The sequence below is a fragment of the Natrix helvetica genome (genome assembly GCF_964273705.1).
Source record: "Natrix helvetica genome assembly, chromosome: 15".
Classification (NCBI taxonomy): domain Eukaryota; kingdom Metazoa; phylum Chordata; class Lepidosauria; order Squamata; family Natricidae; genus Natrix; species Natrix helvetica.
In genome coordinates this window covers 7,890,287-8,146,803 of record NC_138565.1, presented here as the reverse complement: position 1 = coordinate 8,146,803, position 256,517 = coordinate 7,890,287, and the positions used below count along the sequence as shown (strand labels likewise).

The following is a 256,517-nucleotide window of genomic DNA, read 5'->3' as shown; positions in this document are numbered from 1 at the left end:
GAATGAAGCTTCCCTTGACACAGGCAGTCTACATACAAAAATCTGCCTTTTGTGAGAAATGGGGAATTTCAGTGATTGATTTGGTCACCTCCTGCACACAATTTCTTGACATTGGTGTACTTGTAAAAGGTGGAGCAGGTGACCTTTGGTAGGATGCCAAGGGAGGCCTGTCATCTCTTAGAGAATTCTGAGGCTTCATGACCTCATCCATGCAGGCTAAACTGCCAGGTATCAGAGTGAAGATGCCCTCCAAGAGGTTAGTCAGACTTCAGAAGGGCTCTGGGAAATCTCCAAGAGGTAGGTTGGTGTCCGAAGGGCTCCTGGACTCTGGGAAATCTTCCCTCTATTTGCAGCCAATTTATCAGGGTGCCCATTTGGCCCCTTCTGAGGAAAGGGAAGCAGGGAGAAAATGAGAACACCCAGCTGGTTGATCATTTTAAATCAAGTCTAAATCTCCAAACTCAGGCATAAATTTTGGTGTGGAGATGAAAAGAACGTGATTACCTGAATTTGAGAGACTTTCAGAGAAGCAAGAGAGCTTCTTTGTCCACCTGAAAACACAGATAATCAAGTAATAATTTGAACGTATGTTTATTGTTCTTTTAGGTCCATCTTTCTTTAAGGGGGGTCAGCATGTCAAGACTGACTAGCACTGTCACCTATATTCTGCTTCACTCCCACCTGGGTAAAGAAGGGGGGGCAGTGGCATCCAAGCATTGTTACTTCCCGTGAGAAATTACTCCCACCGCAAGGACATCCCAACCAGATTTCCCAGCATGGCTGCTTTCTTCCCATAACAAAATGAACAAAAGTTGTTGATGGACATAATGGACCGTGGGTGGCCCATGGGGAAAGGGGGAATGCACTATGCCAAAAGTAGGGCTACACTTTTACCAAATAATCTCAATTTACTGTGAAATCGGTTGAAACTGATCCAGAGCATAAATTTTGATTTGTGAGTAAACTTTCTTTTAATCGAAAGAAATTAAAATGGCAGGGAGAAAATGACTGCATGCAGCCTGCGTTGATTTTGAATCGACATTTGATTCCATTTTGAAGAAAGCAATATGAGGAACTTGGAAAATACAGTACAAAGGGTGTTTCTCATTCAGCAATTTTATGAAACGTGCTAACCATCTTTTTCAGAAAAGTCTCCCAGGGCTATATTTTGACCTCCACCTTCTTTAAGGAGCACCTGCACAGGACCATCTCCTACATACACCTGCCTCAATCTGCACAATCCCCAATGTACTTCTCCTCCTATATGCTGAGAATATGGCTAGTATCTCCCAAAGCTTTGTTGGTTTTAGTAGTGCCAACTCAGAAAGCGATAGGTTGTTGTTTTCAGGCGTCGCTTGCTTACGTCTAATGTCTAATGCTGAAACGTAAAAGATGACCCTCAATCCATTCCCTCCCCGTTTCTTTCCCAAGAAGGAAATTCAAAGTACAAGATAGGCAGGAAAACGGTTATAAAGTGAGGCATGTACCCAGGCCTCCCCACAAACCAGAACGGCAGTGTCCGATAGGGATCTATGGGACCTGGCAGAGAGTCCCTTGTAGCGGTTTCTACTGGAAGACAAGGGGACCATTCAGGGAATCCAACTGACAAGAGTTTCAGATGTCTGGGGAGGGTCTTACATGGTACCCACCTTTGGAAAACCCACATAGATTTTATCAAACAATGACAGGGAGGGGCATTTTCACACCAGGAACAAGGAAGGCCAAATTAGATGTCAGGTCCTCCCATCTGGAGTGGGCACTGGGGAAGTGGACAAATGGACAATACAATTGTGTGGGCGTGATGGGAAATAAGGAGGGGGAGGATTCCTCCCTCCTGGATCCTTTGGGGACTCCAGAGACTTCTGAAGACCTGTTCACCCTCCAGGTATTTCTTCTGTTTCTATCCTCAATGCATCATTTGATGTCTATAAAAGTTGCTCCTCTGACTGAAGCTCTTTCCACACTCCAGGCATTTATGAGGTTTTTCTCCTGTGTGGATCCTTTGATGTTTATAGAGGCTGCTCCTCTGACTGAAGCTCTTTCCACACTCCAGGCATTTATGAGGTTTTTCTCCTGTGTGGATCCTTTGATGTTTATAGAGGCTGCTCCTCTGACTGAAGCTCTTTCCACACTCCAGGCATTTATGAAGTTTTTCTCCTGTGTGGATCCTTTGATGTCTATAAAGGTTGCTCCTCTGACTGAAGCTCTTTCCACACTCCAGGCATTTATGAGGTTTTTCTCCTGTGTGGATACTTTGATGTTTATAAAGGTTGCTCCTCTGACTGAAGCTCTTTCCACACTCCAGACATTTATGAGGTTTTTCTCCTGTGTGGATACTTTGATGTTTATAAAGGTTGCTCCTCTGACTGAAGATCTTTCCACACTCCAGACATTTATGAGGTTTTTCTCCTGTGTGGATCCTTTGATGTTTATAAAGTCTGCTCCTCTTGCTGAAGATCTTTCCACACTCCAGGCATTTATGAGGTTTTTCTCCTGTGTGGATCCCTTGATGTCTATAAAGGCTGCTCCTCCAACTGAAGCTCTTTCCACACTCCAGGCATTTATGAAGTTTTTCTCCTGTGTGGATCCCTTGATGTCTATAAAGGCTGCTCCTCTGACTGAAGCTCTTTCCACACTCCTGGCATTTATAAAGTTTTTCTCCTGTGTGGATCCCTTGATGTCTATAAAGGCTGCTCCTCTGACTGAAGATCTTTCCACACTCCAGGCATTTATGAGGTTTTTCTCCTGTGTGGATCCTTTGATGTGTATAAAGGCTGCTCCTCCGACTGAAGCTCTTTCCACACTCCAGGCATTTATGAAGTTTTTCTCCTGTGTGGATCCCTTGATGTGTATAAAGGTTGCTCCTCCGACTGAAGCTCTTTCCACACTCCAGGCATTTATGAAGTTTTTCTCCTGTGTGGATCCTTTGATGTGTATAAAGGTTGCTCCTCCGACTGAAGCTCTTTCCACACTCCAGGCATTTATGAAGTTTTTCTCCTGTGTGGATCCTTTGATGTGTATAAAGGTTGCTCCTCTGACTGAAGCTCTTTTCACACTCCAGGCATTTATGAGGTTTTTCTCCCCTGTGGATCCTTTGGTGTCTTTGAAGATTTCCATTTCTCTTGAAGGATTTTTCACATTCTAGGCACTGATATTCCCTTCCTTCCTCCTGGATCCTTTGGGGATTCCAGCGTCTTCCGAAGGACCCTCCGCCCTCCAGGACCATCTCAGAGTCTCCGCCCGTTTCCTGTTCCCCGCATCGCCCTCCAGGCAGCCGCCTTTTCTGGGATCCCCCTGGGCTCATCCCTCCTGCAGCCCTGGAGCCTCCCTGCCTTTCCACGCCGTCTCCCGGGGAAGCCGCACAGGGATCCCCTGCTCTCGGGCGGCGCTTCCTTCGTCTTCCTGCAGGGGAGAGAGAGAGAGAGGCGGATCACGGCTGTGTCCCGTTCCCTGCAGGGGAGGCCCAGGCCGAAGCCTCCGCCTCCCACGGGTCTCCCGCCCAGCGTCTCCCCGTCAGACCAGACCTCGGGCGCCCGTCCTCTCCTTGCTCACAGGTCTCCCTTCTCCAGGGGAACTTTCTGGACTGCAACTCCCGGCGTCCCCTGCGCCCTACCTGCATCAGTTCGCCTGCGCACTTCCTTCCCCCTCCGGATCCTTCCGTCCTCCTGCAGGGGGGGAGAGAGAGAGAGAGAGAGAGAGAGGCGGGTGACGGCTACCTCCCCTTTCCCGCAGCCTCCACTTCCGGAAAAGACGCTCCCAGACTGCGACTCCCAGCATCCCCTGCGTTATCCGGGCTCCTCTGTCGCCAATTCGTGAAGCTCCCTAGTTGCCCGTTTTGCATCCGGAAGTGGAGGCTTCATGCCCTTTCTTCCCCAGAAGTTCCGCCTGTTCCTTTGCAGAGACCGGTCCCAAGCAGTCCTCCTGCCAATCGCCACCCTCCCCTGAGCGACCAATGGGCGCCCGCCTTCCTTTAACAAGCCAGATGGCGCCTGCGCGGTGTTGATGGTTGCTATGGTTCCCCTTGGAGGTGGGGGCGGAGGGCTCCCTTTGATCTTTGGGGTACTTCTCCCCCCCTCTTTGCCCCCTATTGAGGCCGGGGGAGGTCAGGGTCTCTTCTGGGGGCGGAGACCTTGTAGCCGCCTATAAAGGGAAGCCAGAGAGTCCAGTGATGGAGGCACAGGGGGAAAAAGCAAGATCCAGCCCACCTCACAGGGTTGTTGTTGGGGGAAGAGAGGAGGGAGGGGTCCCCGTGGCTGGAAGGGGGAGGGGCACAGAGGGCTCCAAAGACCCCTCAGTACAACCCTGAGCTCCAAATAGTCTCTTTTCTTCCACATCTTCTTCTCCGCCTCATTTGCAGAAATAACAAAGGCAGAATCCAAAGAAATAAACTCTCCATATGTACTCAAGTGTGTTTTTAAATAGCAACGACATGGCCTCTATTTGATGCAGGGAAATTCTTCTTTCTAGATAGAAGAATGTGGAATTCTTGCACAAAAGGAGACCGTCTCCACTTAAAGAGGACCTAAGGAGGAGAATCTCCTGCCAATGTTTCCTGCTAGTGAATTTCCTCTCATTCTAATCCATTATTGTAGGGAAAAGGAAACAGGAAATCAATCCATTTCAACATGACCCAAGTTGATTTCTTTCTGGGTCCCTTTAACTGCTGGACTCCTCAACATTTGGAATTGGACCAGAAGAGGGTCGTGTGCCTTGGAGGGTTCAGCTTCATTAAGCTATGCAGTATTTGGTTGTGGAAGAAGTTGTTCAAGAAAGAGAGGGTTTTTTTCTGTCCTGGTTTGCCTGATTACTTTGGGATGCAGGAGACAGTGTCTCACCTAAGCAGAAATAATGGAGGGAGCTCACCTGGGATGATGGAAGAAAACACAAAAGAGCATGTCAAAAGAAAGGGAATGCGATGGGAAGTTCTTCCAGAGCTACATTAATAGTGGAGCTTCCCTTGACGGAGGCAGTCTACATACAAAAATCTGCCTTTTGTGAGAAATGGGCAACTTTATTTATTTATTTTTATTAAAAGAGTTTTGTACAAACAGATTTTCCCCCTTTTCACCCCCCCCCCCCGCCATACAATGTAAATTGAAATGGGCAACTTTATTGATTGCTTTTTTCACCTCCTAAAACATTCGCTTGATATTGGTATATGTATAAAAGGTGGAGCAGGTGACCTTTGGTAGGATGCCACGGGAGGCCTGTCATCACTTACAGAATTCTGGTGGCTTTATGATCTCATCCATGCAGGCTAAACTGACAGTTACTGTCAGTTATCACAGTAAAGATGCCTTCTAATGAGCCAGAGGGCGCCTGCATGGCACTGAGGCTTGTTAAAAGGGTTGTTAAAAGATTGGCGTCAATCCATGCCAATTTCTCTTTGTCTGATCTCCCAGCGCCTGGAGAAAAGCCAGGTGTTTAAGACTAAAAGGATAGAGGTCCTTTGAGAATATGGCTGGTATCTCACAAACCTTTGTTGGCCTTAGAGAGGGTTTCTGCTGGAAGACAAGGGGACCATTGAGGGAATCCAACTGACAAAGAGTTTCAGGTATCTGGAGGTGGTCTTACACCGTATGGACATTTGCAAAACCCACATAGAAAAGATGGTATCAAACAATGACAGGGAGAAGCTCTTTCACACCCACAACAATAAAGGCCAAATTAGCCTTAGATCCAACCAGGGAACACTTGCTTCAATTAGGATCTGAGTGGGATGATTATTTAAAGGCAATTTATTACAGGATTGTAGCAAAGAGATTTCCATCAATGAAAAGAGGGAATCCCGGAGACAAAACTGGGTTTCATTTTATACTCCCTAAAGTAGAAAAAATAGAAAAAGAGAGTTGACCATTCAGGGAATCCAACTGACAAGAGTTTCAGGTATCTGGAGTTGGTATTACATGGTATGGACATTTGCAAAACCCACATTTGGGGGGCGCAGGGGGGTCGTGTGTGGGCATGCCGCACCCATAATGCAATGCGTGACCCCCCCCCAGTGTGCATGCGCGCACTACTGGCGCACCTCAATTTTTTGCATGCTTTTTTCACCCTCCCCAGGCTCCAGAGGCTTTATAGGAGCCTGGGGAGGGCGAAAACAGCCTCCCCCACATCCCCAGAAGCCCTCCGGAGGCTTCAGGGACCTTCAGAACGCTTCTCTGAAGCCTCCGGAGCAGTCAAAATGAACCTCCAAGCAAACCGGAAGTTAGTTCCGGAATTTCTGGTTTGCCTGTAGGGCTGTTTTTTTGAGCTCCCGAGGCTTCAGGAAAGCTCATGAAGCCTCCGGAAGGCCTCTGGGGGGGCAGGGGGGATCTTTTCGCCCTTCCCAGGCTCCTATAAAGCCTCTGGTGCCTGGGTAAGGCGAAAAAATGGCTTTAAAAAATGGTGAAAGTCACCTTGCCTGCATGCGCATGTGCGCTGGTCAGCTCAAAGGGCAGCGCCTTGCGTGCCCTGAAAAATGGCTCCACGTGTCACCTGTGGCACAGGTGCCATAGGTTCGCCATCACTGGAATAGATTGTATCAAACAATAATAGGGAGAAGCTCTTTCACACCCACAAGAATAAAGGCCAAATTAGCCTTAGATTCAACCAGGGAACACTTGCTTCAATCAGGATCTGAGTGGGATGATTATTTAAAGGCAATTTATTAGAGGATTGTAGCAAAGAGATTTCCATCAATGAAAATAGGGAATCCAGGAGAAAAAATTGGGTTTCATTTCATACTCCATACAGTAGAAAAAGAGAGTTGATTGCATGGAAGAAATCTTCCTGCTAAGTTGCATTTACACCAAAGACATGGACAGTAACATCTCATAATATTAAGCATGACAACTGAAATGAGCATTGCATTAAAAGAACATTCACATGGGAAACGGCATCATGAGTGAACCTAAGTCTGTTCTGAAAAAGTACAATTTCAGGAGGTTGAAACAGCATGTACAATTGAAAACCTTCTTTGTTATTCAGCCTGACAGTCCCGTATTTGGCAGTTATTATTTACCCTTCTTAATATCTTCTTTACTCACCCACCCCCCAATTGGAATTATTACAATTATTATCATGAATGTCCTTATTCTGTTGCTTTGTAGGTACACTGAGAGCTTGTGCACTCGAGAGAAATTCCTAGCCTGTCTATTCACACTTGGCCAAATCGAATATGCGATTGAATTCAATGCGTTAAATACAGACTGTGACTGAAGATCCTCTCACACTCAGGCATGTTTATCATTTTTCTCCCACGTGAATTCTTTGGTGTCGATGGAGCTTTCTATGCTCAGTATACACTATATAGCCAAAAGTATTCGCTCACCCATCCAAATAATCAGAATCAGGAGGTGTTCCAATCGCTTCCATGGCCACAGGTGTATAAAATCAAGTACCTTGGCATACAGACTGTTTTTACAAACATTGTGAAAGAATGGGTCGCTTTCAGGAGCTCAGTGAATTCCAGCGTGGAACTGTGAATGGATGCCACCTGTGCAACAAATGCAGTCGTGAAATTTCCTCGCTCCTAAATATTCCACAGTCAACATTCAGCTGTATTATAAGAACATGGAAATGTTTGGGAATGACAGAAACTCAACCACGAAATGGTAGCCCACGTAAACTCGTCCAACATCAGTGTGTGACCTCACAAATGCGCTTCTGGAAGAATGGTCAAAAATTCCCATAAACACATTCCTGAACCTAGTGGAGAACCTTCCCAGAAGAGTTGAAGCTGTTATAGCTGCCAAGGGTGGACCAACGTCATATTGAACCCTATGGATTAGGAATGGGACGTCATAGTAAGTTCATATGCGAGTAAAGGCACGTGAGTGAATACTTTTGGCAACAGAGTAGCATTTATGTGGTTTTTCTCCTGTGTGAATGAGGTCCATACAGACTTCCTCTACTACTGAAACATGTTCCACACTCAAGGCATTTATTTGGTTTTTCTCCTGTGTGGATTCTTTGATGTTGACAGAGGTGTGAAGTACTAGTGAAGCTCTTTCCACACTGAAGACATTCATATGGTTTTTCTCCTATGTGAATTCTTTGATGAATATCTAGACTTCCACTTTGACTGAAGCTCTTTCCCCACTCCACATATTTATGCGGTTTTTCTCCTGTGTGGATCCTTTGATGTTTATAGAGACTGCTCCTCTGATTGAAGCTCTTTCCACAATCCAGGCATTTATGAGGTTTTTCTTCTGTGTGGATTGTTAGACGTTTTTGAAGATGTCCATTAGTTTTGTAAGATTTTTCACATTCCGGGCACTGATATTTCTCTTCTCCCCCCTGGATCCTTTTGGGAAATGCAGGGTCTCCCCAAGGACCCTCCGTCCTCCAGGCATATATTCGGTTTCTCTCTCCAGTGGATCCTTTGATGTCTATAAAGGTGGCTCCTCCGACTGAAGCTGTTTCCACACTCCAGGCATTTATGAGGTTTTTCTCCTGTGTGGATCCTTTGATGTGTATAAAGACTGCTCCTCTGATTGAAGCTCTTTCCACACTCCAGGTATTTATGAGGTTTTTCTCCTGTGTGGATCCTTTGATGTCTAAAAAGGCTGCTCCTCCGACTGAAGCTCTTTCCACACTCCAGGCATTTATGAGGTTTTTCTCCTGTGTGGATCGTTTTATGTTTATAGAGGCTGCTCCGCTCCCTGAAGCTCTTTCCACACTCCAGGCATTTATGCGGTTTTTCTCCTGTGTGGATCCTTTGATGTTTATAAAGGTCGCTGCTAGAACTGAAGCTCTTTCCACACTCCAGGCATTTATGAGGTTTTTCTCCTGTGTGGATCCTTTGATGTGTATAAAGACTGCTCCTCTGATTGAAGCTCTTTCCACACTCCAGGCATTTATGAGGTTTTTCTCCTGTGTGGATCCTTTGATGTTTATAAAGGCTGCTCCTCCGACTGAAGCTCTTTCCACACTCCAGGCATTTATGAGGTTTTTCTCCTGTGTGGATCCTTTGATGTGTATAAAGGCTGCTCCTCCGACTGAAGCTCTTTCCACACTCCAGGCATTTATGAGGTTTTTCTCCTGTGTGGATCCTTTGATGTGTATAAAGGCTGCTCCTCTGACTGAAGCTCTTTCCACATTCCAGGCATTTATGAGGTTTTTCTCCTGTGTGGATCCTTTGATGTTTATAAAGGTCGCTGCTAGAAGTGAAGCTCTTTCCACATTCCAGGCATTTATGAGGTTTTTCTCCTGTGTGGATCCTTTGATGTGAATAAAGGTGGCTCCTCTGATTGAAGCTCTTTCCACACTCCAGGCATTTATGAGGTTTTTCTGTGTGGATCCTTTGATGTGTAAAAAGGTGGCTCCTCTGACTGAAGATCTTTCCACATTCCAGACATTTATGAGGTTTTTCTCCTATGTGGATCCTTTGATGTTTATAAAGGTAGCTCCTCTGATTGAAGCTCTTTCCACACTCCAGGCATTTATGAGGTTTTTCTCCTGTGTGGATCCTTTGATGTGTATAAAGGCTGCTCCTCTGACTGAAGATCTTTCCACACTCCAGGCATTTATGAGGTTTTTCTCCTGTGTGGATCCTTTTATGTTTATAGAGGCTGCTCCGCTCCCTGAAGCTCTTTCCACACTCCAGGCATTTATGAGGTTTTTCTCCTGTGTGGATCCTTTGGTGTATATAAAGGCTGCTCCTCCGACTGAAGCTCTTTCCACACTCCAGACATTTATGAGGTTTTTCTCCTGTGTGGATCCTTTGGTGTCTATAAAGGCTGCTCCTCCGACTGAAGCTCTTTCCGCATTCCAGGCATTTATGAGGTTTTTCTCCTGTGTGGATCCTGTGATGTGTATAAAGGTCGCTCCTGTCACTGAAGCTCTTTGCACATTCAAAGCATTTATGAGGTTTTTCTCCTGTGTGGATTCTTTGATGTTTATCAAGGCTGCTCCTCTGACTGAAGCTCTTTTCACACTCCAGGCATTCATGAGGTTTTTCTCCCGTGTGGATCCTTTGGTGTCTTTGAAGATTTCCATTACTCTTGAAGGATTTTTCACATTCTGGGCACTGATATTCCCTTCCTTCCTCCTGGATCCTTTGGGGATTCCGGGGTGTTCCGAAGGACCCTCCGCCCTCCAGGACCATCTCAGAGTCTCCGCCCGTTTCCTGGTCCCCGCATCGCCCTCCAGGCAGCCGCCTTTTCTGGGATCCCCCTGGGCTCATCCCTCCTGCAGCCCTGGAGCCTCCCTGCCTTTCCATGCCGTCTCCCGGGGAAGCCACACAGGGATCCCCTGCTCTCAGGCGGCGCTTCCTTCCTTCCCCCGACAGGCTCCTTCGTCTTCCTGCAGGGGGGAGAGAGAGAGAGCGGATCACGGCTGTGCCCCGTTACCTGCAGGGGAGGCCCAGGTCGAAGCCTCCGCCTCCCACGGGTCTCTCGCCCAGCGTCTCCCCGTCAGACCAGACCTCGGGCGCCCGGCCTCTCCTTGCTCACAGGTCTCCCTTCTCCCGGGGAACTTCCTGGACTGCAACACCCGGCGTCCCCTGCGTCCTACCTGCACCAGTACGCATGCGCACTTCCTTCCCCCTGCGGATCCTTCCGTCCTCCTGCAGGGGGGAGAGAGAGAGAGAGAGAGAGGCGGGTTACGGCTGCGTCCTATTTCCCGCAGCCTCCACTTCCGAAAAAGACGCTCCCGGACTGCGACTCCCAGCTTCCCCTGCGTCATCCGGGCTCCTCTGTTGCCGATTCATGAAGCTCCCTCGTTGCCCGTTTAGTTTCCGGAAGTGGAGGCTTCACGCCCTTTCTTCCCCTGAAGTTCCGCCTGTTCCTTTGCAGAGACCGGTCCCAAGCAGTCCTCCTGCCAATCGCCGCCCTCCCCTGAGCGACCAATGGGCGCCCGCCTTCCTTCAACAAGCCAAATGGCGCCTGCGCGGTGTCGATGGTTGCTATGGTTCCCCGCGGAGGTGGGGGCGGAGGGCTCACACTGATCTCTGGGGTCCTTCCCCCCCTCTTTCCTCCCTATTGTGGCCGGGGGAGGTTGGGGGCTCTTCTGGGGCGTAGACCTTATAGCCTCCTATAAAGGGAAGCCAGAGGGCTCCTATGATGGAGGCACAGCAGGAGAAAGCAAGGGACGCTCTTTCGGTGCAGCCCACCTTACAGGGTTGTTGTTGGGGGAAGAGAGGAGGGAGGGGTCCCCGTGGCTGGAAGGGGGAGGGTCTCAGAGTGCTCCAAAGACCCCTCAGTCCAACCCTGAGCTCCAAATAGTCTCCTTCCTTTTCTTCCACATCTTCACTGTCTCATTTGCAGAAATAACAAAGGCAGAATCCAAAGAAATAAATAAACTCTCCATATGTACTCAAGTGTGTTTTTAAATAGCAACGACATGGCTTCTATTTGATGCAGGGAAAGTCTTCTTGGTCTAGATAGAAGAATGTGGAATTCTTGCACAAAAGGAGACCGTCTCCACTTAAAGAGGACCTAAGGAGGAGAATCTCCTGCCAATGGTTCCTGCTAGTGAATTTCCTCTCATTCCAATCCATTATTGTGGGGAAAAGGAAACAGGAAATCAAGCCATTTCAATATGACCCAAGTTGATTTCTTTCTGGGTCCCTTTAACGGCTGGACTCCTCAACATTTGGAATTGGACCAGAAGAGGGTCGTGTGCCTTGGGGGGTTCAGCTTCACTAAGCTATGCAGTATTTGGTTGTGGAAGAAGTTCTTCAAGGAAGAGAGTTTTTTTTCTGTCCTGGTTTGCCGGATTACTTTGGGATGCAGGAGACAGTGTCTCACCTAAGCAGAAATCATGGACGGAGATAACCTGGGATGATGGAACAAAACACAAAAGAGCATGGCAAAAGAAAGGGTATGCGATGGGAAGTTCATCCAGAGCTACATTGATAGTGGAGCTTCCCTTGACAGAGGCAGTCTACATACAAAAATCTGCCTTTTGTGAGAAATGGGGAAATTCAGTGATTGATTTGGTCACCTCCTGCACACAATTTCTTGACATTGGTGTACTTGTAAAAGGTGGAGCAGGTGACCTTTGGTAGGATGCCACGGGAGGCCTGTTACCACTTACAGAATTCTGGTGGCTTTATGATCTCATCCCTGCAGGCGAAACCGACAAGTTACTGTCAGTTATCACAGTAAAGATGCCTTGTAATGAGCCAGAGGGCGCCTGCATGGCACTGAGACTTGTTAAAAGATTGGCGTCAATCCATCCAACTTCTCTTTGTCTGATCTCCCAGCACCTGGAGAAAAGCCAGGTGTTTAAGGCTAAAAAGATACAGGCCCTTTGAGAATATGGCTGGTATCTCACAAACCTTTGTTGGCCTTAGAGAGGGTTTCTGCTGGAAGACAAGGGGACCATTGAGGGAATCCAACTGACAAAGAGTTTCAGGTATCTGGAGGTGGTCTTACACCGTATGGACATTTGCAAAACCCACAAAAAATAGATGGTATCAAACAATGACAGGGAGCAGCTCTTTCACACCCACAACAATAATGGCCAAATTAGCCTTAGATTCAACCACGGAACACTTACTTCAATTAGGATTTGAGAGGGACTCAAAAATGAAGAATATAAGGCCCAAGCCTATGCCGATGACTTAGTATTTGTTGTAGAGGACTCATTAGAATCCAGACTGAAATTAATTCAAAAATTAGTAGAATATGGCAAAGTGGCAGGACTAAAGATCAATAAAAACAAAGCAAAAATGATAACCAAGAACATGACAAAAAAACAAGAAGAGGAACGGGAAGTAATAACTAGAATGCAAATAACTAAGAAAGTGAAATACTTGGGGATCTGGGTGTCGGCAAAATGTTCCACAATTAATGATGATAATTATAATAAATTAGTGATACAAATAAAGAAAGATTTAGAAAATTGGAAAAATATTCAACTATCACTCATGGGATGTATAGCGACAATTAAAATGAATATTTTACCAAGAATCTTATTCCTGTTGCAAGCCGCACCTTTTAATCCTGGTAAAAAATTCTTTCAAGAATTAAACAAAATAACCGCTAGGTTTATTTGGCAGGGACGAAAACCAAGGATTAAACTAAAGTCAATGCAAGACAGCAAGGAGAGGGGAGGTTTAGCATTACCAAATTGGGATCTATGCGCATCAGCAGTGTCAATAACATGGGTGAAGGATTGGATAGAGCTAAAGAATAAAAGAATTTTGACCTTGGAAGGCCATGATTTGCAACCAGGCTGGCATACATTCCTATGGGATGATAAAAATAAAACACACAAATACTTTCAAAATCATTTAATTAGAAGAGCATTATTGCAAAAATGGCTCCAAATTAAAAAAAAACGCTATGTGAAAATTCCAAATTGGCTATCACCGACAGAAAGGATGACCTGTCCAAATTTTATAGATTTGAACAAAATGCTAAGATATAGAGACTTAATTGATAGATAGGGAAACTTAAAAACAATTGAAGAATTGGCAGAACAGAACATGAAAGTTGACTGGCTAACTTACCGTCAAATCAAAACTAAATACAATAAAGATACTAAATTATATGATATCGAAACAGAACCACACAAATTGGATAAAATTATTCGAACCTCAGACAGAAAGATGATAGGGAGAATATATAAAATGGAAGATGAAATTGTGAAAGAACAAATGATAAAATGGGAGCAGAACTTTGGAAATAATATTGAATTAGACAAATGGGAAAAATTTTGGGGAACAAACTTAAAAATGACACTCTCAGTTGCATACAAGGAAAACCAATACAAAATGTTTTATAGATGGCGCCTGGCACCAACAAGGTTAGCTAAAATATCAACAAATACCTCCCCAAAATGTTGGAAATGCGAATCGATACACGGAACATATTACCATTTATGGTGGACCTGTGATGAGGCTAAAAAAATTTGGAAAAAGATCAAAAATTGGCTGGAGGCAATAACGGGGGTTAAAATAGAATGGAAACCTGAAATTTTTTTATTAGGAATAATGTCTGCGAAATACAAAAAAGAAATTCAGTATTTAATACTACATATAATTACGGCAGCAAGGATTGCCTTTGCCCAGAAATGGAAAAACAAACTAACTCCAAGTGAAGATGAAATAATAAGAAAGGTTATGGACTGTGCTGAAATGGGCAAACTAACTAAAGAATTCAGGGAAAAGAAGAATCAGAATTCTACCAGATATGGGATAAATGGTATAGGTGGATGGAGGAAAGAAACAAGAATCAATGAAGGAATGTAACAAAACTCAAAAATAATAGTTATGAGTAAAATAAGAAAGTTAAGAATGGTGAAACTCAAATGAAATACAATTGAATGGAAATATAATAAGGTGAGCGCTATCGATTGATAATTGCTATTAGAAAGAAGAGGAAGCTCCTGTTTGTATTGCATTGTGTAAATGTGTTCTACGTCTAAGTTTTATGTGTGTGTATTTTATATGTTTGTTAATAAAATTGAAAAAAAAAGAAAGGTAAAAGTCTCCCAAAGTGGAGGAAATTCATCTCTTTTCAGCTCCGCACCAAACTGGGAGCGCCTGGCTTTAGAAGCAACAATCCCATATGATTAAAAACGATCAAGGACTAATTAAAAGGAAGAAGGAAGGGAGCTGGGTGTTCTCTGGAGCACATCTTCACCCACCTCCCCTTTCCTGAGAGCAGAAATTGAGTTGAAGATTTGGAATACAACTCTGATAAATGGGCTACAAATAGAGGGAAGCTTCCCCAGAGCCCAGGAGCCCCTCTGAAGACTGACCAACCTCTTGGGTGGCATCTTCACTCTGACAACTGAGAGTAACTGGCAGCTTAGGCTGCATGGATGATGTCATAAAGCCATCAGAATTCGAAAGGAGATGACAGGTGCCTATCAAACCTCCCCTGCTCCACCTTTTCTACCTGCAACAATGTGAGGCAAAATGTCTGTAGGAGGCAAGGAGACAAATCGCTCAAGCTGCCCATTTCTCATAGAAGACATTGTTGCATGTAGACTGCCCCTTTCTAGGGAGGCTCCACTAAGACTCATTTATACATCCTCGGGTCAACCTCCCATTGAATTCCTTTTCGGTTGCCATGTTGTGTTTTGTTCCATCATCCCAGGTGAGCTCCCTCCATTATTTCTGCCTGGGGCTGAAGCCTCCTTCACCCAAAGGCCTCCAGAGAAAGGATGGTGAGACGTTTGAGGAGGCAGAAATTCTCTCCCCGAGTTTTGAACTTCTGGCCTCATTTCTCCTCCAGAGATCCAGTCCAGGAAAAGGAATTCCAGCCTGCCTGGAACAGATTCTGCCACAACAAAACACTGCAGAGCTTAATGGAAAGGGGGGGGGGGGTAGGAAGAGCTGCGGAGGGTGGAAGGGAGCGGATGGGAAGAGCCAGGAATGCAGGGGAGGAGCCAAATGGGGGCGGAGCCAAATGGGGGGAGGAGCCCAGAAACTAAGTAAGGAGCGAGGGGAGGAGTCACAATGCGGGCTCCTCCGTCCTCCCGCAGGGGTGAGAGAGAGAGAGAGAGAGAGAGAGAGAGAGGGAGGGAGGGAGGGAGGGGGAGGGAGGGGGGGAGAGGCGTCCGTCCTTTTCCCCACAGGGAGACCCAGGCTGAAGCCTCCCTCGAGCCTCCCCTCCCTCACAGGCCTCCCTTCTGAGGAGGACCCTCCCGGACTGCGACTCCCGACGTCCCCTGCGCCCTACCTGCACGAGGCCGCATGCGCAATCGAATCGGCAAAAATTCTGTCGCTTATCGGATTCCAAGTGAGGGCCAGACTGGCCTCCGTCCCGTTTTCGGACAAGCTCCTCCTCTTCCTCTCCTGGCACCGCCCCCTGCAGCTCAGCTGTCTCGCTCCAATTGAGGAAGTGGGGAAGAAAGGGCTTTCCCTGCAGGGACGCGTCATTTGAATCGGAGCAGCTTCTACGCCATCCCATTGGCGGGCAGGCGGGGGACCACGCCCCCTGTTCGACTCTGCAGCTGCCGCCTTCCTGGGTTTCCTCCCGTCTGGGTCCTTCCCCTCGCTTAGCTCCTCCCTAGCCCCGCCCCTCTGCCCCCACCACTCCGCCCAGCTAGGCGAAATTGGGGCGGGGGCATGGGGGATTCCCATAGGGGCTGCAATCAATGGGAAGGGTCGGAGGTTTCCTTCGCTGGCCTCGTCTTTCGTCTGCCTCCCCGGAGCGGGTCCCTCCCCCCCCCATTAAGCCTGCAGCAGCCCCGTGGGCATCTCCGGGTGGCCCCCTTTCCTTCTGGGGGGAGAAGGGGGGTTGCAGCTGCACCTCCCCCACCAGCACCCCCAGTCCAGGTGCTCTTGGCCGCCTGGCACAAAGACCCTCTTCCTCTCCCCGCTGGAAGGAAGGAAGGGCGGGCGAGGTCGCGATGGCTATTGCCAGCCTGAAGGAAGCATTGAATGTAGCCATCCTTCCATCTATTATAATAAATACTATTTAAATTTCCTGGCCACCTGATCCCCGGAGACTCCTGGCAGTTTGCAAATGTTAAAACACATATTTGTTGCTGTTGTTTTGCCAACATTTGGGGGGGGGGGGTTGAGGGGACAAATCATTAAGGAAAGAAGATAAAAGTGATTTCAGAATAATCATGTATTTCCCCCCATTTTGTAGTTTAGGAACCTCTGTGTATTTTCTCTCCTTGCCTTATTTTCCTTTTGTGGAATACTCTTCGTGACACCTAAGCTCAATCATAATTTAGTCCACCTTCCTGGGTGCTTCCCTGGGCCTTCCTCACTTCTCATTCTGGACCCTTGGACTCTCTTGCAATTGTTTTCTGAATCATTGGGCTTCCACAGAAGGAAACAACTTGCCTGTCAGAAACCACTTAGCCAGGATGTTGAATGCAAGAATAGCTCCCTTACAAGGAAACCCCCAAAACAACATAGCTAGAATATGAAACTAGAAGCTTTGAAAGATACCTGTGACCTGGGGTAGGCAACAGGTGGCTACAGATTTAGCTATTTAGCATAACAATCGTAAAAGCTTTGGGGGGGGGCTTTAACTCAGGTAACCAATAAATATTATAGGCATAATTAGTGGGAGGGCAAGGGGGTGTGTGAGACTCACCTTGGAGTATAAAAATTGAGTGTAAAACTGTAATCGGGGACTTGGAGGCTTTCAAAGCCTGGGTCCTTCTATCTTGGTACCGAAATAAAAGTATATTCTGGTCTCATACCTTGTGTTTGGTGATCAATTTTTCTTTGACACTAAGCGAAGGCCCAGATTGGGGACAACACAAGGTCCCTTCCAGCTCTGTTCTCTTCCCTTCCATTCTTCATCCTATCCTTATCCTTTTTATCTCCCCTTGTTTATTCAATATGTCTTTATATATAACCATTTTTTCCATGTTAATTAAATTTGGGTGTATATATGCTTCCATCGTGGATAGCCAAATAGGCATTTCAATACAGTGGTCATGTTTAAATTTATTCCAAACTAATATCAGGGACTGTCTAACGTAGTGTCTATGAAAATACTTAATTGCCCATCCTTTTTCACACCATAGGAAGGCATGCCATCCAGCTTGGAGGTCATGACCTTCCAATGTGAGTAATCTTTTGTTTCTTAACATTATCCATTCCTTTATCCATGTGAGAATAGCCACGGTATAGTAAAGTTCCCAATCCAGAACGCCAAATCCTCCGGTTTCCTTGGTGCCTTGCATAGCTTTGAGTTTTATTCTTGATTTTGTTCCCCTGCCATATAAATTTAGAGGCCAATTGATTCAAATTCTTTAAATAGCCTTTTTATAATTTGATGGGAATGTTCTGAAAGAAGAAAATAAATTATGGTAGTACATTCATCTTTATGACCGCAATCAATTGTAATCAGGGACAATTGTAAATTTTTCCACCTTCCTAAATCTTGCTTAGTTTTATTAATCAAATTAATATGATTGTCTTCTTCATCGAAGACACACTGTTAAATGTATACCTAGATATTTCACTTTTTTAACGATTTGAATACACAATTTCTTCATTAAATCCTCTTTCAAGTCAGGTGTCATATTTTTAACCAACATTTTAGCCCTTGTCCTATTTATTTTCAGACCCGCTAATTTCCCATATAGTCTCTCAATTCTTCAATAAGCCTCAGAGGTCCGGAATATCTTCCCCTCTTACAGCATGCAAAGGGGAGGGGGTGGGAATGTGGTTTGAAACACTGGAACATGATCCTTGAGAATTTCTGCTTGATATGTGGCCGACTTCCTGGCTTTCCTCCCATCTGGGTCCCTCCCCTCGCTTGGCTCCTCCCTTGTGCCGCTAGCTTTGCGCCCGCCCCTCCCGCACACTGGACAAAATTAGGGGGGGGATTGGGGGATTCCCAAAGGGGCTGCAATGGACGGGAATAGGCATAGGTTTCCCTCACCAGTCTTGCCTTTCGTGTGCCAGAACATTTCTGCATCCTCGGAACTGCTCCCTACCCCAGCCCATTAAGTCTGCAGCCCCATCGGCATCTCCAGGTGGTCACCTTTCCTCCTGGGGGAAGTGGGAAAACAACTGGGTCAAGATGCTCCTAGAGCCTGGCATGAAGACCTGCTTTCTCTCCCTGCTGGAAGGAAGGGTGAGCAAGGTCGCTATCTTTACCATTCACTAAGGGTGACTTACTATTAGTCTTCTCATTGTTCCTATCACCCATCTCCTGCCATTTATGACTGGAGGACTGTAACTTTGTGGCTTGTATCCTTATGATTTATACTATTGTTTCCTGATTGCTTATTTATACCCTATGACTATCATGGAGTGTTGTACCTCATGATTCTTGACCTTTTATGTACATCTGCACCAAAGACAAATTCCTTGTGTGTCCAATCATACTTGGCCAATAAAGAATTTTATCTGTTCTATTTATTGCCAGCCTGAACGAAGCCTTGAATACAGCGATCCTGCCTTGTATTATAATGATTATGAATTAAATTTCATGGCCACCTGATCCCCGGAGTTTGCAAATGTTAAAACATGTATCTGCACTTATGCATTGTGGGAGGGGGAGAGGGGACAAATCATTAAGGAAAGAAGACAAAAGTGATTTCAGAATACTGTTTTTTTTTTTCATTTTGTGGTTCAGGAACTTCTGTGTAGTTTCTCTCCTTGCCATATTTTGTGGAATACTCTTTGTGACACCTGAGCTTAATCATAATTTAGTCCACCTTCCTGGGTGCTTACCTGGGCCTTCCTCACTTCTCATTCTGGACCCTTGGACTCTCTGGCAATTGTTTTTTGAACCAACCAATCTCCACAGAAGCAAACAACTTACCTGTCAGAAACCATTTAGCCAGGATGTCGAATCCACGAATAGTTCGCTTACAAGAAAAACCAGAAAGCTACATAGCTAGAACATGACAATAGAAATTTTGCAAGATACCTGTGACCTGGGGTAGGTAACAGGTGGCCTGAGATTTAGCTATTTTGCATAGCAAACATAAAAGCTTTTTTGGGGGGGTTGGGGGGGCTGTAGTCCAGATAACCAATCAATATTATGTGCATTAATAGGGGTGCTGTTCCTACAATTTCAGCCAATTGAAACATCTCACATGTACGATTGAAAAAGTCCTTTATTAATCAGCATGGGAAAGTCTTTCTTAAAATCTTCTTTACTCAACTCTCTTATTGGAACTAAAATTATCATAAATATCATAATTCTGTTTGTTTGTAAGAACACGGAAAGCTTGAGCACTAGGGACAAATTGCTAAGGTGTCTATTTACAGTTGGCCAATTTGAATACGCAATTCAATTCGATTCTTGAGATACACTCTGTGACTTCTCACACTCCCTTGTGAATTCTTTGGTATCGGTTGAGTCCTCTAGCCTCAGTATAGTTATACCTTCAAGGCATTTGTAGAGTTTCTCTCCAGTGTGGATTGTTTGGTGCTTAAGAAGCTTTCCCCTTTGATGGAAGCTCTTTTCACACTCCAGGAATTTATAAGGTTTTTCTCCTGAATGGATCCTTAGATGATTCTGAAGACATTGATTTGTTCTGACAGATTTTTCATATTCTGGACCTTGATATTTCCTTTCTATCTCCTTGATCCTTTGGGGATTCCCAGATGAAGGATCCTCTGCCCTCCTGCCATTCATATGATTTCTCTCAGCAATGGATCCTTTCATGTTAATAAACGTTTCCCCCCAGATTAAAGATCTTTCCACACCAGGTATTTATGAGTTATTTCTCCTCTGTGGATCCTTTGATGTCTACAAAGGTTACTTCTCCAACCGAAGCTCTTTCCACACACCATTCATTTATAAGGTTTTTCTCCTGAATGGATCGTTAAATGATTCTGAAGACATTGATTTGTTCTGAAGGATTTTTCACATTCCAGGCACTGATTTTCCTTCCATCCCTCCTGGATTCTTTCGGGACTCCAAGGTCTTCCGAAGGACCCACTGCTTACCTGGCATTTCTTCGGTTCCTCTCCCCAATGGATCCTTTGATGTGTATAAAGGGTGCTCCTCTGACTGAAGCTCTTTCCACACTACAGGCATTTATGAGGTTTTTCTCCTGAGTGGATCCTTTGATGTGTATAAAGGGTGCTCCTCTGACTGAAGCTCTTTCCACACTCCGGGCATTTATGAGGTTTCTCTCCTGTGTGGATCCTTTGATGTTGATAAAGGTTGCCCCTCTGACTGAAGCTCTTTCCACACTCCAGGCATTTATGAGGTTTCTCTCCTGTGTGGATCCTTTGATGTTCATAAAGGCTGCTCCTGCGACTGAAGCTCTTTCCACACTCCAGGCATTTATGAGTTTTTTCTCCTGTGTGGATCCTTTGGTGTTTATCAAGGTTGCTCCTCTGACTGAAGCTCTTTCCACACTCCAGGCATTCATGCGATTTCTCTCCTGAGTGGATCCTTTGATGTTTATCAAGGTTGCCCCCCTCACTGAAGCTCTTTCCACACTCCGGGCATTTATGAGGTTTTTCTCCTGTGTGGATCCTTTGATGTTTATCAAGGTTGCTCCTCTGACTGAAGCTCTTTCCACACTCCAGGCATTTATGAGGTTTTTGTCCTGTGTGGATCCTTTGATGTCTATAAAGGTGGCTCCTCCGACTGAAGCTCTTTCCACACTCCAGGCATTCATGCGATTTCTCTCCTGAGTGGATCCTTTGATGTTTATCAAGGTTGCCCCTCTCACTGAAGCTCTTTCCACACTCCGGGCATTTATGAGGTTTTTCTCCTGTGTGGATCCTCTGATGTGTATAAAGGTGGCTCCTCTGACTGAAGCTCTTTCCACACTCCAGGCATTTATGAGGTTTTTCTCCTGTGTGGATCCTTTGATGTATATAAAGGCTGCTCCTCCAACTGAAGATCTTTCCACACTCCAGGCATTTATGAGGTTTTTCTCCTGTGTGGATCCTTTGATGTTTATAAAGGTGGCTCCTCCAACTGAAGCTCTTTCCACACTCCAGGCATATATGAGGTTTCTCTCCTGTGTGGATCCTTTGATGTCTATAAAGACTACTCCACACACTGAAGCTCTTTCCACACTCCAGGCATTTATGCGTTTTTTCTCCTGTGTGGATCCTTTGATGTGTATAAAGGTGGCTCCTCTGACTGAAGCTCTTTCCACATTCCAGGCATTTATGAGGTTTTTCTCCTGAGTGGATCCTTTGATGCTTATAAAGGTTGCTCCTCTGACTGAAGCTCTTTCCACACTCCAGGCATTTATGAGGTTTTTCTCCTGTGTGGATCCTTTGATGTTTATAAAGGCTGCTCCTCCAACTGAAGCTCTTTCCACACTCCAGGCATTTATGAGGTTTTTCTCCTGTGTGGATCCTTTGATGTGAATAAAGGTGGCTCCTCCGACTGAAGCTCTTTCCACATTCCATGCATTTATGAGGTTTTTCTCTGGTGTGTATCCTTTGATGTCTATAAAGGGTGCCCGTCTGACTGAAGCTCTTTACACACTCCAGGCACTTATGAGGTTTTTCTCCTGTGTGGATCCTTTGATGTGTATAAAGGCTGCTCCTCCAACTGAAGCTCTTTCCACACTCCATACATTTATGAGGTTTCTCTCCTGTGTGGATTCTTAGATGGTTTTCAAGATGGCCGTTTCTATTGTAGGATTTCTCGCATTGATATTTCCTTTCTTCCTCCTGGATTCTTTGGGGCTTCCGGGGTCTTCCAAAGGACCCTCCACACTCCAGGACTGTCTCGGTGTCTCCAGCTGTTTCCTCCTCACCGCATTGCGCTCCAGGCAGCCGCTTTTCCTGGGGTCCACGTGGGCTCATCCCTACTGCAGCCCCGGAGCCTCCCGACCTTTCGCCATCTCCCAGGGCTGCTCCGCGGGGCCCCCTCTCCTCCTCATGCTGGGCGGCGCTCCCTTCTTTTCCCCACCGGGCTCCTCCATCCTCCTGCAGGGGAGAGAGAGAGGCGGATCACGGCTGTGTCCCTTTCCCCTCAGGGGAGGCCCGGGCTGAAGCCTCCGCCTCTCCCTGTCCTCTCTCCCAGCGTCCCCCCGCCAGACGAAGCCAGGGGCGCCCCGGCCTCTCCTCCCTCACAGGCCTCCCTTGTGGGGAGGACCCTCCCGGACTGCAACTCCCGGCGTCCCCTGCACCCTACCTGCATCAGGCCGCATGCGCAGTCAAATAGGCAGAAAATCTTTCCGTTGCTTCTCGGATTCCGGAAGTGAGGGCCAGACCGTCCTCCGTCCAGTTTTCAGACAAGCTCCGCAAGGAAAACGAAAGCCCTTTTCCTGCCAGGACGCGTCATTTGCATCGGGGAAACTTCTACGGCATCCTATTGGCGGCCGGCCGCACAACCACGCCTCCTCTCGACTCTATAGCTGCCGCCTTCCTGGTTTTCATCCCCTCTGGGTCCCTCCCCTCACTTGGCTCCTCCCTTGCACCGCTGGCTCCACCCCTCCGCCCCCTCCCCTCCGCCCGCCTTGGCGAAATTGGGACGGGAGGCATTTGGGGGATTCCCCAAGGTTTCTGCAATGGACGGAACGGACGGGGGTTTCCCTCGCCGGCCTCGGCTTTCCTGTGACGGAACCTTTTCTGCCTCCCCGGAGCTGCTCCCTTCTCCGCCCCATTAAGCCTGCAGCAGCCCCGTGGGCATCTCCGGGTGGCCCCCTTTCCTCCTGGGGTTAGAAGGGGGGGTTGCAGCTGGGTCTTCCCCACCAGCACCCCCAGTCCAGGTGCTCTTGGCCGCCTGGCACAAAGACCCTCTTCCTCTCCCCGCTGGAAGGAAGGGCGGGTGAGGTTGCCAGCCTGAAGGAAGCCTTGAATGTAGCCATCCTTCCGTCTATTATAATAAATACTATTTAAATTTCCTGGCCACCTGATCCCCGGAGACGCCTGGCAATTTGCAAATGTTAAAACACATATTTGTTGCTGTTGTTTTGCCAACATTTGGGGGGGGGGGTTGAGGGGACAAATCATTAAGGAAAGAAGATAAAAGTGATTTCAGAATAATCATGTATTTCCCCCCATTTTGTAGTTCAGGAACTTCTGTGTAGTTTATCTCCTTGCCTTATTTTCCTTTTGTGGAATACTCTTCGTGACATCTGAGCGTAATCATAATTTAGTCCACCTCCTGGGTGCTTCCCTGGGCCTTCCTCGCTTCTCATTCTGGACCCTTGGACTCTCTTGCAATTGTTTTCTGAATCATTGGGCTTCCAGAGAAGGCAACAACTTGCCTGTCAGAAACCTCTTAGCCAGGATGTTGAATGCAAGAATAGCTCACTTACAAGGAAACCACTAAAACCACATAGCTAGAACATGAAACTGGAAACTTTGCAAGATACCCGTGACCTGGGGTAGGCAACAGGTGGCCTGAGATTTAGCTATTTAGCATAACAATCATAAAAGCTTTGGGGGGGGGGGCTTTAACTCAGGTAACCAATAAATATTATAGGCATTATTAGTGGGAGGGCAAGGGGGGGTGTGAGACTCACCTTGGAGTATAAAAAATGAGTGTAAAACTGTAATTGGGGACTTGGAAGCTTTCAAAGCCTGGGTTACTCAATTAGAAGTATATTCTGGTCTCACACCTGGTGTTTGCCTTTGACACTAACTGACCGCCCAGGTCCCTTCCAGCTCCGTTCTGTTCCTTCCCCATTTATCTAGTTAATGCTATTTAGTATTCCTAAGGAAAGAGCATTGGGCCCTTGGGAGAACCTTGGGATACCCCACTGCCTACTTCCCTGCATGTGGAAGGGAAGTTCCATTAAGGCAGGGCTGTGGCTCATAAGTCCTTCCAAATATGATCTCCAGAATCCCAATAGAGGAGGATGTTTGAAGAGAGCAGCTGCTTTGGCCCTCAGCTTCCCTATAGAGTGGAAGCCCTGGAGTGCGGTCCACGAAGTGGCTGCCATTTTGGAGTGGGAAAAATCATTGCAGCTACTCTCAGAATGGTGCCCGCTTTCAGGACAGCAGCGTAAATCCTCTTGTCACAAAGGCCATGCATTGGAGCAGCTCTTTCCTGAAGAGATCTACTCAAAAGATTTGGTCTAGGGGTTAACGGACAGGGCTGGAAAACAAGAGATGCAGAGTTGTATTTTTTTATTTAATTTTTATTGAATTTTTAATCTTTAAAAACAGTAAAAAAGACACAACAAGGAAAAAAACACAATAAAAGAAAAAACAAAACACGGAACATACATAAGAATATAGAGTAATTCTACAGCTTTCAATATCGGCTTTCCTGCCTAGCTTTTATAATTCTCCCTTCTGCATTGCCTTCCTGTTACTATGGCCTTGTCCTATGATGTAACAAGCATAATATAAACACTTATCGTAATATTCATTACTGGTATCTCCATCTGTTTGTATTCTCTATTTCCTGTTTTGGCTTCTGATTTCTAGCCACTTGTATATTTTATTCCAAACATTATAGAAGTCCGATTCTTCTCTTTCTTTTAGTTCTATTGTCATTTTGTCCATTTCTGCACACTCCAGTATTTTCCTGATTGTAGTTTCATCTAAGGGTGTATTAATTTTTTTCCAATTTTGTGCAAAGGCAATCCTGGCTGCCGTGAATATGTGTATGATTATGTATTGAGACTGTTTGTCCATTTTTTGATCCAGTAGTCCTAATAAGAATGCTTCTGGTTTGAATTCTATTTTTTGCTCAGTAATTTCTTCTAACCACTTTCGAATTTTGCACCAGTACTTCCTTGTGATGGGGCACCTCCACCACATGTGATAAAATGTTCCAGGCTTGTGATTGTATCTCCAACAATTAGGGGATAAATTTGGGTACATTTTGGCCAATGTCGCTGGAGGCAAATGCCACCTATAAAACATTTTATAGAGATTTTCTTTGTAAGTTGCTGCCTTCGTAAATTTATCATTTCTTTCCCACAGTTTATCCCATTTTTCTAACTCTATATTGTGGCCAAAATTTCTTCCCCAGCTAATCATTGTCTCCTTTACCGTCTCTTCCTCCATTTTATATTTTAAAAGAAAATTATATAATCTAGTGATCATTTTCCCTCCTGTTCCTAGTAACATTTTATCTAATTCCACTTGTGATTCCTATATTCCGTATTGTTCCCGATCTTTTTTAAATCTTGTTTTAATTTGTAGGTATAGCCACCATTCCATATTTATTCCCTGTGCTTTCAGATCTTGTACTGATTTTAGTTCTCCTTTTTCATCTAAGAGGTCTGCATATCTTACCATTTTACTAAGGTCTATAGTAAATGGATATGTCATTGCCTCCATGGTTGATAACCAGCTTGGGATTTTCAGGTAGTGGGTTTTTTTTATTTTTTCCAGACCCTAAACAAAGCATCCCTTATTATATGTCTCTGAAAGTAGGAGTGGGATTTAGTCTTTCCCTCCCAGAGGAAGCCATGCCAGCCTAGTTGGAGATCGTGTCCTTCTAGGATAAGGATTCTTTTATTTTTTAATTGGATCCAGTCTTTTAACCATGTTAGGGCTGCCGCCTGGTAATATAGCTCCCAATCTGGCAGTCCAAAACCGCCCCTGTTTCTACTATCTTGTAGAAGTTTGCATTTGATACACGGTTTTTTCCCTGACCAATCTTGCATTTCTCATAGAGGAGCCCCTAGAAACTGGACTAAAACTATTACAGGATATAAACCAATTCGGTAAAGTGGCAGGGCTTAAAATAAATAAAGAAAAAACTAAAATATTAACTAAGAATTTAACCAAAAGACAAAATGAAGAAATGGAGGAGAAACTGGGAATTTCGAGGGCCAAGAAAATTAAATACTTGGGAATATGGCTATCGGCAAAATGTATTACAATAAAAGAAGATAATTACAACAAACTGCTAAGACAGATAAAAAAGATTTGGACAATTGGACTAAACTACAGATATCACTACTTGGCAGAATCTCAACAATCAAAATGAATATACTACCCAAATTACTCTATCTTTTTCAAACAATACCAATTAAATTAGAGAAATTTTTTTTGAAGAACTAAATAAAATGATATCCAAATTTATTTGGTCAAGAGATGCAGAGCTCTTATACACCTTGGGCATGGAACACAGATGACCAAAACCAGCCACCCCATCTCAGCCCAACTGACGTTATAGGGTCCTTGCGGGGAAATGAGGAAAAAAATGTGTTGGATATATCCACCGCCTTGCAAAAATAATAAAGGTGGGATATAAATAAATAAAAGTGAGCAATGACCGGCAGATGGGGATAAGGCCATGGGACCCCAGGAGGACAGGAAAGCAGGCCCAATACCTTTGGGGAACGAGTGGGGCTGCCAGCAGTGCCCAGGGGGTCTCAGGGTGGGGGAGGTCTGTGGAAGGCCACATGTGGGCTGGGGAGGTGCTGCAGTGTGGGCCCTATTTGAGCCTTTAGGTTATGTTAGCTACCTTTTCAAACGGGACATCTGACACTAAGTGGACCATTTGACAAGTTAAAGAGTTTCAAATAACGGGGGATGGTTTTGCAGAGCACCAACATTCAGAAAACCCATATGAGTTATTTATTTTGTATGGCGTAGTAAAAGGCAGCATTAGCGTAAAAACAAAAATAAAAAAATATATACAAAATGTGTATCAAAATGTAAAACATCAGAACTATTGTTTTAAAAACACACAATATGAATGAATACAGTTATGAATAAAATGGCGTCTTGAGCGTTTATTGGAGTGGCTCAACCTATGGCCGGATATCTAGATCATTTAGCCTTTGGACAGAAGTACTCTCAAGATGCGATTGTTCTGGCAGAGATCCTGGGAATCTTCTGAGGGAGCTGTCAGATCCCTAAAAGTGATACCGCCATTCAATTGGGAGGAGGGGGGGGCCTTGAAGTCAATTTATTAGCAGTGCCTGTGACAAACTGATATTTTGTAACTGGTCTCTTGGCACAAAGGTGACTTGAGATGCCCTCATGTTTTGGGGGAAATGTTTATGATGGCCATGTGGGAGGTTTCACTTTAAAGTCTAAGGGAAGAGAGCCATGGGAATATGTATGTTTATTCGGTTCTCAGAGCAGTTGGTAAAGGAAACATCTTCACACTTTTGTATTGGCTAAAATCTGCATTCTAACTAATGGGAGGGGTCTCTACTGCTTTCATTCTACTTGTATTGCCTAAGGGGATTCAGACGTTGCTTTGAACTTAATGGCTTTCCATTCTACTTAAAGGTTCCTTTTGAAATACTCCGTTTCAAGAGTCTTCACTTTCCTAAGTTAGGAGAGGAACCCTTACAGGAGCAGTCGGTCACAATATGTGAACTTTGTGGGTCTTTCCCAAGTCACAGTTAATATGATCGATCAGCTCCCATTTGTGTTTCCAATATTGGCATCTGGAGCAACCTTGCTTCTGCCCAGTTTAGAAGATCAAAGCCAGAGGACCATTGTATTGGGTGAGACACTAAACTAAACAGACCTGAGTTAAAAGTTGTCCATTCCTGGTACCATGCTTTCTCAATTTCAAAGTCTTCTCAAATTGCTGTCCAAGTGGGTTCAGGGTAGACAAACCTCCTTATAGTGCACCTCAAGCAACATGATTTTGTCATGGCTGTGCATTGCGCCACTGAGCCTCACAAGAATCTCCCAGCAAGAAGCAGCAGCAGGAAAGCCAAAAATACTTTGTATAATACTGAGAAGCAGCTCTTTCGTGCCTGTCAAGGAATGTAATTCTGCAGCATTTAGCTTCTTTAAGCCACGGTGGTGCAGTGGTCAGAATGTAGTATGGCAGGCTAATTCTGCTCAGTGCCATCAGTTCGACAATTCAATTCTCATGGGCTCAGGCCTTCCGTCCTTGCGAGGTCAACAAAACGAGGACCCAGATTGTTGAGGGCAATATGCTGACTCTGTAAACCGTTTAGAAAAAGCTGTAAAGCGGCATATAAGTTGAACTGCAATTGTTAACATGACAAAAGTAATTACCTGTGCATTTTTTAAAAGCACATCCATGTTGTTCAAATCAATGATTGAGTAAATTTTCTCTTAGTGCATGAGGGGTAAATACAACATTGTGGCCATTACTGAAACCTGGTGGGATGAAACCCAGAAGTATTTAAAATTTTCAAAACAGACGTAATAGAAGAGGAGGTGAAGTTCCATTTAAACAGTTAACCCTTTTTAGAATTGCAAAAAAACCCCAACAACCCCCAAACCCCTCATTAAATGCACTTGGGTTATTATGGAAGGAAAAAAGAATGTGGTTACCATTGATGTAAACTCCGGATTATCCAATCAGAGGAACTAGAAGAACCTTTTGCTAATCATTTAGCTGATTAACAGGAAGCATAGAAACTTTAACGATCCTGACAACTGGGAAACACCCAATCACTGCACCTAGTGGGAGATCGAAGAGGTGAGATACCTGAGATAGGAGAATATGACTCGTATCTCACAGAGCTTTGTTGGCCTTAGAGAGTCCCTTGTTGCGGTTTCTGCTGGAAGACAAGAGGACCATTCAGGGAATCCAACTGACAAGAGTGTCAGATGTCTGGGGATGGTCTTACATGGTGCGGACATTTGGAAAACCCATGTAGATTATATCAAATAATGACAGGGAGAAGCTCCTTCACACCCACAACAATAAGGGCCAAAATAGCTCAAAATTCAGCCACAGCACACTTGCTCCAATTACCGTAAGCACCGAGTGGGATGTCCATTTAAAGTCAATTTATTAGAATATTGTAGAGATTTCCTTCAACAAAACAAGAAACAGAATCAGGTTTCATTTTATAATCAATACAGTAGAAAAAGTAGAGAAGAAAAATTGATTGCATGGAAGAAATAAGATTTTTTTAAAAAAAGTAGAAAACATTTTTAAAATATAAATCAGATTTTTTTTTATTAAAAGAGTTTTGTACAAACAAATTTTCCCCCTTTTCACCCCCCCTCCACACAATATAAATCTCATACAAATGCTATACCCCCCCAACCCCCCCAAAAAAATTCACATTCAAATATTATTAGAGTATTGTAGCAAAGAGATTTCCTTCAACAAAACAGGAAACAGAATCGGGTTTCATTTTATAATCAATACAGTAGAAAAAGTAGAGAAGAAAAATTGATTGCATGGAAGAAATAAGATTTAAAAAAAAAATAGAAACATTTTTAAAATATAAATCAGATTTTTTTTAACGCATGGAAAAAATCATCCTGCTCAGATACAGTTACATCAGAGACATGGACAGTAATATCCCACTATATTATGCACAAGCATTGAAATGAGCATTGCTTTAAAAAGAGAAGGTTCACATGGGAAATGGCATCATGAGTCGCCTAAGTCTCTTGGGAAAAGGTACAATTTCACACAGTTGAAACATCTCACATGTACAATTGAAAAAGGCATTTATTAATTTATTATTAACTCCCTCATTTGGTAAACTATTTACTTTTCTTAATGTCTTCTTTACTCAACTCTCTTATTGGAATTATAATTATCATGGATATCATTATTCTGTTTCTTTGTAAGGACACTGAGTGGTTTGTGCACTTGGGACAAATTCGTAGCGTGTCTATTCAGAATTGGCCAAATTGAATACATAATTCAATTCCTGAGATACATTCTGTAACTGAAGATCTTCTCACACTCAGGCATGCTTATCATTTTTCTCCCAGGTGAATTATTTGGTGTCGATGGGAGGCCTCGACACTCAGTATAGCTCTTTCCAAACTCAAGGCATTTCTAGTTTCTCTCTAGTGTGGATTATATGATGCTTAATAAGCTTTCCCTTTTGACTGAAGCTCTACACACTCCAGAATTCTGAGGTTTTTCTCCTGAGTGGATGCTTTGATGTCTATCAAGGTGGCTCCTCTGACTGAAGCTCTTTCCACACACCAGACATTTATGAGGTTTTTCTCCTGAGTGGATCCTTTGATGTCTATAAAGGCTGCTCCTCCGACTGAAGCTCTTTCCACACTCCAGGCATTTATGAGGTTTTTCTCCTGAGTGGGTCTTTTGATGTTTATCAAGGTCGCTCCTCTGACTGAAGCTCTTTCCACACTCCAGGCATTTTTGAGGTTTCTCTCCTGAGTGGGTCCTTTGATGTATATAAAGGTGGCTTCTGTGACTGAAGCTCTTTCCACACTCCAGGCATTTATGAGGTTTTTCTCCTGAGTGGATCCTTTGATGTCTATAAAGGCTGCTCCTCTGACTGAAGCTCTTTCCACACTCCAGGCATTTATGAGGTTTTTCTCCTGAGTGGGTCCTTTGATGTATATAAAGGTGGCTTCTGTGACTGAAGCTCTTTCCACACTCCAGGCATTTATGAGGTTTTTCTCCTGAGTGGATCCTTTGATGTCTATAAAGGCTGCTCCTCTGACTGAAGCTCTTTCCACACTCCAGGCATTTTTGAGGTTTCTCTCCTGAGTGGATCCTTTGATGTGTATAAAGGCTGCTCCTCCAACTGAAGCTCTTTCCACATTCCAGGCATTTATGAGGTTTTTCTCCTGTGTGGATCCTTTGATGTGTATAAAGGTGGCTGCTCTGACTGAAGCTCTTTCCACACTCCAGGCATGTATGAGATTTTTCTCCTGTGTGGATCCTTTGATGTTGATAAAGTTTCCTCCTCTGACTGAAACTCATTCCACACTCCAGACATTTATGAGGTTTTTCTTCTGTGTGGATTCTTTGATGTGTATAAAGGGAGCTACTACGACTGAAGGTCTTTCCACACTCCAGGCATCTATGAGGTTTTTCTCCTCTGTGGATTCTTTGATGTACATAAAGGTTGCTCCTCTGATTGAAGCTCTTTCCACACTCCAGGCATCTATGAGGTTTTTCTCCTGTGTGGATCCTTTGATGTATATAAAGGCTGCTCCTCCGACTGAAGCTCTTTCCACATTCCAGGCATTTGTGAGGTTTTTCTCCTGTGTGGATCCTTTGATGTTTAGAAAGACTGCTACTATCACTGAAGTTCTTTCCACGCTCCAGGCATTTATGAGGTTTCTCTCCTGTGTGGATCCTTTGATGTAAAGAAAGGCTACTCCTCTGACTGAAGCTCTTTCCACATGCCAGGCATTCATGAGGTTTTTCTCCTGTGTGGATCCTTTGATGTAAAGAAAGGCTGATCCTCTGACTGAAGCTCTTTCCACACTCCAGGCATTTATGAGGTTTTTCTCCTGTGTGGATCCTTTGATGTGTATAAAGGTTGCCCCTCTGACTGAAGCTCTTTCCACACTCCAAGCATTTATGAGGTTTCTCTCCTGTGTGGATCCTTTGATGTGTATAAAGGTTGCTGCTATGACTGAAGCTCTTTCCACACTCCAAGCATTTATGAGGCTTTTCTCCTGTTTGGATCCTTTGATGTCTATAAAGGCTGCTCCTCTGAGTGAAGCTCTTTCCACACTCCAAGCATTTATGAGGTTTCTCTCCTGTGTGGATCCTTAGATGGCTCTGAAGATGTCCTTTATTTTTGCAGGGTTTTTCATATTCTGGACATTCGTATTTCTTTTCTCCCTCCTGGATTCTTTGGGGATTCCGGGGTCTTCCGAACGACCCTCCAGTCTCCAGGACCGTCTCGGGGTCTCCGCCCGTTTCCTCTTCCCCGCATCGCCCTCCATGCAACCGCCTTTTCCGGGTTCTCCCTGGGCTCATCCTTCCTGCAGCCCCGGAGGTTCCCGCCCTCCCCCCACCCCCGTCTGCCGGGGAAGCCGCGCCTGGACTGGGTAGGGCTGCTCCACGGGCTCCGCTCTTCTCCTTCGCCTCCTCTCGGGCGGCGCTTCCTTCCTTCCCCCGCCGGGCTCCCTCGTCCTCCTGCAGGGGAGAGAGAGAGGCGGGTGACGGCTGAGTCTCCTTTCCCGCAAGGGAGGCCCAAGGCCGAAGCCTCCGCCTCCCACGGGACTCCCTCCCAGGACTTTCTTGTCCGCAGAGCCTCTCAGCCTGCGAGACCCAGCATTCCCCGCGCCCTACCTGCAAACAGTAACTTCCGTCGCCAAACCACAGACCTTCTTCCGTCGCTCCCGTATGTTTCTCCGATTACGTAACCTGGGAAGAAAACTTTCTCTTCAGGCCGGGTGCCTATTTGCATGCGGCGCCTTCTACGCCATCCCATTGGCGGTGCCCGCTTTGTGACTCCGCCCCTCGTTCCTTACAGACGGTGCCGCTCTAGCCGCTCGGCCTCTGTGACCTCTGGTCCGCTCCTCAACTTCCTGCTCTTTCCATCCGCTCCCTTCGCCCGCCGCTGCTCTTCCGGTGCGGCCTGTCCGCTCTTCCTGCCTCAGTTCGCCCCTTCCCCCAACCTGCTCCCTTTTGGAGGCGGGGGGGGGGGTCCTATGATTGCGGGGGAGAGCAGCGTTTCCTCCGCAGGCCTACCTCGCAGGGTTGTTCGGAGGGGATACCTAAATGGTGGGGGAGTCAGACTTACCCCCGCAAAGCGCCTAAAGAGGGGAGGGGGCAGAACGGCGATGGTGGGGAATGGGAGTCGTCTGTCTTGCCCCTCCTCTGGTGCCCCTCGCCCCCTCTTTCTCCTCCTTCTCCTGCCGCCCTGCTCTTCTTTCCCTCCCCTCCCCCTCCCTTTCCTTCTCCCCACCCCCCTCTTCTGGTGCCCAACCCCTTTCCATTAAGCTCTGCAGTCTTTTGTTGTGGCAGAATCTGTTCCAGGGAGGCTGGAATTCCTTTTCCTGGCCTGGATCTCTGGAGGAGAAATGAGGCCTGAAGTTCAAAACTCGGGGAGAGAATTTCTGCCTCCTCAAACGTCTCACCATCCTTTCTCTGGAGGCCTTTGGGTGAAAGAGGCTTCAGCCCCCAGGCAGAAATAATGGAGGGAGCTCACCTGGGATGATGGGACGAAACACAACATGGCAACCGAAAAGGAATTCAATGGGAGGTTGACCCGAGGATGTATAAATGAGTCTTAGTGGAGCCTCCCTAGAAAGGGGCAGTCTACATGCAACATTGTCTTTTGTGAAAAATTGGCAGCTTGAGCGATTTGTCTCCTTGCCTCCTACAGATATTTTGCCTCACATTGTTGCAGGTAGAAAAGGTGGAGCAGGGGAGGTTTGATAGGCACCTGTCATCTCCTTGGGAATTCTGATGGCTTTATGACCTCATCCATGCAGCCTAAGCCAGTTACTCTCAGTTGCCAAAGTGAAGATGTAACCCAAGAGGTTGGTCAGTCTTCAGAGGGACTCCTGGGCTCTGGGGAAGCTTCCCTCTATTTGTAGCCAATTTATCAGAGTTGTATTCCAAAACTTCAACTCAATTTCTGTTCTCAGGAAAGGGGAGGTGGGTGAAGATGCGCTCCAGAGAACACCCAGCTCCCTTCCTTCTTCCTTTTAATTTGTCCTTGATCATTTTTAATCATATGGGAGTGTTGCTTCTAAAGCCAGGCGCTCCCAGTTTGGTCTGGAGCTGAAAAGAGATGAATTTCCTCCACTTTGGGAGACTTTTACCTTTGAAAATGGGCTTCTTTGCTCACCTGAACATATAGAGGCTGCTAAACGGACTTAAAAGAATTAATTAAATTAATAATTAATAAATTAATTAAAGAACATAATTTTGTTTCTACTTGGAAACCACTTTTGGACTTTTTGTTTAAGGTGGGAAAAAACTTTGATTTTGGGTTTTGTAAATTCGATTTGATGCTACAGAAGCTATGTATTATATAAAAATAAAAAGTTGAATGCTATGTTATTTATTCTACTGCATTAAAGGAGTCGAGGAAATTAATGCTTTCCCCTCTACCATACTCTTTTCTCTCTTCCTCCACTATTTTACCCTAAACTTGTATTTTTCTTTATGTTTTGTATTTTATGCTATGATAAACTAATAAAAATTGAAAACAAACAATAAAGGGCACTGATTGCTTGTGACCTTTGAACATCAGAAAACATTGATTCCAGATAAAAGTTCACACGTGACAAATTTATGTCTTAATCTTTCCCAGCTGGGTTTGTCCCTTTCTTGAAAGTTGCAGATGTATTCAGACACTCAGAATACTCTGTGGTGTAGTGGCTGAAAAAGCAACTTCTCACATATTAAAATAAAGAGCCTTGGTCAGGAAGGGGAAAACATGCATTCTTAAACTTAAAAAAGAGGCGCAGATTCCCATGTTAAAAGAGCTAATATGTCATTTGAAATTCGTGATGAAGCCTAAAATGTGAAGCTAAAGGATGACACACTTTCTTTAACTTGCTGTGAATAAAACCCATATATGGCTGGAAACTGTGATAACACAACATATAGACCTAAAACCAGAGATATTCTTGTTGGGCATGCTACCAGGAAATTACAATAAAGGCAATATACTGTAATTCTACATATTGTAATAGCAGCTAGGATTGTATACGCACAATACTGGAAAAATGAAGAAACCTCCAGAGATGAGAATATAATTTAAAAAATATTGGAATGTGCTGAAATGGATAGGTTAAGGTTAAAAATGAAAGAAAAAGACAACACAGGAGTTGTTTTACAAATGGTTAGTCCACAAAAATAGGTTAGATGGTTGGAAATATGAGAAAAAGTGGATTACATGAGAAAGATTTAAAGTGGATTAGTAAATACTTTGTTGGTTATCCACTTGATGTCAATAGGGAAGATATTACTTTTTACAATAATGATTGATATTATCTACTATATGTTTGTATATCAATATAATTGCAATGATTGTCATGATTTTTATAGTTTAACACCTTTGTACCTAGACAATAGAGGGTTCAATATAGAAATGGAATGTTTGATATAAAAACAATAAACGGGGAAAAAGAATGGACAGGCACTTGTCTGGAATGGTCTAGGGTCTCCTGCTTTAGTAGGGGGTTGGAGTAGAAGGCCTCCAAGGTCCATCCACTGCTGTTATTCTGTTATCATTATTTTGTGACTTTGCGTGTACATAGAGAGATTCTGCACCGGAAGCAAATTCCTTGTATGTCTAATCACACTTGACTAAACAAATTATTCAGGTGAATTACTCAGACATATATCTGACTGAAGCTCTTTCCTCACTGCAGACATCTTTGTGGTTTTTCTCCTGAGTGGACTCTTTGATGTGAATCAAGGTTTCTTTTTGCAGAGAAAGCCTTGCCACAATCCAGGCATTGGTATGGTTTGTCTCTTGAGTGGATTCTATGGTGTTTGTAAAGGCTCCCCATCCGATTGAAGCTCTTTCCACACTCGGGACATTCATGTGGTTTTTCTCCTGTGTGAATCCTTTCATGTCTCTGCAGGTCTCTTCTCGTACTGAAGCTGTTGCCACATTCGGGGCATCTATAGGGCTTCTCTCCAGTATGGATTTTGTGATGATGATGATGGAGGCCTGAAGCCTCAGTGAAGCTCTTTCCACACTCCAGGCATTTCAATGGTTTCTGTTCTGCGTGGATCCTGAGATGCCTTTGGAGGTGGCAATTTCTTTTGAAGGATTTTTCACATTCCCCACATTGATATTCCTCTTCTCCTGAGTGGATCCTTTGGGGATTCCGGGCTCTTCAGAAGGACCCTCCGCCCCCCAGGACCGTCCCGGGGTCTCCATTTCCTCCTCCCCGCATCGCCTTTTCCTGGGGTCCCCCTGGGTTCAACCCTCCTGCAGCCCCAGAGCCTCCGGGCCTTTCCCCACAGTCTCCCAGGGCTGCCCGCTTTTCTCCTCCTCCTCTCATGCGGCGCTTGCTTCCTTTCCGTTCTTTCCGTTCTTTCCTTCCTTCCCTCCCTCCCTCCCTTCCTTCCTTCCTTTCCTCCTCCCTTCCCTCCCTCCCTCCCTTCCTTCCTGTGCCTAGGCCTATAATAGAGTTGATGCAAGTGACTTTAGGCAAACAAAACGTACACTTGGCCAGGAAGCCGCGGTGGGACCGGGCAGGGCTGCTACGCGGGGCCGGCTCTCCTCATCCTCCTCTCGTCGGCGCTTCCTTCCTTCCCCCGCCGGGCTCCCCTGTCCTCCTTCAGGAGAGAGAGAGAGGCGGGTCACGGCTGCATCCCCTTCCCTGCAGGGGAGGCCCAGGCCGAAGCCTCCCACGAAGCGGACCCGAAAAAGACCCTCCCGGACTACGACTCCCAGCATCCACTGCGCCACACTTGCATCATCCGGGCTCCTCCGTCGCCGATTCAGGCAGTTCCCTCGTTGCCCGTTCTTTTCCGGAAGTGCCCTTTTTTCTCTAAAAGTTCCGCCTTTTCCATTGGAGGGACCGCCCTTAAGCAGTCCTCCTGCCAATCGCCGCCCTCCCCAAAGCGACCAATCGGTGTCCGACTTCCTTCAACCAGCCAAATTGCGCCTGCGCAGTTTAGATGGTTGCTATGGCTCCCCCCGGGGGGGCCGGGGGGCTCCCTTTGATTTTTGGGGTCCTTCTTCCCCTCTTTCGCCCCCCCATTGAGGCTGGTGGAGCTCAGGGCTCTTCTGGGGCGGAGGCCTTATAGCCGCCTTTAAAGTGGAGCCAGTGGGAACCAGTGATGAAGGAATGGGGGGGAGAAGCAAGAGACCCTGAATTCAAGTGTGGGGCAGCCGCTCTTTCGGTCCAGCCCACCTCACAGGGTTGTTGTTGGGGGAAGAGAGGAGGGAGGGGTCCCCGTGGCTGGAAGGGGGAGGGGCTCAGAGGGCTCCAAAGACCCCTCAGTCCAACCCTGAGCTCCAAATAGTCTCCTTTCTTTTATTCCACATTTTCTTCTCTGCCTCATTTGCAGAAATAACAAAGGCAGAATCCAAAGAAATAAATAAACTCTCCATATGTACTCAAGTGTGTTTTTAAATAGCAACGACATGGCTTCTATTTGATGCAGGGAAAGTCTTCTTTCTAGATAGAAGAATGTGGAATTCTTGCACAAAAGGAGACCGTCTCCACTTAAAGAGGACCTAAGGAGGAGAATCTCCTGCCAATGGTTCCTGCTAGTGAATTTCCTCTCATTCTAATCCATTATTGTGGGGAAAAGGAAACAGGAAATCAAGCCATTTCAATATGACCCAACTTGATTTCTTTCTGGGTTGGAATTGGACCATAAGAGGGTCGTGTGCCTTGGGGGGTTCAGCTTCACTAAGCTATGCAATATTTGCTTGTGGAAGAAGTTCTTCAAGAAAGAGAGGGTTTTTTTCTGTCCTGGTTTGCTGGATTCCTTTGGGATGCAGGAGACAGTGTCTCACCTAAGCAGAAATCATGGAGGGAGCTCACCTGGGATGATGGAAGAAAACACAAAAGAGCATGGCAAAAGAAAGGGAATGCGATAGGAAGTTCATCCAGAGCTACATTAATAGTGGAGCTTCCCTTGACAGAGGCAGTCTACATACAAAAATCTGCCTTTTGTGAGAAATGGGCAACTTTATTGTTTTTTTCACCTCCTAAGACATTCGCTTGACATTGGTGTATGTGTAAAAGGTGGAGTAGGTGATCTTTGGTAGGATGCCACAGGAGGCCTGTCATCGCTTACAGAATTCTGGTGGCTTTATGACCTCATCCATGCAGGCTAAACTGACAAGTTACTGTCAGTTATCACAGTAAAGATGCCTTCTAATGAGCCAGAGGGCGCCTGCATGGCACTGAGGCTTGTTAAAAGATTGGCGTCAATCCATGCCAACTTCTCATTGTCTGATCTCCCAGCGCCTGGAGAAAAGCCAGGTGTTTAAGACTAAAAGGATAGAGGCCCTTTGAGAATATGGCTGGTATCTCCCAAACCTTTGTTGGCCTTAGAGAGGGTTTCTGCTGGAAGACAAGGGGACCATTGAGGGAATCCAACTGACAAAAGAGTTTCAGGTATCTGGAGGTGGTCTTACACCGTATGGACATTTGCAAAACCCACATAGAATAGATGGTATCAAACAATGACAGGGAGCAGCTCTTTCACACCCACAACAATAAAGGCCAAATTAGCCTTAGATTCAACCACGGAACACTTACCGTATTTATTCGAGTATAACGCGCAAAATTTTGTACCAAAAAAAGGAATCAAAGTGTGGGTGCGCGTTATAAACGAGGGCTGGGGTGGGGTGGCAGTTGTGGCTGGAGAAAATTTACTTGGCATGGTAGCCCCTGAAGCATTCGATCCTGCCGACTGGAGGAAGAACAGCGGCGGCAATACTCGCAACTCAACTATAGGCGGCAAGGCCAGGGTCGGCTTGCAGGAGTCCACGGCCTCCCCTTTGCTCCCGACTGAGGCTCCTTGGCACATGGCGGCTGCGGGGGGGGGGGTCCCGTCTTTTTGTCCTGCGGTTCGACCGAGACGCTGTAGATGTTGCTGCCGCCACCGCGGCCGCCTCCGCTCTCCGACGAAGCCCCCTTGGCCATGGTGCCTGGGGAGGTTTCCCGAGTCCCGGTCGCCCCCTTCCAGACGGATCGAGATCCTGCCGACTGGAGGAAGAGGGTGAGAGGCGGGTCCTGTGAACGGCGGCAGCAGCGGCGGCAATACTCGCAACTCAGCTGCCTGCCGCCTTTCCCCTCCGGCGGGCCGTCCCGGCTGGGAGACAAAGGAGGGGAAAGGCGGCAGGCAGCTGAGTTGCGAGTATTGCCGCCGCTGCTGCCGCCGTTCACAGGACCCGCCTCTCACCCTCTTCCTCCAGTCGGCAGGATCTCGATCCGTCTGGAAGGGGGCGACCGGGACTCAGGAATCCCCCCAGGCACCATGGCCAAGGGGGCTTCGTCGGAGAGCGGAGGCGGCGGCGGCAGCAGCATCTACAGCGTCTCGGTCGAACCGCAGGACAAAAAGACGGGACCCCCGCAGCCGCCATGTGCCAAGGAGCCTCAGTCGGGAGAAAAGGGGAGGCCGTGGACTCCTGCAAGCCGACCCTGGCCTTGCCGCCCCGCGAGAGAGAGACTTGGACCCGGCAGATGGATTTCATCATGTCCTGCGTGGGCTTCGCCGTGGGGCTAGGCAACGTGTGGCGCTTTCCCTACCTGTGTTACAAGAACGGGGGAGGTGAGCAACCAGCGGGCGTGAGGGCTGGGTGGAAGGGACGGCGTGGGGGGTGGGGTCTCCAGGATTTTTGTCAATTACAATGCTTGGTGTGAAACAAAATTTTATACCGATTTTTAATCAAAAATTAGGGGGTGCGCGTTATACACGTGTGCGCGTTATACTCGAATAAATACGGTACTTGAATTAGGATCTGAGTGGGATGATTATTTAAAGGCAATTTATTAGAGGATTGTAGCAAAGAGATTTCCATCAATGAAAAGAGGGAATCCCGGAGACAAAACTGGGTTTCATTTTATACTCCCTACAGTAGAAAAAGTAGAAAAAGAGAGTTGACCATTGAGGGAATCCAACTGACAAGAGTTTCAGGTATCTGGAGGTGGTCTTACATGGTATGGACATTTGCAAAACCCACATAGAATAGATCAGCGATGGCGTACCTTTTTTGGCTCGCGTGCCATAAGTGGGTGGAGCACAGCGGGTTGTGTGCTGGGGTGCCACACCCATAATGCGATGCGTTGACCCCCCCAGTGCGCATGCACGCACTACAGGCGCACCCCCAATTTTTTGCATGCTTTTTTCGCCATCCCCAGACTCCAGAGGCTTTATAGGAGCCCCGGGAGGGCGAAAACAGCCTCCCCCACACCCCCGGAAGCCCTCCAGAGGCTTCAGGGACCTTCAGGAGGCTTCCCTGAAGCCTCCGAAGCAGCCAAAACGACCCTCTGAGCAAACCAGAAGTCACTTCCGGTTTGCTCGGAGTGTCGTTTTGAGCACCCCAAAGTTCTTCAGGGACCTTCTGGACGCTTCTCTGAAGCCTCCGGAGCAGTCAAAATGAACCTCCAAGCAAACCGGAAGTTAGTTCCTGAATTTCCGGTTTGCCTGTAGGGCTGTTTTTTTTCCCCGTACGGAGGCTTCAGGAAAGCTCATGAAGCCTCCGGAGGGCCTGTGGGGGGGGGGGATCTTTTCGCCCTTACCAGGCACCTATAAAGCTTCTGGTGCCTGGGTAGGGTGAAAAATGGCTTTAAAAAATGATGAAAGTCAGGTTGTCAGCGTGCGTATGTGCGCTGGTCAGCTCAAAGGGCAGCGCCTCACGTGCCCTGAAAAATGGCTCCACGTGTCACCTGTGGCACGCGTGCCATAGGTTCACCATCACTGGAATAGATTGTATCAAACAATGATAGGGAGAAGCTCTTTCACACCCACAACAATAAAGGCCAAATTAGCCTTAGATTCAACCAGGGAACACTTGCTTCAATTAGGATCTGAGTGGGATGATTATTTAAAGGCAATTTATTAGAGGATTGTAGCAAAGAGATTTCCATCAATGAAAAGAGGGAATCCAGGTCACAAAATTGGGTTTCATTTCATACTCCCTACAGTAGAAAAAGAGAGTTGATTGCATGGAAGAAATCATACTGCTAATTTGCATTTACATCAAAGACATGGACAGTAACATCTCATAATATTAAGCATGACAACTGAAATGAGCATTGCATTAAAAGAACATTCACATGGGAAACGGCATCATGAGTGAACCTAAGTCTGTTCTGAAAAAGTACAATTTCAGGAGGTTGAAACAGCATGTACAATTGAAAACCTTCTTTGTTATTCAGCCTGACAGTCCCGTATTTGGCAGTTATTATTTACCCTTCTTAATATCTTCTTTACTCACCCACCCTCCAATTGGAATTATTACAATTATTATCATGAATGTCCTTATTCTGTTGCTTTGTAGGTACACTGAGAGCTTGTACACTCGAGAGAAATTCGTAGCCTGTGTATTCACACTTGGCCAAATCGAATATGCGATTGAATTCAATGCGTTAAATACACACTGTGACTGAAGATCCTCTCACACTCAGGCATGTTTATCATTTTTCTCCCACGTGAATTCTTTGGTGTCGATGGAGCTTTCTATGCTCAGTATACACTATATAGCCAAAAGTATTCGCTCACCCATCCAAATAATCAGAATCAGGAGGTGTTCCAATCGCTTCCATGGCCACAGGTGTATAAAATCAAGTACCTTGGCATACAGACTGTTTTTACAAACATTGTGAAAGAATGGGTCGCTTTCAGGAGCTCAGTGAATTCCAGCGTGGAACTGTGAATGGATGCCACCTGTGCAACAAATGCAGTCGTGAAATTTCCTCGCTCCTAAATATTCCACAGTCAACATTCAGCTGTATTATAAGAACATGGAAATGTTTGGGAATGACAGAAACTCAACCACGAAATGGTAGCCCACGTAAACTCGTCCAACATCAGTGTGTGACCTCACAAATGCGCTTCTGGAAGAATGGTCAAAAATTCCCATAAACACATTCCTGAACCTAGTGGAGAACCTTCCCAGAAGGAGTTGAAGCTGTTATAGCTGCCAAGGGTGGACCAACGTCATATTGAACCCTATGGATTAGGAATGGGACGTCATAGTAAGTTCATATGCGAGTAAAGGCAGGTGAGTGAATACTTTTGGAAACAGAGTAGCATTTATGTGGTTTTTCTCCTGTGTGAATGAGGTCCATACAGACTTCCTCTACTACTGAAACATGTTCCACATTCAAGGCATTTATGTGGTTTTTCTCCTGTGTGGATTCTTTGATGTTGACAGAGGTGTGAAGTACTAGTGAAGCTCTTTCCACACTGAAGACATTCATATGGTTTTTCTCCTATGTGAATTCTTTGATGAATATCTAGACTTCCACTTTGACTGAAGCTCTTTCCCCACTCCACATATTTATGTGGTTTTTCTCCTGTGTGGATCCTTTGATGTTTATAGAGACTGATCCTCTGATTGAAGCTCTTTCCACAATCCAGGCATTTATGAGGTTTTTCTTCTGTGTGGATTGTTAGACGTCTTTGAAGATGTCCATTAGTTTTGTAAGATTTTTCACATTCTGGGCACTGATATTTCTCTTCTCCCCCCTGGATCCTTTTGGGAAATGCAGGGTCGTCCCAAGGACCCTCCGTCCTCCAGGCATATATTCGGTTTCTCTCTCCAGTGGATCCTTTGATGTCTATAAAAGTGGCTCCTCCAACTGAAGCTCTTTCCACACTCCAGGCATTTATGAGGTTTTTCTCCTGTGTGGATCCTTTGGTGTGTATAAAGGGTGCTCCTCTGACTGAAGCTCTTTTCACACTCCAGGCATTTATGAGGTTTTTCTCCTGAGTGGATCTTTTGATGTATACAAAGGTTGCTCCTGTCTCTGAAGCTCTTTCCACACTCCAGGCATTTATGAGCTTTCTCTCCTGTGTGGATCTTTTGATGTTTATAAAGGTTACCCCTCTGACTGAAGCTCTTTCCACACTCCAGGCATTTATGAGGTTTTTCTCCTGTGTGGATCCTTTGATGTTTATACAGGCTGCTCTGCTCACTGAAGCTCTTTGCACACTCCAGGCATTTATGAGGTTTTTCTCCTGAGTGGATCTTTTGATGTATACAAAGGTTGCTCCTTTCACTGAAGCTCTTTCCACACTCCAGGCATTTATGAGCTTTCTCTCCTGTGTGGATCTTTTGATGTTTATAAAGGTTACCCCTCTGACTGAAGCTCTTTCCACACTCTAGGCATTTATGAGGTTTTTCTCCTGTGTGGATCCTTTGATGTTTATAAAGGCTGCTCTGCTCACTGAAGCTCTTTGCACACTCCAGGCATTTATGAGGTTTTTCTCCTGAGTGGATCTTTTGATGTATACAAAGGTTGCTCCTTTCACTGAAGCTCTTTCCACACTCCAGGCATTTATGAGCTTTCTCTCCTGTGTGGATCTTTTGATGTTTATAAAGGTTACCCCTCTGACTGAAGCTCTTTCCACACTCCAGGCATTTATGAGGTTTCTCTCCTGTGTGGATCCTTTGATGTTTATAAAGGCTGCTCTGCTCACTGAAGCTCTTTGCACACTTCAGGCATTTATGAGGTTTTTCTCCTGAGTGGATCCTTTGATGTGTATAAAGGTTGCCCCTCTGACTGAAGCTCTTTCCACACTCCAGGCATTTATGAGGTTTCTCTCCTGAGTGGATCCTTTGATGTCTATAAAGGTCGCTCCTCCGACTGAAGCTCTTTCCACACTCCAGGCATTTATGAGATTTTTCTCCTGTGTGGACCCTTTGATGTGAATAAAGGTTGCTCCTCTGACTAAAGATCTTTCCACATTCCAGGCATTTATGAGGTTTTTCTCCTGTGTGGATCCTTTGATGTGTATAAAGGTTGCTCCTCCGACTGAAGCTCTTTCCACACTCCAGGCATTTATGAGGTTTTTCTCCTGTGTGGATCCTTTGATGTCTATAAAGGTCGCTCCTCCGACTGAAGCTCTTTCCACACTCCAGGCATTTATGAGATTTTTCTCCTGTGTGGATCCTTTGATGTGAATAAAGGTTGCTCCTCTGACTAAAGATCTTTCCACATTCCAGACATTTATGAGGTTTTTCTCCTATGTGGATCCTTTGATGTTTATAAAGGCGGCTCCTCTGACTGAAGCTCTTTCCACACTCCAGGCATTTATGAGGTTTTTCTCCTGTGTGGATCCTTTGATGTTTATAAAGGCGGCTCCTGTGACTGAAGCTCTTTCCACACTCCAGGCATTTATGAGGTTTTTCTCCTGTGTGGATCCTTTGATGTTGATAAAGGCCGCTCCTCTGACTGAAGCTCTTTCCACACTCCATGCATTTATCAGGTTTTTCTCCTGTGTGGATCCTTTGGTGTCTATAAAGGCTGCTCCTCCGACTGAAGCTCTTTCCACACTCCAGACATTTATGAGGTTTTTCTCCTGTGTGGATCCTTTGGTGTCTATAAAGGCTGCTCCTCCGACTGAAGCTCTTTCCACACTCCAGACATTTATGAGGTTTTTCTCCTGTGTGGCTCCTTTGATGTCTATAAAGGTCGCTCCTGTCACTGAAGCTCTTTGCACATTCAAAGCATTTATGAGGTTTTTCTCCTGTGTGGATCCTTTGATGTTTATAAAGGTGGCTCCTCCAACTGAAGCTCTTTTCACACTCCAGGCATTCATGAGGTTTTTCTCCCGTGTGGATCCTTTGGTGTCTTTGAAGATTTCCATTACACTTGAAGGATTTTTCACATTCTGGGCACTGATATTTCCTTCCTTCCTCCTGGATCCTTTGGGGATTCCATCGTCTTTCGAAGGACGCTCCGCCCTCCAGGACCATCTCAGAGTCTCCGCCCGTTTCCTGGTCCCCGCATCGCCCTCCAGGCAGCCGCCTTTTCCGGGATCCCCCTGGGCTCATCCCTCCTGCAGCCCTGGAGCCTCCCTGCCTTTCCACGCCGTCTCCCGGGGAAGCCGCACAGGGATCCCCTGCTCTCAGGCGGCGCTTCCTTCCTTCCTCCGACAGGCTCCTTCGTCCTCCTGCAGGGGAGAGAGAGAGAGAGAGGCGGATCACAGCTGTGTCCCGTTCCCTGCAGGGGAGGCCCAGGCCGAAGCCTCTGCCTCCCACGGGTATCTCGCCCAGCGTCTCCCCGTCAGACCAGACCTCGGGCGCCCGGCCTCTCCTTGCTCACAGGTCTCCCTTCTCCAGGGGAACTTTCTGGACTGCAACTCCCGACGTCCCCTGCGCCCTACCTGCATCAGTCCACATGCGCACTTCTTTCCCCCTCCGGATCCTTCAGTCCTCCTGCAGGGGGGGGAGAGAGAGAGAGAGAGAGGCAGGTGACGGCTGCGTCCCTTTTCCCGCAGCCTCCACTTCCGAAAAAGACCTTCCCGGACTGCGACTCCCAGCATCCCCTGCGTTATCCGGGCTCCTCTGTCGCCAATTCATGAAGCTCGCTAGTTGCCCATTTTGTTTCCGGAAGTGGAGGCTTCACGCCCTTTCTTCCCAAGAAGTTCCGTCTCTTCCTTTGCAGAGACCAGTCCCAAGCAGTCTTCCTGCCAATCGCCACCCTCCCCTGAGCGACCAATGGGCTTCCTTCAACAAGCCAGATGGCGCCTGCGCGGTGTCGATGGTTGCTATGGTTTCTCGCGGAGGTGGGGGCGGAGGGCTCCCTTTGATCTTTGGGATACTTCTCCTCCCCTCTTTGCCCCCTATTGAGGCCGGGGGAGGTCAGGGGCTCTTCTGGGGCGGAGACCTTATAGCCGCCTATAAGGGGAGCCAGAGGGGTCCAGTGATGGAGGCACAGGGGGAGAAAGCAAGAGACGCTCTTTCGGTCCAGCTCACCTCACAGGGTTGTTGTTGGGGGAAGAGAGGAGGGAGGGGTCCCCGTGGCTGGAAGGGGGAGGGGCTCAGAGGGCTCCAAAGACCCCTCAGTCCAACCCTGAGCTCCAAATAGTCTCCTTCCTTTTCATCCACATCTCTGCCTCATTTGCAGAAATAACAAAGGCAGAATCCAAAGAAATAAATAAACTCTCAATATGTACTCAAGTGTGTTTTTAAATAGCAACGACATGGCCTCTATTTGATGCAGGGAAAGTCTTCTTTCTAGATAGAAGAATGTGGAATTCTTGCACAAAAGGAGACCGTCTCCAACAATTAGGGGATAAATTTGGGTACATTTTGGCCAATGTCGCTGGAGGCAAATGCCACCTATAAAACATTTTATAGAGATTTTCTTTGTAAGTTGCTGCCTTCGTAAATTTATCATTTCTTTCCCACAGTTTATCCCATTTTTCTAACTCTATATTGTGGCCAAAATTTCTTCCCCAGCTAATCATTGTCTCCTTTACCGTCTCTTCCTCCATTTTATATTTTAAAAGAAAATTATGTAATCTAGTGATCATTTTCCCTCCTGTTCCTAGTAATATTTTATCTAATTCCACTTGTGATTCCTATATTCCGTATTGTTCCCGATCTTTTTTAAATCTTGTTTTAATTTGTAGGTATAGCCACCATTCCATATTTATTCCCTGTGCTTTCAGATCTTGTACTGATTTTAGTTCTCCTTTTTCATCTAAGAGGTCTGCATATCTTACCATTTTACTAAGGTCTATAGTAAATGGATATGTCATTGCCTCCATGGTTGATAACCAGCTTGGGATTTTCAGGTAGTGGGTTTTTTTTATTTTTTCCAGACCCTAAACAAAGCATCCCTTATTATATGTCTCTGAAAGTAGGAGTGGGATTTAGTCTTTCCCTCCCAGAGGAAGCCATGCCAGCCTAGTTGGAGATCGTGTCCTTCTAGGATAAGGATTCTTTTATTTTTTGATTGGATCCAGTCTTTTAACCATGTTAGGGCTGCCGCCTGGTAATATAGCTCCCAATCTGGCAGTCCAAAACCGCCTCTGTTTCTACTATCTTGTAGAAGTTTGTATTTGATACACGGTTTTTTCCCTGACCAATCTTGCATTTCTCATAGAGGAACCCCTAGAAAGTGGACTAAAACTATTACAGGATATAAACCAATTCGGTAAAGTGGCAGGGCTTAAAATAAATAAAGAAAAAACTAAAATATTAACTAAGAATTTAACCAAAAGACAAAATGAAGAAATGGAGGAGAAACTGGGAATTTCGAGGGCCAAGAAAAGTAAATACTTGGGAATATGGCTATCGGCAAAATGTATTACAATAAAAGAAGATAATTACAACAAACTGCTAAGACAGATAAAAAAGATTTGGACAATTGGACAAAACTACAGATATCACTACTTGGCAGAATCTCAACCATCAAAATGAATATACTACCCAAATTACTCTATCTTTTTCAAACAATACCAATTAAATTAGAGAACATTTTTTTTGAAGAACTAAATAAAATGATATCCAAATTTATTTGGTCAAGAGATGCAGAGCTCTTATACACCTTGGGCATGGAAGAAAGATGACCAAAACCAGCCACCCCATCTCAGCCCAACTGACGTTATAGGGTCCTTGCGGGGAAATGAGGAAAAAAATGTGTTGGATATATCCACCGCCTTGCAAAAATAATAAAGGTGGGATATAAATAAATAAAAGTGAGCAATGACCGGCAGATGGGGAGGAGGCCATGGGACCCCAGGAGGACAGGAAAGCAGGCCCAATACCTTTGGGGAACGAGTGGGGCTGCCAGCAGTGCCCAGGGGGTCTCAGGGTGGGGGAGGTCTGTGGAAGGCCACATGTGGGCTGGGGAGGTGCTGCAGTGTGGGCCCTATTTGAGCCTTTAGGTTATGTTAGCTACCTTTTCAAACGGGACATCTGACACTAAGTGGACCATTTGACAAGTTAAAGAGTTTCAAATAACGGGGGATGGTTTTGCAGAGCACCAACATTCAGAAAACCCATATGAGTTATTTATTTTGTATGGCGTAGTAAAAGGCAGCATTAGCGTAAAAACAAAAATAAAAAAATATATACAAAATGTGTATCAAAATGTAAAACATCAGAACTATTGTTTTAAAAACACACAATATGAATGAATACAGTTATGAATAAAATGGCGTCTTGAGCGTTTATTGGAGTGGCTCAACCTATGGCCGGATATCTAGATCATTTAGCCTTTGGACAGAAGTACTCTCAAGATGCGATTGTTCTGGCAGAGATCCTGGGAATCTTCTGAGGGAGCTGTCAGATCCCTAAAAGTGATACCGCCATTCAATTGGGAGGAGGGGGGGGGGGCTTGAAGTCAATTTATTAGCAGTGCCTGTGACAAACTGATATTTTGTAACTGGTCTCTTGGCACAAACGTGACTTGAGATGCCCTCATGTTTTGGGGGAAATGTTTATGATGGCCATGTGGGAGGTTTCACTTTAAAGTCTAAGGGAAGAGAGCCATGGGAATATGTATGTTTATTCGGTTCTCAGAGCAGTTGGTAAAGGAAACATCTTCACACTTTTGTATTGGCTAAAATCTGCATTCTAACTAATGGGAGGGGTCTCTACTGCTTTCATTCTACTTGCATTGCCTAAGGGGATTCAGACGTTGGTTTGAACTTAATGGCTTTCCATTCTACTTAAAGGTTCCTTTTGAAATACTCCGTTTCAAGAGTCTTCACTTTCCTAAGTTAGGAGAGGAACCCTTACAGGAGCAGTCGGTCACAATATGTGAACTTTGTGGGTCTTTCCCAAGTCACAGTTAATATGATCGATCAGCTCCCATTTGTGTTTCCACTATTGGCATCTGGAGCAACCTTGCTTCTGCCCAGTTTAGAAGATCAAAGCCAGAGGACCATTGTATTGGGTGAGACACTAAACTAAACAGACCTGAGTTAAAAGTTGTCCATTCCTAGTACCATGCTTTCTCAATTTCAAAGTCTTCTCAAATTGCTGTCCAAGTGGGTTCAGGGTAGACAAACCTCCTTATAGTGCACCTCAAGCAACATGATTTTGTCATGGCTGTGCATTGCGCCACTGAGCCTCACAAGAATCTCCCAGCAAGAAGCAGCAGCAGGAAAGCCAAAAATACTTTGTATAATACTGAGAAGCAGCTCTTTCGTGCCTGTCAAGGAATGTAATTCTGCAGCATTTAGCTTCTTTCAGCCACGGTGGTGCAGTGGTCAGAATGTAGTATTGCAGGCTAATTCTGCTCACTGCCATCAGTTCGACAATTCAATTCTCATGGGCTCAGGCCTTCCGTCCTTGCGAGGTCAACAAAACGAGGACCCAGATTGTTGAGGGCAATATGCTGACTCTGTAAACCGTTTAGAAAAAGCTGTAAAGCGGCATATAAGTTGAACTGCAATTGTTAACATGACAAAAGTAATTACCTGTGCATTTTTTAAAAGCACATCCATGTTGTTCAAATCAATGATTGAGTAAATTTTCTCTTAGTGCATGAGAGTAAATACATTGTGGCCATTACTGAAACCTGGTGGGATGAAACCCAGAAGTATTTAAAATTTTCAAAACAGACGTAATAAAAGAGGAGGTGAAGTTCCATTTAAACAGCTAACCCTTTTTAGAATTGCAAAAAACCAAAACAAAACCCCAAAACCCCTCACTAAATGCACTTGGGTTATTATGAAAGGGAAAACGGAATGTGGTTACCATTGGTGTAAACTCCGGATTATCCAATCAGAGGAACTAGAAGAACCTTTTGCTAATCATTTAGCTGATTAACAGGAAGCATAGAAACTTTAACGATCCTGACAACTGGGAAACACCCAATCACTGCACCTAGTGGGAGATCGAAGAGGTGAGATACCTGAGATAGGTGAATATGACTCGTATCTCACAGAGCTTTGTTGGCCTTAGAGAGTCCCTTGTTGCGGTTTCTGCTGGAAGACAAGAGGACCATTCAGGGAATCCAACTGACAAGAGTGTCAGATGTCTGGAGATGGTCTTACATGGTGCGGACATTTGGAAAACCCATATAGATTATATCAAATAATGACAGGGAGAAGCTCCTTCACACCCACAACAATAAAGGCCAAAATAACTCAAAATTCAGCCACAGCACACTTGCTCCAATTACCGTAAGCACCGAGTGGGATGTCCGTTTAAAGTCAATTTATTAGAGTATTGTAGCAAAGAGATTTCCTTCAACAAAACAGGAAACAGAATCGGGTTTCATTTTATAATCAATACAGTAGAATAAGTAGAGAAGAAAAATTGATTGCATGGAAGAAATAAGATTTAAAAAAAAAATAGAAACATTTTTAAAATCTAAATCAGATTTTTTTTAACGCAGGGAAAAAATCATCCTGCTCAGATACAGTTACATCAGAGACATGGACAGTAATATCCCACTATATTATGCACAAGCATTGAAATGAGCATTGCTTTAAAAAGAGAAGGTTCACATGGGAAATGGCATCATGAGTCGCCTAAGTCTCTTGGGAAAAGGTACAATTTCAAACAGTTGAAACATCTCACATGTACAATTGAAAAAGGCATTTATTAATTTATTATTAACTCCCTCATTTGGTAAACTATTTACTTTTCTTAATGTCTTCTTTACTCAACTCTCTTACTGGAATTATAATTATCATGGATATCATTATTCTGTTTCTTTGTAAGGACACTGAGTGGTTTGTGCACTTGGGACAAATTCATAGCGTGTCTATTCAGAATTGGCCAAATTGAATACATAATTCAATTCCTGAGATACATTCTGTAACTGAAGATCTTCTCACACTCAGGCATGCTTATCATTTTTCTCCCAGGTGAATTATTTGGTGTCGATGGGAGGCCTCGACAATCAGTATTATAGCTCTTTCCAAACTCAAGGCATTTCTAGTTTCTCTCTAGTGTGGATTATATGATGCTTAATAAGCTTTCCCTTTTGACTGAAGCTCTACACACTCCAGAATTCTGAGGTTTTTCTCCTGAGTGGATCCTTTGATGTCTATAAAGGTGGCTCCTCCAACTGAAGCTCTTTCCACACTCCAGGCACTTATGAGGTTTTTCTCCTGTGTGGATCCTTTGATGTCTATGAAGGTTGCTGCTATTTCTGAAGGTCTTTCCACACTCCAGGCACTTATGAGGTTTTTCTCCTGTGTGGATACTTTGATGTCTATAAAGGTGGCTCCTCCGACTGAAGCTCTTTCCACACTCCAGGCACTTATGAGGTTTTTCTCCTATGTGGATCCTTTGATGTTTATCAAGGTTGCTCCTCTGACTGAAGCTCTTTCCACACTCCAGGCACTTATGAGGTTTTTCTCCTATGTGGATCCTTTGATGTTTATCAAGGTTGCTCCTCTGACTGAAGCTCTTTCCACACTCCAGGCACTTATGAGGTTTTTCTCCTGTGTGGATCCTTTGATGTTGATAAAGGTTGCTCCTCTGACTGAAGCTCTTTCCACACTCCAAGCATTTATGAAGTTTTTCTCCTGTGTGGATCCTTTGATGTTGATAAAGGTTGCTCCTCTGACTGAAGCTCTTTCCACACTCCAGGCACTTATGAGGTTTTTCTCCTGTGTGGATCCTTTGATGTTTATCAAGGTTGCTCCTCTGACTGAAGCTCTTTCCACACTCCAAGCATTTATGAAGTTTTTCTCCTGTGTGGATCCTTTGATGTTTATAAAGGCTGCTCCTCTGACTGAAGCTCCTTCCACACTCCAGGCATTTATGAGGTTTTTCTCCTCTGTGGATCCTTTGATGTTTATAAAGGCTGCTCCTCTGACTGAAGCTCCTTCCACACTCCAGGCATTTATGTGGTTTTTCTCCTGAGTGGATCCTTTGATGTGTATAAAGGTTGCTCCTCTGACTGAAGCTCTTTCCACACTCCAGGCATTTATGAGGTTTTTCTCCTCTGTGGATCCTTTGATGTTTATAAAGGCTGCTCCTCTGACTGAAGCTCCTTCCACACTCCAAGCATTTATGAAGTTTTTCTCCTGTGTGGATCCTTTGATGTTTATAAAGGCTGCTCCTCTGACTGAAGCTCCTTCCACACTCCAGGCATTTATGAGGTTTTTCTCCTGAGTGGATCCTTTGATGTGTATAAAGGTTGCTCCTCTGACTGAAGCTCTTTCCACACTCCAGGCATTTTTGAGGTTTCTCTCCTGAGTGGATCCTTTGATGTGTATAAAGGTTGCTGCTGTGACTGAAGGTCTTTCCACACTCCAGGCATTTATGAGGTTTCTCTCCTGAGTGGATCCTTTGATGTCTATGAAGGTTGCTGCTATTTCTGAAGCTCTTTCCACATTCCAGGCACTTATGAGGTTTTTCTCCTGTGTGGATCCTTTGATGTGTATAAAGGTCGCTCCTCTGACTGAAGCTCTTTCCACACTCCAGGCATTTATGAGGTTTTTCTCCTGTGTGGATCCTTTGATGTGTATAAAGGCTGCTCCTCCAACTGAAGCTCTTTCCACACTCCATACATTTATGAGGTTTCTCTCCTGTGTGGATATTTAGATGGTTTTCAAGATGGCCGTTTCTATTGTAGGATTTCTCGCATTGATATTTCCTTTCTTCCTCCTGGATTCTTTGGGGCTTCCGGGGTCTTCCAAAGGACCCTCCACACTCCAGGACTGTCTCGGTGTCTCCAGCTGTTTCCTCCTCACCGCATTGCGCTCCAGGCAGCCGCTTTTCCTGGGGTCCACGTGGGCTCATCCCTACTGCAGCCCCGGAGCCTCCCGACCTTTCCCCGCCGTCTCCTAGGGCTGCTCCGCGGGGCCCTCTCTCCTCCTCATGCTGTGCGGCGCTCCCTTCTTTCCCCCACCGGGCTCCTCCGTCCTCCTGCAGGGGAGAGAGAGAGGCGGATCACGGCTGTGTCCCTTTCCCCTCAGGGGAGGCCCGGGCTGAAGCCTCCGCCTCTCCCTGTCCTCCCTCCCAGCGTCCCCCCGCCAGACAAAGCCAGGGGCGCCACGGCCTCTCCTCCCTCACAGGCCTCCCTTGTGGGGAGGACCCTCCCGGACTGCAACTCCCGGCGTCCCCTGCGCCCTACCTGCATCGGGCCGCATGCGCAGTCAAATAGGCAGAAAATCTTTCCGTTGCTTCTCGGATTCCGGAAGTGAGGGCCAGACCGTCCTCCGTCCAGTTTTCAGACAAGCTCCGCAAGGAAAACGAAAGCCCTTTTCCTGCCAGGACGCGTCATTTGCATCGGGGAAACTTCTACGGCATCCTATTGGCGGGCGGCCTCAGAACCACGCCTCCTCTCGACTCTATAGCTGCCGCCTTCCTGGTTTTCATCCCCTCTGGGTCCCTCCCCTCACTTGGCTCCTCCCTTTCGCCGCTGGCTCCACCCCTCCGCCTCCTCCCCTCCGCCCGCCTTGGCAAAATTAAGACGGGAGGCGATTGGGGGATTCCCAAAGGTTTCTGCAATGGACGGGAACGGACGGGGGTTTCCCTCTCTGGCCTCGGCTTTCCTGTGACGGAACCTTTTCTGCCTCCCCGGAGCTGCTCCCTTCTCCGCCCCATTAAGCCTGCAGCAGCCCCGTGGGCATCTCCGGGTGGCCCCCTTTCCTCCTGGGGTTAGAAGGGGGGTTGCAGCTGGGTCTCCCCCACCAGCACCCCCAGTCCAGGTGCTCATGGCCGCCTGGCATCCAGACTCGCTTCCTCTCCCCGCTGGAAGGAAGGAAGGGGAGGTCGCGATGGCTATTGCCAGCCTGAAGGAAGTATTGAATGTAGCCATCCTTCCATCTATTATAATAAATACTATTTAAATTTGCTGGCCACCTGATCTCCAGAGACGCCTGGCAATTTGCAAATGTTAAAACACATATTTGTTGTTGTTGTTTTGCCAACATTTGGGGGGGGTTGAGGGGACAAATCATTAAGGAAAGAAGATAAAAGTGATTTCAGAATAATCATGTATTTCCCCCCATTTGGTAGTTTAGGAACCTCTGTGTATTTTCTCTCCTTATTTTCCTTTTGTGGAATACTCTTCGTGACACCTGAGCGTAATCATAATTTAGTCCACCTTCCTGGGTGCTTCCCTGGGCCTTCCTCGCTTCTCATTCTGGACCCTTGGACTCTCTTGCAATTGTTTTCTGAATCATTGGGCTTCCACAGAAGGCAACAACTTGCCTGTCAGAAACCTCTTAGCCAGGATGTTGAATGCAAGAATAGCTCCCTTACAAGGAAACCCCCCAAACTACATAGCTAGAATATGAAACTAGAAGCTTTGAAAGATACCTGTGACCTGGGGTAGGCAACAGGTGGCCTGTGATTTAGCTATTTAGCATAACAATCGTAAAAGCTTTGGGGGGGGGGAGCTTTAACTCAGGTAACAAATATTATAGGCATTATTAGTGGGGGGGGCAAGGATGTGTGTGTGACTCACCTTGGAGTATAAAAAATGAGTGTAAAACTGTAATCGGGGACTTGGAGGCTTTCAAAGCCTGGGTCCTTCTATCTGGGTACCGAAATAAAAGTATATTCTGGTCTCACACCTTGTGTTTGCTGGATTAATTGGCTTTGACACTAACTGACCACCCAGGTCCCTTCCAGCTCCATTCTGTTCCTTCCCCATTTATCTAGTTAACTCTAATTAGTATTCCTAAGTATTGTGCCCCTGGGAGAACCCCACTGCCTACTTCCCTGCATGTGGAAGGGAAGTTCCATTAAGGCAGGGGTGTGGATCATAAGTCCTTCCAAATATGATCTCCAGAATCCGAATAGAGGAGGATGTTTGAAGACAGCAGCTGCTTTGGCCCTCAGCTTCCCTATAGAGTGGAAGCCCTGGAGTGCGGTCCACGAAGTGGCTGCCATTTTGGAGTGGGAAAAATCATTGCAGTTGCTCTCAGAATGGTGCCCACTTTCAGGACAGCAGCGTAAATCCTCTTGTCACGAAGGCCATGCATTGGAGCGGCTCTTTCCTGAAGAGATCTACTCAAAAGATTTGGTCTAGGGGTTAAGGGACAGGGCGGGAAAACAAGAGATGCAGAGCTCTTATACACCTTGGGCATGGAAGAAAGATGACCAAAACCAGCCACCCCATCTCAGCCCAACTCACCTTATACGTCCTTGCGGGGAAATGAGGAAAAAAATGTGTTGGATATATCCACCGCCTTGCAAAAATAATAAAGGTGGGATATAAATAAATAAAAGTGAGCAATGACCGGCAGATGTGGAGGAGGCCATGGGACCCCAGGAGGACAGGAAAGCAGGCCCAATACCTTTGGGGACGGAGTGGGGCTGCCAGCAGTGCCCAGGGGGTCTCAGGGTGGGGGAGGTCTGTGGAAGGCCACATGTGGGCTGGGGAGGTGCTGCAGTGTGGGCCCTATTTGAGCCTTTAGGTTATGTTAGCTACCTTTTCAAACGGGACATCTGACACTAAGTGGACCATTTGACAAGTTAGAGTTTCAAATAATGGGGGATGGTTTTGCATAGCACCAACATTCAGAAAACCCATATAAGTTATTTATTTATTTTGTATGGCGTAGTAAAAGGGCAGCATTAGTGCAAAAAGAAAAAGAAAAAAATATATACAAAATGTGTATCAAAATATAAAACATCAGAACAATTGTTTTAAAAACACACAATATGAATGAATACAGTTATGAATAAAATGAGGTCTTGAGCGCTTATTGGTACCATGCTTTCTCAATATCAAAGTCTTCTCCGATTGCTGTCCAAGTGGGTTCAGGGTAGACAAACCTCCTTATAGTGCACCTCAAGCAACATGATTTTATCGCGATTGTACATTGCGCCCACTGAGCCTCACAAGAATCTCCCAGCAAGAAGCAGCAGCAGGAAAGCCAAAAATGCAGGATATAATAATGAGAAAGAGCTCTTTCGTGCCTGTCAAGGAATGTAATTCTGCAGCATATAGCTTCTTTCAGCCACGGTGGTGCAGTGGTCAGAATGTAGTATTGCAGGCTAATTCTGCCCACTGCCGTCAGTTCAACAATTCAATTCTCATTGGCTCAGCCTTCCATCCTTACGAGGTCGGCAAAACGAGGACCCAGGTTGTTGAGAGCAATATGCTGACTCTGTAAACCGCTTAGAGAAGGCTGTAAAGCGGTATATAAGTTGAACTGCAATTGTTACTAAGACAAAAGTAATTACCTGTGCATTTTTTTAAAGAACATCCATGTTGTTCAAATCAATGATTGAGTAAATTTTCTCTTAGTGCATGAGGGGTAAATACAACATTGTGGCCATTACTGAAACCTGGTGGGATGAAACCCAGAAGTATTTAAAATTTTCAAAACAGACGTAATAGAAGAGGAGGTGAAGTTCCATTTAAACAGTTAACCCTTTTTAGAATTGCAAAAAAAACCCAACAACCCCAAAACCCCTCATTAAATGCACTTGGGTTATTATGAAAGGGAAAACGGAATGTGGTTACCATTGGTGTAAACTCCGGATTATCCAATCAGAGGAACTAGAAGAACCTTTTGCTAATCATTTAGCTGATTAACAGGAAGCATAGAAACTTTAACGATCCTGACAACTGGGAAACACCCAATCACTGCACCTAGTGGGAGATCGAAGAGGTGAGATACCTGAGATAGGAGAATATGACTCGTATCTCACAGAGCTTTGTTGGCCTTAGAGAGTCCCTTGTTGCGGTTTCTGCTGGAAGACAAGAGGACCATTCAGGGAATCCAACTGACAAGAGTGTCAGATGTCTGGGGATGGTCTTACATGGTGCGGACATTTGGAAAACCCATGTAGATTATATCAAATAATGACAGGGAGAAGCTCCTTCACACCCACAACAATGAAGGCCAAAATAGCTCAAAATTCAGCCACAGCACACTTGCTCCAATTACCGTAAGCACCGAGTGGGATGTCCGTTTAAAGTCAATTTATTAGAGTATTGTAGCAAAGAGATTTCCTTCAACAAAACAGGAAACAGAATCGGGTTTCATTTTATAATCAATACAGTAGAAAAAGTAGAGAAGAAAAATTGATTGCATGGAAGAAATAAGATTTAAAAAAAAAATAGAAACATTTTTAAAATATAAATCAGATTTTTTTTAACGCAGGGAAAAAATCATCCTGCTCAGATACAGTTACATCAGAGACATGGACAGTAATATCCCACTATATTATGCACAAGCATTGAAATGAGCATTGCTTTAAAAAGAGAAGGTTCACATGGGAAATGGCATCATGAGTCGCCTAAGTCTCTTGGGAAAAGGTACAATTTCAAACAGTTGAAACATCTCACATGTACAATTGAAAAAGGCATTTATTAATTTATTATTAACTCCCTCATTTGGTAAACTATTTACTTTTCTTAATGTCTTCTTTACTCAACTCTCTTACTGGAATTATAATTATCATGGATATCATTATTCTGTTTCTTTGTAAGGACACTGAGTGGTTTGTGCACTTGGGACAAATTCATAGCGTGTCTATTCAGAATTGGCCAAATTGAATACATAATTCAATTCCTGAGATATACTCTGTAACTGAAGATCTTCTCACACTCAGGCATGCTTATCATTTTTCTCCCAGGTGAATTATTTGGTGTCGATGGCGGCCTCGACACTCAGTATAGCTCTTTCCAAACTCAAGGCATTTCTAGTTTCCCTCTAGTGTGGATTATATGATGCTTAATAAGCTTTCCCTTTTGACTGAAGCTCTACACACTCCAGAATTCTGAGGTATTTCTCCTGAGTGGATCCTTTGATGTCTATAAAGGCTGCTCCTCTGACTGAAGCTCTTTCCACACTCCAGACATTTATGAGGTTTCTCTCCTGAGTGGATCCTTTGATGTGTATAAAGGTGGCACCTCCAACTGAAGTTCTTTCCACACTCCAGGCATTTATGCGGTTTTTCTCCTGTGTGGATCCTTTGATGTTGATAAAGGTCGCTCCTCTGACTGAAGCTCTTTCCACACTCCAGGCATTTATGAGGTTTTTCTCCTGTGTGGATCCTTTGATGTTTATAAAGGTTGCTCCTCTGACTGAAGCTCTTTCCACACTCCAGGCATTTATGAGGTTTTTCTCCTGTGTGGATCCTTTGATGTTTATAAAGGTTGCTCCTCTGACTGAAGCTCTTTCCACACTCCAGGCATTTATGAGGTTTCTCTCCTGAGTGGATCCTTTGATGTGTACAAAGGCTGCTCCTCCGACTGAAGCTCTTTCCACACTCCAAGCATTTATGAGGTTTTTCTCCTGTGTGGATCCTTTGATGTCTATAAAGGCTGCTCCTCCAACTGAAGTTCTTTCCACACTCCAGGCATTTATGAGGTTTCTCTCCTGAGTGGATCCTTTGATGTGTATAAAGGTGGCACCTCCAACTTAAGTTCTTTCCACACTCCAGGCATTTATGCGGTTTTTCTCCTGTGTGGATCCTTTGATGTTGATAAAGGTCGCTCCTCTGACTGAAGCTCTTTCCACACTCCAAGCATTTATGAGGTTTCTCTCCTGAGTGGATCCTTTGATGTCTATAAAGGTGGCTGCTGTGACTGAAGCTCTTTCCACACTAGGCATTTATGAGGTTTCTCTCCTGAGTTTTATTTATTTTATTTTATTTTCTTCGAATTTCTAGACCGCCCCCTCTCCCGAAAAGGACTTGGGGCGGTGTACAGTCCACACAACAAATAATAAGTATCAAATACAAATATAAATACAGATATAAATACACATAAGGAGGAGGTGAAAAATTTAAAAAGAACTGTACGGAAGAATATAAATCTGGTTCTAAAAACCCTAAAATCAGTTACATTTAAAACCGCACCCTATAAATAACCAGGTAACAATATGTTTCCAGGAGGTAACAGTTGTCACAATTATAATTATGCCAGGCCAGCTAATCAAAACAGGTGAGTCTTCAATTTTTGTCGGAAGGAGCGGAAGTCTGTGGTGGTTCTGATATCGGGGGGGGGGGGGGGGAGGTCATTCCAGAGGGTTGGGCCCACCACAGAGAAGGCCCTACTCCTTGGCGTTGCCCGCTGGCATCGCCTAGTGGACGGCACCTGGAGAAGCCCCTTCCTGTGAGAGCAGATTGGCAGGGATGTATGTGGGAGGATGCGATCCCGCAAGTAACTAGGTCCTGTGCCATGGAGCGCTTTAAAGATGGTAATCAGGACCTTGAAACGCACCCGAAAAACTACAGGTAGCCAGTGCAGCTCGCGCAGGAGAGGTGTTACATGGGAGTATCTAGAGCTCCCCATGACAACCCGCGCGGCCGCGTTCTGGACTAGCTGAGTGGATCCTTTGATGTCTATAAAGGTGGCTCCTCCGACTGAAGCTCTTTCCACACTCCAGGCATTTATGAGGTTTCTCTCCTGAGTGGATCCTTTGATGTTTATCAAGGCTGCTCCTCTGACTGAAGCTCTTTCCACACTCCAAGCATTTATGAGGTTTTTCTCCTGTGTGGATCCTTTGATGTTTAGCAAGGTCGCTCCTCCAACTGAAGCTCTTTCCACACTCCAGGCATCTATGAGGTTTTTCTCCTGTGTGGATCCTTTGATGTTGATAAAGGTAGCTCCTCCAACTGAAGCTCTTTCCACACTCCAGGCATTTATGAGGTTTTTCTCCTGAGTGGATCCTTTCATGTTTATCAAGGCTGCTCCTCTGACTGAAGCTCTTTCCACACTCCAGGCACTTATGAGGTTTTTCTCCTGTGTGGATCCTTTGATGTTTATCAAGGCTGCTCCTCCAACTGAAGCTCCTTCCACACTCCAGGCATTTATGAGGTTTTTCTCCTGAGTGGATCCTTTGATGTTTATCAAGGTCGCTCCTCTGACTGAAGCTCTTTCCACACTCCAGGCATTTATGAGGTTTTTCTCCTGAGTGGATCCTTTGATGTTTATCAAGGTCGCTCCTCTGACTGAAGCTCTTTCCACACTCCAGGCATTTATGAGGTTTTTCTCCTGTGTGGATACTTTGATGTTTATAAAGGCTGCTCCTCTGACTGAAGCTCTTTCCACACTCCAGGCATCTATGAGGTTTTTCTCCTGTGTGGATACTTTGATGTTTATAAAGGTTGCTCCTCCGACTGAAGCTCTTTCCACACTCCAGGCATCTATGAGGTTTTTCTCCTGTGTGGATGCTTTGATGTTGATAAAGGTTGCTCCTCTGACTGAAGCTCTTTCCACACTCCAGGCATTTATGAGGTTTTTCTCCTGTGTGGATTCTTAGATGGTTTTCAAGATGGCCGTTTCTATTGTAGGATTTCTCGCATTGATATTTCCTTTCTTCCTCCTGGATTCTTTGGGGATTCCGGGGTCTTCCGAAGGACCCGCCACACTCCAGGACCCGCTCGGGATCTCCGCCCGTTTTCTCCTCCCTGAATCGCCCTCCAGGCAGCCGCTTTTCCTGGGGTCCACCTGGGCTCATCCCTACTGCAGCCCCGGAGCCTCCCGGCCTTTCCCCGCCGTCTCCCACGGCTGCTCCGCGGGGCCCGCTCTCCTCCTCATGCTGGGCAGCGCTCCCTTCTTTCCCCCAACGGGCTCCTCCGTCCTCCTGCAGGGGAGAGAGAGAGGCAGATCACGGCTGCGTCCCTTACACCTCAGGGGAGGCCCGGGCTGAAGCCTCCGCCTCTCCCTGTCCTCCCTCCCAGCGTCCCCCCGCCAGACGAAGCCAGGGGCGCCACGGCCTCTCCTCCCTCACAGGCCTCCCTTGTGGGGAGGACCCTCCCGGACTGCAACTCCCGGCGTCCCCTGCGCCCTACCTGCATCGGCCGCATGCGCAGTCAAATAGGCAGAAAATCTTTCCGTTGCTTCTCGGATTCCGGAAGTGAGGGCCAGACCGTCCTCCGTCCAGTTTTCAGACAAGCTCCGCAAGGAAAACGAAAGCCCTTTTCCTGCCAGGACGCGTCATTTGCATCGGGGAAACTTCTACGGCATCCTATTGGCGGGCGGCCGCAGAACCACGCCTCCTCTCGACTCTATAGCTGCCGCCTTCCTGGTTTTCATCCCCTCTGGGTCCCTCCCCTCACTTGGCTCCTCCCTTGCGCCGCTGGCTCCACCCCTCCGCCCCCTCCCCTCCGCCCGCCATGGCGAAATTGGGACGGGAGGCGATTGGGGGATTCCCAAAGGTTTCTGCAATGGACGGGAACGGACGGGGGTTTCCCTCGCCGGCCTCGGCTTTCCTGTGACGGAACCTTTTCTGCCTCCCCGGAGCTGCTCCCTTCTCCGCCCCATTAAGCCTGTAGCAGCCCCGTGGGCATCTCCGGGTGGCCCCCTTTCCTCCTGGGGTTAGAAGGGGGGTTGCAGCTGGGTCTACCCCACCAGCACCCCCAGTCCAGGTGCTCTTGGCCGCCTGGCACAAAGACCCTCTTCCTCTCCCGGCTGGAAGGAAGGAAGGGCGAGCGAGGTCGCGATGGCTATTGCCAGCCTGAAGGAAGCCTTGAATGTAGCCGTCCTTCCATCTATTATAATAAATACTATTTAAATTTCCTGGCCACCTGATCCCCGGAGACGCCTGGCAATTCGCAAATGTTAAAACACATATTTGTTGCTGTTGTTTTGCCAACATTTGGGGGGGGGGGGGTTGAGGGGACAAATCATTAAGGAAAGAAGATAAAAGTGATTTCAGAATAATCATGTATTTCCCCCCATTTTGTAGTTCAGGAACTTCTGTGTAGTTTCCATCCTTGCCTTATTTTCCTTTTGTGGAATACTCTTCGTGACACCTGAGTGTAATCATAATTTAGTCCACCTTCCTGGGTGCTTCCCTGGGCCTTCCTCGCTTCTCATTCTGGACCCTTGGACTCTCTTGCAATTGATTTCTGAATCATTGGGCTTCCACAGAAGGAAACAACTTGCCTGTCAGAAACCTCTTAGCCAGGATGTTGAATGCAAGAATAGCTCCCTTACAAGGAAACCACTAAAACCACATAGCTAGAACATGAAACTAGAAACTTTGCAAGATACCCGTGACCTTGGGTAGGCAACAGGTGGCTACAGATTTAGCTATTTAGCATAACAATCGTAAAAGCTTTGGGGGGGGGCTTTAACTCAGGTAACCAATAAACATTATAGGCATTATTAGTGGGAGGGCAAGGGGGTGTGTGAGACTCACCTTGGAGTATAAAAAATGAGTGTAAAACTGTAATTGGGGACTTGGAGGCTTTCAAAGCCTGGGTTACTCAATTAGAAGTATATTCTGGTCTCACACCTGGTGTTTGCCTTTGACACTAACTGACCGCCCAGGTCCCTTCCAGCTCCGTTCTGTTCCTTCCCCATTTATCTAGTTAATGCTATTTAGTATTCCTAAGGAAAGAGCATTGGGCCCTTGGGAGAACCTTGGGGTACCCCACTGCTTACTTCCCTGCATGTGGAAGGGAAGTTCCATTAAGGCAGGGCTGTGGCTCATAAGTCCTTCCAAATATGATCTCCAGAATCCCAATAGAGGAGGATGTTTGAAGAGAGCAGCTGCTTTGGCCCTCAGCTTCCCTATAGAGTGGAAGCCCTGGAGTGCTGTCCACAAAGTGGCTGCCATTTTGGAGTGGGAAAAATCATTGCAGCTGCTCTCAGAATGGTGCCCGCTTTCAGGACAGCAGCGTAAATCCTCTTGTCACGAAGGCCATGCATTGGAGCGGCTCTTTTCTGAAGAGATCTAATTAAATTAGAGAAATTTTTTTTGAAGAACTAAATAAAATGATATCCAAATTTATTTGGTCAAGAGATGCAGAGCTCTTATACACCTTGGGCATGGAAGAAAGATGACCAAAACCAGCCATCCCATCTCAGCCCAACTGACCTTATAGGTCCTTGTGGGGAAATGAGGAAAAAAATGTGTTGGATATATCCACCGCCTTGCAAAAATAATAAAGGTGGGATATGAATAAATAAAAGTGAGCAATGACCGGCAGATGGGGATGAGGCCATGGGACCCCAGGAGGACAGGAAAGCAGGCCCAATACCTTTGGGGACCGAGTGGGGCTGTCAGCAGTGCCCAGGGGGTCTCAGGGTGGGGGAGGTCTGTGGAAGGCCACATGTGGGCTGGGGAGGTGCTGCAGTGTGGGCCCTATTTGAGACTTTAGGTTATGTTAGCTACCTTTTCAAACGGGACATCTGACAATAAGTGGACCATTTGACAAGTTAAAGAGTTTCAAATAACGGGGGATGGTTTTGCAGAGCACCAACATTCAGAAAACCCATATGAGTTATTTATTTTGTATGGCGTAGTAAAAGGCAGCATTAGCGTAAAAACAAAAATAAAAAAATATATACAAAATGTGTATCAAAATGTAAAACATCAGAACTATTGTTTTAAAAACACACAATATGAATGAATACAGTTATGAATAAAATGGCGTCTTGAGCGTTTATTGGAGTGGCTCAACCTATGGCCGGATATCTAGATCATTTAGCCTTTGGACAGAAGTACTCTCAAGATGCGATTGTTCTGGCAGAGATCCTGGGAATCTTCTGAGGGAGCTGTCAGATCCCTAAAAGTGATACCGCCATTCAATTGGGAGGAGGGGGGGGCCTTGAAGTCAATTTATTAGCAGTCCCTGTGACAACTGATATTTTGTAACTGGTCTCCTGGCACCAAAATGACTTGAGATCCCCTCATGTTTTGGGGGAAATGTTTATGATGGCCATGTGGGAGGTTTCACTTTAAAGTCTAAGGGAAGAGAGCCATGGGAATATGTATGTTTATTCGGTTCTCAGAGCAGTTGGTAAAGGAAACATCTTCACACTTGTGTATTGGCTAAAATCTGCATTCTAACTAATGGGAGGGGTCTCTACAGCTTTCATTCTACTTGCATTGCCTAAGGGGATTCAGACATTGCTTTGAACTTAATGGTTTCCCATTCTACTTAAAGAAAGGTTCCTTTTGAAATACTCCATTTCAAGAGTCTTCACTTTCCTAAATTAGGAGAGGAACCCTTACAGGAGCAGTCTGTCACAATATGTGAACTTTGTGGGTCTTTCCCAAGTCACAGTTAATATGATCGATCAGCTCCCATTTGTATTTCCACTATTGGCACCTGGAGCAACCTTGCTTCTGTCCAGTTTTGAACATCAAAGATAAAAAAATTTAGTCGAGGAAATTAATGTTTTCCCCTCTACCGTACTTTTTCCTCTCTTCCTCCACTATTTTACCCTAAAGTTGTATTTTTCTTTATGTTTTGTATTTTGGGCTATGATAAACTAATTAAAAAATTGAAAACAAATAATTAAGTGCACTGATTGCTTGTGAAGTTTGAAAAGCAGAAAACATTGATTCCAGATAAAATTCACACGTGACAAATTTATGTCTTAGTCTTTCCCAGCTGGGTTTGTGTCTCTCTTGAAAGTTGCAGGTGTATTCAGACACTCAGAATACTCTGTGGTGTAGTGGCTGAAAAAGCAACTTCTCACATATTAAAATAAAGAGCCTTGGTCAGGAAGGGGAAAACACACAATCTTAAAACTTTAAAAAGAGGCGAAGATTCCCATGTTAAAAGAGCTAATATGTCATTTCAAATTCGTGATGAAGCCTTAAATGTGAAGCTAAAGGATGAAACACTTTGTTTAACTTGCTGTGACTCAATTTGCTTTCTTAGACTTTGCCTCAGCCTCCTCCTCCTCTCTTCTGGGCCTTTTCTCAAGGGGTTTCTTGCTGGGGAAATACTTGGTTGTGTAAACAGAGGCATAGAATCAACATCAGGTGAACTATTTCCACCACCTTATTAAACCTTAGTAAGGCCACACTTGAATACTACATTCAATTTCGGTCACATCATTAAAAAACGTTGTTGAGACGTTGAAAAAAGTGCAAAGAAGAGCAACTGGGATGATGAAGGGCCTGGAGACTAAAGGATATGAAGACCTGGATAAGGCTAGTCTAGAGATAAGAAGGACTAGGGATGATATGATAGCACTGTTCCAATATATGACAATTAACCAGTGGAACAGCTTCCCTGCAGAAGTTATGGGTTATTCATCCCTAGATGTTTTTTACAATAGTCTGAACAGCCACTTGTTTCAAATTAAAAGGATATATAATTATTAAGTATTAAATTAATGATATAATTAAATCGCCCTCCAGGCAGCGGCCTTTCCCGGGGTCCCCCTGGGCTCAACCCTCCTGCAGCCCCGCCGTCTCCCAGGGCTGCCCGCTCTCCTCCTCCTCCTCTCACGCGGCGCTTCCTTCCTTCCTTCCCCCGCCGGGCTCCTCCGTCCTCCTGCAGGGGAAAAGGAGAAGCGGGTCACGGCTGCGTCCCCTTCCCCGCAGGGAGGCCCAGGCCGAAGCCTCCGCCTCTCACGGTCCTTCGGGGCATGCTGGAGGCGGACACAGCCTCCCTCCCAGCCTCCCGTCTCCCTCCCTGGCAACCCCCTTTCTCCGAGAAAGACCCTCCCATCAGCTCCCTAGTTGCCCGTTATTTTCCGGAAGTGGAGGCTTCATGCCCTTTTTCCTCCAGAAGTTCCGCCTGTTCCTTTGGAGGCTCCGCCTCAAAAGGTCCTCCTGCCAATCGCCGGACTCTCCAGACTGACCAATCGGCTTCCGCCTTCTTTCATCTAGGAAGATGACGCCTGCGTGGTGTTGATGGTTGCTATGGTTCCCGGCGAAGGTGGGGGCGGAGGGCTCACATTGATCTCTGGGGTCCTTCCCCCCCTCCTTCCCCCTATTGAGGCCGGGGGAGTTCAGGGGCTCTTCTGGGGCGGATACCTTATAGCCGCCTCTAAAGGGAAGCCAGTGGGGTCCAGTGATGGAGGCACAGGGGGAGAAAGCAAGGGACGCTCTTTCGGTCCAGCCCACCTCACAGGGTTGTTGTTGGGGGAAGAGAGGAGGGAGGGGTCCCCGTGGCTGGAAGGGGGAGGGGCTCAGAGGGCTCCAAAGACCCCTCAGTCCAACCCTGAGCTCCAAATAGTCTCTTTTCTTCCACATCTCCTTCTCCGCCTCATTTGCAGAAATAATAAAGACAGGATCCAAAGGAATAAATAAACTCTACATATGTGACTCACTCAAGTGTGTTTTTAAATTGCAACTACATGGATACATTTTCTTCCTGGATATAAGAATTCGGAATTCTTGCACAAAAGGAGACCGTCTCCATTTAAAGAGGACCTAAGGAGGAGAATCTCCTGCCAAAGGATCCTTCTAGTGAATTTCCTCTTAGAAATCAATACCTCATTGTTGGAAAAAGGAAACAGGAAACCATGGAATGTTGATATGATCCAAGTTGGATTCTTTCTGGGTCTCTTTAACTGCTGGATCCCTTAAAATTTGGAACTTGGTTAAAAGAGGGTCATTAAGCTATGCAGTATTTTCTTTTGGCAGAAATTCTCCAAGGGGACAGGATTTTTCCCCTCTCTACTGGATTGCTGTATTATTTTCGGAGTCACAAAAAAGTTTCTCACCTAAGGAGAAATCATGGAAGGAGCTCACCTGGGATGATGGAACAAAACACAAAAGAGCATGGCAAAAGAAAGGGAATGCTATGGGAAGCTCAACCAGAGCTACATTAATGAGTGGAGCTTCCCTTGACAGAGGCAGTCTACATACAAAAATCTGCCTTTTGTGAGAAATGGGGAAATTCAGTGATTGATTTGGTCACCTCCTGCACACAATTTCTTGACATTGGTGTACTTGTAAAAGGTGGAGCAGGTGACCTTTGGTAGGATGCCAAGGGAGGCCTGTCATCTCTTAGAGAATTCTGAGGCTTCATGACCTGATCCATGGAGGCTAAACTGCCAGTTATCAGAGTGAAGATGCCCTCCAAGAGGTTAGTCAGTCTTCAGAAGGGCTCTGGGAAATCTCTAAGAGGTAGGTTGGTGTCCGAAGGGCTCCTGGACTCTGGGAAATCTTCCCTCTATTTGCAGCCAATTTATCAGGGTGCCCATTTGGCCCCTTCCGAGGAAAGGGAAGCAGGGAGAAAATGAGAACACCCAGCTGGTTGATCATTTTAAATCAAGTCTAAATCTCCAAACTCAGGCATCAATTTTGTTGTGGAGATGAAAAGAACTTGATTACCTGAATTTGAGAGACTTTGAAAGAAGCAAAGGAACTTCTTTGTCCACCTGAAAACACAGATAATCAAGTAATAATTTGAACGTATGTTTATTGTTGTTTTAGGTCCATCTTTCTTGAGGGGGGGTCAGCATGTCAAGACTGACTAGCACTGTCACCTATATTCTGCTTCACTCCCACCTGGGTAAAGAAGGGGGGGCAGTGGCATCCAAGCATTGTTACTTCCCGTGAGAAATTACTCCCACCGCAAGGACATCCCAACCAGATTTCCCAGCATGGCTGCTTTCTTCCCATAACAAAATGAACAAAAGTTGTTGATGGACATAATGGACCGTGGGTGGCCCATGGGGAAAGGGGGAATGAACTATGGCAAAAGTAGGGCTACCCTTATACCACATAATCTCAATTTACTGTGAAATCGGTTGAAACTGATCCAGAGCTTAAATTTTGATTTTCGAGTAAACTTTCTTTTAACCAAAAGAAATTAAAATGGCAGGGAGAGAATGACTGCATGCAGCCTGTGTTGATTTTCAATGACATTTGATTCCATTTTGAGAGATATCATTATGAGGAACTTGGAAATTACAGTACAAAGGGTGTTTCTCATTCAGCAATTGGATGAAACGTGCTAACCATCTTTTTCAGAAAAGTCTCCCAGGGCTGTATTTTGACCTCCACCTTCTTTAAGGAGCACCTGCACAGGACCATCTCCTACATACACCTGCCTCAATCTGTCCAATCCCCAATGTACTTCTCCTCCTATATGCTGAGAATATGGCTAGTATCTCCCAAAGCTTTGTTGGCCTTAGTAGTGCCAACTCAGAAAGCGATAGGTTGCTGTTTTCAGGCGTCACTTGCTTACGTCTAATGTCTAATGCTGAAACGTAAAAGATGACCCTCAATCCATTCCCTCCCCCCTTTCTTTCCCAAGAAGGAAATTCAAAGTACAAGATAGGCAGGAAAACGGTTATAAAGTGAGGCATGTACCCAGGCCTCCCCCGAAACCAGAACGGCAGTGTCTGATAGGGATCTATGGGACCTGGCAGAGAGTCCCTTGTAGCGGTTTCTACTGGAAGACAAGGGGACCATTCAGAGAATCCAACTGACAAGAGTTTCAGATGTCTGGGGAGGGTCTTACATGGTACCCACCTTTGGAAAACCCACATAGATTTTATCAAACAATGACAGGGAGGGGCATTTTCACACCTGGAACAAGGAAGGCTAAATTAAATGTCAGGTCCTCCTATCTGGAGTGGGCACTGGGGAGGTGAACAAATGGACAATACAATTGTGTGGGCGTGATGAGAAATAAGGAGGGGGAGGATTCCTCCCTCCTGGATCCTTTGGGGACTCCAGGGACTTCTGAAGACCTGTTCACCCTCCAGGTATTTCTTCTGTTTCTATCCTCAATGGATCATTTCATGTTTATAAAGGCTGCTGCTCTGACTGAAGCTCTTTCCAAAGTCCAGACATTTATGAGGTTTTTCTCCTGTGTGGATCCTTTGATGTATATAAAGGTCGCTCCTCCTACTGAAGCTCTTTCCACACTCCAGGCATTTGTGAGGTTTTTCTCCTGTGTGGATCCTTTGATGTGAATAAAGGCTGCTCCTCAGACTGAAGCTCTTTCCACACTCCAGGCATTTATGACGTTTTTCTCCTGTGTGGATCCTCTGATGTGTACAAAGGTGGCTCCTCTGACTGAAGCTCTTTCCACACTCCAGGCATTTATGAGATTTTTCTCCTGTGTGGATCCTCTGATGTCTACAAAGGTGGCTCCTCTGACAGAAGCTCTTTCCACACTCCAGGCATTTATGAGGTTTTTCTCCTGTGTGGATCCTTTGATGTATATAAAGCCTGCTCCTCAGACTGAAGCTCTTTCCACACTCCAGGCATTTATGAGGTTTTTCTCCTGTGTGGATCCTTTGATGTATATAAAGGCTGCTCCTCTGACTGAAGCTCTTTCCACACTCCATGCATTTATGAGGTTTTTCTCCTGTGTGGATCCTTTGGTGTCTATCAAGGCTGCTCCTCCGACTGAAGCTCTTTCCACACTCCAGGCATTTATGAGGTTTTTCTCCTGTGTGGATCCTTTGATGTATATAAAGGCTGCTCCTCCGACTGAAGCTCTTTCCACACTCCAGGCATTTATGAGGTTTTTCTCCTGTGTGGCTCCTTTGATGTCTATAAAGGTCGCTCCTGTCACTGAAGCTCTTTGCACATTCAAAGCATTTATGAGGTTTTTCTCCTGTGTGGATCCTTTGATGTTTATAAAGGTGGCTCCTCCAACTGAAGCTCTTTTCACACTCCATGCATTTATGAGGTTTTTCTCCGGTGTGGATACTTTGATGTGTATAAAGGGTGCTCCTCCGACTGAAGCTCTTTCCACATTCCATGCATTTATGAGGTTTTTCACCTGTGTGGATCCTTTGATGTTTATAAAGGTGGCTCCTCTGACTGAAGCTCTTTCCACACTCCAGGCATTTATGAGGTTTTTCACCTGTGTGGATCCTTTGATGTTGATAAAGGTGGTTCCTCTGACTGAAGCTCTTTCCACACTCCAGGCATTTATGAGGTTTTTCTCCTGTGTGGATTCTTTGATGTTTATCAAGGCTGCTCCTCTGACTGAAGCTCTTTCCACATTCCAGGCATTTATGAGGTTTTTCTCCCGTGTGGATCCTTTGGTGTCTTTGAAGATTTCCATTACTCTTGAAGGATTTTTCACATTCTGGGCACTGATATTTCCTTCCTTCCTCCTGGATCCTTTGGGGATTCCGGGGTCTTCCGAAGGACCCTCCGCCCTTCAGGACCGTCTCAGAGTCTCCGCCCGTTTCCTGGTCCCCGCATCGCCCTCCAGGCAGCCGCCTTTTCCGGGATCCCCCTGAGCTCATCCCTCTTGGAGCCTCCCTTGCCTTTCCACGCCGTCTGCCGGGGAAGCCGCACAGGGATCCCCTGCAATCAGGCGGCGCTTCCTTCCTTCCTTCCCCGCCGAGCTCCTCCGTCCACCTGCAGGGGAGACAGAGAGATAGGCGGATCACAGCTGTGTCCCGTTCCCTGCAGGGGAGGCCCAGGCCGAAGCCTCCGCCTCCCACGGGTCTCTCGCCCAGCGTCTCCCCGTCAGACCAGACCTCGGGCGCCCGGCCTCTACCTGCTCATAGGTCTCCCTTCTCCAGGGGAACTTTCTGGACTGCAACTCCCGACGTCCCCTGCGCCCTACCTGCATCAGTCCACATGCGCACTTCCTTCCCCCTCCGGATCCTTCCGTCCTCCTGCAGGGGGGGAGAGAGAGAGAGAGACGGGTGACGGCTGCGTCCCTTTTCCCGCAGCCTCCACTTCCGAAAAACACCTTCCCGGACTGCGACTCCCAACATCCCCTGCGTCATCCGGGCTCCTCTTTCGCCGATTCATGAAGCTCGCTAGTTGCCCATTTTGCTTCCGGAAGTGGAGGCTTCACGCCCTTTCTTCCCAAGAAGTTCCGCCTGTTCCTTTGCAGAGACCGGTCCCAAGCAGTCCTCCTGCCAATCGCCACCCTCCCCTGAGCGACCAATGGGCGTCCGTCTTCCTTTAACAAGCCAGATGGCGCCTGCGCGCTGTCGATGGTTGCTATGGTTCCCCGCGGGGGTGGGGGCGGAGGGCTCCCTTTGATCTTTGGGATACTTCTCCTCCCCTCTTTGCCCCCTATTGTGGCCGGGGGAGGTCAGGGTCTCTTCTGGGGCAGAGACCTTATAGCTGCCTATAAAGGGAAGCCAGAGGGGTCCAGTGATGGAGGCACAGGGGGAGAAAGCAAGGGACGCTCTTTCGGTCCAGCCCACCTCACAGGGTTGTTGTTGGGGGAAGAGAGGAGGGAGGGGTCCCCGTGGCTGGAAGGGGGAGGGGCTCAGAGGGCTCCAAAGACCCCTCAGTCCAACCCTGAGCTCCAAATAGTCTCCTTCCTTTTCTTCCACATCTTCTTCTCTGCCTCATTTGCAGAAAAAACAAAGGCAGAATCCAAAGAAATAAATAAACTCTCCATATGTACTCAAGTGTGTTTTTAAATAGCAACGACATGGCCTCTATTTGATGCAGGGAAAGTCTTTCTAGATAGAAGAATGTGGACTTCTTGCACAAAAGGAGACCGTCTCCACTTAAAGAGGACCTAAGGAGCAGAATCTCCTGCCAATGGTTCCTGCTAGTGAATTTCCTCTCATTCTAATCAATTATTGTGGGGAAAAGGAAACAGGAAATCAAGCCATTTCAATATGACACAAGTTGATTTCTTTCTGGGTCCCTTTAACTGCTGGACTCCTCAACATTTGGAATTGGACCAGAAGAGGGTCGTGTGCCTTGGGGGGTTCAGCTTCACTAAGCTATGCAATATTTGGTTGTGGAAGAAGTTGTTCAAGGAAGAGAGGGTTTTTTTCTGTCCTGGTTTGCCGGATTACTTTGGGATGCAGGAGACAGTGTCTCACCTAAGCAGAAATCATGGAGGGAGCTCACCTGGGATGATGGAACAAAACACAAAAGAGCATGGCAAAAGAAAGAGAATGCAATGGGAAGTTCATCCAGAGCTACATTAATAGTGGAGCTTCCCTTGACAGAGGCAGTCTACATACAAAAATCTGCCTTTTGTGAGAAATGGGCAACTTTATTGTTTTTTTCACCTCCTAAAACATTCGCTTGATATTGGTATATGTGTAAAAGGTGGAGCAGGTGACCTTTGGTAGGATGCCACGGGAGGCCTGTCATCACTTACAGAATTCTGGTGGCTTTATGATCTCATCCATGCAGGCTAAACTGACAGTTACTGTCAGTTATCACAGTAAAGATGGCTTCTAATGAGCCAGAGGGTGCCTGCATGGCACTGAGGCTTGTTAAAAGATTGGCATGAATCCATGCCAATTTCTCATTGTCTGATCTCCCAGCGCCTGGAGAAAAGCCAGGTGTTTAAGACTAAAAGGAGAGACGCCCTTTGAGAATATGGCTGGTATCTCACAAACCTTTGTTGGCCTTAGAGAGGGTTTCTGCTGGAAGACAAGGGGACCATTGAGGGAATCCAACTGACAAAGAGTTGCAAAACCCACATAGAATAGATGGTATCAAACAATGAGAGGGAGCAGCTCTTTCACACCCACAACAATAATGGCCAAATTAGCCTTAGATTCAACCACGGAACACTTACTTCAATTAGGATTTGAGAGGGACTCAAAAATGAAGAATATAAGGCCCAAGCCTATGCCAATGACTTAGTATTTGTTGTAGAGGCCTCATTAGAATCCATACTGAAATTAATTCAAAAATTAGTGGAATATGGCAAAGTGGCAGGACTAAAGATCAATAAAAACAAAGCAAAAATGATAACCAAGAACATGACAAAAAAAACAAGAAGAGGAATGGGAAGTACTAACTAGAATGCAAATAACTAAGAAAGTGAAATACTTGGGGATCTGGGTGTCGGCAAAATGTTCCACAATTAAAGATGATAATTATAATAAATTAGTGATACAAATAAAGAAAGATTTAGAAAATTGGAAAAATATTCAACTATCACTCATGGGACGTATAGCGACAATTAAAATGAATATTTTACCAAGAATCTTATTCCTGTTGCAAGCCGCACCTTTTAATCCTGGTAAAAAATTCTTTCAAGAATTAAACAAAATAACCGCTAGGTTTATTTGGCAGGGACGAAAAGCAAGGATTAAACTAAAGTCAATGCAAGACAGCAAGGAGAGGGGAGGTTTAGCATTACCAAATTGGGATCTATGCGCATCAGCAGTATCAATAACATGGGTGAAGGATTGGATAGAGCTAAAGAATAAAAGAATTTTGACCTTGGAAGGCCATGATTTGCAACCAGGCTGGCATACATTCCTATGGGATGATAAAAATAAAAGGCACAAATACTTTCAAAATCATTTAATTAGAAGAGCGTTGTTGCAAAAATGGCTCAAAAAAAAACAACGCTATGTGAAAATTCCAAATTGGCTATCACCGACAGAAAGGTCGACCCGTCCAAATTTTATAGATTTGAACAAAATGCTAAGATATAGAGACTTAATTGATAGACAGGGAAACGTAAAAACAATTGAAGAATTGGCAGAACAGAACATGAAAGTTGACTGGCTAACTTACCTTCAAATCAAAACTAAATACAATAAAGATACCAAATTATATGATATCGAAACAGAACCACACAAATTGGATAAAATTATTCAAACCTCAGATAGAAAGATGATAGGGAGAATATATAAAATGGAAGAGGAAATTGTGAAAGAACAAATGATAAAATGGGCACAGAACTTTGGATATAATATTGAATTAGACAAATGGGAAAATTTTGGGGAACAAACTTAAAAATGACACTCTCAGTTGCATACAAGGAAAACCAATACAAAATGTTTTATAGATGGCGCCTGGCACCAACAAGGTTAGCTAAAATATCGTCAAATACTTCCCCAAAATGTTGGAAATGCGAATCGATACACGGAACATATTACCATTTATGGTGGACCTGTGATGAGGCTAAAAAAATTTGGAAAAAGATCAAAAATTGGTTGGAGGCAATAACGGGGGTTAAAATAGAATGGAAACCTGAAATTTTTTTATTAGGAATAATGTCTGCGAAATACAAAAAAGAAATTCAGTATTTAATACTACATATAATTACGGCAGCAAGGATTGCCTTTGCCCAGAAATGGAAAAACAAACTAACTCCAAGTGAAGATGAAATAATAAGAAAGGTTATGGACTGTGCTGAAATGGGCAAACTAACTAAAGAATTCAGGGAAAAGAAGAATCAGAATTCTACCAGATATGGGATAAATGGTATAGGTGGATGGAGGAAAGAAACAAGAATCAATGAAGGAATGTAACAAAACTCAAAAAAATAGTTATGAGTAAAATAAGAAAGTTAAGAATGGTGAAACTCAAATGAAATACAATTGAATGGAAATATAATAAGGTGAGCGCTATCGATTGATAATTGCTATTAGAAAGAAGAGGAAGCTCCTGTTTGTATTGCATTGTGTAAATGTGTTCTATGTCTAAGTTTTATGTGTGTGTATTTTATATGTTTGTTAATAAAATTGAAAAAAAAAGAAAGGTAAAAGTCTCCCAAAGTGGAGGAAATTCATCTCTTTTCAGCTCCGCACCAAACTGGGAGCGCCTGGCTTTAGAAGCAACAATCCCACATGATTAAAAACGATCAAGGACTAATTAAAAGGAAGAAGGAAGGGAGCTGGGTGTTCTCTGGAGCACATCTTCACCCACCTCCCCTTTCCTGAGAGCAGAAATTGAGTTGAAGATTTGGAATACAACTCTGATAAATGGGCTACAAATAGAGGGAAGCTTCCCCAGAGCCCAGGAGCCCCTCTGAAGACTGACCAACCTCTTGGGTGGCATCTTCACTCTGACAACTGAGAGTAACTGGCAGCTTAGGCTGCATGGATGATGTCATAAAGCCATCAGAATTCGAAAGGAGATGACAGCTGCCTATCAAACCTCCCCTGCTCCACCTTTTCTACCTGCAACAATGTGAGGCAAAATGTCTGTAGGAGGCAAGGAGACAAATCGCTCAAGCTGCCCATTTCTCATAGAAGACATTGTTGCATGTAGACTGCCCCTTTCTAGGGAGGCTCCACTAAGACTCATTTATACATCCTTGGGTCAACCTCCCATTGAATTCCTTTTCGGTTGCCATGTTGTGTTTTGTTCCATCATCCCAGGTGAGCTCCCTCCATTATTTCTGCCTAGGGGCTGAAGCTTCTTTCACCCAAAGGCCTCCAGAGAAAGGATGGTGAGACGTTTGAGGAGGCAGAAATTCTCTTCCCGAGTTTTGAACTTCTGGCCTCATTTCTCCTCCAGAGATCCAGGCCAGGAAAAGGAATTCCAGCCTCCCTGGAACAGATTCTGCCACAACAAAAGACTGCAGAGCTTAATGGAAAGGGGGGGGGGGGGTTAGGAAGATCTGCGGAGGGTGGAAGGGAGCGGATGGGAAGAGCCAGGAACGCAGGGGAGGAGCCAAATGGGGGAGGAGCCAAATGGGGGAGGAGCCCAAAAACTAAGTAGGGAGCGAGGGGAGGAGTCTCAATGCGGGCTCCTCCGTCCTCCCGCAGGGGTGAGAGAGAGAGAGAGATGGGGAGAGGCGTCCGTCCTTTTCCCCAAAGGGAGGCCCAGGCTGAAGCCTCCCTCGAGCCTCCCTATCAGCGTCCACCCCCGACAGACCAGGCCTCGGGCGCCCCCCTCCCCTCCCTCACAGGCCTCCCTTCTGAGGAGGACCCTCCCGGACTGCGACTCCCGACGTCCCCTGCGCCCTAACTGCACGAGGCCGCATGCGCAATCGAATCGGGAAAAATTCTGTCGCTTATCGGATTCCGAAAGTGAGGGCCAGACTGGCCTCCTCCCGTTTTCGGACAAGCTCCTCCTCTTCCTCTCCTGGCACCGCCCCCTGCAGCTCAGCTGCCTTGCTCCAATTGAGGAAGTGGGGAAGAAAGGGCTTTCCCTGCAGGGACGCGTCATTTGAATCGGGGCAGCTTCTACGCCATCCCATTGGCGGGCAGGCGGGGGACCACGCCCCCTGCTCGCCTGCAGCTGCCGCCTTCCTGGCTTTCCTCCCGTCTGGGTCCCTCCCCTCGCTTAGCTCCTCCCTAGCCCCGCCCCTCTGCCCCCACCACTCCGCCCAGCTAGGCGAAATTGGGGCGGGGGCATGGGGGATTCCCATAGGGGCTGCAATCAATGGGAAGGGTCGGAGGTTTCCTTTGCTGGCCTCGGCTTTCGTCTGCCTCCCCGGAGCGGGTCCCTTCCCCGCCCCATTAAGCCTGCAGCAGCCCCGTGGGCATCTCCGGGTGGCCCCCTTTCCTCCTGGGGTTAGAAGGGGGGTTGCAGCTGCACCTCCCCCACCAGCACCCCCAGTCCAGTTGCTCTTGGCCGCCTGGCACAAAGACCCTCTTCCTCTCCCCGCTGGAAGGAAGGAAGGAAGGGCGAGGTCGCGATGGCTATTGCCAGCCTGAAGGAAGCATTGAATGTAGCCATCCTTCCGTCTATTATAATAAATACTATTTAAATTTCCTGGCCACCTGATCCCCGGAGACGCCTGGCAATTCGCAAATGTTAAAACACATATTTGTTGCTGTTGTTTTGCCAACATTTGGGGGGGGGGTTGAGGGGACAAATCATTAAGGAAAGAAGATAAAAGTGATTTCAGAATAATCATGTATTTCCCCCCATTTTGTAGTTCAGGAACTTCTGTGTAGTTTCCATCCTTGCCTTATTTTCCTTTTGTGGAATACTCTTCGTGACACCTGAGTGTAATCATAATTTAGTCCACCTTCCTGGGTGCTTCCCTGGGCCTTCCTCGCTTCTCATTCTGGACCCTTGGACTCTCTTGCAATTGTTTTCTGAATCATTGGGCTTCCAGAGAAGGAAACAACTTGCCTGTCAGAAACCTCTTAGCCAGGATGTTGAATGCAAGAATAGCTCCCTTACAAGGAAACCCCCAAAACAACATAGCTAGAACATGAAACTAGAAGCTTTGAAAGATACCTGTGACCTTGGGTAGGCAACAGACAGCCACAGATTTAGCTATTTAGCATAACAATCGTAAAAGCTTTGGGGGGGGGCTTTACCTCAGGTAGTCAATAAATATTATAGGCATAATTAGTGGGAGGGCAAAGGTCTGTATGTGACTCACCTTGGAGTATAAAAATTGAGTGTAAAACTGTAATCGGGGACTTGGAGGCTTTCAAAGCCTGGGTCCTTCTATCTTGGTACCGAAATAAAAGTATATTCTGGTCTCATACCTTGTGTTTGGTGATCAATTTTTCTTTGACACTAAGCGAAGGCCCAGATTGGGGACAACACAAGGTCCCTTCCAGCTCTGTTCTCTTCCCTTCCATTCTTCATCCTATCCTTATCCTTTTTATCTCCCCCTGTTTATTCAATATGTCTTTATATATAACCATTTTTTCCATGTTAATTAAATTTGGGTGTATATATGCTTCCATCGTGGATAGCCAAATAGGCATTTCAATACAGTGGTCATGTTTAAATTTATTCCAAACTAATATCAGGGACTGTCTAACGTAGTGTCTATGAAAATACTTAATTGCCCATCCTTTTTCACACCATAGGAAGGCATGCCATCCAGCTTGGAGGTCATGACCTTCCAATGTGAGTAATCTTTTGTTTCTTAACATTATCCATTCCTTTATCCATGTAATAATAATAATAATAATATAATAATATATTTATTTCTTAGCCGCACCCTCTCCCGAAGGACTCGGGGCGGCGTACAATGAAACATATGAAATAAATATGTGGACAAAACAAACATATAACAGAGACATATACTGAGACACACACAAGGAGGAGGTTGGCTGATAAATAAAAACAATTAAAATACAGTATTTAAAACCCCTAGAAATTAAATATAATTAAAATACCCAGTTAAAAACCCGTCAGGAGCGATATGGTTAGATCAAAGTTGAGCCAGGCCAGCTGCTTGGAATAGGTGGGTCTTAAGCTTAATACGAAAGGAGCGGAGGTCAGAGGTATTCCTAATATCCGGAGGGAGGTCATTCCACAGGGCTGGGCCCGCCACAGAGAAGGCTATACTCCTAGGCGCCGCCCCACGACACTGTCTAGTGGACGGCACCTGGAGGAGGCCCTCTCTGTGCGAGCGAATTGGTCACAAGGCCGTCTCCGTGCTGTGACCGGGGCGGAAGCCGGACTGGCGCGGGTCTAGATAATCATTTTCCTCCAGATGTCGTGGAAACTGGTAGGCCACCACACTCTCTACAACCTTCGCCAGAAAAGGAAGGTTGGAGACAGGACGATAATTGGCCAGCTCCAAAGGGTCCAGGGAAGGCTTCTTGAGCAAGGGTCTCACCACCGCCTCTTTCAAGGCGGCCGGGAGAGACCCCTCGCCCAGCGAAGCATTCACTAGGCCCAGGAGCCAGTCTCGTGTAACCTCCCAGGATGCCAGTACAAGCCAGGAGGGACACGGGTCCAATAAACATGTGGTGGGTCGCAGTCGTCCACGCAATCTGTCCAAATCCTCGATGGCAACCAAATCAAACTCCTCCCAGATCGATTCCTCAAGACTCGCCATGGGCGTCTCCATTGGATCACTGACAGGAACCCAATCTCTCCGGATTTGAGCGATTTTATCCTGCAGATATTTACCAAATTCCTCTGCCCTGCCCTGTAGGGGGGCCTCCCGCGGCCTCTGAAACAAGAGGGAGCGGGACACCCGAAACAGGGCGGCAGGGCGGTTCTCCGGTATAGTAAAGTTCCCAATCCAGAACGCCAAATCCTCCGGTTTCCTTGGTGCCTTGCATAGCTTTGAGTTTTATTCTTGATTTTTTTCCCCTGCCATATAAATTTAGAGGCCAATTGATTCAAATTTTTAAAAAAGCCTTTTTTATAATTTGATGGGAATGTTCTGAAAGAAGAAAATAAATTATGGTAGTACATTCATCTTTATGACCGCAATCAATTGTCATCAGGGACAATTGTAAATTTTGCCACCTTTCTAAATCTTGCTTAGTTTTATTAATCAAATTAATATGATTGTCTTCTTTGATGGACACACACCTCGCTGTTAAATGTATACCTAGATATTTCACTTTTTTAATGAAAGGCAAGACCGGTGAGGGAAACCTATGTCTATTCCCGTCCATTGCAGCCCCTTTGGGAATCCCCCAATCCCCCCCCTAATTTTGTCCAGTGTGCGGGAGGGGCATGCAAAGGGGAGGGGGTGGGAATGTGGTTTGAAACACTGGAACATGATCCTTGAGAATTTCTGCTTGATATGTGGCCGACTTCCTGGCTTTCCTCCCATCTGGGTCCCTCCCCTCGCTTGGCTCCTCCCTTGTGCCGCTAGCTTTGCGCCCGCCCCTCCCGCACACTGGACAAAATTAGGGGGGGGATTGGGGGATTCCCAAAGGGGCTGCAATGGACGGGAATAGACATAGGTTTCCCTCACCAGTCTTGCCTTTCGTGTGCCAGAACATTTCTGCATCTTCGGAACTGCTCCCTACCCCAACCCATTAAGTCTGCAGCCCCGTCAGCATCTCCAGGTGGTCACCTTTCCTCCTGGGGGAAGGGGGGAATGCAGCTGGGTCCAGATGTTCCTAGACACCTGGCATGAAGACCTGCTTTCTCTCCCTGCTGGAAGGAAGGGCGAACAAGGTCGCTATCTTTACCATTCAATAAGGGTGCATTACTATTAGTCTTCTCATTGTTCCTATCACCCATCTCCTGCCATTTATGACTGGAGGACTGTAACTTTGTGGCTTGTATCCTTATGATTTATACTATTGTTTCCTGATCGCTTGTTTATACCCTATGACTATCATGAAGTGTTGTACCTCATGATTGACCTTTTATGTACACTGAGAACATCTGCACCAAAGACAAATTCCTTGTGTGTCCAATCATACTTGGCCAATAAAGAATTTTATCTCTTCTATTTATTGCCAGCCTGAACGAAGCCTTGAATACAGCGATCCTGCCTTGTATTATAATGATTATGAATTAAATTTCATGGCCACCTGATCCCCGGAGTTTGCAAATGTTAAAACACGTATCTGCACTTATGCATTGTGGGAGGGGGAGAGGGGACAAATCATTAAGGAAAGAAGACAAAAGTGATTTCAGAATACTGTTTTTTTTTTTCCATTTTGTGGTTCAGGAACTTCTGTGTAGTTTCTCTCCTTGCCATATTTTGTGGAATACGCTTCATGATACCTGAGCGTAATCATAATTTAGTCCACCTTCCTGGGTGCTTCCCTGGGCCTTCCTCGCTTCTCATTCTGGACCCTTGGACTCTCTGGCAATTGTTTTCTGAACCAACCAATCTCCACAGAAGCAAACAACTTACCTGTCAGAAACCACTTAGCCAGGATGTCGAATCCACGAATAGTTCGCTTACAAAAAAAAACCAGAAAGCTACATAACTAGTACATGACACTAGAAATTTTGCAAGATACCTGTGACCTGGGGTAGGTAACAGGTCGCCTGAGATTTAGCTATTTTGCATAGCAAACATAAAAGCTTTGGGGGGCTTGGGGGGGCTGTAATCCAGATAACCAATCAATATTAGGTGCATTATTGGGGGTGCTGTTCCTACAATTTCAGCCAATTGAAACATCTCACATGTACAATTGAAAAAGTCCTTTATTAATCAGCATGGGAAAGTCTTTCTTAAAATCTTCTTTACTCAACCCTCTTATTGGAACTATAATTATCATGAATATCATAATTCTGTTTGTTTGTAAGGACACTGAAAGCTTGTGCACTAGGGAGAAATTGCTAAGGTGTCTATTTACAGTTGGCCAATTTGAATACGCAATTCAATTCGATTCTTGAGATACACTCTGTGACTTCTCACACTCCCTTGTGAATTCTTTGGTATCGGTTGAGTCCTCTAGCCTCAGTATAGTTATACCTTCAAGGCATTTGTAGAGTTTCTCTCCAGTGTGGATTGTTTGGTGCTTAAGAAGCTTTCCCCTTTGATGGAAGCTCTTTTCACACTCCAGGAATTTATAAGGTTTTTCTCCTGAATGGATCCTTAGATGATTCTGAAGACATTGATTTGTTCTGACAGATTTTTCATATTCTGGACCTTGATATTTCCTTTCTATCTCCTTGATCCTTTGGGGATTCCCAGATGAAGGATCCTCTGCCCTCCTGCCATTCATATGATTTCTCTCAGCAATGGATCCTGTCATGTTAATAAACGTTTCCCCCCAGATTAAAGATCTTTCCACACCAGGTATTTATGAGGTATTTCTCCTCTGTGGATCCTTTGATGTCTATAAAGGTTACTTCTCCAACCGAAGCTTTTTCCACACACCATTCATTTATAAGGTTTTTCTCCTGAACGGATCCTTAGATGATTCTGAAGACATTGATTTGTTCTGACAGATTTTTCATATTCTGGACGTTGATATTTCCTTTCTATCTCCTTGATCCTTTGGGGATTCCCAGATGAAGGATCCTCTGCCCTCCTGCCATTCATATGATTTCTCTCCCCAATGGATCCTTTGATGTCTATAAAGGGTGCTCCTCTGACTGAAGCTCTTTCCACACTCCAGACATTTATGAGGTTTCTCTCCTGTGTGAATCCTTTGATGCGTATAAAGGTTGCCCCTCTGGCTGAAGCTCTTTCCACACTCCAAGCATTTGTGAGGTTTTTCTCCTGAATGGGCCCTTAGATGGTTCTGAAGACATTGATATGTTGTGAAAGATTTTTCGCATTCCGGGCACTGATATTCCTTCCATCCCTCCTGGATCGTTTCGGGACTCCAAGGTCTTCCGAAGAACCCACTGCTTACCTGGTATTTCTTCTGTTTCTCTCCCCAATGGATCCTTTGATGTGTATAAAGGTGGCTCCTCTGACTGAAGCTCTTTCCACTCTCCAGGCACTTATGAGGTTTTTCTCCTGAGTGGATCCTTTGATGTATATAAAGGTTGCTCCTCCGAGTGAAGCTCTTTCCACACACCATGCATTTATGAGGTTTTTCTCCTGTGTGGATCCTTTGATGTGTATAAAGGCTGCTGCTCTGACTGAAGCTCTTTCCACACTCCGGGCATTTATGAGGTTTCTCTCCTGTGTGGATCCTTTGATGTTGATAAAGGTTGCTCCTCTGACTGAAGCACTTTCCACACTCCAGGCACTTATGAGGTTTTTCTCCTGTGTGGATCCTTTGATGTCTATAAAGGTCGTTCCTCTGACTGAAGCTCTTTCCACACTCCAGGCACTTATGAGGTTTTTCTCCTGTGTGGATCCTTTGATGTTTATCAAGTTTGCTCCTCTGACTGAAGCTCTTTCCACACTCCAAGCATTTATGAAGTTTTTCTCCTGTGTGGATCCTTTGATGTTTATAAAGGCTGCTCCTCTGACTGAAGCTCCTTCCACACTCCAGGCATTTATGAGGTTTTTCTCCTGTGTGGATCCTTTGATGTTTATAAAGGTTGCTCCTCTGACTGAAGCTCCTTCCACACTCCAGACATTTATGAGGTTTTTCTCCTGTGTGGATCCTTTGATGTTTATCAAGGTTGCTCCTCTGACTGAAGCTCCTTCCACACTCCAAGCATTTATGAAGTTTTTCTCCTGTGTGGATCCTTTGATGTTTATAAAGGTTGCTCCTCTGACTGAAGCTCCTTCCACACTCCAGGCATTTATGAGGTTTTTCTCCTGTGTGGATCCTTTGATGTCTATAAAGGTTGCTCCTCAGACTGAAGCTCTTTCCACACTCCAGGCACTTATGAGGTTTTTCTCCTGTGTGGATCCTTTGATGTGTATAAAGGCTGCTCCTCTGACTGAAGCTCTTTCCACACTCCAGGCACTTATGAGGTTTTTCTCCTGTGTGGATCCTTTGATGTGTATAAAGGTGGCTCCTCCGACTGAAGCTCTTTCCACACTCCATACATTTATGAGATTTCTCTCCTGTGTGGATATTTAGATGGTTTTCAAGATGGCCGTTTCTATTGTAGGATTTCTTGCATTGATATTTCCTTTCTTCCTCCTGGATTCTTTGGGGCTTCCGGGGGCTTCCAAAGGACCCTCCACACTCCAGGACTGTCTCGGTGTCTCCAGCAGTTTCCTCCTCACCGCATTGCGCTCCAGGCAGCCGCTTTTCCAGGGGTCGACGTGGGCTCATCCCTACTGCAGCCCCGGAGCCTCCCGACCTTTCCCCGCCATCTCCCAGGGCTGCTCCGCGGGGCCCTCTCTCCTCCTGATGCTGGGCGGCGCTCCCTTCTTTCCCCCACCGGACTCCTCCGTCCTCCTGCAGGGGAGAGAGGGAGGCGGATCACGGCTGTGTCCCTTACACCTCAGGGGAGGCCCGGGCTGAAGCCTCCGCCTCTCCCTGTCCTCCCTCCCAGCGTCCCCCCGCCAGACGAAGCCAGGGGCGCCCCGGCCTCTCCTCCCTCACAGGGCTCCCTTGTGGAGGGGACCCTCCCGGACTGCAACTCCCGGCATCCCCTGCGCCCTACCTGCATCGGGCCGCATGCGCAGTCAAATAGGCAGAAAATCTTTCCGTTGCTTCTCGGATTCCGGAAGTGAGGGCCAGACCGTCCTCCGTCCAGTTTTCAGACAAGCTCCGCAAGGAAAACGAAAGCCCTTTTCCTGCCAGGACGCGTCATTTGCATCGGGAAACCTCTACGGCATCCTATTGGCGGGAGAGCGCGGGACCACGCCTCCTCTCGACTCTATAGCTGCCGCCTTCCTGGTTTTCATCCCCTCTGGGTCCCTCCCCTCACTTGGCTCCTCCCTTGCGCCGCTGGCTCCACCCCTCCGCCCCCTCCCCTCCGCCCGCCTTGGCGAAATTGGGACGGGAGGCGATTGGGGGATTCCCCAAGGTTTCTGCAATGGACGGGAACGGACGGGGGTTTCCCTCGCCGGCCTCGGCTTTCCTGTGACGGAACCTTTTCTGCCTCCCCGGAGCTGCTCCCTTCTCCGCCCCATTAAGCCTGCAGCAGCCCCGTGGGCATCTCCGGGTGGCCCCCTTTCCCCCTGGGGTTAGAAGGGGGGTTGCAGCTGGGTCTCCCCCACCAACACCCCCAGTCCAGGTGCTCTTGGCCGCCTGGCACAAAGACCCTCTTCCTCTCCCGGCTGGAAGGAAGGAAGGAAGGGGAGGTCGCGATGGCTATTGCCAGCCTGAAGGAAGTATTGAATGTAGCCATCCTTCCGTCTATTATAATAAATACTATTTAAATTTCCCGGCCACCTGATCCCCGGAGACGCCTGGCAATTTGCAAATGTTAAAACACATATTTGTTGCTGTTGTTTTGCCAACATTTGGGGGGGGGGGTTTGAGGGGACAAATCATTAAGGAAAGAAGATAAAAGTGATTTCAGAATAATCATGTATTTCCCCCCATTTTGTAGTTCAGGAACTTCTGTGTAGTTTCCATCCTTGCCTTATTTTCCTTTTGTGGAATACTCTTCGTTTACACCTGAGCGTAATCATAATTTAGTCCACCTTCCTGGGTGCTTCCCTGGGCCTTCCTCGCTTCTCATTCTGGACCCTTGGACTCTCTTGCAATTGTTTTCTGAATCATTGGGCTTCCACAGAAGGAAACAACTTGCCTGTCAGAAACCTCTTAGCCAGGATGTTGAATGCAAGAATAGCTCCCTTACAAGGAAACCCCCAAAACAACATAGCTAGAACATGAAACTGGAAACTTTGCAAGATACCCGTGACCTGGGGTAGGCAACAGGTGGCCACAGATTTAGCTATTTAGCATAACAATCGTAAAAGCTTTGGGGGGGGGCTTCAACTCAGGTAACCAATAAACATTATAGGCATTATTAGTGAGAGGGCAAGGGGTTGTGTGAGACTCACCCTGGAGTATAAAAATTGAGTGTAAAACTGTAATTGGGGACTTGGAGGCTTTCAAAGCCTGGGTTACTCAATTAGAAGTATATTCTGGTCTCACACCTGGTGTTTGCCTTTGACACTAACTGACCGCCCAGGTCCCTTCCAGCTCCGTTCTGTTCCTTCCCCATTTATCTAGTTAATGCTATTTAGTATTCCTAAGGAAAGAGCATTGGGCCCTTGGGAGAACCTTGGGATACCCCACTGCCTACTTCCCTGCATGTGGAAGGGAAGTTCCATTAAGGCAGGGCTGTGGCTCATAAGTCCTTCCAAATATGATCTCCAGAATCCCAATAGAGGAGGATGTTTGAAGAGAGCAGCTGCTTTGGCCTTCAGCTTCCCTATAGAGTGGAAGCCCTGGAGTGCGGTCCACGAAGTGGCTGCCATTTTGGAGTGGGAAAAATCATTGCAGTTGCTCTCAGAATGGTGCCCGCTTTCAGGACAGCAGCGTAAATCCTCTTGTCACGAAGGGCATGCATTGGAGCGGCTCTTTTCTGAAGAGATCTACTCAAAAGATTTGGTCTAGGGGTTAACGGACAGGGCTGGAAAACAAGAGATGCAGAGTTGTATTTTTTTAATTAATTTTTATTGAATTTTTAATCTTTAAAAACAGTAAAAAAGACACAAGGAAAAAAAACACAATAAAGGAAAACAAAACAAAACACGGAACATACATAAGAATATAGAGTAATTCTACAGCTTTCAATATCGGCTTTCCTGCCTAGCTTTTATAATTCTCCCTTCTGCATTGCCTACCTGTTACTATGGCCTTGTCCTATGATGTAACAAGCATAATATAAACACTTATCGTAATATTCATTACTGGTATCTCCATCTGTTTGTATTCTCTATTTCCTGTTTTGGCTTCTGATTTCTAGCCACTTGTATATTTTATTCCAAACATTATAGAAGTCCGATTCTTCTCTTTCTTTTAGTTCTATTGTCATTTTGTCCATTTCTGCACACTCCAGTATTTTCCTGATTGTAGTTTCATCTAAGGGTGTATTAATTTTTTTCCAATTTTGTGCAAAGGCAATCCTGGCTGCCGTGAATATGTGTATGATTATGTATTGAGACTCTTTGTCCATTTTTTGATCCAGTAGTCCTAATAAGAATGCTTCTGGTTTGAATTCTATTTTTTGCTCAGTAATTTCTTCCAACCACTTTCGAATTTTGCACCAGTACTTCCTTGTGATGGGGCACCTCCACCACATGTGATAAAATGTTCCAGGCTTGTGATTGCATCTCCAACAATTAGGGGATAAATTTGGGTACATTTTGGCCAATCTCGCTGGAGGCAAATGCCACCTTTAAAACATTTTATAGAGATTTTCTTTGTAAGTTGCTGCCTTCGTGAATTTATCATTTCTTTCCCACAGTTTATCCCATTTTTCTAACTCTATATTGTGGCCAAAATTTCTTCCCCAGCTAATCATTGTCTCCTTTACCGTCTCTTCCTCCATTTTATATTTTAAAAGAAAATTATATAATCTAGTGATCATTTTCCCTCCTGTTCCTAGTAACATTTTATCTAATTCCAATTGTGATTCCTATATTCCGTATTGTTCCCGATCTTTTTTAAATCTTGTTTTAATTTGTAGGTATGGCCACCATTCCATATTTATTCCCTGTGCTTTCAGATCTTGTACTGATTTTAGTTCTCCTTTTTCATCTAAGAGGTCTGCATATCTTATCATTTTACTAAGGTCTATAGTAAATGGATATGTCATTGCCTCCATGGTTGATAACCAGCTTGGGATTTTCAGGTAGTGAGTTTTTTTTATTTTTTCCCAGACCCTAAACAAAGCATCCCTTATTATATGTCTCTGAAAGTAGGAGTGGGATTTAGTCTTTCCCTCCCAGAGGAAGCCATGCCAGCCTAGTTGGAGATCGTGTCCTTCTAGGATAAGGATTCTTTTATTTTTTAATTGGATCCAGTCTTTTAACCATGTTAGGGCTGCCGCCTGGTAATATAGCTCCCAATCTGGCAGTCCAAAACCGCCCCTGTTTCTACTATCTTGTAGAAGTTTGCATTTGATACACGGTTTTTTCCCTGACCAATCTTGCATTTCTCATAGAGGAGCCCCTAGAAACTGGACTAAAACTATTACAGGATATAAACCAATTCGGTAAAGTGGCAGGGCTTAAAATAAATAAAGAAAAAACTAAAATATTAACTAAGAATTTAACCAAAAGACAAAATGAAGAAATGGAGGAGAAACTGGGAATTTCGAGGGCCAAGAAAATTAAATACTTGGGAATATGGCTATCGGCAAAATGTATTACAATAAAAGAAGATAATTACAACAAACTGCTAAGACAGATAAAAAAGATTTGGACAATTGGACTAAACTACAGATATCACTACTTGGCAGAATCTCAACAATCAAAATGAATATACTACCCAAATTACTCTATCTTTTTCAAACAATACCAATTAAATTAGAGAATTTTTTTTTGAAGAACTAAATAAAATGATATCCAAATTTATTTGGTCAAGAGATGCAGAGCTCTTATACACCTTGGGCATGGAACACAGATGACCAAAACCAGCCACCCCATCTCAGCCCAACTGACGTTATAGGGTCCTTGCGGGGAAATGAGGAAAAAAATGTGTTGGATATATCCACCGCCTTGCAAAAATAATAAAGGTGGGATATAAATAAATAAAAGTGAGCAATGACCGGCAGATGGGGATAAGGCCATGGGACCCCAGGAGGACAGGAAAGCAGGCCCAATACCTTTGGGGAACGAGTGGGGCTGCCAGCAGTGCCCAGGGGGTCTCAGGGTGGGGGAGGTCTGTGGAAGGCCACATGTGGGCTGGGGAGGTGCTGCAGTGTGGGCCCTATTTGAGCCTTTAGGTTATGTTAGCTACCTTTTCAAACGGGACATCTGACACTAAGTGGACCATTTGACAAGTTAAAGAGTTTCAAATAACGGGGGATGGTTTTGCAGAGCACCAACATTCAGAAAACCCATATGAGTTATTTATTTTGTATGGCGTAGTAAAAGGCAGCATTAGCGTAAAAACAAAAATAAAAATATATATACAAAATGTGTATCAAAATGTAAAACATCAGAACTATTGTTTTAAAAACACACAATATGAATGAATACAGTTATGAATAAAATGGCGTCTTGAGCGTTTATTGGAGTGGCTCAACCTATGGCCGGATATCTAGATCATTTAGCCTTTGGACAGAAGTACTCTCAAGATGCGATTGTTCTGGCAGAGATCCTGGGAATCTTCTGAGGGAGCTGTCAGATCCCTAAAAGTGATACCGCCATTCAATTGGGAGGGGGGGGGGCCTTGAAGTCAATTTATTAGCAGTGCCTGTGACAAACTGATATTTTGTAACTGGTCTCTTGGCACAAAGGTGACTTGAGATGCCCTCATGTTTTGGGGGAAATGTTTATGATGGCCATGTGGGAGGTTTCACTTTAAAGTCTAAGGGAAGAGAGCCATGGGAATATGTATGTTTATTCGGTTCTCAGAGCAGTTGGTAAAGGAAACATCTTCACACTTGTGTATTGGCTAAAATCTGCATTCTAACTAATGGGAGGGGTCTCTACTGCTTTCATTCTACTTGCATTGCCTAAGGGGATTCAGACGTTGCTTTGAACTTAATGGCTTTCCATTCTACTTAAAGAAAGGTTCCTTTTGAAATACTCCGTTTCAAGAGTCTTCACTTTCCTAAGTTAGGAGAGGAACCCTTACAGGGGCAGTCTGTCACAATATGTGAACTTTGTGGGTCTTTCCCAAGTCACAGTTAATATGATCGATCAGCTCCCATTTGTGTTTCCACTATTGGCATCTGGAGCAACCTTGCTTCTGCCCAGTTTAGAAGATCAAAGCCAGAGGACCATTGTATTAGGTGAGACACTAAACTAAACAGACCTGAGTTAAAAGTTGTCCATTCCTGGTACCATGCTTTCTCAATTTCAAAGTCTTCTCAAATTGCTGTCCAAGTGGGTTCAGGGTAGAGAAACCTCCTTATAGTGCACCTCAAGCAACATGATTTTGTCATGGCTGTGCATTGCGCCACTGAGCCTCACAAGAATCTCCCAGCAAGAAGCAGCAGCAGGAAAGCCAAAAATACTTTGAATAATACTAAGAAGCAGCTCTTTCGTGCCTGTCAAGGAATGTAATTCTGCAGCATTTAGCTTCTTTAAGCCACGGTGGTGCAGTGGTCAGAATGTAGTATTGCAGGCTAATTCTGCCCACTGCCATCAGTTCAACAATTCAATTCTCATTGGCTCAGCCTTCCATCCTTACGAGGTCGGCAAAACGAGGACCCAGGTTGTTGAGGGCAATATGCTGACTCTGTAAATCGCTTAGAGAAGGCTGTAAAGCGGCATATAAGTTGAACTGCAATTGTTACTAAGACAAAAGTTATTTCCTGTGCATTTTTTTAAAGCACATCCATGTTGTTCAAATCAATGATTGAGTAAATTTTCTCTTAGTGCATGAGAGTAAATACAACTTTGCTGCTATTACTGAAACCTGGTGGGATGAAACCCAGAAGTATTTAAAATTTTCAAAACAGACGTAATAGAAGAGGAGGTGAAGTTCCATTTAAACAGCTAACCCTTTTTAGAATTGCAAAAAAACAAAACAAAACCCCAAAACCCCTCACTAAATACACTTGGGTTATTATGAAAGGGAAAACGGAATGTGGTTACCATTGGTGTAAACTCCGGATTATCCAATCAGAGGAACTAGAAGAATCTTTTGATAATCATTTAGCTGATTAACAGGAAGCATAGAAACTTTAACGATCCTGACAACTGGGAAACACCCAATCACTGCACCTAGTGGGAGATCGAAGAGGTGAGATACCTGAGATAGGAGAATATGACTCGTATCTCACAGAGCTTTGTTGGCCTTAGAGAGTCCCTTGTTGCGGTTTCTGCTGGAAGACAAGAGGACCATTCAGGGAATCCAACTGACAAGAGTGTCAGATGTCTGGGGATGGTCTTACATGGTGCGGACATTTGGAAAACCCATGTAGATTATATCAAATAATGACAGGGAGAAGCTCCTTCATACGCACAACAATGAAGGCCAAAATAGCTCAAAATTCAGCCACAGCACACTTGCTCCAATTACCGTAAGCACCGAGTGGGATGTCCATTTAAAGTCAATTTATTAGAGTATTGTAGCAAAGAGATTTCCTTCAACAAAACAGGAAACAGAATCGGGTTTCATTTTATAATCAATACAGTAGAAAAAGTAGAGAAGAAAAATTGATTGCATGGAAGAAATAAGATTTAAAAAAAAATAGAAACATTTTTAAAATATAAATCAGATTTTTTTTAACGCATGGATTGGTTTTCCTTGTATGCAACTGAGAGTGTCATTTTTAAGTTTGTTCCCCCAAATTTTTCCCATTTGTCTAATTCAATATTATATCCAAAGTTCTGTGCCAATTTTATCATTTGTTCTTTCACAATTTCCCCTTCCATTTTATATATTCTCCCTATCATCTTTCTATCTGAGGTTTGAATAATTTTATCCAATTCGTGTGGTTCTGTTTCGATATCATATAATTTAGTATCTTTATTGTATTTAGTTTTGATTTGAAGGTAAGTTAGCCAGTCAACTTTCATGTTCTGTTCTGCCAATTCTTCAATTGTTTTTACGTTTCCCTGTCTATCAATTAAGTCTCTATATCTTAGCATTTTGTTCAAATCTATAAAATTTGGAAGGGTCGTCCTTTCTGTCGGTGATAGCCAATTTGGAATTTTCAGATAGCGGGTTTTTTTTTTAAATTTGGAGCCATTTTTGCAATAACGCTCTTCTAATTAAATGATTTTGAAAGTATTTGTGCCTTTTATTTTTATCATCCCATAGGAATGTATGCCAGCCTGGTTGCAAATCATGGCCTTCCAAGGTCAAAATTCTTTTATTCTTTAGCTCTATCCAATCCTTCACCCATGTTATTGATACTGCTAATGCCCATAGATCCCAATTTGGTAATGCTAAACCTCTCCTCTCCTTGCTGTCTTGCATTGACTTTAGTTTAATCCTCGCTTTTCGTCCCTGCCAAATAAACCTAGCGGTTATTTTGTTTAATTCTTGAAATAATTTTTTACCCGGATTAATAGGTGCGGCTTGCAACAGGAATAAGGTTCTTGGTAAAATATTCATTTTAATTGTCGCTATACGTCCCATGAGTGATAGTTGAATATTTTTCCAATTTTCTAAATCTTTCTTTATTTGTATCACTAATTTATTATAATTATCATCTTTACTTGTGGAACATTTTGCCGACACCCAGATCCCCAAGTATTTCACTTTCTTAGTTATTTGCATTCTAGTTATTACTTCCCGTTCCTCTTCTTGCTTTTTTGTCATGTTCTTGGTTATCATTTTTGCTTTGTTTTTATTGATCTTTAGTCCTGCCCCTTTGCCATATTCTTTGAATTTTTGAATTAATTTCAGTATGGATTCTAATGAGGCCTCTACAACAAATACTAAGTCATCGGCATAGGCTTGGGCCTTATATTCTTCATTTTTGAGTCCCTCTCAAATCCTAATTGAAGTAAGTGTTCCGTGGTTGAATCTAAGGCTAATTTGGCCTTTATTGTTGTGTGTGTGAAAGAGCTTCTCCTTGTCATTGTTTGATACCATCTATTCTATGTGGGTTTTGCAAATGTCCATACGGTGTAAGACCACCTCCAGATACCTGAAACTCTTTGTCAGTTGGATTCCCTCAATGGTCCCCTTGTCTTCCAGCAGAAACCCTCTCTAAGGCCAACAAAGGTTTGTGAGATACCAGCCATATTCTCAAAGGGCCTCTATCCTTTTAGCCTTAAACACCTGGCTTTTCTCCAGGCGCTGGGAGATCAGACAATGAGAAGTTGGCATGGATTGACGCCAATCTTTTAACAAGCCTCAGTGCCATGCAGGCGCCCTCTGGCTCATTAGAAGGCATCTTTACTGTGATAACTGACAGTAACTGTCAGTTTAGCCTGCGTGGATGAGATCATAAAGCCACCAGAATTCTGTAAGTGATGACAGGCCTCCCGTGGAATCCTACCAAAGGTCACCTGCTCCGCCTTTTATACATACACCAATGTCAAGCAAAGGTTTTAGGAGGTGAAAAAAAGAATAAAGTTGCCCATTTCTCACAAAAGGCAGATTTTTTTATGTAGACTGCTTCTGTCAAGGGAAGCTCCACTATTAATGTAGCTCTGGATGAACTTCCCATCATGTTCCCTTTCTTTTGCCATGCTCTTTTGTGTTTTGTTCCATCATCCCAGGTGAGCTCCCTCCATGATTTCTGCTTAGGTGAGACACTGTCTCCTGCATCCCAAAGTAATCCGGCAAACCAGGACAGAAAAAAAACCTCTCTTCCTTGAACAACTTCTTCCACAACCAAATATTGCATAGCTTAGTGAAGCTGAACCCTCCAAGGCACACGACCCTCTTCTGGTCCAATTCCAAATGTTGAGGAGTCCAGCCGTTAAAGGGACCCAGAAAGAAATCAACTTGGGTCATATTGAAATGGCTTGATTTCCTGTTTCCTTTTCCCCACAATAATGGATTAGAATGAGAGGAAATTCACTAGCAGGAACCATTGGCAGGAGATTCTCCTCCTTAGGTCCTGTTTAAGTGGAGACGGTCTCCTTTTGTGCAAGAATTCCACATTCTTCTATCTAGAAAGAAGAACTTTCCTGCATCAAATAGAAGCCATATCGTTGCTATTTAAAAACACACTTGAGTACATATGGAGAGTTTATTTATTTCTTTGGATTCTGCCTTTGTTATTTCTGCAAATGAGGCAGAGAAGATGTGGAAGAAAAGGAAGGAGACTATTTGGAGCTCAGGGTTGGACTGAGGGGTCTTTGGAGCCCTCTGAGCCCCTCCCCCTTCCAGCCACGGGGACCCCTCCCTCCTCTCTTCCCCCAACAACAACCCTGTGAGGTGGGCTGGACCGAAAGAGCGTCCCTTGCTTTCTCCCCCTGTGCCTCCATCATAGGAGCCCTCTGGCTTCCCTTTATAGGCGGCTATAAGGTCTCTGCCCCAGAAGAGACCCTGACCTCCCCCGAGCCTCAATAGGGAGGAAAGAGGGGGGGAGAAGGACCCACAATATCAAAGGGAGCCCTCCGCCCCCATCTCTGCGGGGAACCATAGCAACCATCAACACCGGAGGCGTCTTCTGGCTGGTTGAAGGAAGGCGGGCGCCCATTGGTCGCTCAGGGGAGGGCGGCGATTGGCAGGAGGACTGCTTGGGACCGGTCTCTGCAAAGGAACAGGCGTAACTTCTGGGGAAGAAATGGCGTGAAGCCTCCACTTCCGGAAACAAAACGGGCAACTAGGGAGCTTCATGGCGACAGAGGAGCCCGGATGACGCAGGGGATACTGGGAGTCGTAGTCCTGAATCGTCTTTTTTGGAAGTGGAGGCTGCGGGAAAGGGGACTCAGCCATCACCCGCCTCTCTCTCACCCCACCCCGGCAGGAGGAGGGAGGAACCCGGAGGGGGAAGGAAGGAAGAGCCGCCCTAGAGCACGAAGTCCCTTCGCGGGGTCCCCGGGAGACGGCGGGGAAAGGCCGGGAGGCTCCGGGGCTGCAGGAGGGATGAGCGTAGAAGTTTCCCTTATGCAAATGACACGATCTGGTAGGAAAAACTCTTTCTTCTCGACTTCCGCAATCAGACCAAGAGAGCTGCAGGGGGCGGTGCCAGGAGAGGAAGAGGCGGAGCTTGACCGACAACCGGACGGAGGCTGGTCTGGCCCTCATTTTCAGATACAGAGAAGAGACGGGAAGAATTTTTCCGATTCGGGTGCGCATGCGGCCTGAGGCAGGTAGGGCGTATGGGACGTCGGGAGTTGCAGTCCAGAAAGTTCCCCTGGGGAAGGGAGACCTGTGAGCAGGGAGAGGCCGGGCGCCCGAGGTCTGGTCTGACGGGGCGACGCTGAGCAGGAGACCCGTGGGAGGGGGAGGCTTCGGCCTGGGCCTCCCCTGCAGGGAACGGGACACAGCCGTGATCTGCCTCCCTCTCTCCCCTGCAGGAGGACGAAGGAGCCCGTCGGGGGAAGGAAGGAAGCGCCGCCCGAGAGCAGGGGATCCCTGTGCGGCTTCCCCGGGAGACGGCGTGGAAAGGCAGGGACGCTCCGGCGCTTCAGGAGGGATGAGCCCAGGGGGATCCCGGAAAAGGCGGCTGCCTGGAGTGCGATGCGGGGACCAGGAAACGGGCGGAGACTCTGAGACGGTTCTGGAGGGCGGAGAGTCCTTCGGAACACCCCGGAATCCCCAAAGGATCCAGGAGGAAGGAAGGGAATATCAGTGCCTAGAATGTGAAAAATCCTTCAAGAGAAATGGAGATCTTCAAAGACATCAAAGGATCCACACAGGAGAGAAACCTCACGAATGCCTGGAGTGTGGAAAGAGCTTCAGTCAGAGTAGCGACCTTTATAAACACCAAAGGATCCACACAGGAGAAAAACCTTATAAATGCCTGGAGTGTGGAAAGAGCTTCAGTCTGAGGAGCAACCTTTATAAACACCAAAGGATCCACACAGGAGAAAAACCTTATAAATGCCTGGAGTGTGGAAAGAGCTTCAGTCAGAAGGGCAACCTTTATACGCATCAAAGGAGCCACACAGGAGAAAAACCTTATAAATGCCTGGAGTGTGGAAAGAGCTTCAGTCAGAGTAGCGACCTTTATACACATCAAAGGATCCACACAGGAGAAAAACCTCATGAATGTCTGGAGTGTGGAAAGAGCTTCAGTCAGAAGGGCAACCTTTATACGCATCAAAGGAGCCACACAGGAGAAAAACCTTATAAATGCCTGGAGTGTGGAAAGAGCTTCAGTCAGAGTAGCGACCTTTATACACATCAAAGGATCCACACAGGAGAAAAACCTCATGAATGTCTGGAGTGTGGAAAGAGCTTCAGACATATCAGCAAACTTTATATACATCAAAGGATCCACACAGGAGAAAAACCTTATAAATGCCTGGAGTGTGGAAAGAGCTTCAGTGAGCGGAGCAGCCTCTATAAACATCAAAGGATCCACACAGGAGAAAAACCTTATAAATGCCTGGAGTGTGGAAAGAGCTTCAGTGAGTGGAGCAGCCTCTATAAACATCAAAGGATCCACACAGGAGAAAAACCTTATAAATGCCTGGAGTGTGGAAAGAGCTTCAGTCAGAGGAGCAGCCTTTATAGACATCAAAGGATCCACACAGGAGAAAAACCTCATAAATGCCTGGAGTGTGGAAAGAGCTTCAGTCGGAGGAGCAGCCTTTATAAACATCAAAGGATCCATTGAGGATAGCAACAGAAGAAATACCTGCAGGGTGAACAGGTCTTCAGAAGTCTCCGGAGTCCCCAAACGATCCAGGAGGGAGGAATCCTCCCCCTCCTTATTTCTCATCACGCCCACACAAGTGTATCGTCCATTTGTCCACCTCCCCAGTGTCCACTCCAGATAGGAGGACCTGACATCTAATTTGGCCTTCCTTGTTCCTGGTGTGAAAATGCTCCTCCCTGTCATTGTTTGATAAAATCTATGTGGGTTTTCCAGAGGTGGGTACCATGTAAGACCCTCCCCAGACATCTGAAACTCTTGTCAGTTGGATTCCCTGAATGGTCCCCTTGTCTTCCAGTAGAAACCGCTACAAGGGACTCTCTGCCAGGTCCCATAGATCCCTATCGGACACTGCCGTTCTGGTTTGGGGGGAGGCCTGGGCACGTTCCTCACTTTATAACCGTTTTCCTGCCTATCTTGTACTTTGAATTTCCTTCTTGGGAAAGAAAGGGGGGAGGGAATGGATTGAGGGTCATCTTTTACGTTTCAGCATTAGACATTAGACGTAAGCAAGCGACGCCTGAAAACAGCAACCTATCGCTTTCTGAGTTCGCACTACTAAGGCCAACAAAGCTTTGGGAGATACTAGCCATATTCTCAGCATATAGGAGGAGAAGTACATTGGGGATTGGGCAGATTGAGGCAGGTGTATGTAGGAGATGGTCCTGTGCAGGTGCTCCTTAAAGAAGGTGGAGGTCAAAATACAGCCCTGGGAGACTTTTCTGAAATGGATGGTTAGCACGTTTCATCCAATTGCTGAATGAGAAACACCCTTTGTACTGTATTTTCCAAGTTCCTCATATTGCTTTCTTCAAAATGGAATCAAATGTCGATTGAAAATCAACACAGGCTGCATGCAGTCATTCTCTCCCTGCCATTTTAATTTCTTTCGATTAAAAGAAAGTTTACTCACAAATCAAAATTTATGCTCTGGATCAGTTTCAACCGATTTCACAGTAAATTGAGATTATGTGGTAAAAGTGTAGCCCTACTTTTGGCATAGTTCATTCCCCCTTTCCCTATGGGCCACCCACGGTCCATTATGTCCATCAACAACTTTTGTTCATTTTGTTATGGGAAGAAAGCAGCCATGCTGGGAAATCTGGTTGGGATGCCCTTGCGGTGGGAGTAATTTCTCATGGGAAGTAAAAATGCTTGGATGCCACTGCCCCCCTTCTTTACCCAGGTGGGAGTGAAGCAGAATATAGGTGACAGTTCTAGTCAGTCTTGACATGCTGACCCCCCCTCAAGAAAGATGGACCTAAAACAACAATAAACTTATGTTCAAATTATTACTTGATTATCTGTGTTTTCAGGTGGACAAAGAAGCTCCCTTGCTTCTTTCAAAGTCTCTCAAATTCAGGTAATCAAGTTCTTTTCATCTCCACAACAAAATTGAGGCCTGAGTTTGGAGATTTAGACTTGATTTAAAATGATCAACCAGCTGCGTGTTCTCATTTTCTCCCTGCTTCCCTTTCCTCAGAAGGGGCCAAATGGGCACCCTGATAAATTGGCTGCAAATAGAGGGAAGATTTCCCAGAGTCCAGGAGCCCTTCGGACACCAACCTACCTCTTGGAGATTTCCCAGAGCCCTTCTGAAGTCTGACTAACCTCTTGGAGGGCATCTTCACTCTGATACCTGGCAGTTTAGCCTGCATGGATGAGGTCATGAAGCCTCAGAATTCTCTAAGAGATGACAGGCCTCCCTTGGCATCCTACCAAAGGTCACCTGCTCCACCTTTTACAAGTACACCAATGTCAAGAAATTGTGTGCAGGAGGTGACCAAATCAATCACTGAATTTCCCCATTTCTCACAAAAGGCAGATTTTTGTATGTAGACTGCCTCTGTCAAGGGAAGCTTCATTCATTAATGTAGCTCTGGATGAGCTTCCCATAGCATTCCCTTTCTTTTGCCATGCTCTTTTGTGTTTTGTTCCATCATCCCAGGTGAGCTCCTTCCATGATTTCTCCTTAGGTGAGAAACCTTTTTGTGATTCCCAAAATAATACAGCAATCCAGTAGAGAGGGAAAAAATCCTGTCCCCTTGGAGAATTTCTGCCAAAAGAAAATACTGCATAGCTTAATGACCCTCTTTTACCCAAGGTCCAAATTTTAAGGGATCCAAGAGACCCAGAAAGAATCCAACTTGGATTATATCAACATTCCATGGTTTCCTGTTTCCTTTTTCCACCAATGAGGTATTGTTTTCTATGAGAAAATTCACCAGCAGGAACCATTGGCAGGAGATTCTCCTCCTTAGGTCCTCTTTAACTGGAGAAGGTCTCCTTTTGTGCAAGAATTCGGAATTCTTATATCCAGGAAGAAAATGTATCCATGTAGTTGCAATTTAAAAAAAGACTTGAGTCACATGTGGAGAGTTTCTTTATTCCTTTGGATCCTAACTTTATTATTTCTGCAAATGAGGCGGAGAAGAAGATGTGGAAGAAAAGAGACTATTTGGAGCTCAGGGTTGGATTGAGGGGTCTTTGGAGCTCTCTGAGCCCCTCCCCCTTCCAGCCACGGTGACCCCTCCCTCCTCTCTTCCCCCAACAACAACCCTGTGAGGTGGGCTGGACCGAAAAAGCGGCTGCCCCACACTTGAATTCAGGGTCCCTTGCTTTCTCCCACTGTGCCTCCATCATAGGAGCCCTCCGGCTCCACTTTATCGGCGGCTATAACGTCTCCGCTCCTGAAGAGCCCCTGAGCTCCCCCGGCCTCAATCGGGGGGGGGGGGAAGAGGGGGGGAAGGACACCAGAGATCAATGTGAGCCCTCCGCTCCCACCTTCGTCGGGAACCATAGCAACCATCGATACCGTAAAGGCGCCATCTTGTTAGATGAAAGAAGGCGGAAGCCGATTGGTCAGTCTGGAGAGTCCGGCGATTGGCAGGAGGACCTTTTGAGGCGGAGCCTCCAAAGGAACAGGCGGAACTTCCGGAGAAAAAAGGGCGTGAAGCCTCCACTTCCGGAAAAGAACGTGCAACCAGGGAGCTGCTCGGAGGGTCTTTCTCGGAGAAAGGGGGCTGCCAGGGAGGGAGACGGGAGGCTGGGAGGGAGGCCGTGTCCGCCTCCAGCAAGGCCGGAAGGACCGTGAGAGGCGGAGGCTTCGGCCTGGGCCTCCCTGCAGGGAAGGGGACGCAGCCGTGACCCGCTTCTCCTTTTCCCCTGCAGGAGGACGGAGGAGCCCGGCGGGGGAAGGAAGGAAGGAAGCGCCGCGTGAGAGGAGGAGGAGGAGGAGAGCGGGCAGCCCTGGGAGACGGCGGGGAAAGGCCGGGAGGCTCCGGGGCTGCAGGAGGGTTGAGCCCAGGGGGACCCCGGGAAAGGCCGCTGCCTGGAGGGCGATTTAATTATATCATTAATTTAATACTTAATAATTATATATCCTTTTAATTTGAAACAAGTGGCTGTTCAGTCTATTGTAAAAAACATCTAGGGATGAAGCACCCACAACTTCTGCAGGGAAGCTGTTCCACTGGTTAATTGTCATATATTGGAACAATGCCATCATATCATCCCTAGTCCTTCTTATCTCTAGACTAGCCTTATCCAGGTCTTCATATCCTTTAGTCCCCAGGCCCTTCATCATCCCAGTTGCTCTTCTTTGCACTTTTTTCCAATGTCTCAACAACGTTTTTTAATGATGTGACCGAAATTGAATGTAGTATTCAAGTGTGGCCTTACTAAGGTTTAATAAGGTGGTGGAAATAGTTCACCTGATGTTGATTCTATGCCTCTGTTTACACAACCAAGTATTTCCCCAGCAAGAAACCCCTTGAGAAAGGGCCCAGAAGAGAGGAGGAGAAGGCTGAGGCAAAGTCTAAGAAAGCAAGTTGAGTCACAGCAAGTTAAACAAAGTGTGTCATCCTTTAGCTTCACATTTTAAGCTTCCTCACGAATCTGAAATGACATATTAGCTCTTTTGAACATGGGAATCTTCGCCTCTTTTTAAAGTTTTAAGATTGTGTGTTTTCCCCTTCCTGACCAAGGCTCTTTATTTTAATATGTGAGAAGTTGCTTTTTCAGCCACTACACCACAGAGTATTCTGAGTGTCTGAATACACCTGCAACTTTCAAGAAAGGCACAAACCCAGCTGGGAAAGACTAAGACATCAATTTCTCACGTGTGAATTTTATCTGGAATCAATGTTTTCTGCTTTTCAAACTTCACAAGCAATCAGTGCACTTAATTATTTGTTTTCAATTTTTTAATTAGTTTATCATAGCCCAAAATACAAAACATAAAGAAAAATACAACTTTAGGGTAAAATAGTGGAGGAAGACAGGAAAAAGTACGGTAGAGGGGAAAACATTAATTTCCTCGACTAAAATTTTTTATCTTTGATCTTCTAAACTGGACAGAAGCAAGGTTGCTCCAGGTGCCAATAGTGGAAACACAAATGGGAGCTGATCGATCATATTAACTCTGACTTGGGAAAGACCCACAAAGTTCACATATTGTGACCGACTGCCCCTGTAAGGGTTCCTCTCCTAACTTAGGAAAGTGAAGACTCTTGAAACGGAGTATTTCAAAAGGAACCTTTCTTTAAGTAGAATGGAAAGCCATTAAGTTCAAAGCAACGTCTGAATCCCCTTAGGCAATGCAAGTAGAATGAAAGCAGTAGAGACCCCTCCCATTAGTTAGAATGCAGATTTTAGCCAATACACAAGTGTGAAGATGTTTCCTTTACCAACTGCTCTGAGAACCGAATAAACATACATATTCCCATGGCTCTCTTCCCTTAGACTTTAAAGTGAAACGTCCCACATGGCCATCATAAACATTTTCCCCAAAACATGAGGGGATCTCAAGTCACTTTGGTGCCAGGAGACCAGTTACAAAATATCAGTTGTCACAGGCACTGCTAATAAATTGACTTCAAGGCCCCCCCCCTCCTCCCAATTGAATGGCGGTATCACTTTTAGGGATCTGACAGCTCCCTCAGAAGATTCCCAGGATCTCTGCCAGAACAATTGCATCTTGAGAGTACTTCTGTCCAAAGGCTAAATGATCTAGATATCCGGCCATAGGTTGAGCCACTCCAATAAACACTCAAGACGCCATTTTATTCATAACTATATTCATTCATTTTGTGTGTTTTTAAAACAATAGTTCTGATGTTTTACATTTTGATACACATTTTGTATATTTTTTTTATTTTTGTTTTTACGCTAATGCTGCCTTTTACTACGCCATACAAAATAAATAACTCATATGGGTTTTCTGAATGTTGGTGCTATGCAAAACCATCCCCAGTTATTTGATGCGGTGATCCCAGGGGGCCCCACTAGCTGTGGCGACCTGAGGGATTTTGGCCCGGTTCAAGGCTGCCTCTCACACCGGGGGGGGGCGAGACCCATGAAAAGAAGGCTCTGAACAAAAAATGGTTCAGAGCTTGGCCACTCCAAAATGGCAGCCGCTTCATGGACATCACTCCAGGGCTTCCACTCTATAGGGAAGCTGAGGGTGAAAGCAGCGGCTGTCTTCAATCATCCTCCTTTATTGGGATTCTGGAGATCATATTTGGAAGGACTTATGATCCACACCCCTGCCTTAATGGAACTTCCCTTCCACATGCAGGGAAGTAGGCAGTGGGGTACCCCAAGGTTCTCCCAAGGGTCCAATGCTCTTTCCTTAGGAATACTAAATAGCGTTAACTAGGTAAATGGGGAAGGAACAGAATGGAGCTGGAAGGGACCTGGGTGGTCATTTATTGTCAAAGAAAAATTGATCACCAAACACAAGGTATGAGACCAGAATATACTTTTATTTCGGTACCAAGATAGAAGGACCCAGGCTTTGAAAGCCTCCAAGTCCCCGATTACAGTTTTACACTCGGTTTTTATACTCCAAGGTGAGTCACACACACCCGCTTGCCCTCCCCTAATCATGCCTATAGTATTTATTGGTTATCTGAGTTAAAGCCCCCCCCCCCAAGCTTTTACGATTGTTATGCTAAATAGCTAGATCTCAGGCCACCTGTTGCCTACCCCAGGTCACAGATATCTTTCAAAGCTTCTAGTTTCATATTCTAGCTATGTGGTTTTTGGGGTTTCCTTGCAAGGGAGCTATTCTTGCATTCAACATCCTGGCTAAGTGGTTTTTGACAGGCAAGTTGTTGCCTTCTGTGGAAGCCCAATGATTGGCTTTAGACAGTCCCTTGCAGCTGTTTCTGCTGGAAAACAAGGGGACCATTCAGGGAATCCAACTGACAGTGTTTCAGATGTCTGGGGATGGTCTTACATGGTTCTGACATTTGGAAAACCCACATAGATTACATCTAATAATGACAGGGAGAAGCACTTTCACATCTGGAACAATAAAGGCCAAATTAGCCCTAGATTCAGCCACAGCACACTTGCTCCAATTAGGCACTGGGTGCCTAATTAGGCACTTAGGATGGCTGTTTAAAGGCAGATTCTTAAGAGTATTGTAGCAAAGAGATTTCCATCAATGAAAAGAGGGAATCCAGGACACAGAATCAGATTTCATTTTATACTTCATATAGTAGAAAAAGTAGAAAAGAGTTGATGGCATGGAAGAAATCATCCTGCTCAGTTACAGTTACATCAGATACATGGACAGTAACATCCCATAAAATACTGTATTTTTCGGAGTATAAGACGCACCAAGGTTTTAAAGAAGCAAATTAAAAAAAAGTGTTTGCACTCTGCAAAACTCCCCAAAACGGCCCATTTTCCCTCCCAAAAAAGGCATGAATAGCCTTTAGGCGGCTTGCAGAGTGCTTCTGTGGGGTGCCCCCTCCCAAAACAAGCAAAAATGGCTCTCTGAAAGCCTTCTACAGGCTCTGCATGGCCATTTGGCGAAGGGGGCAGGTTTTTTTTTGGGGGGGGGGAATGTATTCAGTGTATAAGATGCACCCAGATTTTCAGCCTCTTTTTTGAGGGAAAAAGGTGCATCTTATACTCCGAAAAATACAGCCTGGGAAAGGTCCCTTTTTTGGCATTTATTATTTACCCTTATCTTCTTTACTCCACCCTCATACGTATTAGAATTATTACAATTATTATCATGATTATCATTATGTTGCTTTGTATGTTGACTGAGAACTTGTGCACTCAAGACAAATTCCTTGTGTGCCTATTCACACTTGGCCAAATTAAATAGGCAATTCAATTCAATTCCTGATACACACTCTGGGACTGAAGATCTTCTCACACTCAGGCATGTTCATCATTTTTCTCCCACATGAATTTTTTGGTGTCGGTAGAGGCCTCTACGCTCAGTATAGCTCTTTCCGCACTCCAGACATATATGTGGTTTTTCACCTGAGTGGATTGTTTGATGTCTACGGAGGTTTCCAATCACAGTAAAACTCTTTCCACATTCCAGACATATATGTGGTTTTTCACCTGTGTGAATTCTTTGATGGTTATTAAGACTGCTCCTTTCACTGAAGCTCTTTCCACACTCCAGACATTTATGTGGTTTTTCACCTGTGTGAATTCTTTGATGGTTATTAAAACTGCTCCTTTCACTGAAGCTCTTTCCACACTCCAGACATTTATGTGGTTTTTCACCTGTGTGAATTCTTTGATGGTTATTAAAACTGCTCCTCCAACTGAAGCTCTTTCCACACTCCAAACATTTATGTGGTTTTTCACCTGTGTGGATCCTTTGATGGTTATTAAGCCTGCTCCTTTCATTGAAGCTCTTTCCACACTCCAAACATTTATGTGGTTTTTCACCTGTGTGAATTCCTTGGTGTAGACGGAGGTTACTAAACCTAATAAAGCTCATTCCACACTCCAGGCATTTGTAAGGTCTTTCTCCTGAGTGGATTCTTTGATGGATATTAAGACTGTCCCTTACAATGAAGCTCTTTCCACACTCCAGACATTTATGTGGTTTTTCACCTGTGTGAATTTTTTGATGTTTATTAAGACTGCCCTTTTCACTGAAGCTCTTTCCACACTCCAGACATTTATGTGGTTTTTCACCAGTGTGAATTCTTTGATGGTTATTAAGACTGCTTCTTTGACTGAAGCTCTTTCCACACTCCAGACATTTATGTGGTTTTTCACCTGTGTGAATTCTTTGATGGATATTAAGACTGCTCCTTACATTGAAGCTCTTTCCACACTGCAGACATTTATGTGGTTTCTCTCCTGTGTGAATCATTTGATGTCGATGGAGATGTCCACTCTCAGTAAAGCTCTTTCCACACACCAGGCATTTGTAGGGTTTTTCTCCTCTGTGGATTCTTTGATGGCTATCTAGACTTCCCCTTGTAGTGAAGCTCTTTCCACACTCCAGGCATATATTCGGCTTGTGGGTTCTTTGATGTTTTTCAAGGATTTGAATGGTTTTGAAGGATTTTTCACATTCCCCGCATTCATACTCTTCTTGTAAATGGACTCTTTGATGTCTATAAAGGCTGCCCCTCTGACTGAAGCTCCTTCCACAGTCCAGGCATTTGTGAGGTTTTTCTCCGGAGTGGATCATTAGATGCCTTTGAAGATTGGCATTTCTTTTGAAGGATTTTTCACATTCTGTGCATTTGTATTTCTTTTCTCCTGAGTGAACATTTAGGTGGGTTTTAAGAGCATCTTTTCTTTTGAAGGATTTTTCACACTCCAGGCATTGATATTTCTTTCCTCTCTCCGGGCATTTATTCGGTCTCTCTCTCCAGTGGATCCTTTGATGTTTATAAAGATATCTTCTTTCACGGAATCTCTTTCCACACTCCAGGCATTTATTAGGTTTCTCTCCGGAGTGGAGTCTTAGATGGCTTTGAAGATGGTCTTTTTTTTTGAAGGATTTTTCACATTCTGAACACTGATATTTCTGTTCCTCTGTGTGGATGCTTAGATGCTTTTGAAGATCTCTGGTTTTTTGGAAGGATTGTTCACATTCTGTGCATTTGTATTTCTTTTCCCCTGAGTGGATTCTTTCATGTCTATCAAAGTCGCTCCTCTGATTGAAGCTCTTTCCACACTCCAGGCATTTAAATGGTTCCTCTCCTGAATGGACCCTTAGATGCCTTTGAAGATGGTCGTTTTTCTTGAAGGACTTTTCACATTCTGGGTACTGATATTCCTTTCCTCCCGCCTGGATCCTTTGAGGCATCTCGGGTCTTCCGAAGTTCCCTCCGCCCTCCAGGACCGTCTCGGGGTCTCCGCCCGTTTCCTCCTCCCTGAATCTCCCTCCAGGCAGCCGTCTTTCCCAGGGTCCCCCTTGGCTCATCCCTCCTCCAGCCCCGGAGTCTCCAGGCTTTTCCCCGCCGTCTCCGAGGAAGCCGCGCTGGTAACCGGGCAGGGCTGCTCCGCGGGGTCCGCTCTTCTCCTCCTCCTCCTCCTCTTGGGCGGCGCTTCCTTCCTTCCCCCGCCGGGCTCCTGCGTCCTCCTGCAGGGGAGAGAGAGAGGCGGGTGATGGGTGCGTCCCCTTTCCCCGCAGGGGAGGCCCAGCCCAAAGCCTCCGCCTCCCACGGGCCTCCCTCCCTCTCAGCCTGGCGACTACCAGCAGCCCCCGCGCCCTACCTGCATCCAGTGACTTCCGTCCCCTAACCGCAGACCTTCTTCCGTCGCTCCTCTGATTGCGCAGTTGTGGGCGGGGCTTCTTCCTCTCCTCCCTTGTCGCTCCGGTAGGTTTCTCCGATTGCGACGAAAACTTTCTCTTCGCGTCCTGTTCCTATTTGCATGCGGCGCCTTCTACGCCATCCTATTGGCGGTGCCCGCTTTGTGATTCCGCCCCTCGCTTCTTACTGGCGCGCCGCCGCCGCCCCTTGGTGTCTGGGATCCTTCCGCCTTTGGCTCCGCCCCTCTCCTTCTTGCTCTTCCCATCCGCTCCCTTCCGCCCTCCGCTGCTCTTCCTGTGCAGCCTTGTCCGCCCTTCCTGCCTTTGTTCGCCCCTCCCTCCAACCTGGTCCTTTTTCGAGGCGGGGCTGCTGTGACGGGGGGGGGGGAGCAGCCTTCCGTCCGCAGGCCTACCTCGCAGGGCTGTTCGGAGGGGAGACCTAAGGGGGGGAGTCCAGATTGCTTTTACCTTTATTATATAAAAGTAAAAAGTTGACGTGTTGTTTATTCTACTGCATCAAAAGGAGAAGAGGACATTCATGCTTCTTCCTCCATTATTTTGCTTTTACTTGTATTTTTCTTTATATTTTGTATTTCATGCTATGATAAAGGATAAAAAATTGAAAAGAAGCGATTAAATGCACTGGTTGCTCGTGAAGTTTGAACAGCAGAAAACATTTGATTCCAGAGAAAACTCCACAAATTTACACCTTAGGCTTTCCCAGATGGGTTTGTGTTTTTTTTCTCGAAAGTTGCAGGTGTATTCAAAGACACTCGGAATACGGTTGTGTAGTTGCTGAAAATGCAACTTCTCACATACCAAATAAAGAGTCGGGAAGGAAGAAAAGCATGCGTTCTTAAAGGCTTCCCACCCTGCTGAATCTTACCTCCTCCTCTCCACCCATCGATTGCTCACTTTTACGGTAGATCAGGGGTCTCAAACTCAATTTGATTGAGGGCTGCATCTGGGTTGCGCTTGACCTCTGGGGTTAGTGGGGGGCACAGCCAGCTTGACATCACTTGTGTTGAGGGCGCCTGTGGGGGCAGCAGTGTCCCACCAGGTGCAGGTTTTCGGATTGCTTTTTATTGGAGTACTCCAAGGAAAAGGGTTCCTGGTCAAAAGGCCAAGCACCAAGAACAAAGGATTCAGAAAGCTTTATACATTTACTCTAAAGGAGAAAGTGGGACAAGGTGAAATAATAAGAAATATCCTCTAATAAACATTTGAGCAATAATTCCACAATTTGTTCTATTGGTCTAAGCCTTGGCTAATGAATGCTCCAGGAGTTTTCTAATAGACATTTCATTTGCTGCAGGCCATCTCCATTGCTAACTTTTGGCTGAGGTCTGCAAGTTGTCTAATCCTTTGTTATTTTTATCGACTTTCTAACTACCCATAATTGCTACAGGCTTTACACATGCATATTTCCTGTTGATAAGCTTGTTCTTGCCAGACAGAAACGCACACCCCCCAATTACAGTCTTCCTGCTTTACTTTCAAGTGAGTGCCATGACCTTGCTTTAGCAGCCATCCCATCACCTTACCTTTACCTTACCTTTATTTCGATTTTTATACCGCCCCCTCTCCCCAAAGGGACTCGGGGCGGTGTACAGTCAAATGAAATAGATAAAATGGACTACAAACATGCAAACATAAAAACATAGAAGAGGAGGCAATACAACACTGTACAGGTAAAGCAGATAAAAACAGTATATAAACAATCCTAAAAAATACCCAATTAAAATTACCCAGTTAAAATATATCTGCCAAGAGGTATAATGAGGTTATGAATGGTCCAGGCCGGCTAAACGGAACAGGTGAGTCTTCAGTTTTCCTCGAAAGGAGAGAAAGTCGGTGGTGGTTCTGATATCAGGGGGGAGGTCATTCCAGAGGGTTGGGCCCATCACAGAGAAGGCTCTACTCCTAGGTGTCGCCCGTTGGCACTGCTTAGTGGACGGCACCCGGAGGAGCCCCTCCCTGTGAGAGTGAATCGGTCGCAGGGAAGTGTGTGGTAGGATGCGATCACTGCCTTCTACTACGCTGTACAAAATAAATAAATAACTCATATGGGTTTTCTTTATGTTGGTGCTCTGCAAAACCATATCCAGTTATTTGAAACTCTTGTCAAATAGTCCACTGTATTAGAACTCTGCATCTCTTGCTTTCCGGCCCTGTCCCTTAACTCCTAGATCTCTGGTTCCGGTCAGGTGCAGGTCCCCAGATTACAAGTATCTTTCAAAGCTTCTAGTTTCATATTCTAGCTATTGTTGTTTTCGGGGTTTCCTTGTAAGGGAGCTATTCTTGCATTCAACATCCTGGCTAAGAGGTTTCTGACGAGCAAGTTGTTTCCTTCTGTGCAAGCCCAATGATTCAGCAAACAATTGCAAGAGAGTCCAAGGGTCCAGAATGAGAAGCGAGGAAGGCCCAGGGAAGCACCCAGGAAGGTGGACTAAATTATGATTACACTCAGGTGTCACGAAGAGTATTCCACAAAAGGAAAATAAGGCAAGGAGAGAAACTACACAGAAGTTCCTAAACTACAAAATGGGGGGAAATACATGATTATTCTGAAATCACTTTTATCTTCTTTCCTTAATTTTATTATTTATTTATTTTATTTCTTAGATTTTTAGACCGCCCCTTCTCCCAAAAAGGGACTTCCTTAATGATTTGGACCTCCCAAATGTAGGCGCCCCACGATAATAAAAATGTGCTTTAACATTTGCAAACTGCCAGGAGTCTCTGGGGATCAGGTGGCCAGGAAATTTAAATAGTATTCATTATAATACAAGGAAACCTTTTAGGATCTTTGGCCTGCCACACACTCTTATTTTACTATGCTGTTTCATTAGTGGGGAATTGGGAGGGGGGGAATAGTAAGGAGTAGAATGTTGTTGTCCAAATAAAACATTCCCTTCTAGAAGCCCAAGGTCATCCTTTGTCTTTGCACCTCTGCACCTGACCGGAAGTGGATGGCATTGCCAGCGTGGAAGATTGGACCATGTGATGAATTTGTGGGTATGGAGCAAGGGTTTGAACTTTCAACTGGTTGGAAAACCCAGGAAGCTTTTAGATTCGGGTTTTCCACAGATTGTACCAACATGTCTCTCTTATTAAATTGGGACTTTGAGTAAAGCGCTGCCTTAGACTCTGATTTAATTCTGGATGATATTTGGAACGCTGACATTAGGGGGTTGGACTAGAAGACCTCAAAGGTCCCTTCCAACTGTTATTCTATTCTATTCTATTCTCCTTTATTGATATCGTTATACAGGTAGTCCTTGATTTACAATAATTTAGTAAACAAAGTTAGAACAGCAGTGCAAAAAAGCGACTTCTGACCAACTTTTTTTACACTTACGCCCATTGCAGTCTCCCGTGATCATGTCATCAAAATTCAGGTGCTTGGCTACGGGCTCAGACCTACTGCCGTTGGTGTGTCCCAACGTCATGTGATTCCTCTTTTGCAATATTCTGACCAGCAAAGGAGCCCAGACTCACTTAGGTAACCACGTTGATTCACTTAAGAGCTCTGGCAAGATAGGTCATAAAATGGGGCACAGCTCGCGTAAATGTCTCACTTATCAACCAAAATGTTGGGACTCCACTGCCGTCATCAGTCAAGGATTGCCTTTAATCCCATCTCTACGTTCCCCTTTAGTGGTTTCCTTCTCCAAGGACAGCTCTACATTCCTTTAGATTTTCGGGGCCAAGCTCAGGGTGCCAGACCTGAATTTTGACTGCTCTGTGTCAATCACAGGTAGTAAAAATGACTCTTTAGTCATATGTTAACATGCACTAACGATAGAACAAAACCTGTATAGATCTCTAGAGTGGCATCACAAAGCATTTTTGGTGGGGAAGTGTTACATTTTGGGACTCAGAATCCTCCTGAAAGTAAGCAGCTTTGAACACTGCAAAATACATCCTCTGCTTGGTGTCCAACAGCTGCGTTGGGACAGATGTGTGCCAGCCGAGAGACAGGCTAGTAACTTATGTTTGGATGTAGTGAAAGCTCCAAGAAGCAGAGACAGAAGGGCTGTTCCTTCAGAAGCTCAACCTCAGCTCCCAGCACGAGGCTCAGCTGTTAAAAAGAAAAGAACGATTCTGGTCTGACTTGCTGAGTAATATATAAATTACAGCACCATTGACTGAATAAATGTGTGAGGACAAGTACTACCATATGCATAATTGAGTATAGTTGTACTAATAGGTTTATGTTTAACTGGGAAAACCTAATAGCCTTTGGACTCTGGTGCTGGAGAAGACTCCTGCAAGTCCCTTGGACTGCAAGGCCATCCAACCGGTCAGTCCTAGAGGAGATCAACCCTGACTGCTCTTTAGAAGGCCAGATCCTGAGGAGGAAACTCAAGTACTTTGGCCACCTAATGAGAAGGAAGGACTCCCTGGAGAAGAGCCTCATGCTGGGAACGATGGAGGGCAAAAGAAGAAGGGGACGGCAGAGAAGGAGGTGGCTGGATGGAGTCACTGCAGTAATCGGCGTGAGCTTAAACGGACTCCAAAGGATGGTAGAGGACAGGAAGGTCTGGAAGAACATTGTTCATGGGGTCGCAATGTGTTGGACATGAGTTCGCAACTAACAACAATAGGTTTATGTAATACTTGCGATATTTGTAAGATGCGGGTCGGTTTGCATTATGAGTGATCAGAGAAAATACTTTTAATAATTTGAACTCTCAAATTATGACACAAAATGAGGCTACACAAAAGAGCACATCCATTAAACGGACCACAGCAATAAAGGAAATAGCAAAAATGTTCCGTTTAGAAATTTGATGCTTAGTGCTTAGACTGATGATACATTATAGAGACAAGTTGAAACACAGAGGTTGCGATGGCAATGAAGGGCAAGTATCTACATCTGCACCTTATGGATGGCAATTTGATCTGGGATGTTCAAGGAATGTCTTAGCCCTTAAAAAGACCCTTGTGCATTAAAACCAGGGCTAGACTGACTCTTCGGGGTACTGAACCATTGTAGCCACACTCATCCTATCACGATGCAAGAGCTGTAGATGACCAAGTTGAGGTGGAGGCAGGGGTCAAATGCATCATCAGTCATGAGTCCCTTCACACCCACACCCAGTTCGCCTTGAATTCCTTTCTATTAAGTCCCACTAATTTCTCTTGCCTGTTAATAGTTAAGGTTGTGGAGAGCTTAAGTTCACGATAAATCTTTATTCACATTTGAACTGTTTGCATCTCCTGTGCTTGATAAAGAGTTGCGTGATGGAATGAGCTCTCGTCCTGCCCAAGTAGCAATTTGAAAGCTTGCAAATGAAAGTTAATAGGTCGCACTTTTGTGGTAGGATAACACCGTTCTGTCATGACACAGGAATGTCTTGTTTGTTTTGAAGGATTTTTTGCATTCCTGGCATTGATGTTTCTCTTCTCCCTCCTGGATCTTTTGGGGACTCCCGGGTCTTCCAAAGGACTCTCCACCCTCCAGGCATTTCTTCTGTTTCTCTCTCCAATGGATCCTTTGATGTTTATCAAGGTTGCTCCTCTGACTGAAGCTCTTTCCACACTCCAGGCATCTATGAGGTTTTTCTCCTGTGTGGATCCTTTGATATTTATAAAGGCTGCTCCTCTGACTGAAGCTCCTTCCACACTCCAGGCATTTTTGAGGTTTCTCTCCTGTGTGGATCCTTTGATTGTATAAAGGTGGCTCCTCTGACTAAAGCTCTTTCCACAATCCAGGCATTTATGAGGTTTTTCTCCTTGTGGATCCTTTGATGTGAATAAAGGCTGCTCCTCTGACTGAAGCTCCTTCCACACTCCAGGCATTTTTGAGGTTTCTCTCCTGTGTGGATCCTTTGATGTGTATAAAGGTGGCACCTCCAACTGAAGCTCTTTCCACAATCCAGGCATTTATGAGGTTTTTCTCCTTTGTGGATCCTTTGATGTGAATAAAGGTTGCTCCTCTGAGTGAAGCTCTTTCCACACTCCAGGTATCTATGAGGTTTTCCTCCTGAATGGACCCTTAGATGGCCTTCAAGTTCTCTATTTATGTTGAAGGATTTTCCACACTCCAGGCATTTATGAGGTTTTTCTCATCCCTTCTGCGGCCTCGGAGCCTCCCGGCCTTTTCCCGCCATCTCCCGGGGAAGCCGCGCCAGGACCGGGCAGGGCTGCTCCGCGGGGCCCACTCCTCCTCTCGGGCTGCGCTTCCTTCCTTCCCCCGCCGGGCTCCTCCGTCCTTCTGCATGGGAAAGAGAGAGGCGGGTGACGGCTGCGTCCACTTCCACGCAGGGGAGGCCCAGGCCGAAGCCTCCGTCTCAAGCGGACCCGAAAGAGACCCTCCCGGACTGCGACTCCGTCCCAGTAGCCCCCGTCCTCTACTTACATCCGGTTTCTCCGCCTCCGAAGGGAACTGCTCCTTCCGTCACCTCTGTGATTCCGAAAGTGAAAGCGCTAGATTTCCCAGCCCCTCTTTTATGCGAAGCCCCGCCTTTTCCTCTCCAGGCACCGCCTCCTTGATGTTTCCGAATGTCTGGGCTTTTCGTCACGCTTTTCGTATTTGCATACGTGGTGGTGGGGGCTTCTGCGCCATCCCATTGGCTGCCGCCCGCATGATCCCGCCCCCTGCACGATACTGTTGCTCCGCCCTTTCTCGCTGCATGTCAATCTCAGCTCTTAGATGCAATTTTTCTCCAGCAAGTGGAATCAAGCTAAGTCCTCCGAAGAGTTAGACTGGGTTCCAGAGACATAGAAAGAATGAATTCAATATAAATAAAATAAATAAAACATAAATTAAAAATATAAATAAAAATACATTAAAAATATAAATAAAAATACATTAAAAATATAAATAAAAATACATTAAAAATATAAATAAATAATTGAATGAATGAATGAATGAATGAATGAAAGAAAGGGTGAATTCTGAATTTGCTTAAACATCTAAAGATAAATCAGATTGGAAACAGTTTTGGACAAGAGAGCTGGGATTTTTTAAAAATTATTTTTATTGTGCAATGAATGAATGAAAGAAAGAAAGAAAGGGTGAATTCTGAATTTGCTTAAACATCTAAAGATAAATCAGAATAGAAACAGTTTAGGACAAGAGAGCTGGGATTTTTTTTAAAAAATATTTTTTTTATTGTGCAATGAATGAATGAAAGAAAGGACGAATTCTGAATTTGCTTAAACATCTCTAAAGAGAAATCAGATTGGAAACAGTTTTGGACAAGGTAGCTGGGCTTTTTTAAAAAATTATTCTTTTATTGTGCCATTTCTTTTGTTATATATAAAATTTGCACATCCACAATGGCAGTGCGCTGTCTGGGTACAATCTCTTTTCAATACTAATGGTAAACCTTATACACACAATAGTTGTAACCATTATTCTCAAAGTCTATATCCTGTGATCTTCACTGGTCCTTATATAAACATTTTCCATTATTTAATTAAAAACTCTGTTCAGTTTTACCTATCATTAGTTAATAGTATCAAACGTTATAAACATCACATTTGTAAGCATTATCCCCCAAGTCTATTAATCATAGCTGGGATTCTCAATGCGAGAACCAGAATTGATTTTTCCGAATGGTTTCTGTTTTCTTTAAAAACATTTTGCTTCTCGTCCAAGAAGCTTCAGTTCTTACTGATCGGTGGGAACTGGAAGAACCAGACTCATCATAGAACTCATCATAGAGCTAGAAGGGGCCTTGGAGGTCTTCTAGTCCAGCCCTCCATTCAAGCAGGAGAACCTATGCTATTTCAGATAAGTGACTGTCTCTTCTTTAAAAACCTCCAGTGATGGAGCACCCACAATTTCTGGTGGCAAGCAGATTAATCATCCTTACTGATCCTTACTCTGCTGGTTAATCATCCTTACTGATAGGGAAGTTTCTCCTCAATTCCAAGTTGCTTCCCTCCTTGGTTAGTTTCCATCCCTTCTTCCTTGCCATTCATGGGAAGAATTTACATGAAGCTTCTTGGATGGGAAGCAAAACAGGGGCTTGTCGATCAGAAAGGTGGGCAGTTCGGCGGTTCGAATCTCTAGCATAGGTCTTCTGTGTGAGCAGGGGGTTGGACTAGATGACCTCCAAGGTGCCTTCCAACTCTGTTACTGTTTAAAGCAGGGGTGTCCAAACTTGAGAAAACTTTAAGACTTGTGGACTTCAACTCCCAGAATTGGCTGGGGGAATTCTGGGAGTTAAAGTCCACAAGCCTTAAAGTTCCCCTGTGTTACAAGCCTTTTTGGAAAAAGCACGATTGGAGAAGCTCCAGGGCATCGACCCGGAATTATCAACGCGAGCGCCCCTCTACACCTACCCAAAGTCTATGTTCCTCAGAACGGAAGTCTATGGCGCCTTCTTAAAGCTTCGCGGACCCCGCCTTTTTCCGCCGGAAGTGACGTAGGGCGGGCCCGGCGCTGTTCGGCGCCACTGTTTTCCTTCGGCGCCATGCCGTCGGAGCAGTTTCGGATGGAGACCGTCGAGGCCCTGCGGAACACCAGCAAAGGGCGGCTGCGCTACTGCCGCGACTGGAGCCCGCTCGAGGAGGTGCGCCGCCGCGCCCTGGCTCCTCTCTCTCTCTCTTTTCCCGGTCTGGGGGACTACAACTCCCATCGGCCTCCACCCTAGAGGGGAAGAGCGTGATGGGAGTTGGGATTCCTCACCTCCATCCCCCCAACGTCCGAGGGGGGAGACATCCTCCACCACCCCCACCCCCTCGCTGCGGGGAACGATGCTGTTGCTTGTCCTAGCTGGGGATGATGGGTAGGGTGGTCCAGCAGGCAGGGAGGAGGACACCCTTTCCCCTTTTAGTGTAATTGAAAAAAAAAGCGGGGGGGGGGACGTTGTCCTTGCAGCCCCCACCCTCAATTTTTCTTCCTTGAATTTCAGACCAATCAGGCGCCATATAAATTTAATAATTTATTATTATTATTATTATTCTGAAGTCCTTGAGTTACATCACAATGGAGCCCAACGTTGATGTCACTAAGTGAAACGTGTGTTCAATGCGTTTTTTGTCTCCGCCGCCCCCAATTTTGAGACTTTTCTTGCCATGGTCCTTAAGCGAATGACTGCCGTTGTAAAGGGAGTCGCCATGTTGTTAAGTGAACCCCGCTTCCCCTTTACTGACTTTCCATTCCATTTCTATTATTTCTAATTCTCCATTTCATTTCATTTCTATTTCTATTATTTCTATTTTTAATTATTCTATTCTATTGTATTCCATTCCATTTCTATTATTTCTATTTCTATTATTTCTAATTCTCCTATTCATTTCATTTTTATTTCTACTATTTCTATCTTTAATTCTCTTCTATTGTATTGTATTCCATTCCATCCATTTCTATTGTTTCTAATTCTATTCATTCCATTCCATTTCTATTATTTCTATTTCTATTATTTCTAATCTCCATTTCATTTCTATTTCTATTTATTTCTATTATTTCTATTTCTATTATTTCTATTTTTAATTATTCTATTCTATTGTATTCCATTCCATTTCTATTATTTCTATTTCTATTATTTCTAATTCTCCATTTCATTTCATTTCTATTTCTACTATTTCTATCTTTAATTCTCTTCTATTGTATTGTATTCCATTCCATTCCATTCCATCCATTTCTATTATTTCTATTTCTAATTCTATTCATCCCATTCCATTTCTATGATTTCTATTCTATTCATTTTATTCCATTTCTATTATTTCTATTTGTAATCATTCCATTCCATTTCGGTTTCTACGATTTCTGTTTCTAATTCTTCTATCTTATTCTATTCCTGATTTTTTTTCCCCCAAATTAGAATTAGAATGATAGATTTTGCAGAGGTGAGTCTTTCTTCATACAGATTGGGACCTTCTCCCCAGGTAGCCCAGCCCAGCAATCCCGCCCGCGAGAAAGGCTAAAATTCCTTGCATTGAAATTGGCCCTAATAAAACAGCATTTTAGCAAGTCTGATTCGCAAAATGTATTCATTTATTTAAATTGCTTAATAAAATGGACTTCCTCTGAATGTATATGGGGAGGTGTCAGGTTGAGCCTATTCCACCTATTATTCCACCCATTGTGGTTTCTGTTTTGGAAGCAAATTTAAATCTTGGAGGAGGGGTGTTTGCGGGGAGGAGGAAAAGGAGGAAGACTGCGGGGTCCTTAGAGCTCTCTAAGCTTGCTTGTTTTCTTGCAGACGTTTTATGACCCAACTAGGTAACATCATCAGTGTTAGAAGGAAGTGGGGTTCGGAGGAGGACTGTAGCCTCTTTAGTGCTCTCTGAGCTTACTTGTTTTCTTGCAGACGTTTCATGACCCAACTAGGTAACATCATCAGTGCTAGTAAGGAGTGCTTTCAGTTTATATTCTTGTGACTGCCCCCACTCTCGCTTTTCCTTCTAGCACCGAAGACATTCTCTACCACTGATGATGTTACCTAGTTGGGTCATGAAACGCCTGCAAGAAAACCAGCAAGCTCAGAGAGCACCAAGGACCCTCCAGGCATTGTACTCCTCCTCCAAACCCAGCTCCCTTCCGACATTGATGCTATTCCCTAGCTGGGTCGTGAGACGTCTGCAAGGAAACCACCGAGCTCAGAGCGCACCTCGTGTCCACCCTGAGCTACAAATAATTCTCCTTTAAAATTTAAATGCCGCCTTCCCTGCACCTCCCGGAGAGCAGCAAAAGGCCGTGTGGGTGAAGGCGTATGGACAGGACATTGCATCCCTGCCTTATCTTATCATTTTGTTCTTTTTCAGAGCATCTTGCTAGAGGATAAATCCCCTCCGGGGTTGTCCCCCTTCACAGGCTGGGTGCTTGAAAAAATCATCTCCCGTTCTCCAAAGTCAGACCCACCTCTTGCGGCAAACTCCACTCCGGAAAGAGCATCTCTTTTCCACGGTTTGTCTTTAAGGACCGATGCCTCTCCTGCCAATCAGCGCAGCCCCCTACCCTCTTTAACAGAAGCTCCTGCTGATGCCCAGGTAATGCCTGGTTCTTTTTGTTACAATAACTACCATATTTTTCATGTAAGACGCACCTTTTTCCCCCCCCCCAAAAAGAGGGTGAAAATCCAGCATTTTTAGCCTCCCCAAACCTTTGCAAAAATGGACGTGCAGAGGGTTGCAAAGTGCTCCTGAGAAGAAAGGGGAAAGGAGAGGAAGTAAGGGAGGGGTAGTAAGAGTAGGAGAGAGGGCAGGGGAGAGGAGAGGAGGAGTGGGGGAGAGGGAGGGGAAGAAGAAAAGAAAGAAGAGGAGGAAAGAAGAAGGGAGGATGGAAGAAGTAGTAGAGTAGAGTAGTAGAGTGTACTTATTGGGGTGGAAGGAAAGCGACCCCCGATTATATTTTTAATTTTTTGAAACGGATTGTGATAAACGTTAAAGGATAACACAGAAAGATCAACAGTGCTTAAGAGAATGTATATTATTTGGGAATGAATATATGAGAAAAGAAAAAGGAAACTTTTTATTTTGAAAAGAAAAAGAACGCTGTGTTTTCGTAGCCCCTAATGGGGACTCCAACCTCTCATTTGCCCTTTTTCTGTTTCACGTGGACCCCCCGAAGAAACGGAGTCCCGCGGGGAGCAACCCGGAACCCGTCCTTCCGATCCCGCCGTCCAAGAGTACAGGAGTCGAAGGCCTCATCCATTTGCACAAGGAGATCCAGAAGCTGAAAGGGAAGGTGAGGGCAAAGGCAGCCGAAGCGTCTCTAACTGGGCAAGGTTGTCTCGAAAGCGGCCAGGGATAATTGGGATTAAGGCCTTCGTGCTTGGTTACCGTCACCGAACGACTTAAGACCTTTCTCTTGAAGGAGAGAAGAAGGGAGGTTTCCCTCTCAAATGGCAACTGTTTAGGGGTCTCAGAATGGTCTCAGTCTAATTGAGAGGGTCCTCTAGATTGGGGCATACCCAGATTTGTTTGTTTGTTTTGTTGTTGTTGTTCTTCCTCTTCTCTTCCTCCTCCTTCTCTTCTTTCTCTTTCTCCTCCTTCTCCTTCCTCCTCCCCCTCCTCCTCTTTCTCCTTCTCCTTCCTCCTCCTCCTCCCCCACCTCCTTCTCCTCCTTCTTCCCCCTCCCCCTCCTCCTTTATCTTTCTTCCTCCTCCTCCTTTTCTTCCTCCTCCTCCTCCTTTTCTTCCTCCTCCCCCTCCCCTCCTCCTCCTCCTCTTCTCCTTCTTCCTCCTCCCCTCCTCCTTTCTCCTTCTCCTTCCTCCTCCTCCTTCCCCACCCCCTCCTCCTCCTCCTTCTCCTTCCTCCTCCCCCTCCTCCTTTCTCCTTCTTCCTCCTCTTCCTTCTCCTCCTTTTCTTCCTCCTCCCCCTCCCCTTCCCCTCCCCTCTTCCTCCTTCTCCTTCTTCCTCCTCCCCTCCTCCTTTCTCCTTCTCCTTCTTCCTCCTCCTCCTCCCCCACCTCCTCCTCCTCCTTCCCCCTCCTCCTTTCTCCATCTTCCTTCTCCTTTTCTTCCTCCCCCTCCTCTTCCTCCCCCTCCCCTCTTCCTCCTCTTCTTCTCCTTCTTCCTCTTCCTCCTTCCCCACCCCCTCCACCTTCTCCTTCCCCCTCCCCCTCCTCCTCTTTCTTCCTCCTCCTCCCCCTCCTCCTTTCTCCTTCTCCTTCTTCCTCCCCCTCCTCCTTTCTCCTCCTTCCTCTTCCTCCTTCCCCACCCCCTCCTCCTCCTCCTTCCCCCTGCCCCTCCTCCTTTCTCCTTCCTCCTCCTCCTCCTTCTTTTCTTCCTCCTCCCCCTCCTCTTACTCCTCTTTCTCTTCCTTCTCCTTCCCCCTCCTTTCTCCTTTTTCCTCCTTCTTTTCTTCCTCCTCCCCCCCTTACTCCTTCTCCTCCTCTTCTGCTTCTCCTCCTCCTTCCCTCCTCCACTTTCTTCTTTTTTTCCTTCTCCTCCTCCTCCTATCCCTTCATCTTCTTCCTCCCCTCTTCTTTCCTTCCTTTTCTCCTTCCTCTTCTATCACTTCAGGTATCAAGGGAGATCTTAAAGCTGTCAAGTTACAGGACCCTTGCACCCTTAACCCTTTAGAAAAAAACTCCCAGGGGTGTTCAAGCTTGACAGCTTTAAGACTTGTGGACTTCAACTCCCAGAATTCCTCCTTCAGTCATGTTGGCTCAGGAACTCTGGCATTTGAAGCACACAAATCTTAAAGCTGTCAAGTTACAAGACCCTTGCACTCCTAACCCTTTAGGAAAAAAACTCCCAGGGGTGTTCAAGCTTGACAGCTTTAAGACTTGTGGACTTCAACTCCCAGAATTCCTCCTTCAGTCATGTTGGCTCAGGAACTCTGGCACTGAAGCGTGCAAGTCTTAAAGCTGTCAAGTTACAAGACCCTGGCACTCCTAACCCTTTAGGAAAAAAAAAACCCAGGGGTGTTCAAGCTTGACAGCTTTAAGACTTGTGAACTTCAACTCCCAGAATTCCTCCTCCAGTCATGTTGGCTCAGGAACTCTGGCATTTGAAGCATGCAGGTCTTAAAGCTGTCAAGTTACAAGACCCTGGAACCCCTAACCCTTTAGAAAAAATAAATCCCAGGGGTGTTCAAACTTGACAGCTTTAAGACTTGTGGACTTCAACTCCCAGAATTCCTCCTCTCGCTCTTCCTCTTGATGATGTGCGGACGGGCGGAGGGAGGTAGCTAGAACCGGTTCTAAACGGCCCTGTAGATTGGTGGAACCTCTTCTATAGAAGAGGCTAGAACTGGCAGGAGCCTCATGCTACCTAACTGAGCTCCCATTTCGTGCCGAATCAACTAAAATTTTAATGCATCTTAAATAGAAAGCTCTCTTTAGATGGAGTTTTTTTTTTTACTCCAAAAGCATTTTATTAAAATAAATTGGATAAAAATAAAAAAAAATCCCATTTTTTTTTAAAAAAAGAATCCTGTCTTTTTTTATTTAAAAAAAACATCAGTTTTTATCCACCCCTTTTTCCCCCCTCCCTATTTTCCCGCAGGAGCAGCTGAATCAACGCTTGGAGCAGCAGGAGCAGGCGGTGAAGGCGGCCTCCGAGGAGGCCAGCGAGTTGCTGAAGCGCTTCGACGAGCTGAAGGAGCTGAAGCAGCACCAGGAGTACCAGCTCCTGCAGCAAGAGATAGAGAACAGGTGAGCCTCCGGCGGCCTCTCCTGCCTTCGGAGCCCTGGATCTCACCCGGGACTCCTTTTTCATCTCGGGACTCTTGTGTTTTTTTCCTTCCAGCTCCAAAGAAGCACAAGGACAGGAAGAGAAGCTGAGGGAGGAGCACCGGCGCAGGGCCAAAGTAAGGAAAGGAGGCAGGGAAATTGGCCAGGCCGGGCGTGGGTGGGAAGAGGGTCTTGCAGCTTCAACCTTTTTGCCCCCCTTCAGCTGTAAGGACGCTGGGTGTTTCCCACCCAGATCGGAAGAGGGTCGCAACCATCCACACCTTCTCTCTTTGCGTTTTTCAAGCTATGGAAAGAGAGAGAGAGCGAGAGAGACAGAAAGAGGGAAGCTCTCAGTTGATACTCTGGTGGTGTTGGTGGGAGCCTTGGGAGTTCTTTGGTTGGAGTGTTTCTTGCCGGGGCAAGCCACCCAGTATGTAAAATAAGAGCAAAACCGCCTCCCTTCTAGCACTGATGATGGTACCTAGTTGGGTAATGAAACATCTGTTTGAAAACAAGCAAGTTCAGGGAGCTGTAAAGATCCCACAGTCGTCCTCCTCCCTCTTCCTCCTTCCTCCTCTTCCTCCTTTTCCTTCTCTTCTTCCTCCTCTTGCTCCTCTTCCTCTTCCTTCTCTCTTCCTCCTCCGCCTCACAAACACCACTCCCTTCTAGCACTGATGAAGTTATCTAGTTGGGTAATGAAGTCTCTGAAAGAAAACAAACAAGGTCAGAGACCACCAAGGATCCCACAGTCTTCCTCCTCCCTCTTCCTCCTCCCTCCTCTTCCTTCTCTTCTTCCTCCTCTTCCTCCTCTTCCTCCTCCTCCTCCCAAACACCACTCCCTTCTTGCACTGATGAAGTTATCTAGTTGGGTAATGAAGTCTCTGAAAGAAAACAAACAAGGTCAGAGACCACCAAGGATCCCACAGTCTTCCTCCTCCCTCTTCCTCCTTTTCCTTCTCTTCTTCCTCCTCTTCCTTCTCTTCTTCCTCCTCTTCCTCCTCCTCCTCACAAACACCACTCCCTTCTTGCACTGATGAAGTTATCTAGTTGGGTATTAAAGTGCCTGAAAGAAAACAAACAATCTCAGAGAGCACCAAGGATCTCACAGTCCTCTTCCTCTCCCACCCTCAAACCCCACTCCTCCTAGCACTGATGATGTGACCTCGTCTGGTAATGAAATGTCTGCAAAGAGAGCCGCCAGGCACAGAGAGCACCAAGGACCCTTCGATAATGTTCTTGGTGCTGCTAAACATTACCTGGGCGCAGGTGAGGGGAAGCCTTCGCTTTCGATTTGGTGTTCCCCTTTTCCCCAACGGAAACGCCCTGCTTCCCTCCCAAAGCTTTTGAGCCGGAAGCTCCGTGAGGCTGAGCAGCAGCGCCAGCGGCAGGAAGACCTGGAGCGCCAGCGGCGGGAGGAGAGCCAAGAACGCCTACGGCGCCTCTACGCCATCCAGGAGGAGGTTTTGCAGATCCACCAGCAGATCGGCCTCAATGCCAGGCATAAAGAGCTGCCCGCCATCGACTTCTCGCTCTACAACAACCGTGGCAACCACCTCTGCGGGGAGGTGTCCGCCTTAGTCCGGCTGGCCAATGAGGTAACAGCGCTAGTGTCACTGCGTTAAATTGTTTGCTAGCCTGAACTGACGAACTGAAACTAAAATAATTACTGAAAGAGTTACTGCGCAGGTCATAAGGTCTTATCTGACAATGATATACTGCGCATGCTTAACGTGTTTATTACGTCACACATTCCGGAGACTTCTCTTTTCCTTTTGATCTTTGTCCGTCTACCAGGAAACTGGGAGACAGAATTGCTTTTTCCAAAATGTAACAATTGGATAGTTTTGTTTTTATTTTCCATTTCTTATTTTTGTATTAAAGCTTGTTTTTTTAATTAGAATATCTTTTCCGGGATTTTTTTATTTCTTTTCTTCGCACCTTAAAGATAATGCTGTTTGGAAACAGCCGCGATCTAAGACCTCATCTAGTTCAGGGTGAAAATATCTTCCCCTGACAACTAGCGCCCCTGATCTGCCTACCGTATTTTTTGGAGTAATACAATACAATACAATACAATAGTAGAGTTGGAAGGGACCTTGGAGGTCTTCTAGTCCAACCCCCTGCCCAGGCAGGAAACCCTATACCGTTTCAGACAAATAGCTATCCAACATCTTCTTGAAGACTTCCAGTGTTGGGGCATTCACAACTTCTGGAGGCAAGCTGTTCCACTGATTAATTGTTCTCACTGTCAGGAAATTCCTCCTCAGTTCTAAATTGCTTCTCTCCTTGATTAGTTTCCACCCATTGCTTCTTGTTCTACCCTCAGGTGCTTTGGAGAATAGTTTGACTCCCTCTTCTTTGTGGCAACCTCTGAGATATTGGAATAATGCTATCATGTCTCCCCTAGTCCTTCTTTCTCTTAAGCTAAACATACCCAGTTCCTGCAACCGTTCTTCATATGTTTTAGTCTCCAGTCCCCTAATCATCTTTGTTGCTCTTCTCTGCACTCTTTCTAGAGTCTCCACATCTTTTTTACATCGTGGCGACCAGAACTGAATGCAGTATTCCAAGTGTGGCCTTACCAAGGCATTATAAAGTGGTATTAACACTTCACGTGACCTTGATTCTATCCCTCTGTTGATGCAGCCTAGAACTGTGTTGGCTTTTTTGGCAGCTGCTGCACACTGCTGGCTCATATTTAAATGGTTGTCCACTAGGACTCCAAGATCCCTTTCACAGTTACTACTACTGAGTATGGTATCACCTATACTGTACCTGTGCATTCCGTTTTTGTTGCCTAAATGTAGAACCTTACTCTTTTCACCATTGAATTTCATTTTATTAGATAGTGCCCAATGTTCAAGTTTGTCAAGATCCTTCTGTATCTTAAGCCTATCTTCTGGAGTGTTGGCTATTCCTGCCAGCTTGGTATCATCTGCAAATTTGATGAGTTCCCCATTTATTCCCTCATCCAAATCATTGATGAAGATGTTGAAGAGTACTGGGCCTAAAACAGAGCCTTGGGGTACTCCACTGCATACTTCCCTCCATGTAGATGCAGTTCCATTGAGAACTACACGTTGAGTGCGGTTGGTCAGCCAGTTACCAATCCATCTGGTGGTGATGCTGTCTAACCCACATTCTTCTACTTTATCTAGTAGTAGGTTATGGTCTACCTTCTCAAAAGCCTTACTGAAGTCCAAGTAAACTATATCAACGGCATTCCTCTGGTCCACTAATTTTGTCACATTATCAAAGAATGCAATAAGATTAGTCTGGCATGATCTGTTTTTGACAAATCCATGTTGGCTTTTGGCTATTACTTTGTTTGCTTCTAGGTGTTCGCAAATTCGTTGCTTGATTATTTTTTCCAGAATCTTTCCTGGTATTGAGGTTAGGCTGATAGGTCTATAGTTTCCTGGATCTGTTTTTTTCCCTTTTTTGAAGATTGGAACCACATCAGCTCTTTTCCAATCCTCTGGTAGTTCCCCGGTGTTCCAGGATCTCTGAAAGATATAATTCAGTGGTTCTGAGATCTCGTCTGCTAGTTCCTTCAGAACTCTGGGGTGTAATCCATCCGGTCCTGGTGATTTGAACTCATCTAGGGTAGACAGGTGCTCACTTACCATTTTCTTCCCTATTTCAATTTGTGTTCCTAATTTTGTGGTGCTGCTTTTGATAGGTTGGACTGTTTTATCCCTTTGTGTAAAGACAGATGCAAAACATGAGTTAAATAGTTCTGCTTTCTCCCTGTTGCTTGTCACCTTCTTGCCACTTTCTCCTAGCAATGGACCAATTGTTTCCTTAACTTTTTTCTTGTTTTTAACATGTTGGAAGAAGCTTTTTTTGTTAATTTTTACTTTTGTGGCAAGCCTTTCTTCATTGTGAGCCTTAGCTTTCCTCACTTCACCTTTTTTTTAAAAAAAACAACATGCTGCTCTATTAGGTGATGTGGGGGATGTTACACAAGATACAAAGCAGGGAGGGGCTGAGGCTCTGCCAGTGGATGGGCGGGGGGCGGGGGGCGGGGAGGAAGACAACAAAAAGACTCAGATCACAAAATTGAATTGAAACATTATTCCAAATGTTGTCGCAATGTATTTTCAAGGAAGTGACAAAAGTAACATGATTGAAAACATACTGACGATTCGGTGTTAAACTTAAAACTGCTAATATCTATGTCAGTGATGGCGAACCTATGGCACGCGTGCCACAAGTGGCACGCGTAGCCATTTGTCAAGGCACGCAAGGCGCTGCCCTGTCAGCTGGCCAGCACGCATGCGCGCGCTGGCCAGCTGAGTTCACCTTTTTAAAAGCTATTTTTCGCCTTCCCCAGGCTCCAGAGGCTTTATAGGAGCCTGGGGAGGGCGAAAAGAGCCTCCCCCCCCCCCGGAGGCTTCAGGGACCGTCCGGAGTCACTTCCGGTTTGCTCGGAGGGTGGTTTTAAGCGTTCCGAAGGCTTCAGGGAAGCCTCCGGACGGTCCGTGAAGTCTCTAGAGGGCCTCCGGGGGGGTGGGGGAGGCTCTTTTCGTCCTTCCCAGGCTCCTATAAAGCCTCTGGAGCCTGGGGAGGGCGAAAAAAGCATGTAAAAATGGGAGGAGGGCCGCGCGTTGTGCGCGCATGCGCACTGGGGGGGTTGTGCGTTGCATTATGGGTGCGGCACGCCTGCACACGACCCCCCTGCCCTCCCCCCACTTGTGGCACGGGAGCCAAAAAAGGTTTGCCATCGCTGATCTATGTAAATGTTTATAGTTTTTTATTTTTCCTTTTTTGTAAAAGTTGCGAGACCCGGGGCGGGCTTCCCCCCCCCCCCCGCACGATGTAGCTGTCAAAATGTTCCATAACCTCTTAACCTTTTTCCCTTGTAAAGCTTTTAAAACCAATAAAAATTTTAAGATAAAAAAAAAAAGACGCACCTTTTACCCCCCCAAAAAAGAAGGTGAACGTCTGGGTGCGTCTTTATACACCGAATGCAGGCTTTTTGGCCTACCGAAATTCTGCCCCCTTTGCAAAAATGGCCGTGCGTAGCCTTTAGGAGGCTTCCAGAGTGCTCCTGGGGGCTGGAGATGGGAAAGATGAGCAGAAAACAGGCCGTTTTCCACTTGTTTTTGCCCCTAGCCCCCAGGAGCACTCTACTAGCCTCCTAAAGGCTATACATGGCCTTTTTATGGCAAAAAATGGGCCTGTTTTTTTGCTCGTTTTTGCCCCTCCCCAACCCCCAGTAGCCTCTCAAACTCTCTGCATGCCCCGTTTTTCACAAAAAAAGGCAAGCTGTGCAGAGGGTTTGGGAGGCTTGCAGAGTGCAAAAACTTTTTTAAAAAATTTACCTCTTTAAAATCTCGGTGCGTCTTATACTCCGGTGCGTCTTATAGTCTGAAAAATACAGTACTCTATGACAGGGGTCAGCAACCTGCGGCTCTGGAGCCGCAAGTGGCTCTTTCAACCCACTGCTGCGGCTCCCTGTTGCCGCAATTGGCTCCACAATTGATAGGGCTTTCGGTTAGGACAGGTAGAGGAAAAAGGATGCCGTGCTAGGAGGAGACTCTATGGTGGGGGAAACCGGACTTCTGGTCAGGAGAGAAAAAAGGACGCCGCGCTAGGGGGAGACTCTATGGTGGGGGAACCGGACTTCCGGTCAGGAGAGAAAAAAGGACACCGCGCTAGGGGGAGACTCTATGGTGGGGGAACTGGACTTCCGGTCAGGAGAGAAAAAAGGACACTGCGCTAGGGGGAGACTCTATGGTGGGGGAACTGGACTTCCGGTCAGGAGAGAAAAAAGGACACCGCGCTAGGGGGAGACTCTATGGTGGGGGAACCGGACTTCCTGTCGGCTTCAGAATTGAATGGGGGGCTTCTGGTTAGGACTTTTGTGGCTCTTTGCCGACCCCTGCTCTATGAGAACTGATTCATAAACCTTTAGTTAACGCCAGCACTCAAAAAGGAAGTTTGGCATTGAATCAGTTCAGGCACCTGGAAATGCAGCTCCAGCTGGCTTCCTTCCAGAAACCTGGCAGATCCTGCCCAGAGCTTCCGTCGAAGCATCGTTTGATATCCCCCCAACTGGTTTTCTGATTTTTTGGCGGGCTTTTTCCCCCCTCCCAAAAAACAGGCTTTCCCCAACGAGGCAGATGTGGCTTCCGCTGAGAACGTCCTGCTCAAGATGCACCAGCTGCTGTCTGACATGCAAGAAGAAATCGCTCTCGCCCTGGAAGAGAAGAAGAAGCAGGAGGAGAAGTTGGCTGCAGCTGCGGCCGCAGCAGCCGAGGCCCAAAAAACAGAGGAACTGCAGAAACAGGAGGTGGCAAAGTCCCAGCCTTTGGATCCCGGAAAGCTTGCTGGAGGTAAAACATTCGATCAGTTCCTCTGCTTTTCTGGCACCTTCCAGCTGTGAGTGGGATTACATCTCCCATCATCCTCTCCACGGTGGTGGTTTTTCTTAAATGTTACTCCTCTTTTTGAAGTCTCCTTTCCCTGATCTCATGCTTTCCGGGACAGTGACTTTTAAGATCCCTGGCAGGGTCTTTTTGGACAGGGTCAGTTTGGGAAAAGGGTCATTCCCTCCCCATAAGATAGATGGATGAATGGATAGATGATGATAGACAGACAGATAGATGACAGAGATGATAGATGATATAGAGATAAAGATGATAGATAGATAGATATAGATAGATGATAGATATAGATAGATGACAGAGATGATAGATGATATAGAGATAAAGATGATAGATAGATAGATGATAGATAGATAGATAGATGATAGATAGATAGATAGATAGATAGATAGATAGATAGATAGATAGATAGATAGATGATAGATAGATGATAGATAGATAGATAGATAGATAGATAGATGATAGATAGATAGAAAGAAAGAAAGAAAGAAAGAAAGATATAGATATAGATAGATGACAGGATAGATGATATAGAGATAAAGATGATTGATAGATAGATAGATAGATAGATAGATAGATAGATAGATAAATAGATAGATAAATAGATAGATAGATAGATGATAGAGAGATAGAAAGATAGAAAGATAGATAGATATTCTTTGAATATGTTTCGCTTCTCATCCAAGAAGCGTCTTCAGCTCTGACTGGATGCTGGTGGGGAACGGAAGGATTTAGTCATCCAAAGAGTGACTTTAGTCAAAGAATGTTGTTATGGCTACATCTCATCTAACTCCGTACAATCCCCCCTCCCATTTTCCCACGATAGAAAATGCATAGTAGAATAATGGAACGAAAGAAAAGATGGCTGCAGGCCTGACATATGAATTAGTTGCCAAGCATCCGAATTACAACCCTTGGTTGTAAGTGTGAAAAATGATCGTGTCACGTTTGTCAGTGCCGTTTAGTAACGGAACGGTCACTAAACTAAACAGTTGTAATGAGGGGTCCTTGGTGCTCTCTGAGCTTGGTTGTTTTCTTGCAGACGTTTCCTGACCCAACTAGGTAACATCATCAGTGCTAGTAAGGAGTGCCGCTTGCTGTCAGTTTATATTCTGGTGACTCTCCGTGTTGATGGGGGTGGTCTTAGAGATTCTTTGGTTGGGCTGTTTGCTGATGGCTCTTTGGCAGTTTCGTAGGACAGAAGTAGATGCTGAGATTAAGATTTATCTTCCTGAGCATTCTCAGGAAGTACAGCCTCTTCTGTGCCTTCTTCACAAGCATGTTAGCCTTCATGGCCCATGAGAGGTCCTCCGAGATATAAATGCCCAGAAATTTAAAACTACCAACTCTCTCCACCTCCTCGCCATTTATGTACAGTGGCAAATGTACATCTCTCTTCCTCCTGAAGTCAATTATAGGTACTAGTATACCGTATACCAGGGGTGTCCAAACTTGGGAACTTTAAGACTTGTGGACTTCAACTCCCAGAATTCCCCAGCCAGCCATGCTGGCTGGGGAATTCTGGGAGTTGAAGTCCACAAGTCTTAAAGTTCCCAAGTTTGGACACCCCTGCCGTATACTATACTAGTATAGTAACCGATACCGGTACTAGTTTCCAGTGTTCCTACCTGCTTTGCTACCATGTCTCCAGGGCTTCAAGTGAAGGCAGACCCGTCCATCATGAAGTGGTACCAAGAGCTGCAGAAAGAATCCGAACAGTGTGTGGCTTCCTTCAGTCGCTTGGCCACCAGCAAAGACCTGCAGGTAAGAACTTCCTAGAGCAGGCGTATCCAACCTTGGCAACTTATAGGTGGTACCTTGCTCAGTAGTAGTAACTGTGAAAGGGATCTTGGAGTCCTAGTGGAGAACCATTTAAATAGGAGCCAGCCGTGTGCAGCAGCTGCCCAAAAAGCCAACACAGTTCTAGGCTGCATCAACAGAGGGAGAGAATCAAGGTCACGTGAAGGGTTAATGCCACTTTATAAGGCCTTAGTAAGGCCACACTTGGAATACTGCATTCAGTTTGGGTCACCACGATGTAGAAAAGATGTGGAGACTCTAGAAAGAGTGCAGAGAAGAGCAACAAAGAGGATTAGGGGACTGGAGACTAAAACATATGAAGAACGCTTGCAGGAACTTGGTTATGTCTAGTTTGATGAAAAGAAGACTAGGGGAGACATAATAGAAGTCTTCCAGTATCTCAGGGGTTGCCCCAAAGAAGAGGGAGTCAAACTATTCTCCAAGGCACCTGAGGGTAGAACAAGAAGCAATGGGTGGAAACTAATCAAGGGGAGAAGCAACTTAGAACTGAGGAGAAACTTCCTGACAGTTATAACAATTAATCAGTGGAACAGAAGTTGCCTCCAGAAGTTGTGAATGCCCCAACACTGGAAGTCTTTAAGAAGATGTTGGATAGCCATTTGTCTGAAATGGTATAGGGTTTCCTGCCTAGGCAGGGGGTTGGACTAGAAGACCTCCAAGGTCCCTTCCAACTCTACTATTGTATTGTATTGTATAACCTTTAAGGCTTGTGGACTACAACTCCCGGAATTCCACAGCCAGCGCTTGTGCAAAAAAAAACCCCCACGAACTTTTGAATACTGCGCTAAGCTCAGCTTCTGAATGTTTTCCTCTTTTTTTTTTCCCCCAGGAGAAAAAAATCAAAATGGAATTGCAGAAAGCTGCCACCATCCCCGTTAGCCAGATTTCTACCATCGCAGGTGAACCCCCAGCTCTGCTTATTCCTTGTAAGGCTTCTGATCGCAATATTAGCGGTTGATCAACTGCTAATCGATATTCAAAAAGGGATGCGGTGGCTCAGCGGCTAAGACGCTGAGCTTGTCGATCAGAAAGGTTGGCAGTTTCGGAGGTTCGAATCCCGAGCGCCGCGTAACGGAGTGAGCTCCCGTGACTTGTCCCAGCTTCTGCCAACCTAGCAGTTTGAAAGCAGGTCAAAAATGCAAGTAGATAAATAGGAGCCACCTTTGGTGGGAAGGGAACAGTGTCCCGTGCGCCTTCGATGTTGAGTCATGCCGGCCACATGACCACGGAGACGTCTTCGGACAGTGCTGGCTCTTCGGCTTTGAAACGGAGATGAGCACCGCCCCCTAGAGTCGGGAACAACAGGGAACCTTTACCTTTAAGTTTAATCACTATTCAACTGTTTATCAACCCTGATATCAACCCTGGGAGAGAAACTCTGCAGCTGGTGGGAGATCAAATAGATTCCTAACCAACCTAGCTGACTGTCATTCAAAAGATAGAGGAAAAACTATACTGGACCTAATTCTTACTAATAGAGAAGAAGTGATAGAAGGAGTTGAAGTAGCTGGAACCTTGGGTGAGAGTGACCATGTCATATTGGAACAAGGGTCAGCTTGGGAGTAAGGCCACAGGTGGACGATGAATGGCACCTCCCAGAGGAAATAAAAGAGGAGCGACAGGGGAGTGGAGTTTGCAGGAGACAATTAGTTCGCTTCATTGGTTCGTGACTCTCCGAGGCTCCTTGCCAAGTTCTGCAGAGATCGGCCTGGCAGCTCTCCAAGCCAGCTAAGGTCTGTGACCGTAAATCCTCCCTTGAAAGACTTTGCTGGATGCGAATGAGCAGAATTCACAGTCGATTAATAAAAGGGGTTTTTGTCGGGACGAGGAGTTTGCTTCATTCTCTTGGGAAGCCTCGGTTAGAACAATTACAACCCAACCTACCAAAAACCTAACTGTAAAAGTTAGGCCAGATATAAATATTAAAATAGGCAAGAAAATGGTAAGAGAACACCTGTCTGACTTTGGTGAATATAGGTCAGATATAACACCTGTTCTGACCCCCCCACCCCTCCAGCCTGTGAATAACCCAGACAGAGTGGCTGTTTGCCACTCTTTAATCACGTTATCGACTCCTTTGGCTGAAGGCCCAGTCAAGACTCGCATTCAAGAATAGTTGGCAGCAATCCAAATCAAACAGACACGGCTACGAGACAGGCAGAGTTTCTTCATTACTGTTTCGAACTGTTGTTTCCTGCAAATGTCCCTTCCCAACTTCTCACTTATATACTCCCTTGGGAGGGGCCAAGCCACAACCACCTGGGCTTGATTATCTATGGGTCTGCCTCCGGAGCTGCTGCTTCTGTTTCTCCACCCTTGTGGAGGGGACAAACTGCCTTTGATCTTCCCCACTGCCCCATGCCTCAAGCACCTCCTGGTGGCCAACCAGCCTCTCTGGTCCCTGCTCTGAGTCTGAACCCTGCCCAGGGTCCTCCACATCTTCCATGGCGGACTCATATGGCTCCTCCCTATCCAAGTCCATCAGCAGCTCAACCGGATCCTGCTGGGCCGCGAGAATCCAAAACCCACGTTCTTCACCCCACTGCTTCCTTGGGCTAACATAACCTCACTTATTTCGAAGGCATAAAAATGTGGCTTCGTGCGCCAGCTGCTTTCCTCATGGGTATCTTTTTTTCCTTCTGCTGGGCTTCACAGGTTCCCAACTGAAGGAGATCTTTGAAAAGATCAACAGCCTTCTCTCAGGGAAATCCGTGCAGTGCGGGGGCCATAGAATATCCGTCACGCAGCACCCCGAAGGCCTGGAGTTCGTTTACTTCAAACTGGCTGAAAAATTTGTGGTAAGAAAGTCATATCGGCAAAAAAGTCTCCCCCCTCCCTCCTTTTTCCCTTCTCCAGATCAAAAACGTGTCACTAGGCAGGCGGTGTTTAAAAAAAATTGTCATTTACCTCAGGGGCTTCTTTTAAACGGCTTTGAAAATAGCAGCGCCAGTTAGACTTATATGCCACTTCACCGTGCTTTTACAGCCCTCTCTAAGCTGTTTACAGAGTCAGCTTCTTGACCCCAATAATCTGGCTCCTCACTTTACTGACTTCAGAAGGATGGAAGGCCGAGTCAACCTTGAGCCGGTCAGGATCGAACTGCTGGCAGCGGGCACAGTTAGCTGCATTTTAATCACTGAGCCACCATCGATGGATGGATGGATGGATGGTTGGATGGATGGATGGATAGATAGATGATAGATAGATAGATAGATAGATAGATAGATAGATAGATAGATAGATAGACGATAGATGATAGATAGATGATAGATAGATGATAGATAGATGATAGATAGATAGATGATAGATAGATAGATAGATAGATAGATAGATAGATAGATGATAGATGTTAGATAGATAGATGATAGATAGAGATAGATAGATAGAGATGATAGATAGATAGATAGATAGATAGATAGATAGATAGATAGATAGATAGATAGATAGATAGATAGATAGATAATAGACAGAAATAGAGATAAATAGCAATAGCCCTTAGACTTCACAGTGCTTTACAGCCCTATCTAAGCAGTTTTACAGAGTCAGCATCTTATCCCCCCAACAATCTGGCTCCTCGTTTTACTGACCTCGGAAGGATGGAAGGCCAAGTGAACGAATCGAACTGCTGGCAGTGGGCAGAGTTTTGTCTGTAACACTGCATTGTAACCACCATGGCAGGCAGGCAGGCAGGCAGAGCACTTAGACAGACAGACAGAGAGACCGAGCACAGTCTTACATACAGCTTCACAATGCTTTAGAGCCCTCTAAGCGGTTTTATAGACTCAGCCTCTTGCCTCCGACAATCTGGCTCCTCGTTTTACTGACCTCGGAAGGATGGAAGGCCGAGTCAACCTTGAGCCGGTCAGGATCGAACTGCTGGCAGTGGGCAGGGTCCACCTGCAAATACGGCGTTCTCCAGTGCACTGTTTGGGAAATCCAAGCATGGGTTAACTTTGTCCATTAGCCTAGAGACTGAGTTATGCAGATTGTTAACCACGCCTCCTCTGAGTGGACTGGTTCAGTTTTTTTAACTCAGTCCAGCCTAAAGAGACGCAAAATAATTCTCTCTAGCTTACTTGACAAATTCATAATTATTTTTTTGGGTGGGGGGATTTATTTTCCCCCCCAGAAACAAGGCGAAGAAGAGGTGGCCTCTCACCACGAAGCGGCATTCCCCATTGCTGTGGTGGCATCCGGCATCTGGGAGCTTCACCCCAAGGTGGGCGCCCTCACCTTGGCTCACTTACATAAAAAGTGCCCTTACGCCGTGCCCTTCTACCCAGCGATGAAGGAAGGCACCCCGCTGGAAGAGTATCAGAGGTGATTCCGTTCGGTTGAGCCTGACGGGCGGTTGGGAAGCTGGCTTGAGACGGCAATAGGCGGGCCTCAAAATGCCGGCAGTTCATTTAGCAACTATTCAAAGTTACGAAAAGTGATCTGACCTAGGCTTCCCAAAAGCAGGGAGCAGATTCCTCGTCCCGATAAAACCTCTTTTATTTAGGTTAAAGCGAAAAAAATAAAAAATTGCCATCGGTTCTGTGGGTGTGGCTTCTTGTGGGGGTCATGGCCAACTATTTTCAACTTTTTAAAGCATTTTTTTTCCTGCCAGTTCAGGCGAATAGGTAGGGGATAAAATGCTTTATTTTTAATATATATATATATATATTTATTTATTTACAAACATACAAAATGCACAAACACAAAACATAGACGTACACTATATTTACACAATGCAGTACGAACAGGAACTTCCTGTTCTTCCTAATAGCAATTACCAATCGATACAATTCTCCTTATGTTATTTCCCCTTTTAGTATATTTCATTTGCATTTCACTATTTTTACTCATCTATCTGCTATATTGGGTGATTACCTCTAGTAAATTTAAACGCTCTTGAGTGTGTGTGTGTGTGTTGTATTTGTGCTGATAAATAAATAAAGGGAGACTAGTATAGATCTATTTCAAGCTATTTAGCTCTCATCAGCTAGCCATACCCTTACTGGGATTTGGCTAGCTATTTATCTCTATGTCTATCATCTATCTATCTATCTATCATCTATCTATCTATCTATCTATCTATCTATCTATCTATCTATCTATCTATCTATCTATCTATCTATCTCTATATCTCTATATCTCTATATATCTATCTCTATCTATCTATCTCTATCTATCTATCTATCTATCTATCTATCTATCTATCTATCTATCTATCTATCTATCTATCTATCTATCTATCTATCTGTGTTACAACCCCTGGTATGCCCAAATATGGGAGGGAACTCACTACTCCCCCTTTCTGTCTATCGACTCACTGCAGGAGACCATCCAGGAAGAAAACCATATTTTTAATGTTGCCTTTTTATATTTGTGTTGTATTTGTGCTGATAAATAAATAAAGGGAGACTAGTATAGATTTATTTCAAGCTATTTAGCTCTCATCAGCTAGCCATACCCATACTGGGTTCGAATCCCAGTAAGGGTATGGCTAGCTCATGAGAGCTACATATCTGGTAATATTCTCTTCTTTTCGCTGGATTTCTTTTGTTAATTTGTCCATTTCGGCACAGTCCATAACCTTTCTTATTATTTCATCTTCGCTTGGTATTAATTTATTTTCTATTTCTGTGCGAAGGCAATCCTCGCCGCCGTAATTATGCATAAAATTTAAATACTGGATTTCTTTTTTATATTTCGCAGTCATTATTCCTAGTAAAAAAACTTCTGGTTTCCAATCTATTTTGACTCCTGTTATTTAGCTAATTTTTAATCCTTTTCCAATACTTTTTAGCCTCCTCAAAATTGCTTTAAGAAGTGAAATGAAGACGGTCCGACGATCGCACGGATCACAGCTGATCTGCGCGATCGTTGGCAGCTTTCCCCCCGCTTTTTAAAGCATTTTTGTCCTGCCTATTCACCAGAACCGGCAGGAAAAAAAATGCTTTAAAAAATGGGGGGGAAAAGCTTCTGATGATTGCATGGTCCAACAGCAATCGTCTCTACTAGTTTGGCTGAACCGGGAGGTTTTCACCCCTGGGTTAAAGGGAATTCCTCTCCAGCAAAGTCCCGTCCAACGGTCTTTCAAGAGATTTCACAACTACAGGCCTTTCTCAGGCTTGGAGAGCTGCCAGGCCGATATCTTCCAAACTCCACGCTGTAGCAGCAATTCCTTGGCAAGAAGTCAGGAACAGATCTTCACCTGAATGAATTGAACTCATTGTCTCCTCTTTTATTCCCTATGGGAGGGGCCATTCACCGTCCACCTGTGGCTTTACTCCTAAGTCGACCCTTGTTCCTTAGCTGTTCCCATCTCCTGGCAGCTCTGTGTATGCACACACTGGGAACAGACTCCAGCTGTTCGTCTGCCTCACTGACTCCGAAGGCAGCTGATAACTGTCAGACGGCCCTGGCCTCATCTCTGCCTCCGACACAGAGCCCTCGTCAGATCCTTCCCCAGACTCCAGGACTGGCCCATCTTCCTCCCCAACCTCCCCACTGTCCGAATCTGCTGCCAGCTCCAATGGCCGCTGGAGGGCCACAACACTGGCCAGTTTCCACCTGACCTTTGCCACATCCTCCCCACAGTCATGCAATCCAGATTCAAGACGCTTGGCAAATGGTTCGTATTTATGACGGTCGCAGTGCCCCAGGTACCGTGACCCTCTTTTGCGACCTCCTGACAAACCAAGCCTAGGGCGCGAATCCAGATTCACTTAACAACCGTGTTACTAACTTAGCACGGCCTGTGGCCCGAAAGACGCTAAACGGGGCGAAGGTCCACTGTCTTGCTTAGCAACCTAAATGTTGGGCTTGGTCCTCATTCAAGGACCACGCAGAAGCACTGGAAGCCGAGAGTTGGGGAGGCTTTGCTTCAGGAGTGCCGTGAACAGATCCGGCCGTTGGTGCTCACCATCCAGATTTGATCCAGCGCCGAGTTAAAAGGTGGACGTTGAGTTACGAGCTGTCCCCGTGTGAAGCTGGGACCCCAGGGATCCAATAGATCTCCCTGTTGGGCGTGCTGGTAAAAATCTCCACCAGAGGTGAAATGCTTCCGTTTCGGGCCGTTTCGCCCGAACCAGTAGTAAAAAATACTAAAAAAAAACTTTTTAAAAAAAGTTCCAACAATTGCATGTTGCACAACCGAAGTTCGGAACTTTAAAAAAAAACTTTTAAAGGAGTTTTTTTTTTTACTACATATTCTCCAGAAACACAAGGATGGGTGGGGTGTGTGTGTGTCTGTTTTTGCTCCCACCAGACTTCCCTGAAGCCTGCTAGGCCAAAAACGGGGGGGTGGGGAATGCTGAGAAAGAAAGAGAGAGAGAGAGAGAGAGAGAGAGAGAGAGAGAAGGAAGGAAGGAAGGAAGAAGAAAGAAAGAAAGAAAGAAAGAAAGAAAGAAAGAAAAAGAAAGAAAGAGAAAGAAAGAAAGAAAGGAGAAAGGAAGGAAGGAGAAAAAGAAAAGAAGGAAGGAGAAAGAAAGAGAAAGAAGAAAGAAAGAAAGAAGAAAGAAAGGAAGGAAGGAAGGAAGGAGAAAAAGAAAAAAGGAAGGAAGGAGAAAGAAAGAAGAAAGAAAGAAAAAGAAAGAAAGGAGAAAGGAAGGAAGGAGAAAAAGAAAAAAGGAAGGAAGGAGAAAGAAAGAAAGAAAGAGAAAGAATGAAAGAAAGGAGAAAGGAAGGAAGGAGAAAAAGAAAAGGAAGGAAGGAGAAAGAAAGAAAGAAAGGGAGGGAGGCAAAAGGAAGGTGAGGAAGGAAGGATTACAAACCTGTCACTGGACGCAGCTTCAGAAGATAATGTAGAGCTGGAAGGGACCTGGAGGTCATCTAGTCCAACCCTGCTCCAGCAAGACATTGTTAAAGTGACTTTCTGCCTTTTAATGCCCCAGTTACATGACTACATAGCCACGCCCACCCAGTCACATCACCCCCATCACGAAGCCACGCCCACAGATAGAACCGATAGTAAAAATATATATATAGATAGATTTCACCACTCGTCTCCACCTCTTCTCTTAGGATACTCGGCTACCAAGTGAAGGACGGGAAAGTTGAGCCGCAAGATAACTTTCTCAAACGGATGTCTGGGATGATCCGACTCTATGCGGCCATCCTGCAGCTTCAGTGGCCTTACCGAGATAAGCAAGGGGTAAGTGTGTGTGTCTCCTGTCATTGCTGATCAACCAAACGGCGGCCTTTCCCGTCCTTTTGGCAGCCTCCATCGCCTTCCCTGCAGCGGCGGGGGGGGGGGGGGGGCGTCTTCCCATTCAACAGCCTCTGAATCGGTTCAGAAATCTCATTCTCTCAGTTAAGGTTGCTTCGGACGGAAGCGGTGTACGAAAAAGAGCTTGAAAATGCAGTAGTGGTTGTTTTTTTGGGGGTGAGCGGGGTTTTAAAATAGAGAAATTCGTCCATCTGATGGTTCTTTTGCCCGTTAGACTCACCCGCACGGGTTAAACCACGCCTGGCGTTGGCTGGCCCAGATTTTGAACATGGAACCTCTGGCAGATGTGACGGCAACCATTCTCTTCGATTTCCTGGAGGTAGGTGGAGCTCCGGGATGGCTGTGGCTTTTTCCTTCTCCTTCCAGCCCGTAAGTAGTTATGCTCTCGTATATCGAGTAGAGTGGAATGAATTAAAATTAATAGGAGAGTAGAGTAGAATAGAGAATGGAATGGAACAATAGGATAGGATAGAGCCGGGATGGCGAACCTCTGGCACGTGTGACACGCAGAGCCATTTGTCAGGGCACGCGAGGCGTTGCCTTGTCAGCTGGCCAGCTGAGTTCAGCCTTTTTAAAAGGCATTTCCCCCCTCCCCAGGCTCCAAAGGTTTTATAGGAGCCTGGGGAGGGCAAAAAGAGCCTCCCCCCCCCCGGAGACCCTCCGGAGTTTCCCTAAAGCCTCCGGAATGCAAAAAAACGGCCCTATGAGCAAACCAGAAGTTCAGGAACGGACTTCCGGTTTGCTGGTAGGGTCGTATTTAGTCCTCCGGAGGCTTCAAGGACCTTCAGGAGACTTCCCTGAAGCCTCCGGATGACTAAAAAGGACCCTACGAGCAATCTTGCTCGTAGGGTCCTTTTTAGTCATCCGGAGGCTTCAGGGAAGCCTCCTGAAGATCCCTGAAGCCTCCGGAGGGCCTCCAGGGGGACAGGGGAGGCTGTTTTCGCCCTCCCCAGGCTCCTATTAAGCTTCTGGAGCCTGGGGAGGGTGAAAAAAACATGCAAAAAATGGGGGGGGGGAGTGCCTCTCATGTGCGCATGCAAACTGGTGGGGGTCACACATTGCATTACGGGTGTGGCACTCCCGCGCACAACCCCCCTGCGCTCCCCCCCCCTCTTATGGCATGCGAGCCAAAAAAGGTTTGCCATCGGTGGGATAGCATATAATGTAGAATAGAATAGAATGTAGAATAGAATAGAGAATGGAATGGAATAGAATAGAATGAATTTGAATTGAATTGATAGAAGAAGAGAAGAGAATGCAGGATGGGATGGGATGGAATGAAATTAGAATATGGGAGGAGAGAATAGAGCAGAGCAGAGCTGGAAGGGACCTTGGAGGTCTTCTAGTCCAGCCCCCTGCTCAAGTAGGAGAATCAATACCAGCTCAGACAAGTGATTGTCCAATATCTTCTTAAAAACCTCCAGTGAATTAACCTTAACATGAATTAACATGGCTGCGCTCTCTTATCTTGGATCAAGTTTTAGGGAGATTGTGTCCTCCTTTTCTGATATTATGCCGTGAAATTCTTCTCTTTTGTGTTCCTCAGGTGTGTGGGAATGCTCTCATGAAGCAGTACCAGGGGCAATTTTGGAAGATGCTTCTCCTGATCCAGGAAGAGTATTTCCCTAGGTATGGTCAGTCTGAAATCACTCGCCATCCTCGGGCTGGTTTTTCTATAAATGTAGGTGGGGAGTGCTGGCTTTGTTGCTGTAAGCGGGTTGGTTGGCTGTGTTGTCACATCTTGATTGGTTGATGGAATTGAATGGAATATATATATATATATAGATGTATAGATAGATGTATAGATAGATAGATAGATAGATAGATAGATAGATAGATAGATAGATAGATAGATAGATAGATAGATAGATAGATAGATGATGGATGGATGGATGGATGGATGGATGGATGGATGGATGGATGGATGGATGGACGGACGGACTGACTAGTTGGCTGTTTCGTAACATCCTGTGTGGCTGAGGTTATATATATATGTGTGTGTGTGTTGTCTTTGTGCTGATAAATAAATAAAGGGAGACTAGTATAGATCTATTTCAAGCTATTTAGCTCTCATCAGCTAGTCATACCCTTACTGGGATTTGAACCTGGGCTGTATTACATATTAGGCAGGAATCTTAGCCACTAAGCCACAGGCTCTCCTCCTTATCAGCTGAGACAGGGAAATAGGTATGTATTTGTGTTACAACCTCTGGTATGCCCAAATATGGGAGGAAGCTCACTACTCCCTCTTTCTGTCCTTCGGCTCATTACAGAAAACCATCCAGGCAGAAAACCATATTTTTATTTTTAATGTTCCCTTTTTATATTTGTGTTGTATTTGTGCTGATAAATAAATAAAGGGAGACTAGTATAGATCTATTTCAAGCTATTTAGCTCTCATCAGCTAGCCATACCCTTACTGGGATTTGAACCTGGGCTGTATTACATATTAGGCAGGAGTCTTAGCCACTAAGCCACTATATATATATTGTGTGTATGTGTGTGTATCAGCATAACTCTGAAACTCCTTGAGCAATTTCAACTAATCTTGGTACACAAAGAACTTACTCTCTGGAAACAAATACTATGGGGGTAAGACACGCCTAACACCCCTCAGGCTGTGTGTGTTCTGTTAAGATACAGCTTGTTGTGCCTTAAAATGGCTTCTACTGTACTGCCCTAAAATGGCTTCCACTGTGCAGCACAGTGGAGTTGCCATGGTAACAGCTTCATACTACTCCACAAGGGGGCTCCCTCTGGTAAGGGGGAAAATCCAACATTAGAAATTATGTTTGGTCTGGGATTAAAAGAGGACCAGTAAAATCAAAGACCCAACAGTATTAGGAATTTAACCTTTGAATATCTGAATTCAAACTTAACTGTTCTTATCTTCTTTTCTCTTCTCTTCTATTTTAATTCTCTCTTCTCTTCCCTCCAGGATCGAATCAATTACCAGCCCTGGGGAAATGGGCTCCCTCATACGATTCAAGCAATTTTTAAAGGTAAGCTGATGTCCTCTCAACCCCCTCAGTGAGGGGTTAAGTTAAGACGAAGGCAGCTGAGTTTGGCTGGTTGTTTTTTTAAAAAAACCTTTCGGTTGCCCCCAATTCCTCAGCCTTTTATTCACGCAAAGCTCTCTGCTGTCCCCCCCCCCCCCCAACTGTTAGGAAGCCCCAGAGGACACAACGTGCAAAGTTTCCTCTTTGTGAGAGTATTGTCGGCTGACATGAGGCTCCTTTGCCATTCAAGAAAGTCCACCTCTGATGATGTTACCTGGTTAAGATAATGTAACACCTGCAAGAAAACAACCAAGCTCAGAGACCACCAAGGACCCCTTATCTATTCCTCCTCCTCCCTCCCCCAAAGGCCACCCCCTTCTAGCACTGATGATGTCAATAGAATAGAATAGGGAATGGAATGGAACAGAATAGAATAGAGGATGGGATAGGATAGGATAGGAGAGATGGGATAGGTTGAAGATTAGGATATGAATATAGAATAAAATAGAATAGAACAGAATAAGGAATGGAACGGAATGGAATATAGAATAGAATATAGAATACAATAGAATAGAGGATAGGGTAGGATGGGATAGGTTGAAGATTAGGATATGAATATAGAATAGAATAGAATAGAATAGAATAGAATAGAATAAGGAATGGAATGGAATGGAATATAAAATAGAATAGAGGATAGGATGGGATAGGATAGGATAGGAGGGATGGGATAGGTTGAAGATTAGGATATGAATATAGAATAGAATAGAATAGAATACAATAGAATAGAATAGAATAGAATAAGGAATAGAACGGAATGGAATATAGAATAGAATATAGAATAGAATATAGAATACAATAGAATAGAGGATAGGGTAGGATGGGATAGGTTGAAGATTAGGATATGAATATAGAATAGAATAGAATAGAATAGAATAAGGAATGGAACAGAACGGAATAGAATAAAGAATGGAATGGAATGGAATATAAAATAGAATAGAGGATAGGATGGGATAGGATAGGATAGGAGGGATGGGATAGGTTGAAGATTAGGATATGAATATAGAATAGAATAAAATAGAATAGAATAGAATAAGGAATGGAACGGAATGGAATATAGAATAGAATATAGAATACAATAGAATATAGGATAGGATGGGATAGGATAGGAGGGACCCCACAGACCATACACCCCCCATCCTCCCCTCCCCTCCCTCCTAGTACTGATGAAGTTACCTAGCTTGGGTAAAGGCATGTCTCTGCAAGGAAACAACCAAGCTCAGAGACCACCAAGGACCCCTTATCTACTCCTCCTCCTCCTCCTCTCTCCCCCAAAGGCCACTCCCTTCTAGCACTGATGATGTCAACAGAATAGAACAGGGAATGGAATGGAACAGAATAGAATAGAGGATAGGATAGGAGGGATGGGATAGGTTGAAGACTAGGATATGAATGTAGAATAGAATAGAATAAGGAATGGAACGGAATGGAATATAGAATAGAGGATAGGATAGGAGGGATGGAATAGGTTGAAGATTAGGATATGAGGATAGAATAGAATAGAATAAGGAATGGAACGGAATAGAATAAAGAATGGAATGGAATGGAATATAGAATAGAATAGAATATAGGATAGGATAGGATAGGAGGGATGGGATGGGTTTAGGATTGGCACCACAGGCCATAACCCCCCCCCCCCCATCCTCCCCTCCCCTCCCTCCTAGTACTGATGAGGTTACCTAGCTTGGGTAAAGGCATGTCTCTGCAAGGAAACAACCAAGCTCAGAGACCACCAAGGACCCCTTATCTACTCCTCCTCCTCCTCCTCCCTCCCCCAAAGGCCACTCCCTTTTAGCACTGATGATGTCAACAGAATAGAATAGGGAATGGAATGGAATGGCACAGAATAGAATAGAGGATAGGATAGGATGGGATAGGATAGGAGGGATGGGATAGGTTGAAGATTAGGATATGAATGTAGAATAGAATAAGGAATGGAACGGACCGGAATAGAATAAAGAATGGAATGGAATGGAATATAGAATAGAATAGAGGATAGGATAGGATAGGAGGGATGGGATAGGTTGAAGATTAGGATATGAATATAGAATAGAATAGAATAGAATAGAATAGAATAGAATAGAATAAGGAATGGAACGGAACGGAATAGAATAAAGAATGGAATGGAATGGAATATAGAATAGGATAGAGGATAGGATAGGATAGGAGGGATGGAATAGGTTGAAGATTAGGATATGAATATAGAATAGAATAATAGAATAGAATAGAATATGTAATAGAATAAGGAATGGAATGGAATATAGAATAGAATATAGAATAGAATAGAATATAGGATAGGAGGGATGGGATGGGTTTAGATTGGGATATGGATATAGAATAGAATAGAATAGAATAGAATGTAGAGTAGAGTAGAGTAGGAATTGGAATAGGAATAGGAATTAGAATAGAGTAGGAATTAGAATAGAATGGAATGGAGTGGAATAGAATAGAATAGAATATATATAGTAGGATAGGATAGAAAATGGAATGGAGTGGAGTAGAGTAGAGTAAAAGAATAGAATAGAATAGTAGAGAAGAGAAGAGAATTAGATTAGAATAGAATAGAATGGAGTGGAGTGGAATAGAATAGAATATATATAGTAGGATAGGATAGAATAGAAAATGGAGTGGAGTAGAGTAGAGTAAAATAGAATAGAATAGTAGAGAAGAGAAGAGAGAATAGAATAGAATAGAATTCTTTATTGGCCAAGTGTGATTGGACACACAAGGAATTTGCCTTTGGTGCAGAAGCTCTCAGTGTACATAAAAAGACAAGATACATTCGTCCAGAATCATAAGGCACAACGCTTAAATGATAGTCATAGGGTACAAATAACCAATCAGGAAACAATCATTATAAATAAGCAATCATTGGCCAATAATTTGTCTAATGAAACATCTGCGAGAAAACAACAATCTCACAGAGCACCGAAGACCCCCTCAAATCAAGAACGTGACCGAAGCGACCATCACACCCACCCACCCCAACCAACAACCACCTTCTCTGTGGAGCCTTTCTTAGTCTCCGTCGTCATTCCTGCTGTGCTAATTTTTGGTCAGCCCTCTCTGTTCCTTTTTCTTCTCTCTGTTCTCATCCGTTCCCGAGGCACACCGAGTATGTCCAGTTTGCTCCGGCCCACCCCCTGAGTCAATGTCAAACCTCCCTTGGGCTCGCTTTCCCCCATACCCACGCAGTGCAAAATAGGTCTTTGCACCCTCATCGCCGCACTGTGGCGTTTGCGTTGCCCTTGGGTTTAAACGCCTTTGTGTTCGAACGCGTCCCTCCTTTTAAAAGAATCTTTTCTTCTCTCCCAGGAGTGCTTACAGCGAAAATCCATTCCTCTCCCCAAGGGATATCTGCCATCCTCGTTTTGGAAATCGTGAGGCTCGGATTCCTTTTCACTTTTTTTACAGACGGTGAAAGAATAGCTCGCTTCGTTTTTAGGTGTTTTTTTTTTTTGTTCTTCTTCTTCTTTAAAAGAAGTCTCTAGGCAGACATTTTTCCAAAACAAAACCGGAAAAGATTTGGATTCTTGACAGAATCCGGAAATGGCTCGTCAGCTTTTATCCAATTGTCAAAAGCAACTTTTTCTCCCGAGATTTTCCGCCGTGATTTTGCACTCGCCTCGTCTCGCACGGGTGTGTCCTTTCTGTTTTTTTTCCTGCTGTGTCATGCCTGGCCTCCTAAAGACAAGAGAAACAAATTGGTCGGAGTGCCCTCGAGGGACTCCTCTGTTTTATTAACGTCGGAAGTTTTAATGCGCACCAAAAAAAAAAAAAAACCCCGTCAGTGTCTGAAACACCGCGATTGAATTTGGAAGAAAGATTAATTCTTAATTAAAGCACTGCAGTGCTTTGCAGCAAAAGCCTCGGTTGATTGCCTTTAATTTTAAAAAGCAAGCCGAGTGGAGTTCATCCAAGCAATGCTGAAAGAACATGAATTGATTTATGGCTTTCATTTTTCTTTTTTTAAAAAGGTTTGAGAGAGCTTTGCATTTACTTAAGTAAGATTCCCCACCCCCCACCCCCTTCAAAATAGAACCATTGAATGGGAAAAGGCGAAGATCTTGGATGGCTGTTTAATTTTCATGAAATCAAGGGAAATTGTTTATAATCAATCTGGGAGCCATGCTTTTCTCTCTCGGATCCAAGACAGTACATGAACTGTGGAATTCGCTATTTGCAATCCTTGGAAAACGAAGAGGAACTTATATTTTTATGCGTTGGTGCTAAGGGAAACAGTAAAAGTATTTCTGATAACGTGTATATATATATATATATATATATATTTCACATGACATGAGCCAGTTTTCTGGCAGGGGGAAGATTTGCAAATCGACAGAGCGATTGTGTCCGCTCAATCAAGCGTGAAATGTTGAGCTTTTGTGTCTTATTTTGCTACAGAGATCATTTTTGCAAGGATAAAGACAATAAGCCTTGGGAAGAAGCTGCCTTAGATGCCACGAAAGCTCAAAATGAGCTTTATTTTAACGACCTCATTGAGTAACTTATTTTAATGTACACGCACGCTCGTTTTCAAAGTAAAGACTCGGAATTTCTAATCTCAGGTTATTTTTTAAGGACTTTTGCTTTGGTGTCATATCTTACTAGTTTACTTTCCAGATGGAAGTCATAATGAAGTCTTAATATAGGTCAGTGATGGCGAACCTATGGCACGCGGAGCCATTTGTCAGGGCACGCGAGGCACTGCCAGGTCAGCTGGCCAGCTGAGTTCACCCTTTTTTAAAGCCATTTTCCCCCCTCTCCAGGCTCCAGAGGCTTTATAGGAGCCTGGGGAGGGTGAAAAGAGCCCCCCTCCCCCCCCCGGAGGCTCTCCGGAGGCTTCATGAGCTTCCCTGAAGCCTCCGGAGCGCAACAAACAGGCCCTACAGGCAAACCGGAAGTTCGGGAACGGACTTCCTGTTTGCTCGGAGGGTCGTTTTGCCTGCTACGGAGGCTTTAGGGAAGCGTTTTGACAGTCCCTGAAGCCTTCGGAGTGCTTAAAACGACCCTCTGAGCAAACCGGAGGGGTCGCGCCTGTAGTGCGCGCATGCGCACTGGGGGATCATGCATTGCATTATGGGCGTGGCACGCCTGCACACGACCCCCCTGCCCTTCCCCCACTTATGGCATGCGAGCCAGAAAAGGTTCGCCATCGCTGATATAGGTAGACCACTTCAACGTACGATCCCAATTGAGCCCGAAATCTATGTTGCTACGTGAAAGGTTTGCCCCATTTCACGACTTTCCTTGCCACCTTTGTTCAGCGAATCCCTGCGGTGGTTAAATTAGTAACGCCATCGTTCAGTGAATCTGGTTTCCCCCTTGACTTCATTCATTAGAAGGTCACCGATGGGGATCCCAGGACTCCTGGGACACAGCAAGCCGTCAATAAATATGAGTCCGTTGTCAAGCAACCGAATGGAAATCACGCGACCACGAGGGTTATAGATGTGAACATTGGTCGTAAGTCTCCTTTTTTTCAGTGCCGTGGTAGCTTTGAACTGCCACTGTGAGAACCCCTGTTTTAGGCCATTATAGCAATAGAACGTAAGGCTTATATACTGCTTTCCAGCCCTTTCTAAGCAGTTTAGAGAGTCAACATATTGCCCCCAACAATTTGGGTCCTTATTTTACCCACCTCGGAAGGATGGAAGGCTGAGTCAACCTTGAATCAGTCAGGATCGAACTCCTGGCAATTGGCAGAATTAGCCTGCAATACTGGATTCTAACAGGAGTGAAGGAGGGAGGGAGGGAAGGAAGGAAGGAAGGAAGGAAGGTAGTAATAGCATTTAGATTTATGTACCACTTCACAGTGTGTTTACAGCCATCTCTAAGCAGAGTCAGCATCTTATCCCCCGAACAATCTGGGTCCTCATTTTACCCACCTCGGAAGGATGGAAGGCTGAGTCAACTTTGAGCCTGGTGAAAATTGAACTGCTGGCAGTCAGCAGAGTTAGTGTACAATGCAGCATTCTAACCACTGCACCATTACAGCAGATAGATAGATGATGATTGATAGATGATAGATGGATAGATGGATAGATAGATAGATAGATAGATAGATAGATAGATAGATAGATAGATAGATAGATAGATAGATGATAGATAGATAGATAGATAGATGATAGATAGATGATAGACATGATAGATAGATAGATAGATGATTGATAGATAGATGATAGATAGATAGATAGATGATAGATGGATAAGGTAGGTAGGTTAGGTAGATAGGTAGATAAATATAGATAGATGATAGATAGATGATAGACAGACAGACAGACAGCAATAACACTTAGCCTTATATACCGCTTCACAGTGTGTTTACAGTCCTCTCTACAGTCCTCTTTTCCTCAACAACCTGGGTCCTCATTTTACCCACCTCAGAAGGACAGAAGGCTGAGTCAACCTTGAGCCTGGTGAGATTTGAACTGCCAAATTGCAGGCAGGCAGCAGAAGCAGCCTGCAGTACTGCACTCTAGCCACTGTGTCACCGAGGCTCTGGATTGGAAATAATAAAAGACTTGGGGGGGGTGGGGGGGTGGAAATGACTCCGGCCTTTCAAAACCCTTGCCGTGATTTGTATGCGCTTAGCGTACACCCCCATCTTCCTGGGAATAAATGCTTTGGAGCCAGCTCACGTAAGATCGGCAGATTTCTGCCGATCGATGAATTTAGTGAGTCAGCTGCCACTTTGAATAGGAAAGTCAGCAATCCGTTGCCTCTCCAGTCTCAAAGGGAGTGTCGGTGTTATTCGGCATTTTGCTGCATCCAAAGATTGATGGGAAATTAAGAACAGCCACCTTTTGTGTCCAGCAAAACGGAGGGCCCCAGAGAAAGGATTCCATCAGCCTCTCTTCCCCGTCTGAATTGCGATAAGTTGGGTTCCTTCCAGACAATGCCTGTGTCATTGCGGGCTCCATGGCTGTGGGTGATGCTGCTGTTGCAGCAGCTTTTTTGGCACCGGCAAACGAAGGAAGCAGATTGGCTCCCAACTCTCTGGCATCTGTTCCAAGTTTATGTCAAGGGTGAATTGAATGGTCTTGCTTTGGACAATCGGGTGGAGAAAGTTAGCAGCAGTGGGTTGTATTGGTCAGTACCGTATTTTTCAGAGTATAAGACGCACCTCCCTCCCCACCAAAAGAGGGAGAAAATCTGGGTGCATCTTATACACTGAATATAGTAATTTTGGCTTCCCGAAACCCCACTCCCTTCACAAAAATGGACATGCAGAGGGCTTGGGAGGGGTGCAAAGTGCTCCTGGCGGCTGGGGAGGGCAAAAACGAGCAAAAAATGGGCTGTTTTTGCCCCAGTCCCCAGGAGCACTCTACAAGTCTCCTAAAGGCTGTGCATGCCCTGTTTTTGGCAAAAAAATGGGCTGTTTTTTTAAAAAAATGGGCCGTTTTTAAAAAAAACGGGCTGTTTTTTGCTCATTTTTGCCTCCCCCAGTCCCCAGGAGCACTCTACAAACCTCCTAAAGGCTGTGCATGCCCTGTTTTTGGCAAAAAATGGGCCCTTTTTCAAAATAATGGGCTGTTTTTTGCTCATTTTTGCTTCCCCCAGCCCCCAGGAGCACTCTGCAAGCCTCCTAAAGGCTATGCATGCCCTGTTTTTTGCAAGCAATGGGTCAGTTTTTGTGAAAAACGGCTCGTTTTTGCTCCCAGGAGCACTTTGCAGGCCTCTTAAACTGCATGCTCCGTTTTTTACAAAAAAAGGCGCGCAGAAGGTTTGGAAGGCCTGCAGAGTGCAAAAACCTTTTTTTTTTTAAATTTACCTCTTCAAAATCTTGGTGCGTCTTATATGCCGGTGCATCTTATACCCTGAAAAATACGGTAATTCCCTTCTCTTGCTTATTTTGGAGAGGAAGGTCTTTGGAGATTCTCAGTCATCCATGTTATAGTTGCCCCTTTTTGGGGAAGCCTAGGTCAGGACATCTGCAAGTCCCAAAGGTGCTTTTTCAAGAGGCAACTGGACTTTCTGGTTTTTTTTTTTTGAAGAAGACCTTTCGCTTCTCATCCAAGAAGCTTCTTCAGCTCTGACTGGATGGTGAGGAAGGGAAGGATTTATACTCTTTGGAGAGAGCTGGTCATTTGCATCCTTTTTGGAGGGGTGTTGAGGCAGCTTCAACAGTTCCAAGAAGGCTCCACACCCATTTGCACCACTGAAGTTAGCGGGTCAAACCTCCAAGTGGCCTCAACGACTCTCTAAAAGGATGCAAAGGACCAGCTGTCTGCAAAGAGTATAAATCCTTCCCTTCCCCGCCATCATCTAGTCAGAGCTGAAGAAGCTTCTTGGATGAGAAGCGAAACGTCTTCAAAAGAAAAAAAAAGGAAGTCCAGTTGCCTCCTGAAAAAAGCACCTCTGGGAAAATTATGACCTTGGAGGACTGAGAATCTCTACAGACTTTTAGCTATGCAATTTGGGATGGACACCCTTGGAATGGTGTGGGAGTAGGAATGGATTTCCAGAAAAAAAAAATTGCAGACTACACAAACCATTTGCACCACTGAGGACACAGAGAAACCTCCAAGTGCCCTTAATGACTTGCTAAAAGGATGCAAACGATCGGCTGTCTGCAAGGAATATAAATCCTTCCATTCCCCACCCCCATCCAGCCAGAGCTGAAGAAGTTTCTTGGATGAGAAGCGAAATGTCTTCAAAGAAAAAAAAGCAGACCATACAGGACAATAAAAACAAGGACAAACAGGCTGAGAAACAGCTTCTATCCCAGAGCAGTAACTATATTGAATTCTACTTGTATAGTATAATATTGATGCAGTATCAGGGGTTTTCAATTTAATTGTACAGAATGCGAAGGAGGTGTGTTTTGTGTTTTATTTTTATAGTTATAATGTGCACTGAAGATGGCATTTAATTTAGTCGTATAAAGTGCAATGATAATAAACTAATCAATGGAGGAAGAATAACAGGGCTTGATTAAGATAAACGCAGGCATGAGAATTCATCACTCATTACATCCTTGGGGCGTGCTGTGCAGACATTTAAATCCAATGATCATCGGAGGGTATCAAACCTGCGTGAGATCGATCAACGAAAACACAATCGCCCAGAACAAACAGGGGTGCCAAAAAGTAAGGAACTGAAATGTATTAAATCACCAATCAGATCCTACCCCATGGGTGGATTGAAATGGGTGTAGAAAACTTGACAGGGTGGGAAATCTATTTTTCTGTTGGTTTCAGGAGGACGCAGCTCACATAGGTGGGGGAGACAGGTCCCACTCCTCAAATAATTTAATGCAAAATTCAATGCACCCCCCTAAAGGTGCATTTTAGACATGCTCTAGGACAGTGTTTTTCAACCTTGGCGACTTTAAGTCCTGTGGACTTCAACTCCCAGAATTCCCCAGCCAGCTATGCTGGCTGGGGGATTCTGGGAGTTGAAGTCTACAGGACTTAAAGTCGCCAAGGTTGAAAAACACTGCTCTAGGACATCATCCATCACCGTCAGGCAAACAGTGTGTGGGTGGAAGACTGACGTTTTTACGATTTTATGATTTTCATGATTCTGCCTGAGCAAGAGAATACAATGACGTCATGCGCAGAAACGCACTCCGTACTGTATCCCCAACAAACGAGGCATTTGCCCTTGAAGGCTTTCGGCTCTTTTCGGCCCCGTTCGGGTGCCCTCGGCTGCTGGCTTTTCTTTAAGCCTCGGGTCTTTCCGCCGCTTTAAGCTCCGCCCCGGCGCGCTTCGGCTTCTGCGGCCGGCTCTGCGGCGATGACGTCACCGCGGGCTATCTTATAAATAGGGGCGCCGGCACCGGCGGAGCCCAGTCGGTGTCCGAAGGGGTTGTGAGGAAGGGTGGAGTCACGCGCGGCGGACTGAGGAGAAGCCAGGTGGGGTGGAGAGAGCCCTTCGAAGCGACCCGGTGAGGATGAGGAAGGAGCGGGAGGACGCGGAAGGGCGGCCGGGTGGGGAAGGGGGAGCCCCGCGAGGGGGGCCGAACGCGGGGCGAGAAGATGGGCGCGGCCTTAGAGCGCCCTCTCTAGGCGCCCTGGCGTAGCGCGCTCCTTCTGCGCCTGCGCGGGTGGACAGGTAAGGCGCCTTAGGTGGTTCAAAGCATCTTATAATGTTTCCTTGCAGCCTGGCTCCTCTCCAGCGGCCCCTGCCCGGATTTCCCTGGGCGGGGGATGATGGGCTTTGGAGTCTTAGGGTATCCAGAGGCTGGAAAGCTCCATTTCATCCAGCCTTCTGCATTCAGAAATGAAAAGGGGAAACACCCTATTTTGTATATAAGAATAGAATAGAATGGAATGGAATTAGAATAGAATAGGAATTAGAATAGAAATTAGAATAGAAATTAGAATAGAATCGAAATTAGAACAGGAATTAGAATAGAATAAAAATTAGAATAGAATAGGAATTACAATAGAATGGTATAGAATAGGAATTGGAATAGAATAAAAATTGGAATAGAATAGGAATTAGAATAGAATAGAAATTAGAACAGGAATTAGAATAGAATAGTATAGAATAGGAATTGGAATAGAATAGAATAAGAATTAGAATAGAATAGGAATTAGAATAGAATAGTATAGAATAGGAATTGGAATAGAATAAGAATTAGAATAGAATAGGAATTGGAATAGAATAAGAATTAGAATAGAATAGGAATTGGAATAGAATAGGAATTAGAATTGGAATAGAATAGGAATTGGAATAGAATAAGAATTAGAATAGAATAGGAATTGGAATAGAATAGGAATTGGAATAGAATAGGAATTAGAATAGAATAGGAATTGGAATAGAATAGGAATTAGAATAGAATAGTATAGAATAGGAATTGGAATAGAATAGAATTCTTTATTGGCCAAGTGTGATTGGACACACAAGGAATTTGTCTTTGGTGCAAATGCTCTGTGTACGTAAAGAAAAAATGAAATGGAATACATTCATCAAGAACCATAAGATACAACACTTGGTGATAGTCAAAGGTTACTAATAAGCAAGCAAATCATCCCAGGAAACAAATAAAACAATATAAATTGTAAAGATACAAGCAACATGGTTATAGTCATAAGTGGGAAGAGAGATAGGTACCTTGGGGGGGGGGAGGGGGAGGTTTATATGTTGCACACCCAGCCTGGTTTGTGTTAATTATGACCAGTGGACTCAAACCTTCCAGACCTGATATTAAAATCATTGCTTACAATGGCATTCCTCCGGTTTTATTCCACTTGAATGCGCAGGGTTGATTTCGCCGTTCGATCCAAACCTCGGTTGCGTTGCGGTCAAGCACCCCCTTCCTGTCAACCTAGGCTAATGGATTTTGCAAAGGGAATCAGCATTTAGTGAATTTATTTTTAAGCCAATATGCTTTCAATGAGCGGCTTTGAATGCATTGGGGTGCCCCCCCCCATCCCTTTCCGCTCGTGTTCTTGTGAGAGGTTTGTGTCGCTGGCTGCAGCATCCTAAGAATGTTGGCTTTGGAGCAAGGCATATTTTGAATTTGTGGCGATCGGGTTGCAGGATAGCTGGAATGATGAGTACATAGCTCAGCCTTGGGAGCAACGCTTTCTCTGGGCAAGCACGACTTGCCTGCCTCTGAAGAAAGTAGGAGGGGCACTGAATTCCTGATCTTGGCATATAGTTCAGCGTAACCCTAATAAATTTGTACGTCGAACCATTGTTGAGAGACATCTTCCAAATATGTGGAGGATACAATCTCCCCACTAAAAAAAAAATATGTCCACCAGTTGCAGGGTTTTGTGGTGGTGGGTGTTTTCTCAGATCATTGTCATCTCCTTGTATAAATTCATTTAATTGGTTGCTTAGTTTGAGTTTGAGTTTTATTAAATTTATATACCGCCCCCCTCTCCCCGCAGGGACTCGGGGCGGTGTACAGACAGTACATATAAAACAACAAAGCAGGAACAACAAAACATTAGACAACCAACATAAACATATGGTCTGTATAATGCCCGAACTCATTTCAGGTTAAAAACAGTCTAAAACCAAATTAAAACCCCAAAATTTACAATATTAAAAAGCCATCCAGGAAGGTCAGTAATAGATTGTACTTATGATTACGATTAGGCCAGGCCGGCTAGCCGGAACAGGTGGGTCTTGAGTTTCTTACGGAAGGAGCGGAGATCAACAGTAGTTCTAATATCAGGGGGGAGTTCGTTCCAGAGGGTTGGGCCCATCACAGAGAAGGCCCTACTCCTGGGCACCGCCCGCCCGCATTGTCTAGCGGAGGGTACCCGGAGGAGACCCTCCCTGTGTGAGCGGATTGGTCGTAGGGATGTATGGGGTAGAATGCGATCTCGCAAATAACTAGCTTAAAGACATCAACCCTGCAGAATCATTTGCTAAGGGAAAAAGTTAAAATCCGGATTTGATTCCGGCCAGTGTCAGCCCAGCATCTTAAAATTAAATCATCTACAGATGGGGAATCTTCAGATGAATGAGATGCAGTGACCCCAAGGCATTTTGGCTAGCTGGTTGCCTGAAAGAAAATGCTAAGGAACTTGAAATATTCATCCCAGCCCTACTGGAACTCCCGTCCGATTGCTTAACCCTTCCATTCCCTTATCAGTCATGGACACACCAAACTTAATCTTTGCACTTCCTGCTGGCCATCTGCCTCTCATCTGTCGGCCTTTTTCAGCGTATGGGAGTGTATAAAATAAACTCGTAATTTTATATTTTTGTAAGCGACTTACAAAACTATAGGGACGCGGTGGCTCAGTGCCTAAGAGGCTGAGCTTGTCAATCAGAAGGGTCGGCAGTTGGGCGGTTCGAATCCCTAGCGCCGCGTAACGGAGGGAGCTCCCGGGACCTGTCCCAGCGTCTGCCAACCTAGCAGTTCAAAAGCACGTAAAAAATGAAAGTAGAAAAATAGGAACCACCTTTGGTGGGAAGAGAACAGCGTTCCATGCGCCTTGGGCGTTGAGTCATGCCGGCAGCCACATGACCATGGAGACGTCTTCGGATAGTACTGCTCTTTGGCTTTCAAACTCAGATGAGCAGCGCCCCCTAGAGCCGGGAACAGCTAGCACATAGACATTATAGATCAGGGAGCATGTATACATGTGTAAATATCTCCGGACATTCTCAATCGTCGGGCCATGTTTGTGCCGAATGTGCTCCCCCCCTCCTATTTCTTTTCCTTTGAAAAGATTTTGCTTCCCATCCAGAAACTGAAGGCGTTTCTTGGATGAGAAGCGAAACATTTTCAAAGGGAAAAAAAACAAACCTCAAGGATATCCAGTTCTCTTTTTTGGGGAAAAAAAGCACCTGTATTGTTTCTATCAAAAGGTAAACCGAAGACAATAACCCTCTTGTTTGAATTTGGGAAAGTAACGTGACATATTTTAACACTAGATGACGCAGTCATTCTAAATCCATCTGAGTTATGACATTCAGTCCCTTGTCCTTTGAAGAGATCATTCTGTCCATCATTCATTAGTACAGTACTCTTAACTGCATCACAGGTGCCTGCGGTCCTTGTGTGAGTGTTGTCCCTTTAGCTTGCCATTTTTTAAAAAAAAAAACCTTTTCAGCCCAGCAAATTGTGCTCAAAACCTGAAATTACATTAGTCTTGCTTTAAAAAAAGGATAAGGATGGAAGAGAGGCTGGGTGTGGTAGGTGCTGCATTGTTTTCTTGGCCTTGGTGGACCGGTTGTTCCTTGTTCTTTCCGCCCTTGGAAAGGATATGCACCACCAACTGTGTTTGTGTGTGGTGTGGAGGAGGGGCAGGATCCGCCCTTTGCAACAGCAGGAATTTCATTCAGATTGAATTACGGCTGGCAAATTAAACACACCGCCCTTTCAAACGATCTGAACTTGCCGTTCATCCATTTGACTTTTTTTTAAAAAAAAAAAAAAGGCAGGAAAATATATAAGGGAACACAATGGCGCCCCGCTGTTTTGCGTGAAAACATCCTCAGCTTTGTGCTAGTTTGAGCGGAATGGGAGAGCGGGGAAGAAGGAGGGGGTTTTGCGGGCGAGAGGAGGCAGTTCTCCGCCAAAGAGTCTTCCCCAAAAGCAGGATTTCCAGGAAATTGGGCACCCTGGAAAATGAGCGAGTTTTCTTCTTCTTTTTTAAGCGAGCACTAATAATGCTCGAAATGCCACAATTTTTAAAATGATTGTGCAGTCTGTCCTTTTTCAAGATCTCTTACGTACAGAAAGGACTAGCGTAAGTCCTTTGTCCTTTGTGCTTTATCATAGAGTTATTTTAAACCTTGCATTCTTTAAATGTTTTGCTTTGAAACATGAGTTCCAATTTAGCTAGTTATCTTTAATTTTATTTAGACTTTAGGGAGTGCCATTAGGAATAGACAGCGAGAATTAATTTCAAGCAAATCCAGTTAGGTAAGGTTCAGTGTAGTTAGTGATTCAAACTAGCATCTAGAATCTTCTTCTAGCACAAGAACTTAAAGGATGCTACTAGAAGATCTAGGAAACACCTGCTTTGGAATTTTAAACAGCTCAAAGTGATAACTCCAAGTTAAGAAATCAGCAATTTTGTAAAATTATGTTAAGATTTTTATAATTGTCTGTATGACAACTAAGCTTAGATTTATTTTGCACTTAGCTGTGTTGCGGAAAAAAAAGTTCTGTCACATTGTTAAGAAACCACAATTAAATTGACAGAAATAATAGAAGAATGTTGATCTAGTAAAATTACGTAGCAAGTAGTAGTTTTATTCTACTTTTTAAAATTGTTGTTAATTTTAACCAGTGTAAGGAGTTAGTAAGCATGTAGGATGGGTTAATTTTCATGCAATTAATGTTTGAACATGGCTGGTATTATGACAAAATAATATAGCAGTTCTATTGCAGATTTAGCGTAGAATAAGTAAAATATATATATATCTTGGTATGCCTCCTCCCTTTTAGACTCTGACCTGCTTCGTCATGTTGTCATCCTTTCGCAAAGTCAGAGCACAGGTATTTCGAAACGCATGTGGGACCAGACTTTTTTCCTTGTTTGATGTTCCTGCCCTTTTCGCCCCCGTGGCAAAGAGCATTTTAAATGCTCCGTTTTATTCTGTCCTCGATGCATGGAGTGGAATCCGAATGCTTTAATAGTATGCGTTTGCTTTTCGAACCAATTTTCTCTGGATTTGCAATTAACACTTTACAAGATATATAAGTGGTTATGCGGATCAGGATAGATGCAAAGTATTACGGGTGTGGCCGTTGAATGCAAAGAAATAAAGCCAGGGAAATTATATTTATGTATTTGGAGCAAACCAGCTGCAAATTCTATGGATTCCGGATTCTGCATGTTTAGCGTGTCATTTTATCCATGCCGTGCACGATCACGGATTCTTCCTGGCGTGATTTAGCACAGAATGCAGTCTTTGCTAACCTCTGCATGACTATGACTAATTTAGAGGTGGGACGTATTTTTTAAAAAATGTACCCAAAGTTGCCGGTTGATAGTTTTATAGATAAAATCCTAATGTCCTTTATTCTTTCAACTCAAACCAGAAATAATTTCAGAATGATGAGACGAGGTGAGATCTAATTATCTGCTTTATTTTGGTTGAAGATCGAAGGCATTATCAACTGAAGGTCATTTAAAATAATGATGGAAAGGAAGACCGTGTTTAGTAATTCTTTTTTAAAAAAAATATTTTTATTATTTTTACATTTAAAACAATGCAATACCGCGGAGTCGGAGTGACCATACATTCACATTATGTACAGCTAGTTTCAACCATTAACAATTCATCTACTTAATACATTGTCTATCCTTCTGTCCAATCACAATATATACATTTATTCCAGTCTTGTCGTCTTGTGTTTAGTGATTCTCGTGCATTAAAAAGGAATAACATACTTCCCCCCACCCACCCCGGCATTATGCTGGATTTTGGGATATCATTTTCCCTTCTCTGTAAAGTGCCTCCTATTAAAAGGTCACATTTTAGAGCAGTGTTTCTCAAACTTGGCGACTTTAAGTCCTGTGGACTTCAACTCCCAGAATTCCCCAGCCAGCTATGCTGGCTGGGGGATTCTGGGAGTTGAAGTCCACAGGACTTAAAGTCGCCAAGTTTGAGAAACACTGTTTTAGAGGATAAAATTGCAGATATTTGTGGATTTATCATTTCCCTGCCCTTTGCTGCATGCTACCAAGGTTGTCCCTTCTTCCCGCCGAGATGGCAGGATATTAAAATGAAGATAGATACCTGCTCGCCCGTCTGACCTCCTTCAAGGATAGGAACAGACACTGAATATGCTGTCGGCTGAAATCACGATAGACGTAGAAGGAAAAAGGCTGCAATTTAGAGGCTGTTCAAATTTCGGGTAAAGCCGCATCACACCCGCAATAGAGAATTGCTCAGCCACTCGCAAAGTTTGACACCGACAGCTCATTTTTAACGCAGCCGAATCCCAAAGTACCAAATTTACATTTGGCCTTTGGTGGAAGGTTATTTCAGCTTTTCCTGAAATAATGAGGAATGCCTGCACCAATGCACAGGGACGCCTGTCGGCATGTCAGTTCGGGTGATTTGGATGAGAAGGTGGTAGTTAAAAGGGCATTTTAAGTGTTTATCCTCAGGCTGGACAGGAGGCCTTCCAAGGCTCCCCGAGGCAAGGTAGATTTAAAATGGAGCCCGGCCGATATTGTTCCTTTTGTGCAGGAAGGAATTTACTCCTGGTCACTGGCCATAAATATTTCACCTTCATTGAAGGCACAACCGGTGTTTACACCCGCGTGTGCCATAATGCATATATGCATGAGCTGCAGCAAAGTTCTCTCTCTGCCTTCTTGATAATAAATGTTTGCACCTTGCTGGCCTTTGAACTGGTGCAACAGGTGAGTAGGTGGCTGTTTCAGCAATAAAAGCTTCCTACAGTAACAGCAAAAAAAAAAAAAAGTGAATTTCAGATTAGGGAATCATTAGGAAAACGGCCGAAAATAAAAACGTTTGCGCAAGTACTTGAGGCAACCATTAGGGTGTGCTTGGGTATCTTTCGTGGGGACGTGGTGGCTCAGTGGCTAAGACGCTGAGCTTGTCGATCAGAAAGGTCGGCAGTTGGGCGGTTCGAATCCCTAGCGCCGTGTAACGGAGTGAGCTCCCCGTGACTTGTCCCAGCTTCTGCCGAGTTTGAAAGCACGTAAAAAACGCAAGTAGAAAAATAGGGACCGCCTTTGGTGGAAAGGGAACAGCGTTGGGTGCGCCTTTGGCGTTGAGTCATGCCGGCCACATGACCACGGAGACGACTTCGGACACCGCTGGCTCTTCGGCTTTGAAACGGAGATGAGCACCGCCCCCTAGAGTCGGGAACGACTAGCACAGATGTGCGAGGGGAACCTTTATCTGGGTATCTTCCAGGATGTTAAAAAAGATAAAAGCACTTGTGTACACACACATACACACACAAACACACACAAATTATTAAGAAACACGGGAAAATTTCATGTTGGAAAAAAATCTAGGGGAACATCACGGTAGAGAGGTGCACAAGGAAACGATAATACACAGGTGCTGAAATGAAATATTCTTTTCTCTCTCTCTCTCCCTCTCCTCATATTGCTCAGCAATAGCCTCTGAACAGGTAGAACAAAGCCACTCACTTCACCTGGCCCAGTTAAAAGACAAGACATAATTTTTGCTATCAGCTCTTCCTCTGTGGCTAAGTATTTCCCTAGGCCGTAGAATATACAGGGTTCCAGTTTAGGAAAAATCCCATATCTTGGCCTGTGGCCTAAGCAGGGTTATAAAACCCCTTTAATCCCCCCTCCGCTGCTCCCCATGCGCGACGGCTTTTCCTTTGTGAATGGCAGTTGCTAGCATTATCTCTCTTGCATTGCAGAAACTAAAAATACCCCTTGTTCAGCATTCTCTACCAGATGCCCCGGCGTTCTCTGTGCTTTAATTGCTTTGAAGGGGATGTAGGCAGAAACCCATTTCTTTGATGCCCATCAGGCCTCCGGTCTGCCCCATTGTTGTTTAGGCGAAGCCTCGGGGGAGCGAACGATTTTATTTCCCCCCCCCCAAGCTTTTTTAAAGCGACAGATTTGCTTCTCTCTTAAAATCTCGAAGCGGTAAGCACTGTGCAGGGCTCCAACTCCCATTAGCCGCTGCCAGCAGTGGGGATTGCCGTGCTGGCCTGTGTGTGTGTGTGTGTGAGAATCGGAAGTCCAGCACGTTTTGTGGGTTTGAAATCCAGAGACGTGTTAGACTGAAATAAGCATTTGAATCCAACCTCCCTCTCCGGCTTGGCCGTTTTTTTTGTCCGTCTCTGACCTTATCGGCAGAAGGCAGTTGCGTCGGGCGGAGCCGGTTAGTGTCCTGTGCAAGAGAAAATGTGTGGAATGTGATGGTGACCCCTGCATGTGTGTGTGTGTGAGTGAGTTGGAGAGCAAAGTCTGTTCTTCCCTATCAACGCCCAGAGGAGTGTGAGGAAAAAAAAAACACACACACACACGGTCTCCATTTTGGGGTGGGGTAGAGGACAAAAGATGGATCCTTTCCAGCACCCGCTAAGTGGTTTCTGCGGGCCGCAAAGGCCGATGCGAAATGCAGGCTGCATCGCTCTGCAGCACCGCGGAACGGCTAGTTGGGGCCCTGCTGATGTCAGCGAGTTGTGTGCGGAGGGTTTTTTTTTTTTTTTAAATTGTGTGTTTTGTTCCTGTGGAAAAGAACAGCACATTATTCCCACACTAAAGGACTTCACTTCCAATTGACTTCGTTTTCTTATTCGGCTTAACAAAGGGAGCCTTTTTCACTCACAGAGAGAGAGAGAGAGAGTGAGAGTGAGAGAAAGAGAGATTGAGAGAGAGAGATTTCAGTGTGAAGGGCAAGTAAAATTGGGTGAGATGAAGAGCAAGAGGCGCGTTGTTGAGTTTTGCAGCTCCCCGGTAACAAAGCTAAAAGCAACAGACACATGGGAAGGGATGAGAACTTCTAGGCAACTTTACAACAGTTGGTTTAGTGACCGTTAAAAGTTGCGACCGCACTGGAAAAAGAGACCTATGGCCGTTTTTTCACATAACCGTTGCAGCCGCTCTAACAACCCGTGTTACTAACTTAACAACTGCGGTGATTCACTTAGCAGCTGTGGCCCAGAAAGGTTGTAAAATGGGGCAAAGCTCGCTTAACAACGGTATCTCTTAGCGACAGAAACGTTGGGCTCAATTGTGGCCAGAAGTCGAGGACTACCTGTAGCTATGGACTTAAAGGTACCCCGGAAGGAGATGCAAGCAGAAACAGGGATGGCTTGAAACAGCTGCTCTGGCACATCGCAGCTTGCGCAATTTCGAGAAGGCTGCATTTAGCATGATAGCATTTCCATTTACAGGTAGTCCTCGGTTTATGACCACAGTTGAGCCCAAAATTTCTGTTGCTAAGCGAGGCGTTTGTTAAGCGAATTTAGCCCTTATTTTTTTACCACCTTTCTTGCCTCGTTTGTTAAGCGAACCGCTGCAATTGGATAACTTTGTCGCCCGGTTGTTAAGTGAATCCAGCTTCCCCGTGGACTTTGCTCAACAGAAGGTCAAAAAAAAGGGGGGTTGCGTGACCTCAGGATGCCGCAACCCGTCATAAGTATGAGCCAGTTGCCAATCGTCTGAATTTTGATCACGGGGCGATGGGTTTGATGGAATTTAATTAATTAATTAAATTAAATTTATTAAACTTCTAGACCGCCCCCTCTCCCCGAAGGGAATGGCCGTAAGTGTGAAAAACGGTCCCAAGTCCCTTTTTTTCCGGTGCCATTATAGCTTTGAACGGTCAGTAAGTGAACTCTTGTAAGTCGAGACTGTGCAGCCATCGGTCATATGCTTTCAAGCATCTGATGGTGTCTTTTGTGGAAGACAAACTTAAACCAGCAGATTGTCCTGACAATTTAAGGGTTACCACGGAGGGACACAGTGGCTCAGTGGCTAAGATGCTGAGCTTGTCGATCAGAAAGGTCGGCAGTTCGAATCCCTACCTCCGCGTAATGGAGTGAGCTCCCGTGACTTGTCCCAGCTTCTGACAATCTAGCAGTTCGAAAGCACGTAAAAAATGCAAGTAGAAAAATAGGGACCACCTTTGGTGGGAAGGGAACAGCGTTCCGTGCGCCTTCGGTGTTGAGTCATGCCGGCTACATGACCACAGAGACGTCTTCGGACAGTGCTGGCTCTTCGGCTTTGAAACGGAGATGAGCAGCGCCCCCTAGAGTCGGGAATGACTAGCACATATGTGTGAGGGGAACCTTTACCTTTAAGGGTTACCACATAACAGCAGCATACCGTCAACTCGTAAAGCATTCCTGGCCTGCTCTCGAGTTGTATCCCAGTTTACCAGAGCCAGCTGGAGAGGTGTGTTTTCTACAGCCCATGAAAATACTCCATTGGAGAATGTGGTTTATGACGCCTGCTAGGAGGAAGGGGGAAACGGGGTCATGGTTGGGCCGTAAATCGCGTGGGACAGAGCTGACTCCACTCGGGAACTTGCTGCCACGTTGCTCCTAATAAATAACTGGATTTCTTTTGAAACTCAGTTCGAGGGTCATGAATTAATTAGGGCATCCGTCAGAACATATACAGTAACATATACATATAACATACAACAACAGGTACATACGCCAAGGTGGGTTTTCGGGTGCTGGCTTGACCAGGCAGGCAAGATTTGTAAAACGTGACTTGTACTTCTCTTCCCAAACATTTTTTTTTAAATACTGCAATGCAGTTGGGGCCTTCAGTTGTTCATAGGGAATGACAACTACGGCGGTTAACAACTGCAGCCAAAGGTGCAGGTAGTCCTCGACTTACAACAGTTCACTTAGCGACCATTCATAGTTACAACGACATGGAACAAAGTGATTTTACGACCGTAGCAGCCTCGTGATCGAAATTCAGACGCTCGGTGACTGACTCGTATTTATAACAGTGGCCATGTCCCAAGGTCACAAGATCCCCGTTTGCGGCTTTCTTGACGAGCAAAGTCAGCGAGTGGGGGGGGGGGGAACCCCGATTCACTTAACAGCAGCGGTTAGAAAGGTCGTAAAAACGGGGGCACAGCTCGCTTTCACAAATGTCTGGTTTGGCCAGCAGCAACTTTAGGCCGCTCTCTGGGGTTCTTAAGTCGAGGACTCCCTTTATTATCCCCTGGTGTTCACGGATGCCTTTTGCCTTTCAGAGAATGGATCCCACCGGCGTAAAAGTGCTGGAAACAGCCGAGGACATCCAGGAGAGACGTCAACAGGTTTTGGATCGGTATCACCGGTTTAAGGAGCTCTCCACGTTGAGGCGCCAGAAGCTTGAGGATTCCTACAGATTCCAATTTTTCCAGCGGGATGCGGACGAGCTGGAGAAATGGATCCAGGAGAAGCTGCAGATCGCCTCGGACGAAAGCTACAAAGACCCTTCGAATCTGCAGGTAAGGGCCTCCTCAGGTGTGGACGAAGCCACTGAGATTTGGGTGGCTGCAGGAAGGGGTGGCTGTTCTGACTTAGGCTTCCCAAGACCATGAAGCACAGACTCCTTGTCCCGATAAAACCCCTGTCAGGCCTGTAGTTATGTTTCTTTTAGAATCTTTGGCCTGCCACACTCTCTATTTTTTCCTATGCTGTTTCATTAGTGTAGTAGTTGGGAGGGGGGAATAGAAAGGAGTAGGATTGTGGAATGTACTGTTGTCATTCTTTCTAGAAGCTCAAGGTCATCTTTTGTCTCCGCACCTCTGCACCTGACCGGAAGCAGAGGGGTGTAGATGCCAGCGTGGAGGAAAAGGATTGGACCATGTGATGGATTTATGGGAGTGGGCATAAGTTTATGAACTTTCAACTGGGTGGAATTCCAGGAAGAGAATCAGAGTTGGAATTCCGTAGACGTGCTAACATGCCTGTATGATTAAATTGGAACTTTTAAGGATGATTCTGCCTTGGTGTCTGATTGATTTCATGCATGGTATTTAGAACGTTGACAACCCCTTTTATTGAGGTGAAAGGGAATTCCTCTCCAGCAAAGTCCCGGCCAACCGTCTTTCAAGCGATTCCACAACTACAGATCTTTCTCAGGCTTGGAGAGCTGCCAGGCTGATATCTTCTAAACGCCACGCTGTAGCAGCAATTACTTGGCAAGGAGTCAGGAGCAGACCTTCACCATAACGAACTGAACTGATTGTCTCCTGCAAACTCCACTCCCCAGTCGCTCCTCTTTATTCCCTCTGGGAGGGGCCATTCACCATCCACCTGTGGCTTTACTCCAAAGTCGATCCCTGTTCCTTAGCTGTTCCCTTCATCTGGCAACTCTGTGCATGTGCACACTGGGAACAGGCTCCAGCTGTTCTTCTGCCCCTTGATATCTGACTCCGAAGGCAGCTGATAACTGTCGGACGACCCCGGCCCCCTCTCTGCCTCTGACGCAGAGCCCTCCTCAGAGCCTTCCCCAGACTCCAGGACTGGCCCATGCTCCCCCACCACTGTCCGAGTCTGCCACCAGCTCTGCTGGCGGGCCACCACAGACACTGCGCAGAACTGATGATGCCTACGTTGTATATATTTTTCCCCAGGGGAAGCTGCAGAAACACCAAGCTTTTGAAGCGGAAGTGCAGGCCAATTCCGGAGCCATCGTTAAGCTGGACGAGACAGGGAACCAGATGATGAACGAGGGGCATTTTGCCGTGGAAGTCATCAGGGTGAGTTTTGATGGCCCTCCAGCAATCTCCTGAATCGCGGAGGGTGGATCGAGCCAGGTTGAAGCAGTCAATGAATAATCGAAAACCCAGCAGTAAAATCACTTTATGGAAGACGTTTTAATGCCGAGTGTTGAATTTACATTTTACCGACAGAGTAATAAAGGGAGATTAGTATAGATCTATTTCAAGCTATTTAGCTCTCATCAGCTAGCCATACCCTTCTGGGCTTCAAACCCAGGCTACTTGCATATTAGTTAGGTGTCTTAACCTCTAACCCACGGGCTCTCCTCACTTTGTCGGCTACACCAGGGGAACGATTAAGTGTTTCTTCCGTTGAGACCGGTCTATCAAACGGAAGCAAATATGCTCCGTTCCATACTTGGGAAGACTGATCCCACCGTAAAAAGCAATTTTAATGCCGGGGTTTCCCTGGCAAGGCTTTCTCCTTTCTAACTTTGATTATGGAGAAGTCCAGAGGCTGCCTTTGGTGGAAGCCTGCATTCGGAAGAGCCATCTCCAGGTGTCATTCACAAGTTACGTTGCCCGCAAAGCCCAGTTTTCTCCAAATTACAAACGAGTGTGTGTGTGTGTGTGTGTGTGTGTGTGTGTGTGTGTGGCTCGAGGGACGCGGTGGCTCAATGGCTAAGACGCTGAGCTTGTCGATCAGAAAGGTCGGCAGTTTGGCGGTTCGAATCCCTAGCGCTGCGTAATGGAGTGAGCTCCCGTGACTTGTCCCAGCTTCTGCCAACCTAGCAGTTCGAAAGCACGGCAATAAATGCAAGTAGAAAAATAGGAACCACCTTTGGTGGGAAGGGAACAGCGTTCCGTGCGCCTTCGCCGTTGAGTCATGCCGGCCACATGACCACGGAGACGTCTTCGGAGAGCGCTGGCTCTTTGGCTTTGAAACTGAGACGAGCACCACCGCCTAGAGTCAAGAACGACTAGCACAGATCTGCAAAGGGAACCTTCTTTACCTGTGTGTGGCTCTGGGGATATTTTTTCCTCTGTCTGCCATGGTAATCTCTCTGTTCAGTCTTTCACCCCTTACAGGACTGCCCAGCGTCCAATAGTGACTACCACCCAGGTTGGGGCCCACATACGAGTAGGTGGTTGTGTGGGTGGTGTGTTGTGGTGGTTTCTATTTTTTTTGAACTCTTGTTGTTCTTTGAATGCCTCTGTGTTTTTTTTCCCTTTTGAATTCGGCTGTGCCTCTCTTGTTTCCCTCCAGTTGGAGAATTTGCTCTGCATGCAGGGTGGATACAAATCGATATTTTTTTTTAAAAAAAGTCTTTTATTTAAATAGGATTTTTTTTAATTTAAATTGATTTTTAATTTTTAAAAAAATCAAATTTATTTTAATAAAATGCTTTTGCCGTAAACATCTTACCTAAAGATAGTTCTCTGTTTAAGGTACGTTCATAATTCACTTTACTCTGCATGAAATGGAGCTTAGTTACCGTATTTTTCAGAGTATAAGACGCACCAAGGTTTTGGAGAGGCAGATTTTTTTAAAAAAAGTTTTTGCGCTCTGCAGGCCTCCCAAACCCCTCTGCACACCTCATTTTTTTTGGTGAAAAACGGAGCATGCAAACCTCACAAAAACGGGCCCGCTTTTTTTAAAAAAAGGGCATTGATAGACTTTAGGAAGCTTATAGAGTTCTCCAGGGGTGGGGGGGAAATTGAGCAAAAAAACAGCCCGTTTTTCACTCCTTTCTGCCCTCCCCAGCCCCCAGGAGCACTCTGGAAGCCTCCCAAAGGCTATGCACATCCATTTTGGTGAAGGGGTGGGGGTTTCAGGAGGCCAAAAATGCTGTATTCAGTGTATAAGACGCGCCCAGATTTTCAGCCTTATTTTTGAGGGAAAAAGTGGTGTCTTGTATTCTGAAAAATACGGTATGTAGCGTATGAGGCTGTATAGTCTGCAATATTGAGATTGTCGGTGAGTCAACAGCGGTTCAGAGGAGGAGCCGCTACGGGACAGAGGCGACAGTGGCTCTTTATAAACGACGATTTAAATCGAGTTCAAGCCTACTAAGTATTTAAATCGACTCGGTTTAAATCAAATCCACCACCCTGTCTGCATGGTACAAAAAACATCTCACTTTTCATACAAATGATACCCGGGACTGCATCCTGACACTTATTTCTTTACAATGTCATGTCTACCTTCCCCCCACAAAAGAGACCCCCTGAGATTAAAACATCCAGAGACAAGTGTGGGGGGGGAAACGTCAATTTTAGGTACAGCGAAATCTCATGAAACAAACTTCCCTTTGATTCCCGCGCTTAGCCTACTGATGTCACGAGGCAAGCGATGTCTTTTGGGTCGTGTTCCGTTTGCACTTGACATATTTACACAAACACAAGTGACGTAAATCGAGGCCAACTCTCTCTCTCTCTCTCTCTCTCTCTCTCTCACTCACTCACTCACTCACTCTCACTTCACCTTCCATTAGAGCCTGTTGACTGTGCCAATATTTTGGTTCCTGCCTTAAAAGTCTGAATTCAGGCCATAGAGCTGCCTCGCAGCATTTGGTGAGCATTGAGCTATGGTGGCGCAGTGGTTAGAATGCAGTACTGCAGGCTAATTGTGCTGACGGCTGGCTGCCAGCAGTTCGAATCTCACCAGGGTCAAGGTTGACTCAGCCTTCTGTCCTTCTGAGGTTGGTAAAATGAGGACCCAGATTGTTGGGGGCAATATGCTGACTTTAAACCTCTTAGAGAGGGCTGCAAAGGACCTATGAAGTGGTATATAAGTCTTTAAATGCTATTTCTATCTATTTCTATGTCTGTCTGTCTATCATCTATCTATCCTATCTCTAACTCTGTCTCGTATCTAAGAGCCGTGATGGCACAGTGATTAGAATGCAGTATTGCAGGCTAACTCTGCCCATTGCCGTCAGCTCGATCCTGACCAGCTCAAGGATGATTCAGCCTTCCATCCTTCCGAGGTCGGTAAAATGAGGACCCAGATTGTTGGGGGCAATATGCTGACTTTAAACCACTTAGAGAGGGCTGCAAAGGACCTATGAAGTGGTATATAAGTCTTTAAATGCTATTTCTATCTATTTCTATGTCTGTCTGTCTATCATCTATCTATCCTATCTCTAACTCTGTCTCGTATCTAAGAGCCGTGATGGCACAGTGATTAGAATGCAGTATTGCAGTACTGCCCATTGCCGTCAGTTCGATCCTGACCAGCTCAAAAGTTGACTCCACCTTCCATCGTTCCTGGGTAAAATGAGGACCCAGGTTGTTGGGGGCAATAGGCTGACTGTAAACCGCTTAGAGACAGCAAAGCACCATGAAGTGGAATCTTAAGTCTTAAGTGCTGTCGCGATTCTTGTTTTTCTCATGCACAACTCATGCACACATGTATTCGTGTGAAATCAGTTCCTATGAGCACCCTTATTTATTTATCTTGGTCTAAGCTGAGTCATCGTTATTGTCCTTCTTCCCCAGAGTCGACTGCAGGAGCTTCACCGGATGTGGGAACTGCTTCTGGAGAAGATGCGAGAGAAAGGGGTCAGGCTGTGCCATGCCCAGAAGTTGGTGCAGTACTTACGAGAATGCAGAGATGTGTTGGATTGGATCAATGACAAGGTCTCTGCATCAGCAGCCCTTGCTGGTCATAGTAGTTTTTTTTTTTTTTTTAACCTCGAAGGCCCAGTGCCATGATGTTGAACCTATTGAGGTGGCACGCACAGCCCTCTCTGGGCACACCCACTGTTGCCAGTTTCCAGCACGCACATGCATGCCGACCAGCTGATCTTCATGAGCACCAGAGCACTGGAAAACGGCCTGAAAAACAGGCCTTTATTTGGCCATTTGCAGGCTGCTTTTGGGGCTGTTTTCAGGCTGAAAAATGGCCCGAAAATGGACTGAAAACAGCCTGAAAAAATGGCCCCAAAACAGGTATTTGCAGCTTTGGCGCATGGACATGCGTGCAAATTCCGGTTTGGGCACTTGGTGACAAAAAGGTTCGCCATCACTGGCCTAGTGGCAGCTTCAGCTCGAGTTATTATTGGGGGTTAGGGTTAGATGTTGACCCTCTGGAGCGCAGTCCTACCTGCCACTGTGCAATTGGCAAACCAGACCCAGGGGCAGTAAGTTAAAATACTCCCTGTAGGGCAGCGGTAGAAAGTCGCCAGCAGTTTTCCATTCAGTTGTTTTCCCTGAGAAGTCTCAGGTCGTGTAACCTCTGCTGGCCCCTTTGGACCAGGGCTGCAAAGTGAGTTGCCCCAGGGCAAGTCCTCTTTTTATGACAACTACCCAAAAAGTTAAAACTGGCCGCTTGCTCCACTCGGTCTCCATGAAATGTTTTCCTCGCTGTTCCGATAGCACATCTGGCCACATCTTGCTATCTAAAATTAATGTTCCAACCTTAAATTCAAGAATCCCTATTCTAGGGGGCGGCAACCTTAAACCATCAAGGAGCCACAAAGGTCCTAACCCGAAGCCCCCATCCCCACCCACCCCCTGTTCAATTCTGGAGCCGACCGGAAGTCCGGTTCCCCCACCATAGAGTCACCTCCTAGTGCGGTGTCCTTTTTTCTCTGCTGATCAGAAGTCCAGTTCCCCCACCATAGAGTCTCCTCCTAGCATGGCATCCTTTTTCCTCTGCTGACCAGAAGTCCGGCTCCCCACCATAGAGTCTCCTCCTAGCATGGCATCCTTTTTCCTCTGCTGACCAGAAGTACGGTTCCCCCACCATAGAGTCTTTTCCTAGCGTGGCGTCCTTTTTCCTCTACCTGTCCTAACAATTGTGCAGCCGGCAATCGACAGGGAGCCGCAGCAGAGGGTTGAAAGAGCCACATGTGGCCCCAGAGCCACAGGTTCCAGCACCCCTGCCCTATTCCAACATGCAGCTGTCTTGGAGAAGAGAGGGCCAAGCTCTCTCAGACCCTTTAAAAGCTCACCAGGAGCAGGGCTGCCCTCAACAGACCGGCTCTCCTGCATCTTTTCCCCTCCTCGCCTGCTGACCGAGCTGTTGTCATTGTCCTCATTCCTAGGAGGCCATTGTAACCTCGGATGAGCTGGGCCAGGACCTCGAGCACGTGGAGGTGTTGCAGAAGAAGTTTGAAGAGTTCCAGACAGACCTGGCAGCCCACGAGGAGAGGGTGAACGAAGTCAACCAGTTTGCCACCAAGTTGATCCAGGTTAGAACCTGGAGTAATTGTGGGAGCCGTTGGCACGGGTGGGTTGCGTAGATCCGGCGGCCCTGGATGTCCGTCTGGCTTTCATCTGGCCACGCCTCCCTGAAATTTTAATGTGAAATGTTTATAGTGCACCTGTACCCATGTTGGTGCTGGGTTTCTGGCCCAGTAAGCCTGCCCTGTCTATGCCTTGAGTTCATATTGTCCATTCATTCTGCTTTCCATCAATCCTAAGGAACAAGAGGCTCCTTAGCTGTATTTTTGCCGTTGTTCCAGAGCCTTCTGAAATGCCTCGTTGGATCATGGCTATTTTTCTGTGTCTTTTAGGACTGCCCTTCTCAAAATAAAAATTAAAAAATGGGTGTTTCCTGACCTCTGAAAGGGATGTCAGGCAGCGTCACACAACTTGGTACATGCTAGGCTTTTATTCTCCCGTACATTAAGGATTATTTTTGCATAAGGTTTTTGGAGCCTGGAAAGAACCCTGGAAGCCATCAAAGGTCACCCCTGCAGGTGTTGGAGAAAGAGATGGACTGTTCCCATAACAAAGGGACTGTCCCCTGATTAGACCATGTGCTCACTCAGGGGTGGGGAAGGAAGCCATCGTTTAACTACGGTAGGCAATCCTTTGTGTGGGAAAACCAAAGCTGTTTCTTCAGTACCAACCTGCTGTATCGAATGAATTTTTTGCTTTTGGGAATTCAAAACTCGCGAAAGTGTTTCCTCAACTAATGGGACAGTTGACACCAAGTCCAAAACACATGAAATTCAATGGTGAAAAGAGTAAGGTTCTACATTTAGGCAACAAAAATGGAATGCACAGGTACAGTATAGGTGATACCTTACTCAGTAGTAGTAACTGTGAAAGGGATCTTGGAGTCCTAGTGGACAACCATTTAAATATGAGCCAGCAGTGTGCAGCAGCTGCCAAAAAAGCCAACACAGTTCTAGGCTGCATCAACAGAGGGATGGAATCAAGATCACGTGAAGTGTTAATACCACTTTATAATGCCTTGGTAAGGCCACACTTGGAATACTGCATTCAGTTCTGGTCGCCACGATGTAAAAAAGATGTGGAGACTCTAGAAAGAGTGCAGAGAAGAGCAACAAAGATGATTAGGGGACTGGAGACTAAAACATATGAAGAACGGTTGCAGGAACTGGGTATGTTTAGCTTAAGAGAAAGAAGGTCCAGGGGAGACATGATAGCAGTCTTCCAATATCTCAGGGGTTGCCCCAAAGAAGAGGGAGTCAAACTGTTCTCCAAAGCACCTGAGGGTAGGACAAGAAGCAATGGGTGGAAACTAATCAAGGAGAGAAGCAACTTAGAACTGAGGAGAAATTTCCTGACAGTTAGAACAATTAATCAGTGGAACAGAAGTTGCCTCCAGAAGTTGTGAATGCCCCAACACTGGAAGTCTTTAAGAAGATGTTGGATAGCCATTTGCCTGAAACGGTATAGGGTTTCCTGCCTAGGCAGGGGGTTGGACTAGAAGACCTCCAAGGTCCCTTCCAACTCTACTATTGTATTATTGTATTATTGTATTATTTCTAGGGCATGGATGGAAGGTGCAACAAATTCCGGTATAACCCCATGGAAAATAGCCCCTTTGCGGAACGATCGAGTTCGGGTGCAAAACAGGAGCCGTTGCTTTGAAATCATTAAAAGCATCACCCAAAGATTCTCTGTTCTCCCCTTTTTTAGGAGCAGCACCCGGAAGAGGATCTGATTAAGTCCAAGCAGGACGAAGTCAACACAAGCTGGCAGCGTCTGAAGGGACTGGCCCTTCAGAGGCAGGGGAAGCTCTTCGGAGCCGCCGAGGTGCAGCGTTTTAACAGGTATCAGCTTGACCAGTTGGGTCAACTTAATTAAAAATGTCTGTCTTCCTGAGTTTTTACACGAAAACATTAGAATAGAAATAAAATTAGAATAGAATAGACAGAATAGAATAGAATTAGAATGTAATAAATAGAATTAGACTTAGAATAGAGTAGAATAGAATAGACTTAGAATAGAATAGCATAGACATAGAATAAGAATAGAATAGAATAGACTTAGAATAGAATAGACATAGAACAGAATAGAATAGAAGAATAGAATAGAATAGGAATAGAATAGAATAGGAATAGAATAGAATAGAATAGAAGAATAGAATAGAATAGGAATAGAATAGAATAGGAATAGAATAGAATAGGAATAGAATAGACAGAATAGAATAGAATAGAATAGTAGAATAGAATAGAATAGACTTAATAGAATAGAATAGAATATAATAGAATAGACAGAATAGAATAGACAGAATAGAATAGAATAATAGAATAGAATAGGAATAGGAATAGAATAGAATAGAATAGAATAGACTTAATAGAATGGAATAGAATAGACTTAGAATAGAATAGAATAGACTTAAAATAGAATAGTTGGAAGGGACCTTGGAGGTCTTCTAGTCCAACCCCCTACTTAGGCAGGAAACCCTGCACCACTTCAGACAAATGGATCTCCAACCTCTTCTTAAAAAACTTCCAGTTGGAGCATTTACCACTTCTTGAGGCAAGTTGTTCCACAGATTAATTGTTCTAACTATCAGGAAGTTTCTCCTCAGTTCTAAGTTGCTTCTCTCCTTGATTAGTTTCCACCCATCGCTTCTTGTTCTACCCTCAGTTGCTTTGGAGAATAGTTTGACTCCCTCTTCTTGGTGGCAGCCCCTGAGATATTGGAACACTGCTATCATGTCTCCCCTAGTCCTTCTTTCCACCAGATTAGACATGCCCAATTCCTGCAACTGTACTTTTTTTCTAGTTTTATTTGTATTGTTTGGAATAAAAATAATATTCTAATATATTCATCTTAATTACCGCTATTCTACCCATTAGTGATAGCTGTAAGTTTTTCCATTTCTCTATATCCATTTCAATTTGATTTCTTAGTTTATAATAATTATCTTCCTTAGTAGTTACACATCTCGAGGTCAACTGTATTCCCAAATATTTCACTTTTTTTACTATTTGAATATCTAATTTCTCCATTATTTCTCCTTTCTGTTTTTCTGTTATATTTTTCACTACATTTTTTGTTTTATCTTTTATTAATTTTTAATCCTGCCACTCCTCCATACTCTTCTATTTGTTCTAGTACTTTTTGGACCTGTTTCTATTGGGTCTTTAAAAATAAATACCAAATTTTCTGCAAATGCTTGCAATTTATATTCTTCCTTTTTAACTTTCATTCCTTTTATATCTTTATTTTGCCTTATCTTTCTGTTCAAAACTTGTAGTGTCAATATGAACAATAGTGGAGATAGCGGGCACCCTTCCCTGGTCCCTTTTCTAATCAGCACTTTTTCTGTCATATTTCCATTTACCATCACTTAGCCTGTTGTTCTTTGTAAATAGTTTAACCATATTTATAAATCCCTCCCCAAAATCCATCATTTGCAGTTGCATTATCATGAATTGCCAATTTACATTATCAAAAGCTTTCTGTGCATCCAAAAATAACAATGCCATTTGTTTCCCAGGGTGTACTTCGTAATATTCTAATGCATTCAATATAATTCGCATATTATCTCTAATTTGCCTCCTGGGTAATCCTGCAACCATTCTTTACATGTTTTATAAAGTCAACCACTGCAGGTGTCGGAGAAAGTAATGGTAGCCAGAGATGAGTTTCTCCTGTGTCTCCCTCATAAAGTCCTTTCTTGGGATATAAGTAAAGCCACAGAGGGACTATAACTTTTGCTGCCTGCAACCTTCCTTCCTTCCAAAAGCAGAGAAGCCTGGGAAAGGCCCTGCTTTGATGCAAGTCTGTATTTACAGAGATGTGGACGAAACGATAAGTTGGATTAAGGAGAAAGAGCAGCTGATGGCTTCGGATGATTTCGGAAGAGACCTTGCGAGCGTGCAGGCTTTGCTACGCAAACATGAGGGCTTGGAGAGGGATCTGGCTGCTTTGGAAGACAAGGTGGGTGCCACTTAGTGGCTTAAGATGCTGAGCTTGTCGATTAGAAAGGTCGGCAGTTCAGCAGTTCGAATCCCTACTGCCGCGTAACGGAGTGAGCTCCTGTGACTTGTCCCAGCTTCTGCCAACATAGCAGTTCGAAAGCACGTAAAAAAATGCAAGTAGAAAAATAGGGACCACCTTTGGTGGGAAGGGAACAGCTTTCCGTGCGCCTTCAGTGTTGAGTCATGCCGGCCACATGACCACGGAGACGTCTTCGGACAGCGCTGGCTCTTCGGCTTTGAAACGGAGACGAGCACCGCCCCCTGGAGCTGGGAATGACTGGCACAGATGTGCGAGGGGAACCTTGACCTTTTGTTTTCAATCATCTGAAAGAATCCCACAGAAGAACTGCAAGGATTTCTGTCCATAGTGAATGAAGAGCTCTTTGAATCCATTCAATCAATTCTTGCTAATTCCCTTTTTTTTGCAGTTGACAAAATCCAGTTTAGTTTGATTGTTTCAGTGACAAATTTTTTTTGTTTTTGAGCAAAATCCCCAAACATCTGTTATGTTATAATCATATTTGCTCAGTTACGGCTGTAACCTTAATTTATTTCCAGTATATTCGTAAAGAATAGAGTGCTGTGGTGGCCTAGAGGAGGAGCTCTCGCCTCTGTCAGGGTTCCAAACAGCATCCAAAATTAAATCAGAATCCAAGGCAAAGTATTGCTCAAAGTTCCAATTTATTAAGAGAGCCATTTTGGTACATCTGGGAAAACCCGAATCTGAAAGCTTCCCGGTTTTCCCCACCCAGTTAAAAGTCCAAGATCTTGCCCCCACACCCACAAGTTCATCCCATTGTCCATTCTCCCACTGCCACGAAGACAGATTCCACCCATCCAATTCCGGTCAGGTGCAGAGGTGCAAAGACAACGGATGACCTTGGCTTTCTAGAAAGGATTTTGTTATGGCTACCTATCATCTTAACTCCATACTATCCCTCCTCCCATTTTCCCACCATAGAAAAGGCATAGTAGAATAATGGAAAGTGCGGCAGGCCAAAGATCCAAAAGAAAAGATGGCTGCAGGCCTGACAGCCTCACAATCAGGAGGTTGTGAATCTCATCCTAGGTAGAGGCAGATATTTCTCTCTCTCTGGGCACAATGAGAATATATCTGCTGAAAAAAACCTCCGCATTGGTGACATGAAGGGCATCCGGCCAGTAAACCCTCAGCTCCGTTCAGTTGCCCAGTCTCCACCCTGCAAGGGATTATGGGGCCATTAAACGGTGATGATGATATCCATGCATTTTTAAGAGTTTGGCACAGTGTTCTTAACATTCTTGTTACAACTTTTATTTGGTGCTCCTTTTCGTCTTCTGTTGCTCTGGTGTTAATCTACGTTTCTCTGCGGTGTTTAGGTGAAGGCTCTGGGTGCGGAGGCCGACCGGCTGCAGGAGTCCCACCCTCTCAACGCTTCTCAGATCCACGTGAAGCGAGAGGAACTGATTGCGAACTGGGAGCAGATTCGCACCCGGGCTGCTGAGAGACACGCACGCCTGAACGACTCCTACCGGTAGGATGCTATAATGCTCGTTAAAAGAGAGATCCGCTTCTTCTCCTACCCCAAGCAAGAAACCATGGGAATAAATGAAGCTTGCCATGGAACAGAAGACGGGAGTTGTGGCGGAGTTTAACAAGACAGGAATCTTGAATCTAGGATGACAGATGAAGAGAGGGTGGATATAAAGCGATTAAAAAAAAAATTAAAACAGATTTTTTGGGGCCTAGTTACCTGCGGGATCGCATCTTACCTCATAGATCCCTGCGACCAATTCGCTCCCACAGGGAGGGACTCCTCCGGGTGCCGTCCACTAAACAATGCCAACGGGCGGCACCCAGGAGTAGAGCCTTCTCTGTGATGGGCCCAACCCTCTGGAATGACCTCCCTCCCGATATCAGAACTACTACCGACTTCCGCTCCTTCCGACAGAAACTTAAGACCCACCTGTTCCAATTAGCTGGCGTAGCCGATTTATAGTCCCATTTTTAACCTTCTGGCAAACATTCTATTCTGGGGTAGTTTTTTAGGGGTAGTTTTAATGTATATTTACTTTTAATTTTAATTATTACTGTACAGTTTATATGTTACCTCCTCCATCTATATTTATCTATATTTATGTATTTATATTGTTGTTTTAATATGACTGTACACTGCCCCGAGTCCCTTCTGGGAGAGGGCGCGGTATATAAATTAAATAAAAGTAAAGTAAGGGGGGTTTAAATTGGATTTTTTTTTCTCAAATTTATTTTAATCAAATGCTTTTGGAGTTAAAAAAAAATCTCTCGAAAGATAGTTTTCTATTTAAGATCCATTCATAATTTAGTTTATTCAGCATGAAATGGATCTTAGTTGTGTAGCCTATGAGGCTGTATATTCTGCAATATTTATATTTCTGATAAAGCCATTCAATCCACTGCATTGATGCAGTCACACAATTTCACAGCAACCGTGAGATAAATAATAAAGCAAGGTTCGGGAATCTTCCTTTACCCCCTTGTTTTGCAAATCTATGTACATTACAAACTGTATGATTGTTTGGAGATAAATACATTTGTACCACCAGGTTCTAAGTGTGAGGAGGAAAGGCAAGAAGTAAAAATGGAAGTGAAACCTAAGCAGCTTATAAATATAATATTGAAGAGCACCTGTCATTTCAGATCCAATATGACAGCCCCTGTTAGTGGGCATCCACTCACCTGTTGCCAGCCACGTGCCTCACCTTGTGTTTAAATTGCGTTGATTTAAATCAAGCCTTTTCACTGGTGGTTTAAATCAAGATTTCAATCGTGATTTCAATCGACTTGATTTAAATCAAACCCACCCTGAATGGGGAAGCTTGTATTCATGTGTAACGCTGTTTCTTTTCTTCTTCTGTCTTCTCTCGTCACCCGAAGACTGCAGCGATTCCTGGCCGACTTTCGGGATTTGACGAGCTGGGTGACTGAAATGAAAGCGCTAATTAATGCTGATGAGCTTGCCAACGATGTAGCGGGAGCGGAGGCCCTGCTGGATAGACACCAGGAACATAAGGTAAAGAGGACCACCGTGGCCCCTCCCTGGGAGACTGGACAGAAGCTTGATAGCAGGTTGAACCACAGTTATCCTTGTTCTGATCCAGCCTTAGCAGAAACAAGAAACAGACTCCTCACTAGCAAAAAACCCTCTTTATTTATTTCTTGTGAATTAATTACATTCACCCACCGAAAGTCCAGGCAGTCGTGAGTTCTCAGTTGAAAAGCTGCAAATTAAACTCTGGCAGTCTTTATGGCACGAAACACAATGAGCAAAATCTTCAGAAATACGAACTGTTGTCTCCTACGACAGTCACTCCCCTTTCCTTCTATTTATTCCCCAGCCAGGGAGGGGCCATTCATCGTCTACATGTGCTTTGCTTCCCAAGTCGACTCCTTGTCCTCTTTTGTTCCCCTTTCCTAACTGCTCTGCGCATAGGCGCATCTGGAACAGGCCCCAGATGTTCTTTCTCCTCACTCACCTTCAAAAGCAGCAGCCTCTCCGGTGGCTGAGAAATGCCGGACGGCCCTGGCTCTATCTCTGCGTCCGAAGTTGAGCATCCGTCAGAGCCTTCCCCAGACTCCAGAACTGCCCCAAATTCTTCCCCAACCTCCTTATCGTCCGAGTCTGCTGCCAGCTGTGCTGGCAGCTGGTGGGCCACAACAATCCTTTAGCCAGCTTGATCTTGACAAACTGGATGTCAAGCGTCCAGCTGCTGCATTTTGCCTTGAATGGAGTTTATGCATGGGCCACCAAGGATACATTTTGGCCTCCAGAACCCTGCCTGACTGTTACCGGATGCGTCACCCGCTCTGCCGAAAGACACTCCTCCTCTGTGCATTTGTGTGTGGGTGTTAATTCTGTGTGGCTTGACTGACAATGTGACCATGTTCTGTTATTTGGCTGCAGGGAGAAATCGACGCTCACGAAGACAGCTTTAAATCTGCGGACGACTCTGGACAGGCCTTGCTCGCTGCCGGACATTATGCGACTGACGAAGTGAAGGAGAAGGTAACCGATTTTACCGCCAGCAAGAAAGTGAAGGAGAGGGGAGGGGGGGTGTTAGAGCCCAGGGTCCACATTATTTCTTCCTCTCCTCTGAGCCAAAAATAAAGAGAGACGTAGTGGGAAGCGGAAAAGAAAAATCCTGGGGAGGGTTATCCCAGGGTTATCCCTAGGCAATGCCAGCGGGCGACACCGAGGAGTAGGGCCTTCTCTGTGATGGGCCCAACCCTCTGGAATGACCTCCCCCCCGACATTAGAACCACTTCTGACCTCCGCTCCTTCCGGCAAAAACTGAAGACTCACCTGTTCCGACTAGCAGGCCTGGCATAATTCAACTGTCCCTCCTGGCAAATGTATTATATCTGGTTATTTTAGGGGTTTTTTAATTTACTGTATTTGTTTTTAGGGGTTTGAATTTATTTTATATCTGCTTTGTACAGTTCTTTTAACTACATTTTAACCTCCTCCATGTCAATTGTCAACTGTACATATTTAATTTAATTTTATTGTATCCTGTTATATTTTGTATGAACTGTACACCGCCCCGAGTCCCTTGCGGGAGAGGGGGCGGTCTAGAAGCATTAAATATTATTATTATTATTATTATTATTATTATTATTATTATTATTATTATTATTATTATTATTATTATCCAAAAAATCTATCGAAAAGTGAGAGAAAAGATCCAAAAGAAAAGAAATAATACATATAAAAAGAAGGAAAAAGAGGGGGGGGGGGGAAGAAACTAGGAACAGGGGATCAGTAAAATAAAATGAAATACATTAATCATAGTAATGGTACGTGGCTAATTAAGATGTGATTGAACTACACAAATATTATTAACTCTGCAAATTGTTAAGTAAAATGTTGATTATGTGCAATACTGAATTTGAAGATATGTTACTTATAGAAAATAGATGGAAATTAAATGATAAACTTCGTGTACTTCCAAAGGGATAAAAATGAAATGCTTTGGGTATATTAAAAATAAATTGTTAAAATTGGGAAAATATGGGAAGAAAACAATACGGCTAAAATGGGAAATAAAGTAAAATGAATTATGTATATGGGAAAATGTTAAAGTGTGTATGTGGGGGAACTAGACAGCATTCTGTTTAAAAATTTTTTTTTTTTAAAATATGCAACAATAAAAAAAAACTTGGTTTTTAAAAAAAGGAAAGTATTTTGTCCAGTTCCCACTCCTTAAATTGGCTTGATCTGTATTATGTCAGGGTCCCAAATAACAATTCCACATCAGATTCCTCAAAGAATAGCTTTATTGGAAATATCATATTGGCACAGATCTGGTGCAAACCGACTCTAAAGTTTCCCGTAGTTTTCAACTAATTAAAAGGGAAAAGTTTCCCACAACTTCAAACACTCAGTCACATGGTCCAATCAAGACGCTGTCCGGTCGTCTGGAGACCTCACTCCTCCTCCCACGGTGGCCCAGGTGTGAGAATGCCCTTGGTTCTCAAGAGAAAGTATTTTGTTTTGGCCACACAAACCCTTCTATCTCTAATCCCGCCTCCCTTTCCCTCCGCTCCAGTGTGGCAACACTGACGCTCCAATGAGGTCAGCTTCAGTGTTGACATGCTAGTTGCCACCCTGATAAGGAAACCAGGAATAGGCAAATATAGGTTCTTTTCCAGATCAACCCCATTCTCAAGGACGTGTGGACACTTGGTTGGTGGCTTCCCGCCTCTGACGTCCAGATGGTCTTCTCCTTTTTTTCTCTCAGCTGACCATCCTCTCGGAGGAGAGGACAGCCCTACTGGAACTCTGGGAGCTTCGTCGGCAGCAGTACGAGCAGTGCATGGACCTGCAGCTTTTCTACCGGGACACCGAGCAGGTGGACAATTGGATGAGCAAACAAGAGGTGAGTGGACAGATCGGTCCTTCTTCAGCTTGGCGCTTTGCCGGCATCCTGCCATCAAAGCCCAGGAGGGGAAACAAATGGGCAATCCACCTGCATGTATATGCGGTGGGATATTGGGAGGGGGGGGATGACAGCTGGACGAAAAGCAGGCGATCTCGGACCCACTTTGTGCCATACGCCCTGAGAAAGAATACAGGTTACCGGAAACCAGGGGTCCCCAACCCCCAGTCGAGGGATTGGCACCGGTCCGCGGCATGCCAGCACCTAGGCAAGTAATACAATGCAATACAATAGGAGAGTTGGAGGGGACCTTGGAGGTCTTCTAATCCAACCCCCTGGCTAGGCAGGAAACCCTATACCGTTCCAGACAAATGGCTATCCAACATCTTCTTAAAGACTTCCAGTGTTGGGGCATTCACAACGTCTGGAGGCAACTTCTGTTCCACTGGTTAATTGTTCTCACTGTCAGGAAGTTTCTCCTCAGTTCTAAGTTGCTTCTCTCCTTGATTAGTTTCCACCCATTGCTTCTTGTTCTACACTCAGGTGCCTTGGAGAATAGTTTGACTCCCTCTTCTTTGGGGCAGCCCCTGAGATATTGGAACAATGCTATCATGTCTCCCCTAGTCCTTCTTTCTCTTAAGCTAAACATACCCAGTTCCTGCAACCGTTCTTCCTATGTTTTAGTCTCCAGTCCCCTAATCATCTTTGTTGCTCTTCTCTGCACTCTTTCTAAAGTCTCCCCATCTTTTCTACATTGTGGTGACCAAACTGAATGCAAATATTCCAAGTGTGGCCTTCCCAAGGCCTTATAAAGTGGTATTGACCCTTCACGTGATCTTGATTCTGAGGCAGTTCTGAGGTGCTGTGGGTGAACATAACTTGGCCAACCTGCTAGCTTTTGCAGGCCTGGCATCCTTAAGTGACTGACAGACAGTGATGGGATCCTGCCAGTTTAACAACCAGTTCGGTGATCGCATGCTTCGCACCCGTGCACTCTGCACGTGTCCCCAGTTTTAACAAGACTTACCTTCCACGTTACTTCTGGGGAGTAACATAGCTGAGGCGCGGCTGCTGTGCTGCGCAAATCAGCTGAGAGGATATAGGTAAATGAAGGAGGGGCAAGTGGGCCGGCTGAATCCCACCCTTGCTTACAGACCTTTCATATTTCATATTTTCTCCCTGGTTATGTCAACTCATAAAGTTGCCATGGTGAGGAAAGTGGGGGGAGTGTATTCCATGCATACCTTCGGCTAGAGTCGGATCTCAGATTACTACAGCAGGCTTGTGAGGGGTGCACCTCATTGGGGAATGTGATTTATGACACAGATTGAAGGGAGGGAGAAAACAGGGATAAAGTTCAGCTATAATTCAAATGAGGCTTAGATCTAACTGCATTAGGTATTGCCGAAATGGTGCTCCTAATAAATGACTGGTTTTCTTTTGAAACTTGGCTCGAGGCTCATGAATCAATTAGGGCATCTTTCGGAAACCTGACAGGCTCTTTTTCAAAAGTCTGGTGGCTCTGATGACCATCTCCAGACCTTGTGCCTCTGTTCCATAAGGATATTCTGGCCGCCTACCCGAACAGCCTTTCTGTTGTCCATCTTCCACAGCGGCCTGGTCCGATTTGCTAAATCTGGTCCTTTTCTGATGTCATATTGCTTTTCTTTCCAAGGCCTTCTTGCTCAATGAAGATCTTGGGGACTCATTGGACAGCGTGGAGGCCCTGCTGAAGAAGCATGAAGATTTTGAGAAGTCACTTAGCGCCCAAGAAGAGAAAATCACGGTAAGCCATTTATGGGTTTATCGATTTCCCTGGAGTGATGAGCAACAATTGGTCCTCATACCACTTTTTTAAAAAAAAACACCGTATTTTTCAGAGTATAAGACACACTCCCCCCCCCCCCAAGAGGGTGGAAATGTCGGTGCGTCTTATACATCGAATATAGCCATTTTTTGGCCTCTTGAAACCCCACCTGTGCATCCTGTTTTTTGCAAAAACGGGGTGTACAGAGGGTTTGGGAGGCCTGCAGAATGCTACTGGGGGGCCAGGGAGGGCAAAAATTATTCTTTTTCTTGTTTTCCTCTTTGAAATCTTGATGCAGCTTATTCTCCGGTGCACCTTATAGTCCGAAAAATACGGTACTTTAAAAAAATAAAACACTTACAATAGAGTCATTTTTCCCGTTTGCTAGTTACAGCCACATATTTGAGAACCTATCCAATTTAAATTAAACCCTAGAGTGGAAGATTGCGCCATCAAAGTTACTTTTTTAAGCCTTCACTAATTGAGCTAAGCTATCCCTTGTTACATGGCCCAGATTTTCATGGGTTAGCCCCATTAAAAGATAGCCTCTATAATTGGTTCCAGGTCATTAAACCAATTAAATTATTCATCAGAACTTGCTCCTTGACAATTCAGAAAGATAACCCTCCCTGGTTTTTCAAACAAGACACACTTGATTAGGTATTTAAGGTGGGGACTTATAACCCAACCTGATTTTGTACCTGTTCTGAAACTAGGCTTCCCAAAAGCACGAAGCCAACTCCTCATCCCAATAAAACCTCTTTTATTTAGTTTAAAGGGAATTCCTCTCCAGCAAAGTCCTGGCCAACAATCTTTCAAGAGATTTCACAACTACAGGCCTTTATCAGTCTTGGAGATCCGCCAGGCCGATATCTTCCAAACTCCATGCTGTAGCAGCAATTCCTTGGCAAGAAGTCAGGGACAGATCTTCACCTGAATGAATTGAACTAATGGCCTCCTGCAAACTCCACTCCCCAGTCACTCCTCTTTTATTCCCTATGGGAGGGGCCATTTACCGTCCATCTGTGTCTTTACTCCCAAGTTGGCCCTTAGCTGTTCCCTTCTCCTGGCAGCTCTGCACATGCGCACATCAGGAACATGCTCCAGCTGTTCTTCTGTCCCACTGATGTCCAACTCCGAAGGCAGCTGATAACTGTCAGACGGCCCTGGCCTCCTTTCTGCCTCCGACACAGAGCCCTCCTCAGAGCCTTCCCCAGACTCCAGGACTGGCCCATGTTCCTCCCCGACCTCCTCACTGTCCGAATCTGCTGCCAGCTCCAATGGCCGCTAGCGGGCCACAACAGTACCCTTCAAGGCAGCATAGATAAGACTCCCTCTTTTATTTTCCCACCATAACAGCCCGATGAGGTGGGTTGGACTGAAAAAAATGCCCTTTGGCCGAAGCTCACCTATCTGGCTCCTGTGTCTAAGGGAGATGTGTATAGGTTGAGATTAAAATTTGGGTGTCTAGGGTTCCAAATAGCATCCAAATTTAAATCAGAGTCCAAGGCAAAGTATTGCTCAAAGTTCCAATTTATTAAGAGAGCCATGTTGGCACATCTGGAAAAACCCGAATCTGAAAGCTTTCCTGGTTTCCCCCACCCAGTTGAAAGTTCACGATCTTGCCCCCCACACCCACAAGTCCATCCCATGGTCCAATCTTCCATTGCCACGCTGGCAGTTCTACCCATCCAATTCTGGTCAGGTGCAGAGGTGCAGAGGCAAAGGATGACCTTGGCTTTCTAGAAAGAATATTGTTATGGCTACATATCATCTAACTCCATACAATCCCTCCTCCCATTTTTCCACAATAGAAAAGGCATAGCAGAATAATAGAAAGATCCAATGATCCAAAAGAAAAGACGGTTGCAGCCCTGACATTGGGGTTGTCGCATAGCTGTGCCATGTTCTTTTTTTTCAGACCGAAGGACAAATCCTGCAGTTTTATTTTAATTGGTTTTTGATTCATGATGTAGGATAAGATTATAATCCCGCTTCAAATCATTCCTTTGGTGGTAGCTAACAATTCCACCTGTCCCCACCCACTCAAACAGGGATACACACCCTGATTTTTTAACTGTGTCCATGCCGGGGAGTTATATTTCACAACCCCTTGATGCTGATGAGAGGTAGGTTTATTTCTTCAGAGTTTCCAATAAGTAGAGCTGTTCAAAAGGGTTACAATCAATATCCCGTTTCCTGAGTTGAATAAATGCCTTTTAATTTATAGGCTCTGGATGAATTTGCAACAAAACTGATTCAGAATAACCATTATGCCAAGGAAGATGTGGCCACCCGCAGAGACGCTGTAAGTTTCAAATGCCACCTCGTATGTTGCTTATTTCTTAGCTGCCCTTCTTTGTTTGGTATCTTTTTTGGGGTGTGGGGGGGAGGAGAGAAAATATCTGTAGGCTGCGATTGAAAGAAAACAGAAGGAACCAAAGACTGTTGCTGTCGATTCAGACTTGTGTGTTCTTATCTTCTGCCAGCTGCTGAGCCGTCGCAACACCTTGCATGAGCGGGCCATGCTGCGTCGAACACAGCTAGCCGACTCCTTCCACCTGCAGCAGTTTTTCAGGGACTCGGATGAGCTGAAAAGCTGGATCAATGAAAAGATGAAAACTGCAACGGATGAGGCTTACAAGGTGTGGCTGCAATGCGGTATATATTGTTGGATGTGTGTGTGTATGAGAAAGAAAGACAAAGGAGAGAGAACGAGGGAAAGAAAGGAGGGGGGGTGAAGGGAAAAGAAAGAAAAACAGAAAGAAAGAAATTCTGCTTATATATAGCATCACAGAGCAAACAGTACAGTCACCATGTGCTTTACTGCTCAACTATTTTAAACTGCAACGGGAAACAGGAAGCTACTTAAAAGAGCCTAGAGCAGTAATGGCTAACCTTTTGTCCTCGCATGCCAAAAGTGAGTGCGTGCATACCCCCACGCATAATGCAATGCACACGTGAAAACCCCCATGTGTGCCCCGCCCACCCTGTGCATGTACGCGCGACCCCTCCCCCCTGCACTCCCTCTGCCGCCCCCAGGGCCCCATTTTGGACATAGCAAGCCTCCCTGAAACCAAAAACGGGGAAGGGGGTCATGCACTCCCCATGCTCCCCCCACCCCCTGCACATGCGTCCATTCCCCCTGCGCTTTCACGTGTCTCCCCGCATGTGCGGCTGAGACCCAAAAATAAGCTGGCCAGTGGGAGGCACTCGTGTATGTGCAGTAGAGCTGAGCTGGATGATGGTTGACGTGCCTGCAAAGGTGGCTCAGTGGTGAAGGCGCTGAGCTTGTCGATCAGAAAGGTCGGCAGTTTGGAGGTTCGAATCCCTAGCGCCACCTAACAGAGTGAGTCCTGTTACTTGTCCCAGCTTCTGCCAACCTAGCAGTTCGAAAGCACATAAAAATGCAAGTAGAAAAATAGGGACCACCTTTGGTGGGAAGGTAACAGTGTTCTGTACGCCTTGGGCATCTAGTCATGCCGGCCACATGACCACGGAGACGTCTTCGGACAGCGCTGACTCTTCGGCTTTGAAACGGAGATGAGCACCGCCCCCTGGAGTTGGGAACGACTAGCACAGATGTGCGAGGGGAACCTTTACTGTAACTGTTACCATCATCCCTGTCTCCCGTGATACTTAATACCCAAGGTTGATTTAATCCAACTGCCATTGATCTTGTCTCCTCCATTTCGTAGGACCCGTCCAACCTACAAGGGAAGGTCCAGAAACACCAGGCGTTTGAGGCCGAGCTCACGGCCAATCAGAGTCGCATTGATGCCTTGGAGAAAGCCGGGCAGAACCTGATGGACGTGAAGCATTACGCCTCCGACGAAGTGGCCGTTCGCATGAACGAAGTCATCAGCTTGTGGAAGAAACTGCTGGAAGCTACTGAGCTGAAAGGTACAAGATGGGGAAAGAGGGAGGGAGAGGAAGGGAGGGAGATCGATGGGGGTCTCAAAGGCCTTTTCGTCTTTGCGCAAGAGCTCTGAAGTCTCCCCTTCTCCCTTCCAGGGATCAAGTTGTGCGAAGCCAACCAGCAGCAGCAATTCAACCGCAACGTGGAAGACATTGAGCTGTGGCTGTACGAAGTGGAAGGCCACCTGGCTTCGGACGATTATGGCAAAGACCTCACCAACGTTCAGAATCTGCAGAAGAAACACGCCCTGCTGGAGGCAGATGTAGCTGCCCACCAGGTACAGCCCCTTCTCTTCCCCCACCTGCCCAGCCTCCCCTTCGAGGCAGACCAGTCGTGATTGGAGGGCTGTGGAAGGGATGTAGAGTTAGAATTAGAATTGAATTCTTCATTGGCCAAGTGTGATAGACTCCCACGGAATTTGTCTTGGGTGCCTTAACTGCAGAATTACCAGTAGAATTAGAATTGAATTCTTTATTGGCCAAGTGTGATAGACTCGCATGGAATTTGTCTTGGGTGCCTAAACTGCAGAATTACAAGTAGAATTAGAATTATTAGAATTAGAATTGAATTCTTCATTGGTCAAATGTGATAGACTCCCACAGAATTTGTCTTGGGTGCCTTAACAGCAGAATTCCCAGTAGAATTAGAATTGAATTCTTTATTGGCCAAGTGTGATAGACTCCCACAGAATCTGTCTTGGGTGCCTAAACTGCAGAATTACAAGTAGAATTAGAATTATTAGAATTAGAATTGAATTCTTTATTGGCCAAATGTGATAAGACTCCCACGGAATTTGTCTTAGGTCCCTTAACTGCAGAATTCCCAGTAGAATTAGAATTAGAATTTAATTCTTTATTGGCCAAGTCTGGCTAATTATTGGCCAAGTGTGATAGACACACAAGGACTTTGTCTGCGGCACATGAACTCTCAGTGTACATCCAAGCAACAAGTGATAAATCATGATCATAACCATAAAACACAATCATCATAGAATAAGGCACAAACAGCGATAATCCTAGGATACTAAATAAGCAAACAACATAAATCATAATAGGATACTAAATAAAGGCAATCAACATAAAACATGAGATACAAAAATCATGAGAAGGGGACTTGTTCAGACTCGTTCAGAGGGCAATGAAAGAGGGGAATGCAACTTTGGACTTGTTCAGAGTAGAGACAGATGGTCCTTGCAAGGTGGCTACTCAGTGGTGGGATTCAAATTATTTTACTAGCGGTTCTGTGGGCGTGGCTTTGTGGGCATGGCGGGGGAAGGTTACTGCAAAATCCCCATTCCCTCCCTACCCCACTAACCTCCTTTCCAGCTCCGTTCTCCTGTTCAGGGCAACAAAAGGAGATCGGCTGAGAGGCCGCAGGGGCGTGGCCAGCCTATTTGCCGGTTCTCCGAACTACTCAAAATTTCCGCTCCCCGCTTCTCCAGAACCTCTCAGAACTGGCTGAATCCCCCACTCTGTGGCTACTGCTGACCTTCAGCTTTTGTTTTAGGACCGCATTGATGGCATCACGATCCAGGCTCGCCAATTTCAAGAGGCCGGGCACTTTGACGCGGACAACATCAAGAAGAAGCAGGAGGCTTTGGTGGCCCGCTACGAGGCCCTGAAGGAACCGATGGTATGCCGCAAGCAGAAGCTGGCCGACTCCCTCCGCCTTCAGCAGCTCTTCCGCGACGTCGAAGATGAAGAAACCTGGATCAGAGAGAAGGAGCCAATTGCAGCGTCAACCAACCGAGGTTAGCTAAGGGATTGGCCATCTTGGGAGAGTGCAAGGCGTGTGACACATCCCCACTCATTGATACCATGTTTCACCCGAAAATAAGACATGGTCCTATTTTCTTTTGACCCCCGAAATAAGCACTTGGCCTTATTTTCAGGGAGGTCTTATTATTTTTAGTGCATGCTCTCAAAAGCTCGATTGGGCTTATTATCCAGGGAGGTCTTATTTTCAGGGAAACAAGGTAACGACTGCTAGTTTTGAGCAGCTAATCGATAGCACCACGTAAAGGTAGTATCAGGCCTGCAGAGGTTCCTTTAAGAATCTTTGGCCTGCCACACTTTCTTATAATTTCCTATGTGTTTCATTAGTGTAGTAGTTGGGAGGGGGGGAATAGAAAGGAGTAGGATTGTGGAATGTATTGTTGTGATTCTTCCTGGAAGCTCAAGGTCATCTTTTGTCTCTGCACCTCGACACCTGACCCGAAGCAGAGGGGTGTAGATGCCAGCGTGGAAGATGATGATTGGAACATGTGATGAATTATGGAGTGTGGGGATAAATATGAACTTTCAACTGGGTGAACCCACAGGATGTACATTAGAGTTGAAATTTCATAGCATAATGCCAACATGCCTGTATTATTAAATTGGAACTTTAAGGATGATTCTCTTCTGGACTCTGATTTACTTTTGCATGGTATTTGGAACCCTGACAGGTAGTCTTCGACTTACAATAGTTCATTACTGACCTTTCTAAGTTGCAACAGCATTGCAACAAAACAAAAAAAAACACCAATATTTAACGCTACCCGTAATAACGGCGACCAGAATAGTATATGCTCAAAATTGGAAATATACTGTACTCTCTGAGGAAATGGTGCTGTCAGCGTTCCAAATATCATGCAGAATTAAATCAGAGTCCAAGGCAGAATTATCCTTAAAAGTTCCAATTTAATAAAACAGACACGTTGGCACATCTGTGAAATTCCAATTCTGAAGAACTTCCTGGAATTCCACCCAGTTGAAAGTTCATAATCTTATGCCCACTCCCATAAATCCCATCACATGGTCCAGTCTTCTTCTTCCACCCTGACAACTCCACCCCGCTGCTTCCGGTCAGGTGTCGAGGTGCGGAGACAAAAGATGACCTTGGGCTTCTAGAAAGGAATGACAACAACACATTCCCCAATTCTATTCCTTTCTATCCCCCCCCTCCCAATTACTCCAATAATGAAACAGTACAGTGAAATGAAAGGAAGTGTGGCAGGCCAAAGATTCTTAAAGGAACCGCTTCAGGCCTGATAGGTGTCCTGTTTCCTCGAAAATAAGACCTCCCCGGATAATAAGCCCAATCGGTCTTTTGAGCGCATGTGCTAAAAGAAGCCCTCCCTGAAAATATTGTAATCAGCAGCAGCCGTGAGGTGACCACGCTCGCCGCCTCCTGCACCTCAAAAATAATAAGACCTCCCTGAAAATAAGGCCGAGCGCTTATTTGGGGGGTGTCAAAAAGTAAATAAGACCCTGTCTTTTCGGGGAAACATGGTAATAAAGAAAATATTAGACTGCGCTGAGATGGATAGGTTGACAATGGAAGTCAAAGACAAAGGAGAAACAGAACAGTATTTAATTTGGGATGCCTGGTATAATTGGCTTGATACTAGATGCAAAGATTAGAAAACTAATAATGAAAGACAATGAATTAGAAATAAGCGTAAATATAATGAAAGATGAATATTTATTATGTATAATAGTATATAATGATAAGATGTAAAAAAATATCTAGAATGATAACTATATAATGTATATATAAAAGTATATATAAATGTAAAAAAACCTATGGATATAAACTGTTATAGAGTTGTTGCAAAGCTGAAACTGATGTAAAGTGAAGAAAACTCTATAATCAAAATATTTTTTAAAAAAACAAAGTGACAACAGCACTGAAAAAAGTGACTTAGAACCATTTTTTACATTTAATGACCGTTGCAGTGACGCCAAGTCACGAGATTTACCTTTGGTTGCTTGACAACTGGTTCATATTTATGACAGTCGTTAACACGTGAAGTGTTAATACCACTTTATAATCCCTTGGTAAGGCCACACTTGGAATACTGCATTCAGTTCTGGTCGCCACGATGTAAAAAAGATGTGGAGACTCTAGAAAGAGTGCAGAGAAGAGCAACAAAGATGATTAGGGGACTGGAGGCTAAAACATATGAAGAACTGTTGCAGGAACGGTATGTTTAGCTTAAGAGAATGAAGGGGAGACATGATAGCAGTCTTCCAATATCTCAGGGGTTGCCACAAAGAAGAGGGAGTCAAACTATTCTCCAAGGCACCTGAGGGTAGAACAAGAAGCAATGGGTGGAAACTAATCAAGGAGAGAAGCAACTTAGAACTGAGGAGAAACTTCCTGACAGTGGGGACAATTAATCAGTGGAACAGAAGTTGCCTCCAGAAGTTGTGAATGCCCCAACACTGGAAGTCTTTAAGAAGATGTTGGATAGCTATTTGTCTGAAAGGGTATAGGGTTTCCTGCCTAGGCAGGGGGTTGGACTAGAAGACCTCCAAGGTCCCTTCCAACTCTGCTATTGTATTGTATTGTATTGTCCCAGGCTCACATGATCCTTTTTTGCGACCTTCGGACAAGCAGAGTCAATGGTGGAAGCCAGATTCACTTAATAACTAGAGTTACTCATTTAACAACTGCATTGATTCGCTGAAACAACCATGGCAAGGAAAGGTCGTAACGTGGGGCAAAACTCACTTAACAACTGTTGTCACCTAGCAACAGAAATTTCTGGGCTCAAATGTGTCCCTACGTTGTGGAGTACCTGTGTTTACAAATTAATGTGGCTTATTTTATTTAGGGCTTGTAACCATTTTTGTTGGAATGGCTGCTGATCACCTCCTTCCTTTTCTCATTGCAGGCAAAGACCTCATTGGGGTCCAGAACCTGCTGAAAAAACACCAAGCTTTGCAAGCGGAGATTGCTGGCCACGAACCCCGCATTAAGGCCGTCACCCAGAAAGGGAATTCCATGATAGACGAAGGTGCGTCTCTTCCTCTCTTCTTCTCTCGTTTATTTCATTTACCCGTCAAATGAAAACCGCAAACTTGAATGGGCAAAATGAAGGAAAAACATTAAAAGTGTGACGAAGATGACCAGTACGTTTGTCAGACAGCGGGTCCTTTGCATCCTTTTAGAGGGTCATTGAGTCCACTTGGAGGTTTATCTGTGTCCTCAGGGTCACCTGAGTATGTTGTGGGCCCGCCAGCAGCCAATGGAGTCGGCTGCCATAGTAACGGGGAGGGAGGGGTTTTGGGTATTTGGGAGGGGAATTGTGCTGGAGGAGATAGCGCACCCTCTTCTGCGCATGCTGAATGGCCTTGTTTAGGTCTAGTGAAGGTCAACCCTCCCTGCATACCAGATGAATGAGGCCACCTGAGGATGCACCCCACATGACACCCTTGGGGGCTGGAGATTGGACATTCAGCTTGGGGTTGTTGGGGGGAGGGATTTGGGTAAACTTTTGATAGGTACAATTTCGCGCCTTTAGCGTCAGATCTTGCTTTACTTTCGTTGCTTTCACTTCATATTCAGTAAAAGTACCTTTTCTCTAAAACAATGGAGTTGGGGGTTTCCTTTCTTGGATTTTGAAGGAGGACGTCTGACAACCACTCCACGGGCTGGATACTTTGCATTGGCAGGCCCTATCCGGCCCGCGGGCATAGTTTGAGGATGGGTGCTGTAGTCTGTAATTTTTCTGGAAAGCCGTTCATTTCCATTCCAATCACCCCTGCTTTGTCCAGGGAAGCCTCCGGGAGTCACCACCCCCTCCTCCCTATAGTTAATTTGGTGCAGCCAGGAAGAAGCCTTCCTCATGGAGAAACCCCAACCGACCTTCAGGCTGGAGAGCAAGAGCTGCGCACCTTCCCACACCTCCAAAACTTAACCAGAACAACACGCTTCTTGTCGCTTAGGGCATTTTGCCGCGGAAGACGTGAAAGTCAAGCTGAACGACCTCAACCAGAAGTGGGAAACCTTGAAAGGGAAGGCTTCTCAGCGCCGTCAAGATTTGGAAGACTCTCTGCAGGCCCAGCAGTACTTCGCCGATGCCAACGAGGCCGAGTCTTGGATGAGGGAGAAGGAGCCCATTGTGGGGAGCACGGACTACGGAAAGGACGAGGACTCTGCCGAGGTGCGTTCCTTGGTCCCTAGATCCCTAGATCCCAACCAGGGATGGTGTGAAGATCTTTGGCAGGGTGATTATTATGAGATAAACCCAGGAACACAACACAGCACACAGAGCCTGTAGACAATTAATAGTGGTTTATATACAAATATATACAGATGTACACATGGTAGATGAATCCCTTACCACTCAGCTACAGACACAAGGAGAGAAATGAGATACACGACGAGAGAGAGAGAGAAACACCCTCTAATGGCCACCTATATAAAAACACCTCTTAAAGAGGTAAATGACTTGTGTGGACCCCACTAGAGTCTTAAAGAGGCTATGCGTGTATTGCTGAATCATCCTCATTGCATCAGCTTACAGTTTACAGTTTACAACCTTACATCGACTGGCAGCTATTAAATCCTCAGTACCTGACATCTTGCATGAGAACTTCTTTTTTAAAAAAAGTTTTTATTTTTTTTAAAAAAATGAACATTCCATCTTTTCTTAAACAGTGTGTCATCTGGGTAAAAATACCTCTGGGCATTAACCGTAAAAATTTGCAACATCGTTCACATTGATATCAATTCTCTAATCTTAGAATTAGACTATGTTTCCCCAAAAATAAGACAGGGTCTTCTTTTCTTTTGATCCCCCCTTGGCCTTATTTTCGGGGAGGTCTTATTATTTTTGAAGTGCAGGAGGCGGCGAGCGTGGTCACCTCATGGCTGCTGCTGCGTTGCAATATTTTTGGGGAGGGCTTATTTTCGGGGGAGGGCTTATTATTAGCGCATGCGCTCAATAGCCCAATTGTGCTTATTATCCCGGGAGGTTTTATTTTGGGGAAAACAGGATAGTGTTTTAAACAGTTGGACATAACGAACTTGTTCATTTTCCCCTCTTAACGTATCTTCCGATAAAAATGTAATAATAGCATTAAGCATCACAAATCATCATCATAATACTAAGAATTATCATAGTGTTTCCATCTCTACCAGCGTATTTTCTACTACTTCTTTCAACATTCCAACTTCTATTTTTATCCTCTAACCATTGATCAAATAATTCCCGTATCCTATAATATTCGGTTTGTTCTTGATCCTTAATCACCAGTGTTACTCAGCTCATTTTTGCACATTTCCTAACGTGATAACTTCTGACCTGGTCCATATAACACCCGAGAGAGGTCTAAAGATGGGGTTTTTTTTTCTCTCCTCCTTTCAGGCTCTTCTCAAGAAGCATGAAGCTCTGATGTCAGATCTGTCCGCCTACGGCAGTAGCATTCAATCCCTGAAAGAGCAGGCCCAGTCCTGTCGGGTAAGGAGAAGATATGTGGATTTCTCAGGAGCCAATCTGGGTCGGTCTCTGGGATCTGGTTATTTTGTCTTCCGAGAATAGAATAGAATAATAGAATAGAATAGAATAGAATAGAATAGAATAGAATAGAATAGAATAATAGAATAGAATAGAATAGAATAGAATAGAATAATAGAATAGAATAGAATAAAAGAATAGAATAGAATAATAGAATAGAATAATAGAATAGAATAGAATAGAATAATAGAATAGAATGGAATAATAGAATAGAATAGAATAATAGAATAGAATGGAATAATAGAATAGAATAATAGAATAGAATAGAATAATAGAATAGAATAATAGAATAGAATAGAATAGAATAATAGAATAGAATAATAGAATAGAATAGAATAATAGAATAGAATGGAATAATAGAATAGAATAGAATAATAGAATGGAATAGAATAATAGAATAGAATAATGGAACGGAACATAGAAGAGAAGAGAGATAGAATAGAAATACAATTAGAATAGAATGGAACAGAACATAGAAGAGAAGAGAGTAGAGATAGAATAGAATTGGAATAGAATAGAACGGAACAGAACATAGAAGAAAGTAGAAATAGAATAGAAATAGAATTAGAATTAGATTCGAACTGCCAAATTGCAAGCAGCCGGCAGTCAGCAGAAGGAGCCTGCAGTACTGCACTCTAACCACTGCGCCACCAAGGCTCATATACTTGATGAGCTGGTGGTAAATCAGCCGTCCTGTTGACTGACGAGGGGCCCTTCCCCAGTAGTTGATGTCCCTCACAGGCCCCAGGCTTATTATCCAGTTCTGAATTGAACTGACCAATCGCTCCAGCCACCAGGAGAATCGGACACCCATCTCGGGGTGCTCCGAAGTCCAAGGATCCATCCTCCGTCCAATAATTGAGTCCAAGGAACTGTTCCTCTTTTCCAGCAACAAGTGGCGCCTACAGATGACGAAACGGGCAAGGAGCTGGTCTTGGCCCTCTATGACTACCAGGAGAAGAGTCCTCGCGAGGTCACGATGAAGAAGGGGGACATCCTGACTCTCCTGAACAGCACCAACAAGGTAAAAGCCGGATCCTGTGAAATTCCGAACCAGCCACAAAACCTTCCAGACCTTCCGGCGATGAGCGGTCCTTGGTGCTCTCTGAGCTTGCTTGTTTTCTTGCCGATGTTTCCTGACCCAACTAGGGAACACAATCAGTGCTATAGTGCTGTAGTAGGCTAGCAGTGATGATGTTACCTAGTTAGGGTCATGAAATGTCTGCAAGAAAACAACCAAGATCAGAGAGCACCAAGGACCCCACAGTCCTCCTCTCCTTCCTCCTCCTTCTCCTCTTCCTCCTCTTCCTCCTCCTCCTCCTCTTCCTCCTCCTCCTCTTCCTTCTCTACCTCCTCCTTCTCTTCCTCCCCTCTTCTTCCTTCTCCTCTTCCTCCTCCTCTTCCTCCTCCTTCTCTTCCTCCCCTCTTCTTCCTTCTCCTCTTCCTCCTCCTCCTCTTCCTTCTCCTCTACCTCCTCCTCCTCCTCTTCCTTCTCTACCTCCTCCTCTTCCTCCCCTCTTCTTCCTTCTCCTCTTCCTCCTCCTCCTCTTCCTCCTCCTCTACCTCCTCCTCCTCTTCCTCCTCTCCACAAACACACACTCTTCTACCACCGATGAAGTAACCTAGTTGGGTCATGAAATGTCTGCAAGAAAACCATCACCCCTCAGAGAGCACCAAGGACCTCTCATTCCAACCCCCGAGCTACAAATATTCTCCTTTGTCGGTCCCAGCTATGTTCTTCATCCCCTTTCTACGTTTTTTGGGTGGGTGACAACAGTCGCGCCTCTTTTTTCCACGTCGAGAACACGACCAAGACCGATTCCGTTTCCCCCCCCTCCCCTTCCCTATTTTACTTCCCTTTTATTTCCTTATTATTTTTTCCTCCCTCCCTCTGCAGGATTGGTGGAAAGTGGAAGTGAACGACCGTCAGGGATTTGTGCCGGCGGCTTACGTGAAGAAGCTCGACCCGGCCCAGTCCACCTCCCGCGAGAACCTCTTAGACGAGCAGGGGAGCATCGCCTTGCGCCAAGAACAGATTGACCACCAGTAAGACTCGGCCTAACCAGATCAGGGATCAACCCTAGTCACTCGAGACGGATTTTAACCAGCCTAAGTTTCTATGGCCAGCTCTTGCTTCTTTCCCACAATCAGTCCCATTGAAAAAAAATCACCCGCATTCCTCCTTATTTTTTAATCTCTTCCTAACCTGAGACTCAACTGCTTCTTGTCCTCATTAGCCTACCGTGTTTCCCCGAAAAGATGACAGGGTCTTATTTTCTTTTGCCCCCCCCCCCCCCCCCGAAATAATCCCTTGGCCTTATTTTCGGGGAGGTCTGTGCGGGAGGTGGCGAGCGTGGTCACCTCACGGCTGCTGCTCTGTTGCAATATTTTCGGGGCGGGCTTATTTTAGCGCATGGGCTCAAAAGCCCCGATTGGGCTTATTTCATCCGGGGAGGTCTTATTTTCGGGGAAACGGTATTTTTTTTTTAAAAAAAAAACCCTGCCTTCTGTTGACCGAACGGGAACTGAACTCTACAATCGGGTCTCTGTAATCACGCCCCAGTATTCTTCACGCTGCCCTGATATCTGTGTGCCTATTTTGTGTGTGTGTGTGTTTGTGTATCCCCCTTATCTCCCACCCACCTCCGTTCTTCCCGCTTGAACTGTCCTCTTCTTTTCCATCCTTTGCCCCTTTGTTTTTGTGTTCCCTTCCCTTCGTTTTTTTGTTAATCAGACTAATTTTGTGCATGCTTTTCTTCTGCTGTGCTCCCTTCTCTCTCTTATCTGTGCAGGACTTTCCTTACTAAGGAGATCGGCAGTGTATCTCTGCGTATGAAGCAGGTGGAAGAACTGTGAGTAGGCCCAGCCGTCGTTAAACCACGCCGTCTCTCTCAAGTAGCCGCTGTGTTTTCCTGTCTTTCTGCCTGCCTGCGGGGGTAGCCCTCTCTCAGGAGTGTTCAGCTGAACGGCTCTCTCTCGAATCCAAGGGCTCTTCGGGAAGTGTTTGAAAAAGAGCAGCGTCTCCCGTTTCTCGTAGACGTTTGAGTAGTTCAAGAGTCTCTTTGGTGTAAAACAGGGAGGGGGGGGGGGGACACAATTCATTGACGCCGGTTCTTTTAGATCTGGGCTGATTTCTCCCAGTGGGATGCTCTCTAGGAGATACAGGTAGTCCTTGATTTACGACCAAAATGGAGCCCAAATTTTTGAATAAACACAGGGTTCTAAATACCATGCAGAAATAAATCATTGTCCAAGGCAAAACATCCTTAAAGGTCCAATTTATTCTACAGGCAAGTTAGCACCTCTATGGAAAAATTCCAACTCTGATGTACATCCTGGAATTCCACCCAGTTGAAAGTTCATGATCTATCCCCACACCCACAAATCCATCACATGTTCCAATCATCATCTTCCACGCTGGCATCTACACCCCTCTGGTTCCGGTCAGGTGTCGAGGTGCGGAGACAAAAGATGACCTTGGCTTCTATAAAAGAATGTCAAGAATCCATTCTACAATCCTACTCCTTTCTATTCCTCCCTCCCAACTACTACAATATTGAAACAGCATAGAAAATTATAAGAAAGTGTGGCAGGCCAAAGATCCTAAAAAGAACATAACTACAGGCCTGACAAAACAGACAAAAAACACATAAAACCATCTTCCATTACAAATTGTAGAAAGTGTGTCGATTGGTTACAAAGCTTCCGTGCATCCCTTCCATATTCAGCATCTAAAATTCATATCAAATCATGTATTTAAAATCAAATATATTTATATATATATTACTATCATCATACCTCAAACTTCATTGGACTAGAATTGTTTTTATGTCCTTATATATAAAATATCCCAGATTTAAAGCAAAACCACATAATGGCATTCCATTAGCTCTTCCCAATATCATCCAGTAACATTACATCTTTATAATATGTTCTAAATAAAAATTGGTTCTATTTAACAACAGAGTTTCTAAACCTCCTTTCGTAGTCACCATTTGCAATTTATATCAAATTTCCTCTAATCAAACCAATGCATATATATGCATTATTATCATTATCAATCAATTATTTAACTGTATCCATTATCCCTTCATTTTATACACAGTGCTCTAAATTTAACTAAATTTGACTTAATTTTTTATTATAAGCTTTCATTACATCTATCTGTGTCTTTCCAGTAATAGTGCAGTCTTATGTCTCTTGCCATTTGTGGCATTAGTATTCTGGTTATTTCCTTAGTAAGTTTTGTATGGACTTCTCTTCGCAACGTATTGCTTATTGCATATCTTGTATAAGCTCAAAACCCTCCATCTGCTTCTTCGATCAGATTATCTTTGGTTATCACTAGTGCTTCTGACAAAATTTCTCTCCTTAGTTCCCTCAATTCTTCTCTCTTTTCTTCTTCTATACTTTGAAATCTTAGGTGGAGCTCCAGTCCATCTATCTCCCCTTTCCATATTCCACTCTTTCCATTTCCAACCACGCTCAGTTCACTGTCAGTATCAGACATTTTCTTGGACGAGACAATGAATTGAGTGTGGATGACATTTCTTGCCCAATTGATAAGGGAATCACTGGAGTTATTAAATTAGCAACACGCTTGTTCAGTGAAATCTGGCTTCCCCGTGGACTTTGCTGTTCAGAAGGCCGCAAAATTAGAATCACATAACCCTAGGACGCTGTAACCGTCATAAATACCGTATTTTTCAGAGTATAAGATGCACCAAGATTTTGAAGAGGCAAATTAAAACAAAATGTTTTTGCACTCTGCAGATCTCCCAAAACCTCTGCACGCTTCGTTTTTGTGAAAATTGTCCCTTGTTGTAAACCAAGGATTACCTGTACAGTTTTCCTAGCTTCCCCCTGGCCTGCAGCTCTCCAGATGCGCTCCAGGGAATACAATTCCCCTGAATTCCTTTGCTGCCGTTGCGATCTGTTCACACCTGGAGCCCATCTGGTGAGGGCCGTGGAGCCCCGAGAGTGAGGCCGTCTGGAGCTTCAGCTGTAACAACCATCCTTTTCTCTCCGCCGCAGTCTGCTTGTCGTTGTTGGGTCTGCTGTGATTGTTCGTAGAGCCTTTCGTGGTGCCCAAGCTTCTGGAGAAGGGCTGGTTGTGACACTGCACCCTGCTCCGGTGCCCTCTGACTGGGCCCTCTTTGTCTGCTTCTGCCCCACTGCCCCGCAGGTACCACTCCCTTCTGGAACTGGGAGAGAAACGTAAAGGCATGCTGGAGAAAAGCTGTAAGAAATTCATGCTCTTCCGGGAGGCCAACGAGCTGCAGCAGTGGATACACGAGAAGGAGGCCACGCTGGCCAACGAGGAGGTGGGGGCCGACCTCGAACAGGTGGAGGTGCTTCAGAAGAAGTTTGACGACTTCCAGAAGGTAGGTGATGGACGACCCAAGTGGTAGCCATGACAGGCACGAAGCACGCTCCTCCTTCCCCTATTCTCCGGAGTAGCTTGTGGGAGGAGTCATCGATGCGTTATTCTCATGTCCAATCTGCCCAGAGATTGAGGTTAAATTCGAAGCCACACCTCTACTTCCTCTCCCTGGCTCCCCAGTTTAATCTCAGTCTTGGCCCGAAAGGGACTGTTTTTGCTTGGCTCTGTAAGGTTGGTTGTGTGTGTATATTTTTCCCATCTTTGACTCCCTCCATCTCCTCTCCTTCGTCTCTGAGTGGTAGGTTTGTGTTTGGCATAAGCTGTGCTTTGCCTGGATGTTGGGGCCCGCTGTACCGCTGATCGGTACTTGGGGGGCTTTCCAAGCCGTGCGCCACGTGGCGCTGTAAGGCACAACTCCCCCCCTCCCCTCCATCCTTCCCCTAAATCTCAAGACGCCGAAACAAGGTGGTCGGGATGGCGACCTCCTAGATCAGGGGTTCCCCACCTTTCCGATCTCTCCCCTTCTTCAACTCTCTTTGAAGCAGGGGTCCTCGGTTCCGGGTAGCCTACAGCAGGGGTCCCCAACTTTTTGGATCTCGGGGACCACCAAATTCATAAATTACAAATCCCGCACACCACTAATATGATCTGCTGGGGCGTGGCTAGGCGGTCATGTGACTGGGTGGGCGTGGCCAACTTGATGTCACTCATTTCGAGGGACGCTTCGCTGGCTTCTACTCGCCCCTCTCCGCCCCTCCTCGCCTCCCCACTCTGGGCTCCTTAGGGCCCCAACAGGAAGCAGTTATTGGAGCTAAATAGCCACCATGAGAAAGAGTTGGCCAAAGAGCTAAGTTTTGCCAACCACTCCCTAGAGCATCGCTCCCTAGAGTTGGGAACAACTAGCACGTATGTGCGAGGGGAACCTTTACCTAAAGAGTCGTTGAGGCCACTTGGAGGTTTCTCTGCGTCCTCAGGGTCACCTGATTGGTGCAAATGGTTCCTGTAGACTGCAGTTTTTGTTTCCTCTGGAAATCCATTCCTCCTCCCACCCCATTCCAAAGGCGTCCATCCCAAATTGTGTAGCTAGAAGTCTGTAGAGATTCTCAGCAATCCAGGTTGTGGTTATCCCTAAGGTGCTTTTTTTCAGGAGACGACTAGGCTTTTCTTCAAAGGAAAAACAAGACAAATGCAGTTGCCTCCTTTAAAAAGCACCTTGGGGACAATCATGACCAGGATGGCTCAGAGCCTCCATAGACATTTTAAAAGGTGGTGTAGAGACCGCTGGACAAGTTAAAAGTGCCAACTAGCATTTTGAAGGAGTAACTCCGTTCTCAATAAACACATCAAACCCAACCTGTCCTTAAGAAATTCACTTATTGGGGCTCTCATGCTGGAGAACCCCCAAGTCTCCTGTGAGATGGACCCATCCGATCCAGTTCCGGTTTGATGGCAGCGTGTCTCTCTCTCTCTCTCTCTCGCTGGATTCCCACCCATCGAGTATTTTTTTCACTCCACGCAGGATCTGAAGGCCAACGAGTCCCGTCTGAAGGACATCAACAAGGTGGCGAACGACTTGGAATCAGAAGGTCTTATGGCAGAGGAGGTTCAAGCAGTGCAACAGCAGGTTGGTTCAGGTTTTTCTGTTGTGGCCCGCCAGGGGAGCTGGCAGCAGAGTCAGACAGTGGGGAGGGTTGGGGAGGAACCTGGGCCAGTCCTGGAGTCTGGGGAAGGCTCTGATGATGTCAGCGTTCCAAATATCATGCAGAATTAAATCATTGTCCAAAGCAAAGTTATCCTTAAAACTCCAATTTAACAAGACAGACATGTTGGCATTATGCTGTGAAATTTCAACTCTAATGTATATCCTGTGGGTTCACCCAGTTGAAAGTTCATTATCTATCCCCACACCCCATAATTCATCACATGGTCCAATCTTCATCTTCCACGCTGGCATGTACACCCCTCTGCTTCCGGCCAGGTGTCGAGGTGCGGAGACAAAAGACGACCTTGAGCTTCTAAGAAAATCCATAACAATACATTCCACAATCCTACTCCTTTCTATTCCCCCCTCCCAACTACTACACTAATGAACCAGAATAAGAAATTAATAAAAAGTGTGGCAGGCCAAAGATCCTAAAAGGAACAGAACTACAGGCCTGACAGATGAGAGCTCTGTGTCGGAGGCAGAGAGAGGGCCAGGGCCGTCTGACAGTTATCAGCTACCTTCGGAGTCAGACATCAGTGGGGCAGAAGAACAGCTGGAGACTGTTCCCAGTGTGCGCATGCGCAGAGCTGCCAGACGAAGGAAACAGCTAAGGAAAAAGGGCCAACTGATGAGAGCTATTGTAGCGGTATAGCTATTAGAATGGGGGCCCCTTTGCTTTTAGGAAATCCAAAGGATTGAATTACAACTGATTCTCCCCCTCCTCTCCAAATTTGCCCCTTTTACTGTTTTTTTTTGGGGGGGGTGGAAATGTCTTTTTTTTTACAAAAAAACAGCATGACTTATCTCATTTTTTTGAAATGCACGATGAACTTCTGATGTTCTGCGGAATGTAGATTCTTTCATCCAGAAATAATCGTTTGTGTCTTCTTCTTCTTCTTCTTTTATTTTTAGGAAGTCTATGGAATGATGCCACGGGTAAGTCTCTCTTCAAACATGAAAGGGGGGGAAATTGGGATCTGGAAAAAAAACAATTAAGGGGGAGAAAAAATGGAGATGGATCTGAAGGGTCCTTAACAACTCCCCATCTTCTCTGTATGCACCGTCTTAACATGTTCAAAATGCCCAAAAAAAAAAGCGTAACCTCACTTAGTTTATTTGAAAAAAAAAAAATCCCTGGGAGCCAGCCTCGGTTTAAATCCCTAAGGAGAAACGGGGATATATTTTTTTCCTGCATGAATCTACCGTATTTTTCGAAGTATTGAGACACAGAAAAGGTGTGTCACACCCCCAAAAGAGGGGGGAAATCTGGCTGCGTCTTATACACTGAATACAGCATTTTTGGCCTCCTGAAACCCCGCCCCCTTCACAAAAATGGACGTGCATAGCGTGTAGGAGGCTTCCAGAGTGCTCCTGAGGGCTGGGGAGGGCAGAAATGAGCGGAAAACTGGCCTTTTTTCCTCTTCCCCAGCCCCCAGGAGCACTCTACAAGCCTCCCAAAGTCTATGCATGCCCTGATTTTTGCAAAAAATGGGTCATTTTTTGCTCATTTTTGCCCCCAGGAGCACTTTACAGGCCTCTCACACTCTCTGCATGCTCCTAAAAAAATGAGGCGTGCAGACGGTGCAAGAACTTTTTTTTTTTTAATTTTAGGTTTAGATTAGATTTGTTAGATTTGTTAGCCGCTCCCTCTCCACGAAGGGACTCGGGGCGGCGTACAATAAATAAAAAACACACATTATGCAATAAAACATTACACGGAGGAGGTATAAAAAAATCACACACAATCATTACAATACATAGAAATGGTAAAATAGGTTAAAATTAAAATACCCCACTAGAAAAATTACAAATTTAAAAGATTGCCAGGAGGATTAAAATGGAACTATGGTAGAGCCAGGCCAACTAGTTGAAAAAGGTGGGTCTTGAGTTTTGAACGGAAGGAGCGGAGGTCAGTAGTAATCCTAATGTCGGGGGGGAGGTCATTCCAGAGGGCTGGGCCCATCACAGAGAAGGCCCTGCTCCTGGGCGCCGCCCTTTGGCACTGCTTAATGGACGGCACCTGGAGAAGTCCCTCTCTGTGAGAGCGAATTGGTCGTAGGGATGTGTGGGGCAGGATTTCCTCTTCAAAATCTTGGTGCATCTTATACCAATTGCGCCCCCTACTGGACCGGGATGCCCTACGCACGGTCACTCATGCGCTGGTGACGTCCCGCCTGGATTACTGCAACGCTCTCTACATGGGGCTGCCCTTGGGACGCGCCCAGAGACTGCAGTTAGTTCAGAACGCAGCCGCGCGGGCTGTGATGGGGAGTACGAGGTACTCCCACGTAACACCTCTCCTGCGCGAGCTGCACTGGCTACCTGTGGTTTTTCGGGTGCGTTTCAAGGTGCTGATTACCATCTTTAAAGCGCTCCATGGCACGGGACCTAGTTACTTGCGGGATCGCATCCTCCCACATACATCCCTGCGGCCAATTCGCTCACACAGAGAGGGACTTCTCCTGGTGCCGTCCACTAGGCAATGCCAACGGGCGACACCAAGGAGTAGGGCCTTCTCTGTGATGGGCCCAACCCTCTGGAATGACCTCCCCCCCGACATTAGAACCACTACTGACCTCCGCTCCTTCCGGCAAAAATTGAAGACTCACCTGTTCCGATTAGCAGGCCTGGCATAATTACAACTGTCCCTCCTGGCAAATGTATTAACTGGTTATTTTAGGGGTATTGTTTTTAACTTATTGTGTGTGTTTTAGGGGTTCAAAATCCTATATTTATATATATATTGCTTTGTACAGTTCTTTTAATTCCATTTTTAACCTCCTCCATTCCAACTGTACATATTCAATTTTTATTGTATTTTGATATATTTGGCATGGACTGTACACCGCCCCGAGTCCCTTTTTGGGAGAGGGGGCGGTCTAGAAGCATGAATAATAAATAAATAAATAAAATAAATACGCTGAAAAATACAGTATGTACTATGGATATTTGGATTATGGATTTCCTGCTCTCAGAGGGTCAGATTATGTCATTATCTCTTCAGCCCTTATTCTTAACACAGGGCTGCGTGTTGAGTCCCCTTACTCTTTATGTGCGTGGCTGCATTCCCTAGTAAACGCTAGTAATACTATTACTAAGTTTGCAGATGATACAACAGTGGTGGGACTTATCTCCGCGGGGGTGGGGGAGATGAGTCTGCCTGTCGAGATGAGGTGGACCGGCTGCTTTCGTGGTGTGGAGACCGTAACGTGGTCCTTAACCCCAATAAGACCGAGGAATTTATAGTCGACTGTAGAAGGAATAGATCAGGCATCCAGCCCTTGCTTAGCAATGGAGACTGAGTGGAGCAAGTGGCCAGTTTTAACTTTCTGGGTGTTGTCATAAAAAGAGGACTTGACCTGGGACAACTCACATTGCAGCCCTGGTCAAAAGGGCCCAGCAGAGATGATACGACCTGAGACTTCTCGGGAAACAACAACTGAATGGAAAACTCCTGGTGACCTTCTACCGCTGCACCGTAGAGAATATTTTAACTCACTGCCCCTGTGTCTGGTTTGCCAGTTGCACAGGGGCAGATAGGATGCACTCCAGAGGGTCAACGTCATTGCCCAGAGGATCATGGGTTGCCCCCTCCCCTCTTTGGAAGAGTTTTGTAGCTCCCGCTGCCTTAAGAAAGTTCAAAACATCCTTAAAGATCATTCTCATCGTGGGCACCCTTTTTTTTTTGAACTATTACCATCTAGCAGCCGGTACAGGACAATAAAAACCAGGACAGATAGGCTGAAAAACAGCTGCTTATCCCAGAGCAGTAACTATATTGAATTCTACGGTATAGTGCAATGTTAAGGCAATATCAAGGGGTTTTCCATACAGTTGTATAGAATGCGAAGGATGTGTGTTTGTGTTTTTATTTTTACAGTTATAATGTACACGGATGAATTTAATTTCATTGTAAACTACTAACTAGAAGTTGATAAAAAATTACTCAGGGAAAATGTGTGGCTTCTGTTAGCAAGCTCTGAAGTTCTTTCTCCCCCCCCCCCCTCCCCGATAATTCTTTCAAACAGGATGAAACAGATTCCAAGACCGCCTCTCCTTGGAAGGTAGGTTTCCTTTGAAAACAACGGGGCCTGGGACGGAAGGGAACAGAACGTGTCTTTAGTTACCGTTTTTGTGCAGTTAATGGGACTGGGTTTTTTTAAAGTAATTCTTGTTTTCAATTCCCGTTCTGTCTCCAGTCTGCAAGAATGATGGTACACACAGTAGCAACGTTTAACTCCATCAAGGTAAGGAATCCCCTCCATCCAGTGGTGGGATTCAAAAGGCTTTACTACCGGTTCTCTGGGCGTGGCAGGGGAAGGATACTGTAAAATCTCCATTCCCTCCCCCCACTCTAGTAAGACACCCCTAAAACCCCTTAGGATATGTATGTTCTGTGAAGATACAGCCTGTCGTGCCTTAAAACAGCTTCTACTGTACTGCTGTAAAATGGCTTCTACTGTACAGCTCAGTGGAATTGCCACGGTAACGGCTTCACAGTACTCCACAGGGGGGCTCCCTCTGGCAAGGGGGCAAAATCCAACATTAGAAATTAAGTTTGGTCCGGACATTTCCCCTCCCTATAAATAAATACCCAGGCAATGGGTTATCGGCTAGGGGGTGTCCAGCTGGGGAATTCTGGGAGTTGAAGTCCACAAGTCTTTAAAGTTCCCAAGTTTGGACTGTCAGGGTGGAAATTCAGCCCTGTTCCCCTCCTGGGGTAATTGTATTTAATTTAGCCGGCCTGGCCTAATTCCCAATTTTAGTCCCTCAAGCCTGCATTTTTAAGTTTTTTAGGGGTATGCTTTTTAGTTGCTTTTAATTCTTACTTTTCTGTACAGCTGTATCAGGTTTAATTCGTTTTTAAGGGGACAGGATATTTATCTTTTGTATTTGTTTTAATGAGACGCCTGTGCACCGCCCCGAGTCCCTTCGGGGAGAGGGGGCGGTCTATAAATCCTGGAAATAAATAAATAAATAAATGAGGGATGAACCGTGGTTTTTCCTCGAAGTATACTTCATAATTAAGAAAAATAAACCCGAGATATATTCTAAGAAACACACTTTACTGTAAAGAAAATGAAAACAAAACTTACTAGCTAATGATTTACATTTCGGCAGTGTTCCTGCCTACCTTCTTGGCGGGCGAACAAAAAAAAAATTGAAAAAAAATGTGGACATGCGTAGCTTAGCGATAAGAGTCAGATCAGTCTACCGTATGTCTTAAGAGTTTAAGCACAGCTGGCAAACAAAATAACGCAGTGACATGGACACCCATGGGCTAGTAGCTTAAGAAGACACTTAATTAAGAAGACACTTAATTAAGGCTTCCTTCCTTTAAAGGACATTGCTGCATGTCTTGCGCTGTTAATACCCTCTTTTATTTGTTTTCTTGCGTTCTCCAGGAGCTGAACGAGCGCTGGCGATCTCTACAACAGCTGGCTGAAGAGAGGAGCCAGCTGCTGGGAAGCGCTCACGAGGTCCAGCGGTTCCACAGGTGAGGTCCGGTTGAGTTTTGGGCGGATTGGATGAAAAGGATTTTTTTTTGCCTTCAACGTTCATGCGTGTAGGTTGGCTGTCCGGTCACCTGCCAAAGGGCTGGATAGCGTCAGAGCTCTTATTCCTATTTCTTGTGGCCTTCCAGAGATGCCGACGAGACCAAGGAATGGATTGAAGAAAAGAATCAGGCGCTCAACACCGACAATTACGGGCACGACCTTGCAAGCGTGCAGGCTCTCCAACGCAAGCATGAGGGCTTTGAGAGGGACCTGGCAGCTCTGGGGGACAAGGTGAGAGAGGGGAGTGGAAAGGAAGGGAACAGAAAAGGGAATGGAATAGAAAATGGAATGAATGGAATAAAAATGGAATGAAATAAAAAATGGAATGGAATAGAAAATGGAAAGAAAAATGGAATGAATGGAATAAAAAATGGAATGGAATAGAAAATGAAATGGAATAGAAAATGGAAAGAAAAATGGAATGAATTGAATAAAAAATGGAATGGAATAGAAAATGAAATGGAATGGAAAATGGAAATAAAAATGGAATGAATTGAATAGAAAATGGAATGGAATAGAAAATGGAATGGAATAGAAAATGGAATGGAATAGAAAATGGAAAGAAAAATGGAATGGAATAGAAAATGGAATGGAATAGAAAATGGAAAGAAAAATGGAATGAATTGAATAAAAAATGGAATGGAATAGAAAATGGAATGGAATAGAAAATGAAATGGAATGGAAAATGGAAAGAAAAATGGAATGAATTGAATAGAAAATGGAATGGAATAGAAAATGGAATGGAATAGAAAATGGAAAGAAAAATGGAATGGAATAGAAAATGGAATGGAATAGAAAATGGAAAGAAAAATGGAATGAATTGAATAAAAAATGGAATGGAATAGAAAATGGAATGGAATAGAAAATGAAATGGAATGGAAAATGGAAAGAAAAATGGAATGAATTGAATAGAAAATGGAATGGAATAGAAAATGGAATGGAATAGAAAATGGAAAGAAAAATGGAATGGAATAGAAAATGGAAAGAAAAATGGAATGAATTGAATAAAAAATGGAATGGAATAGAAAATGAAATGGAATGGAAAATGGAAAGAAAAATGGAATGAATTGAATAGAAAATGGAATGGAATAGAAAATGGAATGGAATAGAAAATGGAAAGAAAAATGGAATGGAATAGAAAATGGAATGGAATAGAAAATGGAAAGAAAAATGGAATGAATTGAATAAAAAATGGAATGGAATAGAAAATGGAATGGAATAGAAAATGAAATGGAATGGAAAATGGAAAGAAAAATGGAATGAATTGAATAGAAAATGGAATGGAATAGAAAATGGAATGGAATAGAAAATGGAAAGAAAAATGGAATGGAATAGAAAATGGAATGGAATAGAAAATGGAAAGAAAAATGGAATGGAATAGAAAATGGAATGGAATAGAAAATGGAAAGAAAAATGGAATGAATTGAATAAAAAATGGAATGGAATAGAAATGGAATGGAATGGAAAATGGAATGGAATGGAAAATGGAATGGAATATAAAATGGAATGAAAGGAATAAAACATGGAATGGAATAAATGAAATAGAATAAAAAATGGGATGGAATGGAATAAAAAATGGAATGGAATAGAAAATGGAATGGAATAAAAATGGGATGGAATGGAATAGAAAAAGGAATGGAATAAAAATAGAATAGAATAAGAAACAGAAATAGAAATAATAGAAATAGAGCTAGAAGGGACCTTGGAGGTCTTCTAGTCCAGCCCCCTGCTCAAGCAGGAGAACCTATTTCAAATTGTGACTATCCGGTCTCTTCTTTAAAAACTCAGTGATGGAGCCCCCACAGCTTCTGAAGGAAAGCTGTTCCACTGGTTAGTTGTCCTCACTGTTAAGAAGTTCATTCCAGGTGGTTTCTCTCTTTGGTTAGTTTCCATCCATTGTTTCTTGCCTTCTGGTGCTTTATAGAATAAGTTGACCCTTCTTTGTGGCAGCCCCTCAAATAATGGAATGCTGCTCTAATGTCACCCCTAGTTCTTCTTTTCTTTAGACTAGCCAACCCCCCCCCCCAAAAGTAGAAAAAATAATCTCTTTTTTTTTAGGGCCATAAAATATTCCATCCTCCCTGATCTCCTCCTCCTCCTGTCTCTCTCTGCTTCAGGTCAACTCTCTGGGAGAAACGGCGGAGCGGCTCATCCAGTCCCACCCCGAATCATCGGAAGATCTCCAGGAAAAATGCACAGAGCTCAACCAGGCTTGGAACAGCCTTGGGAAACGGGCCAACCAGCGCAAAGAGAAGCTGGGCGAGTCCCACGACCTGCAGCGCTTCCTCAGCGACTTCAGGTGGGGCTCAGGGTTTGGGGGGGGGCAAAGGCTCAGGATCACCCCCCCCCCCCCCGAGATCTGCCTGTGTAACCGGGTCGCTCTCTTACCTCCTGTCTTCCCAGGGACCTCATGTCTTGGATCAACGGGATCCGAGGCCTCGTGTCCTCCGACGAGCTGGCTAAGGACGTGACGGGAGCAGAAGCCTTATTGGAGAGGCACCAGGTACGTGAAGGTCCCCTGCAGGGTGAAGACCAGGGGTGGGCTTCAGGAATTTTTAGCAAGGGTACTCTGCCCGGTTGCTGGGTGGGCGTGGCCTAGTCCGCCTCCTGCACCATGGTGGGAGGGGGACCATTTTTGCCCTCTCCGGGCTCCCAAGGCTTTCCTTGAACCTTCGGGAGGGAGAAAACAGCCTCCTCTAGGCTCTGGAGGCCAGAAATGGGCCCATTTCCGCCCCTCCCAAATTTCGGCTACGTCCGTTTTTCGCCCTCCCTGAGACTCCGTGCGCACCTTGCACTTACCTACATTCAAAATGGGCCACATGGGAACTTCTGGGAAGGGCGGGGCGGGCGGGACCACTTATGGGCATCCAAAATGGGCCGCTTGTGGACTCCTGGGAAGGGGGAGGGGGGGCATTTCCGGCCCTCCCGAACTTCCGCTACACCCGTTTTTTGCCCTCCCCGAGCCTCCGCGCCCACCCTTCACTTAGCTGCATCCGAAACGGGCCGCTTGAGGACTCCTGGGAAGGGTGGGGCAGGGTGGGCGGGGCCAGCCAAGAGTGGGATTTGAGGGTTCTCTGAATCTTAGCTAGCGGTTCTCCCGAACCCCCAGCAGCCTACCTCTGTCGAAGGCCAGAGGCGGTATTCAGCTATTTCGGACTTGAACCGGTAGCAGAAATTGTGGCTACCCGCCCCGGCTCTGTGGTATCCCATTTAAGCACTTTTTAAAAGCCAAAGTGCATGCGCGGAAGGGCACATTTGCGAACCAGTAGGGAAGGTGAGTGGATACCACCGCTGGTGAAGACCCCAGACCCACTTTTAAACCTGTGCTGGGATAGCCGAGGCCCCTTTTCTGCCGCTTCTTGGATGACCCTCTGACCAGTCTCCTGTTTTTCTTCACTGCCCAGTCCTAGGAGATTGGCCTGAAACTAGCCCATTGCTGATGGGGGACGAATTTGGTCAAGATTTTGGCCATTCTTTTTTATTATTATTATTATTATTAAAGGTTTTAACAAATTTTACAAATATTCCCCCTTCCCCTTCCCGAGTCCCTTCGGGGAGAGGGGGCGGTCTATAAATCAAATAAAACTTAAACTTAAACCCTTCCCACCCTCCAACCCTCCCTCCCCCCAACCTCCCAGAGCAAAATACAGGGTATAAACATTTAACAATCATACGCTAACATAAGCGAACTGATTTTAACATCCTACCTCCTCTTGTGCTTTAATTCCCCTTTTGTTAAACTAACTTTAGGTAAATTGTAACATTCCTTGTGCCTTCACTTATAAGCTAATTGAAATTTTTTTTAGCCCGATATTTATTTTGAATATAGTCAATCCATCTTCTCCATTCCAACTTATATTTCTCATCGGAATGGTCCTTCAAATATGCTATGATTTTGGCCATCTCTGCTAGATTTACTACTTCTAGCGTCCATTCTTGAATAGTAGGCAATTCTTCCCTCTTCCAGAACTGCGCCACCAACAATCTTGCTGCCGTCGTTAAGTTCAAAATCAAATTAGTCTCTATAACTGTACAGTCTGTAATTATACCTAACAAAAACAACTGGGGGGGTGGGGGTGAACTTTATCCTTTTTTTAAAGTATATTTTGAATAACCCACCATATATTTTTATCCAAAATGCTTTGACTAAGATTTTGGCCATTATTAAGAGGTCTTTGGGAGTTAGCATCAAAAAAACGTGCATTGCAATTCCCTAAATATTGTGGTTTCTATGGCTGCATATTTCCCTAGAAAGCCCAGGATTTCTCCTCCCCCCCCCCCCAAGTCCTCAGCGTCCCACCCCTACGTCCGAGCTCCTGCCTGCCCACCCCTGACCTCCCTGTGAAGATCTTGCCCGTCCGAGCCCATGCGTCTCCCTTCTCCCTTGCAGGAACACCGCACCGAAATCGACGCCAGGACTGGCACCTTCCAGGCGTTTGAGCAGTTCGGACAGCAGCTCCTGGCCCGTGGCCACTACGCCAGCCCCGAGATCAAGGAGAAGCTGGACATCCTCGACCAGGAACGGGCGGACTTGGAAAAAGCCTGGGTCCAACGCCGAATGATGTTGGACCAGTGTCTGGAATTGCAGGTACGCCCACGTGGTGAAAATACCCAACCCCTTCCCCCTTTGGTGCCCAGATGTTGCCTCTGCCCTTTCCCAGAGGTGCTTTTCAAATGGCAACTGGATTGTTTTTTTAAATTCTTGTTTCACTTCTCATCCACAAAGCTACTCATGTGTGTTCTCTCTCTCTTCCCCACTCCCCCCTCTCTCTCAACAAGCAATTGAAAATGACAGTAGGGTAAAATACAATAGTGATAGAGTAAAATACAATAATTCAATACATAAATATGTAAAACAGAATAAAATGACATAAAGTTATCGTCAGGTTTCCAAATAGCATCCAAAATTAAATCAGAGTCCGAGGCAAAGTATTACCCAAAGTTCCAATTTATGAAGAGAGCCATGTTGGCACATCTGGGAAAAAACAAATCTGAAAGCTTCCCGGTTTTCCCCACCCAGTTGAAAGTTCAAGATCTTTCCCTCACACCCACAAGTCCATCCCAAGGTCCAATCTCCCACTGCCATGCTGGCAGGTCCACCCATCCAGCTCCAGACAGGTGCAGAGGTGCAGGGACAAAGGATGACCTTGGCTTTCTAGAAAGAATTTTGTTATGGCTACATAGCATCTAACTCCATACAATCCCCCCTCCCGTTTTCCCAGACTAGAAAATGCATACTAGAATAATAGAAAGTGGGGCAGGACAAAGACCCAAAAGAAAAGATGGCACACAGTGCCTCTCTAAGCGGTTTACAGAGTCAGCCTCTTGCCCCCAACAATCTGGATCCTCATTTTACCCATCTGGGAAGGACAGGAGGCTGAGTCAACCTTGAGCCTGATGGGATTCGAACTGCCAAATTGCAAGCAGTTGGCAGTCAGCAGAAGTAGCCTGCAGTACTGCACTCTAACCACTGTGCCACCAAGGCTCATATACTTGGTGGTAAATCAGCCCTCCTGTTGACTGATGAGGAGCCCATCCCCAGACGTTGATGTCCCTCACAGGCCCCAGACTTAGGATCCAGTTCTGAACTGTTTTCCCCACCCAGTTGAAAGTTCAAGGTCTTGCCCCCACACCCACAAGTCCATCCCATGGTCCAATCGTCCACTGCCATGCTGGCAGTTCCACCCATCCAGTTCCAGTCAGGTGCAGAGGCAAAGGATGACCTTGGCTTTCTAGAAAGAATTTTGTTATGGCTACATATCATCTAACTCCGTACAATCCCCCCCTCCCGTTTTCCCACTATAGAAAAGGCGTAGTAGAATAATAGAAAGCGTAGCAGGCCAAAGATCCAAAAGAAAAGATGGCTGCAGACCTGACAGTTATATTTCTGTATCTCCTCTGCACTCTCCCCCAATCAGGCCCACCTATCCCGATCTCCGTAGACATTTAACTCCCACCCTGCTTGTGGCATGTGAGGAGACGATTGGCCACCACACGGGATTGACACGCCACCTGGGGCTACGCATTGGGTACGCGTCACTCAACATTTCACCGACATATATTTGTTTGTCCCTTCGCTTTAGCTCTTCCACAGGGACTGTGAGCAGGCAGAGAACTGGATGGCTGCCCGGGAGGCCTTCTTGAATACTGAAGATAAGGGGGACTCCCTGGACAGCGTGGAGGCCCTGATCAAGAAGCACGAAGACTTCGACAAGGCCATCAATGTCCAGGTGGGATTGCTTTCGGAGCCGTAACCAACACAGAAATTGATTACCAGCAGTTTTGCCAGGGTTTTCAATGGTTTTGATTAGTTTATCAAAATATAAGACACAGAAATGCAAAAGGAAAATGAAGATAATGGGAAAATAAAGGAGGAAGAGGAGTGTGTGTGTGTGTGTGTAGTGTAGTGTCACAACCCCTGGTATGGCCAAATATGGGAGGGAGCATACTGCTTCCCTTTTTCTGTCTATCGGCTCACCCTAGGAGCCATCCAGGCAGAAAGCCTTTTTTTTATGTTGCCCTGTTACATTTGTCCTGATAATTTGGGCATACCAAGGGTTGTGACACAATAAATACCTATTTCCCTGGCTTAGCTGGTAAAGGAGGAGAGCTTGTGGCTTAGTGGCTAAGACAACTGCCTAATATGCAATACAGCTCAGGTTCAATTCCCAGTAAGGGTATGGCTAGCTGATGAGAGCTAAATAGCTTGAAATAGATCTATACTAGTCTTCCTTTATTTATTTATCAAATGCAACATACATATATATATATAGATCTATTACACAAATGTAACAAAGGTAACATTAAAAATATGGTTTTCTGCCTGGATGGTCTCCTGGAGTGAGCCAAAGGACAGAAAGGGGAAGCAGTGTGTTTCCTCCCATATTTGGGCATACCAGGGGTTGTGACACACACATGTGTGTGTGTGTGTGTGCATGTATGTGTGTGTGTGTTGCATTTGTGCTGATAAAATAAATAAATGCAACATGTAACAAGACAACATTTTAAAAAAAGGCTTTCTGCCTGGATGGCTCCTAGGGTGAGCCGATAGACAGAAAAGACACACAAGGGATTTGCGCGCAGTCTTTTTTTCCCACTGCTCAAACTTTGCTCCAGCTTCGTTGCGAAGGCACTGTGACCCACTCTCCCGACATTCTTCCAACGTGTCCTTTTAATTTTTGTTTTAGGAGGAGAAGATCGCCGCCCTCCAGTCCTTCGCCGACCAGCTGATTGCCGCCGATCATTACGCCAAAGGGGTCATTGCCACCAGGCGCCACGAGGTGCTGGACAGGTGAGAGTGGCTGCTGGGCCTGGGCCGTTACCTTGGTTTGTTGCATGCAAGTCCCCCCTGATGCAAACGAGGGTGCTTCGGTTTTTGTAGGTGGCGTCGGCTGAAAGCTCAAATGATCGAAAAGCGTTCGAAACTCGGAGAATCCCAAACCCTGCAGCAGTTCAGCCGAGACGTGGACGAAATCGAGGCCTGGATCAGCGAGAAGCTCCAGACGGCCAGCGACGAATCCTACAAAGATCCCACCAATATTCAGGTGAGCCCTGATTGGGACCCCAAAGGCAGGTGCGTTGCGGCTGGCCAGGAAAGATCCTCAAACCCTGACTTACGGGTAAACGGGAGCAGTACGGTATAGTCCTCAACTTACAGCAGTTCATTTAGCACTGGAAGAAGTGACTTATGACCATTTTTCACAATTAACGACCGTTGCAGCATCCCCTTGGATGGTCACGTGCTGACAATGCTGGCCACTGACTCAGGTTTATGACGGTCATCAGCGCCACCCTCTAATCCCCTTTTGCAATCGTCTGACACAAGCCAGACTCACTTAAGAGCTGTGATGCTAATTTGGCACCTGCGGCGATTCACTCAACAACAGTGGTGAGAAAGGTCGTGACATGGGGGCGAAACTCGCTGAGCAAATGCCTCACTTAACGGCAGATGTTTTAAGCTCGATTGCAGTCGAGGACATGCCTGTGCGAACAGGTAGCAGTCCTTAAGACAGGTCGCCAGTCTCGGTTTTTTTTCAGCACTGTTGTGACTTTGAACGGTCACTAAACGAATAGTTGTAAATCGAGGACTACCTGTATCTGGAATTAACCTGATAAATTTAAGAACAGCAAAACTTTCCCTTATTTTGTAAGTCCTGAAATGTTGGGGACTTCGGGAATCCTGAACTGGATTCTGTTAAACATTACCGTATTTTTCGGACTATAAGACGCACCGGAGTATAAGATGCATCAAGAGTTTGAAGAGGTAGATTAAAAAAAAGAAGTTTTTGTTGGAAAACGGGGCATGCAGACTTTGAGAGGCCTGCAAAGTGCTCCTGGGGGCTGAGGGGGCAAAAAATCCACCTTCTCCCCCCTTCCCGGAAGCCCTCCGGATGCCAGAAAAGGCCCATTTTTCTGACCCCCAGTAGGTCCATTTTTCGCCCTCCCAAGGTTCCAAAAACTCCCCAACCGGCAAACTGAAAGTCTGCTCCTGAACTTCCGATTTGTGCGTTGGATGGTTTTTCCCTCAGGAGGCTTCAGGGAAGCCTCCGGAGGGTGAAAAACGGCCGAAAATCAAGGCCGAAAACATTGCACGCTGGAGCTATCAGGGCGATATCTCGTGTGACCTCAGAAATGGCTCCATGTGTCACCTCTGGCACTCATGCCATAGGTTCGATATCACGGCTCTCAGGATGCAAATGACCAGCTGTCTGCAAGGAGCATAAATCCTTCCGTTCCCCACCATCCAGTCAGAGCTGAAGAAGCTTCTCACATGAGAAGCGAAACCTCTTCTACAAAAAAATACAACAACAACCAGGAAAGTCCAGTTGCCTCTTGAAAAAAGCACTTTTTGGGACAACGACGACCCGATAGATGACGGAGAATCTCCCTAGATATTTGCCTTTTTTTTTTTTTTGCCAATCCTCCTACACACGCACCTCTACGCTCAGAAAATAAACCTGTTTTTTTTTTTACGCAAGACTCAAAATTTAAAATTGCCCTTCCTGGATCAGCGGAGACGGCACTGATCTCTTCTTCTCTCTCTTCCCCCCGTCTGTTTTTTTGTTTATAGCTTTCCAAACTCCTGGTAAGTCAAAAGATTTGACTTTGATTTGGCTTCATTTGTGTTGAAGTCTTAACGTTTCATCCACTCATCCTGCTCGTTCATTCTTCCGTTGTCGTCATTGTTTTTAACCACTCACTCGGTGATTGCTTTTTTTTTTCTTTTCTTTTTGGTCGTCGTTTTCGTTGTTTCCCCCGCCGTGAAGTGGACTTGTCTTTCTTTTATTTTGTTTTGGTTCTTGTTAAGTGCCTCTTCCCCATTAACCTGTTCACTTCACAGCATGAACTGCTTTGAGTTTGTCGGTGATCTGCCTGCATCACCTTATATATAAATATATTTATATCTATATATATATTCCACCCAAGAAGGAAGGAAGTTGAATCTTCTCTTGTCTCTGTCTTTCAAAGTCTTCTGTCTGGGCTGTTCTCAGTCCTGCTTCCCCCCCACTCCCCACCTTAAATATGTCAAATTGAACTCCTGTTATCAGGGTGGATAAAAAGAACGGATTTTTAAAATTTTAAATGGGATTTTTTAAAATATTTAAATCGATCTTTTTTATTTTTATCAAATTTATTTTGATAAAATGCTTTTTTGGAGTTACAATCTACCTAAAGATAGTTTCCTATTTAAGATACATTCATAATTTAGTTTACTCGGCATGAAACGGAGCTTAGTTACGTAGCCCGAGGCTGCAGATTCTGCAATATTGAGACTGTCGGTGAGTCAACAGCGGGTCAGAGGAGGAATCACTGCGGGACAGAGAGTGGCTCTTTAAAAACTATGATTTAAATTGAGTTTTGATGTAAATCAAGCCTTTTTACTAGTGATTTAGATCGTGGTTTAAATGGAGTTGATTGAAATCAAGCCTTTTTACTAGTGATTTAAATCGTGGTTTAAATGGAGTTGATTGAAATCAAGCCTTTTTACTAGTGATTTAAATCGTGGTTTAAATGGAGTTGATTGAAATCGAGCCTTTTTACTAGCGATTTAAATCGTGGTTTAAATGGAGTTGATTGAAATCGAGCCTTTTTACTAGCGATTTAAATCGTGGTTTAAATGGAGTTGATTGAAATCGAGCCTTTTTACTAGCGATTTAAATCGTGGTTTAAATGGAGTTGATTGAAATCAAGCCTTTTTACTAGCGATTTAGATCGTGGTTTAAATGGAGTTGATTGAAATCAAGCCTTTTTACTAGTGATTTAAATTGTGATTTAAACGGAGTTGATTTAAATCGAATCCACCCTGCCTGTTATGCTCCCCAACTGGTTGGCCATCAGCCTTCGGAAGGGGAGAAGGCTGAAGAAGCTGCACCCAGCCCATTCCTCTTGTCTCCCTAGATGGGGTCTCCCTTCCCTTGGCAAACACGGCTAGAAGTGGTGCATTATGGTCGAGAGAAAGCCACCAATAGACACACTGGGGAGGGGGGGAGAGGTCAACAAGGAATGGGGTCTCTTCAGGGTTGCTGGCCCTGCCCATCCGCCCTGGCGCTATCCCATCCTATATAGTTGCCATATTTTTTATGCCGTGTGCATATTTGGTTCCCGTTGTCTCATGTGACGGCCACCTCTGGGTCCCTTCCTTGACAATCTGCAGCGAGGTCTAAAAAATCACATCCCTCCTGGTCTTGTTCAGTGAGGAGGAAGCTAACATCTGGCGTGATGTCTGCACTCAACTCTTCCTTTGACCTAACAGCTGGGTTCACCCAATGCTCTAAACCCAATGGTACACAACCATTGCGAATGGCGGTCTGCCTTGGGGGTATTTGTGAAAGGAACGAGGACGCAGGGGAGATAGGCTGGCTCAGCTCTACTCACGCCAAGGACAAGAGCATCCTTTGGCACGCGGTTTCGTGCTCCCGTCTCCTCAACGAACGCTTTTACAAAGGGACGGAAGGTCTTGAAACCGCGTGAGATCGTTTCCCCCCCCCCCCAAGCCTTTTGTCCCTTTGCAAAAGCTTTTGGTGTGAAGAGGAGCCGCCTTTGGGGTGGGGTGGGGCGGTCTCGTGATGCTCCTTCAGACTCACTGAGGCTGCCCAGCGCCCCAAAAGCGGGTCGGATGTCCTGCACAGGCAGCCTCAGAGAGTCGGCCAAGCTGAGCATGGCGCGCTCGTCCCACTCTTCACCGCTTCGCTTTTTGGAGCATGGGGGAGTAGGTGACTCGGCTGGAGAGGGGTGTGTGTTTGTGAGATGGGAACTGGGTTGTGCAAATGGGAGGCCAGCCTGCGCACGTACGCAGCTCCACTCATGCGAGAGAGAAGCCATTGGGACACTGCTCGGGCCAGTGGAGCTGAACGTGCGCACTGACCCATTTCTTGCGTGGCCCGCTTCCGAATTGGCCACAGCCCAGGTGACTTCAAGTAAGAGACCAAATTAAGGGGCGGGGGGAGCAGTGGCCTTTATTTTGTGTGTGTGAGCCCAGCTCATGACTCTGTTTTTTTTTTTTGTGTGTGTGTGTGTGTGTGTGTGTCCTTTTCTCTCTCTGTCTCTCTTTTTCCTTCCTTCCCCTCTTCTGTGTGGCCGGGGTCCGGAAAGGGTTAAGGGGAACTGCCCAGAAAAACTAAGGGGGAAGGAGGAGGGAGGGGGCTTTGTCTTTTGATGATTAAGCAGCAGATGAGATTGCGGGGAGGGGGCAGCCTGTGAGACAGCAGCTTCCAGCAAGTGTGATTTATTAGCATAAAACGGCTCTGTCACTTCCTGCCAGTTTGATTCTATGCCCTGTTGTGGTACCCATTTTGCCCTGTGCAGCTCAGTTTTCATGGCCAACCCCCCCCCCCCGTTTTTATTCACGCATGAAACGGAACCCTCCTGACGGGTGACACTATAATCCCATCACCCTTGGGATATCGTGAGTTCCAGAGTCCCCGTGCCTCAGCCCCTGGCGACCCCCAAGAGGTCCAGCAACCCCTTGCAAATGAATCCCCCCCCCTCCTCTGTTCCTGAATAGGCAGAAGACCCTGTTGACGCTTCCTCCTTCAGGGAGATAAACGGGGATTTAATTTCGGAGTGGCAGCCCTGGAATTAGTTTAAATAAACTTGGTCCTCTTAAAAACCCATCATGAGCCTTTCTCCAGTTGCTTTAACAGTTTGCTGTTCTGCTACCTTCAGAGTAAGCATCAGAAGCACCAGGCCTTCGAAGCCGAGCTGCACGCCAACGCGGACCGAATCCGCGGCGTCATTGACGTTGGGAATTCCCTCATCGACCGCGGTGCCTGTGCTGGCAGCGAAGAGGCGGTGAAGGTAAGCGTTGCCCTCCACGCTTTGCCCACCGGGAGTAAAAATTGCATGCAAATAGGAATTCCTGTTTAACGGAGTGATAAGAGTGAGATTAGGAGAGCCTCTTTCAATAAAAGGTGGTTTTTCTACTTAAGGCAAGGATTGGCCACCTGCGGCTTGGGAGCCACATGTGGCTCTTTCATCCCTCTGCTGCGGCTCCCTGTCTCCAGTCGGCTCCACAGTTGATATGGGGTTTTGGTTAGGACAAGTAGAGGAGAAAGGATGCCACGCTAGGATAAGACTCTATGGTGGGGGGAACCGGACTTCTGGTCTGCAGAGGAAAAAGGACGCCATGCTAGGAGGAGACTCTATGGTAGGGGGAACTGAATTTCCGGTCAGCAGAGAAAAATAGGGTGCCATGCTAGGAGGAGACTCTATGGTGGGGGAACCGGACTTCCGGTCTGCAGAAGAAAAAGGATGCCACGCTAGGATAAGACTCTATGGTGGTGGTGGTGGTGGTGGGGGAAACCAGACTTCCGGTCTGCAGAGGAAAAAGGATGCCACGCTAGGATAAGACTCTATGGTGGTGGTGGTGGGGAACCAGACTTCCGGTCTGCAGAGGAAAAAGGATGCCACGCTAGGATAAGACTCTATGGTGGTGGTGGTGGTGGGGGAGAACCAGACTTCCGGTCTGCAGAGGAAAAAGGATGCCATGCTAGGAGGAGACTCTATGGTAGGGGAACTGGATTTCCAGTCAGCAGAGGAAAAAAGGGTGCCATGCTAGGAGGAGACTCTATGGTGGGGGCACCAGACTTCCGGTCGGCTCCAGAATTGAATGGGGGGGGGGATGTTCCATTTAGGATCTTTGCTGCTCTTTGAGTGTTTAAGGTTGTGGACCCCTGACTTAAGGTCTGAGGTTTCCTACAGGGGACAGTTGACCCAACCGGCTCTCTCAACCTCTCAGTGCTTCTATGCTAACCACACAGAGGAAAAGGACAATTTGGTTGGTCAGAAAATGGCTTTCTCTAGAATGGGACGTAGGGGCTCAGTGGCTAAGACGCTGAGCTGGTCGATCAGAAAGGTTGGCGGTTCGAACCCCTAGCGCCGCGTAACGGAGTGAGCTCCCGGGACTTGTCCCAGCTCCTGCCAACCGAGCAGTTCGAAAGCACATAAAGAATGCAAGTAGAAAAATAGGAACCACCTTTGGTGGGAAGATAACAGCGTTCCATGTGCTTTGGGCGTTGAGTCAAGCCGGCCACATGATCACGGAGGGGACAGCGCTGGCTCTTCGGCTTTGAAACGGAGATGAGCACCGCCCCCTAGAGTCAGGAACGGCTAGCAATGGGATCCTTTGCCTTTACCTAGAATGGGAAGGCCAGCAGAGAATTCGCATTGCCAGGAAAGTCACTGTCCAGTTTTCTTCCGCCAGCTGATAAATTCCCTTTTCTCCCCTGTGGATAAGCTCAATTTCCTGGAGCAGATTCCAGGGAGCCTGAAGGGAGAAGCTCCTCTGCCCAGGCTCCCTTCTCCCACCCTTACCTCGGTTTTCCTTTCCTTTCTTCCATTGGCAGGTTCGCCTGGCGGCCTTGGCTGACCAGTGGGAGTTCCTGGTGCAGAAATCGGCCGAGAAAAGCCAGAAGCTGAAGGAAGCCAACCGGCAGCAGAATTTCAACACTGGAATAAAGGATTTTGATTTCTGGCTTTCCGAGGTAGCTCCCTTCCCTTTTCGTCCCCTTTCGGGGGGTCTCTGGCGAGTCGAGGCCTTGGGCACCTTTGAATATTGGAAAAACCCCAGTTGTCCTGGAGAAATATGGCGGCCCTCCTTCAGTTGGCATGTCGGGCTTCTTTGCAGGTGGAAGCTCTCCTGGCATCTGAAGATTACGGGAAAGATTTGGCATCGGTGAATAATCTCCTGAAGAAGCACCAGCTGCTGGAAGCGGACATCTCTGCCCATGAGGTGGGAATCCCCAGACAGGTTCTTACGCTAACATGGTGCCTGCTTGATTAACCACCGATTAACCGCAGACTAACGTGGGTCGCGGCGGCTCAGTGGCCGGGACGCTGAGCTTGTCGATCAGAAAGGTCGGCGTTTCGAATCCCTAGCGGCGCGTAACGAAGTGAGCTCCCGTGACTTGTCCCAGCTTCTGCCAACCGAGCCGTTCAAAAGCACGTAGAAAAATAGGGACCACCTTTGGTGGGAAGGTAATAGCTGTCAGGGCTCCAAATAGCATCCAAAATTAAATCAGAGTCCGAGGCAAAGCATTGCTCAAAGTCCCAATTTATTAAGAGAGCCATGTTGGCACATCTGGAAAGTTTCCCAGTTTTCCCCACCCAGTTGAAAGTTCAAGATCTTGCCCCCCACACTCACAAGTCCATCCCATGGTCCATTTTCCCACTGTCATGCTGGCAGTTCCACCCCATCCAGTTCTGTTCAGGTGCAGAGACAAAGGATGACCATGGCTTTCTAGAAAGAATATTGTTATGGCTACATCTCATCTAACTCCGTACAATCCCCACTCCCGTTTTCCCACAATAGAAAAGGCCTAGTAGAATAATTGAAAGTGTGGCAGGCCAAAGATCCAAAAGGAAAGATGGCTGTAGGCCGGACAACTGCATTTCATGCACCTTTGGGGTTGAGTCCATGCTGGCCACATGACCACGGAGACGTCTTTGGATAGCGCTGGCTCTTTGGCTTTGAAACGGAGATGGCTGGGACTGTAAATCCTCCCTCGAAATACTTTGCTGGATGTGAATGAGCAGAATTTGCAGTCAATTAATAAAAGGGTTTTTTTTTTGTCGCAACCGGGAGTTTGCTCTTGAGTTTCTGTCATTCCTTCCTGGAGAGCTCTTCTTCATGTGTTGGGGGGGGATGCCCTTTTTTATGTCTACGTTCAGGACCGTCTGAAGGACCTCAACGGCCAAGCTGACAGCCTGATGACCAGCAGTGCTTTTGACACCTCCCAAGTCAAGGACAAGCGCGACACCATCAACGGGCGTTTCCAGCGCATCAAGAACATGGCAGCCGGCCGGCGGGCAAAACTGAACGAATCCCACCGTTTGCACCAGTTCTTCCGAGATATGGACGACGAGGAGTCCTGGATCAAGTACGGATTTTGGCCACTCGGTAGGGAATCTTGACTCTCCCTGGAAGGACCTTCGGTTGACCTCCTTCCTTTCCCCCTTTCGATACTCAAGGGAGAAGAAGCTGCTGGTTAGCTCAGAAGACTATGGCAGGGACCTCACTGGGGTGCAGAACCTGAGGAAGAAACACAAGCGCCTGGAAGCAGAATTGGCGGCGCACGAACCTGCAATCCAGGTAAGGAAGTTGGGGAGGGGGAACGTCCTTTGAAAGCAGGGGAAGGAGAGAGCGAGAATTCCACCTGGGAATGAAAATGTTATCTAAAGTCACTGTGTGGTGAGTTGGGCAGCTAGGTAAATTTGAAGAAGGAAAGAGGGAGGGGAAGGGAGGGAGGAAGATGAGAGGGGGGGGGAAGGGGAGGGAGGGAGGGAATAGGAGGAAGGGAAGGAGGGAGGAAGAGGAGGGAAAGATGGGAATGAGAAAGGGAGGGAGGTGGGAATGAGCAGAAGGGGAGGAAGGAAAGGAAGAAGATGAGAGGTAGAAGGACAGGAGGAGGATGGGATTGAGAGGAAGGAAAGGAGGGAGGAAAGAAGGAAGAGGGAGGGCGGTGGGAAGGAAGGAAGATGAGAGGGGAGGGAAGGAGGTAGAAAAGGGAGGAAGGAAAGAAGGAAGGAAAAGGTGGTAGGGAGGAGATGGGAAGGAAGGAAGAGAAGGGAGGAAGGTGGGATTGAAAGGAAGGAAAGGAGGGAGGGAGGAAAGGAGGAAGGGAGAGGAGGGAAGGAAGAGGAGGGAGTTGGGACTGAGAGGAAGGAAAGGAGGGAGGGAAGAAGGAAGGAAGAGGGGAGAGGAAGGAGATGGGAAGGAAGGAAAAGCCTAGAGCCTAGGCCTATTTTGGTAATCTGTTCCACTTTTTTAAACTGGAAATTTTAGAGATCCATGGGGGGGAAATTTTATCTTGGAGGACAGAAACGTTGGGCCAAAGTTTGTGCTAGATTCCCCAGCCTGAGGCTTTGGACCTCATTCCAATGAATCCTGGTTGATGATCTTTTATTTTTTGCTTTTAAATATCTTCAAAGTCCTCACAATCTTGAGCGCGGCAGCCAAAAGTGGTTTAGGTGCATCGAAGCGTGTTAAAACGAAGGAAAGCTAACCCCGGAAGCCGCCATTTCATCCGGGGGGAGCGGAATTGACTCTGTTTAGCGCTGCCCCAACAAGCGACATTGTGTTTCTTGGACAGGGCGTGCTGGACACAGGCAAGAAGTTGTCCGATGACAACACAATCGGAAAAGAGGAAATCCAGCAGCGATTGGCTCAGTTTGTGGAACACTGGCAAGAGCTGAAGCGGCTGGCAGCTGCACGGTAAGGACCCAGAGGTTGGCGGCCTTCTTGAACAAAGACCCGAATGGCACCGTGTCAGAATTTGTAAAGGCAAGACGTAGCAAAGGTGGCCTCGAGGTGGAGCTCTCGCCTCACCATCAGGAGGCTGTGAGTTCAATCCTACGTAGAGGCTGATATTTCTCTCTCTCGGGGGACAATGAGGATTTATCTGCTGGGGAAAAAAACTCTGCATTGGCGACAGGAAGGGCATCTGGCCAGTAAATCCTCAGCTCCATTCAGTTGCCTAGGTTCCACCCCACAAGGGATTATGGGGTCATTAAACAATAACAAAAAAGAAGCAGCAAAAGGAAGGACCAGTGAGCCAGTGGTGGGTTCCAGATCCCGTCGCAACCGGTATTCTGCGACGGGGCTGAGTGTCCACCTCGGGCACGCACATTGCGCACGCTTGTGCACCCACTGCCCTGCAACCTCCTGCTCGGCGGAGGTCATGCAGGCGCCGTACGCTGCGCAGGTGTGCGCAAATGGCCCGGTTGGCTTAAATACAGGTAAGGAACGCAGGCGGGTGGGCCCAGCAAAACACTGTTCCGGTATGATGGCCGCTGCTCCCAGCTGCCACCGGTACACCCGTACCGGGGCGTACCGGCTGGAACCCACCACCGCAGTGAGCCCCAGAGCCTTCGAAAACACCCAGGAAGGAAAAAGGGCCCGCCTTCCTTTTGATAGACAGGCTGAAGATGCATAATTAATTGTTCTGACCACCACCATTCCTGTGAATAAACCAGAACACAGGCTCAGCTGTTTGCCACTGTTTAATTACTGAGATAACGAATCCTTTGGCTGAGGGCCCAGACAACTCACGTTCAATAGAGTAGCTCTGCAGCAACCCAGATAATTCAAATGAAGCAACGCAGATAGTTCAAACGAACAGACACGGCTAGAATACACAGATAGATTTTCTTAACTACTAATTCGAACGGTTGTTTCCTGCCAATGTCCCCTCCCAACGCCTCACCTATAATCTCTCTTGGGAGGGGCCAATCCACAACCACCTGTGCTTAATCATCTGTGCCTACGGAGTTGCTGCTTCCGTTTCTCAGCCCTTCTCAATCTAGCATCAGGGACAAACTGCCTTTGATCCTCCCCACTGCTCCATGCCTCAGGCGCCTCCTGGTGGCCAACCAGCCTCTCTGGTCCTTGCTCTGAGTCTGAACCCTGTACAGGGTCCTCCACATCGTCCACAGCAGACTCATATGGTTCCTCACTATCCGAGTCCATCAGCAGCTCAACCGGATCCTGCTGGGCCACAACAATTAACATATACATAAATTAATGCATATTCATTTTCCTTGCCTCCTCTTCTTTCCAGCGGTCAGCGACTCGAGGAGTCTCTCGAATATCAACAGTTTGTGGCCAACGTGGAAGAAGAGGAGGCCTGGATTAATGAGAAGATGACTCTGGTGGCCAGCGAGGACTACGGAGATACCCTGGCAGCCATACAGGTGAGCAAAGAAAGGTTGGGTTTATCAGGTGCCCAGGTGAGCATCATGTAGCGCTGGGATTGTTGATTTGAGCAGGGTGCCTGTGTGTCTGTCTGCGTGGGTTCCAGCATAACTCTGGAACGCCTGGGCTGCTGAAATGAAAAGGAATGAATTATATCTATAGTGTCAAATCACAGTATTTTTGACAGTGATAGTGTGTATTTTGGATTCAAGTTTGTGTGTCTGTGTGTCTGTCTGTGTGTGTGTGTTCCAGCATTACTTTGACTTGACACTATAGATATTATAATTCATTCCTACAGGATTAGCGTAAATAAATTCCCTGGGCAATCAACTAGCAATAAAATAAATAAAACAAAACAAATTAAAACAAAATAAAGTACAATGATTAATAATTAAATAAAATGGTGAGTCTTCTGTAAAGTCAACCTGGACTTCCTTCAGTGCCATGAATGAATACAGGTAGTCCTCGACTTACAACGGCTCATTTAATGAACATTCAAAGCAACAACAGCACTGGAAAAATGACTTACAAACGGTTTTTCATGCTTACGACCGTTGCAGCCATCCCATGGCCACGTGATCAAAATCCAGACACTTGGCAAGTCACTCCTATTTATGACGGTCGAAGCGTCGTGGGTGAAGGGTGGTGTCACGTGATAACCCTTTGGCGACCTTCTGACAAGCCATGTCGATGGGAAAGCCGTATTCACTTGACAACCAACTTAACGGCAATGATTCACTTAACAATGGTGGCGAGAAAGGTCGTAAAATGGGGCAGAATTCGCATTAAAAATGTCTCACTTAACGGCATAAATTTTGGGCTGAATTGTGTATCCACGGTTAAATAATAGGAAAATGAAATGTATAGCTTAGAAACCTAGCTGTATAGATATAGGAATAATTAGCAACATATTTTAATAGTAAATGGTTATGTTAGTACTGTCAAAAAGGATTGTGACTTATACAAAATCATTTTTAAAGGTATTTGTATTTAATGTTGTAAATCCTCAATAAAGTTTTTTCTTTCTTCAAAAAAAAACCACCATATTATATGTACTGTTAAACTAGTAAAAGAAATCTGGATATTGTGACCTGGGAAAAAGACTTATAAATTTTACCAACAAACTTCTATTTAGGTTTTGTCATAAAGGTGTAATGTTTTATTTTATTTTTGGGGGTGTGATGAGAGGAGTTGGGATATTAATAGTACAGGACTTTTAGCTAATTATAATAACAACAAGGAAATGTAAACAGATATTGTTTAATTATAATATGCATGCTCTGGTATTGGTAAAAGCAACTTGGATATAATATTCTAAACAGCGGGGGGGGGAAGCTTAGAAACTTTATTAATTGATTTTTTACTCAGAATATGTCATAAAAGTGTAATGTTATTGGAGGATTTTTGAAATAGCTAACAAGTGCCATTTGGTGGTCATGTTTTTAAATATGAATAAAGTTCAGGCAGAAGCACTTTCAAATAATTGTAGTCCAATGAGAATTGTGACATATTGATGGTAAGATATATAAAGATTTTTTTAATTTAAAGCATATAATCTATGATGAACTACAAGTAATGACTATGGAAGAAATGCCCGAAAGTTATTTGTAACCAATCGACACGCTTTCTACAAGATGCATTGAAGGATGATTCTTTTTTTGTGTTTTTGTTCAATTAAAATTTAAAAAATTCTTTTAAAAAAAGAAAAGAACTGCCAGCTATTTGTGCTACCTCTGTGCCGTGCCCTGAGTCATCACCCCTTCCTTCCTTCCTTCCTATCGTCGTAGGGTCTGCTGAAGAAACACGAAGCGTTTGAGTCCGATTTCACGGTGCACAAGGACCGAGTGAACGATGTCTGTGCAAACGGCGAGGACCTAATCAAGAAGGTGAGAGGAACTCGACAGGACCTGGATGGACTCGCCATCCCTGGTCCAAGAGAAGGGCCGGGGCTCTTCAATTGGCTTCTGCTAAGATCAGAGAGGACCGTTGTAGCTGGAAGTCTACGGAGATTCTCCGTCTTCCACATCATTTGGTTGTCCCAAAGGTTCTGTTTTCAAGAGGCAGCTGGACTCTCTTGTCTTTCTTTCACAAGACATTTAGCTTCCCATCCAAGAAGCTTCTTCTTCTGAAACGTCTTATGAAAGAAAAGCAAGAAGTCCAGTCTTGAAAAAGCACCTCTGTGGTTGGAAGCTTCCCACTTAAAGGTGTTATCTCGTTGGGTGATGAAACATTTCCAAGAAAACAACCAAGCTCAGAGAACACTATGGACTCCATAGTCGTTGTCCTCCTTCTCCACTCTTCCTCTTCCCGTCCACAAACTCCATTCCCTTCCAGCACAGATGGTGTTAGCTACTTGGGTAATGCAACATCTGCAAGAAAATAACCAAGTTCAGAGAGCACTAAGGATCCCACAGTCTTCTCCTCCTCCTCTCCATGTTACTGTTGTGGCCCACCAGCAGAGCTGGCAGCAGATTCGGACAGTGAGGAGGTTGAGGAGGAAGATGGGCCAGTCCTGGCGTCTGGGGAAGGCTCGGATGAGGGCTCTGTGTCGGAGGCAGAGAGGGGGTCAAGGCCGTCTGACAGTTATCAGCTGCCTTCAGAGTCAGAGATCAGTGAGGCAGAAGAACAGCTGGAGCCTGTTCCCAGTGTGAGTTGCCAGATGAAGGGAACAGCTAAAGAACGGGTCGATTTGAGAGTAAGGCCACAGGTGGATAATGAATGGCCCCTCCCAGAGGGAATAAAAGAGGAGCAAAAGGGGAGTGGAGTTTGCAGGAGACAATTAATTCGCTTATTTGGTTTGTGACTCTCTGAGACTCCTTGCCAAGTTCTGCAGAGTTCGGCCTGTCAGCTCTCCAAGCCAGATAAGGTCTGTGACCGTAAATCCTCCCTGGAAAGACTTTGCTGGATGTGAATGAGCAGAATTCATAGTCAATTAATAAAAGGGGTTTTTGTCGGGACCAGGAGTTGGCTTCAGGCTCTTGGGAAGCTTCGGTCAGAACAGTTCAATAATAATAATAATAATTTTATTTGATTAGCCGCAACCCTCTCCCGAAGGACTCGGGGCGGCGTACAATCAAAACGGATAAAAATACACATAAGACAAACATATATACAAAAAGAACAGAGACATATACATATGTGCATGGAGGAGAGTTGACTTATAAGTGAAGGACAATTAAAAACACAATTAAAAAACACAATTAAAAACACAATTTAAAATCCCCTTAAATAAAATTACTAAATTAAAAAACCCATCAGGAGCGTTACGAAGTTATGGTTGAGCCAGGCCAGCTATTTGGAAAAGGTGGGTCTTGAGCTTAACACGGAAGGAGCGGAGGTCAGTAGTGGTCCTAATATCCGGGGGGAGGTCATTCCACAGGGCTGGGCCCGCCACAGAGAAGGCTCTGCTCCTAGGCGCCGCCCCATGGCACTGTCTGGTGGACGGCACCTGGAGAAGTCCCTCTCTGTGCGAGCGGATGGGTCGTAGGGATGTATGGGGCAGAATACGATCCCGCAGGTAACTAGGTCCTGAGCCATGGAGCGCTTTAAAGATCGTAATCAAGACCTTGAAACGCACTCGATAGACCACAGGAAGCCAGTGCAGCTCGCGCAGGAGAGGTGTCACATGGGAGTACTTAGTACTCCCCATAATCACCCGCGCGGCCGCATTCTGGACCAACTGCAGTCTCCGAATGCATTTCAAGGGAAGCCCCATGTAGAGAGCGTTACAGTAGTCCAGGCGAGACGTCACCAGCGCATGGGTGACTGTGCGTAGGGCGTCCCGGTCCAATAGGGGGCGCAATTGGCGCACCAGGCGAACCTGGTGGAACGCCCCCCTGGCCACGGCTGTCACATGTTCATCCATGGACAGCCTGGCATCCAGGAGGACGCCCAAATTGCACACCCGCTCCACGGGGGCGAGTTGAATGCCCCCAATGGCCAGAGATGGAATTATCTGGTTGAACCGGGGAGCCGGAACCCACAGCCACTCCGTCTTGGAAGGGTTGAGCCTGAGTCGGTTGTCATCCATCCAGACCCGTACGGCTTCCACACACCGGGACATCACTTCGACGGCCTCGTTGGGGTGGTTCGGGGTGGAAATGTACAGCTGAGTATCATCAGCGTACAGATGATATCCCACCCCGAAACCACGGATGATCTCACCCAGCGGCTTCATGTATGTGTTGAACAGGAGTGGCGAGAGGACCGACCACTGTGGCACCCCACAAGTAAGGGGGCTTAGGGTCGACCTCTGCTCCCCTGCCAACACACGTTGCGTCCGGCCGGAGAGGTAGGAGCCGAACCACCGCAAAACGGTGCCCCGGACCCCCAACCCCTCCAGTCGGTGCAACAGGATACCATGGTCGATGGTATCGAAAGCCGCCGAGAGGTCTAATAGCACCAGGATAGAGGAACAACCCCTATCTCTGGCCCTCCAGAGATCATCTACCAACGCGACCAAGGCCGTCTCTGTGTTGTGCCCAGGGCGAAAGCCGGACTGGCGCGGGTCTAGATAATCATTCTCCTCCAGATGTCGTGGAAACTGAGAAGCCACCACACTCTCTACAACCTTCGCCAAAAAGGGAATGTTGGAGACAGGACGATAATTGGCCAGCTCCGTAGGGTGCAGGGAAGGCTTCTTGAGCAAGGGTCTCACCACCGCCTCTTTCAAGGCGGCCGGGAGAGACCCCTCACCCAACGAAGCGTTCACTAGGCCCAGGAGCCAGTCGCGTGTAACCTCCCAGGATGCCAGTACAAGCCAGGAGGGACACGGGTCCAGCAAACATGTGGTAGGTCGCAGTCGTCCACGCAATCTGTCCAAATCCTCGATGACAACCAAGTCAAACTCCTCCCAAAAAGGTTTCTCAAGACTCGCCACTGGCGTCTCGACTGGGCCACTGAAGGGGACCCAATCCTTCCGGATTTGAGCGACTTTATCCTGCAGATATTTCCCAAACTCCTCTGCCCTACCCTGTAAAGGGGCCTCCCGCGGCCTCTGAAACAGAAGGGAGCGGGACACCCGAAACAGGGCGGCAGGGCGGTTCTCTGCGGATGCAATGAGAGCAGCACAATATTGACGTTTGGCCGTTCTCAATGCCACTAGGTACGTCCTTAAATGGGCTCGTACCTGTGCTCGGTCAAATTCGGATCGGGAGGATCTCCAACGACTCTCTAGGCATCTCTTGCGGCGCTTCATCACCCTTAGCTCCTCGGTGAACCAAGGAGCCAGGGTGGATCGTTGCCGCCGGAGAGGCCGCAAAGGCGCCACCCGGTTCAAGGCCCCGGTAGTCGCATTATTCCACGCGGCCACCAGGTCCTCTACCGGAGGGCGGGTCAGGGCTGCAGGAGGTGGCCCAAGCTCCGTCTGGAACCTGTCTGGTTCCATCAAGCGCCTGGGGCGGAACCATCTAGTGTTTTCCGGTTCCTAGTTGGGTAATAAAATGCCTCCAAGAAAACAACCAAGGTCAGAGAACACTAAGCATCCCATAGTCCTCCTCCTCCTCCTCCCAAACCCCATTCCCTTCTAGCACTGATGATGTTACCTAGTTGGGTCACGAAACATCTGCAAACTCAAGGGAGCAGCAAGAAATCAACGCATCCCACTTCCTGTCCCCTGGCCAAATCATGAAGACTTTTTCCTCGCCTCTCCGTTTCTACACCCTGCCAAATCTAGCATTTATTTATTTTTTTAAACTGGGTACCACTCATCTTTCTGGGTGAAGGATTTCCACCAGGTCTGGAGAGCTACCCATTGGCCACAAGTAACGGGCTGCTTTTCTCTTCCTTCTCTTCCAGAACAACCACCACGAGGATAACATCACCGCCAAGATGAAGAGCCTGAAGGGCAAAGTGTCCGATCTGGAGAGGGCAGCCTCTCAGAGGAAGGCCAAGTTGGATGAGAACTCCGCCTTCCTTCAGTTCAACTGGAAAGCCGATGTCGTTGAGTCCTGGATAGGTAACCACAGAAGGGAGGGAGGGCCATGCGCCAGGAACGGACGGGGAGACTTGGGTGAGGGTTGGGAATGCTTAGAAACCCCAATGGGGCTATATAGATGCTGGATGGATGGATGCATGGAAGCAAGATAGATAGATGATAGATAGATAGATAGATAGATAGATAGATAGATAGATAGATGATAGATAGATAGATAGATAGATAGATAGATAGATAGATAGATAGATAATTGATTGATTGATTGATTGATGATGGATGGATGGATGGATGGATGGATAGGTAGGTAGGTAGGTAGATGATAGATAGATAGATAGATAGATAGATAGATAGATAGATAGATGATAGATGATAGATAGATAGATAGATAGATAGATAGATAGATAGATAGATAGATAGATGATAGATAGATAGATGATTGATTGATTGATAGATGATGGATGGATGGATGGATGGATGGATGGATGGATAGGTAGGTAGGTAGGTAGATGATAGATAGATAGATAGATAGATAGATAGATAGATAGATAGATAGATGATAGATAGATGATAGATAGATTGATAGATTGATAGATTGATAGATATAATAGATATAATAGAAAGATAGATATAACAGATAGATATAATAGATAATAAATAATGGATGGATGGATGGATGGATGGGAGGGAGGTAGGCAGGCAGGCAGGCAGGCAGATACATATAATAGATAGATAGATATAACAGATAGATATAATAGATAATAGATAAATAATAGATGATGGATGGATGATAGGTAGGCAGGCAGGCAGGCAGAGAGAGAGAGAGAGAGATAATAGATATAATAGATAAATAATAGATGATGGATGGATGGATGGATGGTAGGTAGGCAGCTGGGCGGGCAGGCAGGGAGAGACAGACAGACAGACAGAGAGACAGACAGATAAAAGAAACCTATTGGCACCTGGCTTGAAAGCAGGAGGCAATGAGTTCTAGTTCCACATTAGCCATGAAAGCTGGCTTGGTGACTTTGGTCCCAATCGCCAGGCGATGGTGAGTTCTAGTCCCACCGTAGCCATAAAAGGGTGACTTTGGGCCAGTCCCCCGCTCTCAGCATAACCCACATCACCGGCTGGCTGTTGTGGAGAAACTAGATGGGGGAAGGTGTGCTGGAGGAGATGTTCACCCCCTTGTATTATTTGTGTAAAAAATAAAATAAAAGAGGGATACAAATAAACCAAGGACAAATCTCCTAGGTGAGAAAGAAAACAGCCTCAAGACCGATGACTACGGGCGAGACCTCTCCTCCGTCCAGACTCTTCTCACCAAACAGGTGCGTGGCCGCGAAGGGAAGGGGATATTTTTGCCGAAGGCCGTAAGAAGCAAGGTGTCAGGCCTGCAGCCTTCTTGTCTTTTGGATCTTTGGCCTGACGCACTTTCTATTATTCTACTATGCCTTTTCTATGGTGGGAAAATGGGAGGGGAGATTGGATGGGGTTAGATGCTATGCAGCCATAACAACGTTCTTTCTAGAAAGCCAAGGTCATCCTTTGTCTTTGCACCTCTGCACCTGACTGGAACTGGATGGGTGAAAGCTGCAAGCGTGGCAGTGGGAGATTGGACCATGGGATGGACTTGTGGGTGTGGGGGCAAGATCTTGAACTTTCAACTCAGGAAGCTTTCAGATTCCCAGATGTGCCAACATGGCTCTCTTAATCAATTGAAACTTTGGGCAATACTTTGCCTTGGACTCTGATTTACTTTTGGGTGCTATTTGGAACCCTGCAACAAGGTGTTTCTTTCCGTACCCCGAAGTCTTAATCTTCCAACTCGCCTTGCAGGAAACCTTTGACGCTGGGCTCCACGCCTTTGCCCAGGAAGGCATCGCCAACATCACCACCCTGAAGGACCAGTTGCTGGCCGCCAAGCATATCCAGTCGAAGGCCATCGAGGCTCGCCACGCCTCGCTCATGAAACGCTGGAACCACCTGCTGGCCAACTCAGCTGCCCGGAAGAAGAAACTCTTGGAGGCCCAAGAACATTTCAGAAAGGTGAGGAAAGGCGCCGGGTACCTCCCGAATCAGCCATTCGGCTTTGCCCGAGAAGTCTTAAGAGATCCCCTTTAGCCAGGGAAGAGTGGGCAAAAGACTCGGGGCAGGCAGATTTAAGGGCTTCAAGATTAATCCATCAGAATAGCACTGGAGGGGACCCTGGAGGTCTTCTAGTCCAACCCTCTCCTCAAGCAGGAGACCCTACACCAGGGGTGTCCAAACTTGGGAACTTTAAGACTTGTGGACTTCAACTCCCAGAATTCCATGCTGGCTGGGGAATTCTGGGAGTTGAAGTCCACAAGTCTTAAAGTTCCCAAGTTTGGACACCCCTGCCCTAGACCATTCCAGTCAAAGGGGTTGTCCAATTTCTTCTTCAAAACCTTCAAAACTTCTGGAGGCTGCTCCACTGGTGAATTGTCCTCCCTGCTAGAAAGTTTCTCTTTAATTCCAGGCTGTTTCTCTCCTTGGTTAGTTTCCCTCCATTGTTCCTCGCCCTGCCTTCTGGCGCTTTGGAGAATAGGTTGACCCCCCTCCTCCTCTTCTTTGGGGCAGCCCCTCAAGTACTGGAAGACTGCTATCATGTCCCTCCTAGTCCTTCTTTTTCTCTAGACTGGCAAGACCCAAATCCTGCAACTGTCCTTCATGTGTTTTTTTGTCTCCAGAGCTTTTAGTGCTTCAAAGCCTCAAGATAATTCTAAACTTCCATTTCCTGTTTTCTGGCCACACGCTCACAACTACATCCTTTTAATTGTGTAAAAATACGGAAATTTATAACATGAATTATTTTGAGAGAGAGGGAGAGGGAGAGCCTGGGGACATCGGTCAGCCCTCGGATGTTGACCCTAGGTCTAGAGGTGGCTGATGAGGAAGAGGAGGAACAGCTGGGCTCAGTGCCTGACATGCGGATGTGCAGAAGGCAGAGGAGAGGAGAACGGTGGAAATCTATGGGCCGGTCCTTGGGACGGAAGAGTCATTGCTGCTAGCAAAGCCTCACCCTAGCTCTGGGGATAAACGGCAGGGTCGGAGATGAATAGTGGTTGCGTTTGGGGAGCTGGGTCAAAACCGCTCCCTTCTGATCCTTGGTAGATGTTTGAGGGTTGTCCTCTTCTCTAGGTGGAAGACCTCTTCCTGACCTTCGCTAAGAAAGCCTCGGCCTTTAACAGCTGGTTTGAGAACGCGGAAGAGGACCTGACCGACCCCGTGCGCTGCAACTCGCTGGAAGAGATCAAGGCGCTGCGAGAAGCTCACGACGCCTTCCGGTCCTCGCTCAGCTCGGCCCAGGCTGACTTCAACCAGCTGGCCGAGCTGGACCGCCAGATCAAGAGCTTCCGCGTGGCCTCCAACCCTTACACCTGGTTCACGATGGAAGCGCTGGAGGAGACCTGGAGGAACCTGCAGAAAATCATCAAGGTCATTCTTTCTTCCTTCCTTCCTTCCTTCCTTCCTTCCTTCCTTCCTTCCTTCCTTCCTTCCTTCCTTCCTTCCTTCCACTCTTCTTTCCTCTCTTTCCTTCCTCTCTTTCTTTCCTTCTTCTCTTTCCTTCCTCTCCTTCCTTCCTACATACCTATTTTTCTCCTACCTTCCTTCTTTCCTCTCCTTCCTTCCTCTCCTTCCTTCTTTCCTTCTTTCCTCTCCTTCCTTCCTCTCTGTCCTTCCCCTCCTTCTTTCCTTCATCTCTCCTTCCTTCCTCTCTGTCCTTCCCCTCTTTCCTTCCTTCATCTCTCCTTCCTTCCTTCCTTCCTTCCTTCCTACATACCTATTTTATCCTTCCTTTCTCCTTCCTTCCTACCTACCATCCTTTCTCCTTCCTTTCTTCCTTCCTTCCTTCCTACCTACCTACCTACTTACTTTACTTTCTCCTGCCTTCCTTCCTCTCCTTCCTCCCTACCTTTCTCCTTCCTTCCTTCCTTCCTTCCTTCCTTCCTTCCTTCCTTCCTTCCTTCCTTCCTCTCTTTCCTTCTTTCCTCTCTTTCCTTCCTCTCTTTCCTTCCTTCCTACATACCTATTTTTCCCCTTCCTTCCTTCCTTCCTTCCTTCCTTCCTTCCTTCCTTCCTTCCTTTATTCCTTTCTCCTTCCTTCCTTCCTTCCTACCTACCTACCTACCTACCTACCTTCCTTCCTTCCTTCCTTCCTTCCTTCCTTCCTTCCTTCCTTCCTTCTTACCTTCCTTTCTCCTTCCTTCCTTAACTTCCTTAGGCTTTTTCTTCAGAAGCGTTAAGGTTGACCCCGTGGCTTTGTTCTCCTTTTTCCAGGAACGCGAATTGGAGCTTCAGAAGGAGCAACGCCGGCAGGAGGAGAACGATAAACTGCGCCAGGAGTTCGCTCAGCACGCCAACGCTTTCCACCAGTGGATCCAAGAGACCAGGTGCTGCTTCCATGGCTTGTTGAATGAATAACACTGGGTTTGCCCATCACGCTGACCAGGCCTCCTTAGACCACGATTGACCGTGTAACATCTCCCTGTCCCCCCCCCCCCCCCCCTTTGGCGTTCCTTGGTCTCCACTTCTGGGAACAAACTTATTTCCTTAAGGGAGAAGTTCGCTGGTTGTTTTTCCTCCAAATTTAGCTCTTTGGTGATCATCTCCAGAACTTCCACAATGATTAGAGAGATATTTGAGAGGTTAAAACATCTCATTTAGATTTTTTTTTCCAGGCTGAGTTGCCCAATCAATGCAGGTCGCCCTCAATGCTACAATTCGTTTAGCGGCCACTCAAAAGTTACAACGGGGGGAAAAAACCTACGGCCGTTTTTCACACTTAACAATCGTTGCAGCATCTCCACAGTCACATGGCTCAAAATTGAGATGCTTGGCAACCCGACTCGTATTTATGACGGCCGCAGTGTCCCGGGGTCAGGCGATCCCCCTTTTGCGACCTCCGGGCGAGCTAAGTCAGCGAATTCACTTAACAACATTAACAAACTGCAGAAAGGCAATAGAAACGGGGCAACATTCAATTAAATGTCTCACTTAGCAGCGGAAATGTTGGTCGTAGGTTGAGGACTACCTGTAACGATACATTATCCGAGGGTTAGAATGGGCTTGGAAATTGGGGGTCAGATCAAAAGTCCCAAATTTGATGCTGGATTCAAGTCAAACCAAGTTTATTTCAGTCAAAGGCCAGAACAAATAACCCTAGCTATTTAGCAAACCCTTTTGCGTTACGGCTCTTCTGAATTTTAGTCTTTAATGACGGTGGGCCTCACATGATTGAATCATTTTCCAGTATTTTTTTTTTTTTTGCCTCATTGCACGTCCACCACATACGATAAAAAGTGCCTGGTGTTTTTTTCACACTTCCAACAATTTGGGGCCAGATTTTTGAACGTTTTGGAGAGCCGTGCTGGGGGGAGATGCCATCTGTAGAACATCTTATAAAGATTTTATTTGTGCGCCGTATGCCATTGTTAGTTTCCGATTTAAATATCCAACGTTTTTCCCACTTAGCCAATTCCACGTTATAACCGAAATTTTTCGCCCAGGCGACCGTAGTTCCTTTGACATGACATGCCTTCTTTTTGTTGTCTTCCCTCCTTGCTGTCCCGTTTCCCCGGTTTTCTCCCGCGGCGCCACTGTCAAATCGAACCGTCATGCTCTACAGAACCTACCTGCTCGATGGGTGAGTATAAATTTCCCCATATTCCCCCCCCCCAATTGCTCTCGCTTCTTCGTGCCATTGCTGTGCTGGAGGCAACTGTGTTAGCCAAGTTCAACCAATTTGGGCATTGATGTCTGGACTCTACAGGAGGCCCTTATCCGACATTTGGGGTTAGTTCACAGGCCCTGAAAATCCAAGACCCTCCTGCCCCTCTCTGCACATGCACACAGACAAGCTTTTCCTGTCCACCCGTATAGTGGCATCGTGTTTTCTGTTTGTTCCTTTTTGACTTACGACCCTCGGCACCAATATGGCAGCCTGAGCTCCCTTCCTCCATTTTATGCCTCTTGATGAACTGAGGACATCAGTCTCCCCCGGGGGGACACTTGATTCTTGTTCTGGACTCTGCTGGTACACACCAATGTTCTCACCTAGGCTTCCCAAAAGGATGAAGCCGACTCCTCGTCCCGATAAAACCCCTTTTATTGAGTTCCAAGGGAATTCCTCTCCAGCAAAATCCCGACAAATAGTCTCTCAAGAGATTTCACAACTACAGACCTTTATCTGTCTTGGAGAGCTGCCAGGCCGATATCTTCCAAACTCCACGCTGTAGCAGCAATTCCTTGGCAAGAAGTCAGGAACAGACCTTCAACCGAATGAATTGAACTAATGGCCTCCTGCAAACTCCACTCCCCAGTCGCTCCTCTTTTATTTCCTATGGGAGGGGACATTCGCAGTCCACCTGTGCCTTTACTCCCTTGTTCCTTAGCCGTTCCCTTCTCCTGGCAGCTCTGCACATGCGCACACTGGGAACAGGCTCCAGCTGTTCATCTGCCCCATTGATGTCCAACTCCGAAGGCAGCTGATAACTGGCATACGGCGCTGGCCCCCTCTCTACCTCCAACGCAGAGCCCTCGTCAGAGCCTTCCCCAGACTCCAGGACTGGCCCATGCTCCTCCCAAACACTGTCTGAATCTGCCACCAGCTCTGCTGGCGTGCCACAAATCCGACATCTTGAGGAGGAATCCATAGCACCTGATTTCAGGGTTCATTTTCTGTCTCTCCATTGTCCCGACCAGTTTAATTGTCACTCTGCTACGGGGTGGTGGGTTTTGACTCTTTAAAGTGATTTATTCCCTTTCGGCCACCATGGAAATAAAGACACTGTAGCTCAGGGGTGTCAAACTCGATTTCATGGAAGGCCGCATCATGTATGACCTCAGGGGTCTGGGGTGGCCGTGGCGGGCATGGATAGAATAGAATAAACAGAGTTGGAAGGGACCTTGGAGGTCTTCTAGTCCAACCCCCTGCTTAGGCAGGAAACCCTACACCACTTCAGACAAATGGTTATCCAACATCTTCTTAAAGACTTCCAGAGTTAGGGCATTCACAACTTTTGGGGGCAAGTTGATTAATTCTGATTAATTGTTCTCACGGTCAGGAAATTTCTCCTTAGTTCTAAGTTGCTTCTCTCCTTGATTAGTTTCCACCCGTTGCTTCTTGTCCTGCCCTCAGGTGCTTTGGAGAGTAGCTTGACTCCCACTTCTTTGGGGCAGCCCCTCAAATACTGGAACACTGCTATCGTACCTCCACTTGTGTCCAGTGGGGGGGTGGGGGAGGAAGGGCGCATCGCCTCTAATGGCCCGAGTGCTTTGCCAGTGAAAATGGGCTTCTGAGCTCCGTTTTCAGCTGCGATGGCCTTCTGCAACCCTCTGCCAGCAAAAACAGCTCAGGTGTCCCACCTGCGGCTCTTGTGAGCTCTTATTTTCACCGGTAGAGGCACCACGGGCCTGTGGTTCTTCGCTGTTTGTAAGGTGGCCCCATGGGTCAGATCTAAGCACCCTGCAGGCCGCATCGAACCCCGGGCCTTGAATTTGACACCCCTGCCATAGTTCCTTGGGCTTCCGATGTTAAGGAGTTGGTCCTCCCTCCCCAGTGAGGTCACGAAAATGACACGCACACGCACGCACACACAGAAACACCGTTCTCCTCTGTTTTGCATTTTGTGGTCTGGGACCTGCTTCTGATGCCCCGAAAGTTTGGCCTCTGGTGCTGATCGTGTTGAGCTGCTTCTCTTAGCGGTACAAACCACGATTTGTCCTCCCAAGCCGGAATTCGGATGACAGAACTGGAGGAAACAGACGGGGAGAGTAGAAGAGCGCAGACTCAACCACCAAACGGCCAAATTGTGACTTGGTTATTATATACCTTTCTTGTTGTGTTCCTTGTTTTCTCCCCCCGCCCTCCTCCCACCTTTCTCTTTCTCTCCCTCGCACACCCACGAAAGAAAGAAAGTTGTGTCTGAATCTTAAATCGGCTGAGAGACAAAAGTTCAGCCTACGCCCCTCTGCTACATGCATGCAGATAAGCCTTTAGCCCGTCCGGGTTCAAAGCAGCAGCTGCCAGGGCCAAGCAAAAAGGAGTCAGGATTCAGGGATGCTTGGGAGGATTGGCAGCGCAAACAGCCACGTCTCTCGCGGCTCATGAAAACAGCCGCATCCGTTTCTGAGTGGAAACTAGACCGCAGCCCCATAGATTAAGTAGGAAACGGCTGGGAACGACCCTCTGTCTGCTAGACAGAATTTGTGTGCGCATGAAGAGAAACTCCTTCAGGCTAACAGGTGGCCTGTTTTTTTTTAAAAAAAGAATAGGGTAAGATAAGATGGATAGGATAAGATAGAAAATAATGTAAAATTCAATTCAAAATAGAATAGAAAATATGGAATAGGATAGGAATGAAATGGAATAGAATTCAGAAGAGAAGAGAAGAATTGAGAATGGAAGAGAATTCAGATGAGAATTCAGAAAAGGAGAAGAGAATTCAGAATATAATAGAATTCAGAATGGAATAGAATTCAGAAGAGAATAGAATAGAATTCAGAATGGAATAGAATTCAGAAGAGAATAGAATTCAGAATGGAATTCAGAAGAGAATGGAATAGAATTCAGAATGGAATAGAATTCAGAAGAGAATGGAATAGGATTCAGAAGAGAATGGAATAGGATTCAGAATGGAATAGAATTCAGAATGGAATAGAATTCAGAAGAGAATGGAATAGGATTCAGAAGAGAATGGAATAGGAGTCAGAAGAGAATAGAATTCAGACTGGAATAGAATTCAGAATGGAATAGAATGTAGAATGGAATAGAATTCAGAAGAGAATGGAATAGAATTCAGAATGGAATAGAATTCAGAAGAGAATGGAATAGAATTCAGAATGGAATAGAATGTAGAATGGAATAGAATTCAGAAGAGAATGGAATAGGATTCAGAAGAGAATAGAATAGAATTCAGAATGGAATAGAATTCAGACTGGAATAGAATTCAGAATGGAATAGAATGTAGAATGGAATAGAATTCAGAAGAGAATGGAATAGGATTCAGAAGAGAATAGAATAGAATTCATAATGGAATAGAATGTAGAATGGAATAGAATTCAGAAGAGAATGGAATAGGATTCAGAAGAGAATAGAATAGAATTCAGAATGGAATAGAATTCAGACTGGAATAGAATTCAGAATGGAATAGAATGTAGAATGGAATAGAATTCAGAAGAGAATGGAATAGGATTCAGAAGAGAATGGAATAGGATTCAGAAGAGAATAGAATTCAGACTGGAATAGAATTCAGAATGGAATAGAATGTAGAATGGAATAGAATTCAGAAGAGAATGGAATAGAATTCAGAATGGAATAGAATTCAGAAGAGAATGGAATAGAATTCAGAAGAGAATGGAATAGAATTCAGAATGGAATAGAATTCAGAAGAGAATGGAATAGGATTCAGAAGAGAATGGAATAGGATTCAGAAGAGAATAGAATTCAGACTGGAATAGAATTCAGAATGGAATAGAATGTAGAATGGAATAGAATTCAGAAGAGAATGGAATAGAATTCAGAAGAGAATGGAATAGAATTCAGAAGAGAATGGAATAGAATTCAGAATGGAATAGAATTCAGAAGAGAATGGAATAGGATTCAGAAGAGAATGGAATAGGATTCAGAAGAGAATAGAATTCAGACTGGAATAGAATTCAGAATGGAATAGAATGTAGAATGGAATAGAATTCAGAATGGAATAGAATTCAGAATGGAATAGAATTCAGAAGAGAATGGAATAGAATTCAGAAGAGAATGGAATAGAATTCAGAATGGAATAGAATTCAGAAGAGAATGGAATAGGATTCAGAAGAGAATGGAATTCAGACTGGAATAGAATTCAGAATGGAATAGAATGTAGAATGGAATAGAATTCAGAAGAGAATGGAATAGAATTCAGAATGGAATAGAATTCAGAAGAGAATGGAATAGGATTCAGAAGAGAATGGAATAGGAATAGGATTCAGAAGAGAATAGAATTCAGACTGGAATAGAATTCAGAATGGAATAGAATGTAGAATGGAATAGAATTCAGAAGAGAATGGAATAGAATTCAGAATGGAATAGAATTCAGAAGAGAATGGAATAGGATTCAGAAGAGAATGGAATAGGATTCAGAATGGAATAGAATTCAGAATGGAATAGAATTCAGAAGAGAATGGAATAGGATTCAGAAGAGAATAGAATTCAGACTGGAATAGAATTCAGAATGGAATAGAATGTAGAATGGAATAGAATTCAGAAGAGAATAGAATAGAATTCAGAAGAGAATAGAATAGAATTCAGAATGGAATAGAATTCAGACTGGAATAGAATTCAGAATGGAATAGAATGTAGAATGGAATAGAATTCAGAAGAGAATAGAATAGAATTCAGAAGAGAATGGAATAGAATTCAGAATGGAATAGAATTCAGAAGAGAATGGAATAGGATTCAGAAGGGAATAGAATTCAGAAGGGAATAGAATTCAGAATGGAATAGAATTCAGAATGGAATAGAATTCAGAAGAAAAAAGAAATTTAAGCTGACCAGAGCGATTTAAGTTGCTGGTGGAGGGTTTTGAGGAGACTATATATACCTGGTTGTTTTGGCACGCATGTAGCAGCGTCCTGAGGGGAGAATTTGAAATAGATTATGTCTTTAAAACAAACCCCACTTGAGTGTTGACCTTGGACAAGCGTTGTAAGCCACCTGTTCCCTTGTGTGTGCTTGTGTTTGTGTGTGCGCGCTCCATGTTCTCCCTTCTCCTGTTTTGGAATTTCACACGGTTTCTTTCCTTTGAATAGCATAGCCTACCGTCGTGTCGTTCGCGTCTATCAGTATGAAGTTGGGGATGATCTGTCTGGAAGGTTTTTCTCCTTTTTTTCTTACCTCGCTGTGTTTTTTTTTTTCCCCCTTTCGTTTTCTTTTTCTTTCTTTTTTTAACTTGCACACTCCTAATTCCCCGAAGCTCGGCTTACCTTTTTCTTTCTTTTTTTCTTTTTTTTCTTCTCGAACTAACCGATCACTACTGTGAAACGCCCTTGGCGGGAAGGAAGGCGGGTGGATTGTGGGAGGGGGGGGGGGCTTCCCCACCACTTTTGAAACAGGCCACGTAACTGCTTTGTGATCACTTACCTGCCACACTGACAATGACGCTTCCCCTCCCCCTCCCCACGCTTGCGAGCGAGACTCACCTGTTAAAAATCGAGCATCCCTTCTCTTAAGCGCCCAGGAATTTTAACAACCCGTGCAAAACGAAAAGTCTGCCCCCTCCACGTTGCAGAAGGGCAGGTACGGTTGGGGCTGGGGTGGGGTGAGCCTGCCAATTGATTTCCCCTAGCCGGATCCTCTCCACTTCACGGGGGGGGGGGGGCACCGAGGAAGTGAAGCTCGCCCACACAGTAGCCGAGATGTGTTTTTGTGCGCACCGAGTATTTTTCACCACGAATGTTTCCGGACAGGGCTCTCGACTTTCAAAGTGAACCAAAACTGGCTTGCCCATGGGACTCCATCCATCTTGCCAAGTTTGAACGCTTTGGGATTTAATCTGGATTTTTGAGATGTCCCCCCCTCCCCCTGCTAATTTTGCCTTTGGTTCATTTCCAAAGTTTAAAAACCTAGTCAAGTACTTATTTACTAGGTGTTTGGGGAGGAGGGAAAAATCCTTAAATTGCAGGAGAGCAGAACAAAAGATGAATCGTTTTCGATCAAAAAGAGCCCCGGGGAACAAAAAATCCTTAAATTAAAGTAGAGCAACACAAAAAATGGATCGTTTTCAATCAAAAAGAGCCCAAAGGAAGCAAAATCTTAAATTGCAGTAGAGTAACCCAAAAGATATAGGTGGCTCAGTGGCTAAGATGCTGAGCTTGTCGATCAGAAAGGTCGGCAGTTCGGCGGTTTGAAATCCCTAGCGCCGCGTAACGGAGTGAGCTCCCATTACTTGTCCCAGCTTCAAGCAGTTCGAAAGCAAGTAGAAAAATAGGAACCACCTTTGGTGGGAAGGGAACAACGTTCCGTGCGCCTTCGGCATTGAGTCATGCCGACCACATGACCACGGAGACGTCGTCGGACAGCGCTGGCTCTTGGGCTTTGAAATGGAGATGAGCAGCGCCCCCTAGAGTCGGGAACGACTAGCACATATGTGCGAGGGGAACCTTTAACACAAAAGATGGATCATTTTCGATCGAAATGGGCAAGAAAAATCCTTCAGTTGCAGTAGAGTAACCCAAAAGGTGGGTCGTTTTGGGTCACTTTAAAAAGAGCCCTGCCCAGCTGCAGCTCGGATGCTAAGGCATTTTTGCTTTTTTTTTCTTTGCTTGAAAAGATGCTGTCCTACCACCGGGGAGTGTGCAAACCGAGCCAGCTGTTTGTGCAAAGGTTTCCCACCCCCTGTCACGCTGCGTGTGCAAAGCCTCGCTCAAGCCTTGTGCCTCTCATTGACAAGCCCCCCCACTCATCTCAAGCAATTTACTCGCGGCTTGTGTGTGTGTGTGTATGGCAGGCTTCCGGGGGGGGGGGGGGGAGGCTGCAGGAAACTGGCACTTTAGAATTTGCATGAATTTTATTTTCTTTTTTTGCTGCCCTTAACTCAGGTTGGCGAAATGGGGCTTGAAATTAACCTAGGACCGGAAGTGACCTTGGAACCCCCCCAGCTCAAAACTTCAGACCAGACTTTGGTTCTGAAAAAGATATTTCCCCCCCTGTCTTTGCAAGATTGACTGTTCCCGAAACCAAACTTTTTATTCGTGTAGAGAGGAGCAATTAAAAAGGAGGAATGGGTCGCGTGCATCGTTCTCGTTGCAAGATCGGGTTTCTAGATTGTGTGATGCATTTTATCTGCATGGATAAACACACACACATACACACACACAATGTAGTGTGTGTAATCAGCGTCCACTTCTCCTAGGGGAGAACCCGGATGAAAAACTGATTTTATATATATATATATATATATGTTGTATTTGTGCTGATAAATAAATAAAGGGAGACTAGTATAGATCTATTTCAAGCTATTTAGCTCACATCAGCGAGCCATACCCTTACTGGGATTTGGGCATACCAGGGGTTGTAACACAAACACATATGTATGTATGTATGTATGTATGTATGTATGTATGTATGTATGTACGTACATACATACATACATGTGTGTGTGTGTGTGTGTGTGTGTTACAATCCCTGGTATGCCCAAATATGGGACGAAACTCACTACTCCCCCTTTCTGTCTATCGGTTCACTGCAGGAGACCATCCAGGCAGAAAACCATATTTTTAATGTTGCCTTTTTATATTTGTGTTGTATTTGTGCTGATATTTAAATAAATAAATTTGTGCCTTTATTTATTTATCAGCACAAATACAAGGCCTGACACACACACACACACACACACACACACTCGTATATATATAATTACTTATTGAACCATAAAATGGACGAAGAAATAGTTTAAAAAACGATGATTGTTTGGGCACAAAATTTCGGTTATAATATAGAATTGGAGAAATGGCAAAAATTCTGGGACAGAAACTACAAATTGACTTATGGATTCGGCATACAAAGAAAATCTTTATAAAATGTTTTACAGGTGGCATCTGCCACCTGCAAGACTGGTGAAAATGGTTAGTAACCCGTCCACTAAGTGCTGGAAATGCAGTCAGATGCCAGGTACTTATTCCCACATGTGGTGGAGGTGCAGTAGAGCAAGAGAATACTGGGAGAAAATACAAAATTGGCTGGAAATGATAAACAAAACATTGAGTTGAAACCAGAGATACGTCTCCTAGGCACGGTAGTGGCCAAAATTGTGGAAATCTTTTGGGGAAAGTATTTTTGAGATTTGATGGTTAATAAGACCACTTTTTTTTTTAGTAGTACCATAAAATTATATATCAATGGAAAGATAATTTAAATCAAGAATGTAATGCAACAAAGTTTGTTCAATTATCTGTATTCTATGAAAAGTTATGTCAGAAGCCACCCAGCAATAAAAACCCAGTTAATAGAAGCCATCATTCAATCTTGGTTTCACATTGTAACACCTGCAGAACTAAAGGACTTGTTTCACTCCATGGGAAGACGTCGCAAGACCAATAATCCATGCTAAAGGTTGCCCAACTGAGTGATAATTTTGGTATATCTCATTTTTTCTACGTGTTTCACTTTCCTTCTTGAGAACTGCTATTCTAGTAGCAAATCCGTCGTGAAAGTTACTGCCTTACGTTCTTGATTAAATTATCTTTCCATTCTTACGGTATTACTCCCCCCCCCCAAAATGGTGTGGTGTTATTAGCTAGTTTTAGAAAATACACTTTTTCCCAAAAGTCTTCCACAATCTTGGCCACCACTGTAAATAGTCAGACAGGCAATATGCGCATTGGATTAACAAGGGATAACTATTCCAGAGTTCAGTCTGTAAACACTACATTTTTCCCTGTTGAAAAACAAGAGGTGGGACGTGCACTCTGTGTATTTGTTTTGTTTTGTGTAGTTTTTTTCTTGTTTTTAATGGTTTCTAAAGATCCTTTTTGTCAGCAACCCAGAGTTGTTGGTTTGCCTGCCTTAAGCAAGACTCCCATTCTCTAGGTTGGTGCCTGCAACCCTTCTACCACGCTGCTGCTCAGGGCAACAGCGCCTTAATTTCAACCAAACAGACCCGTCCTTAAGAGAGGCTAGGGGGTTAATTCCGAGCCCCATTTCTTGCACTGGCTGCAGACTCCTCTCTCATGCCAAATCTCTCTTCAGGTCTTGCATGGTGGAAGAATCCGGCACCCTGGAGTCTCAGCTCGAAGCAACCAAGGTGTGTATTTCTTGTTCATTAACAGATTAACGGAGTTGGGCCATTCACCGTTCCACCTGTGGCTTTACTCCCAAGCAGACCCCTGTTCTTTAGCTGTTCCCTTCATCTGGCAACTCACACTGGGAACAGGCTCCAGCTGTTCTTCTGCCTCATTGAATGTCTGACTCCGAAGGCAGCTGATAACTGTCGGACGGCCCTGGCCCTATCTCTGCCTCCGACATAGAGCCCTCATCCGAGCCTTCCCCAGACTCCAGGACTGGCCCATCTTCCTCCCCAACCTCCTCACTGTCTGAATCTGCTGGCGGGCCACCACAGTTCCTTCCAGGCCTTTGCACTATTTTGGGTAGGGGGAGGGAGGTGGGGGGGGGTCCTTGCAGGGTTTGTGCACGGTTTGTGCACGGTTCTCCCTTTCCCCCCTTTTAGCGCAAACACCAGGAGATCCGAGCCATGAGGAGCCAGCTGAAGAAAATCGAAGACCTCGGGGCGGCTATGGAGGAGGCTCTGATCTTGGATAACAAGTACACCGAGCACAGCACGGTGGGGCTGGCCCAGCAGTGGGACCAACTGGATCAACTCGGCATGAGAATGCAGCACAATCTGGAGCAGCAGATACAGGCCAGGTGGGGGCAGCCACCCTGGAATTGTTGGGGGGCGGGGTTTGGCTTGTTATGATAAATGCAAGGTTGTGAGCTCCCAGCCGGAAGGCTGCAAATTGGCTCAGTTCAAAGAGAGAAATAGACAGACGTCAGTTTTGGCAAGGCAGTCTTTGGGGCACAAAACACCACGAGCAAAATCTTCAGAAATACGAACTGTTGTCTCCTACGACCACCACTCCCCTTTCCTTCTATTTATTCCCCAGACAGGGAGGGGCCATTCAGCTTCCACGGGCTCCTTGTCCTCCATTGTCCCCCTCTCCTATCTGCTCATATGCACATCTGGAACAGGCCCCAGCTGTTCCTCTTCCTTCTCACTCATCTCAGCCTTCAAAGGCAGCGGCCTCTCCGGTGGCTGGGAAATGTCGGACGACCCTCGCTCTATCTCTGCGTCCGACGCTGAGCATCCATCAGAGCCTTCCCCAGGCTCCAGAACTGGCCCATGTTCCTCCCCAACCTCCTCATCGTTCGAATCAGCCACCAGCTCCGCTGACAGCTGGCGGGCCACAGCATGTATTACTTAGCTGGAGCCTCCTTTGGGGAGCTGTGCAGTTTCTGGCAGTTCTTCAAACGTTGGTTGACCCAAAGGTGTTTTCTCAAGAGGCAACTGGACATTCTGGTTTTCTTTGCGGGGCGTTTCGCTGAAGAAGCTTCATGGATGAGAAGAGAAACGCCTTCAAACGAAAAACCCCACAAAGTCCAGTTGCTTCTTGGGGGGGGAAAAAACACATTTGGGACAATCCTGACCTGGAGAACTGGGAATCTCCAGAGACACTCAGGGGGTTGACCAAACAAGACATTAAACTTGACAAGTACATTTCTCCTTAAGAGGGGTGGGTGGGGGGAACCATCGTTCAGGTTTATTTTCCCTCCAGCCCATAAAACAGTTCTCAAACCACCATATCGGGGCAACTGATTTACCGTATTTTTCGGAGTATGAGACGCACCAAGACTTCGAAGAGGCAAATAAAAAAAAAAAAAGATTTTGCACTTTGCAGACCTCCCCAAAATGGCCCGTTTTTTGTTTTTTGTCAAAAAAATTGCACGCATAGCCTTTAGGAGGTTTCCAGAGTGCTCCTGGGGGCTGGGTGGGGGGCAAAAACGAGAAAAAAAGACCCATTTTTCCCTCATTTCTGCCCTCCCCAGCCCCCAGGAGCACTCTGGAAGCCTCCTAAAAGCTATGCATGGCCATTTTGCAAAGGGATTGAGGTTTCGGGAGGCAAAATATGCTGTATTCAGTGTATAAGATGCACCCAGATCTTCACCCTCTCTTTTGAGGGGAAAAGGTGCGTCTTTATACTCCCAAAAAATGCGTTAAGAGGCAGAAACTCTCTCTGCTTGGGGAGCGAGATTTCCTCCCTCGATCTTTTCCCACAGATGAGACGGGCGCTCCTCCCCTCCGCTGCCATTTTAAGGCCAACCTCTCGCCGAGTGAACACATTTTTCTTGTCTTTTCAGAAACACCACCGGTGTCACCGAAGAAGCTCTGAAGGAATTCAGCATGATGTTTAAGTACGTTTGCACTGGTTTTAGGGTGGTCGTCTTGCCCCCCTAAACCTGCCCCCTCCCTCTGTCCTGTTTTTAAACTTGAGCCACGTTTAAGTTGGGAAAAGGCAGCGGCTGTTACCACCGCTTCGCACCGTACGCGCACACCTGCTTCATGCGCGCCTTCCACGTATACGCTTTGCTCACACGTGCGGCTTGGAAAAAGTGGCTAAATAGTTTGGCCTAGAGCAGCGATGGCTGACTGTTTTGTCCTTGCGTGCCAAAATCACGCAATTCGTGTGTGCACGCATGTAGCCACACCCCTAATGCAATGCGCCCCGCCCCGCCCCTGCGCCTCCCACGTAAAATTTTTAGCAACCGGTGCTCTGCCCGGTTGCTGGGTAAGCATGACTGCAGTGGGCGTATCCTACTCAGCCTCCTGCACCACGGCGGGTGTGTGTTTTTGCCCTCCCCAGGCTCCAGAGGACGGAATCTGGCGCATTTCCGGAACTTCCGGGAGGCCCATTTTTCGCCCTCTCAGAGGTTCAGTGCGGGCCCTGCACTTACGTGGCATCCAAAACAGCCTGCGACCCCACCCCTCCCACATGCGTGTCATGGAACTGAGCTGGGGGATGGTTTGCATGCCTGAAGAGTGGGCTCTGCGTGTGGAACAGAAGTTGCCTCCGGAAGTTGTGAATGCCCCAACACTGGAAGCCTTTAAGAAGATGTTGGATAGCCATTTGTCTGAAACGGTATAGGGTTTCCTGCCTAGGCAGGGGGTTGGACTAGAAGACCTCCAAGGTCCCTTCCAACTCTGCTATTGTATTGTGTCACCTGCGGCACATGTGCCTTAGTTTCACCATTGTAGGCATGGAGACTGGGTGGGGCCTCGGCAGGTTTGTGAAGGAGGGCGTTTCCCCCCCTTTAATTAATGAGGTATGGACCGTCGGCTTTCCAAGCAGCATATTTCCAGATAAGCAGAAAATAAAATCCAAGAACATGTTCTAATAAACAACTTTTAATATAAAATAAAATAATACAAATCTTACTATCTCAATCTTACATTTTGGCAAGAGCTATGTTGCCCACTTCCTTCGGCAGGTGAACGAACGAAGATCAGAAAGAAAGTAAAGGAATGTGTGACGTATTACGTCATGCGCAGTAAATCATTGTCAGATAAGGAACTGTTCAGTCTGCTGTATAACTCAGAATATAAGCTCAAGTTGACCAACCAATTAACGTAGTGACAAGGTTGCCACAACCGGTTCAGCCAAACCAGTCCGAACCGGCTGAATACTTACCTCTGGTCATAGCTGACTGCAACCTGGTTATAGACGTGTCTTAAATCCCAGCAAATCTTTTCTGAGTATGAAAGCAACATTTGGAGATTCTTTCATAGCCTCTCTCCAAAAGGTTTAGCCCAGGGGTCAGCAGCCAGGGCTCTGGAGCCGCATGTGGCTCTTTCATCCCTCTGCTGCGGCTCCCCGTCGCTCAAAATATGTGCCACACTCGCCGGCATGCGATTGATTTGAGCTTTTTCACCCCGGTAGGCCAGCCGTGAATAAATCCAAGAAAAGAACAGTTTCAAAAGAAAACAGGACCTTTAATTAGTTCAACTACTAATTCAATAGCTAGTTTTGTGGCCACTCAGGAAATAGTCACGTTTTGTGGCCCCCGGTGCTTCCTTTTCTGCGGGAAACAGGTCTGAATGGCTCTTTGAGTGTTTAAGATTGCCGACCCCTAGTTTAGCCAATAAAAATGCAATAAATTCCTTCATCCTAGGCACTTCGACAAGGATAAATCTGGCCGCCTGAACCACCAAGAATTTAAATCCTGCCTGCGCTCCCTGGGTTACGATCTGCCCATGGTGGAGGAGGGAGAACCGGATCCGGAATTCGAGGCTATTCTCGACACGGTTGATCCAAATCGGTAAGAGCTTTCAAGGACTCCCCCGTACGTTTTTCGCTCCAAAACTTTACGGTAGCGTTTCTCGACATGGCAACTTTTAAGGTGGGCGGACTTCAACTCCCAGAATTCCCTCTCTGGTCATCTCCAACATTCCCTCCCCCCTCTTTCCGGCAGGGATGGACACGTGTCTCTGCAGGAGTACATGGCCTTCATGATCAGCAGAGAGACGGAGAACGTGAAGTCCAGCGAGGAGATAGAGAGCGCTTTCCGCGCCCTCAGCTCGGAGGGCAAGCCCTACGTGACCAAGGAAGAACTCTACCAAGTAAGGGAAGGGGGTTATTTTTTTGGGGGGGGGGCGGTAGGGGGGAATTTAGCATCGGCTTACAATTCGCTTAGCGACTGTTGAGTTGGCAGATTTCATCCAGCACACAAGTAAATAATTCAGCAGGATTTATTTATAGAAGAAACGTGTTTACGTACAGTAACATAAAACATGATGCAGGTATACAATACCCATGCAGCTCTTACAAGGACAAGAAGCACAAGCATCTATAAGCACAGAACTTATATTTATACAGATCAGTTCAGCTAAGCCATGGCCAGGCTCCGAGCCATCTGACATGGCTCACAACAGATCCTGGTTCTTAGTCATCAAACAGTTCCCATTGGCTGACTTGTTACGGCTATCCCAGCTCACAATTTCTTGTACACTGACAGTGACCGTCCAAAGTTATGACCCTGAAATAAATGACTTAAGATCATTTTTCAGTTGAGACTTTTGAAGCATTCCCACTGATCAAAATTCAAGATGCTTGGCCACCGGTTCATACTTACGACCGTTGCTGTGTCTCAGGGTCTCTTTTGTGACCTTCTTGACCAGCCAATAGGGAAGACAGATTCCCCTTATCAGCCGCAATGATTCGCCTAACAATGGTGGCAAGGAAGGCTGTAAAATGGGGCAGAACCCATTTAACAAATGTCTCACTTCACAAGATAAATGTTGGGCTCAATTGGTGTCTACCGAATTGTCATTAGATGGAATCACAAGCCAAAGTATCAGCACCAGTGTGTAATGCAATAATTGCTCCCAGCTGAAAGGCTGCAATTGAAATTCTGGCAAGCTGTCTTTGATGCATGAAACACAATGAGCAAAATCTTCAGAAATACGAACTGTTGTCTTCTACGACTACCACTCCCTTTTCCTTCTATTTATTCTCCGGCCAAGGAGGGGCCATTCAACGTCCACGGGCTCCTTGTCCTCCATTGTTCCCCTATCCTATATGCGCATATGCGCATCTGGAACAAGCCCCAGCTGTTCCTCTTCCTCCTCGCTCATCTCAGCCTCCAAAGGCAGCTCCCTCTCCGGGGGCTGGGAAATGTTGGACGTCCGACGCAGAGCATCCATCAGAGGCTCCAGAACTGGCCCAAGTTCTTTCCCAATCTCATCGTCTGAGTCTGCTGCCAGTTCTGCTTGCAGGCCACAACAGCTTCTCTAGCACAGAAGCTGGAGAGGCCCAGTTTCTACTGAGAGAAAAAACCTGAATAAAGTAGTAGAACACGTCACTAAGTGGGTGAAACCATTTCCAATATTGTCACCGTCCAGGACGTCATCGTTTCTTCGGTGATTGATTACGTTCCTTCCTCCTGAAGAGGTTTTCTACGCAGGGAGGCAGGCAGACATTTCAAAAGATTTCTCTCTCCTTTCAATTCCCTGACCTTGTTTCTCCAACCCTCACGGTGCCTTTTCGTCTCTTTTGCCTTTCCAGAATCTGTCCCGGGAACAAGCGGATTATTGCATCTCGCACATGAAGCCCTACATGGACAGCAAAGGCCGAGAGCTTCCCTCTGCCTACGACTACGTCGAATTCACACGCTCCCTCTTCGTGAATTGATTGCCAGCGCTCGCCCCCCCCCCCGCCCTCAACCCACCCCGCCGATCCCCGAGAATGCGCTCGCGCATCTTTGGCTTCTTCGCTCTTTGCATGTCTCCCCGTCTCGTGCTCGAAACCAATCCCCATGTAACCTTAAAAACGCTTTGCTTAACGCCTCCGTCCTTAGGTCTAAGGAAACAAACGAACAACAACAAAAAATAATGTCACCGTGTGTGCTTCAATAAAAGTTGCTAGTCCAAATTGAGGGTTTCCTTCACGCAGGGGTCGGATTGAAAAATGTTAGCAACTGGTTCTCTGCTCAGTTGCTGGGTGGGTGTGGCTATGATGGGAATGGCCTACTCAGCCTCTTGCACCTTGATGTTGGTGGGGGATTTTGGCCCTCTCCTGGCCTTCCGGAGGCCAGAAACGGACTCATTTCCAGACTTCCGGGAGGCCCATTTTCGCTCTCCCAGAGTCTCCGCATGTGCCTTGCGCTCACATGGCATCCAAAACGGGCCGCGTGGAGACTCCTGGGAGGGGCGGTGTGGGCAGGGCCAGCCAGTCCTTGCAACGACCAGTTCAGCGAACCGGGTGCAAAATTAACATACGGTTCGCTGTAACCGGTGCAACCCGGCTGAATCTCACCCCTGCTTTCACGCCTCCGGAGCATAGAGAGAAATCCCTTTTAAGTAAGCAAGCTCCTCGTTAGGAGAGCGAGTGTGCAGAGAAGCGTAATGAGAGGTATGCAAGAACACACACAAACCAGCATACAGGGATACTGAATAGTATAAAATATAGTAGTTTACTATGTGGAAATATAGAGGCATTGAGTCCAATTTACAGTCCAAGTCACACACGGTTCAATCAGTCAGTTAATAGTCTAGCACACAAAGTAGCTAACAGTAGCAAAACACAGTACCTCACAATGCACCGATCAGCGCCTAACAAACAGAGAGCTAACAGCCATTCTGGCTCCCTCTTATGGCTGCTTAAGGTAACAAGCCAATTACATCTCTTTAACATTTAAAGTAACAGATATATTTGTTACAATCATAGCTTATATACATTGCCAAGCCAAGCCTAGGGTTACATCCCTAACATTCTCCTCTCTTGGATTCTGTCCATCGACAAAACGCAAAGCCCCTTCCGCTAAGCCTTGAAAGAGAATGCCACTCAGAATTGTGGTTTTACTTAGTCTTTATTTACAACCTTCTCCAACACACACACACACACACACACTTGTACAAACAAGACTTTCGCTCCCCGACTGGAAGCATCTCTGTGTTAAAGACACCCGGCAAGGTTTGGCCATGTTAATCGGTGACTTCGTTTGCGAGCTGGTCGAGATGGCTCATCTCGCGCGGGCCCTCTTCGGTGAAATCCGAACTCAGCTGCCAGACCTTCACCGTCCCGCTGGCGTCTCCAGCGGCAAGGACCTGAGTCTGCCGAGGGTTGAACTCCAAGCAGTAGACGGGAGCCTGGTCGGTCGTCTGCCTGATTGAGATGGAGGGCTTTTGGGAGCTCTTTGCAAAGTCAAAAAGCTGCACTTCCCCTGGAAAACAAGCCCAAAGATTAAACTAACAGTACAAATTAATTACTATATTTTTGCGCCATAAGATGCACTCCTATTTTCGGCCGCGTGTGCCCCATTTTCGGCCTCCACAAGTCCCATTTTCGGCCTCCGAGCGTCCTGTTTCAAAAACGGGACGTGCGAAGGCCAAAACTGGCCGAAGATTGAGGGGCCGGTGGGTTTGTGCGGCGGGCAATATTCGCTCCATAAGAGATACACACATTTCCATCCACTTTTGAGAGAAAATGCACGTCTTTTTTGGAGCGAAAAATACGGTAAATATTCAACCGAAAGCATCTGAAAGTAAGAAAAATCGTAGGTTGAAGTACCAAACTCGCTACCCGCACCTGGATGAGGTGAGCCAACTTGCAAGCTCAAATAAAAACCACGTCCAGACACCCCCACCCCACCCACCCCATATGACAAATCCCCCTCCCCACAGCTAGCCAAAGCAACCGTACCTTCTCCGGAAGCAGCTGCAAATACCAGGGGCCGGACGGGCGACCACCTGACGCTGAAAATATATTTCTTCGACAGCTGAAGGGAGAGCAGTGGGTGAGCCTGCAGCATTGAGTGTAAATGAACGTGTCCGTCCGTCCCTCCGCTCAAGAACAGATTCCTTGGGGACGGGAAACGGGGGGGGGGGGGGGGGAGAGCAGGTTTTATGTAAGCAAATCCAAAATCCTGGGAGAGAATAGCATTTAGAGCCCACGGCTTACACTCCACTGGAATTCCGCAAGTGCCCGTAATTCGTAATAATTCATAAGAGCCGAGGTGGCGCAGTGGTTAGAGTGCAGTACTGCAGGCTGCTTCAGCTGACTGCTAGCTGCAGTTCAAATCTCACCAGACTCAAGATTGACGACCTTCCATCCTTCCAAGGTGGGTCAGATGAGGACCCAGATTGTTTGGGGGCAGCAGGCTGACTCTGTAAACCACTTAGAGCTGTAAACGCACCATGAAGCGGTATATAAATCTAAGTGCTATTGCTATCTATCTAATCTCTTATCCACACATCTATCATCTATCTATCATCTATCTATCTATCATCTATCTGTCTGTCTGTCTGTCTGTCTGTCTATCTATCATCTATCTAATCTCTTACCTACACATGATCTACTCTTATCTACACATGATCTAATCTCTTATCTACACATCTAATCTCTTACCTACACATCTATCTAATATTTTACCTACACATTATCTAATCTCTTACCTACACATTATCTAATTTCTTATCCACATTATCTCCGTCTAATCTCTTATCTACACATTATCCATCTATCATCTATCATCTATCATCTATCTATCTATCTATCTATCTATCTATCTATCTATCTATCTATCTATCTATCTATCTATCTAATCTCTTATCTACACATTATCTAATCTCTTATCTACACATTATCTAATCTCATCTACACATCTATCTATCTAATCTCTTTCTACACATTATCTATCTAATCTTATCTACAGATCTATCTATCTAATCTCTTATCTACACATTATTTATCTATCTCTTATCTACCCATTATCTAATCTCTTATCTACACATCTATCTAATCTCTTATCTACACATCTATCTAATCTCTTATCTACACATCTATCTAATCTCTTATCTACACATTATTTATCTATCTCTTATCTACACATTATCTATCTAATCTCTGATCTACACATCTATCTAATCTCTTATCTACACATCTATCTATCTAATCTCTTATCTATACATACATCTATCTATCTTTATCTATCTATCTATCCATCCATCCATCCATCCATCCATCCATCCATCCATCCATCCAATCTCTTATCTACACATCTCTACAGACCCACCTATCGTCTTTCCCCCAAAATAAGACAGTGTCTTATTTTATTTTGACCCGTGAAATAAGCGTTGGCCTTATTCTCACTGGCTGAAGGTGACTCAGCCTTCCTTCCTTCAGAGGTGGGTCAAATGAGGACCCAGATTGTTGGGGGCAAGAGGCTGACTCAATAAACCGCTTACAAAGGGCTGCAAAGCACTGTAAAGCTGTATATAAGTCTATTGCTATAAGGTGTCTCTAGTCACCATTGCACATTAAAAGAACCAAAATGAAACCAGCAGCCCAGAATCACAGCCCAAAAGATCTTGAATCAGGAGAAATCTTGTATCATGGCGATGTTTGAAGCCACAAGTTCAAATCCAGGTTTTGTTGTTACTCTTAAAAGGTGTATCTTTCCCCTTCACTCTTGACACCCGAATGGGCAGGTTTAATTTTGCCCCTTTCGCTGGAAAGGGAGAACATAAACCCTAGGCCAGGGCTACCTACGGCCTTCAACTATGTTTGCCTGGATTACTAGGTCAAGATTCCCCTCACAACATCTCTGCTAGTCATTCCTGACTCTAGGGGGCGGTGCTCATCTCCGTTTCAAAGCCGAAGAGCCAGCGCTGTCCGAAGACATCTCCATGGTCATGTGGCCGGCATGACTCAACGCCTAAGGCTCACGGAACGCTGCTCCCTTCCCACCAAAGGTGGCTCCTATTTTTCTACTTGCATTTTTTACCTGCTTTTGAACTGCTATCGTGTTTCTCCAAAAATCAGACAGGGTCTTATTTTCTTTTGACCCCCAAAATAAGGGCTTGGCCTTATTTTGGGGGAGGTCTTAATATTTTTGGGGTGCAGGAGGCAGCAAGCGTGGTCACCTCATGGCTGCTGCTGTTGCAATATTTTGGGGGAGGGCTTATTTTCGGGGGAGGGCTTATTTTAGCGCATGAGCTCAAAAGCCCAATTGTGCTTATTACCCGGGGAGGTCTTATATTTGGGGACAGAGGGCAGGTTGGCAGAAGCTGAGACAAGTAACGGGAGCTCACTCCGTTACGCAGCGCTAGGGATTCGAACCGCCGAACTGCCGACCTTTCTGATCGACAAGCTTAGCGTTTTAGCCACTGAGTCCCTGCGTCCCCCCCTGGATTATCAAAGGTAAAGGTTCCCCTCGCACATAAATGCTAGTCGTTCCCAATTCTATTATTACCTGGATTTCAACATGCTTAATTATAACCCCGAGTTTATAAGCTGCCACATTTGAGATCGCCGACCCCGATCGTCGGTTCCTGAAAACCTTTCTGTGCTCCAGATGTTGTAGTAGCAGCGGCAGTAGCCGCCAGGCCTTACCTGTGGAAAGGTGAGCAGCTGACACTGTAGATGGGGCCTCCGTGGGAGGAAAAGCTGAACTGGGCGGGGGCCCTGAGGGGAACGGAGCTGCCCTTCTGCAGGAGGGCGGCCGTATCCACGGCGGTCGAGCACTTCATCAAGTAGCCGCCTTCCGTGCCGCTGACGAAGACGCTGGGCTCGAAGTGGGAGAAGGAGAGGGAGGTCACGCCCACCACCGCGTCTCCTCGAGAATGCTGGGGTGGGGGTCGGGGGGTCGGGGAGACGAAAAAAAAGTCTAGGCATCACAGCAGCAGAAAACACAACATTGAAAAAAAGGACACCGGGAAAATCAAGTGGGAATTTGGGGCCCTGTCCAGCCTGCGCCCCCCCCCCCGCCCTCTCTCGGCTGCAATTAAGACAACGTACCGATGAGTCTCTGCAAAGATGAACAAAGGACCTTAAAAGGTAATAAACGCTAACTCTAATCGCCAGAACTTTTGTTTTAGCATATTTTTTACTACCTATTTACCCGAACAGGTCGCAAAAAAAAAAAATGCTAAAAAAAAGTTTTAAAAAAGTACAGCTGTGGGATAATCAGCTGTGCCTGATGGTCTGTGAGGTTCCTGCTCGTTGCAGGGGTCATTGTGTGTGAAAGTCCAGCTGTTGTTGCCTTGTGTGTGAGTCAGTTGTGTAGCTTTTGTGCAAAGTGAGATAGTTGGGTGTCAGGTTCACGAAAGACGCCCAAATTAATTCATGAGGCTCCAACCAAGTTTCAAAAGAAATCCAGTCATTTATTTGACGGTTGTTTTTTGAGCTCTCTTTGACTCTGTGAGGTTCCTGCTTGTTGCAGGAGTCATTTTGTGTGAAAGTCCAGCTGTTGTTGCATTGTGTGCGAGTCAGTTGTGTAGCTTTTGTGTTGTTTTTATGTAAAGTGTGAGAGTTTTGTGTCAAGTTTCCCAAAGATGCCCTAATTAATTCATGAGACTCCAGCCAAGTTTCAAAGGAAATCCAGTCATTTACTTGACGGTTGGTTTTTGAGCTTTCTGGGACTCTGCGAGGTTCCTGCTTGTTATGGGACATTTTGCCTGAAGTCCAGCTGCTTTTACGCTGTGTGTGAGTCAGTTGTGCAGCCACACCTATCCGGTCACATGACCACCAAGCCACGCCCACCAAGCCACACCCACAGAGCCGATAGGAGAAAGTTTTGAATTTCACAACTGCCAGCAGGCCTCGCCTAAGACTGTCCCGTGTCTCCAACTCTCTAAAGTCTCTTTGCCAGATGGCCACACACCCTTTTCAGGAGTCAGCGTAGACTGCCCCGGGCTGTGGAGGTTCTCCCCAACAGGATCCTTCCCAACACCTACCTTCTTCAGCTTTGTGCTGCGGGGAATCTGCTGCTGGACAAAAGCGAAACCGCTGGCCGGGCGGAGAACGCCATCCTTCTCTTCCTGCCACACCAGGATCTTCCCGTCTGTGGAGATACTCAGGACGCGGAAGGTGCGCGGCTGCCGGGGGTCTCGGTGCCAGCTGACCTGAGGCCCAAAAGGAGCGATCAGAGAGCTCAGGAAGTCGTAAGGGAGCCGGACTTTCTCCCCTTCCCCGTCCCTACCTGATACACGGGGTCGGTGTGAGTATCGTCGGTCATGCCCGTCCTCCACACCAAGGGGTCCTCCTGCCTGCTGGTGTCCCAGATCAGGACCTCTCCACTGAACAGGCCTCCTGAGAAGAGGCAATGGGGAAGCCGGCAGGACGTTTTAGGAATCGGGGAGGATGTTCAGCCCCCCCCCCACTTCCGGTCTTGGCCTAAGGGTCAAGGAGAGGGTCCAAGAAGCTTGCCTGCGATGAGCGAAGGCTGCTGAGGGTGGAAAGAGACACACATGAGAGCGCTGGGGATCTCGACCACCAGATCCGGGCGGTGGGGATTCAGCGCTCGGCGGTCCAGATTCCAGGTGCAGAGAAAGGATTTTTCAGAGCTCCAGTCTCCGTCATCCAGTCTGGAAGAAAGAAAGAGAAAGAGAGGAGAAAAAAGGAGAGAAGGAGGAAGGAAAGGGGGAGGGAGGGAGGAAAGAAAGGGGGGAAGGAGCGAGAGAGAGAGAAAAGAAAGGAAGGGAAGAATGGAAGGAAGGAAGGAGGGAGGGACGGAAGGAAAGAGAAAGGAGAGAAGAGGGAGGGAGGAAAGAAAGGCGAAAAAAGGAAGTAGAGAGAAAGAAAAAAGGAAAGGAAAGAAAGGAAGGGAAGAATGAAAGGAAGGAGGGACGTAAGGAAAGAAAAAAGAAAGGAGAAGAGGGAGGGAGGAAAGAAAGGGGGGAGGAAGGGGAAAAAAGGAAGGAGAAAGAAAAAAGAAAAAGAAAGGAAGGGAAGAATGGAAGGTAGGAAGGAAGGAAGGAGGGAGGGACGTAAGGAAAGGAAAGAGAAAGGAGAGAAGAGGGAGGGAAGGAGAGAGAAAGAAAGGAGAGAAGAGGGATGGAGAAAGGAAGGGAAGGAGAGAGAGAAAGAAAGGAAAAGAAAGAAAGGGAGGGAAGAATGGAAGGTAGAAAGGAAGGAAGGAGGGAGGGAAGAAGGGAGGGAAGGGGAAAAGGAAAGAAAAAAGGAAAGAAGAATTGAAGGTAGGAAGGAATGGTGGGAGGAAAGAAGGGAGGAAAAGGGGAGGGAAGGAAGAAAAGAAAAAAAGGTAGGAAGGAATGGTGGGAAGGAGGGAAGGAATGGGAGGGAGGGAAGGAAAGAAGGAAGAAAAAGAAAGAAAGAAAGGAGGGAGGGAAGGAGGCAGAGCCATTCGGGACGGCTGAAAGGGGGACATGCACCCTAATGGTGAGGTGAGGGCTGCTCACCGGCCGTAGGAGCAGGCAAGGACGGACCCTGTGGCGTTCCAGGAGACGCTGGTCACTTGCAGGTTACACTCCTGGGCTTCCGGGTACGACAGGCTGTGGGCACAACACACCTGCAAGGAAGAAGATGGGAGGGGGGGGGGTGAGCACGGCGGGGGGGGGCTGGCTGAGGAGAAGCCCCTGCAGATCAAGAGGATATACGACCACAATTAGACCCCAAATTTACACTGCTACGCGTGACTTTTTTTTCCAGGGAGCTTTGCCCCGTTTTACGACTGCCTGCCACGTTTGTTAAGCAAACATTAAATTAAATTAGGAACACGGTCGTTAAGTGAATCTGGCTTCCCCGTTGATGTTGCTGGTCCGAAAAGGGGATCATGTGACACCCCCCCTACCCCCCAGGACACTGCGAACGTCATCAAAGCGAATCGGTGAAGCATCTACATGCAAGTCACCTAACCAGGGGGAGATTGCAACAGTCAGAAGAGTGGAAATTCGACCAGTCACTAAGCGAACTGTTGTTAAGCCGAGGACAACCTGTATCTCGTTTGCCAGGGCTGGAAAACCCCTCTGCCCCTCGGCTTGGGCCCTTCCGCAGAAGGTGAGGGACGCCCTCGGAGGGGGGATCCCCCTAAACCAACACCCCCCCCACCGCCCGAGGGTTCTCCGCCGCGGAAGAGTCGGTCGGTGTTGGAGGCGCCGTTACCGTTTCGTTGGGATCCGCCCAGTTGACCTCAAAGCCGTCAAAGGCGTGGCTCTTCCAGTTCTTGTCCAGCTCGCGGATGACCGGCTCCTCCACCCGCTGCAGGAAGGCCCTCAGGCCGGCATAGTCCACCAAGGGGGGTGGCGGGAGGGGCAGGGCCTGGGCCGGGCTGGCTTCGGGGTCCGCTTGGACACCCACCTCGCGGCTCTGGTGGGTCTGGGCCACCTTTTCGGCTGTGGGGACGGGGATGGTCTGGGTGGTCTTCTGCGGGAAGGAAGAGAAGGATCTTCTGAACACAAGGCCCATCATGCACAGCCTCCCGTGAGGTTGGCCGTTGCAAATAAAAAGCCCCATTATCCACAGCCCAAAATGAGGTTGACCCTTCCAAATAAAAGTCCCATCATCCACTGCCCTCCCATGAGATTAGCCGTTTTAAATAGAAGACCCATCATCCACTGCCCTTCCATGAGATTAGCCGTTTTAAATAGAAAACCCATCATCCACTGCCCTCCCATGAGATTAGCCGTTTTAAATAGAAGACCCATCATCCACTGCCCTCCCATGAGATTAGCCGTTTTAAATAGAAGGTCCATCATCCACTACCCTCCCATGAGATTAGCCATTTTAAATAGAAAGTCCATCATCCACTGCCCTCCCATGAGATTAGCCGTTTTAAATAGAAAACCCATCATCCACTGCCCTCCAATGACATTAGCCGTTTTAAATAGAAGACCCATCATCCACTGCCCTCCCATGACATTAGCCGTTTTAAATAGAAAACCCATCATCCACTGCCCTCCCATGAGATTAGCTGTTTTAAATAGAAAACCCATCATCCACTGCCCTCCCATGAGATTAGCCGTTTTAAATAGAAGACCCATCATCCACTGCCCTCCCATGAGATTAGCCGTTTTAAATAGAAGGTCCATCATCCACTACCCTCCCATGAGATTAGCCGTTTTAAATAGAAAGTCCATCATCCACTGCCCTCCCATGAGATTAGCCGTTTTAAATAGAAGACCCATCATCCACTGCCCTCCAATGACATTAGCCGTTTTAAATAGAAGACCCATCATCCACTGCCCTCCAATGACATTAGTCGTTTTAAATAGAAGGTCCATCATCCACTGCCCTCCAATGAGGTTGGGCTTTCCAAATAGAAGCCCCATCATCCACAGCCCCCAACTGAGCACCGCCAGTATCCTCAATATCAGACCCACAATTCCCATCCCTTCCCTGTGCTGGCATGGCACCATAGCCCATCATCCGCAATCAAGGCGAGGGCGACGGGAAGGGTCGCCTCTGGCGTTTCCCACCCACCCACCCTCTCTGCGCCGCTGCGCACTATGGGATTTGAACGTCAACGGGGCCGCGGCTGGGGAGGATGGGACTTGTAGTCCCACGCCCCGCAGGGCAGAGCGGCCCCCACCTCCTCGCATCGGGTCCCCTGGTCCGTCCTCCACACCGACTCCACGTCCAGGGCGCCGGTCGACGCGTCCCCGAACATCCCGGCGGGGTTAAAACGGGGCCCTCCCCGGCTTTGCAGGCCGCCCTGCCGCGGTTGCCGTGGCAACGGGCTGGGCCCCCGCGCTGAGGCGCTGACCGATGTCGTCATCCCCGAGCGCGCGGCGGGCGCGGACTCAGCAGCGCCCTCTGCCGACGCAGCAGCTCGCTGCAGAACCTAACTAACAGACCTGAGTTTTAAGAGCTGCTTATAAACCAGGATTAACTTTGCAAAGCCGTGGTTTGTCAAATCCCCCACGGCAACGTGCTGAGGGGAAGAGGAGAGCAAGGTGGGCCACAACGTGTCTTAAAAATAGAATAGAACAGGATATGGAATAGAATAGGATAGGATATGGAATGGAATAGAATAGAATTCCAATTCTAATTAATTTTTAATTATTTTTTTAATAATTTAATTTTTTAAAAAACTTTTGGGATGTGTGTTTTTTAATGTTGTACGCCGCCCTGAGTCCTTTTGGAGAAGGGCGGCATATAAATCCAAATAAACAAACAAACAATTCTTTATTGGCCAAGTGTGATTGGACACACAAGGAATTTGTCTTTGATGCAAATGCTCTCGGGGTACATAAAGAAAAATAAAATAGAATACATTCATCAAGAATAATAAGATACAGCACTTAGTGATACTCATAGGTTACTAATAAGCAATGAAATCATACTAGGAAACAAATAGAACAATATTAATTGTAAAGATACAAGCAAAATGCTTATAGTCATAAGTGGGAAGAGATAGGTACTAGGAAGGAAGAGAATAATAATAATAATACAGTCTTAGTAGATAATTTGACAGTGTTGTGGGGATTAATTGTTTAGCAATTTAGTTGTTTAGCAAATAATGGCAAAAACCAAGGGTTCGTACACAAACCCAGGTACAAACCTCAAATAACAAAAACACCCTAAACCTGTTTTTTTTTTAATGTTTAGGTAAGCAATGCATGAAAGAAGTTGGGTTTTAAAGAAAAAAAAATCCTAGAAATAGACGGGTGGAAAAACTCAGATTTGGATTGAAAAACACAACAATATGCTTGCAAACCTTCCCCCCATCCCTCCTTCCCTCTCTTTCTTCCCTGTGGAGGTTTACATTTTCTTTTTTAGACTCCTCTTCTTGGTACCCGCCTGCTTCTCCGCCCTGAGTTGCCTCCCCTTCGTGATCTGTAATCTAATCACGATTTCATGCTGGACATCAATGATTGTTTTCTGGGCTGCGGAGCTCCCGGCCGCCACTAGATGGCAGTCACGCCACGTCTTTCGGGCGCCTGTTGGCTGCTAAAAGCGCTTTGCAAATCCTCTTGCAAATTTTCAGGCGCCGCGGCTCTTCCTACGCTTGGGGCTGTTCAGACGACGCTCTTAACCCAGGTCAGATGCCGAATTTAGCACGCAACCTGCAAAACCCGGCTAATGCAAACCTTTGGTTTCCATTGCTGGCTATGCAACGGGTTTGTGCAAGCGCAACGATCATGATTTGATTAGCTCAGGATGAATAATGTGGAATAGAATAGAATTCTTTATTGGCCAAGTGTGATTGGGCACGCAAGGAATTGATCTCTGGTGCCTATTCCC

The 256,517-nt window shown here is 45.8% G+C and overlaps 6 protein-coding genes across 15 annotated transcripts; 2 read left to right on the top strand and 4 right to left on the bottom strand.

The window, feature by feature from the left end:
- Positions 1–4,084: 4,084 nt before the first annotated feature.
- LOC309399364 (uncharacterized protein) lies at positions 4,085–15,851 on the bottom strand (the record flags this gene model as incomplete). Its single annotated transcript, XM_081967100.1, has 4 exons — positions 4,085–4,140; positions 9,316–10,287; positions 10,498–10,549; positions 15,621–15,851. 4 exons carry the CDS (start codon positions 15,849–15,851, stop codon positions 4,085–4,087), a joined length of 1,311 nt encoding a protein of 436 aa, XP_081823226.1.
- Positions 15,852–19,486: 3,635 nt separating this feature from the next.
- Positions 19,487–22,490, bottom strand: LOC309399363 (uncharacterized protein; the record flags this gene model as incomplete). Its single annotated transcript, XM_081967099.1, has 2 exons — positions 19,487–22,276; positions 22,485–22,490. 2 exons carry the CDS (start codon positions 22,488–22,490, stop codon positions 20,402–20,404), a joined length of 1,881 nt encoding a protein of 626 aa, XP_081823225.1. The 3' UTR covers positions 19,487–20,401.
- A 6,787-nt stretch (positions 22,491–29,277) lies between these two features.
- Positions 29,278–32,747, bottom strand: LOC309399492 (uncharacterized protein). Its single transcript, XM_081967347.1, has 2 exons — positions 32,232–32,747; positions 29,278–32,075 (listed from the first exon to the last, which is right to left on the bottom strand). The coding sequence occupies exon 2, from the start codon at positions 31,914–31,916 to the stop codon at positions 30,027–30,029; it is 1,890 nt and encodes a 629-aa protein (XP_081823473.1). The 5' UTR covers positions 31,917–32,075; positions 32,232–32,747; the 3' UTR covers positions 29,278–30,026.
- A 79,096-nt stretch (positions 32,748–111,843) lies between these two features.
- GLE1 (GLE1 RNA export mediator) lies at positions 111,844–141,596 on the top strand. 2 transcript variants are annotated; one of them, XM_081967616.1, is made up of 16 exons: positions 111,844–111,998; positions 114,196–114,420; positions 115,001–115,117; positions 117,390–117,532; positions 117,627–117,687; positions 118,891–119,145; positions 123,660–123,891; positions 125,594–125,706; positions 126,593–126,662; positions 128,419–128,561; positions 129,893–130,083; positions 133,774–133,903; positions 134,193–134,297; positions 135,525–135,607; positions 136,917–136,980; positions 140,350–141,596. In XM_081967616.1, exons 1-16 carry the CDS (start codon positions 111,900–111,902, stop codon positions 140,416–140,418), a joined length of 2,100 nt encoding a protein of 699 aa, XP_081823742.1. In that variant the 5' UTR covers positions 111,844–111,899; the 3' UTR covers positions 140,419–141,596. The 2 variants fall into 2 exon arrangements, with proteins under 2 accessions (XP_081823742.1, XP_081823741.1); XM_081967615.1 differs by having other exon boundaries at positions 117,384–117,532.
- Positions 141,597–146,798: 5,202 nt separating this feature from the next.
- On the top strand, positions 146,799–245,465 carry SPTAN1 (spectrin alpha, non-erythrocytic 1; the record flags this gene model as incomplete). 9 transcript variants are annotated; one of them, XM_081967593.1, is made up of 58 exons in its annotated part: positions 146,799–146,926; positions 158,149–158,388; positions 159,520–159,645; positions 163,108–163,248; positions 164,658–164,804; positions 166,507–166,640; positions 168,618–168,762; positions 170,163–170,317; positions 171,700–171,835; positions 172,727–172,828; positions 174,564–174,701; positions 176,377–176,487; positions 178,739–178,816; positions 178,998–179,153; positions 180,207–180,411; positions 180,523–180,704; positions 181,934–182,177; positions 185,088–185,210; positions 186,142–186,359; positions 187,566–187,658; positions 188,605–188,739; positions 189,613–189,761; positions 190,508–190,567; positions 192,901–193,099; positions 194,618–194,722; positions 195,716–195,739; positions 198,832–198,867; positions 199,003–199,050; positions 200,209–200,300; positions 200,448–200,592; positions 202,479–202,660; positions 202,765–202,864; positions 204,752–204,949; positions 206,445–206,591; positions 207,549–207,652; positions 207,743–207,905; positions 209,432–209,446; positions 212,527–212,658; positions 214,206–214,343; positions 214,487–214,591; positions 215,530–215,738; positions 215,830–215,950; positions 216,951–217,072; positions 218,418–218,550; positions 220,339–220,437; positions 224,348–224,507; positions 225,738–225,814; positions 226,323–226,532; positions 227,646–227,942; positions 228,786–228,898; positions 230,134–230,151; positions 235,296–235,358; positions 239,233–239,287; positions 239,711–239,907; positions 241,399–241,452; positions 243,208–243,354; positions 243,508–243,655; positions 245,100–245,465. In XM_081967593.1, the coding sequence occupies 57 exons, from the start codon at positions 158,152–158,154 to the stop codon at positions 245,223–245,225; spliced, it is 7,497 nt and encodes a 2,498-aa protein (XP_081823719.1). In that variant the 3' UTR covers positions 245,226–245,465. The 9 variants fall into 9 exon arrangements, with proteins under 9 accessions (XP_081823719.1, XP_081823723.1, XP_081823721.1 ...); XM_081967594.1 differs by having other exon boundaries at positions 146,873–146,894; XM_081967597.1 differs by lacking the exon at positions 190,508–190,567.
- Positions 245,466–245,920: 455 nt separating this feature from the next.
- On the bottom strand, positions 245,921–255,002 carry DYNC2I2 (dynein 2 intermediate chain 2). The gene is made up of 9 exons (XM_081967525.1): positions 254,863–255,002; positions 253,437–253,697; positions 252,734–252,843; positions 251,742–251,899; positions 251,515–251,624; positions 251,270–251,437; positions 249,927–250,159; positions 247,236–247,393; positions 245,921–246,756 (listed from the first exon to the last, which is right to left on the bottom strand). Exons 1-9 carry the CDS (start codon positions 254,938–254,940, stop codon positions 246,518–246,520), a joined length of 1,515 nt encoding a protein of 504 aa, XP_081823651.1. The 5' UTR covers positions 254,941–255,002; the 3' UTR covers positions 245,921–246,517.
- Between the last annotated feature and the right edge of the window lie 1,515 nt (positions 255,003–256,517).

Coding starts and splice junctions, on each gene's coding strand:
- LOC309399492 (XM_081967347.1), bottom strand. CDS start 31,916: ATGAGCCCAGGGAGAACCCGGAAAAGGCGGTTGCATGGAGGGCGATGC.
- GLE1 (XM_081967615.1), top strand. CDS start 111,900: ATGCCGTCGGAGCAGTTTCGGATGGAGACCGTCGAGGCCCTGCGGAAC. Junction 115,118..117,383: donor TCCAGAAGCTGAAAGGGAAG/GTGAGGGCAAAG, acceptor ATTTTCCCGCAG/GAGCAGCTGAATCAACGCTT. Junction 134,298..135,524: donor TTCTCTTCGATTTCCTGGAG/GTAGGTGGAGCT, acceptor TGTGTTCCTCAG/GTGTGTGGGAATGCTCTCAT.
- DYNC2I2 (XM_081967525.1), bottom strand. CDS start 254,940: ATGTTCGGGGACGCGTCGACCGGCGCCCTGGACGTGGAGTCGGTGTGG. Junction 251,625..251,741: donor GCAGCCTTCGCTCATCGCAG/GCAAGCTTCTTG, acceptor GCCTCTTCTCAG/GAGGCCTGTTCAGTGGAGAG. Junction 246,757..247,235: donor TGCAGCTGCTTCCGGAGAAG/GTACGGTTGCTT, acceptor CTTGTTTTCCAG/GGGAAGTGCAGCTTTTTGAC.